The 286,668-nt window shown below is 46.8% G+C and overlaps 5 protein-coding genes and 1 long non-coding RNA gene across 19 annotated transcripts; 1 reads left to right on the plus strand and 5 right to left on the minus strand.

Annotated features, from left to right (window-relative positions):
* Positions 1-24,401: 24,401 nt before the first annotated feature.
* LOC103123650 (zinc finger protein 420) lies at positions 24,402-123,113 on the minus strand. The gene is given in 9 exon segments (XM_060175932.1): positions 24,402-26,891; positions 49,358-50,505; positions 104,275-104,284; positions 108,262-109,317; positions 115,373-115,468; positions 115,672-115,798; positions 119,679-119,767; positions 121,158-121,415; positions 121,634-123,113. Coding segments are annotated over 7 exon segments (3,948 nt in total). The 5' UTR covers positions 119,688-119,767; positions 121,158-121,415; positions 121,634-123,113; the 3' UTR covers positions 24,402-25,389.
* LOC132533840 (uncharacterized) lies at positions 70,415-76,174 on the minus strand. Of its 3 annotated transcripts, none has more exons than XR_009545586.1 (3): positions 76,108-76,174; positions 71,788-71,882; positions 70,415-70,955 (listed from the first exon to the last, which is right to left on the minus strand). XR_009545586.1 is itself a non-coding variant. In XM_060176398.1 (3 exons), exons 1-3 carry the CDS (start codon positions 76,007-76,009, stop codon positions 70,541-70,543), a joined length of 672 nt encoding a protein of 223 aa, XP_060032381.1. In that variant the 5' UTR covers positions 76,010-76,026; the 3' UTR covers positions 70,415-70,540. The 3 variants fall into 3 exon arrangements, 1 of the variants encoding a protein (XP_060032381.1); XR_009545583.1 differs by lacking the exon at positions 76,108-76,174 and adding an exon at positions 75,910-76,026; XM_060176398.1 differs by lacking the exon at positions 76,108-76,174 and adding an exon at positions 75,910-76,026 and having other exon boundaries at positions 71,726-71,882.
* Positions 123,114-129,897: 6,784 nt separating the features above from the next.
* Positions 129,898-153,101, plus strand: ZNF583 (zinc finger protein 583). Of its 9 annotated transcripts, none has more exons than XM_060176190.1 (5): positions 129,898-130,237; positions 133,020-133,098; positions 140,462-140,588; positions 140,862-140,957; positions 151,843-153,101. In XM_060176190.1, exons 2-5 carry the CDS (start codon positions 133,090-133,092, stop codon positions 151,854-151,856), a joined length of 246 nt encoding a protein of 81 aa, XP_060032173.1. In that variant the 5' UTR covers positions 129,898-130,237; positions 133,020-133,089; the 3' UTR covers positions 151,857-153,101. The 9 variants fall into 9 exon arrangements, with proteins under 9 accessions (XP_060032173.1, XP_060032177.1, XP_060032130.1 ...); XM_060176194.1 differs by having other exon boundaries at positions 140,865-140,957; positions 151,843-153,100; XM_060176147.1 differs by lacking the exon at positions 151,843-153,101 and adding an exon at positions 147,668-150,721.
* A 1,901-nt stretch (positions 153,102-155,002) lies between these two features.
* On the minus strand, positions 155,003-193,468 carry ZNF667 (zinc finger protein 667). 4 transcript variants are annotated; one of them, XM_060176113.1, is made up of 7 exons: positions 193,214-193,468; positions 192,013-192,068; positions 173,318-173,466; positions 170,287-170,378; positions 162,938-163,064; positions 162,526-162,618; positions 155,003-158,223 (listed from the first exon to the last, which is right to left on the minus strand). In XM_060176113.1, the coding sequence occupies exons 4-7, from the start codon at positions 170,317-170,319 to the stop codon at positions 156,647-156,649; spliced, it is 1,830 nt and encodes a 609-aa protein (XP_060032096.1). In that variant the 5' UTR covers positions 170,320-170,378; positions 173,318-173,466; positions 192,013-192,068; positions 193,214-193,468; the 3' UTR covers positions 155,003-156,646. The 4 variants fall into 4 exon arrangements, with proteins under 4 accessions (XP_060032096.1, XP_060032085.1, XP_007534352.1 ...); XM_060176102.1 differs by having other exon boundaries at positions 193,207-193,468; XM_007534290.3 differs by lacking the exon at positions 193,214-193,468 and adding an exon at positions 192,976-193,177.
* Positions 193,469-210,886: 17,418 nt separating this feature from the next.
* LOC132533849 (uncharacterized) lies at positions 210,887-215,909 on the minus strand. Its single transcript, XR_009545590.1, has 5 exons — positions 215,882-215,909; positions 214,702-214,728; positions 212,243-212,367; positions 211,203-211,240; positions 210,887-211,079 (listed from the first exon to the last, which is right to left on the minus strand). It is a non-coding gene; the product is annotated as an uncharacterized LOC132533849 (long non-coding RNA).
* Positions 215,910-280,850: 64,941 nt separating this feature from the next.
* Positions 280,851-282,329, minus strand: LOC107523143 (zinc finger and SCAN domain-containing protein 5B-like). Its single transcript, XM_060170958.1, has 3 exons — positions 282,269-282,329; positions 281,822-282,019; positions 280,851-281,557 (listed from the first exon to the last, which is right to left on the minus strand). The coding sequence occupies exons 1-3, from the start codon at positions 282,327-282,329 to the stop codon at positions 280,998-281,000; spliced, it is 819 nt and encodes a 272-aa protein (XP_060026941.1). The 3' UTR covers positions 280,851-280,997.
* Positions 282,330-286,668: the final 4,339 nt, after the last annotated feature.

Raw genomic sequence — 286,668 nt, forward strand, 5'->3', positions numbered from 1 at the left:
ATCAATGTTTGTAAAAGGATATTAGTGTAGATAATATTAAATGTCGCCTGGGTATATTTTACACTAATTTGAAATATTAACATTTGAAGTCATGAGGTTTGAATGCTGTATTTTTAGAATATGTTTTACTTATTTTGAAGTGGTTTTTTAAGGTTTTTTAAAATCTATTTTCCCTTTAGTTGACATTGTAATTTTTTATTATTGTTGTTGTTATTGATGTCGTCATTGCTGTTGGATAGGACAGAGAGAAATGGAGAGAGGAGGGTAAGACAGAGAGGGGGAGAGAAAGATAGACCTGCAGACCTGCTTCACCGCTTGTGAAGTGACGCCCCTGCAGATAGGGAGCCGGGGGCTCAAACCGGGATCCTTAAGCCGGTCCTTGAGCTTTGCGCCACATGCGCTTAACCCGCTGTGCTACTGCCCAACTCCCGTTTCATTTATTTTGTGTAGCGACAGAGAGAAGTTGAGAGGGAAGTAATAGAAGGGGAAGACAGACCTCTGCAGCCCTACTTCACCACTTACAAAGCTTCTCCCTGCAAGTGGGAACTGGGGTCTTGAACCGGAGTCCTGATGCACTGGAATGTGTGTGCTCAACAAGGTGCACCACCACCCAGCCCCTACTTTTTTTTTTTTTTTGAAACAATGCAACATAACATTTTCTAAAAACAAGGCCAGGTGGCATACCTGGTTGAACATACACACAAGGACCTGGATTCGAGCCCCTGGTCCCCACCTGCATGGGGAAAGCTTTGCAAGTGGTGAAACAGGTCTGCAGCTGTCCCTCTGTCTCTCTCCCTCTCTGTTTTCCCCTTCCCTCTCGATTTCTGGCTGTCTTTATCTAATAAATAACTAAAGATAATAAAAAAGTTACTTCTCTAAAAATCAGAGCTTTCTAAGGCAACTGATTGCTGGCTCTTTTAACGTCACTTCACCTGGTGAACGGCATGTCAACTCCCCTTCTGCTAGGATGAATCGGGAATAAACACGCTTTAGTTGTGCAGAATGGGTCCATGGCATAAATCCCACTACTCTTGTTGCTGAATGAATGAATGAATGTTCTTCCCTAAGAGCTGGTCTTCAATGACTCCACAGCTGTGCCCATCACTCAAGAGACTAACACAAAGCACCCACTGTGTGAAGCATATTCCAGGAGACACCCTGACTCACATCACTTTCTCCAAAGTGGAAGCTTTTCACTCTTTTCAAGGGGCAGGAAGCAGAGGCTTTGGTTTGAGCTCTTTGTGCTTTTAAAAATATATATTGGAGGAGTTGGGCAGTAGCGCAGCAGGTTAAGTGCACATGGTGCAAAGCACAAGGACCAGCAGGTAAGGATCCCGGTTTGAGTCCCGGCTCCCCACCTATAGGGGAGTCGCTTCACAGGTGGTGAAGCAGGTCTGCAGGTGTCTATCTTTCTCTCCCCCTCTCTGTCTTCCCCTCCTCTCTCCATTTCTCTCTGTCCTACCCAACAATGACATCAATAACAACAACAATAATAACTACAAACAATAAAACAACAAGAACAACAAAAGGGAATAAACAAATAAATATGTTTAAAAGGTGTATTTAAAAATATATATATATATATATATTTGTGGCTCAGTGGTGGCACGCTTGGTTGAGTATACATGTTACAGTGCACAAGGACCTGGGTTCAAGTCCCTGGTCCCCACCTGCAGGGGGAAAGCTTTGTGAGTGGTGAAACAGGGCTGCAGGTGTCTCTCTGTCTTTCTCCCTCTCGATTTTCCCCTTCCTCTCAATTTCTGGCTGTTTCTATCTAATAAATAAATAAAGATAACAAAAATATTTAACGTATTTTAAAATATTTATTTATTTCACAAAGTAGAGAGGTATGTAAAGAGGAAGAAAGAATAAAAAAACAAGGAGAGGGGCTTGGGCAGTAGTGCAGCAGGTTAAGTGCATGTGACACAAAGCACAAGGACCGAGTAAAGATCCTGGTTCGAACCCTGGCTTCCCACCTGCAGGGGAGTCGCTTCACAGGCAGTAAAGCAGGTCTGCAGGTGTCTCTACTTCTCTCCCCATCTCTGTCTTCCCCTCCTCTCTCCATTTATCTCTGTCCTATCCAACAATGACAACAACAAGAAGGAAAAAAAAAAAACAGGGGCAACAAAAGGGATAATAAATAATAAAAAAATTAAAAAACAGAGAGAGAAACCAGATCAGTACTCCAGCACATGTTATGGAAGGGAATAAACTTGGGACCTTGGGCTTGCAAACCCTTAACCCTAACACACACACACACACACACACACACACACACAGTCTGATATCGTTGTAGAAAAAGCCAACAACATATAAAACAAACACATCATCCCCTATAGAAACACATACGTCTATGTAAAGATTCACCAATTAAACATATAATCTATACTTACAAAGAAATGCTCAGGGTTCTGGACAGTGGCACACACACAAGGGCATGGGTTCAAGTTCCCAATCCCCACCTGCAGGCAGTGCAGCAGGTCTGCCGGTGTCCCTCTTTCTCTCTCCCTCTCTGTCTTCTCTTTCCTTCTCAATGTCTCTGTCCAATCAAATGGTAAATAAATAAACAAGTTTTTAAAAAGAAATAAAGAAAAAGGTCATAGGATTGTCAAGTTTATCAAGGTTACAAATAATCATTCATAACGAAAACCTAGTGATTTTATTATCACATTCAGTTTGTAACACGTCTCAAATGCGCAGCATGGCAAAACCCAGGGTTAAAATTATTTTTTGCTCTGGATTCCTGATTTACTGAAAGTGTCTTCTTATTAGAGACCCAGGGCTTGACAGAGTGCCCTGATTTATTTGGCTCATCTCAGAATGCAATTTAACATCCTGTCTTTGCTATGATGTAACTATTTTGTTTCCATATATATTGCTTACACAAAGCTAAAACCAAAAGAGAAAAAAATATCCCAAAGTGCTGATAGTCATAAAACCAATTTTGACATCAGAAATGGCAGTGTCAAAGAGAGAGAAGCCCCTAGCATCAGTAAAATATGACAGAATTAATAACCACAGCTGATTCAGTAACAATAAAGTCTGAGAGTGTTGTTATTATGGGAGGGAGGACATTAGCTGGACTCATTCTGGACCGAGGAGACTGAGGCTCAGCACCCCATCCACACGCACCCGAGCCACTTCCCTCTTGAATGCAGAGCACCCTCTGCTCACTTACCTCTAGAGCTCAGACGGGGGAGATGAAGTGAGGTTCAGCTGGAAATTCTGCCTTTTCAACACGCTGTGACCTGTGACAAAAGGCAACGCGTTTACTTATTAATTTAAGAAATGAATAATTTGCGAGGGGACGGGGGGGGGTTAGGGAGGGCTGTAGCCACAGCAAGTGCTCTTCTGCGAGGTGGGGCTGGGAGTGGTCTTACTCCCCCTGGACTCCCAGGCCCCCTACGGAAAGCCAATAACCCAAACTAGCAGCTCCCACAGCAGCGAACAGCAGCTGCGGCTCGGACCTGGGCAGGTTAGCTCTGCAGCCTGTCCCCTGCCTCTCCACACGTAGCCTGCTTCTGAAGGTGTGTTGGCACCAGCAGCAACACCCCTTTCCCTGGGAAGAGGGGGTGTGTCTGGGGGCAGGCAGGGAGGAGATGACCTGCCAAGCTTTTGCCCTGAGTCTCCACAGGAGTCCTGCTCTGACAGAGCTTCAGGATGGATCTGTCAGGGGAGGCCTTTCTGGCTTTTCTTCTCATGTGCGGGAGATGCTTTGTTGCCATGGAAACCCAAGTCAGCCTCCTGGGGTCTAGAGGACTGGCCATGGGCAAGACAGTTCTCTGCAGTTTGACGCTTAGCGTGGCAATAAGGGCCTGTTTAGTGGCATGCAGAGGAGAGAGCTGTCGTGTGTGTATGTGAATGCTTCTTTTTAAAATAAACATTTATTATAAGAGGGAGAGGTGTGATATATGTGTGAATGAATGCATGCGTCTTCTTCTTCCTCTCCCTTTACTGGGGGATTAATGGTTTACAGTCGACAGCAAAATACAGCAGCTGGTCCATGTGTAACATTCCTCAGTTTTCCACATAACACTCCTCCTCTGCCATTGTGTTACAGGACCTGAACACTCCTCTCCACCATGCCACAATCCATCACTTTGGTGCAATACACCAACTCCAGTCCGAGTTCTGCTTTGTGTTCCCCTTCTGTTCTTATTTGTCGGTCTATTTAACCATTGTTTTGTTTGAGACCCGCCCTGTTGCAGGGCGCTGGTTTAATCCCCACTGGCTCGCACTCTTTTCGCTCCGCCCCCTCTCCGAGTCACATCCTGTTTCCCACCCTACCACTTCCTTCCTGGTAACTATAAATGCAGATTCTTTTTTCAATAAACATTGCACTGCCTCCCAGCTCAGCCATGAGTCCCCGGTCGTCTGTCTTCCGCCCGTGAAGCTCGCCTGGCATCTGGTGTCTGAACAGGGACCAGCAATTATTTCTCAATTTCTGTCTATGAGTGAGATCATCTCATAGTCATACTTCTCCTGAATGATCTCACTTCACAGGATTTCTTCAAGCTCCATCCTAGATGAGGTGAAGAAGGTGAATTCATCGTTTTTCATAGCTGAGTAGTATTCCATTGTGTATCTAGACCACAACATACCCAACCAGTCATCTGTTGTTGGAGACATGGGTTGCTTCCAGGCTTTGGTTATTACCAATTGTGCTGCTATGAACATAAGTAGACACAGATCTTTTTGGATGGGTGTGTTTGGTTTCTTAGGCTACACCCCATGCATGACTCTTCTGAATATGTATTTGTCATGACTGTATGAGAGAGAATGACCAAAGAACCTTCAGCTTTGGCATGTGGTGGTATCAGCAATGGAACCTGTGAGATTTGGGGCCTCAGGTGTGCAAGTCCTAAGCCCTGATACCAAACTATCTCCCAACCTCAGACATTTCTTAAGAGCCACAAAGAAGCTAACAGGACTGCAGGAAGAGCATGCAATGCTGAAAAGTGGTGAGGACTTTGGCTTTTATAGTCTATCTCTTGTCTCTTTTGAGCTTTGTGTCAAATGAGCTCCTAAGGCAATACCAAATAAAGTGGAAATTTGGGTCGAGATATAAAGGAATGGCATAAAATTGACAGCTTGAAGTGGGGTAACATAATGGTTATGCAAAGATATCCTCATGCCTAAGGTCTCAGGTTCAATCCCTAGCACCACCATAAGCCAGAGATGAGAAGGGCTCTGGTAAAAACGTAAGAAAATAAATAGATAAACAACGAATTTTAGTGCTGGGGTGCTGTGCTGAGAAACAACACACAGTTAAACTCCTTTCCATTACAAAGGGGCCAGAAGAAAAGTCAACAGGCAGGACATGTGCTTTGTCAACGAGCAAGGCCTGGGTCTGAGCTCCAGCACCATGTGGGAGCTGCTGTGGCATCAGAGGGGAGCTCTGGTGCTGTTGCCTCCCCCTCCCACTTCCTAAAATAACAAGAATGAATGGAAGAAGAGTCAGCCCAGGAGCAGTGGAACTAGGCCTATACGAATCCCGAGTGCAGCAAATCAGAACATTTGGGGGAGGAGGCTGAGCAGTACTCTGGTCTCTGTCTCTTTCTCTCTGTATCTCTTACTCATTAAAAAATAAATACAATATTAGGGGCCGGGTGGTGGTGCCCCTGGTTGAGCGCACATGTTATAGTGTGCAAGGGCACGGGTTTGAGCCCCTGGTCCCCACCTGCAGAGGTAAAGCTTCACAAGTGGTGAAGCAGTGTTGCAGGTGACTCTGTCTCCTCTCTCTATCTCCCCTTCCACTCAGTTTCTGGCTGTTTCTACCAAATAAATAAAGATTTTTTAAAATTTAAATAAATAAATGAATAAATACAATATTAAAAAAATTTTTTTAGGCTGGGCTAGATAGCATAATGGTTATGCAAAGAGACTCTCATGCCTGAGGCTCTGAAGTCCCAGCTTTTATCCCCTGCACCACCATAAACCAGAGCTGAGCAGAGAAAGCTCTGGCAAAAAATTAAATAAATAAACGAAATGATCCGGGAGGTGGCGCAGTGGCTACAGCACTAGACTCAAGCATGAGGTCCTTAGTTCAATCCCCAGAAGCACATGTACCAGAATGATGTCTGGTTCTTTCTCTCTCTCCTATCTTTCTCATTAATAAATAAAATGTTTACAATAAATAAATAAAACTTTTGTCTTTAATTAAAGTCTGAGCCCACATAACTCACGAATGCTTCAGATAACTCTGAGTGGCACACATGTGAGAGAGAGGTCCAGGAGCCAGGAATTAAAACCCAAGATGCCATGGAGCAATCCCCCCACCCCCAGTGCCATAAATGACGGTGATACTCTGGATTTCTCTCCTTTTACTTTCTTCTTCTCTATTGTGCTAATAAATAAATGTCTCTAGAACTGTGGAGGGGGGGTAGATAGCATAATGGTTATGAAAACACACTCTCCTACCTGAGCCTCTACCTGTTCCATCCCCTGCAACACCATCAGCCAGAGCTGAGCAGGGCTCTGGTAAAAACAAACAAACAGAAAACAAAAAACCTGGTGAAACAGCTCACCTAGAGAGTCTGCTACTACAACCCAGCTTTGAAGCCAGCCCTCATGGCACTTAAGGGAGTTTTGGTACTGGGACCTTGCCATTTCTCTTTCTCTGCTTCTCTCTCCCCATCTCCATTTCTATCTAAAAAATAAATGCATGTCTTTAAAAAATACGAGAGGTGAATAATCTTAGTTTCTCTATTTTGTTTAAATGTTTGTAATTATCTTTATGTGTTGGATAGAAACAGTCAAATTGTGAGGGAAGAGGGAGCTAGGAAGGGAGAAAGACAGAGAGAGGCACCTGTAGCCCTGCTTCACCATTCGTGAAGCTTTCTCCTGCAGGTGGGGACTGGGGGCTTGAACTCAGGTCCTGATGCATTGTAAGATGTGTGCTCAAGCCCGGAGGCAGGGCTGCCGAGCAGCAGCAGCTGTGTTTCTCTCCTCTCCTCTCCTCTCTCAGGTCAACTAGAATACCAAAGGAGAACACCTGGAAACACAACAAGACACGAATAGAATGACTTCAGGAACCCATCAAACCACTGGTGAGTGCAAACACGTGTGGCTTGTGGACAGAGAGGAGCCTAGAGAGAGATTAAGTGGCTGGTAACAATCCGGCAGTTTACCAGTTGAGACACCACCTCCAGTCTGTTTCACCAACAAAAAGATGGCTGAAGGGAGGAGAGGAATCCACTGAGACTCACCAAATGCAACTGTGAGTCTCCATTGCTACTGCCCTCAGAATCTGGAGCAGTGGCAGGGAGGCCCTGTGCTGACACCAGGAGACAGAGAACTAACCAGGAAACTCAGGAGAAGATCTATACCTCGGTGGCCAAGTGGTGGGGCATCTTCTCAGACCACAGTAGAATTAAACTAACACTTAACAATGAACAAAAGATTAGTAATAGTCCCAAAATGTGGAAGCTCAACAGTGCACTACTTAACAACTACAGGGTCAAAGAGGAAATAAATGAAGAAATCAAAATGTTTCGAGAGTTCAATGAAAGTGAAGACACAAGCTATCAAAATATTTGGGACACAGCAAAGGCATTACTGAGAGGGAAGTTCATAGCCATACACGCACACATTAGGAAACAAGAAAAAGCAGAAATAAACAGCCTGATTGCACATCTTAAAGTCCTAGAAGAAGAACAAAGGAACCCTAAAGCAACCAGAAGGACAGAAATCACTAAAGTTAGGGCAGAAATGTAACATTGAAAATAAGAAAACCATACAAAAGATCAATGAAAGTAAATGGACAGAATATTCACCACAGAAGAGATACAAAAGGCCAAGAAACACATGAAAAAATGCTCCAAGCCTCTGATTGTCAGAGAAATGCAAATAAAGACAACAATGAGATACCATTTCACTCCTGTGAGAATAGCATACATCAGCAAAGGTAACATCAGCAAATGCTGGAGAGGGTGTGGGGTCAAAGGAACCCTCCTGCACTGCTGTTGGGAATGTAAATTGGTCCAACCTCTGTGGAGAAGAGTCTGGAAAACTCTCAGAAGGCTAAAAATGGACCTACCCTATGATTCTGCAATTCCTCTCCTGGGGATATATCCTAAGGAACCCAACACATCCATCCAAAAAGATCTGTGTACACATATGTTCTTGGCAGCACAATTTGTAATAGCCAAAACCTGGAAGCAACCCAGGTGTCCAACAACAGATGAGTAGCTGAGCAAGTTGTGGTCTAGATACACAATGGAATACTACTCAGCTGTAAAAAATGGTGACTTCACCGTTTTCAGCCAATCTTGGATGGACCTTGAAAAATTCATGTTGAGTGAAATAAGTCAGAAACTGAAGGATGAATATGGGATGATCTCACTCTCAGGCCGAAGTTGAAAAACAAGATCAGAAGAAAAAAACACAAGTAGTACCTGAACTGGAATTGGCGTATTTATTGCACTAAAGTAAAAGACTCTGGGGTGGGGGGTGGGGTAAGAATACAGGCCCTTCAGAGGACCTAGTGGGGGTTGTATTGTTATGTGGAAAACTGAGAAATGGTATGCATGTACAAACTATCATATTTACTGTCGAATGTAAAACATTAATTCCCCAATAAATTAAAAAAAAAAAAGATGTGTGCTCAACCAGATGCACCACCACCACCAGGCCCCTAATCTTAGGTTCTCTAGTCTTGTTGCTGCAATAGAGTATGTCTAATTAAATGTCTTCTTGATGATTATTATCTTCAATCAAGGCATCCCTGGCTTACAGAGGTGCTGGGAATTGAACTGGGGATCTCAGCATTTCGATCATGAGTCTTTAGCAGAACCACTATGCTGTCTCCCTGGATCTCAAAGTACTTATTTTTATGACAGCTGAAGAGGGGAGGGAAGTGGAAAGAAGAGAAAGACAGAGATAGGGTGGGAGAGGTAGCATAAAGGTTATGCAAACAGACTCTCATGCTTGAGGCTCCAAAGTCCCAGGTTCAGTCCCCCACACCACCATAAGCCAGAGCAGGGCAGTGCTCTGGTGTTTCTCTGTGTGTGTGTGTGTGTGTGTGTGTGTGTGTGTGTGTGTCTGCATCTCTCTCAAAAATAAATAAAATATTTTAAAAAAAAGAAAGATAGAGCTAGAAAGAGAGAGAGAACAACTAGGTGGTGGGACCTGGTTAAGTGCTCACATTACAATGCACAAAGACCCAGTTTCAAGCCCCCGGTCCCCACGTGCAGGGGGAAAGCTTCACAAGCGGTTAAGCAGGGCTGCAGGTGTCTCTCTGTCTCCTTCTCTCTAATTTCCCCGATGTCCTATCAAATAAATAAAGTTAAAAATAAAAAGATCTTTAAGGGAGAGAGAGGGTGGGGCTACATAGCATAATGGTCATGCAGAGACTCTCATGCCTGAGGCTCTGAAATCCCAGGTTCAATCCCCCCACACCACCATAAGCCAGAGCTGATCAGTCCTCTAGTAAAGCGGGGGTTGGGGTGAGTGGACCACCAGAGCACTGTTCAACTCTAAGAACGGGGGCTTTGTCTCTGCTTCCTCAGCCCCTGGAGCACTGCCTGGTGCAGAGTAGGGCCCAGATCTTTGGGAAAAGAATGATCCCTGATCACTCCAAAGCCTCTTGTTTATCCAGATTCCTGCCCACCAGGGGATGCAGAAATTCTGGGTACAAACAAGCTAGCTGTCCATGCTCTCGGTTTTTGAAATGGCGTTTTCTTCACCACTAGAGGATGAGAAAAGAATCTTTCAACACATGCTGCTTCTGCTTGACCCAAATCCCTTTCCACACACTTCTGCTCACACCAGCCTTCTGCCCACACTACACCAGACTCGGAAGTGAGAAAGTGCCCTCTTCACACCTGCCTCTCCTCCTCCACTTCTCCCACCACTCAGTCTCTCGGCAAAGCAGGTGATCCCTATAAATAAACAGCCACCTTCCCTGGAGGCAGCTCTGAAAAGAAGCCCAGGCAGTTGGGAAGAGGGCATAGCAGCGGAGCCCCGGACTTGCAAGTGTGACTGAAAAAGCTCAACCCCCGTAAGAAGATGTTGGTATGCATGAGACCCCTTCTGTTTCATTTGGTTTAAATCCCCCCTGCTTAACACTATTCTATTTACATAACCACTTCATTCTATTTACATAACCACTGTTAACAAGCACCTCCCTCCAGGGCATTGGTTCAATCCCCACTGTTTCATGATATGTTTTTGCTCCACCCCCCCTCCTTGTCACACCCTGATCCCTTCTTTGTCACACCCTTATTTTCACCAGTCACTCTTCTCTCCACCCTCTCTATGTCACATCCTGTTTCCACCCTACTTGGGAAGTATATATAAAGACAGCATTGTGAGTTTTAGAGTACTTTACCTTTAGTTTAGCTCAGCTCGGCTTAGATTGCACTGCATCCTGCATGAATAAAGAGATACTGCCTACAGCTCAACCATGAGTCCCTGGTCTTCTTTTACCCGCCCGTGAAGCCAGCCCGGCGAAAACAACATAACCCGTCGAAAAGACTCAGTCTGTGTTTTTAAAGAGTTCTTAATACACAGGCTGAGTCCTTGATATGTTGACTCTCTCAGAAGCCTAGACCAGGTAGAACAGAAGCAACCAGTGGCACAGCTATATACAAGATGCTGGGTATTGCACAGCAAATCCTAACAAAGGGACTTTTCACAGTTAACCCAATCACCAAGTAATGTGATGATAACAGTAACTATCCATTGCCTTCTTGAACCCTAAGACAGCAGGAACCTCACATTTCCACTATACAGCCTATATTTCCCCCAGTCCTGGAACTTTAGGGTGGGGTCCACTTTCCTGCATGCTTCTCTCAATTCATATCAAATAATATTGCATCTGCCGATCACAACCTAATCAACGCAACGAGTGCCACCCCAGCATGCTTCACTTCAGACTGTGTCCAGAGATTTCAGGTGTGGAATGACAACCCTTCAGCTTCATCACTCGGGTGAGACCTTTCCTTTCATAGTATTCTCTAATTCCATTCCAGGTGTTCCACTCCCCAATAAAGTCCCCAAACCTAGATATAGTCCAGCTCTCCTGAGATAGAGCATATGTACACACGTGTTCATAAACCAGGGAAAAATAAATACCTGAAAGCAGAAGTACACAAGAGTCTGCAGTGAGTACCCCCAACACTTCATCTGCACTGTTCCAGCCTTTATTTAGGTCCATGATTGCTCAACATGTTTGTTTGGCTTTGTATGTTAACTCTCTTTTCAGCCCCCAGGTTCCAGATGCCAGCATGATGCCGACTAGACTTCCCTGGACTGACAATCCCACCAATGTGTCCTGGAGCTCTGTTTCCCCAGAACCCCACCCCACTAGGGAAAGAGAGAGGCAGACTGGGAGTATGGACCGACCAGTCAACGTCCATGTTCAGCGGGGAAGCAATTACAGAAGCCAGACCTTCCACCTTCTGCAACCCACAATGACCCTGGGTCCATACTCCCAGAGGGACAGAGAATGGGAAAACTATCAGGGGAAGTGATGGGATATGGAGACCAGGTGGTGAGAATTGTGTGGAGTTGTACCCCTCCTATCCTACGGTTTTGTTAATGTTTCCTTTCTTAAATAAAAAAAAAAAAAAGGAGAAACCTCATAAAAGAAGGTGGGGAGAAGGGGCACAGAACTTTTAATGGTGAGTGCTGTGTGGAACTACACCCCCAGAACCTTAAAGCCATACTGAAATCACTAATAAATTTCTTAACAACAACAAAATTAAAGGACTTGGGAGATAGCATAATGTTTATTCCAAAAGATTTCTGTGCCTGAGACACGAAAAGTCCCAGGTTCAGTCCCCAGCACCACCATCAGCCAAAGCTGGGCAGGGTTCTGGTAAAACAAGCAAAACCAGAAGTGGAAAAATAGCTCACCTGGACAGCACGACTTGCTCTGCTGTACATGTAGCCCTGGTTCGAGACTAGTCCCCACCGAAGTCGAGGAGGCTTCGGAGCTGTGATGCTCCCCTCCCCACCTCTCTAGCTCTGTCTCTATCTGGGGAAGGAGCCAACCTGAAGCAGTGAAACCCCAGTGGCAACTACAAAAAAGGGGGAGGGTTGAGGGATGGGGAAGAGGAGCAGCAGACAGCTCACCTGGTAGAGTAAGCACTTTGCTACATGTGAGGGCCTGCGTTCAAAGCCCTGGCCACCTTGAACCCAGATTCTCACACAAGTGGCACCCCTGCACAGGGACATCTCATGAGTGGTGGGGCAGTATTTCTTCTCTATCGGTTCCTCTGTGTCTCTCATGGAAGGAAGGAAGGAAGGAAGGAAGGAAGGAAGGAAGGAAGGAAGGAAGGAAGGAAGGAAGGAGGGAAGGAAGGAAAGGGAAAAGGAGGGAGGGAGAGAGAGAGGGAGGGAGGAAGGAAGGTAAGTAGGTAGGTTGGAAGGAAGGAAGGAATATGGAGGCCAAGTGGTGGTGCACCCGGTTAAACGCACACATTATAATGCACAAGGATCTGGGTTCAGGCCCCTGGTCCCCACCTACAGGGGGAAAGCTTCATGAGTGGTGAAACAAGGCAGCAGGTATCTCTCTGTCTCTCTCACTGTCTATATCCCCCTTCCTCTCAATTTCCAGCTGTCTCTATCCAATAAACAAAGATAATAAAAAAAAAAAAAAGGGGGAGGAAGGAAGGAAGGGAGAGAGAAAGAAGGGAGTCCATTGGGAGCAATGGAATCATATAAGCACAGAGCCCCGGTGAAAAGTTTGGTGGCAAAAATCGTAATAATAATGTAACCAGAAGGCCAGAGGGGTAGATCAGCTGGACAGCACAGTGCTGAAACGGCAGGGGTCCTGTTCAGTGGCCAGCCTCACACGTACTGGAGTGGTACTCTGGCTTCTCTCTCGTCTCTCTCTCTTGTGAGTCTCTGCCTCATATGAAGTGAACAGATGAATACATTTTTCTGAAAGGCATCCTGGGAGGTGGTGTGTTGGTGAGAGCACACATGTTGGAGTTACACACATGTGGTCCTGAGTCAGATCCCTGGTACCACATGTGCCAAAGTGATATTCTTCATGTGTGCTGGCAAATAAATAAAATTAATAAGAAAAAAAAAAAAAAGATGTGGTTGGGCAGTGGCACACCCGGTGAAGCGCACATAGTACAAAACACAAGGACCTGAGGAAGGATTCGGGGTTCAAGCCCCGGCTCCCCACCTGCAGGAAGATCGCTTCACAAGCATCAAAGCAGGTCTTCAGGTGTCTATCATCCTCTCTCCCTCTCTATCTCCCCCTCCTCTCAATTTCTCTGTCCTATCCAATAAAAATGAAGAAAAAAGGGAGGGGTGGGTGATGACCTCCAGAGTGGTAGGTTTATAGTGCTGGCACCGAGCTCCAGCGATACTCTGGGAATAACAATAATAATAATAATAATAATAAATGATTACAAAGTGGACCAGAAGGTTTTGCAGTGGATGGAGTAAGTACTGAACTGACAAGCATGAGGTGGACCCCCTGACTGATGGTCCGGTTATAACTAAGTAATACCTTCTAAGAAGAAATTCGGGCAATAGGAGACAACCGTGAATTTTCAGACGTGAGTGGATTTCCACTGCCACTTCTGTCTGGTCTGGGGGCCTGACGTGGCCCTGGCAGGCTGGTTCAGCACACGTGATCCTCTTCACCGCTGGGAAGCAGAACTGAAGTCAGTTTAATGGTGAAGACAGTAGAGAGCAGAAACTCCTACTGCCAACGTTTCCGAATGCCTTACCGCATCTCCTCGTGTGTTGCTCCGGAACAGACTGTGTGGTAGATGGCATCTTTAACTCCGTCACACAAGGGGAAACTGAGGCGTGGAGGCTATCGAGTCACGTTCCCAAGAGTCCTGAGCAGTGAAGCAGCCAAAACTGAAGCTTTCTCCTGTGGCTTTCCTTTCCCACCCATGGCTTCTCCTCTCTCTCTCCCTGCTCTCGCCCACCCCCACAGCCTCCCGTCCTTCCCTTTCCCTTCTTTCTTTTATTATTTGTTTTTATTATCCTGGATGGAGACAGCAGGAAATCAGAAGGGGGAGACAGAAAGTTAGACAGAGGGGACCGGGCAGTGGTGCACCCAGTTAAGCGCACATATCCCCATGTGCAAGGACCTGGGTTCAAGTCCCCGCTTACGAACTGCAGGGAGGATGAGACACTTCACCAGTGGTGAAGCCGTGCTGCAGGTGTGTCTCTTTCTCACGTCCTCTCTATGTCCTCCTTCCCCTCCATTTCTCTCTGTCCTATTGGATGAAAAGGCAAAAAAAAAAAAAAAACATAGCTTCCAGGAGCCATAGTGCCAGTCTGAATCCCAGTGATAACACTAGTGGCAGAGAGAGAGAGAGAGAGAGAAAGAGAGAGAGATGGAGAGGGAGAGAGACCTGCAGCACTGCTTCACCATTCATGAAGCTTCCCCCCTGCAGATGGGGACCAGGGGCTCGAACCTGGGTCCTTGTGCATTCTAACACGTGTTCAGCCAGGTGTGCCACCAGCCGGCCCCCCTCCCCTCCCTTCTCCAGCATCCTCTAGTTCCTGTTTCTGTCTTGCCCCCCTCTTTCACCACCTTATATGCATCCTCCCCTCTCCACTGCCCCCTCCACTCCTGTTTTTAGCTTCTAATTGGCTGTGCACAGGAAACAGCAGTCTGACCCTCTTTTCCATGTAGCCAAGATTTTGGCATAGCAGAGCACAAGAACTGGGGTGAACAGAGTTGAAAGGTCATGTTCACGCTCTACCTGCCAAAAATGTTCAGGGCCCTTTCGACTCTGGAGAAGGGAGGGGAAGGACACAACAGGTAGAGAACCTGACTTGCATGCCGGAGGTCCTGAGTTCAAGACCGGGCACAGCATGTGCTAAACTGATGCTCTGAATCTCTCTCTTTCTCTCTCCCTCCCTCCCTCACTAGTAAGTAAATCTTTAAAGAAAAAAATATACAGCTGAGTCTCTGAAGTCCCAGGTTCAAACCCCTGCACCACAAGCCAGAGCTGTGCAGTGCTCTGGTAAAAAAAAAAAAAAAAAAAGAAGAATAAGAATAAAATAAATATTATTTGTTAACCCATATCTGCACCCTTAGGAGAACTGTTGTTGCTTACAATAGAGGGATTGGGGATTCAGAACTCTGGTGATGGGAACAGTATGGAATTATACCCCTGTTGACATGTAATTTTGTAAATCAATATTAAATCACTAGTAAAAAATTGTAAGAAGATTGTATTTTTTTTTTTTTTTTACTAATGAGAATGATGGGAGGAGAGAAAGAACCAGACATCACTCTGGTGCACTTGCTGCTGGGGATTGAACTCGGGACCTCATGCTTGAGAGTCCAGTGCTTTATCCACTGCGCCACCTCCCGGACCAGGCAGTTCCTTTTCCTACTTGAAGCTCGAACTGTGCTCACTGTACGTGTGAGCCTTAAATACGCTGTTCACTCCTGGGTACTGGGGTCAGTGAGAACACCAGGACATTCGCAATGAGAAACATCAAGTGTTACACGTCAAAAACAAAGACAGAGGAGTAGAGGGTGAGCTTGGGGAACTCGACCTAGAACCAACACTCACTTCAGGTTACAGCTTCCCTTTCAATTTTATCTCTCTCTTTCTAAAAATTTTTTATATTTATTTATTTATTTCCCTTTTGTTGCCCTTGTTCCTTATGTTGTTGTAGTTATTATTGTTGTTATTGATGTTGTCATTGTTGGATAGGACAGAGAGAAATGGAGAGAGGAAGGGAAGACAGAGAGGGGGAGAGAAAGACAGACACCTGCAGACCTGCTTCACCACCTGTGAATCAACTCCCTGCAGGTGAGGAGCCGGGGGCTCGAACTGGGATCCTTACGCTGATCTTTGTGCTTTGCGCCACGTGCGTTTAACCCGCTGTGCTACTGTCCGACTCCCATCTCTCAATTTTAATTTGCCGTGATTAGACCATTACAAACGAGATCCTGAGTTCAATCCCGTCACTGAATGTGATGTGCTTGACCTCTCTCTTTTTTCTTCTCAAATAAATCTTTTTTTCCCTCCTCCAGGGTTATTGCTGAAGCTTGGTGCCAGCACTATGAATCCACTGCTCTTGGAAGCAATAGTTTCCTTTTTATTTGACCAGACAGAAAGAAATTGAGAGAGGAGGGAGAGAGAAAGAGAGAAAGATAAGACACCTGCAGACCTGCTTCACTGCTTGTGAACTGTCTCCCCCTGCAGGTAGGAGTGGGGTTTTGAACCTGAATCCTTCCATGGTCCTTGTGCTTAGTACTGTGTGTGCTTAACTGGGTGCGCCACTACCCAGCCCCCCAAACAAATCTTAAAAACAAAATTAATGTGAGACACAGGTCATGGCATACCCAGTTGAGAGTACACAGTACCATGAGCAAGGACCTGGGTTCAAACCTCCAGTCCCCACCTGTAGGAGGGAAGCTTCCTGAGCTGTGAAAGCAGGTCTGCAGGTGTCTCTTTCTCTCCTTCCCTACCTCCCCCTCCACTCTCAAGTTCTTTCCGTTGGATCAAGTAAAGGAGTTTTAAAAGAAAAAAAAGGGGAGGCTGGGTGGTGGTGCACCTGGTTGAGCGCACGTATTACAATGCGCAAGGACCCAGGTTTGAGCCCCCGGTCCCCACCTGCAGGCAGAAAGCTTTGCAAGTGGTGAAGCAGGGCTGCAGGTGTCTCTCTGTCCCTCCCCCTCTCTATCTGCTTCTTGATTTCTGGCTGTCTCTATCCAATAAATAAAGATTTTTAAAAAATTAAATCAGTGACTATCACATCTAAAAGAGAAATTTAAAAAAATTAATGTGAGACAAAGACACTGACAGACAGCAGAGCCCCAGTGCACAGCCCACTGTGTCATGTCCCTAGCTGTGCTGTGTCTACTTCATATATATATATTGAATAGACAGAGAAATCAACAGGGAAGAGGAAGTCAGGGAGAGAGAGAGAGAGAGAGAGAGAGAGAGACACTTGCAGCCCTGCTTCACCACTAGTGAAGCTTCTTGCTGGGCTAGCTAGGTTCGTGGACGGGAGAGAGAAACGACCAGGGACTCGCAGTTCAGTCTTTATTCATGTGGAACGCAGCGCAATCTAAGCTATCGCTAATCACAATCCTGTCCTTATATATATACTTGCCAAGTAGGGTGGAAACAGGATGTGACACAGAGAGCTTGGAGCGAAAAAAGACTAGTGGAAATCAGGGTGTACTAGGAGAGGGGGCAGAGCAAAAAGACATTGTGAACCAGTGGGGATTAAACCAATGCCCTGCAGGCAGGGTGGTGCTTAGTTAATAGTGGTTATGTAAATAGAATACAGGGTTAAGCAGGGGGGATTAAACCAATTAAACAGAAGGGGTTTTAGAAGCAGAATTAGAAGCAGACCAACATTTCTAACCCCCCTCCACCCTGCAGGTGGGGACTGGGGGCTTGAACCGGGTCCTTGCACATGCTAACTAACATATGTGCTTAACTGAAGCTACCAACCCTGGACACGTGTGCCGACTTCTAAAGGTCACCTGTTCAGGGCTGGAGAAATAGCATAATGTTTCAGCTAAAAATCTTTCATTCCTGAAGTTTCAGGTTCAATATCCAGCACCACCATCAGGCAGAGTTAAGCAGGAATATGGTCTTTCTCTTTACAGCTCTCTTATTAAAATAAGATAGACAAATAATCTTTTTTTAAAAAAAAATAAGTAAATATCGAGCCCTCAGCTCCCCACCTGCAGGGGAGTCGCTTCACAGGTGGTGAAGCAGGTCTGCAGGTGTCTATGTTTCTCTCCCCCTCTGTCTTCCCCTCCTCTCTCCATTTCTCTCTGTCCTATACAACAACGACATCAACAACAATAGTAACCACAACAAGGCTACAACAACAAGGGCAACAAAAGGGAAAAAAAAGTAAATAAAGGTCACTTGTCCAGCATCGTGCTGGCTGGCCCCTGTGCATAACTGCTGCTGCTTCTTTCTCTTCCTCTTCCTTTTCTCCTTCCTCTTCTTTTTTTTTTAAAGATGTTACAGGAAATGAGAACAGATCCTTGTGTGTGTGTGTATACACATATATAGGTGTGTACGTGTGTGTATACACATATATAGGTGTGTACGTGTGTGTGTGTATACACATATATAGGTGTGTACGTGTGTGTGTATACACATATATAGGTTGTACGTGTGTGTGTGTATACACATATATAGGTGTGTACGTGTGTGTGTATACACATATATAGGTGTGTACGTGTGTGTGTGTATACACATATATAGGTGTGTACGTGTGTGTGTATACACATATATAGGTGTGTACGTGTGTGTATACACATATATAGGTGTGTACGTGTGTGTGTATACACATATATAGGTGTGTACGTGTGTGTGTGTATACACATATATAGGTGTGTACGTGTGTGTATACACATATATAGGTGTGTACGTGTGTGTGTATACACATATATAGGTGTGTACGTGTGTGTGTGTATACACATATATAGGTATGTACGTGTGTGTGTACACATATATAGGTGTGTACGTGTGTGTGTGTATACACATATATAGGTGTGTACGTGTGTGTGTATACACATATATAGGTGTGTACGTGTGTGTGTATACACATATATAGGTGTGTACGTGTGTGTGTGTATACACATATATAGGTGTGTACGTGTGTGTGTGTATACACATATATAGGTGTGTACGTGTGTGTGTGTATACACATATATAGGTGTGTACGTGTGTGTGTATACACATATATAGGTGTGTACGTGTGTGTGTGTGTATACACATATATAGGTGTGTACGTGTGTGTATACACATATACAGGTGTGTACGTGTGTATACACATATATAGGTGTGTACGTGTGTGTGTATACATATAGGTGTGTACGTGTGTGTGTATACACATATATAGGTGTGTACGTGTGTGTGTGTATACACATATATAGGTGTGTACGTGTGTGTGTATACACATATATAAGTGTGTACGTGTGTGTGTATACACATATATAGGTTGTACGTGTGTGTATACACATATATAGGTGTGTACGTGTGTGTGTATACACATATATAGGTGTGTACGTGTGTGTGTATACACATATATAGGTGTGTACGTGTGTGTGTTGTGTATACACATATATAGGTGTGCATGTGTGTGTGTGAGATACAGCTGAGCTATTTTTTTGGCTGTTTTTTTAAAATTTATTTATTTTCCCTTTTGTTGCCCTTGTTAATTTTTATGGTTGTTGTAGTTGTTCTTATTGATGTCATTGTTGTTAGATAGGACAGAGAGAGGAGGGGAAGACAAGGGGGAGAGAAAGACAGACACCTGCAGACCTGCTTCACCACCTGTAAAGCGATTCCCCTGCAGGTGGGGAGCCTGGGGCTCGAACCAGGATCCTTACGCCGGTCCTTGCAGTTTGCACCACATGCGCTTAACCCGCTGTGCCTGACTACCAACAGCTGAGCTATTTCATGGCCCAGTTTTTATTCTTTTATTGTTTTTTTTTTTTTTTTGGTGGGGGGGGTTGAAAGAGAATAAGAGAGGAAGGAACAGATAGAGAGGAGAGAGAGACTAAGTGTCTCCACAGGGCAGCTATGCACTTGCCTTGGCAGCATCTGGGGCTCAACCCCAGGACCTCTGGGATGGCCGGGCATGCACTCTATTGTGGGAGCTATCTCTGCAGGGGCCTTTGTCACATTCACTGGAATGTGTGTGAGTCATGACTTTCCACATGACCAGTTGTGTCTCCTGCGTGTCCCAGGGCAGGACTGGCCACTCCTCACCCTCCCTGTCTCTGGAGTGTAGCCAGAGTCAGGGAACGCAGGAGGGCCTTGGAGAGCAGTGGGGGATCAGAGGGTGACCCCAGGACAGAAGCCTGACGCTGTGGGCTTCACCTCTGGATATGAGTGTGAGGAGGAGACAGGACTCACCAGGGACTTGTCAGTCCATAGCTGCATGGCCATCACTCTGCTGTCCACAGTGCCCAGAGCAGAAGCCAGCTGTGGTGGGGGCAGAAAGAGAGGCTTTTGAGAGACCAGGTCCAGGCCCACATGACACAGGACAGACGGACACCCTCCAAGAGAAGGGCAGTGGGATACACAGCCCAATGATAAATCTTAGGGTGCTTTTCACATTTGAGGTACTTACTGAGCAACTCTCACTGATCCTTCTGACACTGTATGAGAGTGGGCGCCATGTCTACCCACCCAGCCCCCCATCTCACAGATGAGGATTCAATCCCAAAGACAGAAGCCATTTGCACAAGACTGCACAGCTGAGACTGGAGGAAGGTCAGTTCACTAGACTCTGCCTGCCTCCCGTGCACCCCCAGACCCCCACACTGGGGAGGGGGCTTCCACAACACTTACACTCCCCTCCACCAGGCCCAGAGCTCCCCTCCCTGGGCCTGAGTGTTGCCTAAAGTCCCACAGACTGTCTCCACACTGTCGCCCACCTTCCACCCCCATGGGCACCGTCCAGAGCCTGTGGGGTTCCTGTGATGCCAGGAAGAGGCACGGGACATCCACCGCACCCTGACTGTCCCATCAGTGCTGTTGCTGAGTGTATTGTGGGGGGAGAGGGGGGTAGTGGGCTCTACAGTGAGAGAATTTAGGGGCACAGTCAGCAACGCAGATCCCCAGGGCACATGCTCTCCCAGCTCCCTTCTCCTCCAGGGCTCTGGACCAGGAGGAAACTCTCTGTACCCATGGTGTGTCTGGACATGGCCGTATACTCACATACCCACTAAACAGCGAGCAAGGTTCCCCCCACCGTCACACACTCAACAGAGAGCCCTCGATGTCGGGGTTGCGTCGCGGGAGAGAGACCAGGAACTCGTGGCGGAGCGGGAATGGAAATCTTTACTCATGTGGACACCCCAGAGTCGGGTGTGAGCACAGTGGGTTTAGGCCACATGGAGCTAGCAAAATGGCCGCCTCCCACTATGCACACCAGCCCTTCTCCAGGTCGGGACGTGGAAGAGAAAAAAAAAAAAAAAGAAAAGGGCGAAACCAGGAACAGCAGCGGGTTTTATAGGGTAAAAACACAAGTGGCAAGTCGGGATGGAAGTGGCTAGGGAAGAGGGTGGAGAAAAGAAAAAGGCATTCTAGGAACTTCCTTAGTTGCGATCGCTGTAGTTTTAGCTGGCGGAAATTAGCAATATACCCTGAGGGGATAACGTGGTGGGGGATATGTAAATACTTGCATGGAAATATAGTGCTTTGTGAGCCCTGCCAATGTTCAACCACATCAGTACAATATCCCAACACCTCCCCACGGGGGTCAGGTAGGTGCCTTACCTAGACCCCCACACTCAGCACTGGGCCATCCTCCCAGCTACCATCTGCACCCCCTCTCCAAACCCCCCCAGTGGAGTCCATGCAGCCAGGACTCCAGGCTCTCACTGCAACTGAGAAAACTACATTCCCCACAAGTCTGTGCACCATCCAGAGGGCAAAACCAGACAGAGCCATGTCCAGAGTCAGCCCCACCTTCAGAGATCGCAGGGGTCTGGGCTTGGGGGAAGGAGGTGGGGAAAGCAGCAGAGGGAAAAAGAAGGGGAGATGAAAGGAGGAGGGATGCGGCAGTCAGGAGGGAGAGGAAGATGCACCAGTGGTTGTTTGCATCCTGTAAGAATTGGTGTTATGCGTGCCTTATCACAAGGATTTGCAGGTTTGGATAGTTCAGTCCCTTGCCTCTTCTGAGATAGCCCCTTTGTCTACAATCAGACTCCTGTCACTCTAGAGTGCAACCACATATCCCAGTACCTGTTCCCCATGGGCCCTGTTTGGGTAGATACTTCTTTCCTTGAAAAATAAAACAAAAAATCTCCCAAGGGGCCAGAGGGTGGTTCATCCAGTTAAGCACACAGGTTACAGTACAGTACACAAGTTACAGTATGCAAGGACCTGGGTTCATGGCCCCAGTCCCCACCTGCAGCGGAGAAGCTTCACGAGGGGTGGAGCAGGGCTGTAGGTGTCTCTCTCTCTCTTCTTGGTATCTGTCTCTATCCAATAAAAGTAATTAAATATTAAAAAAGAAAGAACTGTCCCAGTTTGGACAACAATTTGGACTAGTCAGCTAAGACTGACCACAAGATATTCTGAGTGTCTCAAACAACAGAAACTTAGTTCCTCACAGTTCTGGAGGACGGAAGTCCAAGACCAAGGGGCCAGCTGGGTTGGTCTGGGAAAAGACCTCTCTTCCTAGCTGGTGAGCGAGCCTCTTCTTATAGTGTTCTCACCTGGTCTTAACCCTAAGATCGTAAATAATAGAATATATTAAGCAATGTATTTCTTTCATTGAGTTGTTTCTTGCCTTTACGCTGGAAGCTCAAGATCCAAGTATAAAGTTAATGAAACCGTGAGGAGACAACATCATCTCTGCTCTTCAGTTCTGGCATCTCTCTTCCTCTTTCAATGGTTCTTATTCAGGTTCCTCCACCTCTGCTCATGACAACTACAATAATAATAATGATGATTCCACAGGAAGCCCAGCGCACATTGTGAGCTGTTACTTTCTTAAGCTAGAAAACAAGTAGGAGGTGGCACACCTGGTTAAACATACACATTACAATGCGCAAGGATCCAGGTTCAAGCCCTTGGTCCCCACCTACAGGGGGAAAGCTCCACAAGTGGTGAAGCAGGGCTGCAGGTGTCTCTCTGCCTCTTTCCCTCTATCTCCCCTTTCCCTCTCTATTTCTGTCTCTATCCAATAATAAATTAAACCAAAAAAAAAAAAAAAAAGAAGAGAAAGAAAGAAAGAAAGAAAAGAAAATTGGAGTGTCATTGGCCTTATCTTACCCAGCATTACAACCCTAGAACTTCAAACTTTTCAAAGATTCTATCGCTGGGCTAGGGAGACAGCATAATTATGTAAAGACATAACTATGTAAGACAGTCAGTTATGTAAACTGACTCTTATGTCTGAGGCTCTGAGGTCCCAGGTTCAATCCCCAGCTCCATAAGCCAGAGCTAAGCAGCACTCTGATAAAATAATACTAACAATAAATAGAATTCTTATTTATTTATTTATTCCCTTTTGTTCCCCTTGTTGTTTTTTATTGTTGTAGTTGTTATTGATGCCATTGTTGTTGGATAGGACAGAGAGAAATGGAGAGAGGAGGGGAAAACAGAGGGAGGAGAGAAAGACAGACACCTACAGACCTGCTTCACCGCCTGTGAAGCGATTCCCCTGCAGGTGGGGAGCCAAGGGCTCAAACCAGGATCCTCATGCCGGTCCTTGTGCTTTGCACCACGTGTGTTTAACCCGCTGTGCTACCGCCCAACTCCCAATAAATAGAATTCTATTATCTAACGTCCACACAAGACTCTGCAGTGGCTAAAAAACTCTCTTTTTTAATGCAGCAGAAGCTGTTTGCACCTGCACAATTTCACTGTCCCTGACACTTTTCCCCTCCTTTCCATATCAGAGCCAGTGAGGGAGAAAAATCAGAGAGGGAGAAAGAAGCAACACCACAGCACTGTTCCCCTGCTCGGGAAGCCTGCACTGTGCACAGTGCTCCCTGCAGTACTGGGGGTTTAATCTCAGGTTCTCAAGCATGTGAAAGTGTCCATTTGACTGGGTAGGCTATTGCCTAACCCATGGTGAAATTTCTTTACTGGTTGCAAAACAACCAGTGCAACCCAAAAATCAAGTCTTAGAATGACAGTGGAGGAAATGCAGCCGAAAACACACAAATGAGGGTAGCTGCAGAGATGGTGACCAAAAGAATACCATCAGCCCGGGAGTCGGGCTGTAGCACAGCGGGTTAAGCGCAGGTGGCGCAAAGCACAAGGACCGGCATAAGGATCCTGGTTCGAACACCGGCTCCCCACCTGCAGGGGAGTCGCTTCACAGGCGGTGAAGCAGGTCTGCAGGTGTCTATCTTTCTCTCCTCCTCTCTGTCTTCCCCTCCTCTCTCCATTTCTCTCTGTCCTATCCAACAACGACGAAAACAACAATAATAACTACAACAATAAAACAACAAGGGCAACAAAAGGGAATAAATAAAATAAATATAAAAAAAATTTAAAAAAGAATACCATCAGCCCTAGGGAGCCGGGCGGTAGCGCAGCGGGTTAAGCGCAGGTGGCACAAAGCGCAAGGACCAGCGTAAGGATCCCGGTTCGAGCCCCCGGCTCCCCACCTGCAGGAGAATCGCTTCACAGGCGGTGAAGCAGGTCTGCAGGTGTCTGTCTTTCTCTCCCCGTCTTCCCCTCCTCTGTCCATTTCTCTCTGTCCTATCCAACAACGACTACAACAACAAGAACAACAAAAGGGCAACTAAAGGGAATAAATAAATAAATGAATACCATCAGCCCTACAGGGGGTGATTGGGTGAGAGAACCACCTGTCTTTCACGTTCTAAACAGAATCTGCCTGGTGAGGACCATCAGAACTGTGACACAGGCTATGGCCAGGACCCAAAGGAACAAAGAGATGCTGAGTTATAAGGAAGAGGCAAGGAAAACCATACAGAGAAAGATATACATATGTATACACTTAGGTTTTATTTTCGATATTACAATTATAAATGTATACTAGACACAGTTTGTGTAGCACTGGTCATGGAATGGCTATATATACATTTGTGTTCCTTTTTGGAATAGCTGCATATAATTCTATTGAGCAATACACCATAATGAAGTTACCCATTTACTCATTACCTTAATAGTTTTGTGTTTCCTACCTTTATACGCTTTGGTTTCTGAGGAATAGTGATTCAAATCATGTATTATATGCCAATTTACAGAACTGACAATGGAACTGTTTTGTTTACCACAGAGTCACCTGAATATTAATCAATCATCTGTGATTTTAAATCAGCCTACTGGGGGTAAAGCAGATATCTCATCACATTTTTCATTTCCATGATTACTAGTAATATTGAGTAGTTTTTTATTGGAGCATTTCATCTTTGAATTGGCAGTTTTGCCCTTTTTCTCACTGAGTTAGAGGTATTGGCTTGTAATAATACTTTAAATATTAGAGATTCCTATCCTATTATATTTTGTTGCAACCATTTTTTTTTCATTGTCTCATCTCCCTAAGACTGGGAGCATTTATTATTATTATTATATTTTTATTTATTTATTATTGGATAGTGACAGGGAGAAATTGGGAGAGGAGGAGGTCGAGAAGGAAAGAGACAGAGACACCTGAAGCCCTGGTTCACCATTTATGAAGCTTCCCCCTACAGGTGGGTACCAGGAGCTTGAACCTGGATCCTTGGGCACTGGAATGTGTGCATTTAACCAGGTGCGCCACTGACTGGCCCCTCAATGTCTCATCTGTCTATTATAAACTTTTTTGTATTCTTCTACACCAATATATATATATATTAAAATTTTCTAACATCAACTCCTGAGTTTTGTAGGTGTGGTGCTTCAAAATTTACCTCAAACCAAAGCTGTAGAATCAGTCTGAATTTTTTCTGTACTTAAATTTACTAGAAAAATAGTAGGCAGATTCTAGAGGTTCTCACTTAGAATTCTGAACTGACTCAACGTGGTGGTAAGGGGGTAAAGAAAAGGGAAGCGAGGCTGGCTCTCCAGAATGAGTTCGCTGATGGTGGGCAAGGTGGACACTCTGACGGAAGGCTTTCCCACACTCTGCACATTCATAGGGCCTTTCTCCAGTATGAATCCTTTTATGGATCGTCAGGTGGGCAATCTGGCTGAAGGCTTTGCTGCAGTCCTTACACTCGTAAGGTTTCTCTCCTGTATGAATCCTCTGGTGTAAAGTAAGGGATTTTCGGTGGCTAAACGCTTTCCCACAGACACTACATTCATATGGCTTTTCACCTGTATGACACCTTTGGTGACAGAGGAGAGATGCCCTCTGCCTAAATGCCTTCCCACATTCCACACATTCGTATGGTCTTTTGTCAGTGTGGAGTTTCTGGTGCTGAGCAAGATAGGAGCCGTCACTAAAGGCCTTCCCACATTCAATACATTCGTAGGGTTTCTCACCAGTGTGAACCCGCTGGTGGTGGACGAGATGTGCGACCTGACTGAAATATTTACCACATTTCTTACATTCATAGGGCTTCTCTCCCGTGTGTGTTTTCTGATGTTGGACAAGGTGCGCGTTCTGGCTAAAGGTCTTGCTGCATTCCCTGCACTCGTAAGGCTTCTCTCCCGTGTGAGTTCTCTGGTGATGAGCGAGGTGAGTGCTCTGCCGAAATGCTTTCCCACACTGTGTACATTCGTAGGGCTTCTCTCCCGTGTGCACCCTTTGATGAAGAGTAAGCGAGCCACGATGGCTGAAGGCTTTCTCACAGATGTTACAACCGTAAGGTTTCTCTCCAGTATGAATTCGCTGATGTACAGTCAGGGATGAGCCGTGGCTGAAGGCCTTCCCACACACATTACATTTGTAAGGTCTCTCCCCCGTGTGAATTCTCTTATGCTGAATAAGTCCAATGTGATCAGTGAAGGCCTTCCCACAATCGATACAATCGTAGGGTTTCTCTCCGGTGTGGTAGTATCGTCGATGACGGATAAGAGATGCATTCTGCCTGAAAGCTTTCCCGCAGTCTACACATTCATAGGGTCTTTTCCCGGTATGAATCCTCCGGTGATGAGCCAGGGAAGAGCAATCACTGAAGGCTTTCCCACACTCGATACACTCATAGGGCTTCTCTCCGGTGTGAACTCGCTGATGCTGAGTCAGATGTGCAAGCTGGCTAAAGGCCTTATTACACTGCTTGCACTGATAGGGTTTCTCCCCCGTATGGACTCTCTGATGTTGAATGAGGTGAGCGTTCTGGCTGAAGGCTTTCCCACATTCGGTACATTCAAAGGGCTTTTCTCCTGTGTGTGTTCTCCGGTGTTGAGCCAGGTGGGCACTCTGGCTAAACGCTTTTCCGCATTCAAGACATTCGTAGGGTTTTTCTCCTGTGTGAATTCTTTGGTGAAGGGTAAGTGTTGATATTTTGCTGAACGTTTTTTCACAGTCATTACATTTCAGTAGTTTCTTTTCTCTGTAGACTTGCCTGTCCTTTTTTAAGTTCTTCTTACCTGTTTCAAAGTTACATATCCCATCCTCCATGGGAAATACCTGTTCTATATAAGACAATGTATTCAAGTGAAAAATCACCCCAGATTTAGTTGAGGTATCTTGTTTCTCAATAAGAGCGTCTATGTGTGTGAGTGTCTCTTGCCTAGAATGTATCTTCTGACTTACCAGCTGTCTCTCAAATAGGTCTTCACATTGCCAGCTTTCCCCTGATGTAGAATATTCAAGGTTACAGCATGTAAGTCTTTCCACTGTCATTTTCTGGGATAATTTTTCTTCATAAATATCCTGGTTTGAAGCTAATTCTTTGGGAATTTTCACATACTCCAAGTCTGGAAGATATGAACAAAGCAAATGTCCCCATGAATAAGTACGAGTAAAGAAACTTAGAAAACGAAATCAGAGGCCAGGCAGTGGCGCACCCAGTTAAGTGCACATATCACCCTGTACAAGGACCCGGTTGCAAGCCCCTGTTCCCCACCTGCTGGAGGTACACTTCATGAGTGGTGAAGCAGATGTCTGTCTCTCTTCCTCTCTCTCTCTCCCCTCCCTTCTCAACTTCTCTGTCCTGTCAAATAAAAATAAAGGGAAAAAAATGGACAACATAGCTATTGGGAGCAGTGGTTTCATAGTGCAGGAACTCAGCCCCAGCGATAAGCCCAGTGGAAAACAAAACAAACAAACAACAACAACAAAATCCTGAGTCAGTTACTGAAACCCACAGATACATAAGTTTCTGAAAGCTTCTAGATGAAGTAAGGCAATGCAACCATTATTGCATTTCTGGAATAAATCCTCCTATATCACATCCATATAACTTTTTATATAAGAATTTACATCAATATTTAAAATTAAGAAAAGAAACATGGCTTTTATGGTTAGCAGTCCACTAAATTCACGTCATATGTTTACTTTTATATTTATTTATTTGCTTCTTCATTTATATTTTCAGAGCACTACTCAGCTCTGGCTTATGATGGTGCTGGGGATTGAACCTGGGGCTTTTGTGGCCTCAGGCATGAAAGACCTTTTTGCATTAAGTATTATACTATCGCTCTAGCTCTTAATTTTGTTTTATTAAGAAAGGAAAATATTAGTTCATCAGAAAAGTCATGACATATTTTTCTGGTTTTCTATGCAAAAAAAAAAAAAATGTGCCATGACATTTCCAACAACCCAATTTGTGGTTTGCATGATGGAACGATTATTAGAGCACCAGTCTTGCAAGTATAAGGTCCTGAATTCCATCCCCAGAATCATACATACTAGACTGATGCTCTGACCTCACTGTCTCATTATATGGATAACCGTGAAAGACAGATGAGATATCACCTTTTAAATTTTATTTATTTATTTATTTAATCCTTTTTGTTGCCCTTGATGTTTCATTGTTGTAGTTATTGTTGTTATTACTGATGCTGTCGTTGTTGGATAGGACAGAGAGAAATGGAGAGAGGAGAGGAAGACAGAGGGGGAGAGAAAGATAAGACACCTGCAGACCTGCTTCACCGCCTGTGAAGCGACTCCCCTGCAGGTGGGGAGCCGGGGACTCCAACTGGTATCCTTACACCGGTCCTTGTGCTTTGTGCCACGTGAGCTTAACTCGCTGCTCTACTGCCTGACTCTCTTTTAAAAATATTTTTATATTTATTTACTTTTTGTTCCCTTATTGTTTTATTGTTGTAGTTATTACTGTTGTCGTCATTGTTGGATAGGACAGAGAGAAATGGAGAGAGATGGCAAAGACAGAGAGGGGGAGAGAAAGACAGACACCTGCAGACCTGCTTCACCGCCTGTGAAGCGACTCCCCTGCAGGTGGGGAGCCAGGCGCTCAAACCGAGATCCTTACGCTGGTCCTTGAGTTTTGCAGCATATGCGCTTAACCTGCTGCGTTATCACCCAACTCCCAATTTTTATTTTATAAATATTTTGGATAGAAATTCAGAAAATGAGAGGGAAGGGGGAGATAAGGAGAAGGAAGGGGCATATGTGAGAGAGAGAGAGAGAGAGAGAGAGAGAGAGAAGACCTATAACATTGTTTCACCACTTGTGAAGCTTTGTTCCTGTAGGAAGAGACCAGGGGCTTGAACCTGGGTCCTTACACATGGCACACTCAAACAGGTGCTCCACCACCCAGTCCCTAGATAATAGCAGGGCTAAGGGTGGGGGAAATAGCATAATGGTTATGCTAACAGACTGTCTGCTCCTAATGCCTGAGGCTCCTAAGTCCCAGGTTCAATCCCCCACACCACCATAAGCCAGAGCTAAGCAGTGCTCTGTTGTTTCTCTCTGCATCTCTCTTAAAAATAAAATAAATGAATATATATATATATATATATATATATATATATATATATATATATATATATATAGTAAAGAAAAGCAGGGCTGACAAGATAGCTCACCTAGACAGTATACCTGCTTTGGCACAGATGTGACCCAGCTACCAATCAGTCCCCACCACACTGAGTCAGTCTGTCTGTCAATCTATTGATTGAGCTGTCAGAAAAGTCATGTTTATTTTCTATACCAAAAAAAAAAATGTATCATGACTTTTCAGATAGCCCTATATCTATCCAAAAAAAAAACAATCCAGAACGGTAAAAACTAGTGATTGTGGTAATAGTAGTGTTGGGGGAGGGGGGCAGAGGGAATAGCCTGACAGGCAGTACAGTACAATGGGAGGAACACAGGAATTTCAGGCATGAGGTTCAAGTTTGATGCCCAGTGTCACATATGCCAGAATGATGTGTTTTCTCTTTCTCTCTCTCACTAATAAATCTTTCTTCTTCTTCTTCTTCTTCTTCTTCATTTTTTTTCCAAAAGAGAAAGAAGAGGAAGAATATTTAAACCAGTTCAAAAACTTACGTTTATCTAAAGAATTAACAGACCAGAGAGCTAGCTCGACAGGTGGGATACATACCTTTCCATGTGTGTGGTTCCTGTTCCAGCCTTGGCACCACACAGGAGGGGTTATGGGACTGGAGGAAGCTTGGGTGCTGTGGGGGTCTCTCTCTCTAACTCTCTATCTGAGTGAAAAAGCAGCCCAAAGTAGTGGAATATTACATGTGTGAGCCCTTACCTCCACAATAAAAAAGAAAAGCCAGAAATGTAGAAAATTAGGCATGACAGTAGCAAGTAGACACTTGAGCAGAACTAGGTAAATATCAGTAAGACATAACAGAGCCAAATACAGACCATGGTATCTGTGGGCAGCCACTTAAGATACAGACATGAAGTCCTACCAGAAGGAAAGAGAAGCTTTCTTTTTTCTTTTCTTTCTTTCTTTGTTTTTTTTGTGTTTTTTTTTTTTTAAACCAGGATACTGCTCAGTTCTGGCCTATAGTGTTGCTGGGGACTGAACCTGGGACTGTGAAGTCTTTTTGCATAGCCATTATGCTATCTCCCCAACCCTAGAAAGGAAGAGAAGAACCACTACAAAATATGTTGCTGGGGACTGAACCTGGGACTTTGAGAGTCTTTTTGCATAGCCATTATGCTATCTCCCCAACCCTAGAAAGGAAGAGAAGAACCACTACAAAATATGTCGCTAGGTGACCAAAGAAATAGCTCAGCTGGCAGAGAACAGGAGATGAGGCACCCAGTTAAATCCAGGGTGCCACGTGTACAGAGGAGTGGTGCTCTGGCATCTCCCTCAGTCTCACATCAGAGTAACTCTATCTCACATGAGATGAATATGAAAACAAGTCTTTCAACAAGAATGAAGAGAAGAAATATCCTAAAAATGGCATCCCCAACCCTAATTACCCTGCACTTACTTGAGCATTGGCCTTTTGTCATCTCTCCCTTCACCAGGCAGGGCTCTTTACCTTGCTCCAACAAGGAGATCACATTTGGTTTAGAAGCGCAAAGACCTGCATATAAGAAAAGATAAAACTGAGAAGGCTGTGGCTGGCTATTCCAGAGCTCTGACTCGGTCCAAAGGGTATTGAGAAAAGAAAGAGTGACACTGCAGGGAAATGCTGACAAAGGCAGGAAAGATCACTGAAAAGGCAAGATTCCGATGGCAAGGTGGGAAGAGAAAGATCTCCTTACCCAATGACACCAGGTTCCTGTAGTTCTCCAGCATCACCTTCTTGTACAAAGTCCTTTGTGCCAGAGTCAGCCGTTCCCATTCACCCTGCGAGAAGTCTACAACCACATCCATAAATGTCACTGACTCCTGAAATGACACAGAGAATTTTGCTCAGCCAGTGTTCATGTCTCCAGTTAGTTGGTTCTAGGGGGGAAACTTATGCTCCTCCCACTAAAGATAGTTTAAGTAACTGTGCTGGGCATCGAAATAATTCAGGTCAAGACTGGGACCTGGTGACTTTCAGATTTTTCTATAAGAGCTGTATTTCTATATTGCCAAATACTTATGAAAATACTGATTGCAGGGGAGAGGATAAGCCTTTCTTTTTCTTTCTTTCTTTTTTTTAAATAAAGGATAAATGCTGAGTAGCCAGGAAAAAAAAAAAATGAAGGGGGCATGAAGCTATTTCGATCTATCTCTACTTGCTCATTGGAAAGGGGAGAAACAGGACCAGGCTTCAATGAGAAGTTCTTAAACAATCAGGTTTCAAAAGGGAATAGACATTCCAAATCTTAAAAAGCAAGAACTTACTTTAGGGAGGACAGAAGCGGTGCTAACTCACCAGGGACATGTCTGGAGGATGTTCAAAACCTGTCACTTCCTCCTCTTTCTGGCTTCTCATTTGGAGATGGGCTTTACCTAGTAAGGGCAGAGCGGAGGAGGAGGTAAGAGTAGAGAGAAATGGAGTAGTTCAAGTCAGCACAGCCTAGAAACTCCACCCGCCAGCTCCCCCTCTTCTCACCTTCCCATGCTCAGCACACCCTCCCTTCAGTCTAGCCCACCATTGAGGTGATGTAATTACATTAGGGCTCTGATCTGTTCTGGGTTGGTTTTTTTATTATAAACATTTACATAAACACATTAAATATTATTTTATTATTAATTTGATAGAACACAGAAATACTGAGAGGGGAAGGAGAGATAGAGAGGGAAAGAGAGACACACACACACACACACACCAGCCACACTGCTTCATCGCTTGTCAAGCTTCCCCCCTGCATGTGAGGACCAGGAGCTTAAACCTGGGTCCTTGTAATGTGTGAGCTCAACCAGGTGTGCCACCACCGAGCCCCCTGCTCTGTGATATAAATATGAATATATACATGAGAGAAACTGAGCAGCACTGCTTAACACCCCTACCCCCACCCCAGGCTTGACCTTAGGTCTTCGCACATGGTAACGTGTGTGCTCTACCAAGTGTGCCACCATTCGGCCCATCCTGCTCTGAGGTTGTTTATTATTATTATTTATTGATTGATTGATTTTCCCTTTTGTTACCCTTGTTTTTTTATTGTTGTTGTAGTTATTATTGTTGTTACTGATGTCATCGTTGTTGGAGAGGACAGAGAGAAGTGGAGAGAGGAGGGGAAGACAGAGCGGGGAGAGAAACACAGACACATGCAGACCTGCTTCACCGCCTGTGAAGCAACTCCCCTGCAGGTGGGGAGCCAGGGGCTCAGACCAGGATCCTTATGCTGGTCCTTGCGTTTCGTGTCATGTGCACTTAATCCACTGTGCTACGGCTCAAGTCCTTTTTTAAAAATTTATTTATTTATTTATTTTTCCTTTTGTTGTCCTTGTTATTTAACATTGTTATGGTTATTGATGTCATTGTTTTTGCATAGGACAGAGAGAAATGCACAAGGACCAGTGGAAGGATCCCAGTTCAAGCCCCTGGCTCCCCACCTGCAGGGGAGTCGCTTCATAGGCAGTGAAGCAGGTCTGCAGGTGTCTGTCTTTCTCTTCCCCTCTCTGTCTTCCCCTCCTCTCTCCATTTCTCTCTGTCCTATCCAACAATGACATCAATAACAACAACAATAGGGAGTCAGGCGGTAGCGCAGCGGGTTAAGCGCAGGTGGCGCAAAGCACAAGGACCGGCAGAAGGATCCCGGTTCGAACCCCGGCTCCCCACCTGCAGGGGAGTCGCTTCACAGGCGGTGAAGCAGGTCTGCAGGTGTCTGTCTTTCTCTCCTCCTCTCTGTCTTCCCCTCCTCTCTCCATTTCTCTCTGTCCTATCCAACAACGACAACAACAATAATAACTACAACAATAAAACAACAAGGGCAACAAAAGGGAATAAATAAATAAAATAAATATTTAAAAAAAAAAAAAAACAATAATAATTACAACAACAATAAAAAACAAGGGCAACAAAAAGGAAAATAAATAATTAAAAAAGAAAAGAAGCCCCTTATGCAGCTGTCTAGTCAGAATTTGTAGTCTCTTGTCTTATGAGGCAACTTCCTTGGAAAAAGTTACCTCATGACTTAAAAAAAAAGGCATGACCTGTACTAGCAGAGACTGTGTGGCTTGGAAATAAGTGAAGGGGTGTGTGTGTGTGTGTGTGTGCACAAGACTTCTTTATTTATTTATCTTTTCCCAGAGCACTGCTCAGCTCTGGCATATGGTGGTGCAGGCTCTGGCTTTGTTCTGCATCAAACTATACTTTTAAAAGAAGTCTTGAGGGGCGGGGGAGTGCTGGGCGGTGGCACACCTGGTTGAGCACACATGATACAGCGTGTAAGAACCAGGGTTCAAGCCCCCAGTCCCCACCTTGAGGAGGAAAGCTTCACAAGTGGTGAAGCAGTGCTACAGTAGTCTCTCTGTCTCTCTCCCTCCCCTCTCAGTTTCTGGTTGTCTCTATCCAATAATAAATAAAGATAATAAAAAATTTAAAAAGAAGTCTTGGGGCAGGGGAGATAGTTATGTCAGATTACGGTTCTGCAAAGAGACTCTCCTGCGTAAGTCTCCAAAGCTCCAGGTTCAATCCCCTGCACCACCATATGCCAGAGCTGAACAGTGCTCTGGGAAAAGATAAATAAATAAAATAAAGAAGTCTTATGCACACACACCCACACACACCCCTTCACAACCATCCAGCCAAGTTTCTCTAACTAGGGAAAAAATTAAAAATGTATCCTGACTTGGTCTGGCAAGTGGCTCAGTGGTAAAGGACAGGATTTATGACTGTCAGATTACTGGTTCAGTCCCAGCACCATATATGCCAAAGTAATGCTCTGGTGTTTTTTTCCTATTGTTCTCTCTCTCTCTCTCTTTCTCTCTCTCTCTCTCATTAATAGATAAATCTGGGGGTGGCGGAGGGCATGGGTGGTGGCTCACTTCATTGAATGCACGTTACAATGCACAAGGACCCAGGTTCAAGCCCCTGGTCCCCACTTACAGGGGGAAAGTTTTGCAAATGGTGAAGCAGGGCTGCAGGTGTCCCTATGCCTCTCTCCCTATCAGCCCCTTCCCTCTTGATTTCTGGCTCTGTCCAACAAATAAATAAATATAATTAAATAGATAAATCTGGGCAAGGAATATAGCATAATGGCCCTGAAAAAGACTCTTGCGCCTGAGCTCCTAAGGCCCCAAGTTCAATTCTCAACACTGCCTAAGGCCAGAGCTGAGCAGTGCTTTGGTAAAAACAATTAATAAATGGACTAGAGAGATAGCATAAAAGTTATGCAGAAGGACTTTAATGCCTGAGGTTCCAAAGTCCCAGGCTCAATCCCCATCACCATAAGGCAGAATTGAGGAATGCTCTGATTTGACAAATAAAAGTTGCCAGACAATAAATAAAATTTTTATTTATTTGACTTTTGATAGAGACAAAGAAAAATTGAGGGGAAAGGGGGAAGTAGAGAGGGAGAGAGATGGAGAGACACCTGTAGCCCTGCTTCACCACTCGTGAATCTTTCCCCCCAAACGTGGGGACCAGGGCCTTGAACCTGGGTCCTTGTGCACTGTAATGCCTGTGCTCTACCAAATACGCCACCAGCCAGCCCCTAGATAATTTTTTTTTTAAGCATCTGACTTATGGCTGAAAAATAGCTCACTTGGGTATGTCATACATCAGAAAAGGTAACAGCAGCAAATGCTGGAGAGGGTGTGGGGTCAAAGGAACCCTCCTGCACTGCTGGTGGGAATGTCAATTGGTCTACCCTCTGTGGAGAACAGTCTGGAGAACTCTCAGAAGGCTAGAAATGGACCTACCCTATGACCCTGCAGTTCCTCCTGGGGATATATCCTAAGGAACCCAACACATCCATCCAAAAAGATCTGTGTACACATATGTTCTTGGCAGCACAATTTGTAATAGCCAAAACCTGGAAGCAACCCAGGTGTCCAACAACAGATGAGTGGCTGAGCAAGTTGTGGTCTATATACACAATGGAATACTACTCAGCTGTAAAAAATGGTGACTTCACCGTTTTCAGCTGATCTTGGATGGACCTTGAAAAAATCATGTTGAGTGAAATAAGTCAGAAACAGAAAGATGAATATGGGATGATCTCACTCTCAGGCAGAAGTTGAAAAACAAGATCAGAAAAGAAAACACAAGTAGAACCTGAAATGGAATTGGCATATTGCCCCCAAGTAAAAGACTCTGGGGTGGGTGGATGGGTGGGGAGAATACAGGTCCATGAAGGACGATAAATGACATAGTGGGGGTTGTATTGTTAAATGGGAAACTGGGGAATGTTATGCATGTACAAACTATTGTATTTACTGTTGAATGTAAAACATTAATTCCCCAATAAAGAAATAAATTAAAAAAAAAAAAAAAGAAGAATAGAAAAATAGCTCACTTGGCTCGTGCTCTGCTTTCCCATGCCTCCAGTTCCGGTCAGAGCCCAGCCCCCACCATTCTGGTGGGAACTCATCACTGTGGAGCTCCTCTGTTTCTAGCTGAAAAAGTTGAGCCAAAGTAGTGAAGTCCCAGTAATGAAACACACACACACACACACACACAGACTTGGGAGATTGCACTGTACTTATGCAGAAATACTTTCATGTCTGAGTCACCAAAGGCTTCAGCTTTAATCCCCAAAACCACCAGAAGCCAGAGTTCTACAGTGCTAGGGAAAAAAATAAAAATAAAAAATATCATATAAGTCTGGATTTTTCCTCCCCTAATCTCCACTGCTTACTGCTTTCTGGTTTTTTGGTTTTTTTTTTCCCTCCAGGGTTATTGCTGGGCTCAGTGCCTGTACCATGAATCCACCGCTCCTGGAGGCCATTTTTCCCCCTTTTTGTTGCCCTAGTTGTTGCAGCCTCTTTGTGGTTATTATTGCCATTGTTGACGTTGCTTTGTTGTTGGATAGGACAGAGAGAAATGGAGAGAGGAGGGGAAGACAGAGAGAGAGGGGAGAGAAAGATAGACACCTGCAGACCTGCTTCACCGCCCGTGAAGCGACTCCCCTGCAGGTGGGGAGCCGGGGGCTGGAACCGGGATCCTTACGCCGGTCCCTGAGCTTTGCGCCACGTGCGCTTAACCCGCTGCGCCACCGCCCGACTCCCTGCTTTCTGGTTTTTATAATAATACAATATGGATAAACATTTAAGTGCCAGGTGATAACCCAGTGAGTAGAATTACTATGTCTGAGGTCCTGGGCTCCATCCCTGGAAGCCCATGACAGCATTATGGACAGCACCAAGGGCAGTACATTTAGTATTTCCTCCTCTTGCTCTCAGAAAAGTAAAGAATACAGATCAGGTCGGAAGGGCCGAGCAGTGACGCACCTGGTTAAGTGCTCACATTAGAGTGCAATGACCAAGGTTCAAGCCCCTGGTCCCTACCCATAGGGGGAAAGCTTCAGAAGTGGTCAAGCAGGTCTCTCTCTTCCTTTCTCTATCTCCCCCTACCATCTCAATTTCTGTCTCTATTCAATAAGTAAATAAATAAATAGATATTTAAAAAAGAAGAAGAATACAAATTGGGTTGGAGGGGGCCAGGCAGTGGCGCACCTGGTTAAGTACACACATAACAGTGTACAATCTGGGTTCAAGCCCCTGCTCCCCACCTGTGGGGAGAAAGTCTCACAAATGCTGAAGTGGGGCTGCAAGTGTCTCTGTTTCTTTCCCTCTCTATCTACTCCCCCCTCTCAAGTTCAGATTCTATTCAACAATAAAAAAATTAAATCGAATTTTTGAAAAAAGAAAGAAATTTGGCTGGAGAGGCTGTGCAGCAGTTGGGTCAGTCTTTTAAAGAAAGAAAAAGAAGTAAATAAATGCAAACTGGGAAGATAACATAATCGACACGCAAAGGGCTTTCATGCTTGAGGCTTGAAAGTGCCAGGTTTATTCTCTGGCATCTCTCATTCTCATTAAAAAATTAATTAATTAAAATCGCTTGTTCAGGGGAGCTTTGGGGATCTGAAGTCTTAAAAAGTTATTTAACCCGGGGCTGGGTGGTGGTGCACCTGGTTGAGTGCACATGTTGCAATGCACAAGGACCCAGGTTTGAGCCCCCCAGCCCCCAACTGCAGGGGGAAAGCTTTCCGAGTGGTGAAGCAGGATTGCAGGTGTCTTCTTGTCTCTTTCCCTCTCTGTCTCCCCCTTCCTCTCGATTTCTGACTGTCTCTATCCAATAAATAATTAAAGATATTAAAAAAATTTTTTTAAGTTATTTAGCCCTCTGATTTGATTTCTTCAGCTTTCAATAAGGATACGTACATCACCAGTGTCTGAGGAGATAACCTGAAAGCCAGTGGAGGGAAGACTCCAGAGTCAGCCTGTCCTGAATCCACATGCTGGCTCCTCTCCTTACTAGTGATTACTTGCCTCCTCTGTTTTAGTGTGCACATCTGCAAAAAATAGACAAAGCAATTTTCATTTGCTGCTAATATCCGCAAAACATTGTGAAGCTGTATGGGGCTTCCATAGCAAGCCCTCCACAAACATGGGCACTTACTCCTGCACGCAGTGAGACAGGCCAAGAACAGCATGGTTCACATCAGCATTTCCCTTCCCTCCCTCTTCGGTTACTGGAGATGGGAGTAAAGGAGGGACATTTCAGTTCACTGACCAGAAGGGAACAAGTCAAGTCATCAAAATGCTGAGACCTTTCAGCAATTCCAGACGAAGCTGTGAATCTCACCTTCTCCCTAAATCCCACCACACAGCAGCGTGTGGCCAGAGCTCTAGCAGCTAAGAAGATAAACACTGTAGGTCCTCTTTGAAAAGCAATAGAGAGGGCTGGGGAGCGAACATCATGGTTCTGCAAAAAATTTTCCTGTCTGTAAGGCACTGAGGTCCCTGTTTCAACACCCAGAACCACCATAAACCAAAGCTAAGCAGTGTTCCAGTGTTTTTCTCTGTCTCTCTCTCATTTAAAAAAAGAAAGAAGATATAAATATATGTGGAGAGAGAATAAAACAAAAGAAAAACAGCAGCACTCACAAGCAACATTCTTTTTTGTTTTGTTTTGTTTTGTTTTTGCCTCCAGGATTATTGCCGGGGCTCGGTGCCTACACCATGAATCCACTGCTCCTGGAGACCATTTTTTCCCTTTTTGTTGTCCTTGTTGTTTTATCATTGTTGTGGTTACTATTATTGTTGTTGTTAGAGAGGACAGAGAAGTGGAGAGAGGAAGGGGAGACAGAGAGAGAAGGGGAGAGAAAGACAGACCCCTGCAGACCTGCTTCACCGCCTGTGAAGCGACTCCCCTGCAGGTGGGGAGCCGGGGGCTGGAACCGGGATCCTTAAGCTGGTCCTTACACTTCGTGCCAAGTACGCTTAACCTGCCGCTACCGCCCGACTCCCCACAAGCAACATTTTAATGGGCACGCTTATGCTTCCACACCAAGGACCTGGAAGGCAGGTATCTGATGAGCTGTATCTGGGAGAGTCATGGTCCCATCCTGGCCCAAGGTGTGACCCTCCAAATTTTAAACTCCGAGTTCCACTAGTATTTGAGGCAATGGCTATCCATCCTCCTCTAGCACTTGGTCCCAGAAACACGAAATCCCCGTATTCAGCGAATAGGCTTGCAGCCCGAGCCATATGACTCTCACCTCAGTTCCTGTTTTACTGTAATTATAACTAATTATTTAAGCCAGAGCCCTGCAGCTCAGCTCTGTCTTAGGGTGGTACTGGGGACTGAACCTGAGCCCTCAGCCTCAGGCCTGAGATTCTGCTTGCAGCACCATGATGCTGCCTCCCTGGCCCTTATCTCAGTTCTCTGGCACATGGTCGGCAGTCATCGCTGCTTGCTGTCCGGGGCGCTGGCAGAAGTGTCCTGGGCTCCACTCCACCAGGTGGGTCAGAAAATGTGCTTCAGCGGCGCCACCCACGCCAGCAACTGCCCTGGCATCTAGCACCCATCCCAGAGGCTGAGGGCAAGTTCCTGCCCTCAATCACAGGACGTCTATCACTCCAGCCAGTGCACAGCTCTGCCACTTGCTCTCAGGCAGACACAGCACGGCCCACACCAGATGGGCACCCGGCACGGCTCACACTAAAGGGGGCACCCGGCACGGCTGACACTAAAGGGGGGCACCCGGCACGGCTGACACTAAAGGGGGCACCCGGCACGGCTCACACTAAGGGGGGCACCCGGCATGGTTCACACTAAAGGGGGCACCCGGCACGGCTCACACTAAAGGGAGGGCACCCGGCATGGTTCACACTAAAGGGGGGCACCCGGCACGGTTCACACTAAAGGGGGCACCTGGCACGGCTGACACTAAAGGGGGCACCCGGCACGGCTCACACTAAGGGGGGGCACCCGGCACGGCTCACACTAAAGGGGGCACCCGGCACGGCTCACACTAAAGGGGGCACCCGGCACGGCTGACACTAAAGGGAGGGCACCCGGCACGGCTGACACTAAAGGGAGGGCACCCGGCATGGTTCACACTAAAGGGGGCACCCGGCACGGCTGACACTAAAGGGGGGCACCCGGCACGGCTCACACTAAGGGGGGCACCCGGCATGGTTCACACTAAAGGGGGCACCCGGCACGGCTCACACTAAGGGGGGCACCCGGCACGGCTCACACTAAAGGGGGCACCCGGCACGGCTGACACTAAAGGGGGCACCCGGCACGGCTCACACTAAAGGGGGCACCCGGCACGGCTGACACTAAAGGGAGGGCACCCGGCACGGCTGACACTAAAGGGAGGGCACCCGGCATGGTTCACACTAAAGGGGGCACCCGGCACGGCTGACACTAAAGGGGGGCACCCGGCACGGCTCACACTAAGGGGGGCACCCGGCATGGTTCACACTAAAGGGGGCACCCGGCACGGCTCACACTAAGGGGGGCACCCGGCATGGTTCACACTAAAGGGGGCACCCGGCACGGCTCACACTAAAGGGAGGGCACCCGGCATGGTTCACACTAAAGGGGGGCACCCGGCACGGCTCACACTAAGGGGGGCACCCGGCATGGTTCACACTAAAGGGGGGCACCCGGCACGGCTCACACTAAGGGGGGCACCCGGCATGGTTCACACTAAAGGGGGCACCCGGCACGGCTCACACTAAGGGGGGCACCCGGCATGGTTCACACTAAAGGGGGCACCCGGCACGGCTGACACTAAAGGGAGGGCACCCGGCATGGTTCACACTAAAGGGAGGGCACCCGGCATGGTTCACACTAAAGGGGGGCACCCGGCACGGCTCACACTAAGGGGGGCACCCGGCACGGCTGACACTAAGGGGGGCACCCGGCACGGCTCACACGAAAGGGGGCACCCGGCCTGCCACCCGCCTCCCGGTCACCCTGCAGGGTCGTGCCTGCCCTCCACGCCCTCGGGTGGCCCTCAACCCGCACTCACACAAGCACGCGGCCCCTCACACACCCGGGCGCCCCCGGCTTTGCCCCTGCCCAAAGGACTGTCGACGCCATAGTCAGTGCCCACCGGAAGTGCGCGCGGTGGCCGCTGCAAAGGCCTCTGGGAAATGTAGTCCCGACCGCGAGGCCGTGGTCTGGGTCCCTCGGCTCCTCTCACTTCTGATTCGGAACCGAACCTCCAAGAAGCCTCAGTGCTCCGACTCTGAACCCAGAACCCTCCAAGCGAGACGAGCCCCGGAGACTTGCAGGAGCGGGTGCGGGCTTGGGATGCGCGGGCGCAGAGGTGGTGGGCGGGGCCGCAGAGGCAAGGGGCGCGCAGGCGCACTGAGTCCCGGGAAAGAGCTGGCTGAGCATCAGGGCAGGGGGCAGGTGGGGGCTCAGAGCCAGGCATGGTCAGTGCAGGGTGCACGACGCTAGGGGTTGCCTGATTTGTGCCCTCGTGACTGGTGACACCTGTGAATGCGTAACTTGTTTTGTTCCTTCCAGGCCACCTGTTCTCTGATGGAGCCTACACTTGACTCCCTGCAGGAATGAGTCCCACAAAAACCCTTCTGTTTAGGGTTGATTCCCTGTGACTGCTTCACACTTTAGAAGGCGCTGCATTAAGTCACTTAGGGAGCAGCGGGTTAAGCGCACGTGGCGCGAAGCACAAGGATCTTCATAAGGATCCCGGTTGGAGCCCCCGGCTCCCCACCTGCAGGGGAGTCGCTTCACACGTGGTGAAGCAGGTCTGCAGGTGTCTTTCTCTCTCTCCCGCTCTCTGTCTTCCCCTCCTCTCTCCATTTCTCTCTGTCCTATCCAACAACAACGACATCAATAACAATAATAACTACTACAACAACAAGGACAACAAAAGGGGGGGAAGCAAATTTACAAAAAAAAAGTTCCAGCTTAAAAAAAAAAGTTACCTACACAGGGCACCCACACTGCGCCTCCCAGCCAACTGTTACAGGGAAATTAATTGTTCCTGTGTAAACAATAGTTGTGTAAACTACTACTCTCCACCCCATTAAATGACTGAAACATGCAGAGATACATCTTTTCTAAGTCACTTGAGAAGATGGGAAGATAGCTCAGAGCACAGGATGTGGAGAGGCCACTGGCTCCACATGTACCAGAGTGGTGCTCTAGCTTCTGACTTTATGTATCTTAGTGTTGGGAACATGTGTGAGCCTGATAGAGCTTAGGGAGAACCACCCCCATCTTTGGATGGAGGTCTGAGAAGATAACCTCTTGGTAAGTCTCTCTCAACCGAGGTGAGCATAAGGGGGGAAACTCAGACTTGGTTCTTTCCTTCTTGACTCTCAGGCCCACAGATACCCCAGTACTTCCCTCCATTAACTGCAGGCCACATATTCACTCATTCAGAGTCACCTTCTGATCACAGAAGAACACACCTTATCACACACTTCATCACACACCTCAGACCCCAGACAAGAGAAATTCCAAACTATATGGCCTTTTGATATCCATCTTCTCTCTGTCTCACCCTACGGGTTTAACCCCTATGCTTCTCTGGAATACCTTTGGATAATTAAGTTGCTTGTGTTATGGAAAATAACTGTCTTGTATCTCATCAATTCCTTTCATACCAACCCCCTACCTTAGGGGCATGCTGACTGTTAAGAAACCTGTAATTTCTGTCATATTGCAACAATAATTACCTCCATTGCTTTTCTATTTAACTCATGTCAATTTTGCTAATAAAGGGACTCTAGGATTCTGGGACTCTAAGGACTCAGATTCTAGATTAACGCTAAGAGTCCCCTGGTGTCTTTTACTTCGTGTCACCCGTCGTGAGCGAGAAAGAACCAGCCTGTTACCTTTCCCCTGGAGGACACCCTGCCGGAGAAGGAGAGAGATACCCTGAAATCTTAGAAAATACATTTTTGTGGTCCGGGAGGTGGGGCATTGATAAAGCTTTAGACTCTCAAGCATGAGGTCCCGAGTTCGATCCCGGGCAGCACATGTGCCAGAGTGATGTCTGGTTCTCTCTCTCCTCTTATCTTTCTCATAAATAAATAAAATCTTAAAAAAAAAAGAAAGAAAAGAAATTTTAGGGTAGGGTGGTGGCTCACCCAGGAGTGCACAATGTACAGTGTGCAAGGACCTGGGTTCAAGCCCCTGGTCTTCATCTGCAGGATGGAAAGCTTCACACGTGGTGAGGCACTGCCGTAGGTGTTTTTATTTCTCCCTGTCTTCCCCTTCCCTTTCAGCTTCTTTCTATACAAAAATAAATAATAAAAAAGGAGACAGATAATACTTCACCTGGTTAAGCCAAGTATGTTACCATGCACAAGGCCCCAGGTTCAAGACCCCAGTCCCCACCTGCAAGGGGGGACACTTCACAGGTAGTGAACACCAAGTACTACAGGTTCACAGGTAGTGAACACCAAGTACTACAGGTTCACAGGTAGTGAACACCAAGTACTACAGGTGTCTTTCCATCTCTGTCTCTCTCCCTGTCTTCCTCTACCCTCGCAAATTTTTTGCCTATCAATTAAAGGAGAAAAAGTGGGGGAGGTAACAGCCTCCAGGAGTGGTGGATTCATGGTGCTGGGACCAAGCACTAGTTATAACCCTAGTGGCAATAAAATAAATAAATGGATATAAATAAATGCTACCTTAAAAGTATTTTTTACTCAGGATGTAAAATAGTGACTATGCAAAAGACTTTCTTGCTTGAAGACACCGCAGCAGAAATCCCTACTGAGTTTCTTCTTAGACTACTGTGTGCCTTTCTAAGCCAGTTTCAGGAGCCGGGTGGTGGTACACCTGGTTGAGCGCACATGTTACAATGCACAAGGACTGGGGTTCAAGTCCCTGACTTCCATCTGCAGGGGAGAAGCTTCACAACCAGTGAAGCAGGGCTGCAGGTATCTGTCTTTCTTGCTCCCTTACTCACCCTTCCCTATCAATTTCTGCCTGTCTCTATCAAATAAATAGAATTAAAAAAAAAGAAAATCCAGTGTCCTAGCATAATTGTTATGCAAAAAGACTTTTAAGCCTGAGTCACCGAAGGTCTTAGGTTGAATCCCCAGTACCACCATAAGACAGAGTTGTGCAGTGCTTGTGAGAAATAGTCGCTACCTAGAATTACCATCTTCTATTATTTTTTTATAATATTTATTTATTCCCTTTTGTTGCTCTTGTTGTTTTATTGTTGTAGTTATTATTTTTGTTATTGATGTTGTCGTTGTTGGATAGGACAGAGAGAAATGGAGAGAGGAGGGGAAGACAGAGAGGGGGAGAGAAAGATAGATGCCTGCAGACCTGCTTCACCGCCTGTGAAGTGACTCCCCTGCAGGTGGGAAGCTAGGGGTTTCGAACCGGGATCCTTATGCTGGTCCTTGCGCTTTGTGCCACGTGCACTTAACCTGCTACGTTACAGCCTGACTCCCACCATCTTCTCTTTAAAAAGTTTTTTTTCATATTTGCTTATTTTCCCTTTTTGTTGCCCTTGTTTTTCATTGTTGTTTACTGTTGTTGATGTCGTCATTGTTGTTAGGACAGAGAGAAATGGAGAGAGGAGGGGAAGACAGAGAAGGGGAGAGAAAGACAGACACCTGCAGACCTGCTTCACTGCGTGTGAAGCGACTCCCCTGCAGGTGGGGAGCCGGGGGCTTGAACCGGGATCCTTATGCCGGTCCTTACGCTTTGCGCCACATGTGCTTAACCCGCTGCGCCACCGCCCAACTCCCAGAATTATCATCTTCTTCGTGTAGAGCCTGCCCCACCACTCATTACTGAAATCAAGGATAAATAGAGTAAGCATCAAGGATTCACAGAGTGACTCTCTCTAGTATACACTAAGTCTTCAACAATCTATTGTTTTCCCTATTTAAAAATTTTCTCCGTGAATTAATATTGATTTGTAAAATGATAACAGGGGTATAATTCTGCACTATTCCTATCACCAGAGTCCTGTATCCTCATTCCCTCCATGTAGTTCTCATTCCCTACAGTAGTTCTCCCAAGGTTATGGGTTGACGATTATTTCTACAACTATCTGTCTATATTTATATATATTTGGCCATTTTTTCTATGGTCCTGGCTTTTCTTCCTTTCTAAGTCACACCTATGCCTACTACTTCTGATTGCCTCCCTTTTTTCCTCTTCTCTCTCTGGGTCTGGAGTTCAGAGCCTTCTAGTCATTCTTTCCTAACATTTCTCCTCCTCTGGGAATATGGACCAAAATTATTTTGGGGGTCACAGAAGATGAGAGTGCAGGCTTCTGTAATTGCTTCTCTGATGGATATGACAGTGGAAGGTGGATCCATATCCCCAGCCTGTTTCTATCTTTCCCCAGTGGGATATGGCTTTGGGGAGGGGAGGTTCCAGAGTCTATTGGTGATATCTTCTGCCCAGGGAATTCAGGATGTAATCTTGAGAGCATCTGCAACTTGGTGGCTGAAAGGCAGTAAGATATAAAAGACAAAATGATCAATGAACAGGAACCAAAAAGTAGGAATAGAGCAGATGAGAACAGGGAGCTTAGGGTGGATTGAAACCATATTGCCGCCAGCTCAGGTACACCCAGCTATGTAAAAAGGAATCAATGCAGACAGAGACACAGGAGCACTAACATTTGGACGTCATTTAGTTCTAACGTTGGTGCTAGTAATAGCTATGGGACCGGGAGCTGGGACAATAACCACAGTATGAGTGGATGTGTGTGCAGGCACTGTGGCTGCAGTAAACTACACTGGGAGGGTGAGGGGAGCGCAGAAGCATGGGGTTAAACGCACATAGTACTGAGCACGGATCCTGGTTCGAGTCCCCAGCTCCCCACTTGCGGAGAGGTTGCCTTACAAGTGGTAAAGCCGGTCTGCAGGTGTCTGTCCTCTCCCGCTGTACCTTCCCCTCCCCTCTCAATTTCTCTGTCCTATCCAAAAAAAAAAAAAAAAAAAGGCTGCAGGAGCAATGGATTCATGGTGTAGGCACCAAGCTCCAGCGATAACCCTGGAGGCAAAAAATAAATAAACAAAAAATTGCCACCGGACCCTTTCCTGGACTTCTGTGTCTGCGTGACAACTCCACTGTTCCTGGTGCTTGATGGTATTTTTACTTTCTTCTTTTTTTCTTTAATTATCTTTATTTATTTATTGAAAAGAGACAGTCAGAAATCAAGAGGGAAGGGAAAGATAGACACCTGCAACACTGCTTCACCACTCACAAAGCTTTCACCCTGCAGCCGGGAGCCAGGGATATGAACCTGGGTCCTTGTGTATTATAACATGAGCACTCAACCAGGTGTGCCCCAATCCACCCTTTTCTCTCTCTCTCTCTTTCCCTTTCTCCTTCCCTCCCTCCCTCCCTCCCTCCCTCCCTCCCTCCCTCCCTCCTTCCCTTCCTTCCTTCCTTCCTTTCCTCCTTCTAGAAATACAGAGAGAACCAACGTGGGGAGGGTGGGGGGTTTGAAGAGAGAGGCAGAGACACCTACTACACTGCCCCACCACTCATGAAGCTCAGCACCCCCAACCCCAACCCGCAGGGAGACCCCAGGCAATCCGTGCACTCTGCTGGCTGTTCTGCCGCTCAACCCCAAACCCTCACATTGTATAGCTGACGTCTTTTAGGAATTCCAGTGGGAATACTGCGGTTTCACTTGCAAAAATTCAGGAGTACAGAGCCGCCTTTCCAGTGGTTCAGTTTGTCATGGGGTCCACAGTGGGTGACATGCCATGGAGGGTCTGTAATGAAAATAAAGCCTTCGTGCAGCCTGGTGAACCTCAGTGGGAAAAGCAGCTGTCAGGACATTCTAGGACTCTCTGGCTTCCTTCTGATGGTCAGAGTCCTGTAATAGGGCCACTCCATTTGAGTCTCTTAACTACAGGGACAAATGCCCTTTCCAAGAGCAGTTGCCCTCAGGAAACTCTCAGTGACAGCTGCCCTCATCCTAACGTCCATTCACATCTTTCCCAAGACAAATTTAAGAGAAGAAGCCCATTTGCTAATTAAACAAGCACCGGAGCTGAACACCTAGCTGGATCTTCTGCTGCAGATGCCTTTAAGCCGCTGCACCCCGTGATTAGAAGGAGTTTCCCCGGGGTCGGGCGGTAGTGTAAAATACAGCCCCCTGCTAGGTCCTCTGCTCGCTGTATATTTAAGAAAGTGTTAAGATACAGCCACATTATGCCCTTGAGTGGGTGGATCTTCCTAAAATCTAAAGATGATGGAGAATGCTAATTGCAAAAGTATATGATTGTTTTTAATGAAGTTAAGTAACTAAATAAGCAATATTTAAAAATAAAAGGCAAAGGTCACTTGGCACTCTGACCATAAAGCATTGCAGGCAAGGCCATGTAATGGGTGGGTGGGGAAACTCCTTTTTTTTTTTTCTTTCTTAACCTCCAGGGTTATTGCTGGGGCTCAGTGCCTGTACCATGAATCCACTGCTCCTGGAGGCCATTTTCCCCCCCTTTTGTTGCCCTTGTTGTTGTAGCCTTGTTGTGTTTATTATTGTTATTGTTGATGTCATTTGTTATTGGATAGGATAGAGAGAAATGGAGAGAGGAGGGGAAGACCGAGGGGGAGAGAAAGATAAGACACCTGCAGACCTGCTTCATTGCCTGCAAAGCGACTCCTCTGCAGGTGGGGAGCCGGGGGCTCAACTGGGATCCCTACACCAGTCCCTGCGCTTGTTGCCACGGGCGCCCAACCTACTACACTATCGCCCGACCCCACGTCATAAAATATTCTTTCCATGTGGTCAACTATTTAAAAAAAATAGATTATGAATGGCTCAGGAGGTGGCACAGTAAAAAAGTGTGACCCTCAAGCATGAGGTCCTGAGTTGAACCCTGGCAATACATAGATACACTGTGGTTCTCTCTTTTTCATTAGTAACTAATTTTTTTTAATTTTTTTAATATTTATTTATTTTCCCTTTTTGTTGCTCATTTTTTATTGTTGTAGTTATTGTTATTGATGTCATCATTGTTGGATAAGACAGAAATGGAGAGAGGAGAGGAAGACAGAGAGGGGGAGACAAAGACAGATACCTGCAGACCTGCTTCACCGCTTGTGAAGTGACTCCCCTGCAGGTGGGGAGCCGGGGGCTCGAACCAGGATCCTTATGAAAGTCCTTGCGCTTCGAGTGCTTAACCCGCTGCGCTACCGCCCGACTCCCACTAAGTTGTTTTTTTTTTTTTTTTAAGTAGACCATGGGCCAAAAATAGTAGAATTTGAGCCAGAGTCATAGTTTGTTGGTCTCTATATCCATTTATCATACAGCTTATAGTTCCCTGAAAGTTTAGTAGAATTCTCTCATAAGTCCTGATGACTTTATTGTATTTGCTTATTATTTTATACCAGAGCACTGCTCAGTTCTGGCTTATGGTGGTGCAGAGGATTGAACCTGGGATCTTTGGTACCTCAGGAATGAAAGACTTTTTTTTTTAAAGATTTTATTTACTTATTAATGAGAAAGATAGGAGGAGAGAAAGAACCAGGCATCACTCTGGTACATGTGCTGCCGGGGATTGAACTCAGAACCTCATGCTTGAGAGTCCAATGCTTTATCCACTGCACCACCTCCCGGACCACAAATGAAAGTCTTTTTTTGCATAACCATTATGCTGTCTCTTTCAGTGCTAGATGAATTTCAGTAGAAAACATCTTACAAATTTCTGATTTACTTATTTTTCCAAGCAGCCTAATCATTCATACTCTCTTGACAGTCTGTACGACCTGTCTATTGTAGTCACATTTAATTCCCTCAAGGTTACATCACTTTCCATTTACATAGATGCACATTTATACAGAAGATGGAAAGTCATTCAACCTAGTATAATCAAGTTTTAAATCAACACATGCAAATCTCATTAATTACCTTGAAATTCCCCTTCCTGGTGTAAATTCCTGGTTTGTCCTACCCTTCACAAAGCACCACTTTTATAGAGCTAAATATGGTAATTCTCCAGTGACAGAAACTTATATATATGTAGTGTTTTTTTTAACCAGAGTACTGCTGAGCTCTCACTTACGGTGGCATATGGGGGACTGAACCTGGGATTTTGGAGCCTCGGGTTCAGGAAAGTCTTTTGGTTTAACGATTACGCAATCTCCCCTACCAGACCCAAAATATATTTAAGAGCAAATATCACTCAACACTTAGTAGGGACCAGGCGCTGTGCTAAGCACATCTTGTCTATCAGCCAGTTTAAAGCACTTCATAAAAGTCTTACAGAAGGTTTGAATAGGTTATATGTAAACTAAAAAGGAAAAAAAAAAAATCCTATTGGGGCCAGTTAGTGGTGCACCTGGTTAAGTGCATGTTACAGCGCACAAAGACTGGGTTTGAGCCCCCCCCCATCCCCACCTGCAGAGAGAAAGCTTCATGAGTGGTGAGGCAGAGCTGCAGATGCCTCTCTGTCTCTCTCCCTCTTTATATCCCCCTTCCCTCTTGATATTTCTGTTTCTATCCAATAAATAAATATAATTTTTTTAAAAAAAGAAAACAAACCTCGATTGTGACATGCAGAACAACTCTGTAAAGGATAAAAAAAAAAAAAAAAAAAAAAAAAGGAAAGACCAGTATTTGTACACGTGGGTGTAGCCTAATGAGATGATGGTGCACTGCTGACACTATGCTGAGGGGAGAGAGGATGGACTCCAGAGAAACTGGGGAAACAGACCTATAGCACTGGATATGGACGGTAAAGAGAGGCGAGCAGATGCGTCTCCAGGACGGGGTCTCTGAGGACCGAAGTGTGGAGTCTGCCTCAACACTCTTCTACTTCTTTTACAGCTGTAGGGCCTTTCTCCAGTATGAACTCTTTTATGTTGGTTGAGGTGTCCGATTTGAATGAAGGCTTTCCTGCACTCCTTGCATTCGTACGGCTTCTTCCCAGAGTGGATTCTCTGATGCACACTGAGGGACTGACGGTGACTGAAGGCCTTACCACAGGCGCTGCACTCGTAAGGTTTCTCTCCAGTATGGCTTCGGCGGTGACAGATGAGGGCTGGCTTTGTCTTGAATGTCTTCCCGCATTCCATGCATTCGTAAGGCCTCTGGCCCGTGTGAAGCCTCTGGTGCTGAGTGCAGGAGGAGTTGTCGCCGAAAGCCTTCCCACACTCACTGCATTTGTAAGGCTTCTCTCCAGTGTGGACCCTTTGGTGCTGAGTGAGGTGTGTGGTCTGGCTGAAGGCTTTCCCACATTCCTTGCACTCGTATGGCTTCTCTCCTGTGTGAGTTTTCTGATGTTGTGCGAGGTGAGCCTTCTGGGTGAATGCTTTTCCACAGACCTTACAGGTGTAGGGCTTCTCTCCGGTGTGAATTCTCTGATGCGTGGCCAGCTGTGAACTGATGCTGAAGGACTTCCCGCATTCCCCGCATTCAAATGGTTTCTCTCCGGAGTGGATCCTTAAATGGCTGGCGAGGTGGATGTTCTGCCGAAAGGCTTTCCCGCATTCTTTACATTGAAATGGCTTTTCTCCGGAATGTACTCTCTGGTGTTGAGTGAGTGAAGCGTGGTGACTGAATGCTTTTCTACAGACATCACACTCGTAGGGTTTCTCTCCCGTGTGGATCCTCTGGTGCACAGTAAGGGACGAGCTGTACCTAAAGGATTTGTCACACACCTCACATTTGCAAGGTTTCTCTCCAGTGTGGATTCTTCTGTGTTGATTGAGTCCTATATGATCACTGAACGCTTTACCACAGTCAGTGCAATCGAAGGGTCTCTCCCCCGTGTGATAATACCTCCAGTGGCGAATGAGAGATGTGTTCTGTATGAAAGCTTTCCCACACTCGACGCACTCATAAGGCTTCTTGCCTGTGTGGCATCGTTGGTGGCGAGCAAAGGATGAACCGTCACTGAAGGCCTTTCCACATTCTTTACATTTATAGGGTTTCTCTCCGGTATGGATTCTCTGATGGACTGTAAGAGATGAGCTCTGGGTAAAGGTTTTCTTACATTCGTTACATTTAAAAAGTTTTTTTCCTGCACAGACTCCGCTATGCTTAATTACCGCTGAATTTGGGGGAATTTTTTTCTTCTGTGAGTCATGATGATGAACTCTCTCTTTTGAAACATGCAAATAGAACCATGTTCTAGACTTGTTATACTCACACTCTCTTTCCATAGATAGAAATTGGTTGTGAGTGACTGTATCCTGTCTAGCATCTGTTTCCTCATCGAATGCGTTGCTTTCAAAGGGACTCATAGAATCCCAGTTTTCACTGAAAGTGGGACTGTTCAAGTTAGTATCTAAAGGTTTCTCTGGTCCCCCTTCAGCAAATGAATCCTGCTTTGGAAGTAATTCCTGGGCTTCACGTACAGCTTGCCAACCTGAAAGACAACATGACAAGAAGGATTTCCTTATACATATTTATTTACTGACTTACTATTTTACTTTTTGCCTCCAGGGTTATTGCTGGGGCTCAGTGCCTGCACTACAAATCCTCTGTCCTGAAGGCTATTTTTTCCCCTTTCGTTGTCCTTGTTGTCTTATCATTGTTGCTTTTATTATTGTTGTTATTATTGCTGTTGTTGTTGGATAGGACAGAGAGAAATCAAGACAGATGGGGAAGATAGAGAGGGGGAAAGAAAGATAAACACCTGCAGGCCAGTTTCACTGCTTGTGAAGTAACCCCCCTGCAGGCAGGGAATTGGGGGCTCAAATCGGGATCCTTACGCCGGTCCTTTTTCCTCACCAGGCCTCTTGCAATAAGCTGGAGGCAGGTTTCTCGTCTGCTCTCTTTTCACCACCCAAATCCAGTGCAGAGACACAACACACTGCACATAGGAAAAGACATGCAGGCCACCCATAGTCTTGGCAGTCTTCAACAGGCAACCACTATCTTGGTTCTGATGTTAAAACTCTGCACAGCAAGTAGGAGGAGAAGTGTCTGAAAGACACTGATGGTGATGCCCCAAGCGTGGTGGAAATACCAGCTTCCAACTCTACAACTGTTCAAACTCTTTCTAATTTATTTTGCCACCAAGGTTATCACTGGGGCTCTGTGCCTGCAACACTCCACCTTTCCCACTGGTCATTTTTTTAAATAATTGTATTCATTTACTTTTATGTTAAAGGATGAGAGACATCTATAGGTAGGAGGTTGAGGGTAAACAGAGTAATGATTATAGAAAGAGACTTTTTATACCTGAGGCTCCAAAGTCCTGTGGGAATATTTGAAAGCTTAGTAAGACTTAGGGAAAACTCCCCCCATCCTTGGATGGAGGTCTGGAGAGACACCCCCTTGTTAGCCTCTCTCCATATAGAGATGAGCCAAGAGGGAAAAGTCTCCTAGACTCCGTTTCCTCTTGTTAGACTCTCAAGCCCACAGAAATCTCACAATTTCTCCCTGATAGCAGCAGGCCACATGGCTGCCTGCTTTAAGGTTCATTCAAAGTCCACATAGTCACCCGGAGTTCACACAACCACCTCACTTTTGATCATAAAGGAGAACACACTCCATCAAACACCTCCTCAACACCAGATAGAGAAAACCCCAGAAACTCCTATGTCCTTATGTCCCTTGATATCTATGATTTACATCAAGCCTTGTTTATCTTCTCTCTTATCTCACCCTACTGGTTTAACCCCTATGTTTCTCTCAAATGCCTTTAGATAATTAACCTGTTTGCATCATGGAGAATAACTGTCTTGACCTTTATGTATCGCATCAATTCTTGTCATACCAGTCCCCTACCATAGGGGCAAGCTGACCTTTAAGAAACCTGTAATTTCTGACATATTTGAAAAATGTTCTTTGTTTAACTTTCTCTATATATACCCAAGCCTACCCCTGAATAAATTGAGAGTGTTCGTATCAGAATTCCTCCCCGAGTCTCTTTCTTTATCACATAGTCTCTTGAGCTAGTGATGGAGCCTCGGTAAGCTTACCTTCCTGGCTGGAGTCACTCCACGTGAGCCCCAGCAAAGTCCTAGATTCAATGCTCCACACCACCATAAACCAGAGCTGAGCAGGACTCTGGTAAAAGAGTTGGGGGGGGGGGATGAGAGAGAAAAAGAGAGACACACGCAGCACTGTTCATCCACTTACAAACCTTTCCCCTTGCAGGGCTTGAACCCGGATCCTCATGCATGGTAGCATGTTGTGTCCTACCAGGTGACCTACCACTCAATACAGAAAAACCCAAATTCTTAGGAATCAGAGGTCAAACTTCAGCCCCAAACTTCACGATACCCTGACCCCTCCCTTTGGCACAAGTCAACCCTGAGGACTGCAGGCGGAAACTCCTAAACATTAGTGAAGACTGGGAAGAGAGGCATCCTTACCCACTGACCCCAGGCCACGGCCATCATCCCGTCTCATGTTCTTACAGAAACGCTTCTGAGCTGGGTCCAGCAGCTGGGAGAGATCTGGGGTCATATTTGTGATTGTCACCAAGCCCTAAAATGGTAGAAATGTGTTTTGTTGATCACATCTCAGGTCTTGGTGAGTGGACTGTGTCCACATAGTGAAAGGGGCATTCTGAAGCAGGGATCCTCAGGGAAGTTGTCAGTGTCTCAGGTCACAGGACTGTGCCGTATTATATCTGGTATGTTTGAGAAAACACTGAGAGAGAAGTGGAGACACTGCCTGCCATGGAGGATGTGTGATTCTAGAGAGAGTAAACTTAATGTTGATAGAGTTCCTCCGTACTCGGCATACACTGTGCACTGGGTCTCTGGGGTTCTTCTCTCACATACAAATTATCATGAAAAGGAAAGGTCATGGTCCTGCTTGATGGATACAACAAATGACACTCAGTCATTTAACAACTGGGAAAAAGTCTAACCTTGTCAGATAAAGAAAGGACTATAAAAGCTGGATAATGTCAAGAGACTGGTTCACTTTAATGATGGCCTTTTGGTCCACACCAGGCCACCCCATCATCTGAGGCTCTAGTCAGGGAATCCTTGGATTCTCACATGGATATGATGGGACTAGACCTCTAATGGATCCCTCTCCACTATCACTGGTCAGCTTATCAGGAACAACATCATAAGCTCCCTTGTGGGCCTCTACAGGACCTTGCCCTCAATGTAGAACAACAGTGGTAACCCAACACATCCATCCAAAAAGATCTGTGTATACATATGCTCTTGGCAGCACAATTTGTAATAGCCAAAACCTGGAAGCAACCCAGGTGTCCAACAACAGATGAGTGGCTGAGCAAGTTGTGGTCTATATACACAATGGAATACTACTCAGCTGTAAAAAACAGTGACTTCACCATTTTCAGCCGATCTTGGATGGACCTTGAAAAAATCATGTTGAGTGAAATAAGTCAGAAACAGAAAGATGAATATGGGATGATCTCACTCTCAGGCAGAAGTTGAAAAACAAGATCAGAAGAAAAAAAAAAAAAGTAGAACCTGAAATGGAACTGGCATATCGCACCAAAGTAAAAGACTCTGGGGAGGGGGTGAGTGGGTGGGGGGGGGGGAGAATACAGATCCAAGAAGGATGACAGAGGACCTAGTGGGGGTTGTATTGTTCTATGGGAAACTGGGGAATGTTATGCATATACAAACTATTGTATTTTCTGTTGAATGTATAACATTAATTCCCCAATAAAGAAATAAAAAAATGGAAAAAAATGGCAAAAAAAAAAAAAAACAGTGGTGGGGACTGCCCTACTCTCCAAAGGCTAGTTCAACATACTCTGCCACTCAAGGAAGATGGGTCCTGAAATGAGTGCAGCCTAGAATGTTCTCAGCTGTGACCATGGACTGCTTGCGTGACTTACACAAGCGCCTCTGCTAAATATGAATAGATATCGGCCTTGGGTTAGACCAATGGGGTTTACAGTTTATGGTGTTTATATACTGTCCTCATATTTGGGAGCTACTCTCTGCCTTGATCCAGCTTCTAGTCCTATTCTCAATTCTGACACCATCTTCCCCAGACAATACGTTTAACCCACCTGCATGTTAGCTGTTGGACTCAGGCAAAAATTAGTAAAGTCATGGGCCCCTTGGAATATACTTAAAATAGACTTCCTAGCTTCTTCCCACATGAAGACTACTAGTTTCATCTGATCTGTTCCTACCTTCAGGTTCCAGTTTATTAAACAATTTGTCCTGCTTTATGTCTTACCATCTTTCAGACACCAAGTTGCAGATGCTATTATGATTCCATCCTGACCTCCCTCACCAATGTGTCCTGGAACTTCACCTCACCAGAGCCCTGTCCCACTAGGGAAAGACAAGAGACAGGCTTGGGGTGTGGATCAACCTGCCAACATCCATGTCCACAGAATCAGTTACAGAAGACCTTCCACCTTCTGCTCCCCATAAAGAATTTTGGCCCGCACTCCAACAGGGATAAAGAATAGGGAGGGATGGGACATGGAACTCTGGTGGTGAAGACTGTGTCAATGTCCCACTATTATATTACAATCTTGTTAATCATTATTAAATCACTAATAAATCAATATTTTAAAAAGATCCTCCTTAAGGTGTGTTCACTTCTGTCACACAACTAATATTTCTGATTAAAGCAGACATTTGTAATCATTATCACTGAAGAATTTTCTCTTCCAAGAAACAAGGCTGCATATGCTTTCTTCTGAGGAGGTAATACTTGGGGTTTTTTTCTTTCTCTCTCTCTCTCTCTTTTTATTTTTATAAATATTTTTTATTATCTTTATTTGACAAGAGAGCCAGAAATTGAAAGGGATGGAGAGACAGGGAGAGAGAAAGAGAGACACCTGCAGCCCTGCTTCTTCACTCATGAAGCTTCCCCTCTGCAGGTGGGGATCGGGGGCTCGAGCCAGGGTCCTCAGGCATTATAACATGTGTGCTCAACCAGGTGCGCCACCACCAGGCTCCCCAGGTTTTTTTTTCTGTTGTTTTTTTAAAATATTTGTTTATTTATTTATTTCCCCTTTCGTTGCCCTTGTTTTTATTGTTGCTGTAGCTATTATTATTATTATTATTTTATTTTATTTATAAAAAGGAAACACTGACAAAACCATAGGATAAGAGGGGTACAACTCCACACAATTCCCACCACCAGAACTCCGTATCCCATCCCATCCCCTTATAGCTTTCCTATTTTTTATCTCTCCAGGACTATGGACCCAGGGTCATTGTAGGATGCACAAGGTGGAAGGTCTGGCTTCTGTAATTGCTTCCCTGCTGAACATGAGTGTTGTATAGCTATCATTCTTGTTGTTATTATGTTGTTGTTGTTGGAAATACAGATTTCCAAGAAGCATATGTTCACGTAGAAAATTCCATGCTTATTGTAGTCATGCTCTCTATCCTCCAATGTTTCCTTACAAAGAATACTTTGACTTGACTAAAGTTAATTTATCCCCCCTGCACCACTGTAAGCCAGAGCTGTGCAATGCTCTGCTAAAGTAATAACAACAGCAGTCACAATGAATAATAATAAAGTTCATCTCTTGACTTACCGGAAGGCTCTCACACAGGCCGTCATAGTCCCAGCTCCCCCCCAGCATGGAGCACTCCACACTGTACTCTGAGAGTCTCTCCATCATAACTGCCTGGGACAACGTTTCATGACACAAGTCCTTCTTTGGAGGTAACTCCTTGGTCTCCTGAAGAGCCTTCAAGTCTGAAAGGCATTAAATTAATAGTGTGTTAGCATACAGGACACTTCCAAAAGGCAACCTGATGAAGTGAAATGTTAAAAATAAATAAAGGTACACTATTGCTTTAAGAACTTTAATGTGTGCCAGCCGAACTTGCATTCCAAAATGTGTATAGCTGTGGTGTTACAGAGTACAGTCTGCACTGTCTCACCTAAAAGTTGAACAAGCAGTGGATATTATACTTTCAGAAGACTAGAAAAAGAGATTAACAAGGGGGAGAGAAGAAAGCTCACAGCAGTTAGACAAATGACTCAAGTAACATAAGCAAGTGACTTGAGTCATTTCTCCAACTGCTGTGAGTTTTCTTCTCTCCCCCTTGTTAGCCTCTTCTTCCGGTCTTCTGAAAGTATAACATCTATACTGCCCGACTCCCTTGGTACAGGGAATTGAACTGGGAATCTCAGACTTAAGCGCTAGACTTATGTGCCTGAGATTCCCAGTTCAATTCCCTGTACCAAGGGAGTTGGGCGGTATAGTGCAGCAGGTTAAGCACAGGTGGCGCAAAGCACAAGGACTGGTGTAAGGATCCGGGTTCGAGCCCCTGGCTCCCTACCTGCCTGGGTATCGCTTCACAAGGGATGAAGCAGGTCTGTAGGTGTCTATCTTTCTCTCCTCCTCTCTATCCTTCCCTCCTCTCTCCATTTCTCTTTGTCCTATCCGACAATGACAACATCAACAACAATAACTACAACAATAAAACAACAAAGGGCAACAAAAGGGAATAAATTTAAAAAAATAAAATAAAATAAAATTGTCGGAGGCAGCAGGTCCTTGAAAGGCAAAGCTCCCTGGGCCTGTGAGCAAAAGGCTGGCAAATCAGGCCTTCTGAGAGCCCCTGACTTTTCTCCTAGGATGATTAGAGAAAGCTGAGAAAATGATAAAGACTTTGCAGACTCTCTGGGAGAATGATCACTGTCTAACTACATGAACTTTTGCCTCAACTGTATCCTGCTCATGTTTTGAGAAACTGTACTTTGCTTATGCACCTGGATTATGTTTTGAGAAACCTCATGCAGAGCCTGCCTAATGAAACATCTTGCTGTGTGTGTTATAAAAGACTGTAAGGAAAATAAATCCGGGCGCTCACTGCCACTGAATTCTTTCTTTTCTCAATCCTAGCGCCCTCTCCAGATACTACGGTTCCCGGTCAGCTGACTCCAACCAGATAAAATAAAGAAAGAAAACTGCCACTGGCCTTTGCTTCAGCTTAAGTAATGTCACTCTTCATTTTATCTGGCAAAAATTTCCTCTGTAGCTTTATATAACTATTGTTTATTATAATGCTAACTAATAAAACCTGATATGGGTCTTAAAAGTGCAAGTCTTGGGGCTGGATGCTGATGCATATAGTAACACACACACATTCCCATGCACAAGGACCTGGGTTTAAGGTCTCAGTCTCCTGCAGGGGGAAGTTTCACAAGTAGTGAAAGTGTTCCATACAGTGGTGACACAGTGCCGCGTGTGCGTGTGTGTGTCCCCTCCATTCCACCTCTCCCTCCTCTCTCAATTTTTCTGTCTTTATCCAAAATGGATAAATAAATTATGCTTAGGGACTGGGCAAGGATGCACCCAGTTGAGAACACGTTACTATGGGGAAGGGCCCAGGCTTGAGTCCCCAGTCCCCACCTGCAGGGGGAAAGCTTCATGAGCAGTTAAGCATGGCTGTTCTTTGTCTCTCTCCCTCTCTGTCTCGCTTCCCCTTCTCAATTTCTCTCCATCTTATCAAATAAAATAACCATTTAACAAATACTTTCTACATGCCGGGATAGCCTGAGGGTACTTCTTCCCGAGCTAGTGCTCTCTGGCTTGGAGAGAACTCAACTGGAGCCGATCTAGGCTGCTGCGTGGGAGAGGGATCAGGAACTCGTGCCGCACTAACTTCGCAGGAGATACACTCTGGAACTCTCGGAGCCAGAAAGCAATTTCCAAGTGTCTTTAATGAGAAGAGCAGCTGTTTTTATACTCTCCAAGTAGGGTGGAAACAGGATGTGATATAGAGAGGGTGGAGAGAAAAGTGACTGGTGAAAATCAGAGTGTGACAAGGAGGGGGCGGAGCAGGCGAGAATCCTATCACTGAACCACCAATGCCCTGGAGGGAGTGCTTTATGTAAATGTAAAAGTGATTTATGTAAATAGACCAAAGCTTTGAATGGGATTAAATCTATCCCTATATAGGCATATGGTTAAGCAGAAGCCAGGGGGAGCTGGCATACTACCCAACATCTACATATTATTTTTCAGTCTTATATTTTGAAAGAACAGAGAGAATTTGAGAGGGGAGGGGTAAATAGAGAGTCACTTGCAGCATTGTTTCAATCCTTGTAAAGCTTCCCCCTACAGGTGGGAACCGGCGTCTTGAACCTGGATCCTTATGCCTAGTAATGTGTGCAGTCAACTGAGTGTGCCACCACCCTGCCACCACCTGCCCCCTGGCAAGTCTTCATAATCATCTCGAGGTTCAATCAGAGATGAAGGGTCAACAGAAGGGAGGCGTCTTACTCAAGTCATGGGTCGCATGGGACATACCTATAAGACTTCCTAGCTTCTTCCCACACCAAGACCACTAGCTTCATCTGCCCTATTACTACCTTCTGGTTCCTGTTTATTAAATAATTTGTCCTGTTTTATATCTTACTGCCTTTCAGCCACCAAGATGCAGATGCTACCATGATGCCAACCTGACTTCCCTGGGTAGACAACCAAGGTGTCCTGGAACCCCACCTCTCCAGAGCTCTGCCCCACTAGGGAAAGATAGAAACAGGCTGGGGGTATGGATCCACCTGCCAACACCCATGTCCAGCAGAGAAGCAATTATACAAGCCAGAACTCCCACCTTCTGCTCCCCATAAAGAATTCTGGTGCACACTCCCAGAGGGATAAAGAACAGGAAGCTTCCAGTGGAGGGAAGGGGACACGGAACTCTGGTGGTGGGAACTGTGTGGAACTGTACCCTTATTATCTTACAATCTTGTTACTTATTATTAAATCACTAATAAAAATTAAAAATAAATAAAAGAAATCCAGCTCACCAAATTAACTCACACAATGGGATGTAGTGTGATGCCACATGGGAAACAGGCAGAAGCCTCCTTCTCCTTCTCCTTCTTCTCCTCTGCTGTATGAATAACCCATGAGAGTCCCTGCCGTGTCTAAGTGTGGGCAGCCCGTCTTGCTCTATCGAGACAAACTTTCCCTTTGAAGTATGAGCTGAATGAAAACAAGATTCTCAGAGCTCTAGAAACTTGCCATTTCCTCTCACAGTAGCCTCCAAAAGAAATCTAGAAGGGCGGGCTGAGTGGTGGCACACCTGGTTGAGCGCACATGTTACACTGCTCAAGGACCCAGGTTCGAGCCCCCAGTCCCCACCTGCAGGGGGAAAGCTTTGCAAGTGGTGAAGCAGGGCTGCAGGTGTCTCTCTGTCTCCTTCCCTCTCTGTCTCTTCTTCCTCTCGACCTCTGGCTGTCTCTATAAATAAATAAAGATAATAAAATAGAGGGGCATGGTCCGGAGATGGTGCAGTGGATAAAGCATCAGACTCTCAGACATGAGGTCCTGGGTTCAATTCCTGGCAGCACATGTACAGAGTGATGACTGGTTCTTTCTCTCTCTTCTATGTTTCTCATAAATAAACAAACAAACAAACAAATAAAACTCCTGGGGGCTGGCGGATGGCTCCCCCAGTAGAGTTCACACATGACCAAGCATAAGGACCTAGGATTGAGTCCCTACCTACCACAGGGGAGGACTCACAAATAGTGGAGTGGTGTTATGTGTCTGCCTGTTTCTTTCTCCCTCTCTTGTCCACTCTTCATCTTCCAAAACAAACAAACAAACAAACAAAACAAAAAGTTCACTGGGAGAAGAGGAGTCATCCAGGTGCACAGCAATTGATCTGGCAGCAGAAACAAAAACTGTCATTTCGATTCCTTGTCTCACTGAACTTGTTGTTCCAGAAACACCACTGGACTCTGTATTCCCAGGTGGTTTTCAATGCCATCGCAGTATCTGCAAGCGAAAGCCAGGACCCAGCCGTGTGTGCCCTGCTCGCACTTAGACATCCACGTGAGCCTCAAGTCTATCACGGGCGAACATAAACTTGTCTCCTCATCTACTTACCTAGTTTGAATCCACCTGCTTGATACTCTAACCCCAGGCCAGCAAGACGGTTCACCTGGGAGCTACCGAGGTTCGAACCCAGAGCCTGTGGCACTGGGAGAAACTTCGGCGTTATGGCCTCTCTCCCCCTTTGCCCCTGACAGGTGAGGCCCTAGTGGCAACGGGAAATAGACAAGTTCTTGTCTCATTCTTTATTCCCTTGACTTGAAATGACCGTCTCTCCTTTCAATTCTATTTTAATTTATAGTATACAGAACAACTGCTTCTACTCATCTAGTTATATGCAGGGCGGGGATAATTCTTAATGCCTTGTGCTCATTTTACCAACCAGCACCTGGTGGTGTGGCAGCAGCTGCACTCAGTAAATATTAGTTACAACAGTAAGTACAAGGCTGGGAAACAGCTCGTCTGTGAAAAGCATATTTGCTTTCCCATCTGCAAGAGCCTGAGTGTGAGTTCCTGGCCAGTGCTGCGAACACTGCGCAAAGGGGAAGCCATGAATCAGGGCTATGGCATCTCCTCTCTCTCTCTCTCTCTCTCTCTCTCACTCTTTCTCTCCTTCTCTGTCTTTCATCCTCTATATGAAAAAAGGGGGAGGAGGAGTTCTCCAGGAGTAGTGGAATCAATCATTCAGTCACAAAGCCCCAGAGAAGTCCTGATGGGGAAAAAGAAAAAAAGAAAAGAGGAAAATAAGTAAGTACAAGGTCAGCAAGACAGACATCTGAGAGGGTGTCTATTTGGCCATGTGCACATATCAGGTTGAAGCCCAGCCTCTCCCATACAGGGGAAAGCTTCAATGCTGTCTCTCTACTGTTCTTTCTCCCCCCTCCCTCTCTCCCTCTCTCTCTCTCTCTCTCTCTCTCTCTCTCTCTCGTATGGGAAAGCTTCAATGCTCTGTCTCTACTGTGTCCTCTCCGTCTCCCTCTCTCACCCTCCCTCCCTCCCTCTCCCCCCACCCCGTTCCCTTTTTTCTCATGACTGGCAGGCATCACAGCTCCAGGGCAACATTTTCAGAAATGGAGAGACAGGAAGAAAGGGAAGGACCCCACAGCATGGCAGCTTCCCTGGGTGTGGCGGAGGCCAGGCTCACGCCTGGGCTGCACGTGCGGCAAAGCAGGCCCCCTTGAGGTGAGCTACCTTGCTGGGCCTCTGTCTCTATCTGAAAAGCTGGCCCAGAGCAGTGAGACCCCATAGATGACAAAATTAACTCAATTAAATAGAGTAAGAGAGGCTGGGTGGTAGCTCACCCAGTAGAGCAAACATGGTACCATGTGCAAGGAGCCGGGTTCAAGTCCCCAGCCCCTACCTTAGAGACGAATCTTCATGAGTGGTGGCTCAGTGATGTAGGTATCTCTCCTCCTCTCTCAATTCAATCTTTTTAAAAATTTATTTATTATTATTATTTTTTTAATTTTCTTTTTCTTAATTTTTTTATTATCTTTATTTATTTATTGGATAGAGACAGCCAGATATCAAGAGGGAAGGGGGATAGAGAGGAAGAGAGACAGAGAGACACCTACAGCCCTGCTTCACCACTTGTGAAGCTTTCCCTCTGCAGGTGGGGACCAGAAACTTGAACCTGGGTCCTTGCGCACTGTAACATGTGCGCTCAACCAGGTGCACCACCACCTGGCCCCCAATTTATTTATTTTTAATGAGAGAGAGAGAGAGAGAGAGAAACCAGAACCCTGCCCAGCTCTGGCTGATGGTGGTGCTGATGGGGACTGAACCTGGGACTTTGCAGCCTCAGGCATGAACATCAACTGTAGAATGATTAGGCTGTCTTCCCAGCCCTACCCTCTCACGCTCCTCATCCTTTATAAGAAATAAAGGATAAGGGGCCAGGCACCTGGTTACATGCAAACACTACAATGTGCAAAGACCTGGATTCACAAGCCCCTGATCCCCACCTGCAGGGGAAAAGCTTCAGGAGTGGGGAAGCAGAGCTGCAGATGTCTCTCTTTCTCCCTATCTCCCCCTATCCTCTCAAGTTGTCTGTCTGTATCCACTAATAAATAAAATTTAAAAATATAAAATAAAAAATAAAGGATAAGAAAAAAGTACATAGATAAAATTGTATTTGATCAGAGAAAAGACAATGAAACTATATTATCATGAGTCAAAGGCTTTTTTTTCTTTTTAAAAACTTTTTGTTTATCTTTCATTTTGTTGCCCTTGTTTTTATAGTTATTATTGATGTCATCATTGTTAGATAGGACAGAGAGAAATAGAAAGAGGAGGGGAAGACAGAGAAGGGGAAAGAAAGATAGACACCTGCAGACCTGCTTCACCGCTTGTGAAGCGACTCCCCTGCAGGTGAGGAGCTGGGGGCTTGAACCGGGATCCTTATGACAGTCACACCATGTGCACTCAACCAGCTGCATTACCGCCCAAACCCCTTCTTTTAAAAAAAAAATATTTATTTATTCCTTTTTATTGCCCTTGTTTTTTTTATTGTTGTAGTTATTATTGTTGTCACTGTTAGGTAGGACAGAGAGAAATGGAGAGAGAAGGGGAAGACAGAGAAGGGGAGAGAAAGACAGACACCTGCAGACCTGCTTCACCACCTGTGAAGCGACTCCCCTGCAGGTGGGGAGCCGGGGGCTCGAACCAGGATCCTAACTCTGGTCCTTGTGCTTTGTGCCACATGCCTTTAACCCACTGTGCTACCACCCGACTCCCTTTTTTTCTTTTTTAAAGACAGATGATTCTGTAAATCTGAATGACAAATAGCCTACAAGAAGGTGGGGGAGTGGCCTGGGAGATAGAGCAATGGATAAGGCATTGGACTCCCAAGCATGAAGTCCTGGGTTCAATTCCTGGCAGCACATATACCAGAGTGATGTCTGGTTCCTTCTCGCTCTCTCTCTATCATTCTCATTAATAAATAAAAGCTTTTTAAAAAAAGATGGGGGGAAAGGGGTACAGAGGAGAGGAAAAGAAGTTATCTTCAGAGAGAGGGGAGCAGAGTTGGGGAAGGGATGGGGGAGAATGAAGACTTGAGCAATCCACACGACCCCCTCCAGGCTCAGCGGCTTGGGAAGAGACAGCTGGTGGGCCTATGTGTCTGAGGCGGCTGGGGTCCCCCACTGACCTGGGCACAGGCCTCTTGTCTTCCTCTTCATCCAGGGCTCTCCCCTTTGTTCCAGCAAGGAGATCAGATCGGGCTTGGACACACAGAGTCCTGAACACAGAGGAAGCAGGATGGAGTCCCTCTGTGGGGCTGTCCAGCTTCAGGGTGCAGCAGAAGGGGGACGAGGGAAGGCAGGGCCAGGCACATGCTGGAGGACCGAGGGCTTCTGCGTGAGGGCCACGGGTGCAGGGAGAGGCGGGAGGAGGAGCAGGGCCGACACCCTTACCCAGGGACGCGAGGCTCCTGTAGTTCTCCAGCATCACCTTCCTATACAGACCCTTCTGGGTAGAGGTCAGCCGCTGCCACTCGGCTCGGGAGAAATCCACGGCCACATCCCCGAATGTCACCAAGCGCTGGAAAAACAAATGTTGGGAAATTTGGTTGAGCTTGGCAGGGCCCACAAACTACCCTATCTCCATGCTAGTATGGCCCGCCCCTTTATCGACAGACCAATCATCTGCTTTGTCTTATAAATGATTAAAGGTCTCCCTCCTAAGTCCCCACAGGGTATTGCTAATTCCCCCCCAACTGAATCCCTGGCAACGGTTGCTAGGGAAACCCCTACCATTTCCAGCCCCTCCCAGTTTCTGGTTTCTCTGTCTTCAGCAACCTGACCTAGAAGAGGTCAGGCCTGCAGACCTGGAGGCTGGAAGCCAGGCCTTTGGCTCCACATGGCTTCTTCTAGCATTTGCCCTTCTTCCGTAGCCAGTCAACAGCGTCAGGTTGAGCCTGATGTAAAGTTTCGAGACCTCCTTTGAATCTGGAGAGGTGGCAGTCGTTGACTATGTGGGTCCTAGTCTGTCTGGAGCCGCAGGGGCAGTTCGGGTCGTCTCTGGCTCCCCAGCGATGGAACATAGCGGCGCACCGGCCATGGCCTGTTCGATAGCGATTGAGGAGGGCCCGATCATAACGTGCTAGGTCAAAGCCGGGTTGACGCTCGCAGGGGTCTGCGATGAGGTGTTTGTTCTTTACCTCAGCTGACTGCCAACTCTGTTTCCAAGAGTCTGGAACAAAGAAGTTCAATGTAGGCGTAGGGGACCAGATTGGATGACGAGACGTCAAGCGTTGGACAGGGTGGGCAAAGATAATCCGCGTATATTGGCAGGTCCGGTCAAGCATAGACGTGGGAAATGAACTTAGGTGATGCCGCATCCCGATGAATATCTGGCGGGGCAATGTTGCTAAGAACTGGCAGCCATGGAACTGGGGTGGAACGGATGGTCTGTCTGGAGCCGCAGGAGCAGCTCAGGTCGTCTCTGGCTCCCCAGAGATGGAACATAGCGGCGCACTGGCCATGGCCTGTTCGATAGCGATTGAGGAGGGCCCAATCATAACGTGCTAGGTCAAAGCCGGGTTGACGCTTGCAGGGGTCTGTGATGAGGTGTTTGTTCCACGTGGCTTAACCTGCTGCACTCACACCTGACTCTGGGGCTCCCGCATGAATAAAGATTTGTATTGCTACTGCCAGGAACTTGGTTCCTGGATCATCTCTCTCTCCCGCGAAGTTAGCGCAGCAGACAAAACCACGTTTGTGCTCAAGCACTGCCCTCACAGCTGAGGTGTGACTATGGGCTCAAGTGTGTCTCCCTAACGAACATACTGCAGGCATAACCCCAGATGGGACTGGACATGGAAACAGGGCTTCAAAAGAGGTGATCAGGGCCCAGTGGTGGCGCACATAATTGAGTGCACACATTACAGTGCACAAGGACCCGGGTTCAAGCCCTGGTCCCACTTGCAGAGGGAAAGCCTCATGAGTGGTGAAGCAGGGCTGCAGGTGTCTATCTCTTCCTCTCTACCTCTTTTTCTCTCTCAATGTCTGTCTCTATCCAAAATACATAAACATAAATCAAATGTTAAAAGAGAGAGGGAGAGCTCCCCAGCTGCAGGGCGGAGGCTTCACTAGCAGTGAAGCAGGTCTGCAGGAGTCTCTCCTTTCTTCCTCTTTGGCTACCCTCCTCTCTTCATTTCTCACTGTCCTACCAAGTAAAAAGGGGAAGAAAGGAAGAAAGGAAGAAAGAAAGAAAGAAAGGGAAAAGAGTGGCCTCTGACAAAGGTGAATTTGTTATGCAGGCATGGCACCCCATCAATAGCCCTGGAGGCAATAAGAAACAATATAAGATAAAAAAAGTCAAAGACTTTTTTAAAAAAAATTACTTTTCCTTTTGTTGCCCTTGTTGTTTTATTGTTGTTGTAGTTATTATTGTTGTTGTTATTGATGTCGTCATTGTTGGATAGGACAGAGAAGTGGAGAGAGGTGGGGAAGACAGAGAGGGGGCGATAAAGACAGACACCTGCAGACCTACTTCACCGCCTGTGAAGCGACTCCCCTGCAGGTGGGGAGCTGGGGGCTTGAACTGGGATCCTTATGTCAGTCCTTGCAGTTCACACCACCTGTGCTTAACCCACTGCGCTATCACCCAACTCCCTAAAAAAGACTTTTTAAAAAATATTTATTTATTTACTTATTCCCTTTTGTTGCCCTTGTTGTTTTATTGTTGTAGTTATTATTGTTGTCTTTGTTGGTGGACAGGACAGAGAGAAATGGAGAGAGAAGGGGAGACAAAGAAAGGGAAGAGAAAGACAGACACCTGCAAACCTGCTTTACTGCTTGTGAAGCGACTCCCCTGCAGGTGGAGAGTCAGGGGCTCGAACCGGGATCCTTATGCTGGTCCTTGCGCTTTGCTGCCACATGCGCTTAACCCGATATGTTACCACCTGACTCCCAAAAAGACTTTTTAAAGAGATGATTAAGGGCCAGCGAGACAGCCCACCAGCTTTGTCATGCATGCAGCCCTGGTTTAAGCCCTTGGCCTCCAAGGCACTGGGGAGGCTTCAGTGCTATAGCATTTCCTCTCTCTCTCTCTCTCTTTCTGTCTCCAGGGTTGTCGTTAGGGCTCAGTGCCAGCACTACGAAACCACTGCTCCCAGCAGCCTTTTTTTTTTTTTTTTTTTTTTTTTTTTTTTACTATTATTAGATAGGACAGAGAGAAATTGAGAGGGATAGGGGACATAGAGAGGGAGAGAGGGGTCAAGTGGTGGTACACTTAGTTAAGCGCATGTTACGATGCGCAAGGACCCAGGTTCAAGCCCCTGGTCCCCACATGCAGGGGGAATGCTTCACAAGAGGTGAAGCAGGGTTTCTCTCTGTCTTTTTCCCTCTCTATGTCCCCCTTCCTCTCAATTTCTGGCTATCTCTATCAAATAAAGATAATAATAAAATAAAATAGAGAAGAAAGAGAAAGATAGACTCCTGCAGCTCTGCTTTATCACTTGTGAAGCGTTCCCCCCCACACACACAGGTGGGGAGTGAGGAGCTCGAACCCAGATCCTTGTACTTATTACTATGTGCGCCATGCCATGCCTGCTGCCCCTACCCCACCCCGTCTTTCTCTCCTCTCTCTCTGTTTCTATCTAGAAAAGTCATCCCAGAGTGATAAAGCCTCATGATGAAAAAGAGAAGAAAAAAGAAGTAATTAACAGTTAAATGGAGGACTGAGGAGACAACTTAACGGTTCTGCAAAAAAAGTCTTTCATTCTGTGGTCCAGGAGATGGCTCAGTGGATAAAGAACTGGACTCTCAAGCATGAGGTTCTGAGTTCAATCCCTGGCAGCACATGTACCAGAGTGATGTCTGGCTCTTTCTCTCTCCTCCTATCTTTCTCATTAGTAAATAAATAAAAGAAAAAAAAAACTTTCATTCCTTAGGCACCTAAGGTCCTGTTGGTCTGTTTCATTTGGTTTAAATCCCTCCTGCTTAACACTATTCTATTTACATAACCACTTCATTCTATTTACATAACCACTGTTAACAAGTTCCACCCTCCCTCCAGGGCATTTGTGGTTCAATGATAGATTCTCGCCTAATCTGCCCCCTCTTTGTCACACTCTGATTTTCACCAGTCACTTTTCTCTCCACCCTCTCTATGTCACATCCTGTTTCCACCTTACCTGGCAAGTATATATAATGACAGCATTGTGAGTTTTATAGTACTGTACCTTGAGTTTAGCTTAGCTCGTCTTAGATTGTGCTGCGTCCTGCATGAATAAAGAGATACTGCCTACAGCTCAACTATGAGTCCCTGGTCATCTGTTACCCGCCTGTGAAGCCAGCCCGGCGAAAACAACATAGCCCGGCGAAAACAACATAGCCCGGCGAAAACAACATAACCTATCGAAAACAACATAGCCCGGAGAAAACAACAAGGTCCCAGATTCAGTCCCTAGAACCACCATAAACTGAGCAGTGCTCTGGTTTAAAAAAAAAAAAAGAGTTAAACAGAAGGTAGGAGAGACAGCTCACCAGGTAGAGTATGAGCCTTGCCCTGCACATGGCCCAGGTCCAAACTCTGCCAACCCACAGTAGTGCCATGGCCCTGGGGGAAGCTCCAATGCCGTGCCCCCCCCCCCCCAGCCCAGCGCCCTCTCTGGCTGGGCAAAAACGTCAGGCCCAGAGCAGTGTGTCTCTCACTGGTGAGGCGCTCTCTCACTCCACTAAAACAACAGTCAGACTTAGTCACATGACTGGGCCCTAATCCAACATGACATTCTGTGTTTTGAATTTCTATTTATTTATTTATTTATTATTGGACAGAGACAGAAATTGAGGGGGCTGGGTGAGGTGGAGAGAGACACCCGCAGCTCTGCTTCACCACTGGTGAAGCTTTCCCCCTGCGGGTGGGGAATGGAGGCTTGAACCCTGGTCTCCTCACACTGTAATGTGTGCACTTAACCAGGTGTGCCACTGCCTGGACCCCTAACATTCTGATAAGAGAGAGAATGGATGCCAGGGATGACCGTGCACAGAGGAAAGACCACAGAAGGACACACAGCCTTCCCCCTGCAGCTGAGGAGCCGGGGCCTCAAACCTGGATCCTTGAGCACGGTGATATGTGTGCCTAAGCCAGTCCGCCGCTTGTGTTCGCCCTTTATTTATTTTCATACATGCATCTTAAAAAAAATCTGCCTCAGGAGCTGGGAGCTAGCTCGCCCTGGACAATGCACGCTTGCATGGTCACACCTGACCAAGGACCCACGTTCGAGTCCTGGCACTAAGGGGAAACTCCATGGGCAGTGCAGCATCTCTGTCTCTCCAAGAGGAGGGAACTGGCTTCATTCTAGGAAGTCCCTGGAGTGTTTTTTGTTTTAAATATTTTATTTATTTTCCTTTTATATATTTATTTATTCCTTTTTGTTGTCTTTGGTGTTTTATTGTTTCAGTTATTATTGTCGTTGTTATTGATGTCATTGTTGGATAGGACAGAGAGAAATGGAGAGAGGAGGGGAAGACAGAGAGGGGGAGAGAAAGACAGACACCTATAGACCTGCTTCACCACCTGTGAAGCGACTCCCCTGCAGGTGGGGAGCCGGAGGCTCCAACCAGGATCCTTACGCCAGTCCTTGGGCTTTGCGCCACCTGCACTTAACCCGCTGCACTACCGCCAGACTCCCATTTATTTTCCTTTTTTGTTACCCTTGTTGTTTTTATCATTGTTGTGGTTATTATTGTTGTTGTTATCATTGTTGGATAGGACAGACAGAAATGGAGAGAGGAGGGGAAGACAGAGAGGGGAAAAGAAAGACAGACACCTGCAGACCTGCTTCACCGCCTGTGAAGCACACTCCCCTGCAGGAGGGGAGCCGGGGAATTGGAGAGTTTTGAACAGACGGTGGAGAGAGAGCTAACAGAGCCGTAGTAGAAAGCCACCGAGGGGCACAAGCAGTGCCAGGAAGCCACAGAGGCGGAGCAGAGGGGCCAGCAGGAGGAGGGGATGTAGAGGGAGGCAAAGAGTGGTGAAACCACCAGATTTTAAACAAAACTTGCAACAACGGTGTCATCAGGAAGTCCTGAGAAACTATAACTTTAAATAAAATGGTATTTTATTATTTTTTAAAGATTTTTTTAAAAAAATAATTATCTTTATTTCTTGGATAGAAACAGCCAGAAATCGAGAGGAATGGGGAAAGAGAGAGGGAGAGAGACAGAGAGACACCTGCAGCCCTGCTTCACTACTCGAAAAACTTTCTCCCAGGTAGGGGCTGGGGGCTCAAAACTATGCACGCCACCACCTAGCCCCTCAACAAAATTCTAAATGAGGGTCCCCAAACATGTCTAATAGTCAACAATCAGGGGGCCAGGTGGCGGTCCACTTGGTTAAGCACACACATTACAGTGCGCAAGGATCCAGGTTCAAGCCCCTGGTCCCCACCTGCAGGGGGAAAGCTTCACAAGTGGTGAAGCAGGGCTGCAGGTGTCTTCTCTGTCTCTCTCCCTCTCTATCTTCCCCTCTCAGTTTCTCTCTGGCTCTGTACAATAATAAATAAATAAAACACTAAAAAAAAACATTTAAAAAAATAGTCAACAATCACTCATATTCACAAATCCGTTTATTCACTTCCCAACCAGCTTGTTCCAGTTCAGGACCTCATGTGACCACAGTCTATCCCAGCAAGCCCAACCCAACAAACCTGGACATGATACCTTCCCACCTCAAGACAGAGACACGTCTGTGACCCTCAAGCCATGTCGTCAGGATGTGGGAGGAAACCAAGGTCCCCGGCAGAAAACCCACCAGACCTGGGAGAAACATGCAGACCCCACACAAGGGCCCCAACAGAGCACCAACTGATTTTGTTCGCATCAGTGTCGGAGTCAAACAATGCTGCAGAAAACAAAGTTACTGGAGGGCCTGGTGCGCTGCTGGCAGGGGAGCCAAGTAAACCAGGTCTGACAGGTTAGGGCGGCTGAGTGGTGATGCACCTGCTTAAGCGCTCACATTACAGTGCTCAAGGACCTGGGTTCAAGCCCCTGGTCCCTACCTGCAGGGGGAAAGCTTCATGAGTGGTGAAGTAGGTCTGCAGGTGTCTCTCTCTCTCTCGCTGTATTTTTCCCTCTCTATCTCCCCTGCCCCTCTCAATTTCTCTCTGTGGCTATCCAATAATAAATAAATACGATAAAAAGTTTTTTTAAAAAAAAATCATATAATCAAGTGAGGCTTCCCTTCGCTCTGCCTGCCAAATACCTCTTTTCCCTTTAGACCACAGATCAAAATGCCCCTCAGTGGAGAAGAAGCCCCATCTTCCCCCAGGGGCAGCCAGAGTCAAGAGCTGTCTAGTGCTCCATCCAAGCACAAACCCCCCACCCCCTTCCGAGTTCCCGGGACTTTGTGCCAGCGGGTTATGAGCTCCTTGACAGCAGCAGTGGCAGCTTGGGCAGCTGTTTCTCCAGGGATGGATGCCACAGACCAGGCACAACCTGGAGGGTTGGGAAAGGGGCAGTCACTCTGAGTGAGCAGGCCAGGGACGGGCGGACTTGTTGCCAGAAAGAGGAAGGGGGACACTGGAGGAGAAGAGGACACAGGGGAGAAGCCCCTCTCCTCACCAGAAGGGCAGAGGCAGGAGCTGATGGGTTTCTCTTCCTGAAGATGTCTTTCTTGCCATGCACAGTGCTCTGGGAGCTGGGGGCTTGAACCTGGGTCCTTGCATATGGCCAAGCGTGCATCCTCTCTCCAAGTCCTTAAATATTGATTTATATCTTTGTTACAAGGGCTTCATTACTCCAGGTTAACTTTTTCAGAAATAAAGAGAGAAAGAGAAGTAAAGACACCACAAACAGAGCTTCTTCCAATGCATGGGAGGCCAGGCTCAAAACTGTCACAGCAATGGCAATGCAGGGTGCTATCCAGGGGAGCTATCTCGCTGGCCCGGGTCACTTACTGTTAGGAGAGAGATGTACCGAATGGTGATGCCAGCTTTTGAAGCTGGGGTGACTAGGACCTCAGGTTTGCAAGTCCTATGTTCAAAGACTGCACTATCTCCCTGTGAGCTGCAAACTTTTTCTTACTTTTGCTTTTTTAATTTTTAAATATTTTTTAAAATTTTTCTTTATTTATTGGATAGAGAGAGTCAGACATTGAGAGGGTAGGGGAGACAGAGAGGGAGAGAGGTACCTGCAGCACTGCTTCACCAATTGTAGAGCTTTCCCCCTGCAGGTGGGGACTGGGGGCTCGAACCCCAGGTCCTTGAGCACTGTAACATGTGTGCTCAACCAGGTGCGCCACCACCTGGCCCATTCTTACTCTTTTTCTAAGACTTTTAAACTTTTCTTTTTTTTAATTTGATAGGACAGGGAGAAAGTGACAGGGAAGGGGAAGAGAGGGAAGGGGAAGAGAGGGAAAGCGAATATTTGCAGCACTGCCTCACTGCTGCTGAAGCTATCCCACTGCCTCAGCCTGGCCCTCAACTGTAAACTTTTTTTTTTTTAACAACAAAAAAAGAAAATGTACCTTATCAAGTTCCCCAGACAGGGGGATTGGATTTCAGAGAAAGGCCAGCAGATGTCACTCACCCAGGGTCTGGCTGGGGGTTCCGGGTCTGGCCCTGTGGTGGCCTCCTGCTTGTGCCTTGGCTCCTGGAGCAGGGCAGTGTCCCTGGGGGTCAGTGCTGGGGAGAAAGAGGAGGACAGTGTCCCTGGGTCAGTGCTGGGGAGAAAGAGGAGGAGGACAGTGTCCCTGGGGGTCAGTGCTGGGGAGAGAGACGAGGAGGAGGACAGTGTCCCTGGGGGTCAGTGCTGGGGAGAGAGAGGAGGAGGAGGACAGTGTCCCTGGGGGTCAGTGCTGGGGAGAGAGAGGAGGACAGTGTCCCTGGGGGTCAGTGCTGGGGAGAGAGACGAGGAGGACAGTGTCCCTGGGGGTCAGTGCTGGGGAGAGAGAAGAGGAGGAGGACAGTGTCCCTGGGGGTCAGTGCAGGGGAGAGAGAGGAGGACAGTGTCCCTGGGGGTCAGTGCTGGGGAGAGAGAGGAGCACAGTGTCCCTGGGGGTCAGTGCTGGGGAGACAGAGGAGGACAGTGTCCCTGGGGGTCAGTGCTGGGGAGAGAGAGGAGGACAGTGTCCCTGGGGGTCAGTGCTGGGGAGAGAGAGGAGGACAGTGTCCCTGGGGGTCAGTGCTGGGGAGAGAGGAGGAGGACAGTGTCCCTGGGGGTCAGTGCAGGGGAGAGAGAGGAGGACAGTGTCCCTGGGGGTCAGTGCTGGGGAGAGAGAGGAGGAGGAGGACAGTGTCCCTGGGGGTCAGTGCTGGGGAGACAGAGGAGGAGGACAGTGTCCCTGGGGGTCAGTGCTGGGGAGAGAGAGGAGGACAGTGTCCCTGGGGGTCAGTGCAGGGGAGAGAGAGGAGGACAGTGTCCCTGGGGGTCAGTGCAGGGGAGAGAGAGGAGGACAGTGTCCCTGGGGGTCAGTGCTGGGGAGACAGAGGAGGAGGAGGAGGACAGTGTCCCTGGGGGTCAGTGCAGGGGAGAGAGAGGAGGAGGAGGACAGTGTCCCTGGGGGTCAGTGCTGGGGAGAGAGAGGAGGAGGAGGACAGTGTCCTTGGGGGTCAGTGCTGGGGAGAGAGAGGAGGAGGAGGACAGTGTCCCTGGGGGTCAGTGCTGGGGAGAGAGAGGAGGACAGTGTCCCTGGGGGTCAGTGCTGGGGAGACAGAGGAGGAGGAGGACAGTGTCCCTGGGGGTCAGTGCTGGGGAGACAGAGGAGGACAGTGTCCCTGGGGGTCAGTGCTGGGGAGACAGAGGAGGAGGAGGACAGTGTCCCTGGGGTCAGTGCTGGGGAGAGAGAGGAGGACAGTGTCCCTGGGGGTCAGTGCTGGGGAGAGAGAGGACAGTGTCCCTGGGGTCAGTGCTGGGGAGAGAGAGGAGGACAGTGTCCCTGGGGGTCAGTGCTGGGGAGAGATAGGAGGACAGTGTCCCTGGGGGTCAGTGCTGGGGAGAGAGAGGAGGACAGTGTCCCTGGGGGTCAGTGGTGGGGAGAGAGAGGAGGAGGAGGACAGTGTCCCTGGGGGTCAGTGGTGGGGAGAGAGAGGAGCAGGAGGACAGTGTCCCTGGGGGTCAGTGCTGGGGAGACAGAGGAGGAGGAGGACAGTGTCCCTGGGGTCAGTGCTGGGGAGAGAGAGGAGGACAGTGTCCCTGGGGGTCAGTGCTGGGGAGACAGAGGAGGAGGACAGTGTCCCTGGGGGTCAGTGCTGGGGAGAGAGAGGAGGACAGTGTCCCTGGGGGTCAGTGCTGGGGAGACAGAGGAGGACAGTGTCCCTGGGGGTCAGTGCTGGGGAGAGAGAGGAGGAGGAGGACAGTGTCCTTGGGGGTCAGTGCTGGGGAGACAGAGGAGGAGGAGGACAGTGTCCCTGGGGTCAGTGCTGGGGAGAGAGAGGAGGACAGTGTCCCTGGGGGTCAGTGCTGGGGAGAGAGAGGAGGACAGTGTCCCTGGGGTCAGTGCTGGGGAGAGAGAGGAGGACAGTGTCCCTGGGGGTCAGTGCTGGGGAGAGAGAGGAGGACAGTGTCCCTGGGGGTCAGTGCTGGGGAGAGAGAGGAGGAGGAGGACAGTGTCCCTGGGGGTCAGTGCAGGGGAGAGAGAGGAGGAGGAGGACAGTGTCCCTGGGGGTCAGTGCAGGGGAGAGAGAGGAGGAGGAGGACAGTTTCCCTGGGGGTCAGTGCAGGGGAGAGAGAGGAGGACAGTGTCCCTGGGGGTCAGTGCTGGGGAGAGAGAGGAGGAGGACAGTGTCCCTGGGGGTCCGTGCTGGGGAGACAGAGGAGGAGGAGGACAGTGTCCCTGGGGGTCAGTGCTGGGACAGAGGAGGACAGTGTCCCTGGGGGTCAGTGCTGGGACAGAGGAGGACAGTGTCCCTGGGGGTCAGTGCTGGGGAGACAGAGGAGGAGGAGGACAGTGTCCCTGGGGGTCAGTGCTGGGGAGACAGAGGAGGAGGAGGACAGTGTCCCTGGGGGTCAGTGCTGGGGAGAAAGAGGAGGAGGAGCACAGTGTACCTGGGGGTCAGTGCTGGGGAGAGAGAGGAGCACAGTGTCCCTGGGAGTCAGTGCTGGGGAGAAAGAGGAGGACAGTGTCCTTGGGGGTCAGTGCTGGGGAGAAAGAGGAGGAGGACAGTGTCCCTGGGGGTCAGTGCTGGGGAGAAAGAGGAGGAGGACAGTGTCCCTGGGGGTCAGTGCTGGGGAGAAAGAGGAGGAGGAGCACAGTGTCCCTGGGGGTCAGTGCTGGGGAGAGAGAGGAGGACAGTGTCCTTGGGGGTCAGTGCTGGGGAGAATCAGGAGGACAGTGTCCCTGGGGGTCAGTGCTGGGGAGAAAGAGGAGGAGGAGCACAGTGTCCCTGGGGGTCAGTGCTGGGGAGAGAGAGGAGGACAGTGTCCTTGGGGGTCAGTGCTGGGGAGAATCAGGAGCACAGTGTCCCTGGGTGTCAGTGCTGGGGAGAAAGAGGAGGACAGTGTCCTTGGGGGTCAGTGCTGGGGAGAAAGAGGAGGAGGACAGTGTCCCTGGGGGTCAGTGCTGGGGAGAAAGAGGAGGAGGAGCACAGTGTCCCTGGGGGTCAGTGCTGGGGAGAGAGAGGAGCACAGTGTCCCTGGGAGTCAGTGCTGGGGAGAAAGAGGAGGACAGTGTCCTTGGGGGTCAGTGCTGGGGAGAAAGAGGAGGAGGACAGTGTCCCTGGGGGTCAGTGCTGGGGAGAAAGAGGAGGAGGACAGTGTCCCTGGGGGTCAGTGCTGGGGAGACAGAGGAGGAGGAGGACAGTGTCCCTGGGTGTCAGTGCAGGGGAGAGAGAGGAGGAGGAGGACAGTGTCCCTGGGGGTCAGTGCTGGGGAGAAAGAGGAGGACAGTGTCCCTGGGTGTCAGTGCTGGGGAGAGAGAGGAGGAGGAGGACAGTGTCCCTGGGGGTCAGTGCTGGGGAGACAGAGGAGGAGGAGGACAGTGTCCCTGGGTGTCAGTGCAGGGGAGAGAGAGGAGGAGGAGGACAGTGTCCCTGGGGGTCAGTGCTGGGGAGAAAGAGGAGGACAGTGTCCCTGGGTGTCAGTGCTGGGGAGAGAGAGGAGGAGGAGGACAGTGTCCCTGGGGGTCAGTGCTGGGGAGAGAGAGGAGGAGGAGGACAGTGTCCCTGGGGGTCAGTGCTGGGGAGAGAGAGGAGGAGGAGGACAGTGTCCCTGGGGGTCAGTGCTGGGGAGAGAGAGGAGGACAGTGTCCCTGGGGGTCAGTGCTGGGGAGAGAGAGGAGGAGGAGGACAGTGTCCCTGGGGGTCAGTGCTGGGGAGAGAGAGGAGACCCAGCGACCCTGCATGACGGGCGGCAGACCCTGCAGTGACCGCTGCAGCAGAGGCCCGGGGCTGGCGGCGTCAAGCACCAGGGAGAAGAGGGGAGGCCGGGCCGCATGGACTGGGGCTCAGGGGGGCTGCGGGACTGTGGGTCCGAGGTCCCCGCCCCAGGCCTGGCAGTGCTGGGGCCGCCCAGCCCTCCTCCTGCAGGTTACATTCCCTCACCCGCAATGGGGCAAAGGGGCCGGGTACCAGCTGTCAGTGTTGTCCCTCACCCCAGGCCTCTGTCCCAGTCCCCTCCTCCCTCACCTCTGACCTCTGACCCCCAACCCCCCCCTCCAAACCCGCACCCCAGGCAGAGCAGCTTGCGGTCAGCCCGGCGGGCCCCGCCCCTCACCTCCGCCCTCGGGTCCCCCCGGCGTGGCCTGCAGCTCCGTTTGGGGGGCAGTTAATTGCGGCGGGGACCTCGGGCCCCGCACGCCGCCCGGGCGCTTCATGTTGCCGCCCAGCTGCCCCAGTTTACCGCCCACCCCGACCCGGGCGTTCCGGGAGGCCGGCCTCGCCGGAAGTGGGCGGGGCATCTGCGCGGAGCCACCTGGGAAATGTAGTCCTGGGGAGCGGCGCCGCGGAGTGTGGGCGGGTACACATGCTGGGTGTTTGGCCGGGCCGAGGGGCGCTGCTCCTCCCGGACCCTGTGTTCGGCTGGGCGGCAGCCTCACCCGCTAGGGCCCGCCTGGAAGTGCAAGCCTCTGGGCTACAGAGCCGAACCCTAAGGGTTTCTGGGAGTCGCCCTGAGATTGGGGTGCTAGCAGGGGGGCTGGCCTCCAGGGAGAGGCGGGCGTGAGGGGCGGGGCTTGAGTGACGCAAAGAGCGGGACAAGTGGCTAGGGGCGGGGCAAATGATGGAAAGGGGCGGGGCCTAGTGCAGAGGGAGTGGCAGGGGTAATGAAAGGTGATGGGAGGGGCCGCAGGTGACGGAAGGAGGGGTGAGGGGCGGTTTCTATGGAGGGGGCAGGGCCAGCGGTGATGGATAGGTGCAGGGCAGGGTCTAGCACTGCAAAAACGGTATCATCTGTTTTCCATCTACACCATGCCTCAGCCTCGCGTGAGCTTAATGTGCAGCTTGGCGATACGAGAATCGGGCATGAAGCCCAGCAAGCCTATCTTGGCGTTACTCTCGATCGCACTCTGTCATTTCACAAACATCTCATAAACACCGCAGCAAAGGTGGGCGCGAGGAATCACATCATTGCAAGACTGGCCACCTCCTCATGGGGCGGGAGCGCTTCCACAGTACAATCATCATCTCTGGCATTATGCTATTCCACTGCAGAATACTGTGCCCCATGTCCACTTGGTCGATTCCAAATTATATTCCTCCATGAGGATAATTTCTGGAACCATCCGTTCCACCCCGGTTCCATGGCTGCCAGTTCTTAGCAACATCGCCCCGCCAGATATTCGTCGGGATGCGGCATCATCTAAGTTCATTTCCCACGTCTACGCTCGACCGGACCTGCCAATATACGCGGATATCTTCACCCACCCTGTCCAATGCTTGACATCTCGTCACCCAATCTGGTCCCCTACGCCTACACTGAACTTCTCTGTTCCAGACTCTTGGAAACAGAGTTGGCAGTCAGCTGAGATAAAGAACAAACACCTCATCACAGATCCCTGCAAGCGTCAACCCGGCTTTGACCTAGCACGTTATGATCGGGCCCTCCTCCATCGCTATCGAACAGGCCATGGCCGGTGCGCCGCTATGTTCCATCGCTGGGGGGCCAGAGATGACCCGAACTGCCCCTGCGGCTCCAGACAGACTATGACCCACATAGTCAACGACTGCCACCTCTCCAGATTCAAAGGAGGTCTTGAAACTTTACATCAGGCTCAACCTGACACTGTTGACTGGCTAAGGAAGAAGGGCAAACGCTAGAAGAAGAAGGGCAGGGTCTGTGAAGGGGGCGGGGCCACTGGTGGTGAATAGGTGAAGGGAGGGGCCTATGGCAAGGGGCGGGGCCGCAGGTGATGGACAGGCCTGGGGAAGCAGGCTGCAGGTCCCTGGTTCACTGTCGGGTTTTGGGGATGCCGGGAAACCCTGTGCATCCACAGTTTGAGCACAGCCACCTCGTGTCAGGGGCACCCTTGCCTGACCGCCCCTCTTCCCTGGTCCAGGAAGCTCTGGCATGGTAATGCCATGGAGAACACCAACAGACTTCATGCATGATGGAGCGGTGCCTTGGTGGCTTTCCTCTCTCTCTCTCTCTCTCTCTCTCTCAATAGAAACATTCACGCACGGGGCCAGGGGCCTGGGACGTAGTGCAGTGGATAAAGCGCTGGATTTTCGAGCATGAGGTCCCAGTTTCTGTCCCCAGTGTTGCCTATGCCAGAGTGATGCTCTAGTTAATCTGTTCTCTCGGCCTCTTTTTCTATTTTTATTTTTTGTTTATTTCTTTTTTTTTAATTTTATTATCATCTTTATTTATTGATTTATTGGATAGAGACATCCAGAAATCGAGAGGGAATGGGGAGATAGAGAGGGAGAGATACAGAGGGACGCCTGCAGCCCTGCTTCACCACTTGTGAAGCTTTCCCCCTGCAGGTGGGGACTGGGGGCTTGAAACCAGGTCCTTGTGCACTGTAACATGTGTGCTCAACCAGGTGCGCCACCACCCAGCCCCCTTGTTTATTTCTTTATTCTATTTGATAGGACTGAGAGAAATTGAGAGGGAGGGGGAGATGAAGAGGGAGTCAGAGAAACACCTGCAGGACTGCTTTACCGCAAATGAAGCTTCTCCCCTGCAGGTGGGGGCCCAGGGGCTTGGACTGGGGTCTTCACGCATTGTAACATGTGCGCACAACCAGGTGCACCACCACCTCTGTCTTTCATAGATAAATAGATTTTTTTTTTTTTAGGAGGACCGGGCAATGGTGCATCTGGTTAAGCGCACATAGTACAAAGCTCAAGGCTCCTTAAGGATCCGAGTTCGGAGACCCAGCTCCCCATCTGCAGGGGGGTGGGCACTTCATGCTGCGAGCACCGAGTCCCAGCGATAACCCTGGAGGCAAAAAAAAAAAGTTGTTTTTTTTTTTTTATGAAACCCAAGAAGGTAACTCAATTATATCACACATAATATGAAGCCATGCTGTTATTCCTCGGTGCTCCCTATAGTAAAATAAAGTTATCGATCATAACGTTCTGGTTCTGACACAGTGTGGCCTCAGCAGACTCTATAAGAGGGAGGGACTTGGGGAGGGGGGCTTGGGAGGCACATCCAACTTCTAAGCATGAGGTACCAAGTTCGATTTCCAGCATCATACATACCAGAGTAGTGCTGTAGTTCTCTCCCTCCCTCTCCCCCTCATTACTTTTATATATATATATATATATATATATATATATATATATATATATATATAAAAGGGAGTTGGGCAGTAGCGCAGCGGGTTAGGCACACGTGGCGCAAAGTGCAAGGACCACTGTAAGGATTCCTTTTGGAACCCCCGGCTCCCCACCTGCAGGGGAGTCGCTTCCCAGGTGGTGAAGCAGGTCTGCAGGTGTCTATCCTTCTCTCCCCGTCTCTGTCTTCCCCTCCTCTCTCCATTTCTCTCTGTCTTATCCAACAACAATGACATCAATAATAACAATAATAACTATAACAATAAAACAACAAGGGCAACAAAAATAAATACATATTTTAAAAAGAAAAAAAAAAGGAGACACCGCAGCACCTGTTGTGCATGGCGGTCCCATGAGGAAGTAGGGGACTCAAGCCTGGGTCTTCCTACATGGTAAAGTATTAAATAGCTCCTGGCTCCTGTATGGTACTTATTAAAATAATCAAACCAAGTTTAAGTCACTTTAAGACTTGGGGGGGGTGATAGGGCATCACACACGCACAATTCCACTGCTTTCTGACCAACTCATCTACTCTTTATCAGATAAAGAAAGAGAAAGACACACAGAGAAAAGAGATATCTGTGGTCTGGGAGGTGGCACAGTCTATGAAGCTTTAGCCTCTCAAGCATGAGGTCTTGAATTCAATCCCCAGCAGCACATGTACCAGAGTGATGTCCTTGCTCTCTCTCTCTCTCTTCCTCATTAACAAATACATAAAATCTTTAAATAAAAGAAAATAGATACTATAGAAGAGTTTCACCATCCATGGAGCTTCTCCCAGTCTGGTGCTCCCAAGTTGAACTGGGATTCAAGCTTAGGTCCTTGTCCATGGTAACTCATGTTGCTTCTGTGAGTCAGCCATTGCCTGGCCTCTGAAAGACTTCCTTTTGAGGGGCCAGGCGGTGGTGCACTTGGTTAAGTGCTCACATTACAATGCGCAAGGACCCAAGTTCAAGCCCCCGGTCCCCACCTACAGGGGGAAAGCTTCATAAGTGGTGAAGCAGGGCTGCAGGTGTCTCTCTTTCTCCCCCTCTCCTCTCCATTTCTCTCTGTCTCTATCCAATAATAAATAAATATCTTTGAAAAAATTTTTTAAAAGACCTCCTTTTGAGTAACTAGAATGACACAGGCTAAGGAGGAAGCTTAATTACTGACCAGCAACAAAGACGAAACAGGTAGTAAATGCAGCCTGTCCTTTCTCACTCTGGAATTGGCCTGGTGTCCTAAGTTATATATAAACTTCTCTAGTCAATATAACCCCATGCTTCTCCTAGGCTTGACTAACACCCTGGCCTGGGATCTTGGCCTGATTCAGGTGATAGCCTGGTCTAAGCTAAATAAACAAAACTGATGTGTAGTGTGTGCTGTTAAGGACTTCCATCATGCCTGAGTTCTAGTGACGTCACCAAGCGGAGAACTTCACAGAGATGAAAATCATTATACGGTGCATCTATCAGACAGGTGTTGACCATAAATACATCCTCCAACTTGTTCCCAAACTACTGTTTTTGTTTCCAGGATAGCTCATGAGTTATAGAGAATGCTGCATACGTATAAACACATATACTACATACGTAAACAGAGGGTTCCTGCTTATAATGGTTGAACTTTTCAGTTTCATGGTTGTGAGAAGGTGATATTCATCCAGGAGAAACCACAAGAGGTTTCTCTCTGGTGATTATGGGCAGTAGCAGCAAACTATAACTCTGAGTTAGCATTTTCTTTCATTTTTATTATTATTGCTTTTTCTTTATTGGGGAGAATAATGGTTTACAATCAACAGTCAAATACAGTAGTTTGTACATGTGTTAACATTTATCAATTTTCCACATAACATTTCAACCCCCTCTAGGTCCTCCTCTGCCATCATGTTCCAGGGACTAGACCCTCCCTCTGACCCCAGAGTCTTTCACCTTGGTGCAATACACCAAACCCTTGGCATTTTCTTTTTTTCTTTCATTTATTTTTAACAAAGCACTGAGCAGCTCTGGCTTTTGGTGGGGCCAGGGATTGAACCTGAGCCTCAGGCATGAAAATAATTTTTCATCACCTGCTAGGTCCCAGACACTGCATCAGCATTTGCAACATATACTTTATATTTATTGGGACATAGCCCTACTGTAAACCAAGGGTCTGTATCTATACACATACACAGAGTTTAAGAAACAAATTAAAATTTTTCTGAAAATACAACAGTCAGCTGCTTCAAGCCAACATGAACCTGCCCAAACACACCACTGAATCAGGGATGTTGTTGGGCAGTTCGCCAGCTTACCCCTGCTTAATGCTGAGGTTTATTTACATAACCACTGTTACATAAGAACTGCCCTGCCTGCAGGGCATTGGTTTAATCCCCACAGGTTCATACTCTTTTTGCTCCGCCCCCTCTCCTAGTCACACCCTGTTTTCCACCAGTCTCTTTTCGCTGCACCCTCTCTACGTCACATCCTGTTTCCACCCTACTTGGTGAGTATAAATACAGCTGCTCTTCTGATTAAACACACTTGGAATTGCGTTATTGCACGTTATGATTGGGCCCTCCTCAATCGCTATCGAACAGGCCATGGCCGGTGCGCCGCTATGTTCCATCGCTGGGGAGCCAGAGACGACCTGAACTGCCCCTGCGGCTCCAGACAGACTATGACCCACACAGTCAACGACTGCCACCTCTCCAGATTCAAAAGAGGTCTCAAAACTTTACATCAGGCTCAACCTGATGCTGTTGACTGGCTACGGAAGAAGGGCAAACGCTAGAAGAAGAAGAATTGCCTTCCAGCTCCTAGAGCCCCAGAGTCTCTCTCCTGCAACTCTAGCCCAGCACGAGTTCCTGATCCCTCTCCCACGCAGCAGCCTAGGTTGGCTCCAGTTGAATTCTCTCCAACCCAGAGAGCACTTGCTTGGGAAGAAGCACCCTCAGGCTATCCCGGCAGGATGTGACTTCCTGTGAACTGTCATCACATGTGACTCAGTTCCCTGGGGCTCTTCCATTTGCTAGAGATCAAAAAACCCCTTCCAAATGCAGAACACCCAGCATCCTCAGGCTGGCAAGTAAAGCACTTTCTAAAGACAGTGATGCTTTCCCCAAGCCACATGGTTCAGGGAGAGACATTTTGTCCCTGTTGAAGACAGCCTAATGATAGGGGGAGAGAAACTCCAACATGAGAAGGCAAAGGCAACAGCAAAGAGTATGCCAAGGCCTTCCTGTGAATTAGGTTAAGACCAATTCAATGCCATTTGGTCTCAGTCAGGACTTTATAGACTTACAGTCACCTACCAAGAAAATTATGAGAAAGGCAATAAGCTGTGCAAAGGGACACACTGAATATATAATGTCTGCTGTGTATCGCTACTCAGTCCAGTTCAAAATTCTGTTCCAAATAAAAAGAATAAATAAATAAGGAATAAAAATACTACAGATTCCAAAAAAAAAAAAAACGTCGATAAGTGTTTGGGGTCTTTTACCTCTTCCCTGATATCTTGTCTTATAATAACCTCTACTTGATCTTACTATCATAATTTTTATTATTTTAATTATTTATTTTGCAGAGACAGCCAGAAATTGAGAGGGAAGGGGGAGATAGAGAAGAATAGAGACAGGGGGGTGAATGGTGGCCCACCCAGTTAAGTGCACATATCAACAAGTGCAAGGACCCAGGTTTGAGCCCCTGCTCCCCACCTGCAGGGGGGACACTTCACAAGCTGTGAAGCAGGTCTGCACATGTCTGTTTTTCTCTCCCTCTCTTTATCTCCCCGTCATCTTTCAATTTCTCTCTGCCCTAATAAAAATTGGGGGGGGGGCAAAATGTCTGCCAGAAGCAGTGGATTTGTAGTGTTGGCACCAAGCCGCAGTGATAACCCTGGTGACAATAAGAAAAAGAGAGAGAGAGAGAACTGCAGACCAGATTCACCATTCATGAAGCTTTCCTACTTCAAGTGGGGACTGGGGGTTTGAACCAGAGTCCTTGTGCATGGTGATATGTATGATCAACCAGGTGCACCACTACCCAGCCCCTAGAATTGTATTTTTTTTTTCTTAGACCAGCATAAGATGTAATATTGGTCAGCTAAACACGTGACTGCACACAAAGTCCAGGTTCAAGCCCTCTGCTGCACACTTACAAGGGGGAAGTTTCCCAAGCAGTGAAGTAGTGATGCACGTGTCTCTTTCTCCTCCACCTCTCCCGCCCCTCTGAATTACTCTCTGCTCTATCAACAAAAGAAAGGGGGGAAAGTAAATAAAATAGACAGAGGGGAGTCGGTCGGTAGCACAGCGGGTTAAGCGCACGTGGACCAAGCACAGGGACCAGCATAAGGATCCTGGTTCAAACCCCCGGCTTCCCACCTTCCAGGGAGTCACTTCACAAGGGGTGAAGCAGGTCTGCAGGTGTCTATCTTTCTCTCCCCCTCTCTGTCCTATCCAACAACAACAATAACTACAACAATAAAACAACGAGGGCAACAAAAGGGAATAAATAAATACTAAAAAAAAATCTTTTAAATATAAAATATCCACTGAAAGCAGTGGATTTATCTTGCAGGCATCTTAACCCAGTGATACCCTGGTGGTAATTTAAAAAAAAAAAATTTTTTTTGGTTAAAAAAACTGGTCGACTTATAATCTTGTAAATCACTATGAAATCACTAATAAAATAAGAAAGCTTCAGGGCTGGGCATTTGCACACCCAGTTGAGTTCACACATTACCATGTGCAAGGACTGTGGTTCAAGGCCCCACTCCCCACCTGTAGTGGGGAAGCTTTACAAATGGTGAAAGAGTGCTGCAGGATTCTGTCTGTATCTCCCTCTCTAGCGCACTCTCCCCCCCTCCATTTCTCTCTGTCCTGTCAAACAAAATGGAAAGAAAAAAAAAAAGGCAGCCAGGAACAGTGGATTTGTAGTGCCAGCACTGAGCTACAGCAATAACCCTGATAAAAATTAAAAAAGAAAAAGGGGGCCCGGGCGGTAGTGCAGTCGGTCAAGCGCACATGGTGCGAAGCGCAAGGACTGGTGTAAGGATCCTGGTTCACGCCCCCCCGCCCCAACCTGCACGGGGGTGGGGGGGTGGGGATGTCGCTTCACAAGCAGTGAAGCAGGTCTGCAGGTGTGTCTCTTTCTCTCCTTCTCCTCTCTCAATTTCTCTCTGTCCTATCCAACAACAATGACAACAATGACAAATAACAATAATAACAACAAGGGCAACAAAAATGGGGAAAAAATGGCCTCCAGGAGCAGTGGATTCGTAATGCAGGCAAAGAGCCCCAGAAATAATCCCAGAGGCAAAAAAAAAAAAAAAAAAAGAAAAGAAAAAGAAAGTTGTTCATTTTCATGTATCAATTTACCTGCTATTTTGAGCAAAAAAAAAAAATTAGCTGTTATGATTTATTAAAGATTCTTAGGGACTTAGTATTGTAAAATGTCAAGATTCTCCCATAAGCCCTCATTCTAATAAATAGAACACCACCTGTTCCTGACTAATGTTGTGATTATACTTAATAGAGCTGCAGAGACTGAATTCAGATGGCAGTGTAGCTCAGCTCTGGCTCTTTCTTTGACATTTCAGCAATCACAGTCAGGTTGCCAGGGAGACTCAACTATGTTACACGAGTGCCTTGTGTTCTCGGCTATACCGGAAATCAATTTTTAAAGAAATGAGTCATTCCTTCTGCTATTATACACTCTCTAATGCCATTATCAGCAGGCATCACACATCTCTCCTGAAACAGCATTTCTTGCACTCTACATTGGTGAAAGTCAGCAGTGAGCTAGAATGTCGTCAATGAGCTACGTCACGGCTGTTATCAGGGCCTGCGATTTTCATGGCATAATACAGAACATACAATTCATTGTTTACTTATTTTATTTGATAGAACAGAGAGAAACTGAGAGGGAGGGAGCATTAGAGGAGAGAGAGAGAGGCATACAACACTGCTTCACCACTCACGAAGCTTTCCCCCTGCATGTGGGGACTAGGGGTTTGAACGTGATTGCTTGTGCATGGTGGTAACACGTACATGTAACCAGATGTACTACTACCCAACCCCTTGAAATGTACAATTCTTCACTTCTCCCAGTAATCAAATCTAGAAACAATCCACTTTTGCTAAGGATCTTTTGCCTGAAACATACCGAAGCCACCAATTTCTGTACTGGCTAGATTTCTTTGTTTGGCAGAAAAAGAATTTAAATTTTACAATGAAAGCAAAATACTGGGAAAGGAAATATAGGCACCAATTTTTTTTAAAGATTTTATTTATTTATGAGAAAGATAGGAGGAGAGAGAAAGAACCAGACATCACACTGGCACATGTGCTGCCGGGGATCAAACTCGGGACCTTATGCTTTTGAGAGTCCAAAGCTTTACCACTGTGCCACCTCCCGGACCACACTGTAGGCACCATTTTTAAGATGTACCCAAATGGTGCTTCTTATTAATTTCCTCCTGAGTCCAAGTATATTTGATAGGATTTAAGATTTACTTATGAGTGAGATCCAGAGCATTACTCTGGCATGTGCAATGTGGGGACTCAAAATCAGGCCATTGTGCTTGAGAATCCAATACTTTATCCACTGCACCACCTCCCAAGCCACTATCTTTTTAGACTTTTGTTAGTGATTTACAAAATTATGCTATAACATAATATATGTATATTCATTTATACTATGGTCCTACCTTCTCTTCCATTCTTTTTAAAAAATATTTATTTATTCCCTTTTGTTGCCCTTGTTTTTTTACCATTGTCGTGGTTACTATTATTATTGTTATTACTGATGTCATCATTGTTGGATAGGACAGAGAGAAATGCAGAGAGGAGGGGAAGACAGAGGGGGGAGAGAAAGACACCTGCAGACCTGCTTCACCGCCTGTGAATCAACCCCCCTGCAGGTGCCTGTGGTTAGCCAGGGGCTCAAACCAGAATCCTTGCGCTTTGCACCACGTGTGCTTAACCTGCTGCGCTACCGCCTGGCTCCCCTTCTCTTCCATTCTCAGCTACACCTACACCTATTACTGCTTCCAAATGTCCTTCCTTTTTTCCTCTTCTCTCTCTGGGTCCTGATGGAATTAAAGTTCAGAGCCTTCTGGTCATCTTTCCCTAACATTTTTCCTCCTTTGGGAGTATGGACCAAAATTCTTTAAGGGGTACAGATGGTGGAAGATCTGTCTTCTGTAATTGCTTCTCCACTGGACATGGGCATTGGCAGGTGGATCTGTATCCCCATCCTGTTTCTATCTTTCCCTAGTGGGGTAGGGCTCCAGAGAGGGGAGGTTCAGGGATGCATTGGTGAGGTCGTCTGCCCAGGGATTCAGGACGGAATCATAATAATACTGCAGCTCAGTGTGCTGGGCTAGCTTCCCGGGACGGAGAGAGACCACCAGGGACTCCTGGCTGAGTGGTGCGCAGTTCAGTCTTTATTCATGTGGAGCGCAGCGCAATCTAAACTGAGCTCTCTCTAATCACAATCCTGTCCTTATCTATCCTGAGGCGGAAGTGTCAGGTCCGAAGAGGATGTACGTAGGAAAGGGGTTGGGGAGAAGGAAAAAGAGTGCAAAACAGTGAGGATTAAACCAATGCCCTGGAGGCAGGGTGGTGCTTAGTTAACAGTGGTTATGTAAATAGAATACAGTGCTAAGCAGGGGGGATTAAACCAATGAAACAGAAGGGGTCTTAGAAGCAGAATTTAGAAGCAGACCAACATTGTGCATGAAAAATGGTAATATAAAAGGCAGGACAAAATTTTTAATAAACAGGAACCAAAAAAGTAGGAATACGGCAGATGAGAATAGGGATCTTACGGTGGAAAGAAGCTAGGATGTTTATTTTAGGAGTATTCCTAGGGGCCCATGACTTAACTAATTTTTTGCTTGAGTTTGATAGCTAACATGGAAGTGAACTCTGTAGCATTAATTTTCTTTTTTTCAATATTTATATATTTATTTTCCCTTTTGTTGCCCTTGTTGTTTTATTGTTGTAGTTATTACTGTTGTTGTTATAGATGTTGTTGTTGTTAGATAGGACAGAGAGAAATGGAAAGAGGAGGGGAAAACAGGGGGAAAGAAAGACACCTGCAGACCTACTTCATCACCTGTGAAATGACTCCCCTGCAGGTGAGGAGAGCATTAATTTTCTGATGATGAGTGAGGTGTGCGCTTTACCTCAATAATTTTCCACATTCCTTACATTCATAAGAACTCTCTCTAGTATGAACTTTTCTATGTAAATGGAGGTGGCCAATCTGGGGTAAGGTTTTCCTACACTGCTTACAATCATACAGGTTTTTTTTTTTGTTTTGTTTTGTTTTTTTGCTTCCAGGGTTATTGCCGGGGCTCGGTGCCTGCACCATGAATCTACTGCTCCTGAAGACCATTTTTTCCCCTTTTGTTGTCCTTGTTGTTTTATCATTGTTGTGGTTACTATTGTTGTTGTTGCTGTCGCTGGATAGGACAGAGAGAAATCAAGAGAGGAGGGGAGACAGAGGGGGGAGAGAAAGACAGACAGCTGCAGACCTGCTTCACTGCCTGTGAAGTGACTCCCATGCAGGTGGAGAGCTGCGGGCTGGAACCCGGATCCTTATGCGCTTCCCACCACGTGCGCTTAACCCACTGCCCAACTCCCACATTCATACAGTTTTTCTCCATAGCGAACTCTCTGATGAATAGTTAGGGACTGATGGTAGCTGAAGGCTTTATTTCTCACATGCATTACCTTCATTAGGTTTCTCCCTAATATCTTTGGTGACATGTAAGGGATGGTTTTGTTCTGAATGCCCTTTCGCATTCAACACATTCACAGGGTCTCTAGTCAGTATAGAGGATCTGTGGTTGCATGCAGAATGAGCTGTCGCTAAAAGCCTTTCCACACCCAGTACATTTATCGGGTTTCTATCTACTGTGGACTCTTTGATGTTGAATAAGATGAGTAGTAGTCTGGCTAAAAGTTATACCCCCATGCACTATTCTCATAAGGTTTCTCTCCTGCATGAACTTTATGGTGTTGTATGAGGTAAGCTCTGGAAGGCCTGCCTTGTCCATCCCACCCCCCACCACTCCATTGGCCGCCAGAACAGGCCGCGGTGGGGGTTGAGCACACAGAATAGTGACTCTGGACACTACGGCAGAGGATAGTGTGTTAAAAAAAAAAAAAAAGGCAGGGTTTATATGGGGTAAAATGAAGCCAGGTGCTGGGGCAGGGTTTCCAGGGCAACAAGCTGGATAGGGGCAAAAGTTTGACAGCAAGAACCAACCAGATATTTTAGACTCTAGCTTTCTAATGACTCTGGCTCTTGACTTCCCCTTACCCGGGGCATAGGACTTAAGAATGAGGAAGGGGCTCTTCAAGTTTATCCACATTCCATTGAACAAGTCAGGTTTATCCAGACCAGGTGGAGGGGGAACGATTACAGCCTCTGGGTCTAGCAAGATGGAGGTCAGGGAGGGGTGGAGAGGTTTCTAGGTGAACGCCTTCCATCCTCACGGAGAGGTATCCAGGGTTCCAACCAGGCTCAACCCACTGTGCCCCTCCTGCAGGTAAGGAGCGAGGGCTTGAATCCAGAGCATTGTACTAAGTATAGTACTAAGCAGGTCCTTGTGCTTAGTACTATGTGTACTTAACCAGGTATCCCTTCATCCAGTCCCATCACTAAAGGCTTTCCCAAAATCAGTATAATAAAAGACTTCTCTCCAGTGCAATAATAACTCCAGTGACAAATGAGGAATGTGTTCAGCCTAAAGGCTTCCCTACACTCAACACATTCACAGGGTCTCTGGCTAGTATGATGCAAAGCGAGTCATCACTGAAGGCTTTCCCACTTTCCTTACATGTACAGGGCTTCTCCCAGTATGACTGGCTGGTGTTGAACTATATGTGCAGGCTGTCTGAAGGCTTTACTACATATTTATATATATTTTTCCCTAGTGTGAATTATTTGATTTTGAATAAGGTGAACATTTTGGCTGAAAGTTTTCCTACATACTTTACATTCAAAGAGCCTCTCTGTGGAATGTATTTTGTAAGGCTGAATAAGGTACTGACTCTAGTTGAATGTCTTCTCACATTTCTTGCATTTATATGGGTTTTCACCAATATGAATTGAATTTGGGGTGAAGGTTTTTGTACAATCACTACATTTAAAAAGGTTTTATTCCCCCCTACATATACATTCTTCTGTTTTAGTATCATGGAGTTACGGGAAAATCTTTTTTTTAATGGTCTGTGAATAAGCATTCTCTTCTACATTGTCTAGATGAACAAGCTTCCCAAAGTTGCAAGGTTGGGTCTATTTTCCTAGTAAAGTTATCTTGGTGAGAAATTAGTTCTTTTCTAATAACTGTCTCTTGACATATCAGTCACCTCTCAACAAAGTCTTCACATTTCCAATTTTCTCCAAAAGTGCAACACTGAAATCTAAAGGATGTACTTTTCCCCATTAACACACCATTATACGCAAACTGCTTCAGAAATAACTGTCATACAAATACATTTCCAATCTGAAATATGAATTTAAAAAAATCAAATGGTTCCTTTACCATGGCTTTTAACAAAAGCAACATTTTTTTTTTCCCCTAGAGGACTGCTCAGCTCAGGTTTATGGTGGTGCTAGGAAACTTTGGTGCCTCAAGTATGAAAGTCTTTTTTGGGGAGTCTGGCAGTAGCACAGCAGGTTAAGTGCACGTGGCACAAAGCACAAGGACTGGTGCAAGGATCCCGGCTCGGCCCCCGGCTCCCCACCTACAGAGGAGTTGCTTCATAGGCGGTGAAGCAGGTCTGCAGGTATCTATCTTTCTCTCCCCCTCTCTCTGTCTTCCCCTTTTCTCTCTCTCCATTTCTCTCTGTCCTATCTAACAACAACATCAATAACAACAATAATAACTACAACAATAAAACAAGGGCAACAAAAGGGAATAAATATTTTTAAATAATAATAAAGAAAGTATTTTTTTGTAACCATTATGTTATCTCCCTATCCCTACAAAGGCAACATTTAGCATGGAAAGTATGATTTAAAATAATCACATAAAATCTGTTATGTTTAAGTACATCAACTGAAGAATATAAGACCACAAACAATAAGACCTTTTAGAAAAACACGAAACAAAACTTTTAAGATCAAATATAAGATGATTAGATACTGGAAAAGGAGATGGTAATGATAATATTTTGTGCTTTATTTACAGCATAGTAGACTACTGATTAAATTTCCTTTCTCTACCTCCTAAATTTAAGTGCTTTGCATATACTGCTAGGTTAATTTTAAGTACCAATAGCCTAATGAATATCCAAATAGACTTTCATGTCACAGGGACCAAAGGTCTCAGTTTCAATCCCCAATTCCTCATAAGGCAGAACAGAGTAGTACTCTGTGTGTGTGGAGGGGAACAACATCTTTTTTTTTTTTTAATTTTTGTTATCTTTATTTATTTATTGGATAGAGACAGTCAGAAATCAAGAGGGAATAGGGTGATAGAGAGGGAGAGAGACAGAGAGACACCTGCAGCCCTGTTTCACCACTTGCAAAGCTTTCCCCCTGCAGGTGAGGACCAGGGGCTCGAACTCAGGTCCCTTGCACACTGTAATGTGTGTGCTTAACCAGGTGCGCTACCACCTGGGCCCGGGAACAACATCTTGTAACTACTGATATCCAATGATCTGCCCAGGTTCCCAACAATCACAAATATCTTATGCTTTGGATTCAGTTGAATTCCTAGTGGTATCTTTTATAAATAGAAAATAGTTTTCCTATGAAACATCTCCATGTGTTCCTTCAGTGCAGTGAGCTTTTTGTTTCTCTCTGAATTTGAGGTTGCATATTTAAGGATTTTCCCATGTATTTTCTTTTTTTTTTTTAACATTTTTTAAAATATTTATTTATTCCCTTTTCTTGCCCTCGTTTTTTTATAGTTGCAGTTATTCTTATTGCCGTCATTGTTGGAGAGGACAGAGAGAAATGGAGAGAGGAGGGGAAGACAGAGAGGGGGAGAGAAAGAGAGACACCTGCAGACCTGCGTCACCACTTGTGAAGCGACTCCCCTGCAGGTAGGAAGCCGGGGGCTCGAACCAGGATCCTCACGTCTATTTTTTAAAGATTTATTTATTACATATGACAGTTTCACATGAGACACAGAGAGAAAAGGGAGAAATAAGCCAGAGCATCAGTTCTGCCAGGGATCAAATTAGGAACCTCAGCCATCCAAGTGCCACGGTCCATCAGTTGAACCATTTTCCTACTTGTAGCATTCATTTTATTTTTTTCTTACCTTCACCAGTATAGGGAGTGTAACTTCTCAGGCTGCATCTTAGTCTTTCTTAGGACTTATTTATTTATTTATTTATTTATGAGAAAGAATGAGATCTAGAGCATCACTCTGGTACAGTGTGATGCCAAGGACCAAACTATGGGTCTCATGTTTGAGAGTCCAGTGCTTTATCAGCTGTGCCTCTTAAGAGGTTTCACTGTGTCTTTTTGGAAAAATTAATTTTAATATACATATATTTAATTTTCTCTTTTGTTGCCCTTGTTTTTCATTGTTGTCGTAGTTATTGTTATTGATATCATTGTTGTTGGATAGGACAGAGAAAAATGGAGAGAGGAGGGAAAGACAGAGAGGGGGAGACAAAGGCAGACAACTGCAGACCTGCTTCATCACTTGTGAAGTGACTTCTCTGCAGGTGGGGAGCCAGGGGCTCGAACTGGGATCCTTATGCAGGTCCTTGCACTTTGCACCACCTGCACTTAACCCGCTGAGCTACAGCCCGACTCCCAGAAAAATTAAGTTTATAATTATGTGTAGGTCAGTGTTAATATAACTAACCATATTTTTATTCACCACTGTAAGGATTTCTTTCTTGCTTTATGAGGTAGTGTACAGTATATGACCTCAAATAAAATGGTTTTATTCAACTTTTACTGGAAAAAAAATCCAGGGCTAGGCAGTGGTGCACATGGTAAGCACACACACTACAGTGTGCAAGGATCTGGGTTCAAGCCCTTAGTCTCCACCTGCAGGAAGAAAACTTCATAAGTGGTGAAGCAGGGCTGAAGGTGTCTCTCTGTCTCACTCACTATCTCCTCTTCTTCTCTCAAGTTCTCTCTGTATTCAATAATAAATATTTTTTTTTAATTACAGCTTATCCAGACAAAATGCTATTACTTTAGGACATGCTTTAGTTACAATAATTATGCCTAAATTTATATATTAAAAAATAACAATGTTGGGTGTCCGGCGGTAGCGCAGCGGGTTAAGCGCATGTGGCGCAAAGCGCAAGGACCGGCATAAGGATCCCGGTTCGAGCCCCCGGCTCCCCACCTGTGAGTCGCTTCACAGGCAGTGAAGCAGGTCTGCAGGTGTCTGTCTTTCTCTCCCCATCTCTGTCTTCCCCTCCTCTCTCCATTTCTCTCTATCCTATCCAGCAACGACGACATCAGTAACAACAATAATAACCAAAATAAAACAAGGGTGACAAAAGGGAATAAATAAATAAATATTAAAAAAATAACAATGTTAAGTGAGGGCTTACTCTATAAGTTTTAGAGAAAAAATAAATATGTTTAAACATCATCCCCAGTTCCCCCAAGGCTACCAGACTCATATTTCAACACAGCTGTAGTGCACTGGAAGAATACCTGGATATCTCATAGATTGAAAACAAAACAAGAACTAGGGACCAAAGTAGATTGAAAAGGATAAAAGGGGATAGAGGCTAGAACTGAAGGTCACAGTAGGAGGAAGTTGACCCCAGAAGGGTTGGAAAGTTGTTGCGTTCCTCTGAGCAACAAGAAAGCACAAAAATACTCACGGTAGCAGCGTACTTCGGGTTCGTAAGCAGCACTAATTTGGGAGTTAAAGAAAGGCTTGTGAAACAGAGAAATGTATGTAAGTCTGTCTGACAAAAAAGAAAGGAGTGGATGGGAAAGTACCAGTTTTGCAAAGTGTATCATTAGAGAGAAGAGAAATAGGCAGTCTTCAAAAAAAAAAAAAGTAGATTCTTAATCAGCGTGCTAAGTGATAGAGCGGGATGCATTGGATCGACCTTCTCGTGGTGCATCCCGTGAGTCCCCATTCACTGGGGAAACTGACGATCTTTCTAGCCGACTGAATCCACATGGATCCCAGTCCCTTTCAAAGCCAGCAACAAGCAGCTCCTGACAGCTTTCAACCTGACCTGTTGACTGGCTACGGAAGAAGGGCAAACGCTAGAAGAAGAAGAAGAAGTGATAGAGCAAGTTTTTCCCCAATGGATAGAAGGATTCAGAAGAGCTTTCTTTTGTCACTCTCTTTTCCTTCCTCCCTTTCACTCTTTTTTAAAATATATATTTATGGGGGGGTTGGGCGGTAGCGCACCAGGTTAATTAAGCACATGTGGTGCGAAGCACAAGGACCTGCAGGTTCGAGCCCCCGGAACCCCATCTGCAGGGGGTTCAGCGGTGAAGCAGGTCTGCAGGTGTCTGTCTTTCTCTCCCCCTCTCTGTCTTCCCCTCCTGTCTCCATTTCTCTCTGTCCTAACAACAATAATAACAACAACAACAGCGATAAACAACAAAAGGGGGAAATATATATACTTGATTAAACACAGAGATAAAGACGCCGGAGCACTGGTCAGCTCTGACTTATGGTGGCGCTGCGGATTGAGCCTGGGGCCTTAGAACCTCAGACGTGCAGAAGAGTTTCTCCTTCTTTTCTTTTTTTTATTTTTTAAAGTTAGCTTTATTTATTTATTAGATAGAGACAGCCATAAGTTGAGAGGAAAGGGGGTGAGGAGGGAGAGTGATAGAGAGATACCTGCAGTCCTGCTTCACCACTCACAAAGCTTTCCCCCTTCAGGTGGGGACTGGGGACTTGAACCTGGGTACTTGCACATTGTAACATGTGCATTCAACTAGCGTGTCACCACCAGGACCCTCTACACAGACAAGTTTCTAAGAAGCCAAAGTGAGGAAGTATCACTTTTGAAAATGACTGCATTACAGAAAGAAAGAGAAAGAGAGAGAGAGAGAGAGAGGAAAGAAAGGAGAAGAGAAGAGAAGAGAAGAGAAGAGAAGAGAAGAGAAGAGAAGAGAAGAGAAGAGGAGAGGAGAGGAGAGGAGGGGAGAGGAGGGGAGGTGAGGGGAGGTGAGGGGAGGGGAGGGGAGCGGAGGGGAGGGAGAATGGCTGAGTCATTACCTAGAAAGGACTACTTACCTGGTTTATTCACACTCTTAACCAGGTGTGCCACCACCTGACCCCTGGTTTATTTTCAAGATCAATATTTCCATGCCATCTTTATGTCCTGTTTAGCCAACCTAGTAATTTTTAGACTTTAGAATACGGCATTCTCCTATTCTAGGCTTTTCACATGATTCTTTTTTTTTTTTTTTCTCTTTCTCTGCTGTGTACAATCTAGTGGAAGTGCCAACATTCAACTGTATAAAAGTTATTATTTTTTTGCCACCAGTGTTATTGCTGAGCTCAGTGCTTTATTGTTGTTGTAGTTATTATTGTCATTGTTGTTTATGTTGTTGTTATTGGATAGGACAGAAAGAAATGGGGAGGGGAGAGGAAAACAGAGAGGGGAGAGAAAGATAGACACCTGCAGACCTGCTTCACTGCTTGTGAAGCGATTCCCCTGCAGGTGGGGAGCTGGGGGCTCGAACTGAGATCCTTAGATTGGTTCTGGCGCTTTGCACCACGTGCGCTTAACCTGCAGCCCTACCATCCGGCACCCTCCAAGTCTCTTTAATGTGTTACAGTATTTAGTACAACAATCCAAAATTGACATAATAAGACCAATGACAGCTTTTCCCCTCAATGGGGAAAGCTTCACAAGTGGTGAAGCAGGACTGCAGGTCTCTCTCTCTCTCTCTCTCCCTCTCTGTCATCCCCTCCCCTCTGAATTTCTCTCTGTCTCTATCCAATGATAAATAAATAAAAAAATATTGGGGAAAAAAAGAAACCAACATATCACCTAAAAAAAAACAGTGAAAAAATTATTTAAAAAATAAATAAATCTCAGGCCAGAGGTGTCACAGTGGGGACAGAACTTGAATTATAGGCTTAGGACCCTGAGTTTGATCTCTGGTACCATATATTCCAGAGTACTGCTCGGTTTTATTCTCTTCCCCACTTCCCTCCCCACAGTTCATGAAATATATATATATATATATATATATATATATATATATATATATTTTTTTTTTTTTTTTAATTTTACCAGAGCACTGCTCAGCTCTGGCTTATGGCTGTGTTGGGGATTGAACCTGGGACCTCAGAGCCTCAAGCATGAGAGTCTGTTTGCATAACCATTATGCTCTCTCTCCTACCCCAATATAATCTTTTTTTTAGGGTTCTAATATATTTGTAAGGAAGTCTCAGATTCGGAAGAGAGAGAAAAAAAGGGAAAAAATGTATATGTGAGGAAATAATGGCTAAAATTTCCCAAATCTGATGTAAGTCCATGGAAGAGGGGTACAGATTCAGCAAGCTCCATAAACGACAACCAGGATGAAAGGCTAGAACAGCACGTCTTCCTCAGCTTAGGGCAACCACGGTAGAGAATGTTCCATCCTCTGAAGGGAGGCTGGACAACAGACTCTATGCTCTACCTGAGGAAGACGGGTCCTGAAATTGGGTCAGCTTGGAACGTTCCTACTCATGACCACAGAATGTGAGCTCAGATCTACAGGGATGCAGAGGTCACATAGGCTCCTAAGCTGAATATGGGCCCCAGATCAAATCAATGGGGTTTACAGTCAACAATACTTATACACCTTTCCCATATTTGGGAACTACTCTCTTCCGTGATTCAGCTTTCTGGTCCTTTTTCCAGCCATGAGATCATCTCCCCAGACAATAACTTGGATCCACCTGCATATCAGATGTCAGGCTCAGGGGAAGAAGAAAAAAAAAACTAGTATAGTCACGGGTCCTTTGGAATATAAAATAGGCCTAGTAGCTTTTTAAAAAAATTTATTTCTTTATTGGGGAATTAATGTTTTACATTCAACAGTAAATACAATAGTTTGTGCATGCATAACATTCCCCAGTTTCCCATTTAACAATACAACCCCCACTATGTCATTTATCATCCTTCATGGACCTGTATTCTCCCCACCCACCTACCCACCCCAAAGTCTTTTACTTTGGTGCAATACGCCAATTCCATTTCAGGTTCTACTTGTGTTTTCTTTTCTGATCTTGTTTTTCAACTTCTGCCTGAGAGTGAGATCATCCCATACTCATCCTTCTGTTTCTGACTTATTTCACTCAACATGATTTTTTCAAGGTCCATCCAAGATCAGCTGAAAATGGTGAAGTCACCATTTTTTACAGCTGAGTAGTATTCCATTGTGTATATAGACCACAACTTGCTCAGCCACTCATCTGTTGTTGGACACCTGGGTTGCTTCCAGGTTTTGGCTATTACAAATTGTGCTGCCAAGAACATATGTGTACACAGATCTTTTTGGATGGATGTGTTGAGTTCCTTAGGATATATCCCCAGAAGAGGAATTGCAGGGTCATAGGGTAGGTCCATTTCTAGCCTTCTGAGAGTTCTCCAGACTGTTCTCCACAGAGGTTGGATCATCAAAATGAATATATTACCCAGAGTCATCTACAAATTCAATGCTATCCCCATCAAGATCCCAAGCACATTTTTTAGGAGAATAGAAAAAATGCTACAAATGTTTATCTGGAGCCAGAAAAGACCTAGAATTGCCAAAACAATCTTGAGAAAAAATAAAAGAACTGGAGGCATCACACTCCAGATCTCAAACTGTATTATAGGGCCATTGTCATCAAAACTGCTTGGTACTGGAACATGAACAGACACACTGACCAGTGGAATAGAACTGAGAGCCCAGAAATGAGGCCCCCACACCTTGGACATCTAATCTTTGACAAAGGGGCCCAGACTATAAAATGGGGAAAGCAGAGTCTCTTCAACAAATGGTGTTGGAAACAATGGGTTGAAACATGCAGAAGAATGAAACTGAATCACTGTATTTCACCAAATACAAAAGTAAATTCCAAGTGGATCAAGGACTTGGATGTTAGACCACAAACTATCAAATACTCAGAGGAAAATATTGGCAGAACTCTTTTCCGCATAAATTTTAAAGACATTTTCAATGAAACAAATCCAATTACAAAGAAGACTAAGGCAAGTATAGACCTATGGGACTACATCAAATTAAAAAGCTTCTTCACAGCAAAAGAAACCACTACCCAAACCAAGAGACCCCTCACAGAATGGGAGAAGATCTTTACATGCCATACATCAGATAAAAGTTTCATAACCAACATATATAAAGAGCTTGCCAGACTCAACAACAAGACAACAAATAACCCCATCCAAAAATGGGGAGAGGATTTGGACAGAATATTCACCACAGAAGAGATCCAAAAGGCCGAGAAACACATGAAAAAATGCTCCAAGTCTCTGATTGTCAGAGAAATGCAAATCAAGACAACAATGAGATATCACTTCACTCCTGTGAAAATGTCATACATCAGAAAAGGTAACAGCGGTAAATGCTGGAGAGGGTGTGGGGGTCAAAGGAGCCCTCCTGCACTGCTGGTGGGAATGTCAATTGGGCCTAGTAGCTTTTTATAAATCGGAGACTCCCCCAACTCTTCATCTGCACTATTCAGGCCTTTAGTTTCATGATTAGTCAACAATTTGTTTGGCTTTATATGTTAACTCTCTTTTCAGCCACCAGGTTCCAGATGCTAACATGATGCCGAGACTTCCCTGGACAGACAACCCCACCAATATGTCCTGGAGCCCCACTTCCCCAGAGCCCCAGCCCACTAGGGAAAGAGAGAGGCAGACTGGGAGTATGGATCGACCAGTCAACACCCATGTTCAGCGGGGAAGCAATTACAGAAGCCAGACCTTCCATCTTCTGCATTCCATAATGAGGCTGGGTCCATACTCCCAGAGGGATAAAGAATAGGAAAGCTATCAGAGGAGGGGATCGGATATGGAGTTCTGGTGGTGGGAACTGTGGAGCTGTATCCCTCTTATCCTATGGTTTTGTCAATGTTTCCTTTTTATAAATTAACAAAATAAATAAGAACAGCAAGTCTGTGCCAACAATGAGGTATCACCAGGTGGAGAGGAAAACTAGACTTCACGTGAGGGATGGAGGGAGACTCCTTATACAAACACAATGGAAACACCTTATGATCCAGCAGTACTATGCCTAGGCATTTATCCAAAAGATAGGAAGACACTACCTTCAAGGGATATATGCATCCCCGTGTTCACAGCTGCATTATTCACGACCACCAAAATATGGAAGCAACTTAAGTGTATCACATGGGGGAGTGAGAGAAGCTGCCGCCCTCGTCCGCCACACACGGGCATCTCAGACACACGTCCTGCGCTTTACCAGATGAGCTATCTGAGCTGTCTCACCAACCACGCCACAGATTACGTACGGAAACTGAATGACCATGGGCCGGGTGGTGGCTTACTAGGTCAAGCGTACATAGTTACCAAGTGCAAGGACTTACGCAAGGATCCAGGTTCAAGCCCCTGGTGAAGCAGGGCTGCTGTCTATCTTTCTTTCTCCCTCTCTATTTCCCTCCTCTTTCAATTCCCCTCTGTCCTATCCAGTAAAATGGAAAGAAAATATATGGCTGCCAGAAGCAGTGGATTTGTAGTGCTGGCACCAAGCTCCAGTGATAACCCTGGAGGCAACAAAAAGAGAAAAAAAAGAAAGAAAGAAAGAAAGAAAAGAAGGAAAGGAAAAGAAGAAGGAGGAGGAGAAGGTGAAGGAGAAGAAGAAGGGAAAGGAGGGAAGGGAGGAAGGAAGGAAGATAGAAAGAAAGAAAGGAAGAAGGAAAGAAAGAAAGAAAGGAAGAAGGAAAGAAAGAAAGAAAGAAAGAAAGAAAGAAAGAAAGAAAGAAAAAGAAAGAAAGAAAGAAACTGAATGAGTGCTGTCAGGAACTCCTCATTGCTCACCACCCTTCCTGCACCTTTCCAAGTTCCCAGAGGACATGAATATCCTGGCAGATGCTGGTTCTGATATGAACAACAGTGTTTTTTTAAATTTTTTTTTATTTATTTAAAAAAGGAGACACTGACAAAACCATAGCAGAAGAGGGGTACAACTCCACACAATTCCCACCACCCCATCTCCGTATCCCATCCCCGCCAGTGTTTTGAAGTGGAAGCCTTCAGCTAGTAGCAAGGGAGCAAAGCCAGCGGGGTTGAAAGCCATGGCTGGCGGGGGAGCTAGACTGGGCAGAGTGGGAGCACAGCCCCACCAGCTAAACTGGGCAGAGTGGGAGCACAGCCCCACCAGCTAAACTGGGCAGAGTGGGAGCACAGCCCCACCAGCTAAACTGGGCAGAGTGGGAGCACAGCCCCACCAGCACCCTGCCCCCACTCCACACCGGCGCACTCACATGGGATACACACGGGCTCTAGAGCTTCTGGCTTCCTTGGCCGAAAAGCTGCATGCTGCATAGGAATAATCCTGGTGGTGTCTGTGTTGGAGGGCAGTGTACGGAAAGCAGCACCCTCCCCCTGCACCCTGCAAGAAGCCAGAAGGGACCAGAGGAAGAGCGGGTGTGTCTGCATATCCTGCCCAGCTCCCTCCCGCCCTGACTGCAGAGGCTGTGGTGCAGATGCAGGCAAGTGTGACACCTGGGGCTCAGGCTGGAGCTCATCTTCTGAAGAGACTAGAAAGCTGGGAAGACCTGGCCTTGTCTCTCTTTCTTGGGGGGTCTACACGGTTTGTACTTTCTTTTTTTTCTTTTCTTCTCTGCTGTTATTGGATAGGAGAGAGAGAAATGGAGAGAGGAGGGGAAGACAGACACCTGCAGACCTGCTTCACCACCTATGAAGCAACTTCCCTGCAGGCGTGATGGTTTTTATTTTCTTCTCCTTTTCTGTCCTTACTTTCTCCCGTTAAATGGTCTCCCAGAGTGGTCCAGGAGATGGTGTGCAGGGGATAAAGCACTGGACTCTCAAGCATGAGGTCCTGAGTTCAGTCCCCAGCAGCACATGTACCAGAGTGATGTCTGGTTCTCTTTCTCTCTCTCTCTGTCTCATTCTCTCTCCCTTCCTATCTTTCTCATTAATAAATAAATAAAATCTATTTTTTTGCCCCCAGGGTTATTGCTGGGGTTTGATGCCAGCACTATGAATCCACTGCTCTTGGTGGCCATTTCTTCCATTTTATCGTATAGGACAGAGAGAAATTGATAGGGAGGGGAGATAAAGAGGGAGAGAGAGAGACCTGCAGACCTCATCATTTGTGAGGCTTCACCCCTGCAAGTAGGAAGCGGGAACTTGCACCCAAGTCCTTACCCGGGTGTGCCACCACCCGGCCCCTAATAAACAAAATTTAAAAAAAGGGGGAGTCGGGCGGTAGCGTAGCAGGTTAAGCACATGTGGCACAAAGTGCAAGGACTGGTGTAAGGATCCCGGTTCGAGCCCAGACTCCCCACCTGCAGGGGAGTCGCTTCACAAGCGGTGAAGCAGGTCTGCAGGTGTCTATCTTTCTCTCCTCCTCTCTGTCTTCCCCTCCTCTCTCCATTTCTCTCTCTCTGTCCTATCCAACAACGATGACAACAATAACTATAACAATAATAATAATAATAATAATAATAATAATAAAGAGTGGTCTGGGAGGTGATGCAGTGGATAAAGCATCGGACTCTCAAGCATGAGATCTTGAGTTCAATCCCCCGCAGCACATGTACCAGAGTGATGTCTGGCTCTTTCTCTCTCCTCCTATGTTTCTCACTAATAAATAAATAAAATCTTAAAAAAAAAAAAAAGAAGGAAGGAAGGAAGAAAGAAAGAAAGAAGCCAGTGCTGGGAGCAGGCAGTGGCAGACCTGGTTGAGCACACACATTATAGTGCACACAAGGACCTTGGTTCAAGCCCATGGTTCCACCTGGAGGGGGAAAGCTTCACTAGTGGTGAGGCAAGGCTGCTGGTGTCTCTCTGTCTCATTCCCTCTTTATGATGTCCCTCACCTCTCAACTTCTCTCTGTCTCTATCCAATAACAAATAAAATAACTTAAAAAAGGTCTCCCTGAATGACTGACTCAGTCTAGAGCCCCAGTTAGCTGCTCCCACCTCCCTTTACATTAAAACGATTCCTGCCACAAGGTGGGAACTTTATAAATGCATGAATAATAAGAATAATGACTATTAATATGATCACTTTCACCAGAGCGTGACTCAGCTCTGGCTATTGGTGGTGCCTGGAATGGAACGGGGCACCTCACATGCATGTCGTCTGCTCAACCACTGTGCTAGTTAATTATTCTTAGAACTGATTTGGTCTGGGTCAGGGAGCTAGCTCACCCTGTTAAGAGCAGCAAGTCGGACAGGGAGTAGGGGTCCGGGGTAAGACAACACATGGATTTCTAGTGCCTGCCTGAGGCTCTGAGGTCCCAGGTTCAGCACCCTACCCCCACTCAAGCCACCATAAGCCAGAGCTGAGCAGTGCTCTGTTATAAAGAAAGAAATACCACCAGCTTCCTTGCCTGAACATTGCAGACTGCAGATCAACTCCTGGTGCCACCTTATGCCAGAGCTACAGAGCTCCCCCCCTCCCCTCCTTTCCCACCCACTTCATTCTTGTAATAAATCCTGTGGGGAAAAAAAAAAAAAAACAACTAACAAAAACAAACATTAAATTGATGTGTTCTATGTCTGTACTGCACATGAGCACCCAGGATCTGAGGCGGGTGGTTCCATTCCAGGGCTGACACCTGTGCAGACGCCATCCCTACCCCCCTCCTGCGTGATTCAATAAAAACATGGTGGAATGAATCACAGGGTGAGAGAGAAAAAAAAACTGATGCCTGCAGCACCCAGGGGCTGATTCGTGGTGTCACAGCGCCACCTACTGGCCCGAGGACACAGGTACAGCAGTTCTGTTCCTTTGTTGGGGCTCCTCCCATATTCTGGGGTCAGGTGATCCCGACTTGACTTGCCAGCCAAGGACCCCACAGGCTCTGCTGGGCAGGTTGCTGAGACCCTGCCGGGTGGGGTCTGGCCCTGCTTCATTCACCTCATGCGCTGCTGCAGATGCCTAAAGCTTCGTGGGGCTTGAGTCTCAAGGCCCCTTGCAACACGGGGGCCTGTGGAGGGACATGTGGGCTCTGCCCAGTGGACCTCACAGCTCTCCAGGGCCTGTGCAGGGAAGAGCCGGGGAGCAGAGGCATTGACCCAAAAGCCGTCAGCCTGGGGGTGGGGGTGGGAGTGGTGGAGCAAAGTTTGTGGTCCGGGAGATGGCTCAATGGATAAAGCACTGGACTCTAAAGCATGAGGTCCTGAGTTCAATCCCGGGCAGCACATGTACCAGAGTGATATCTGGTTCTTTCTCTCTCCTCCTTTCTCATAACTAAATAAATAAATAAAATTTTTTTAAAAACCCAAAAAACAATGAGCAAAGATCAAGCCCGGGGCCTCACTTGCAGGGGGACGTCTCACCAGTGGTGAAACAGGGCAGCAGGTGTCTCTTCCTTTCTCTCTCTCTCTCTCTCCCCCTCCATCTCTCTTTCCCCTCAAATTCTCTTTTTCTTTTAATGATAAATGACAGGTAATCATGTTTATTCCATCAAGTATTTAGATAAAAAATTGACATTCACACTGCTTTCCCTTCCCACCCCACTTTCAGTCACTACCCATCAAGTTACCCATCAGTACCCACCAGGCACTTCAACTGACCACAGGTGCTCTGTGACCCTCAGTCATGATAATGAGGTCTTTTCATTTAAAAAATGTACGTATAGGGCTTTCTCCTCTCAATTTCTCTCTCCCCTACGGGGGACAAAGAAAAGCCAACATCCTTCCACAATGCTATCAGGACCTGTTGTGGCAGGAGAAATCACAGAGGGCCTCTATGGACTTTTTATTCTATTTATTTATTTATTTATTTATTTATTTATTTATTTGCCTCCAGGGTTATTGCTGGGGCTGGTTCTTGCACTATGAGTCCGCTGCTCCTGGAGGCTATTTTTTCCCTTTTGTTGCCCTTGTTGTTTATGGTTATTATTGTTGTTGTTATTGCTGTCATTGTTGTTGGATAGGACAGAGAGAAACTGAGAGAGGGTGGGAAGACAGAGATGGAGAGAGAAAAGACAGACAGACACCTGCAGACCTGCTTCATCGCTTGTGAAGCGACCCCCCTGCAGGTGGGGAGCCTGGGGCTCGAACTGGGATCCTTACTTTCGTCCTTGCACTTTGCACCATGTGTGCTTAACCTGCTGCACTGTCTGGCTCTATTTATTTTTTTTTTAAAGATTTTACTTATTCATGAAGAAAATTAGGAGAGAGAAAGAACCAAGCATCATGGGAGTCAGCCGGTGGTGCAGTGGGTTAAGCGCACATGGCGCAAAGCACAAGGACCAGCATAAGGATCCTAGTTCGAGCCTCCGGCTCCCCACCTGCAGGGGAGTCGCTTCACAAGTGGTGAAGCAGGTCTGCAGGTGTCTGTCTTTCTCTCCCCGTCTGTCTTCCCCCCCCCTATTTCTCTCTGTCCTATCCAACAGTGACAACATCAATAACAACAATAATAACTACAATAACTACAAGGGCAACAAAAGGGAATAAATAAATATTCAAAAAAAGTTAAAAAAAAGAACCAAGCATCACTCTGGTACATGTGCTGCCGAGGACTGAACTCAGGACCTCATGCTTGAGAGAGTCCAGTGCTTTATCCCCTGCACGCCATCTCCTGGACCACTGTTCTATTTATTTTTAGCAAGAGGCAGAGAGAGAGGTCCAAAGCATTACAAGTTCATGTATGTTGCTGGGGAATCAAACTCCGGCTCCGGACCTCATGCTTAAGGGTCCAACACTTTATCCACTGCACGACTTCCTGGGCCTTTTCTCTTCTTTTCTTTTCTTTTTCTCCCTTCCCTCCTTTTACTTTCTTTCTCTTTTCCCAACAGGGTAATTGCTAGGGCTCTGTTTGCATGACACCACAGCTCCTGGAGGCCTCTCTGGCCTCTAAACAGAGAGGATGAGGGTGAGACAGAGAGAACTTGAGCATCACGTCACCATTCATGGAGCTTCTTCCTGACTGAACGTGTGGTGGTCCAGAGCTCAAACTTGAGTCCTTGTGCATGACAACGTGTGCACTCTACCAGCTGAGCTATCTGCCAGCCTGTTATTGAAATTAAAAGATTTATTTACATGTCACCATGGGCAAGGGTCCAGGTTTGAGTCCCGGCTCTCTCTACCTGCAGGGGGGAAGCAAGTCCTGTGCTCCTCCTGACCCACTGCATTCTATAATCTGTGGCTCTGGGATCTTGCAGAGAGAGAGAGAGAACAGCAAGGAAGCTTCCAGTAGCATCATGGCACCTGCCAAATGGTGTCTGGGCTCCAACGTGGGTCTTATACACAGCAAAGAACATGTCCCACTCTTTATGTCCAGACCCACTATGATATTCCTTCATTCCTTCCTTCCTTCCTTCCTTCCTTCCTACCTTCCTTTTTCTACCAGGGCTATTGCTGGGGCTTGGTGCCTGCACTACAAATCCACTGCTCCCAGCGGCCATTTTTTTCTTTCTATTTTTATTCGACAGGACAGATAGAAATTGAGGAGAGGAGATAGAAAGAGAAAGACATCTATAGACCTGCTACACCACTCATGAAGTGGCCCCCCACACACACACACACACAGGTGGGGAGCATGGGCTCAAATCTGGGGTCCTTGCACATGGTGATATATGCACTTAACCAGGTGTGCCACTGTCCAGCCCTATTTTTCTTTTAATTAATTAATTAATTAATTAATTAATTTTACTTTTTTGCTTTCAGGGTTATTGCAGGGGCTCGGTGCCTGCACCATGAATCCACTGCTCCTGGAAGCTATTTCTTCACTTTTGTTGCCCTTGTTGTGGTTATTATTTTGTTGTTATTGATGCCGTTGTTGTTGGATAGGAGAGAAATCGAGAGGAGGGGAAGACAGAGAGGGGGAGAGAAGGACACCTGTGGATCTGCTTCACCGTCTGTGAAGTGACCCCACTGCAGATGGGGAGCCAGGGGCTCGAACCAGGATCCTTACACTGGTCTTTGCGCTTCAGGCCATGTGCGCTTAACCTACTGCCTACCTCCTGACCCCACCCCCATTTTTCTTTTATTATTGTTACTATCATTTTACCTGAGTGCTGCCCAGCTCTGGTTTATGGTGCTAAGGATTGTACCTGGGACCTCAGAGCACCTCACACCTGAGTCTTTCGCAGGACCATTATACTGTCTCCTTAGTCCTATTTATTTATTTTGCCAGCAGGGTCATCATGGGGCCTCCCAGTGCTCCCAGAAGTCTTTTTCTTTTTAATTATTGACTGTAACTGAAACATAGAGAAACTTTTGGGTGGTGGCACACCTGGTTAAGCATGCACACACACATTACAGTGTGCAAGGACCCAGGTTCGAGCCCTCAGTCCCCCACCTGCAGAGGGAAAGCGTCACGAGTGGTGAAGTAGGGCTGCAGGTGTCTGTCTGTCTCTGTCCCTCTCTATCTCCCCCTCCCCTCTCATTTTCTGTCTCTATCCAATAATACATTTAAAAAAGAGAGAGAGAGAGAGAGAAACTTTTGCATAGCGACACCAAGTACTAATCATTAAGTTGATGATTTTGTATGGCCCTTAAATAATGTTGTACATAGTCAAGTAACCTGAGGTGGAAAAATATGTTCCTCAGCCCTGTTTTATAAGGAACAACTAAAAGTTATAAGGTTGAAAAATCAACGGACGGGAAAAGATGGCAAAGAAAGACAAACCACCCCTACTGGTATCAGGTGGGTGTGAAAATTAATGTCACCCAAGGACTCCCAGGGATGGCAAAGCCTTTATGTAAACTCGGGTTTAGTGGCTTTACAGTTTGCTACAATACTCAGTGCTGCTGTGACGGTGCGAAAGCTAACAGAGGCACTATATAAATAAATGAACATGGCTGTGTTCCAATAAAACTTTATTTGTAAAACAGATAGGAGCCAGATTTGGCTCACTGGCCCCTGAATTAGGCAGAGTCCACTATTATATAATGGCAAAAGGCATAACTGAGACATAAAGTTTTAGTCATATCTCTACAGGACAAACAAGAAATGGTATAAAAATCTCTGGAAATTCAAGATCTTGCTTAAGAGAAAAAAAAATCAAATTTCAGGAAATCCTGATCCAGTATACCAAATTACATGAGAAAACAGATAATTTTCTCATTAAACTCAGTGGGCTGACATAGAATCTTCTATCAAAAAATGTATATCCTTTTTTCAGAGTAATGGACAATATGTAAATATCAGTCTTGTATTTAACCACAAAGAAAAATTCACAATAGGCAATGTTTTCAGGTTCCATTTACCAGTACTTAGTAACCTTTGAAGTTATATTATTTCAGATGCAGCTGGTTACAAGTTTACAAAATGTCTAGCCAAAAGGAACTCTGGCCATTCAAGTTTACTATTCCTTTCCTTTCTTTCTTTTACGAAGTTCACTTTTCTTCCTAACAAGGAATAATTCCAGAATTTACCTTGTAGCTTAGTGTGGTCAGGGCCTCTCTGATGTCCTGTTTACTCTTCTGGTTCCAAAATGACCACAGTGACTGCAGACACTCTCACAGGAAAATGTTTAAAAGTAGAAAACGAGAGAAGGGAAATTGTCCTAATATACTGGTCTCTTCTGGATGACGAGCATCAGTCTGAAAGCCCCTAAAGATTTCTGGACAATACTGCCTTAACACCGGAATGGATGGGCCATCCCCATCTGGGAAGGAGGCTGAAAAGTGAGCATCTGACATACTCAGAGTCTAAGGCAAAATGCCGATGCTGGTGACGGAAAGGAGAGTCAGGTATGATAGCTGCATAGCAAACTGACATCTGGCTGTGAGAGACAGAACATGGAAGTTAGAAGGCATGTCCCTAAGTCTGCTTTGCCCTTGGATCAGGAAGAAATAAAGACGGGCTATTGAGAATACCAAATTTTCTTTGTTTTCTCTTAATGTGCTCATGCATTATCTGGGCTAGGTGATTTCTTCCCTGACCTTCTGCATAGTATAGCTAGTACATTTGAGAATAATCTTTTGGGTTTTCAAGTTTTCCTTGCATGTAAAGGCCATACACATTCCTTTGAAGAACAGAAGGGAAAACACAAAGCAGAACTCGGGCTGGGTTTTGGTACATTGCACCGAAGTAAAGGACTCTGGGGCAGGGGGTGGAGGGTTCAGGTCCTGGAACATGATGGCAGAGGAGGACCTAGGTGGGGGGCTAGAGTGTTATGTGGAAAACTGAGAAATGTTGGGGGTCGGGCGGTGGCGCAGTGGGTTAAGCGCATGTGGCACAAAGCGCAGGGACCGGCGTAAGGATCCCGGTTCGAGCCCCCAGCTCCCCACCTGCAGGGAAGTCGCTTCACAGGCGGTGAAGCAGGTCTGCAGGTGTCTGTCTTTCTCTCCCCCTCTCTGTCTTCCCCTCCTCTCTCCATTTCTCTCTGTCCTATCCAACAACGAACAACATCAACAATGACAATAATAATAACCACAACGAGGCTACAACAACAAGGACAACAAGAGGGGGGAAAAGGGCCTCCAGGAGCGGTGGATTCATGGTGCAAGCACCAAGCCCAGCAATAACCCTGGAGGAGGAAAAAAAACAAAAAACTGAGAAATGTTATACATGAACCAACTACTGTATTTTACTGTTGACTTAAACCACTAATCCCACCCAAAACAGGAAAAAAAAATTCCTTTGAGTAACTTCAGCCACAACACACGTCTTAGCATATAAAACTGTGTCATTCTTTCATTACCATTGGGGGGGGGGATGCATGATTTATTTCCTTGTTAACCCAAGAAACATTTGGCTGGGATGTTTATTTGCTTTTTCTTCTTTTAATTCCAAGAAAGATAAAACTTTTTTGACAACTGACACCATTACACTGTGGTTAGAAATATAAATATGTTAGAGACCATGTTCTCCTCAACATTTCCTTACTCGACAGCCATGGTCTAAACAACTTACATCAATGAAAGTTATCCAACATAAATTTTATGACATGGGAAAAAAAAATGGATACCTCGGAACAAAAAAAGGCATCTCACCTGCAATATCTTCTTGCTTTCCGTGTTAGAGCAGGATGGCGTGAGATTTAACTCATGGGCTTTCCCCACTGCTTCCATTCCTGTGGCCGCTTGCTAACGTCAGTTTTTTGATAACTACTAAGGGGTAAGTGCCGGTGGGAGGCTTTTCTATCTTCACCTTGTCCACCTGTGTTTCTCTACCACGTGTTCTCTGATGCTGGACAGTAGTCGCTTCTTGCTTTAGTCTCTTCTCATGTCCCTTACTCTCACAGTTCTTTTCTTTCGTACGGCGTGCCTGGTGTTGAAGCAGTAGTGAGCAACGACTAAAGGCCTTCCCACACTCCTTACACTCAAACGGCTTCTCCCCTGTATGAATTCTACAATGGGCGGTGAGATGGGAGACCCGTTTGAAAGCCCTCCCGCACACCGTACAGGGGTAGGGTTTTTCTCCGGTGTGAATTCTTTGATGTTGCTTCAGCTGTGAGCTCACCCTAAACGTCTTCCCGCACGCCTTGCACTGGTGGGGTTTCTCGCCCGTATGGATCCTCTGATGTCGCCTCAGGGTAGAGCCGTGGTTAAAGGCTTTCCCGCACTCCTTACATTCATACAGCTTCTTGCCAGTGTGAATCGTCTGGTGTTGAACCAACTGGGACCGGTGACTAAACGTCTTCTCACACTCCTTGCACAGGTAGGGCTTCTCACCACTGTGGATCCTAGAGTGTACTTTGAGGTGTGAGACCCGGCTGAAAGCCTTGCCACAATCCTTACACTGATAGGGCTTCTCACCAGTATGTATACGCTGGTGCTCGATCAGCTGTGAGCTCCGGCTGAAGGCCTTTGCACAGTCCTTACACCCGTAAGGCTTCTCGCCAGTGTGAACTCTCTTGTGCTGAATGAAATTCGAACTGGAATTGAAGGCCTTCCCACATTCCTTACAACCATAGGGTTTCTTGCCAGAATGAATGTTCTCGTGTTGAATGAGTCGGGAGCCGTACTTAAAGGCTTTTCCACATTCCTTGCATCGGTGAGGTTTCTCATTCGTATGAATCCCTTGGTGATGGACAAGGAAGTCCTCTTGCAAGAAGCCTTTCCTACGGTCCTTATATCCATACGTTTTTTCTCTAGTGTGAGTCTTTGTATAAAAGGTAAAGGGTGCAGGTTGGACAAAAGAGGGCGTTTCTTCACAACGGAGGCTCAAATGTCCATCTGGATTTCCCTGCTGTCTGTCAAGCTGGCCTCTGAGTTCCCAATCATCTTGGAAACTCGAGCACTCAAGACTATACCTGGTGAGGTTTTCCACTGTTTCCCAAGGGGGTGACTGCATTTCATAAACACGCTGCTTTGGAGATAGCACCTTAGTATCATACCTGGACTCCAATACTGAAAAACAACAACAAAGGCCAATATGTACTTGTTTTTCCATCTCTAGAGAAAGGAAGACAGTAAAACTTGCAAAGTCTGAGGGAAAGAGAGAGGCAGGCTGGGAGTATGGATCCACCTGTCAACGCCCATGTTCAGCGGGGAAGCAATGACAGAAGCCAGACCTTCCACCTTCTGCATCCTACAATGACCCTGGGTCCATACTCCCAGTGGGATAAAGACTAGGAAAGCTACTCGGGGAGGGGATGGGATATGGAACTCTGGTGGTGGGAACTGTGTGGAGCTATACCCCTCTTATCCTATGGTTTTGTCAATGTTTCCTTTTTTATAAATAAAAAAATAATAAGTGGTCCGGGAGGTGGCGCAGTGGATAAAGCATCAGACTCTCAAGCGTGAGGTCCTGAGTTCAATCCCCGGCAGCACATGTACCAGAGTGATGTCTGGTTCTTTCTCTCTCTCCGCCTAGCTTTCTCATTAATAAATAAAATCTTTAAAAAAATAAAAAAGTAGTATCTACTCTTGTTGAAAAATAAGATCAGAAGAGAAAACACTAAGCAGAACTTGGAATGAAGTTGGTGTATTGCACTAAAGTAAAAGATTCTGGGGTCGGTGTTGGGGGGGGGTGGTTTCAGGTCCTGAATCATGATGGCAGAGGACCTGGTGGGGGTTGTACTGTTAAGTGGAAAACTGGGAAATGTTATGCATGTACAAACTATTGTATTTTCCTTTATACTGTAAAACATTATCCCTCAATACAGAAAAACAAAACAAAACAAAAAATTGCTAAGTGTGAATTCAAAGCAATACCTGTAAGATCTTGAATGTAGCTACATAATGAGAAGATGGACAAGCAAAGCAAAGGGAGAGGAGATGCCACAGAAGAAAAGAGGGAGGTAGTCAGAGAGGTTTTTAAGAGCAGTGCTAAAATGTTTATGTAGATCAAAATCACACTGTGAGCGGGGATTGTAAAGAATTCAGGTTTAGTAAAGAGTTGAATAGGTTACAGTCAGACTTTGAGAAAAGTAGCATGGTAAAGAGTGTACTAAGGGGGACCAGGTGGTGGCGCACCTGGTTGAGCACACGTATTACAGTGCACAAGGACCCGGGTTCGAGCCCCCGGTCCCCACCTGCAGAAGGAAAGCTTTGCAAGTGGTGAAGCTGCAGGTGTCTCTCTTTCTCTCTCCCTCTCTATCTCCTCTACTCTCTCGGTTTCTGACTGTCTCAATAATAAATAAAGATAATAAAAAAAAAAATTTTTTAAAGAGTGTACTAAAAAAGGTGTGACTGCTTAGAATTTAAGATATGTTTAAATATCACGTATAACAGGATGTTATGCTGCAGTTAAATATTTAGTACAGTGGTATAAAGACTAGGAGATTACAAGAAAATACAATACTAAAGGGTGTTTTAGTATGTTAACATGCTCTATAAAGAGGTCCGTCAGGGCACAACCAGGTAGAAACTGAGTGTCATACACAGATAAAAGACGCCCCTAGGACCTGTGTTCTGGGAGAAGAGCCAAGAGCTGCTGTTCCCTATTCTGGGAAGAATGCCAGGCCTGCTATTTGAACCAACACAACTGAGTGGTGGTCCACTCAAGACCACCCCTCTGGAAACCCTGGAACCCTCCTTGGAATTCCCCATCTAAAATCAGCCAATCTCTCCTGACATTCGCTTCTGTAATCGGTGCTCACCGCAGTGCCCACCCAGCTTTAGGGTCTAAATAATCAGTAGTGTTCATACTCGGGGTCTTGGGTTCCCAGTGCCAACTGGACTCTTGGCCCGGCTGTAATGAACTCCCTTCACCTTCGCCCACCTGAGGCACCAGTCACATCTATACTTTGTAGAATGCTGCCTTGATTCGGCTCGGAGAAAATTCCCCATCAATAGCACAGGTGAGAGAGACAGCGTGATGGTCATGCAAAAATACTCTCATGCCTGTGTTAACCCTTCAGCTCCAGCACTCTGGTGAGTCCATTCCTAGCTCACAGGACTCCTCAATTCCCTATCGTGCGGTGCACCTCCTTACAAAGCTGCAGAACTGAGATACAGACCAGGGCCCATGAGAGAGAGCACATGTGCACATGTGCCCATAAGTCAGGGGAGACATACACCTTAAAGCAAAAGTACATGATAGGTTGTGGTGACCCAAAACAGCAAGCAAGTAGAAAGGCAAAACAAACAAACAAACCAAAAACAACACCCTGATATGATACTTACACACCTTTCCCATATTTGGGAGCTACTCTCTGCCCTGATCCAGCTTTCTAGTGCTATTTCCAACCCTGACACCATCTCCCCAGATAGTACCTCTGGCCCACCTGCATGTTAGCTGTCAAGCTCAGGCAAAAATTAGTAAGGTCATGGGCTCCTTAGAATATACCTAAAATTTTTCCAAAATCTAGACCTCAAATCTCATCTGCTATATTCTTACCTTTAGGTTCCAGCTTATTAAACAATTTGTTCTTTTTAAAAAATTTTTAAAAGATTTTATTTATCTATTTATGAGAAATGATAGGAGAAAGAGAAAGAACCAGACATCACTCTGGTAATTGTGCTGCCAGGGATTGAACTCAGGACCTTATGCTTGAGAATCCAATGCTTTATCCACTGCGCCATCTCCCGGACCACAAACATTTGTTCTTCTTTATATCTTAATGCTTTTTCAGACACCAAGTTGCAGATGCTATCATGATGCCAACCTGACATCCTTGGGCAGCTGACCTCAACAGTGTGTCCTGGACCCCCACCTCTTCCAGAGCCCTGTGCCACTAGGAACAGGCTAGGAGTATGGATCTACCTGCCAACACCCATGTCCAGCGGAGAAGCAATTAGAAGCCAGACCTCCCACCTTTTGCACCCCATAATGATCCTGACTCCACGCTCCCAGAGATAAAGAATAGGAAAGCTTCCAATGGAGGAGATGGGTACGGAACTCTGTTGGTGGAAACTGTGTGGAATTGTACCCCTCTTATCCTATGATTTTGTTGATATTTTTTATTTTATAAATAACCACAACAAAATATACTCTCATGCCTAAAGCTTTGATTTCCCAGGTTCAAAGCCCAAGACCATTGTAAACCGGAGCTGAGCAGTTACTCTGGTAACAGAATAAATTCCATAGCTACCCTACAAGGAAGAAAAACTGAAAGAATGCAGCAGACCAGGGAACATAAAAGTCAGCCTGGCAAGCAGAAGAAACATTCTTTGAGAAAAACATGTAATTATGGCCAAGTGGAAGTTCTGATGTAGCAATTAAAGTAATCAAACACTACTTGGGTCATTTCAGAAAAGTGTGTGTGTGTGTGTGTGTGTGTGTGTGGGAGGGGTACTCTCAGCTACCTCTAATGATCTGGTTTTATTTATTTACTTATTTATTTCCTCCAGGGTTACTGCTGGACTCGGTGCCTGCATCATGAATCCACCGCTCCTGGAGGCCACTTTTTCCCCCTTTTGTTGCCTCGTTGTGGTTATTATTATTGCCATTGTTGATGTTGTTCATTGTTGGATAGGACAGAGAGAGATGGAGAGAGGAGGGGAAGACAGAGAGGAGGAGAGAAAGACAGACACCTGCAGACCTGCTTCACCACCTGTGAAGCGACTTCCCTGCAGGTGGGGAGCTGGGGGCTCGAACCGGGATCCTTATGTCGGTCCTTGTGCTTTGCGCCACATGGGCTTAACCCACTGCGCCACCGCCCGACCCCCGATCTGGTTTTATTTTATTACCACCAGGGTTTATCACAGGGACTTGGTGCTTGCCCCCCCCCCCCCCCCCCCCCGCACTGCTCAGCTCTGGCTTATGGTGGGTGCTGGGTGTAGGGATTGAACCTGCGACCTCAGAACCTCAGGCATGAAAGTCGTCGTCCGCGTAACAATTATGTTGTCTCCCCAGCCCTCTTCTTTCCTTCCTTCCTTTTTACTTTTTGCTAGAGATGGAGAGAATTTGAGGGAAGAAGGAGATAGGAAGAGATAAAAGACAGACACCGCGAGTCGGGCGGTGGCGCGGGTTAAGCGCACGTGGCGCGAAACGCAGGGACCGGGTAAATATCCGGTTCGAGCCCCCCGCTCCCCACCTGCAGGGGAGTCGCTTCACAAGCGGTGAAGCAGGTCTGCAGGTGTCTGTCTGTCTCTCCCCCCCTCTGCCTTCCCCTCCTCTCTCCATCTCTCTCTGTCCTACCCAACAACGACGACATTAATAACCACAACAATGTTAAACAACAAGGGCAACAAAAAGGAAAATAAACAAATAAATAAAAAATAAATAAAAAGATACATTAAAAAAAAAAAGACAGACACCTCTGCCCTCTTCCCCACTCAGGAAGCTTCCTCTCTGCAGGCGGGCACCGGGGCCTTAAACATGGGTTCTTGCACGATAATATGTGCACTCAATCTAGTGAACCCAGGGTTGCCTCCAGGGTTCAGTGCCTGCACATGAATCCACCATTCCTGGCGGCCATTTTTTTCTCTCCCCCCCCCCCCCCCCCCGTTTTCCCCCTATTTTTTATTTGACAGGACAGAGAAAAATTGAGAGGGGAGTGGCAGATTGAGAGGGAGAAAGATAAGACACCGGCAGGCCAGCTTCAACACTTGTGAAGTGACGCCTCCTCTCCACAGGTGGAGAGGTGGGGGCTTGAAAGCAGGGATCCTTGCAACACACTGACATTTAAAGAAGCTAAGAGCATTCTCTGGGGCAGAGGATAGATAGCATAATGGTTATGCAAAGGGACTCTCATGCCTGAGGCTCAAAAATCCCAGGTTCAGTCCTCCGTACCACTGTAAACCAGAGCTGAGCAGTGCTCTAGTCAAAAAAAAAAAAGGTTTCTCTTCAGCATCTATCAATCTTTCACCTTTCAAAGAAGCAAAGATATGTGGCCCAGTGCCTAGAGCTTTGTACTTAAAAAGTACAAGCTCCGGGAGTCCGGCGGTAGTGCAGCAGGTTAAGCGCACGTGGTGCGAAGCACAGGGACCTGCGTAAGGATCCTGGTTCGCGCCCCCGTCTCCCCAGCTGCAGGGGAATCGCTTCACAGGCGGTGAAGCAGGTCTGCAGGTGTCTATCTTTCTCCCCCTCTCTGTTTTCCCCTCTTCTCTCCATTTCTCTCTGTCCTATCTAACAATGATGACATCAATAACAACAATACTTGTAACTACAACAACAATAAAAAGCAACAAGGGCAAACAAAAGGGAAAAAAGCATGAGGTTTTTCAAGTCTGATACATTAAAGTAATGTTGCATCTCTCTTTATCTCCCTTGTCTGTGCCATGTTAATACATAAACAAATGGCAGGGGCAGACTACAGTCCTCTGAGAGGACTGCTGATGACTTATGTGGGGGCCAGGCAAGCACACATTACAGTGCACAAGGAAGCAGGTTCAAGCCTCCGGTTCCCACCTGCAGGGGGAAGTTTCACTAGTGGTCAAGCAGACCTGCAGGTGTCTCTCTGTCTCTCTCCCTCTCCCCTCTCAGTTTCTGACTCTATCCAATAATGAATAAATAAATAAATACACTTTGGGACCAGGTGGTGGTGCACCTGGTTAATACACACATTACGGTGCACAAGGACTCAGGTTCAAGCCCCCTGTCCCCACATGCAGGAGAGAATCTTCACGAGTGGTGAAGCAGGGCTGCAGTTACCTCCCTATCTCCCCCTCTCCTGTCAAGTTCTCTGTCTAATAACAAATAAATTAAAATTAAAGAGAGAGTGAGAGAGAGAAATGTGGGCTAAGGAGATAGCATAATGGTTACACAAGAAGACTCTCATGCCTACAGTACCAGAGGTCCCAGGTTCGATTCCCAGCACCACAATAAGCCAGAGCTGAGCAGTGTTTCAGGTAAAATAAATAAATAATAGAAAGTAAAGAAGAAAATGTTCCAGGAAGGAATCACTATGTTTGCCAAACACCGTTGGCAATCCCTGAGAGCTGCTGAGTGGGGGCCTGGCTTTCGGCACTGACAGGCTAGGAGGACAGTGTTCTGATTCCCAGAGCCTGCGTCCTCCCGACCAGCTGGTGACTGATGACCTGCAGCCGCTTCTCTCACCTGCATGATGCTGCTCACCTGGGGACGGACCTCTGTTCACGGCTTTCTTGCTCCTCCAGGGTTCTCTGCCTTGCTCCAGGAAGTAGATCACATCTGGTTTGGAAACGGCAAGACCTGGGTGTGAGAAAAACGTGCCACCTGCTTGCAGCGTAGGGTCCCTGGATTCAGATGCAGGGCCTGGTGGTCCAGTAGGAGAGGGGGTTACAGCAAGGGGAGGGGGCATCTTCCCCGAGACCCTCAGAGCTGCCCTTAACCACTCTGGGAAGGACTGGCTGTGCCCAGGAGGACACCAAAATCAGCAGGGCAGGTCTCCTCACCCAGAGAGACCAGGTTGCTGTAGGTCTCCAGCATCACGTCTCTGTAGAGATTCCTCTGGGCAGGCGCCAGCTGTTCCCATTCCTCTTGAGAGAAGACCACGGCCACATCCCTGAATAAGTCTGCGCCCTGGAACAACGGGCAGGCTCGTCACATGTGCGTTCAGAGCACGTGTTTCTGGGGAGGACTGGAGAAGGAAGGGGAGGTGTCGGCAGGGGAGCGCGTTCTGGGGTTTCTGAAGACTGGGGCTGGAAACCCCCAAGACAAGTGGGTGAAAGGAGAAAGTGGGCTTGAGAGCAGCCAGGGAACAGCTCGACTGACAGAGCATGTCTGAGGTTCCTGATTCGATCCCTAGCACAACACGTGCCAGAGGAGGGCTCTTGCTTCTTCCTTTGTCTCTTCCCCCACGCCTGCCCCCCATCTCTCCCTCTCCCTCTCCCTCTCTCTCTCTCTCTCTCACACACACACAATAAATAAAATAGAAAATGGACATGATTGAAACAGAATGTTCCAACATTAATGGGTATTCCTTTTTATGATGAACCCAAAGACAGGGACAAAAATAAAAGGCCTTCTGAGAAAAATTTGGGATGTAGATTACTTTTGTCCCCTTTTCTTTTCTACTTGAAGACTGATTTATTTATGAGACACAAGACCTTATACCAGTAAGTTCTGAGCAACCTCCCCCAACCGCTGCATCCTATTTTATTAGCTGTATGATTTCTCTCTCTTTGCCAGAGCACTGAATTACTCTGGTTCATGGTGGTACAGGGGATTGACCCTGGGTACCTGGGACTTTGGAGCCTCACACATGAGAGTCACTTTGCATAACTATTATGCTATCTATCACCCCAATTTTTTTTTCTTTTTTAAAAATATTTTATTTTATTTATTGAATGGAAACAGAGAAATTGAGGGAGGCAGGGAGAGAAACAGAGAGATAGCTGGAACTCTACTTCACCAACAACGTGCACTCTACCAAGCTTGCCACTGCATGGCCCAGCTGTACGAGTTTCTGCCAAATGAAAGTGATGACCTAACCATTCTCTTATTTTGGATACAGAGACAGGATAAGACGGCTTTATCCCATTTCCATTATTCAGATTCTGAATAATTTCCATTATTCCATTATTATCTGAATATTTCCATTATTCAGATTCTGAACAGGAACCCATCTGTTGAATCCCTTTACAAACTTCAACTCTATACATTTTTCTTTCTTCTTCTTGCTCTTACTTTTTATCTTTTAATATTTATTTATTTATCTTGAATAGAGATCGAGAGAAATTAATGGGGAAGGGAAAAGACAGAGAAAGAAAGAGAAACAGAGGGCCAGGCAGTGGTGCATCTGGTTAAGTGCTCACGTTACAGTGCGCATGGACCTGGGTTCAAACCCCTGGTCCCCACCTGCAGGGGGAAAGCTTTACCAGTGGTGAAGCAAGGCTGTAGGTGTGTCTGTCTCTCTCCCTCTCCCCTCTCAATTTCTCTGTCTCTTTGCAAAAATAAATAAAATTAAAAGACGAGGAGAGGGGGTCGGACGGTAGCACAGCAGGTTAAGCGCACATGGCGCAAAGCACAAGGATCGGCATAAGGATCCCAGTTTGAGCCCCCGGCTCCCCACCTGCAGGGGTGTTGCTTCACAGGCGGTGAAGCAGGTCTGCAGGTGTCTATCTTTCTCTCCCCCTCTGTCTTCCCCTCCTCTCTCCATTTCTCTCTGTCCTATCCAACAATGAATGACATCAACAATAACAATAATAACCACAACAAGGCTACAACAACAAGGGCAACAAAAGGGGGAAAAAATAGCCTCCAGGAGCAGTGGACTCATGGTGCAGGCACTGAGCCCAGCAATAACCCTGAAGGCAAAAAAAAAAAAAAAAAAGACTGAGAGAGAGAAAGAGAGAAACACCTGTAGCCCTGCTTCACTGTTTGTGTAGCTTTCCTTTGCAGGTGAGGATCTGGGGGCTTGAACCTGGAGCCTTGCACACTGTAACATGTGCACTCTACTTGGTGTATGACCACCTAGCCCCTGTTCCACACTCTCTTGGGCTTTCTCCATTGTTATTATTTTTGCTGAGCTTCACCATTCTGAATCAGCTTTTTCAGACAGAAGGAGACACTGGAAGAGAAGAGAGAAGGACAGATCTTCCTCCGGTGCTGAGAGGGCCGGGTTCAAACTTGTGTCACATGCACTACTGAGCAGGCACAAATCCAGGTATGCAACCCAACTCTTGCTCATAAGTTAAAAAAGTAGATGGGAATGGGGTGAAGTGGGGGTGGGTAGATAGCATATTGGTTCTGCAAAAGGACTTTCATGCCTGAGGCTGCAAAGTCCCAGCTTCAATTCCTGCCACCACCATGATGAACCAGAACTGAGCAGTGCTCTGGTAATGCCCTCCCCACAACCTCTGATAAAATAAAAGAAATAAAGACTTTTTTTAAAAAAAAAAAAAAAAAAGAATTTGATAGAGAATGACACAGATTCTCAACCTAGAACTACTCCTTCCTTAGAACTGGATCTTAGCTCTGGTATCTAGCTTCTTTTTCAAATAATTATTTCTGGAAGGGAGAACTAGAGGAGCAGAGTTATCACCCTAAACAATGTCAAGCAAGGATTGAACGCAGGACCTCATGCTTATGAGGCTAAGGGCTTATCCACTGCACCACCTCCTGGGTCACCTATCTAAGCTCTTCTGGATTCCCAGCTAAACCTCATATATAGTCCCAATCAATCCCCTCTGAAGCTGATTATGCCCCGTACCACAGCTGAAACCAAGCAATACCATGACCTTGCTTTCCCATGTGCTAAGCCTAAGAAAGTACTCATTTGCTGGGGCTGGGTGGTGGCACACCTGGTTGAGCGGGCGTATTACAATGCACAAGGGCCCGGGTTCGAGGTCCCGGTGTCCATCTGCAGGAGGAAAGCTTTGCGAGTGGTGAAGTAGTGCTGCAGGTGTCTCCCTGTCTCTCTCCCTATCACTCACTTGATTTCTGGCTGTCTCTATCCAGTAAATAAAGATAATTAAAAAAATAAATAATAAAAAATATATTCATTTCCATCTCATCAAACCGTAGTTCCTAGAAGGAATGCTTTCATTGTGCACAAGGTAATAGGCATATGCTCTATCTGGCTTCCTGGCTTTTCTATCAGATTCTAGAAAGATGTGGAAGTCATGTTCCAGTCGCTGGAGAGTGGATAAAGCGTTAGACTCTCAAGCATGAGGTCTTGTGTTCAATCCCCAGCAGCACATGTACCAGAGTGATGTCTGGTTCTTTCCCTCTCTCCTCCTATGTTTCTCAATAATAAATAAATAAAATATTTTTTATTCTACTTATTTTTTTTTATTATTGGATAGAGACAGAGAGAAATTGACAGGGGAGGAAGATATAGAGAAGAAGAGGGAGAGACAGTCACTTGCAGCCCTGCTTCACCACTTGCGAAGCTTTTCCTCTACAGGTGGGGACCAGGGGCTTGAACCTGCGTCCTTGCACACTGTGATGTGTATGCTTGACCAGATGTGCCACCACCTGGCCCCTAAATAAAATCTTTAATACAAAAAAAAAAAAAAAAGAAAGAAAAGAAGAAAGGAAGAAAAGAAAAGAAAAGATGTGGAGATTGAGAGTGAATGAGGCTGTAGGCAAGCATTGCAGTGAAGGGAGAAAAAGGCACAAACTTCTGGTCTTTAGTACCGAGAATGGGAACCTCTAAGAAATATATTCTTTTTTTAAACAAATGACATTTCTTTTCTCTCTCTCTCTCTCTCTCCTTAAGATTTTATATATTTATTCATGAAGACAGAAGGAGGGAGAGAGAAAGAACCAGACATCACTCTGCTACACGTGCTACTGGGGATTGAACTCTGGACCTCATGCTTGACAATCCACCGTTTTATCCAATGCTTTATCCACTGCGCCACCTCCCAGACCACAGAAACAGACTCTTGAATGGGCTCCAGGTACCAAGTGTCCAGAGAAGGAAAGCAGGTATTTTCATGATTTTAAAACTCACGAGGGACATGACTTTCAGGATTCCATGGGCTGATGAGTCCTCCTCCTGGCTCCTCTCCTGGGGAAGGGCAGAGTGCTAAGAAGTCAGAGCTGGGGAAGGAAGGACAAACATGAGCGGTGGGGCTTGCCTCGAGGTTACGAACCCCTAAAATGGCACTTTACAAATCCCCTCCCCTCACCCCTGCCCACAATAAAAGTTAGAGGGATTTGGGTCCTCAGACAATGCCCAGGACCCAGCCCTTGCAGCAGTAAGGAGACAGGGACCAAGTGGGTCTTTCTCTCTCATTTCCCCCTTGGTGCCCTGAGAATCCCACTGGTGCAAATCTGACATGAAGGTGCTCAGAGCTGGCCAGAGATTGAGAACCTGAAAATCTGGAATGTTCCCAAGTTCAAATTTCTGCTTCTAAACTAGTAGTTCCACACCTCTTGTTATCTTGCAACTCTCAGAATCTCTTGAAACAAGAGTCCCACCCAGATTAGAAAGAGGATGAGGAGGAGGAAAAGGAAGAAGCAGGAGCAGAAAAAGTTAAAAAGAGAAGCTCGAGGCCACTGGGCAGTGGTGTGAGTTAAGTGCATACAGCGTGAAGTGCAGGGACAGGCCTAAGGATCCTGGTTCAAGCCCCCAGCTCCCCATCTGCAGGGGGGGGTCCCTTCACAGGTGGTGAAGCAGGTCTGCAGGTGTCTTTCTTTCCCCGTCTTCCCCTCCTCTCTCCATTTCTCTCTGTCTTATCCAACAACATTAATAACAACAATACTACTAACAATAATAATGATAATAGCAACGATAAACAACAAGGACAACAAAGGGGGAAAAACAGCCTCCAGGAGCAGTGGATTCATGGTGCAGACACTGTGCTCCAGCAATAACCCTGGAGGCATGTCGGGAAATTGTGAGGATGTGGTAGAGCCTGGCAGGGCTTGACCTGAGGAGTGCGTCTATCCTGTCAGTCTCTCTCTCTACCAAGAGGTTGAGCAAGGAGGGACAGGAGTAAGCCCAAATGTATGCCCTGTCTTATAAAGCCCAAATGTATGCCCCGTCTGTATGCCCTGCCTCACAAAGCACCCTGCATTCTTGCTACTATGGCCATTAGATAAAATAAAAGGGGGAGATGTCAGGAAATGGTGAGGATGTGGCTGAGTTTGGCAGGGCTTGACTTGAGGGGACATCCATCCTCTCCTCTTATCAGATTTATTAGCTATATAATCATTGTTTTGCCTGAAAGATCCCCACCCATTCCATTCCTTTGATCTATCTTCTTTCTACCCTCAAGGCCCTCCCTGCCTGCAGGGTATTATTAATCTTACCAGTTAAAAACCCTCCCAACAGTTGCTAAGGAAGTTCCTACTTTTCCCAGCCCTTTTGCCTTTCTCTGCCCCTTTCCAAACCATGTCAAGCCATTTCCATTTCCGACTTGCCACTTCCGGGTCTGCCCTTTAAAAGCCTTGGCTCTCTGATCAATAAAGAACTGAATTGCCTCACCACCATGAGTTTGTTCCTGAGTCACCTCTCTCACGTTGCTAAGTGAGTAGCAGCCCAGGCTGGCTCTGGTCGCATTCTCTCCAACCCAGAGAGTACGCGCCTGGAAAAAGGCACCCACACACTAGCCTGGCAGAGGCAAATAAAAAAAAAAAGCAAGAAGCTCGAGAGGTGATCCAGTGGGTAGCTCACAGAATGGCACACCTGAGGCTCTGGGTTCAACAAGCAGCACTGTGTGTGCTGCAAGGATACATCATTTCTCTTTCAAGAAACAAGCTGATAAACAGTATCAGAACAAACAAAAACATATAAATAAAACAAAAAACGTAGAAATAAAATTTATGGCAACTTAACAATAACCAGAATATTTAAAACAAATCCATAATATAAAATGAAAATAGAGGGGCTGGATGGTGGTATACCTGGTTGAGTGCACATTACAGTGTGCAAGGACCAGGGTTCAAGCCCCCAGCCCCCACTTGCAGGAGGAAAGCAGGTCTGCAAGGGATCTCTGTCTCTCTTCCTCCCTCTTGATATGTGGTTGTCTCTATCCAATAAAGGCAATAAAAAAATAAAAATAAATAAGTAGGTCAGAGAGTATAGAGCATAATGGTTATGCAAAGAGACTCTCAAACCTGAGGCTCCAAAGTTCCAGGTTCAATCCCCTGCACCACCATCAACTAGAGCTGAGCAGAGCTATGGTAAAAAATAAATAAATAATAAATAAATCAAATGAAAACACAGGGGACAGGCAGTGGTGCAGCCAACTAAGCACACATAGTACCATGCACAAGGACCAGGGTTTGAGCCTCCACTCCCCACTTGAAGTGAGGACACTTCACAAGCAGTGACACAGGTCTGCAGATGTCTTTCTTTCTCTCTCCCTATCTTCCCCTCCCTTCTCAATTTCTTCTGGAGGCAAAAAGAAAAAAGAGGAAAATTAAAATAAGATGAAAATACAGCCAATAACTAATACATCAAAATGAGTCATTAATATCAAATAAAAATCCACCAGTAACCCATACTTAGATAAACTATTAATATGCAACAAAAGTCAAAGTTGACATTACTGATATATACAATTAAAACTCAAGCACAAGGTCCTAGGTTCGAACTCCCGCTCCCCATCTGCAGGGAGGAAGCTTCAGGAGCAGCGTAGCAGGTTTGCAGGTGTCTCTTTCCTCCTCTATCTGTATCTCTGTCTCCTCAAGTACCTTCTCACCTTCTCTCTCTGTCTCTCTTTCTAGAACCCTGTTCAGCTCTGGCTTATGGTAGTGCAGGGGACTGAACCTGGGACTTTGGAGCCTCGGGCAGGGAAGTCTTTTTGTCTTTTGAAAGTCTTTTTGTAAAACCATTACGCTATCTACCACCCCTCCCACCGCCTTCTCCTCTCCCACTTCCCTCTCAAATTTCTGTCCTAGCCAGATTTTTAAAAATAATAATAAATAAAGCGGTGGCACACATATGTGCCAGATACAAGGGCCCCTGGTTCAAGCCCCCAGTTCCCACCTGCAGGGGGAAAGGCTTTGCAAGTGGTGAAGCAGGGCTACAGGTGTCTCTCTTTTTCCCCCCTCTATCACCCACCACTCTCTTGATTTCTGGCTATCTCCGTCCAACAAATAAAGATAATTCAAAAAAAAAATTTAATTAAACAAGAGATAAAAAGTTAAAAGGAACTGAAAATGAGCAACCAATATTAAAAGAATCACCACTAAAAGAATTCTCATTAAAATAAAACACAAATAGAAGAAAGAAAGAAGAGAAGGAAAAGAGAAAGAAAGGAAAAGAAGGGGAAGGGGGCGAAGAAGGGAGGGAAGAGGCCCGGAGGCCCAGCAAGATTGGCATGAGCGCGCAGGCGCAGCGCCCGCGGGCAGAGGCGCGCGGGGGGCGACGGGAAATGTAGTCCAGGGCCGGAAGCGCCAGGAAGCGACGCGGGCACGCGATACGCTGCTTCCTCCAAGGCCGCCTCCGCAGGTCTCGGCGCGCGCTCCCGCCGAGCCCTGGGGGTGCCTCGCCAACCGCGGGGCCTCTTACTTGCCGCCTTCTCGGGTTCCGGTGGCGCCCGGCCGCGTTTCCCGCCGCCTAGCATTGCCTTCTTGGCGGCAGCGGACTCCCGCCTGCGGCCGGAAGATCGCGCCACACACAAAGCCACAGGGCTGCCAGGGGATTGGCCCGTTGCCGCGGTGCCTTCTGGGAAATGTAGTCTCGCATTGGGCGCGGAGCCTCACCATGGATGGTGGGGCATGGGGTAGAGAAATCACCAAAACTTTCTCGGACCTGGGTCCTGTAGCAGGGCTGCAGCTGTCTCTGTTTCTCTCCCTATCTCCTCCTTTTCCTTCGATTTCTGGTTATCTCTAATAAATAACTAAACGTTAAAAAAAAAAAAAAGAATTCAGGGCCGCGTGGTGGCGCACCTGGTTGAGCACACACATCACAGTGCACAAGGACCCTGTTCAAGCCCCCAGTACCCACCTGCTGGGGGAAAGCTTTGCTAGTGGTGAAGCAGGGCTGCAGGTGTCTCTCTCCCTCTATCTCCCTCTCCCCTCTCGACATCCGATTCTCTATCCAACAAATAAAGATAATTTAAAAAATATAAAAAGGAATTCATCTCAGTAAGTCGTGTATTATATATAAATATGTAATTATATATATTTATATTATATAGATATATAATATAAATATATATCTTATATATTATAAGTCTTAAGACATATATGTCGTGTATTTTTTAAAATTTACTTTCTGGGGAGTCGAGGGGTAGCACAGCGGGTTAAGCGCACGTGGCGCAAAGGGCAAGAACCTGAGTAAGGATTCCGGTTTGAGCCCCGGCTCCCCACCTGCAGGGGAGTCGCTTCACAGGTGGTGAAGCAGGTCTGCAGGTGTCTGTCTTTCTCTCCCCCTCTCTGTCTTCCCCTCCTCTCTCCATTTCTCTCTGTCCTGTCCAATAACAACATCAATAACTACAACAACAATAAAACAAGGGCAACAAAAGGAAATAAATATTTTTAAAAAATTTACTTTCTAATGAAAAAGTTAGGAAAAGAGAGAGAATTAGACATCACTCTGGTACATGTGCTGCATAATGAATCCACAACTCTCCCAGAGGTCTTCTTTCCTTTTCCATCCCATTCTTCTTCCCCCTTTTTTGGGTGATTAATGGTTTACAATCAACAGTAAAATACAGTAGTTGGTATGTGTGTAACATTTCCCAGTTTTCCACAGAACACTCTAGACCCTCACCTAGGTCCTCCTCCACCATCATGTTCCAGGACCTGAACACCACCCCCTCACCCCAGAGTCCATTACTTTGGTGCAATACACCAGAGCCAGCACAAGTTCTGCTTTGTGTTTTTCCCTTCTGTTCTTATTTCTCCACTTCTTTCTGTAAGTGAGATCATCCCATATTCATCCTTCTCTTTCTGGCTTATCTTATTTAACATGATTCTTTCAAGATGAGCTGAAGAAGGTGAATTCATCATTTTTAATATGTGAGTCATATTCCTCTTTTTTTTGTCTCTATGGTTATTGCTGGGGCTCAGTGCCTGCAGTACGATTCCATGTTGTTTTCGCAGGGTTGGCTTCACGGGCGGGTAACAGACGACCCGGGACTCATGGCTGGGTTGTACACAGTATCTCTTTATTCATGCAGGACACAGCACAATCTATACCAAGCTAAGCTAAACTAAAAACTACAAACAATCTTGTCCTTATAAATATACTAGCCCAGTAGGGTGGGAACAGGATGCGACGCAGAGTGTGGAGAGAAAAGTGACTGGCGAAAATCAGGGTGTGACAAGGAGAGGGGGCAGAGCAGGCAAGAATTCTACCACTGAACCACCAATGCCCTGGAGGGAGGGTGGTGCTTGTTAACAGTGGTTATGTAAATAGAATGAAGTGGTTATGTAAATAGAATAATGTTAAGCAGGGGGGATTAAACTAATGAAACAGAAGGGGTAAATAGAATAATGTTAAGCAGGGGGGATTAAACTAATGAAACAGAAGGGGTTTTTAGAAGCATACCAACAATTCCCCCTTTCTTTTTAACTAATGGCCATAGTATCAGGATTGTGGGGTGAACAGAAACCTATATGGTACAGGCGTTTTCAAAAGAAGTGGCATAAGACATGGAAAACAAAATAGGAGAGCAGCAATAACCAGTGTGATGCCAAGGGGAACGTTTCTTGCCTCAAAGGGCAAGGCCTAGCAGGCAAAAGGGGATTTCTTGCATCTGGGAGCGCTTCATGCCTCTGGGGACATCTCTTGCCTCAAAGGGTGTTTCCTGTCTCTGTGGGCATAACCTAATAAGGAGGAGAAGTTTTCTGCCTCTGGGAACAGAGCCTGCAGGCGAGGGGACATGGTATATAAAGCCTCAAGGCAATTGGCTGAAGTTAGTCTTTGAGAAACACAGCAGCATGTACCAGTAAGTCCGATGGAGGTGTCAGTCCAAAGTAGCTGACCACAGAAGAAAATGCCAAGGGATGAAACGCTGCATGTCTGTCTCGATGGGGAATGTCGGCCACCAGAATTCTGCTTTTCTGTAGAGAGTGATCTTTGGTGTCTGTGAATCTGTTTCTTCAGGTCGTGCCAGGTCACATAATTGGTTTCTGGGGGTATGTTGTAGTCATTCCATCTTGTGGGCGATGTCAGAGAACAGGATCCAAATGGATTTCCAGGAATTCCATTTGAGTAGATGCTTTTTCATGTGAAGACTTGACAGCTGAAATTCACTTACTTGTCAAACAAAACTTGTAGCAGATTAGAAATTTACTATAATTGATAACTCCATTATAATTGGAAGTCCTTTCTAGTATGATTTTAAGGTTGTTTAAACAGTTTAAACTCAATAAAATGTGGAAAGGTAAACAGAAGAACCACGGTAGAAGCCTCAGGCATGAGAATAATTAACATAATCATAGCACTATCTGCCCCACCCATAACTCATACAGTTTTCAGGATTAAACGTTTCAGATTTATGCCAAGACATAAAAAAAAAAAAGAAATCAAAGGAGGGAAAAAACAATTTTTTGGATTGTTTCTGGATGTCTCTAGAAATCATGGCTGCGTCCAGCATTTTTTTTTGTCAATGTCAAATAAAAATTCAGTCATTCAAATCACTCTCTTACAAAACAGATCTCACCATGTAGCATCAAGAGTCCCTGGAGGGTGTCCTAGTCAAAAAAGCTCCTTGAAATTCCATTTAGGGTGCTTCTGACTGTTCCTGCTGTATTGCTTCAGACATATACTTTTAAAAGCGTCTTCCCATCGAAGAAAGAATCCAATCAGGAGAGTAGAACTAACCACGTGTCTCCATTCTTGGGGACTGCCAGGGTACTGGAGAACACTCCTCAAATTAGAGTAGTCCTTCTCCATGGGAAACATTCAAGAAGAAGTCCAGAAAGTCCCAGTGGAAATCTCCGTGCATATCCCAAGGTCTACGATCACGGTCATAAAGAACCAAATTGTGGCCCGGAGCAAAAGGTAGTCCTTTTCCTCAGGAAACATGGGAGAGGGAATCCAGAAAGTCCAAGGAGAAATCTCAGTGCATCTCCCAAGCTCTATGATTAGGGTCACAAGAAACCAAAGTTCCTGGTCAGGGAAACAAAGTGTGGCCCAAAGCAAAATGTTCCAGAGACAGAGTCACTGTCTCATGATGAAACAGTAGAGGCTTTGGCAAACCTCCTCGTAAGCAGAAGAGAAGACCATAGTGCATAGGTAGGCAAAGTCTTCACTTATCTGGGAGTTGCGCAGGTCTGGTCCCACGTTGTAGGTGCCATATGTTGTTTTCGCCGGGCTGGCTTCACGTCTGGTGGGTAACAGATGACCCGGGACTCATGGCTGGGTTGTACACAGTATCTCTTCATGCAGGACGCAGCACAATCTATACCAAGCTAAGCTAAACTAAAAGCTACAAACAGTCTTGTCCTTATAAATATACTAGCCCAGTAGGGTGGGAACAGGATGTGACGCAGAGAGGGTGGAGAGAAAAGTGACTGGTGAAAATCAGGGTGTGACAAGGAGAGGGGGCGGAGCAGGCAAGAATTCTACCACTGAACCACCAATGCCCTGGAGGGAGGGTGGTGCTTGTTAACAGTGGTTATGTAAATAGAATGAAGTGGTTATGTAAATAGAATAATGTTAAGCAGAGGGGATTAAACTAATGAAACAGAAGGGGTTTTTAGAAGCATACCAACAATTCCACTGCTCCTGAAGGCTATTTTTCCCATTTTGTTGCCCTTGTTGTTACCCTTGTTGTCATTATTATTGCTGTTGTCATTGCTGCTGCTGTTGTTGGATAGGACAAAAAGAAATCGAGATAGGAGGGGAGACAGAGAGCGGAGAGAGAAAGACACCTGCAGACCTGCTTCACCACCCATGAAGTGACCTCCCCTGCAGTTGGGGAGCCGTGGGCTTGAACCGGGATCCTTACAATGGTTCTTGCGCTTTACATCATGTGCGCTTAACCCACTGCGCTACCACCAACCCCGTGAGTGGTATTCCATGGTGTACATAGATCACAACTTTTTCAGCCATTCATTCGTTGTTGGGGGGGGGGGGTTTGAGTATTTTTTTTGAAGGAGAACTGCATTTAATTTTTAATTGGGGGGTTAATGTTTTACACTCGACAGTAAATACAATAGTTTGTACATGCATAACATTTCCCAGTATTCCATGTAACAATACAACCTCCACTAAGTCCTCTGCCATCATGTTCCAGGACCTGAATCCTCTCCCCCCCACACACAACCCAGAGTCTTTTACTTTGGTGCAATACACTAACTCCATTCCAAGTTTTGCTAAGTGTTTTCTCTTCTGATCTTGTTTTTCAACTTCTGCCTGTGAGTGAGATTATCCCATATTCATCCTTCTGTTTCTGACTTATTTCACTTAACATGATTTCTTCAAGCTGCATTCAAGATAGGCTGAAAACGATGAAATCACTTTTTTTTTTTTGCCTGCAGGATTATCACTGGGGCTTGGTGCCTGCACTACAAATCCACTGCTCCTGGATGCCATCCCCCCCCCCATTTTTGTTCCCCTGTTATTATTGTTATTGTTGTTAGGTAGGACAAAGAAATTGAGAGAGGAATGGAAGACAGGGAGAGAGAAAGAAAGACACGTGCATACCTGCTTCACTGCCCGTGAAGCGACCCCCCCCCCCCGAAGGTGGGGAGCTGGGGGCTCAAACTGGGATCTTTATGTAGTCCTTGCACTTCGCACCATGGGTGTTTAACCCGCTGCGCTATCGTCCGTCCCCGAAATCACCATTTTTAATAGCTGAGTAATATTCTGTTGTGTATATATACCACACTTGCTCAGCCACTCATCTGTTGTTGGACACCTGGGTTGCTTCCAGGTTTTGGCTATTACAAATTGTACTGCTATGAACATAGGTATACATAAATCTTTTTGGATGACTGTGTTGGGCTCCTTATCCCCAGGAGAGGAATTGCAGGGTCATAGGGTAGGTCTGATTCTAGCCTTCTGAGAGTTCTCCAGATTGCTTGGGGTTTATTTTTTCCCCCACCAAGGTTAGCACTGGGGCTTGGTGCCTGTATGCCATTATTGTTCCTGACAACCATTTTTTTCTTTGAGAAGACAGACAGAAATTAAGATGAAGAGGGGAGATAGATAAGGAGAGACAGACACTTGCAGTCCTGTACGGCACAATCAAGAGTGCCGTACACACTAGTGTGTGGCTAATGAGAGAGAGAAAATGTGTCCTGGAGCTCTGCTTCCCCAGAGACCCACCCTACTAGGGAAAGAGAGAGGCAGACTGGGAGTATGGACTGACCAGTCAACGTCCAGTTCAGCGGGGAAGCAATTACAGAAGCCAGACCTTCCACCTTCTGCAACCCACAATGACCCTGGGTCCATACTCCCAGAGGGATAGAGAATGGGAAAGCTTTCAGGGGAGGGGATAGGATATGGAGATTGGGTGGTGGGAATTGTGTGGAGTTGTACCCTTCCTACCCTATGGTTTTGTTAACTTATCCTTTCTTAAATAAAAAATGAATTAAAAAAAGATGTTTCCTATGCATAAAAAAGTGGGGACCTAGGGTTTAAAAAAAGGCAGCTTGGGGCGATATCACCAAGAGACTAGTGCATCAGCCTAAGGCCCCAGAAGCCCCAAGTTCAACCTGCGGCACTACCTTAAATCAGACCTGAGCATTCATTGCTCTGGTCTGATTTTTTTATATATCTTCATTCTGATTTTCATTGTGAACATAAAAACATCCAGGACCCCACCAATGTGTTCTGGAGCCCCGCTTCCCCAGAGTCCTGCCCCACTAAAGAAAGAGAGACAGGCTGGCAGTATGGATCGACCTGCCAACGCTTATCTTCACCAGGGAAGCAATTTCAGAAGCCAGACCTTCCACCTGCATCCCACAATGACCTTGGGTCCACACTCCCTGGGGGTTAAAGAATAAGAAAGCTACCAGGGGAGGGAATGGGATACGGAGTTCTGGTGGTGGGAATTGTACCCCTCTTATCTATGATCTTGTCAGTGTTCCCATTTAATTAATTAATTAATTAATTAATTAAAAACATTCAGGAGTTCTCTTGGAGTCTCCACCTTCCTTACATCCATGATTTCTTGGGAGCTTGAGCAAGAGCTCTTAGGAGCTCCGGCACCTGCACCTGCCCAGAACCACGCCCCCTCCCGGGCCCGCCAGGACGTCGGTCACAACTGCGCATGTGCACGCGTCTGTCGGTTCCCACGCCCCACGCATGCGCCCCAGGCTGGGCTAGGAGTCCCGCACGCTGCGCCTGCGTAGTCAAGCCTCTCTCCAGGCCAAGCCGAGCTGAGGGGCGGGTCTGGTTCCGGATCGCCCTGTCCAGGCTCCGGGATTCACAGGGAGGACTCACCTGGAGGAGGCGGGGAGTCTGCCCCACTAGCCCCGGTCTTCGTCCCCGCGGGCCGGGCCGGTGTTCCCAGAGGCCTCTGCGCGGACGGGCCGGACTCCATTTCCCAGCGGCCCTCGCGGCGCGCGAGCGCTTTGTGTGGCCTCTGGGGAGGGAGCTTGACCTCCGACCCCGACGTCCGACCTCCGACCCGCTGAGCCTCACGTCGGGGGCCGGAGGTGAGGTGCCTGGGCTGGAGGGGCTTAGACCAAGAAGGAGGGGGGGTCCGATGGCACTGGGGGGTTCGGGGGCACTTGTCACCCAGTTGAAGACTTGACCCCGTGTGTGAGGGACCCAGGTGCGCTCGTGTCCCCGTGTGTGAGGGACCCAGGTGCGCTCGTGTCCCCGTGTGTGAGGGACCCAGGTGCGCTCGTGTCCCCGTGTGTGAGGGACCCAGGTGCGCTCGTTTCCCCGTGTGTGAGGGACCCAGGTGGGGTCATGTCCCCGTGTGTGAGAGACCCAGGTGGGGTCTTGTCCCTGTGTGTGAGGGATGCAGGTAGGGTCTTGTCCCCATGTGTGAGGGACCCAGGTGGGGTCTTGTTCCCGTGTGTGAGGGTCCCACGTGGGGTTGTGTGCCAGTGTTTGAGGGACACAGGTGGGGTCCTGTCCCTTTGCGTGAGGGACCCGGATGGGGTCGTGTCCCCGTGTGTGAGGGACACAGGTGGGGTCCTGTCCCCGTGTGTGTGAGACCCAGGTGGGGTCGGGACCCAGGTGGGGTCTTGTCCCCGTGTGTGAGGGACCCAGGTGGGGTTGTGTCCCCATGTGTGAGGGACCCAGGTGGGGTCCTGTCACTGTGTGAGGGACCCAGATGGGGTCTTGTCCCCGTATGTGAGGGACCCAGGTGGGGTCGTGTCCCTGTGTGTGAGTGATCAGGTGGGGTCCTGTCCCCGTGTGTGAGGGACCCAGGTGGGGTCGTGTCCCTGTGTGTGAGTGATCAGGTGGGGTCCTGTCCCCGTGTGTGAGGGACCCAGGTGGGGTCGTGTCCCTGTGTGTGAGTGATCAGGTGGGGTCCTCTCCCCATGTGTGAGGAACCCAGGTGGGGTCCTGTCCCAGTGTGTGAGTGACCCAACATTAAGGTCCTGTCCCTGTGTGTGAGGGACCCTGTGTGTCAGGGCCTTAGGACGTGTCCCCGTGTCAGTGTATGAGGCGGTGTGTGCATGAGTTGAGGGGGCCGTGTCCTGGGCCCAGTGACCAGATGTCCCATGTCATCCTCTGACTGAGCAGAGCTTGGCTCACTGCTGATGTGTGTGACTGAGCATGATAGAACATCAAGTGTAGACTTGGCTCCATGGAGAAAGTGTGTGGGACTCGTCACTGTGTGTGTGGCCACGTGAGAGTGTCTATAACCGTGACCGTGTAGAATTGCACGGCCTTGCGTGTGATCAGGAGAAACTATGTGAGGTTGTGTGACATCAGGACCTTGTGTGGCACCATATTAGTGAATACGACAGTGTTGACCCAGAAGGGCTTTTGGAAGTTTTCTGATCCTGTACTTCTTGATATTTGTTGTTAGTAGAAATTCTGTTGATTTTACCTAAAGCCTCTGTGTTTACAAAAACTAGTGGATTGTTAACGCGTGCCCAGTAAGTGAGGCTGCAGGCTCTTCCTTTCTGTCACAACTCCCTCACTTAAGGCCGAAGTATGAAATGCCAGAGAGTGTTAAGGACAGTCCATAGGCCTTGAGATTGTGCAAACTGCAGACCTGTAACTCTGACCGCTGGCTCCTTCCCTGAAGGGTTGGGGTGTGTGTACAGTGGAGTGACCTGAATATTTTTTGAGGTCTCAGAGAATAGCATCTAATGGCGTTCAGGTAAAGACTGTTGGCATCAAGATCTAACATTCTTGATGTCTCCCGCACCTTGAAGGTAATTTGTGCTTTGACAGTTGCTACTTAAATGTTTACCTAAAAGCATCTTTGTTCTACCTGTTCCTTTTGCTGTGATACTTGGTTTATCAATACTCTGCCTGGAGTGATCAGGGACACACCTGATCTATCTCAAGGAGTCTAGGTGCTGCCTCTCCAGACTCTTCAGATAAGCTGTGAAGTGACTGAAGTTATTTTCTCTCCACCCTGGGACACGTTGGATCTCAGGGTCCTGGCCTCTGGCTAAGGTTCTCCTGTCCATGTATAAGCCACCAGGGCCTCGTGTGAATCTCTGTGAGGGCAGGGCCACCTACCATCTAGGGTTATGTCCTCAGGCTCCCAGGGAAGGTACCAGCACAAGGGATGATGTGATTGTGTGCCATGTGGGGAGGCTGTGCCACGCTTCAGAAGCCATTGTCCCCTAAGGTTTAGAAGAGTTTGTACTGAAAAGGGTTAGAGATAGAGTCTGGAGAGATGAGGGAGGTAGGGGAGAAGGGGAGAGAGCTGGCTAGGAGGATAGACCTAAACTTTAAGCCCTGGAGAGCAGAACACCAAACTGCTGGGCCTGGGTTCTTGGGCACAGACGGGTCTTTTCAAATTTTATTTAAACAAATTTTAATTGTCTTTATTTGTTGAGTAAAGACAGCCAGAAATCAAGAGGGAAGGGGGTGGGAGAGAGAGAGAGAGAGAGATATCTGCAGCCCTGTTTCACCACTCACAAAGCTTTAGCAGGTGGGGACCAGGGGACGGAACCTGGGTCCTTGAGCATTGTAACGAACATGCTCTCAACCAGGTGTGCCACCACCAGCCCCTAGGGTAAATACTATTTAGTTTATAAATAAAGAGGCGACATATTCCAAGACTTTATAGTGCATTCTTGAGAACTTAGTGCATGGGGAGAAAGAACTAAATTTGGATGTCCAAGCATGTCCACGTCGTTGATAGCTTTATTGTACTCTGATGATGGGAGGAGAGGAGGAAAGGAAAGGATGGTGTTGGGAGCTTCAGGGCTGACATTTTATAGTTTTATTTATTTATTTATTTCTCTCTCTCTCTCTCTCTCTGTCTCTCTCTGTCTCTCTTTCACTCTCTTCAAGGATTGCCCTTCTTCTAGATAGGAGCCCAAACAAGGAAGACAGAAGAAGACAGCTGACACGTCTTAAAGCCATGTCTGAGGTAAAGGAACTTCTGTTCCATGAAGTGTCATGTTGTGTGTGTGGGAGGGGGATGTATTTATTTTTTATTTTTTTATTTTATTATTTTTATTTCTTTATTGGGGAATTAATGTTTTACATTCAACAGTAAATACAATAGTTTGTACATGCATAACATTCCTCAGTTTCCCATATAACAATACAACCCCCACTAGGTCCTCTATCATCCTTCATGGACCTGTATTCTCCCCACCCACCCACCCCAGAGTCTTTTACTTGGGTGCGATATGCCAATTCCAGTTCAGGTTCTACTTGTGTTTTCTTTTCTGATCTTGTTTTTCAACTTCGACCTGAGAGTGAGATCATCCCATATTCATCTTTCTGTTTCTACTTATTTCACTCAACATGAATTTTTCAAGGTCCATCCAAGATCGGCTGAAAACGGTGAAGTCACCGTTTTTTACAGCTGAGTAGTATTCCATTGTGTATATAGACCACAACTTGCTCAGCCACTCATCTGTTGTTGGACACCTGGGTTGCTTCCAAGGGGGGTGTATTTTTAACGTATTTTCCCCAGAGCCCTGCTCAGCTCTGACTTATGGTGATGCTGGGAATTGAACCTGGGATCTCATAGCCTCAGGCATGAAAGTCTTTTGCAAAACCACTATGTTGTCTCCCCAGCTGTTTTTATGTGTGTGTGTGTGTGTGTTTAAATAGATGAGGGAAAAAAGTAAAATAAACTATAGCACCAAACTTTCCCTCAATGCCCTGGGGCCCAGGCTTAAACCTATGCTTCCTGAATATAGTATGATCCATTCATTCAGTGACACACTCCTCGCACTCCAGCACAGTAAAAGGAAATCCTGAAAAGCCCACTGAGCTTCCACCCTTCTTGCCCCTTCCACCAACATTATAATTTCCTTTTCTTTCTTTTTTTAATTTAGTCTTCTTTATTTGCCATCATAACCGTATAAAGTCATCAGTGAAACTATGATAAGTGGACTTCTATTTTTTTTTATTTCTTTATTAGGGGATTAATGTTTTATAGTCAGCAGTAAATACAGCAGTTGGTACATGTATAACATTTCTCAGTTTTCCACATAGCAGTACAACTCCCACTAGGTCCTCTGCCATCCTGTTCTAGGACCTGAACTACCCCCTCACTCACCCCAGTGTCTTTTACTTTGGTGCAGTACACCACATTTTATTTTAATTCAATAACTCCGTAACTTGTAGGTTTTGTTGGGTACTTTGAAGAAGCAGAAATGCACTCATTAGAGTGGAAGACTTCATTAATAGGGACTTGACTTGGGGGTCGGGCGGTGGCGCAGTGGGTTAAGCGCATGTGGCGCAAAGCGCAGGGAGTGGCGTAAGGATCCCGGTTCAAGCCCCCGGCTCCCCACCTGCAGGGGAGTCGCTTCACAGGTGGTGAAGCAGGTCTGCAGGTGTCTAACTTTCTCTCCCCCTCTCTGTCTTCCCCTCCTCTCTCCATTTCTCTCTATCCTGTCAACAATGAACAACATCAACAATGGCAATAATAATAACCACAACAAGGCTACAACAACAAGGGCAACAAAAAGGGGAAAAAAATGGCCTCCAGGAGCGGTGGATTCATGGTGCAGGCACCGAGCTCAGCAATAACCCTGGAGGGGAAAAAAAATAGGGACTTGACTCATTGAGGTCAAGATAATCTGTGCAGATGTAACCACTAGATTAGAGTATACTTCAAGGTCTCTTGCTCAAAGTGACTTTTTGAAAAATACTTATTTTATCATTTAAATTGTGTGTGAGAAAGTCTCATAAGTGAGAGGAGAGCCGGAGAACCCCTCTGACATGTGGAACCAAGAAGCTCAGTTATGCAAACCCTGTGTTCTGTCACCCTTCAGCCGTTCACTTCTGCCGTTCAGAGTGACATTGAGAAGTGGAATGTGATAGGGCCATAGCCCTAGATGCACATCTGTATTTTACCCATTTTATGCCAGGTAATTAAATCCTCATAACCTGTTAACAGATCTTTGGTTTCTTTTTTTAATTTTAATTTGTTTTCTATTATCTTTATTGGATAGAGACAGCCAGAAATCAAGAGGGAAGGGGAAGGTAGGGAGGAAGAGAAACAGAGAAACACTTGCAGCACTGCTTTACTACTCATGAAGCTTTCCCCCTGCAAGTGGGAACCAGGTGCTGGGCTAGCTTAGCAGGCAGGAGACAGACGACCAGGGACTGATGGCTGAGCTGGGAAGCAGTATCTCTTTATTCATGTGGAACGCAGCGCAATCTAAGCCATCTCTAATCACAATCGTGTCCATATATATACTCGCCAAGTAGGGTGGAAACAGGATGTGAGGTAGAGAGGGTGGAGCGAAAAAAGACTGGTGCAAATCAGGGTGTACTTGGAGAGGGGGCGGAGCAAAAAGACATCATGAACCAGTGGGGATTAGACCAATGCCCTGCAGGCAGGGCGGTGCTTAGTTAACAGTGGTTATGTAAATAGAATACAGGGTTAAGCAGGGGGGATTAAACCAATGAAACAGAAGGGGTCTTAGAAGCATAATTAGAAGCATACCAACAACCAGGGACTTGAACCTAGGTCCTTGTACACTATAGCGTGTGAGCTTAAACCAGGTGCACCACTCCTGGCTCCCTCTTTGGTTTCTTTTTACTAAGCTTTTTACTTATTGTTATTATATTTATTTATTTTATTTTATTTTATTTTATTTTATTTCCTCCTCCAGGGTTATTGCTGGGCTTGGTGCCTGCACCATGAATCCACCGCTCCTGGAGGCCATTTTTTTCCCCCTTTTGTTGCCCTTGTTGTAGCTTTGTTGTGGTTATTATTATTGCCCTTGTTGACGCAATTCGTTGTTGGATAGGACAGAGAGAAATGGAGAGAGGAGGGGAAGACAGAGAAGGGGAGAGAAAGATAGACACCTGCAGACCTGCTTCACCGCCTGTGAGGCGACTCCCTGCAGGTGGGGAGCTGGGGACTCGAACCGGGATCCTTACACCAGTCCTTGTGCTTTGCGCCACATGCGCTTAACCCACTGCGCCACCACCCGACCCCCATTATCTTTATTTATTTATTGGATTGAGACAGCCAGACATCAAGAGGGAAGGGGTTGATAGAGAGGGAGAGAGATGGAGAAACACCTACAGCGCTGCTTTGCCACTCACAAAGCTTTCCCCTTGCAGGTAAGGACCAGGGACTCGAACCCGGGTCCTTGCACATTGTAACATGTACTCTCAACAAGGTGTGCCACCACTGGCCCCTTAAGTTTGTTTAGATTATAGCATCACAAAGTTTTTTAATTGAAACACCCATGATTCTGCTAAATAAATTGGAGACCTTACACACTATCAATCTTATGCTAGTTTGACATTCCATATCAGTACCGTGCGCTAACCGATTGCGCAACTGGAGCTCCTAGTTTGACATTCCACACCGTTTCTGGTAGCCTTTTTGCTTTTCTTAAGTAGTATAGTTCAGGCAATGAGTCCTAGAGACAACCCTGGTGGCAATAAATAAATAAATATAAATGAATGGATGAATGAATGATAAACATTAAAAATTGGAGATAATGCTGCTTACATAAGGAGCTCATGGAAGTTCTCACAGATTCCATGTCCAGGATTTGAAGGTACTGAGGGGAGGGACACTCGTGTGAACTTTGACGTTTATTCTGAGTAGGATGGGAAATCCTTGGGATTTTCAGCAAAGTTAATAGGAATCTGACTGCAAGTTTGAAGAGGTGATCTTGGTGCTATGTAAATGAAAGGGCATGCTGAGCTACTGTCTACTTCAATACCTTGGGCAAGAAACCATGCCAGTTGGTTGTATGCCTAGAAGTGAGATTGCTGGATCATAAAGGATTTTTTTTTTCCTCCAGAGTTATCGCTGGGGCTCGGTGCCTGCACTATGAATCCACTTCTTCTGCAGCCATTTTTTTTTTAATAGGACAAAAATTGAGAGGGATAAAGATAAGAAACCTGCTTTACCACTTGTGAAGCAATCCCCCTACAGGTGGGCAGCTGGGGGTGTGGAGCTCGAATCAGGATCCTTATACGAGTCCTTGAGCTTTATACTATACATTTAACCTGACGTGCCACCTCCAGCCTTCCCCCTCCCCCACCTGTTTTTTTTTTTTTTTTAACCAAAGCACTACTCAGCTCTGGCTTATGGTGGTATAGGGGATTGAACCTGGGACTTTGGAGCCTCGGCCACGAGAGTCTCTGCCTAGCCATCATGCTATCTATTCCTGCAGGAATTATTTTTTTAATATTTATTTATTCCCTTTTGTTGCTCTTGTTGTTTTATTGTAGTTATTATTGTTGTTGATGATGTTGTCATTATTAGATAGGACGGGGGGGAGAGAAAGATAGACACCTGCAGACCTGCTTCACTGCCTGTGAAGCAACTCCTCTGCAGGTGCGGAGCTGGGGGCTGGAACCGGGATCTTTACCTGCTAGTCCTTGGGCTTTGCACCACCTGCGCTTAACCCGCTGTGCTACCACCCGACTCCCCAGGAATTATTTTTTAATCATCATTGCTTTAAAAAAAAAAGTAGGGGCAGAGTGGTGGCGCACCTGGTTAAGCGCACACATTACAGTGTGTAAGGACCTGAGGTCAAGCCCCTGGTCCCCACCTGCAGGGGAAAAGCTTTGCAAGTGGTGAAGCAGGGCTGCAGGTGTCTCTGTCTTTCTCCCTGTCTATCACTCCCTTTCCTCTCAATTTCTGGCTGTCTCTATCCAATATATAAATAAAGATTACAAAAAAAATTTTTTTTTAAGTGGAATGTGTTGGGTCTTGAATATTAAATAGTGTGGGCTAGCTAGGATATGGTCACTTTCAGGCACTTTGACCTTCAAGGAATAGAATTCCATGGGAATAGTGAGGTTCTCTTTTAGAACATCCTGAGATAGATATTAGAGGGCTTACATTAAGACCAGTGGAATATGAGGAATTATACGGCAGGAGAGGTAGCATTATGTTATGCAAAAGGATTTTCATGCCAGAAGCATTAAGGCTCTAAGTCTAAGTCAATTCTTAACACCACGTGCCAGAGCTGAGGAGTACCCTGGTTTAAAAGGGGGGGGGGGGATAAAAGTAGGGTATGTTGTGAAAAAAGAGATAATAAGAGGGATTATTGAATCTGTATTTTAAAAGAAAGGACTAAGCTCATCTGTAATAATGAAGATAGTAAATAAGAGACTATGGAAGACCAAGAAATAAAGAGATGTATTATAGAATGCCCACAAAGAAATGCAAGTATAAATAAGAATGGAAAATATTTTGTCACTCACTGACTATTAAAGACTATTTGCCAAGTGCTGAGTATTGTGGGGGAGAAAAAAAACATATTTGTCTTGCTGGGGCTCAGTTCCTGCACTATGAATCCACTGCTCCTAGAGGCTATTTTTCCCATTTTGTTGCCCTTGTTGTTGTGCTTGTTGTAGTTGTTATTGTTGTCATAGCTGTTGTTGTTGTATAGGACAGAGAGAAGTGGAGAAAGGAGGGGAAGACAGAGAGGAGGAGACCTCCTTCACCGCTTGCGAAGCATCTCCTGCAGGTGTAGAGCCGGGGGCTCGAACCGGGATCCTTACGCCAGTCCTTGCGCTTTGCACCATGTGCGCTTAACCCACTGTGCTACCGCCAACTCCCAACTAATGGTTTATTAACCACTGTGTTTCAGTATTTAGTAAGTCAGTTCAGCTATTCAGATGTGTAACAGACTGCCATCAATTGATATATCAGCTCAACTTAAGAGTAGCTTTTGCCCTGTGTCTTGCCCAACCTAGAAATCATTTAGGTGATAAATATAAATGCAGATAAAGCCTTGGCTTCTCAAGCGTGAGGTTCTGAGTTTATTCCTCAGCATCACATTCACCAGAGTGATGCCCTGTCGTCGTTGTCTTCCCCCGCCCCCCAACCTCTCTCTCTGCCTTCAGTCGCTGGGGCTCAGTGCGACACTATGAATCCACTGCTCCTAATGGTCATTTTTTCTTTCTTTCTTTTTAAAAAATTTTTCCCCCATTTTATCTGATAGGACAAAAAGAAATTGAGATTGGAGGGTGAAAGAGAAAGAAAGATAGACACCTGCAGATCTGCTTCACCGCTTGTGGAGAGCGGGGGCTTGAACCCAGGTTCTTGTACTTAGTACGGTGTGTACTTAAATAGGTGCACCACCGCCCCCTTTCTTTCTTATTAATAAATAAATAGATAAATCTTTAAATAGTAAACTAAAAAGCACATACCGGACTACATAGCAAACTCAGTTAAGTATGCAGCAGACTTACCTTGCTAGGAAGAATAGCCATTTTTAATATCTGGGGGCAGGCCAGGTCCATATCCATGTTATCATTAAGATATTTAGTTCAACATGGACTAGTATTATTTGAGAGCAGGATCACAAAATTAAAGGGAAAAAAAAAACAACTTTGTTTTATTACCTCAGTAAAATAAAACATAGTAAATCAAAACTTCTGATGCTCATTGGATATGCACAACTGAATATATTCCTTGAGTGAGAACTGTATTTTTATGTACTTTGTTTTCAGATATAGAAATGGTCATCACTTGATAAATGGTGCTTAAAATGGCTATTTTCCTTCTTAAGTAGCATAAAGCACTAAATATTTTTGAGACCTAGTGGGGTTATGGAAAGTTGTTAGAGCTTTGTTGCCGTGACATACTCAGCATACAGGACAGTTTTGATTTCCAAAGGCAATTTATCTCAGGCTCAGTAATTTTTTAAAAAATTTCTTTATTGGAAGATTAATGGTTTATAGTCAACAGTAAATATAGTAGTTTGTACATATGTAACATTTCTCAGTATTCCACATAACAATTCAACCCCCTCTAGGTCCTCTTCTGCCATCATGTTCCAGGACCTGAAGCCACCACCCCAGAGTCTTTTACTTTGGGGCAATACACCAAATCCAGTCCCAAGTTCTGCTTAGTGTTTTCCCTTCTGTTCTTATTTTTCAACTTCTGTCCATGAGTCAGATCATCCCATATACTTCTTTCTCTTTCTGCCTAATATCACTTAATACGGTTCCTTCAAGTTCCATCCAAGATGAGGTAAAGAAAGTGAATTCACCATTTTTAATAGCTGAGTCGTATTCCATTGTGTGTATATATACCACAACTTAATCACAGGCTTAGTAACTTTAATGTAATTCTTTGATATCTTCCTTGTGCTGCTTATTTGGATTCAGACATTTCCTTTAATAATACACCTCTTCCATAGATATTAGAAACTAGGGGCTTTGATCCATTTCATTATTTCATTGCATGTATTGTAGGCTTTTTTGTTGTTGTTTGTTTGTTGCTTGTTTCAGTTCAAGTACTTCTGAATCATCAAACTATTTAAGAATGTATGTCATTTCAGGATTTCGTGACATTTGGGGATGTGGCTGTAGATTTCTCTCAAGAGGAGTGGGAATGGCTGACCCCTGTTCAGAGAAATCTGTACAAGAAGGTAATGTTGGAGAACTACAGGAGCCTGGTGTCACTGGGTAAGGAAGTCTCCTCTTCACTCAGAATCTGCTCAGAGATGCTTTTCCATATCATGTCTGGGGAGCCTCCAGTGAATGTCACTGAATTACTTTTTCTTACCATCCCCCAAGAGAGGTTGAGTTTTGTAGATTTGGCAGTTTCATCTCATCTCCCTTCTTCAGGCTACCTCACTTCTTTCTTACTTCCCTCCAGCCCCCACCCCTCTTTCCTGATGACCAAGAAACTTGCCCTGATTTATGGGCCTGGCTAACTTCACTCTTATCTCTTCTAAGCAGGAGTTTCGGTTTCTAAACCAGATGTGATCTCACTACTGGAACAAGGGAAAGAGCCCTGGATGATGAAGGAGGAGGCAAGAGGTATATGCCATGGTGAGTGAGCCTAGAACTAGAGAAGTCAAAACCAACGGCAGGAAAACCTCAGTTATTCTGAAAGATTTTTAGATCAGAATTAAAGTCTATTAGGTAATTCTTCTCAAAGGCTCACGACATGGGGAAAAACATTGCTATTTCTTTAGCATGTAGCATTCCCTAACACATTTTTATTTGTTTATCTTCTCTCACATGCTCCTTTTTTCTCTTTAACCTTTTCCTAGTCTCTGGATACTATTTCTTTGTCCTTTTTTGTTATATACAAGTTGTTCTGTTACATATAAAAGGAATAAGACACAGACGTTCCTCTTTGGGGAAGAAATAATAATCTTTTACCAAGATCCGTGGAGTTTTCTACATAGAAAATAATTTGGCTACCACTGTTCAGCTCTGCTTTATAGTGGTGCTGGGGATTGAGCTTGTGACTTTGGAGCCTCAGGCAAGAAAGTCTTTGCGTAGCCATTATGTTGTCTCCCCCATCCAATTCCTCCCTTTTGAAACAATTTTACTGGGTCTAGGGAAATGGTTGTGGAGAAAGCATGGGACTTGGAAACTTGAGGTCCTGAGTTCAGTTCTCCTCGCCAAATAAATCAGAGTGGTGCTTCACTCTCTGTCTCTGATTATCTGCCCCTTTGCATTCATAAATATTTAAAAAACCTTTGGCATATATTGTCAGGGGAGGTAGCATCATGGTTCTACAAAAGACTTTCATGCCTGAGGCTTTGAAGTCTCAGATTGAACCTCCAGCATCATCATCAGCGAGAGCAGAGCAGGGCTCTGGTAAATAACAACAACAACAACAATAATAATAATATAGTACTGCTTAGCTCTGATTTATGGTGATCAGGGGACTGAACCTGCAACCTCAAGCATGAAAGTCTTTTGCCTGATTGTGCTATAAATTTTACTTATTTCTGTTTGCTCTCTGGATGCTCATCTGCCCATCTGAAGTGTTACACCTTCCTAGATAGTCTAATACAGACTACACCCCAAGATCTTTTTAAATATTTATTCTATTATTTTAATTTTATTTTCATTTATTTATTTTGCCAGTGCACTGTTCAGCTCTGGCTTATGGTGGTGTGGGGAATTGAACCTGGGACTTTGGAGCCTCAGGCATGAGAGTCTATTTGCATAACCATTATGCTGTCTACCCTCTGCCCAAGATATATATTTTTTTAGATATTTAATTATGTATTTTAATGAGAGAGCGAGAGAGAGACACCAGAGCCCTGTTCAGCTCTGGCTGATGATGGTACTGGGGACTGAGCCTGGAACCTCAGATCGTCAGGCAGGAGAATCTTGCAAAACCATGATGCTGTCTTCCCAGCCCCCAAGACCTTCTTAGTCTTTGGGTGGTCCTTGCTCTCCCTCTCTACTACTGGTCTAAAAATCTTACCCTTTTTGAGAATCCCAGGTTGAAAGCAGCAGTTTTGCGGAGCTCACACCAGGTGTTGTCTCCAAGTTGCCATCTTGGCTCCACCCCGCTTATTAACCATGTATCTTTTGCAAAGTGTTCCAGATGTCTTGCTCATGTTGTGTTGTGTTTGTTACTGTTGAGTTGAGAGAGTTCTCTAGAGCTCTTTAGAGTTAATTTATCTATTTTTTTAAAATTATTTGTTTTAGATAGAGATAGAGAAAAGTTGATAGGTTAGGGGGAGGTAGGGGAAAAGAAAGAGACCCCTCCAGCACTGCTTCACTGCTTGCGAAGCTTCCGCCCTGCAGGTAGGGATTGGGAACTTAGACCTGGACCCTTGTTCACTGTCATGTGTACTTGGTGGAGGAGATAGCATAATGGTTATACAAAAGAGACTGTCCCAGGATCAGTCTGTTGTACCAACATAAACTGAAGTTGAGTAGTGCGCTTTAAAAAAGAAAAAGGATTTCTGTGATGTCTACATTCAACTAGGTACCACCACTGCCCAGGCCCCTATTTAGCTAGTTTTAACAATGGTCCTTTGTGATATTTTTTTTTAAAAAATATTTATTTTATTTATTTATTCCCTTTTGTTGCCCTTGTTGTTTTATTGTTGTAGTTATTATTGTTGTTGTCGTTGTTGGATAGGACAGAGAAAAATGGAGAGAGGAGGGGAAGACAGAGAGGGGGAGAGAAAGATAGACACCTGCAGACCTGCTTCACCGCCTGTGAAGCGACTCCCCTGAAGGTGGGGAGCCGGGGTTCGAACCGGGATCCTTACGCCAGTCCTTGTGCTTTGCGCCACCTGCGCTTAACCCGCTGCACTACAGCCCGACTCCCCCTTTGTGATATTTATATGCCAATTGTGGTTTTTGTTTTTTGTGTCTCTTCCACTATTTTATAAACATCTAAAGATTTAAAATTTTATCAATTCCAACTAACATGTCTTGATTTGAGGTTTTTTGTGTCATATCTAACAAATTTGTATCTCTCCCAGGTCATATAGAAATTCTATATTTTCTCCTAAGAATTTTGTAGTTTTAGTATTTACATTTTGGGATGTGATTAATTTTGTGCTAGCTTTCCTGTGAGGTAAAAGTTTGGCTTAGTATTTATTTTATCCACTTGGATATACATACAGCTCCCATATCCTTTAATTACTTTTTTTAAAACTTATCTTTATTTATTGGGTAGAGACAGCCAGAAATTGAGACAGGAAAGGAAGAGAGACAGCTGTAGCACTACTTCACCACTCAACAAAGCTCTCACCCTGCAGGACCAGGGCCTCAAACCCGGGTCCTTGCACATTGTCATGTGTGTGCTCAACCAGGTGCACCACCACCCTACAAGGTTTCTTTATTGAAAATCAATCTGTCCTATATGTTTGTGCCTGGTTCTGAATTTGATTCTGTTCTATCTGTTTAAGTCTATCCTTTTACTAGTACCATAGTTTTGATTATGGTAGCTTTATAGTGAATTTTGGTGTCAGTTCAATTTTTTAAAGGTCACTTACACTACACTGCTATATTTTATTTTATCTGCATTTCTATGTAAACTTTATAATAAAGCTGAAAATTTTTACTTCAGAAGACTATTAGAATTTTGATTGAAAGTATATTGAATCTGCATATAAATCTGAGGAGACTTGACAGCTTAAACTCAAGCTTTTAAATTCATGTATATGGGGACCGGGTGTTGGTGCACCTGGTTGAGTGCACATGTTATAACGTGCAAGGACCTGGGTTTGAGCCCCCAGTCCCCATGTACAAGTGGTGAAGCAGGGCTGCAGGTGTCTCTCTTTCTTTCTCCCACTCTGTCTCCCCCTACCCTCTGATTTCTGGCTATCTCTATCCAATAAATAAAGATTAAAATTAATTAATTAATTAATATATTTTTAACCATTTATTATAGTTTTACTTAATTTTTTTAACATTGTTTTGTACTATACAGTGTTTTTTTGTTTTTGTTTTTTACTTTATTTGGGGGATTAATGGTTTACAGTTGACAGTAAAATACAATAGTTTGTACATGCATAACATTTCCCAATTTTCCACATAGCAATACAACCCCACTAGGGCCTCCTCTGCCGTCATGTTCCAGGACCTGGGCCCTCCCACTCCCAACCCAGAGTCTTTTACTTTGGTGCAATACACCAACTCCAGTCCAAGTTCTACTTAGTGTTTATTTTAATGAGAGAAAATGATAGAGATATGCAGAGAGAAAGACCAGAACATTACTCAGCTCTGGGTTATGTTGGTGCTGAGGACTGGACCTTGTAGCCTCAAGCATGAAAGTCCTTTGCATAACCATTATGGTATCTTCCCAGCCCTGCAATAGTCTTAAATATCTTTAGTAATATATTCCTGAGTCTCTTACTGATCTGTTTTTGGTAACAGTATACATGGGTGCTTAATAATTCCATTTTTCCAATTGTTCAATGCTAGTATACAAAAAAAGAAAGCCCAGGAGGTAGCAAAGTTAATAAAGCATAAAGAAAGAAATTAAGAAAGAGAAAAAGAAAGAGAGAAAGCAAGGTAGCATAGGAGGTGACACAGCTGATAAAATATTACACTCTCAAGCACGAGATCCCAAGTTTACTGATAACTATGATTTTTCTCTCCTCTTAATAATTGTGCTTTTTATGTTATTGATTTATTTTGCATAGAGAGAAATTGAGAGTGAAGTGGGAGAGATAGCACCCTCCCCGCAGCAGTATTTCACTCATGAAGCTTCCCCACCAAGGTGTGGAGTGGGTGCTTGAACTCAGATCCTTGCACGCTGTTCAGTGTGTGCTCTACTGGGTACACGACTGCCTGCACCCGTAGATGTTTTTTAAGCAAGTCAATTGCACCTGGGTGATAGCATAATAGTTATGCAAACAACTTTTAAGCCTGAGGTTTTAAGCTCCCAGTTTCAGTACTCATTACTACCATAAACCAGAGCTGAGCAGTGCTCTGGTAAAATAAACAAGTAAGTAAATAACTTTTGTTTTTAAGTGGAGCAACACCTCACACTTATACAGATTCACTGCCCCAAGCCACATTTTCACTCCGAGAGAGAGGAAGAAAGAAGCACCAGCGCTTCTTCCATTGCCACCGCACATGCCATGTGATAATGAGTATTTGAATTTGATCACACAAAGGAAAAAGCAGGCATCTTACCTAGGTAGTGAGCTGTCACTCCAGACCTGTAAATTAATTTTTATATTAATTTTATGTCTATGACTTTGCGAGTCATTTGTTTTTGTAGTTTCAGGTGAATTTTTGGATAGATAAAATATGTAATCTACCAATGCAGTTTTATTTCTCCCATTATAATATTTTTCATATTGAAGGATCTCCTTTTTTAATGCTGAATAAAATTGGCAAGAACAGGTATACTTGCACTGTTTTAAACTTAAGGGGATAAATATTCTATTGTTGACCATAAAGTTGATAAGAGTTAGCTCTTGGTTTTCTTAGATGTTATTTAGGCACAAGGACGTTTATTTTCTTAATGTACAGTTCAATCTAATTACTCAATTCAGTCTAAACCACCCACTCCCATCCATGTAAGCAGATCATTTCAATGAAAGGATGTGTTGGCGTGGTGTTTCAAGTGTTACTGATGCATTATTTCTTCCACAACTATTAAGTACCTCTGTTTGCCTAACCTAGTTAAGGCATGATAGAGTGAACATACAGAGTAAACAAACAAAAAAGGTGGGCAAAATAGTTCAATAGACAATGTGCTGTGTGTAAATAAGGTTCAAGCCCATCCACCACCCAGCCCCCACAATCACACTGAAGGAAGCTTCAATGCAGTGGTCTCCATCTCTATCTTAAAAAATATAATAATAACATCAAATAAGTAATGTTAGAAAGATAACACAAGGGATGATGATACAAAAGAGCAGGAGTGTGTGATGTTTTATTTAGGGTTGTCAAGGAAGGCTATACTGAAGAAGTGAGCAGAACCTCAAATAAGACATGCACTAAGCAAATAGAGCAGGCAGATATTTGAGGAAGTGCTTTCCTGAAGAAAGACAACAAGTATAGTGTTTTGAAAGAACATTTTAATAGAAAAAAAAATTGTTTTTTTTTGCAAACAGAGATGGTAGTGGAGGGAAAGATGCCACAATAATGAAGCTTCTTTCAGTTCAGTGAGGCAATGAGTTGTACATATATTCATATGCCCGACAAAGCAGCCACATTATTCGGGTGAGCTTTCTTGCTGGCTACCAAATTATTTTGTATCAGGGTATTTTACCTTTAGATATCAATTGAAATTTTACAACTGGTTGGACTATATCACATAGAAAATCGTCATCAGGAAAACATTATTTTATATACAGTTTTTGTTTATTTTTTTACCAGAGTACTGTTCACCTCTGGCTTATGGTGTTGCCAGGGATTAAAGCTGGGACCTCAAAGAGTCAGACATGAAATATATTTGTATAAGTATTATGCTATCACTGGACAGCTCACAAAATTTGTCCATAGTTTTATGTGTAGCCTAAAGCAGCCAATAATAACTGATATTTTTGGGGACTGGGGATTTTATGGAGGTTTTTTTTTTTTTAATTGGGAGGACTAATGGCTTACATTAAATACTATTGTTAATATATGTGTAAAATTTCTTAATTTTCAGCAAAACACTTTGCCCCAGCCTAGGTCCTTCTCCACCATCATGCACCAGGGCCTGAAAGCCCCCCAGCCCTTTTCTTTGGTGTAACACATGAAACCCAGTCCAAGTTCTACTTTGTGTTTTCTTTTTTTTTTCTTTTTTTACTTTGTGTTTTCTCTTAACTAACGTCCATTAGTGAGATCATCCCATATCCATCCTTCTCTTTCTGGCTCATCTCACAACATGATGGCTTCAAGTTTTATGGAGTGTTTTAACCACACTGACATGAAGAAACTGATTTTTAAAAAAAAAAAAAAAAAAACATAATGAACTTAACTTCTTTGTGGTTTAACCTAAAATGTGGGTACTTAAAAACTGAAAATAAAATGGTAAATATGGTTTAAGATAACTTTTTCTTCAGCTTTTAATTGTCTATGTTGGTTATGTCTCATATATTTCATTCACCAATTTAGATATTCTTTCTTTTTCTTTTTTTTTTTTTTTTTTTTTACCAGAACACCACTCAGCTCTGGCTTATGGTGGTGTGGGGCATTGAACCTGGGGCTTGGCAGAGTCTCAGACATGAGAGTCTGCTTGCATAACCATTATGCTATCTATCCCAGTCTTAGATACTCTTTACTTCTAATGCATATATACATAAAACATTTGTTTTCTTGCTGTCTTCTAGATTGGAAGTATGCATTTCAAAACAGTGACTTTTCATCAAAGCAAACTGTTTGTGAAGATTCACCCAAAGTAATTACAATAGGAAGAAGCCATTCTAGTTATAGACTTGACTTTCCTTACTTGAGAGAAGAATATAAAAGCAAGGACTGGTATAAGAACCAGTTGGAAAATCAGAAAGTCTATTCTAATGAATTAATCAGTAGTGACAGAGAAATACTTGTTGAAGAACAAAGTAATGACTGTACTGAATCTTGTCCAACTTTAAATCAGGATTCAACATTTGGTTTAAAACAGAGTTTTCCCACCAAAGAAAGAGTACATAAATGCAGACCAGAAAAGAGAAGTTACCAAAAAAAATCTGTTGAAATGAAACATAAGAAAGCTTGTATAGAGAAAAAACTGTTGAAATGTAATGAATGTGAGAAAGTCTTCAACCAGAGCTCATCTCTTACTCTTCATCAGAGAATCCACACTGGGGAGAAACCCTATGCTTGTGTTGAATGTGGGAAGACATTCAGCCAGAGTGCAAATCTAGCTCAACATAAGCGAATACATACTGGAGAGAAACCCTATAAATGTAAAGAATGTAGGAAAGCCTTCAGCCAGAATGCACACCTTGCTCAACATCAGCGGGTTCACACTGGAGAGAAACCTTATCAGTGTAAAGAATGCAAAAAAGCTTTCAGCCAGGTTGCACACCTGACCCAGCATCAAAGAATTCATACCGGAGAGAGACCTTTTGAATGTATTGAGTGTGGTAAGGCTTTTAGTAATGGGTCATTCCTTGCTCAGCATCAAAGAATTCATACAGGAGAGAAGCCTTATGTATGCAATGTGTGCATGAAAGCTTTTAGCCATCGTGGATATCTAATTGTACATCAAAGAATTCATACTGGAGAGAGACCCTATGAATGTAAGGAATGTAGGAAAACCTTCAGCCAGTATGCACACCTCTCTCAGCATCAGAGAGTTCACACTGGAGAAAAACCTTATGAATGTAAAGTATGTAGAAAAGCCTTCAGCCAGATTGCATACCTTGATCAACACCAGAGGGTTCATACTGGAGAGAAACCCTATGAATGTACTGAATGTGGGAAGGCCTTTAGCAATAGTTCCTCGCTTGCACAACATCAAAGAAGTCACACTGGAGAAAAACCTTATATGTGTAAGGAGTGTAGGAAAACATTCAGCCAGAACGCAGGTCTTGCTCAGCATCAGAGAATTCATACTGGAGAGAAACCTTATGAATGTAATATCTGTGGGAAAGCCTTTAGTTATAGTGGGTCTCTTACTCTACATCAAAGAATTCATACCGGAGAGAAACCCTATGAATGTAAGGATTGTAGGAAATCTTTCAGGCAACGTGCACACCTTGCTCATCATGAGAAAATTCATACTATAGACTCATTTGTGACTCTTCCCTCTCCCTCGCATTCCAGTCAATTTCCAAAACCTATAGGTTTCATCTCCTAAACATGTAAACCCAGAATCTAACTGCTTCATCCATATTCATTCCATCATTGTCTAATACATAATGATCTATTCAACCTGGACTGTGAAAATAATTTTCCTATTGTTCTTCTAATTGCCATTTAATCTCAGTTATCCACATTGCACTCAAACTTTATTTAAACACATTTATCATTTTACCTTTTCCTCAGTTAGTAAGTAGCATCTTGTTCTTAGGTTGAAGGACATGTTTTAAAGGAACCAAATGCTTGGTGTATTTCATCAAACTAAAGGGCTCTGGGGTGGGAGGAGTGTTTAGGTTCTGGAACATGATAGTGGAGGAGGTTGTAGGTGGGGGGTTACAGTATTATGCAGAACACAAAAATGTTACACATGTACCAATTACTATATTCTGTCAGCTGTAAACCATTGATTTCCCCCAAATGAAAAAAAAATGCATAAGACATTCCTAGAATCAATACTGTGTTTCTATCGAACTTTGAAAATGCTAGCTCATTTCAGTGCTCATCTTATTCCTAGAGTACTTACCCAAAATTGTTGACTCACATACCAGTATCAAATAAGCCTGTGTTCCAATCCTTGCTCTTCCATTTTTAGAGAAATATTTTAACTTTTGCTGATTCCTTATTTATGCTTTGGGAATAATAATGGTGCTACCTCAAAAGTTTATGGGAGAATTAAGTATGAAATAATGCATGTAATGATAAGATCACGCACAGTGCCTAGCATAAAATAATAAACAGTAAAGCAAAAAAAAATACTATGTACACAAAGAATTCATCTCAGTCAAGATAATAACAAGACTCTGTGTAAAGGTTTTTGAATAAAGGCAACAGTCCTGATGGTGAGTAATGGGGCTGGGTGCAAATATACTTGTTACCAAGCTCCCAGTTTCCACCTGTAAGGAGGACTTCGTGAGTAGTAGAAAATTGCTATAGGTTTCTCTGTTTCTCACCTTCTTTCAAGGTGATAGTGAGTGAAATCATTGTGCAAATGACAATACTGGTGGTAGAAAATGTGGTTGACAAAGGGATCTAATATAGTAGAATAGATGTCAGTATGATGATAGATATGGTGTCTTCTGTGGCGCAGGAGGTAGCAGAGTGGATAAAGCATTAAATTCTCAAGTATGAGGTCCCGAGTTCAATCCCTGGTAGAACATATACCAGAATTATGTCTGCTCTCTTTTTCTCCTACCCCTCTCATAAATTAAAAAAAAAATTTTTTTTTAAGATACGGTGTCTTATTTCAGGATGAGCTTATAGAGATTGACTTTTTGATAAGATACCATTCAGCTGTTCTAAGAAACTAGGTTTTAAGATTTATTTATTAATTTTGGTAAAAGTTAACTGAGAAGTACTCATTGTTTACAACCAGGTAAAACCAATGCTGATCTTAACATAAAACTTGGACCAGTAAAATAGTTCACTTGAATACTGAGCTGCTTTGCCATGTGTGTGACCCAGGCCTGAGCCTGGTCCCCATGATACTGAAAGAAACTTTGGAACTGTAGTCTCTTACTCTGTATCTCTGCTTCGTTGTCTTTATGTAAAGAGAGAATAAAACTTGCTCAATCAATAAAATATAGGTCTGATTGGCCCTTTTAATTCAGGTTTATTAAATTTATTATGCATTTATAAGAGAAACTAGTCAGGGAAGAGAACATAATGGGTATGCAAAGAAATGTCTGTTCCTGAGGCTATAAGTCCCACACTCAATCCCTACCATTACCACAAGCCAGAACTAAGCAGAGCTTCTGAAACTAAATAAATGGGATGTTAATTTTTAATATATTTTTTTAAATATTTTCCCTTGTTTTATTGTTGTAGTAATTGTTTTTGTTATTGATGTTGTTGTTGTTGGGTAGGACAGAGAAATGGAAAGACGAGGGGAAGACAGGGGGAGAGAAAGACACCTGCAGACCTGCTTCACTGCCTGTGAAGCAACTCCACTGTAGGTGGGGAGCTGGGGGTTTGAACCAGAATCCTTACACTGATCCTTGTAGTTTACGCCACATGTGCTTACCCCACTGCTACCACCCAACCCCCAATTTTTTCATTTTTTTTTTTTAACCAGAAGGTGGGAGATAGAGGAGACAAAGGGACACCTGCAGCCCTGCTTCACTACTGTGAAACTTTACCTCTGCAGGTGGGGACCAGTGAATTGAACTCTGGTCCTTGTACGCTGTAACGTGTGCTCAACCAGGTATGCCATTGCCTGGCCCAGGCTTTTTTTTTTTTTTTTTTCAAGACTTAAAAATTTTATTTCTAGGGTTGGGTGGTGGCAACCTGGTTGAGTGTACAAGTTACAGTGTGCAAGGACCTAGGTTCGAGCCCCTGGTCTCCACCTGCAGGGGGAAAGCTTTACGAATGGTAAAGCAGGGCTGCAGGTGTCTTCCTCTCTATCTCCTCTTCTCAATTTCTGGCTGTGTATCCAAAAAAAGATAAAAATTTTTCTTTGATAAGATAGAGAGAAATTGAGAGGGAAAGGAGTGGTAGAGGAGAGAGGAAGACACCAGCATTGCTTGATTGCTTGTAAATCTTCCCTGGGTGCCACCACCCAGCCCACTTAAGCTCCTAAATTGTAATTCCCAAAATAGATTCCAAAAGAAACCAAAACTGGCTAACTACAAGCATAGTCCATTTGGTATGGGTTGAGTTTTAATAGAAATACAGTTTGTATGTTAACTCTGTTTTCAACCACCAGGTTCCAGATGCTAGCAGGATGCCGACCAGACTTCCCTGGACAGACAGCCCCACCAATGTGTCCTGGAGCTCTGCTTCCCCAGAGCCTTTCCCACTGCAGAGTTCAAGTCACATGAGTAGTTGTACAAAGAAAATGAGTGTTTTCATGAGGAATTAAAAGGAAAAGTAAGTAGGCACTTTATCATGCTGCACAAACATGCTACTATGCACTTAGCAGGTCCCAAGTTAATGTATAAATTCCTTGTACGCCACAAAATTCTAAGAAATATTTGAAGCTTGAAACATTGTATGCGAACTTATAAAGGTATACATAAAGAAAGCATTTAGTAAAGTTTGTATTTCATGTCAATGATGTGATAGTACTGAAAAATTGATTCTGTCTTTACACAAAAATAATTGTTTCATCCATACATGGAACAGCCACCGGAAACGCTGTTAACATACTTTATAATCAAGAGACATTAAGATTTTCAACTGTGTGTATATGTGTGATAGATATATAGGGGTGGGAGGGTTGCTTAATGGTTATGCAAATATATTTTCATGTCTGAGGCTCAAGGGTTCTAGGTTCAGTCCACATACAGCACTATGGATTAGAGCAGAGCAGTGCTTTCATAATAATAATAATAAGTAAAAACATAATGGGTATAAATACACCAGAGTAAGGAATGCTGTCTACCACTGAGGTATTCCAGCCCTTCTGTTGTAAAAGACAATATATACAATATGCTTTAAAATACAACTAAATTGTTACAACATATATAACCTAAATCATTCCTAATGTAATAGTGCTCCTTCAGACCACTCTCTTTCACAGGCTAGAGGCCAGAGGTGACTGATGTCTGAGTGGGTGAAAAGAATAAACATTTTAAAAGACAAAAACTTAATTCAAGAAGCTGCTGCTGAAAGTGTTTGCGTGATAGGGATATGAGTAAGGTAAACCAATGCCTAAGGATTCTTACAGTCTAGACTTCAGTTTAGTTTATGTAGAAAATGAGGAGGTTGGGAGTCGGGCGGTAGCACAGCGGGTTAAGCGCAGGTGGCGCAAAGCACAAAGACTGGCATAAGGATCCCAGTTCGAGCCCCCAGGTCCCCACCTGCAGGGGAGTCGCTTCATAGGCAGTGAATAGGTCTGCAGGTGAATTTCATTCCCCTTCTCTGTCTCCCCTCTCCATTTCTCTCTGTCCTACCCAACAACAACTACAAGGGCAACAAAAGGGAATAAATAAATTTTTTAAAAAGATGTGCTAACAAAACTGATTAAAGCTTTTTTATCACTAAGTTATTTATTTATTATTGGATATATAGAGAGAGGTGGTGCAGGTGCCCCCATGTGAGCTGCTTGACATGGTACCAGCTTTGCAGGAAGTTCAGCACAAGCTGGACTTTCCAGGCCAAACTGACACCATCTTGCCTTTTGCCATGTATAGGGTTTGGGATTAAGCTCTGTGTGGTCTTAATAATCTTTACCTATGGCCAGGCTCAGAGCCTGATCAATAACAAAAATAATGACAGAACCTGCACTGCACTCTGTAAGATTGATTATAATGGAACAAGCAGTATCAGTAATGCAGAATTTTTTAGGAGACTCCAAGAGGTAGGAATTCCATACTCCCAGCCTGTCTCTCTCTTTCCCTAGTGGAGTGGGGCTGGGGTAGTGGGGCTCTAGGACACATAGGTGGGGTTGTCTGTCCAGGGAAGTCTGGTTGGCATTATGGTAGCATCTGGAACCTGGTAACTGATTATAGAGTTAACATATAAAGCCAAACAAATTGTTGGCTAATCATGAACCTAAAGGCCTGAATAGTGCAGATGAATATTTGGGGTCTCCGTTTTGAAGATAGCTAGTAGGCCTACTTTACTTTTATTCCAAAGGGCCAATTAACCATGATGCCAACCAGACTTCCCTGGACAGACAACCCCACCAATGTGTCCTAGAGCCCCGCTGCCCCAGAGCCCCGCCCCACTAGGGAGTATGGATCGACCAGTCAACACCCATGTTCAGCGGGGAAGCAATTACAGTAGCTAGACCTTCCACCTTCTGCACCCCATAATGACCCTGGGTCCATACTCCCAGAGGGATAAAGAATAGGAAAGCTATCAAGGGAGGGGATGGGATACGGAGTTCTGGTGGTGGGAATCTGTGTGGTTGTACCCCTCTTATCCTATGGTTTTGTCAGTGTTTCCTTTTTATAAATAAAAATTAAAAATAAAATCAGACAAAAGAAAAAAAGAAACACAAATCTAAGTATCAAAAATGGAAGATATGAGTACTCTCATTACCATTATTTTGTACATAATTCTTTTTATTAGCTAGGACTGCAAGTAGGGAGCAAGGGCTCAAACCCAGTTCCTTGTGCTTGGTAATGTTTGTGCTCAGCTAGATCAACCATGACCTGGAGAGAGGAGGGGAAGACAGAGAGGAAGAGAGAGAGATAGACACCTGCTTCACTGCTTGTGAAGCAACTCCCTTGCAGGTGGGGAACCGGGGGGCTTGAACCAGGATCCTTACCCAACAGTCCTTGCGCTTTGCACCACCTGTGCTTAACCTGCTGCACTACTGCCTGACTCCCATGAGTTCAGTTCTAAGCACTATATATGAGCTACTGATGCTCTGGTTCTCTCTCTCATTAACAACCATTTTTTAAAAGAAAGAATTGTTGGGAGTTGGGTGGTAATGCAGTGGGTTAAGCACACGCGCAAAGCGCAAGGACTGGCTCAAGGTTTACCGGTTCGAGCCCCCATCTCCCCACCTGTAGGAGAGTCGCTTCACAGGTGGTGGAGCAGGTCTGCAGGTGTCTCTCTTTCTCTCCCCCTCTCTGTCTTACCCTCTTCACTCAATTTCTGTCCTATTTAAGAACAACAACAACAAAAATAGTAACAACAACACTGATAAACAACAAGAGCAACAAAAGGGGAAAAAATGGTCTCCAGGAGCAGTGGATTCATAGTGCAGGCATCAAGCCCCACCAATAACCCTGGAGGCAAAAAGTAAGTAAATAATAAAAAAGTAAAAATTATTAATGAGAGAGATTTAGTTGTTTTCTTGGATGTGGTCAAAGTTAGGCCTAGATTATATGGCCGTGAAAAAGGTAGGGCTTTTCTCAAACATAGTTTCTATAGCAGAATATTCAAAAGAGGAAGTACAACTACAGATCCAATTGCATAAAGAACTCTGATTTTATTTCTCACACACTGCACAAACTGGAACAAGAAACTGAGAGGTGTGATAGATATATAGTGAACAGTTGACAGGAAAAGATCTTAATACATCTATTCAGGCTGCCACAACAAAATACTATATACCACATAACAGAACTACTTCTTACAGCTCTGGAGTCTAAAAGTCCAAGATCCAGTTGGCAGCATGGTTGGACATGGATGAGGGTCAGGTTCCTGGCCTGCAGACAGCTATCTTCCTGCTGTGTGCTCACACGGCAGAGAGAGCTCTTAGATATCCCCTCTTTTGAAGACAATTCTATTAAAAGGTCCATGCCCTAACATTACCTCCACGAGATCTTTTTTCCAAATACAGTGGGTGCTGGAGGCTTCAACATATGGACATTGGAATGTCACAATAAGTACACAATACATTCACCATTCACTTATTGCACACATATTCTTACATGAAAATACCAATGTTTATTTGTATAAATATAGACATATATTCTCAAGTAAAACAATAACAAATAATTCCTCCCTGCTCTAAATTGTCTTTCAACAAGTACCTCTTGTTCTTCCCTTAGACTTTCCAAGTACTATTAGACTTTTCTTACCATGTAGATCTTATAGCCACAGAGAGGGTACAGAGATTTGTTCCACGCAAACATGAATGCTATCTTTATCCACTTAAAGACACTCTTTTTATTTTCAGCCACAAATTTCTATTGGCTGAAAGTGGCACACTGGTTACTTTTTTATTTTATTTTATTTTATTTTATTAGGGGCATTTATGGACCCTTGCACATGTGTGATTTTACCATGCTGGGCCATATTTTTCTGACAAACCAAGATAGCAGAAAGATACCACAGCATTGACACCATAGCAATCTAATACGGTGCCAGGGGCTCAAACCTGGACTACATACATAGCAAGATAGGTGCCCTACCAGGTGAGCTATCTCACTGGCTCAGGCACACTGGTTTCTATAAAGTTCTTTATATATGGTAGCTCTCATTCTAATTCTAAGGAACAAAGTTCATCTTTCTTTGTGTGACCTTAAGTAAAAGGCATAAAATCTCATTTACAGAAACGGACTTCACAGTTTCATTTTGTTGTATACAACCAACAAAACATGTTTAAAACTATATTTGGCAATCAGACATCAGTACTTATCAAAGTACGGTTTTCATTAAAATGAGTGTTCCAGTCATTGCAGCTTGCTACTTTGAAATGAAGACCCAGGATAAGGTCAAGACCTCAAAAAACCTCCAATCTTCAAGTCAAAAAGTTACCAATGACTTTTACTCTTTGGCTCTCAAAAAGGGACACATCATCAAATGGTCTGGTTTTATTACAAAATTTACATTCCAGACACGTGCAATTACTATACTTCTGTGTCTGATAATTTTTTTTTTTTTAGAGAGACAGAAAGTGAGAGGGAAGGAGATAGCAAGGGAGAGAGAGACTCTTGTAGTACTGCGTCACCATTCATGAAGCCCCTCTATCTCCCTGCAAGTGAGGACCAAGACCGTGAACTTGGGTCCTAGAGCATAGTAATGTGTGCTCTACCAGGTTCACCACTGCCTGGTCCCCCTGCTACTCTAAGAGCCTTACCCTTTGACATTACATACTTCAAAACACCTTAGGCCTTTTCTTCAGAATGTGAATTTTGATGTCGAATCAAGGAAGAGCTCCGACTGTATGCCTTCCCACACTTACTACATTCATAGGGTTTCTCTGACGAGTGACTTCTCTGGTGGCGAATAAGATCTGAGCCACTGCTAAAAGCTTTCCCACACTCGTTACATTCATAGGGCTTCTCTCCAGTGTGACTTCTTTCGTGGAGAATAAGGGACGTACGCTGACTGAAGGCTTTCCCACACGTCTTACAGGCGTATGGTTTCTCTCCAGTGTGGATTCTCTCATGTTGAGCAAGATGTGCACTCTGGCTGAAAGCCTTCCCACACTGATCGCATTCGTAGGGTCTGTCTTCAGTATGAATTCTCTTATGTCGTGTAAGAGATATTCGGTGGCTGAATGCTTTTCCACACTCATCACACTGATAGGGTTTTTCTCCGGTGTGAATTCTTTGATGTTCAATAAGAAATGATTGACGGCCAAAAACTTTACTACATTTATTGCATTTGAAAGGCTTCTCCTCAGAATGTATATTCTGGTGAATTTTAAGGTTTGCAGTTCCTGAAAACATCTTCCCACATTCCTTACATGCAAACAGTTTCTTTTTCCTTGCGTGGAGTTTCTGATGCTGGATAAGGGATGAGTGCCGATTACAGACCTTGTCGCATTTATTGCACTTGTATACTTTCTTTCCCTTATGAGTTCGTAGATGGAGAATAAGGGTTGAGAGACGCCTGAAGGCCTTCTCACATTTATCACATTTGAGGGATTTCTCTGCCATGTGGACTCTCTGATGCATAAGAATAGATGAAACCCTATTAAAGGACTTACCACATTTCCTGCATTTATAAGGACTCTCTAAATGGTGGCTTCCTTGCTGTTGACTCTGACTCAAGGCTCTCTCATTTTCATGTGTTTTCTTCCCATTATGGCTCCTTTTATGAATAACAAAAACTGACTTCTTAGTGAAGCTTTTCTTACACTTGCTGCACTTGTATATTTTCTTTCTGTTGTGAATTTTCTTGTGAAGTAAAAGGGATGATAGTCGAATAAAAGCTTTACTACATTTTTTACACTGGTGGACATTCTCAATAATTCGGATTTGGTGAGGTATGACAGATGGGCACTGACTCAAGGGCTTCCTACAGTCAAAGGATTCTTTTCCACTGTGGATTTTCCCATGTAGAATAAGGGTTGTTTTTTGAATGAAGCTTTCCCCACATTTGTCGCATTTGTGGCTTTTCTTTCCATTGTGAATTTTCTGGTGAAGCATGAGGGAGGAGATCTGCCTGAAAGCTTTTCTACAGTGACTGCATTCATAAGGTTTGTCTCCAGTATGAGAACTCTGATGGAGCTTCAGGGATAAGCTCTGACTAAAGATTTTCCCACAGTCATTGCATTTGAATAATTTCTTCCCTGAGTGCACCCTCTTGCGTTTTCTTAGGACTGAGTTTTTCTTGCTGCTTCTCTTTCCTGTGGGGGATTTTTGTGGTGCCGAATTGGTTTTCTGATTGGTGCTTTGTCCGGCTTTGATGCACTGACTGGGAGTTAACCTTTTGGTCTCAAATTTAGATGCTGAGTCTGAAAGACATCAACAAATTGTTTTGTTTTCCTATACTAGACAAATGAAACTTTTGTGCAGCCATTATTATCCTCAATCATAACAATTACATCAACAACCAGAGCAATACCCCGTGTCTTGTGATTTTTTTAATTAAAAATTTTATTATACAGGAGTCAGGCGGTAGCGCAGTGGGTTAAGCACATGTGATGCAAAGTGCAAGGATTGGTATAAGGATCCCAGTTCGAGCCCCCGGCTCCCCACCTGCAGGGGAGTCAATTCATAGGCAGTGAAGCAGGTCAGCAGGTGTCTCTCTTTCTCTCCCCCCTGTCTTCCCCTCCTCTCTTCATTTCTCTGTCCTATCTAACAATGGCGGCATCAATAACAACAATAATAACTACAACAACAATAAACAAGGACAACAAAAGGGACGATCAATAAATATTTAAAAAACCCTTTGTTTATTACAATCTTTATCTATTGGATAGAGACAGCCATAAATTGAAAGAACAGGGAGAAATAGAGAGGGAGAGAGACAAAGAGATGCCTGTAGCCCTGCTTCAGCACTTTCCTCCTGCAGGTGGGGATTGGGGAATTGAACCCGTGTCCTCACACACTGTAATGGGTGTGTTCAACCATGTGCGCCATCACCCAGCCCCACGTCTTGTGATTTTAATATAGTAAGCCTCACAGAAAGACCTAGCAGCTGGAAATAAGGAACATTTGCAAGTTGATAAAAATGATTCTGTTTGTAGAATAGACTTATACCACATTAAACTTCATAGGTTATAAATACTTCTATTATATAAAATTTATGGAAAAGGTTGAAAAGTAGATTATATACAAAAGGGAAAGTAGTGGCTGTCTGGAGCTAGAGTTGGGAATGGGGGTTAACTGTTGATGGTGATGAGATGTTATATTAGGTTGATAAGACTAGGTCATGGTGATGACTGCATAACTCAATAAATGTATCAAAACCAATTATGAAATAAAATTAATATATAAATTAAATGTCAATAAGCCAAGTTTTAAAATTTTTAAATTATTATTAAAAGTCTTAAAAGCAAAAAAGCTAGACTCCTGGCTTCTGGTTTGTCATGGAACAAACTTGGAATTTGCCATTTTATCTTACGTTAAAAGTTCTTGGATCCAAAAAAAAAAAAAAGTTCTTGGATCCATAAGAGAAGAGAGAACACAGCAAACTACCACCTCCAAGACTAGGCCCGTAGTCAGAAAAGAAGTTCCTGTTTATCAGAGCAGGGTCTACATGAGAAATCATGAGAACGTGTGCCAGGGTAGGAAACCAACACTGATAAATTTCTGAGTTTTAGTGCCAACAGGTCTGAGTTAAAACTTCAGGGGGTGGTGGTGGTGCCTGGTCTTTTAAAGCACACTCACGACCAAGAGTGAGCACCCAAGTTAAAACCCCTAGTCTAAACCTGTAGGGAAGGAAGCTTCATGTTGTGGTGGTAGCATTTGAGGGACAGGGCACCATTCTCTGGTCCTGTGACTGGTTCCAGTATTTTACTGAGCTTATGCCTCAGGGTGTGAAGAAGTCTTATGAGTTTGTGAACAGAATGATTAAAACCAGAGAGTAAGGAGGACAAAGGATGAAAGCACAGAATAGAATGTCATTTAGCCAAACACCGCACAGTCAACTAGAAAGTTACACACGTGTAATGGGAATACCAGGATGAGAAGAGGAGAGAACAAGTATTTGAAGCGATACCGATTGAGAAATTCCCAAATTGGGGACTGGGTGGTGGTGCACGGGAGTAGGCGCACATAGTACTATGTTGGAGGATCTGGGTTTGAGCCCCAGGCTCTCCACTTGTAGGGGAGATGCTTCACAAGCAGTGAAGCAGATCTGCAGGTGTCTCTCTTTCTCTCTGCCTCTCTAGCTCTCCCTCCTCTCACAATTTCCTTCTGTCCTATCCAATAAAATGAAAAAAAAAAAAAAAAGACCTCCAGGAGCAGTGGATTCATAGTGTTAGCACTGAGCCCTAGCAATAACTGTAAAAGCAAAAAAGGAAGAGAAGAACGAAATTCCCAAATTAATTTCAGACATAAGTACAGCTCCAAGAGTTAAGAGAATACACAAAGCAGAATAAATATGAAGAAACCTGCACCTAGGTACATTGTCTGCAAACTTAGGAAACGTAAAAATTAAAAGGAGAAAAAAAAAAGTTGAGGGGCCAGGTGGTAGTGCACCTGATTAAGCGCACACATTACAATGAGCAAGGACTTGGGTTCAAGCCCCTGGTCCCCACCTGCAGGGGGAAGCTTCATGATCAGTGAAGCAGGGCCGCAGGTGTCTCTCTGTCTCTCCCCTTCTCTACCTACCCCCTTCCTCTCAATTTCTTGCTGTCTCTATTCAATAATAAATAATAATAATTACAAAGAAAAAAAAAGAAAGTCCTCTGGCTAGAAGAGAGCACAGGACCTGTGCTCTGGATGTGCAAGCCTGAGCCTCAGCAGCCCCAGTTCAGTCCCTGGCAAGACCCTATGCAAAGAGTTGAACAGTATCCATGTGCAGATTCTTTCTCTCTCCATGTCTCTCATCAAAACCAATCAGTCCATATTGGGGCCAGGCGATGTGGCGCACCTGGTTAAGTGCACACATTACAGTGCACAAGGACCCAGGTTCAAGTCCCTGGTCCCCACCTGAAGGGGGAAAGCCTCATGAGTGGTGAAACAGGGCTGCAGGTGTCTCTCTGTCTCTCTCCCTCTCTATCTGCCCTTCCCCTCTCTATTTCTCTCTGTCTCTATTCAATAATAACTAAATAAAATTTAAAAAAGAAAAATAAATATTTATAAAGGAAGGAAGGGAGGGAGGGAAGAAGAGACAGACACTTGTATATAGCCTAGGAGACTGTACAACAGGCAAAAGCACCAGACTTGCAAACATGAAGTCCAAGTTCAGTCTGAGACTGAAATGTTCCACTGTAAATGTTATGATGGTGTTCTAATAGTCTCTCTCCCTCTCTCTCTCTCTCACACACACACACACACACACTTTATCTCTTCTTTCTCATAAATAAATACGTTTTAAATAAATACATTTTTTAAAAAAAGAAAAATAATACATTTTTGAAAAAAAAGTCTTTAAAATAAACAAAAGGAGAGGGCTGGATGGTTGAGTGCACACATTACCACGTATAAAGACCAGGTTTCAAGTCCCTAGCCCCCACCTGCAGGGGGGAGGTTTCAAGAGTGATAAAGTAGAGCTGCAGGTGTCTCTCTGTCTCTCTCCTATCTAGCCCCACTTTCTCTTGATTACTCTGTCTCTATCCAATAAATAAACTAATTAATTGTGAAACAGACCTCACCAATATGTCCCATAGGCTCAACTTCTCCAGAGCTCTACCCCACTAGGGAAAGAGAAACAGGCTGGTGGTATGGATCCACCTGCCAACGCCCATGTCCAGTGGAGAAGCAATTACAGAAGCCAGACCTTCCACTTTCTGCTCCCCAAAAAGAACTGTGGTCCTGTGGTCCAGCAGGTAGCACAGTGGATAAAGTGTTGGACTCTCAAGCATGAGGGTCTGAGTTCAATCCCTGATAGCACATGTACCAGACTTATGTCTGGTTCTTTCTCTTTCCATCTATCTTCTTCATGAATAAGTAAATAAAGTATTTAAAAAAAAAAGAATTTTGGTTCATACTCTCAAAAGGATAAAGAATAGAGAAGTTTACAATAAAGGCAATGGGATCTGGAACTCTGGAAGTGGGATCTGTGTGGAATTGTACCTCTGTTATCTACAATCTTGTTCATCATTATTAAGTCATTCATAAATTAAAAAAAATATATTTATTTTCCCTTTTGTTGCCCTTGTTATTTCATTGTTGTAGTTATTATTGTTATGTTGTCATTGTTGGATAGGACAGAGAGAAATGGAGAGAGGAGGGGAAGACAGAGAAGGGGAGAGAAAGACAGACACCTGCAGACCTGCTTCACCGCCTGTGAAGCAACTCCCCTGCAGGTGGGGAGCCGGGGGCTCAAACCGGGATCCTTCCGCTGGTCCTTGGTTAAGCTTTGAACCACCTGCGCTTAACCTGCTGCACTACTGCCCAACTCCCAACTCATAAATGTTTTAAAAAAAGAATAAAAATTGTCCTGAAAAGCAAAAAAAAATTATATAAATAAACAAACAAATAAAACCAAAGGAAACGATGTCCTTATCCCGAGGAAGAAAGGTAACACCACACCCAGCTTGTCCTCAGAAACCATGTGGGCAAGAAGACAGAAGGGAAATGGCTCTCCGTTACTGAAGATACTCTCACGGGGAAAATCCACTCAGCCTAGGTTTCTGGTCACCTACCTGGGCCCCGGCGTCGTCTCACCGGCTCTGCTACCCAGGGTGCCTTGCCTTTCTCCAGTAAGCTGATAAGGTTTGGTCTCCGCAAGCAGAGTCCTGTGCATAGAGGAAAACGTCAGAAGTAAGCATGGCAAGCGCTGGATGCCAGGGCCCAGGGTCTGTCAGCACGAGCGGAGATGGGGATGTGAGGGGCAGGCAGAGGATGAGGAGGGCGAAAGCGGAGTCAAGGGCCACTCATTTGGGACCAGAAATTCCTCAGGCTGGTTCTCCCGTAACGCCCAACCCTCCCCTTCCCTGCCTGTGTGGGATGGGCCTGGTAACATGAACTTGGCTCTTTGCACATGGTAACGTGTGCACTCTACCAAGTGAGCCAGCCCTGACTGGTCCATGTGGTACGCTGGAAGCAGAGCCTTACCGAGAGAGACCAGAACCTGGTAGTTCTCCAACATGACATCTTGGTACAGTGCCTTCTGCACGGGGCTCAGCCACTCCCACTCTGCCTGGGTGAAGTACACGGCCAAGTCCCCAAATGTCACTGGAGCCTGAAATGGAAGAACCACGAGCCAGGTCACCGTGGGGCTGTACTTCCACACGGCTGGAGCAAACACAGGACAGGACATGGCCCGAACCCAGCGGGCCTGGGGGAGCAGGAATCTATTCAGGGAACATATGGGGCTCTGAGACAGCAATAGGGGTGCAGCTTGCTGGACTCATGCTGGACGCTTGGTTTCCAGGACAGAGAAACTGCTCAGTGACGAGAAACTGCCCTCACTCAGGCTGACCAGACACAAACCAGGCTCTGAGGTTCTCACACACAAGGAAACTGGGGGGAGGGGGTGCCTTACTGGGGGCCTCGTGGCAAATACATTGAGGAGCCAGGGTTCAATCTAGGTATGGAGGCTTCTGACTCCTACCCCTATCCTACCTGCTCTCCAAGGAGCACAATGGCTAGGGAAACACCCCACTGCAGATGGGGTGTGTGCCCAGTCATAGTTCACAGAGGAAGCCCCAGTGGCGTGCTGTCTCTCCCTTTCTGTCTCCCTCCCTGAAGGTCTCTCAGGCTGAATGACAAAGCAGCCGGAGCAATGAAACCGTGCCCTCGGGAGGCCCCGGCTGCCCTACACAGATAAATAAAAAGCAGGCGCATATATGCTACCCCTGACAGAAAGTTAGTTTGACACTGAACATTAAAATAAGGAGGTGAGGGTGGGATATAGCTCACTGGGTAGAGCGCATGCCTTACCATGCCCGAGGACCTAGATTCAAGGTCTAGTAAAGTGTGGGAGCACCATGGTTAGACCTGGGGAGCTCCATGGATGGTGAAGTGGTGTTGTGATGTTTCTTTTCTTTCGCTGCTTAAAAATATTGGGTTGTTGGAAAAGCCATGCTACATTGTTCATATAGAAAAACACAGAAAGAAAAAAATACATCATGACTTTCCCAGTAGCCCAGCGGAATGAGAAGTCGGCCCGGGAGGTGGTTTTGAATTTGATCCCCAGCATCATACATACCAGAGCAAAGCCCTGACATCTCCCCATGAGCATGTCTCTCTCTTCTTCCCTCATTATTAACAAATTAAAAAATAGAATGAGGGCCAGAGTAGGGCACATGTCTTTTTTTTTCCAAGGAAAAACTATTTAAAAAAAAAAAAACTTCTCTATTGGGAGATTAATGGTTTGTAATCAACAGTAAAATACAATAGTTCGTACATGTGTACCATTTCTGTTTTCCACATAACAATTCAACCCCCACTAGGTCCTCCTCTGCCATCATGTTCCAGGACTTAAACCCTCCCCCCTACCCCAGAATCCTTTACTTTGGTGCAATAAACCAATTCTAGCCCAAGTTCTGCTCAGTGTGAAAATTATTTTTATTAAACTTCTTTTTTTTTTTTAAAGATTTTATTTATTAATGGGAAATATAGGAGGAGAAGAGAAAGAACCAGACATGACTCTGGTAGATGTGCTGCCAGGGACTGAACTTGGGACCTCATGCTTGAGAGGTTAATGACTTATCAATCACGCCACCTCCCGGACCACTTAAATTTCCTTACTTTATTTTTATTTTATTTTATTTTGCCTCCAGGGTTAACACTGGGGCTTGGTGCCAGCACTACAAATCCCCTGCTCCTGGTGACCATTTTTCCATATTATTGGATAAGACAGAGAATAATTGAGGGAGGAGGGGGATATAGAGAGGTAGAAAGAAAAAGAGATACCTGACCAGACCTTCTTGGACAGACAACCCCACCAATGTGTCCTCGAGCTCTGCTTCCCCAGAGACCCACCCTACTAGGGAAAGAGAGAGGCAGACTGGGAGTATGGACCGACTAGTCAACGTCCATGTTCAGCAGGGAAGCAATTACAGAAGCCAGACCTTCCACCTTCTGCATCCCACAATGACCTTGGGTCCATACTCCCAGAGGGATAGAGAATGGGAAAGCTATCAGGGGAAGCAATGGGATATGGAGATCTGGTGGTGGGAATTGTGTGGAGTTGTACCCCTCCTATCCTACAGTTTTGTTAATGCCTCCTTTTTAAAATAAATAAATTAATTAAAATAAAAGGGAGAGAGACACCTACAGATCTGTTTTGCCACTTGTGAAGCATCCCCTCTGCAGGAGGGGAGCCAGGGGCTTGAACCACAATCCTTGCGTTTAGTATTATGTAAGCTTAACCAGGTGCACCACTGCCTGGCCCCCAAATTTCTTTATTTTTGGTAAATATTTTTGTTAATATTCCACACATCACTGAAATTTTCCAATTAGACAGAAGAGTTTGCAGGAAACACTACTGAAACTGAAGCAAACTGCCACATTTCAAAGGAGAAATAATAGAAGTCATAACACAAAGGTTATATGGACTCCAAGGAATAAAAATGTTGAATCCACAAGGACACACGTCTTGTCATGCGTGTGGCCCAGGTTCAAGCTCTGTCACTATGTGGGGGTGCTATGGCCCCACAGGAAGCTCTGTCTCCAGCTGTGGTGCTCTCTCTGAATGAAAAAGCCAGAGTAGTGAAATAACACACACACACACGGCACTCACTCTACAAAAATTTAAATTCTTTTTTAATGTTTTACTTCAGAGAGACAACAGAGCATTATTCAGCTCTGGAAGTTGGTGGATGGTGGTGCTGGGGATTGAAACAGGGACCTTGGAGCCTCAGGCATGAAAGCCTTTAGCAGAACCATTATGCTATCTCCCCAGTTCAAAAAAAAAAGGGGGGGGCCAGGTGGCAGTACATAAGGATCCTGGTTTGATCCCCCAGCTCCGCTCCTGCAGGGGGTTGCTTCATAGGCAGTGAAGCAGGTCTGCAGGTGTCTATCTCTCCTCCTCTCTATCTTCCCCTCCTCTCTCAATTCTTCTCTGTCCTATCCAAAAAAAAAAGATAAAAATAAACTTGGGAGTATAATTCCATACCACACCTGCCACCAAAGTTCTGTGTGGAATCATACCCAGTAATCCTATAAAATAAAATTTAAAAAAGAAAGAAAAAAAGAAAGTATGGAGGCAGGTGGTGCAGCACCTGGTTTAGCACACACATTTATGTGCACAAGGACCCAAGTTCAAGCCCCCAGACCCCACCAGCAGTGGGGAAACTTCGTAAGTGCTGAAGCAGGTCTCTCCTCCCACACACACACCCCTCTCGATTTCTCTGTCTCTATACAAAGAAAATAAAATACACAAAAATATTTTTAAAGGGGCCAGGTGGTGGTGCACCTGGTTAAGTGCACATACTACAGTGCACAACGACCCAGGTTCAAGCCCCTGATCCCTACCTGCAGGGGAAAAGCTTCACAAGTGGTGAAACAGGGCTGCAGGTGTCTCTCTATCTCTCTCCCTCACTATCTCTCTCAGTTTCTGTCTCTATCCAATAATAAATAAATAAAAATATTAAAAAATATTTTAAATGGGGCTGGGGAGACAGCATCATGGTTTTGCAAAAAAGACTCTCCTGTGTGAGGCTCTGAGGTGCCAGGTTCCATTTTCCAGCACCACCATCAGCCAGAGCTGAGCAAAAGAAAACAAATATATATTATGGATAAATAATTAAATCAAATATATATATATATATTTGCCTCCAGGGTTATCGCTGGGGCTCAGTGCCTGCACCATGAATCCACTGCTCCTGGAGACCATTTTTACCCATTTTTGTTGCCCTTGCTGTTGTCATTATTGCTATTGTTGTCATTGATGTTGTTGAATAGGAAAGCGAGGGATTGAGAGAGGAGGGGAGACAGAGAGGGGGAGAGAAAGACACCTGCAGACCTGCTTCACCGCTTGTGAATCGATTCCTCTGCAGGTGGGGAGCCGGGGCCTCAAACCCGGATCCTTACTTACGCGGGTCCATCTGCTCTACCGCCTGTCCCCCAATAAAATATTTTAAATTAAAACAAATAATCCATAAGACTAGAAAAAAGAAAAGAAAAAAAAAAAACTGGGAGTCAGGCGGTAGCGCAGCAGGTTAAGCGCACGTGGCGCAAAACCCAAGGACCAACGTTAAGGATCCCAGTTTGAGCCCCTGACTCCCCACCTGCAGGGGAGTCGATTCACAAGCGGTAAAGCAGGTCTGCAGGTGTCTGTCTTTCTTTCCTCCTCTTTGTCTTCCCCTCCTCTCTCCGTTTCTCTCTTACCTATCCAACAACAACGACATCAATAACAACAACAATAATAACTACAACAATAAAGCAACAAGGGCAACAAAAGGGCATAAATAGATATTAAAAGAAAAGAAAAAACTAGGGAGACTCCTGGATGATCAGGTGGGCTGGTGGTGTCCATGTCCTCACAGGAGCTGGAGGGAGTGGAGCCGGTCTCCAGCCAGGGGCAGAAGTGGAGTCCCGAAAGGGAAGCCTTGAGAGTGAAAGCAAGGGCAGTCCTGATAGCAATCCCTGGCCTGGATGTGGAAGGCCAGCTTAGAGGAGGGCAGGGCTGCCGGGGAGACCGCAGTCTAGGAACCCCACGCGGGGGCCTCCACATGCGCCCAACTGTGTGACCACCAGCAGTGGGCACTGTCCTGCGCCGCTGAGTGCACGAGACAGCTTGGCAGGGCAGCGGACAGGGCCAGGCACTCAGGACACCTGATGCAGACAGGCGCCTCTGTTTAGAGCAGGAGGTGGGGCTGGATGCTGGTGCACCGGGTGGAGAGACCATGTTACTATGCTCAAGGATCCGGGTTCAAGTCCCCGGTCCCACCTGCAGGGAGGAAGCAGGTCTGCAGATGTTTTCCTTTCTCTCCCCTTCTGTATTTCGCTCTCCCCTCTCTATTTCTCTCTCCTTTCAAGTAAAAGGGAGGAAAAAAAAGTGGGTGGGGTGGAGGGGATGGCCTCTGGAAGCAGTGGGTTTACAGTACAGGCATTAAATCCCAGCAATGCAGGGCCAGGCGGTGGTGCACCAGGTTAAGTGCACACGCCACAGTGCACGAGGACCCAGGTTCAAGCCCTTGGTCTCCACCTGCAGGGGAAAAGCTTCACGAGTGATGAAGCAGGGCTGCAGGTGTCTCTCTGTCTCTCTCCCTCTCTATCTTCCCCATTCCTCTCAATTTCTCTGTCTCTACCCAATAATAACTAACTAAATAAATATTTTTTAAAAAATCCCAGCAATAAGGTGGAGGCCAGGTAGTGGTGCACCTGGTTAAGTACACATACCAACCACCATGTGCAAGGTCCCGGGTTTGAGCCCCTGGCTCCCCACCTGCAGAAGGAATGCTTCATGCGTGAAGCACGTCTGCAGGTGTCCCTTTTCCCCCCTACTCTATCTCCCCCTCTTCTTTCAATTTTTCTCTTTCCTGTCAAATAAAAATAGAAAGGAGAAAAAAAAAAAAAGGAAATATGGGAGCAGTGCATTTGTAGTGCAGGCACCAAGCCCCAGCAGTAACTCTGGTGGTAAAAAAAGAAAAAAAAAAACACTAATAATAATAGGGGTTGGCGCACCTGGTTGAACACACATGTTATAATGTGCAAGGACCTGGGTTCAAGGCCCCAGTCCCCACCTGCAGGGGGAGACTTCTCAAGTGGTGAAGCAGGGCTGCAGGTGTCTCTCTGTCTTTCTCCCTCTCCCTTCCCTCCTGATTTCTGTCTCAATACAAGAAATAAATAAAATGTTAAACATGTTAAAAGCAGGAGATGGTGGCCTGGCCCCAAGAAGCCCCACCTGCACACCAAACTGCCGAGCCCCCCAAGTTGCCTGCACCCTTTAAAGGTGGGTTGTAAGGGGCCGGGCGGTGGTGCACCTGGCTGAGCGCACATGTTACAGTGTGGAAGGGTTCAAGCCCCTGGTCCCCTCCCCACATGCAGGGGGAAAGCTTCATGAGTGGTGCAGCAGGGCTGCAGGTGTTTCTCCCTCTCCACCTCCCCCACCCCTCTCAATTTCGGGCTGTCTCTATCCAATAAATAAATAAAGATAATTAAAACAAATTTTTTTAAAAGTAGTTTTATTATTGGATAGAGACAGAATTTTTTAAAGACTTTTTTTTAGTATTTATTTATTTATTCATTTTCCCCTTCTGTTGCCCTTGTTTTTTTTTTATTATTGTGATTATTATTGTTGTTGTTGATGTCATTGCTAGATAGGACAGAGAGAAATGGAGAGAGGAGGGGAAGACAGAGAGGGGAAAAGAAAGACAGACACCTGCAGACCTGCTTCACCGCCTGTGAAGTGACTCCCCTGCAGGCGGGGAGCCGGGGGCCTTGAACAGGGATTCTTACGCCGGTCCTTGCGCTTTGCACCACCTGCGTTTAACCCACTGCACTACCACCCGACTCCCAATTAAAACAAATTTTTAATGGAGGTTTATATGAGGAAGACACAGAAGCACTAAGAGACTGGTTTGACCACAAGACAGGGAGTCGCCCACGGCCCTGGTGGGGCCCACTGGCCACACTTGTCCACTTGGAGAGACGGGGGCTCTGGTTTCCTCCATTCCCGGGGGTGGCTGCTGCCCCTACACCCACAGACACCCTAGGAACAGGTGCTCCTGAACAGAAAAGAGATACCCTGGGTTCCCAGGAAACAGAAGACTGGGGTCCCCACCAGGCAGGAAGCTTCTGTTGGGACATGAATGTAATGACGCCGACCTGACTAGCGTAAGTTATGTGAGAGTGTCTGCTGGCTATCTGTTCTCCGTTGCCACCAGCTCTCAGTACCTGCACTCGATGAGTCCCTGCTCTCTGTTCCTGCAGCCCTTTCCTGCTCTCCTTCTCCCTGGGACCCACCGTGCTGATTCCCCCAGGACCTGAACACATGTAGCCGGCGCTGGTACTGGCCTACGCTACACACTCATGGCTCCCCGCCATCATGACTAGCTCGTCTTTGTCCCTTTACCTGTTTTGCTGTAGCTAAATAACCCACCGTGTAATAAACCTCCTATTTATTTAAATCCCAGACACAGCCTTTTAAAAAAATATTTATTCATTTATTCCCTTTTGTTGTCCTTGTTTTACTGTTGCTGTTATTGATGTCATCGTTGTTGGATAGGCCAGAAAGAAGTGGAGAAAGGAGGGGAAGACAGAGAAGGGGAGAGAAAGATAGACACCTGTAGACCTTCTTTACCTCCTGCAGGTGGGGAGCCGGGGGCTCGAACTGGGATTTTTACACGGGTCCTTGTGCTTGGCGCCACCTGAGCTTAACCCACTGCGCTACCACCTGACTCCCAGAGCCTTTATTTTTTTAAATACTATAGCTTCCATGAAAGAAAAGCAAATAAATAGTCCACATCTACTGAGACAGAACTTTCCCAGAGGGAAGAGGAGTCATTTCTTACCTTGGACCTGGATTTCCCACGGGCAGCTGGCATCCTTCCCTCTGTCTTGAGGGTCCGCTCTGAGAGCAGGGCAGAGTGCTGGGAAGGTGGGGCTGGGGAGGAAAGAGGAGGTGTGAGGGAGCGCACTGGACAGAACACCTCGCTACCATGTGTGAGGCCCAGCCTGGAGGCCGGGCACCATGTGGGGGCTTCGGTGCTGTGCTATTTCTCCTTCTCTCTAAATGACAGACTCAAGGGTGGGGGGCTGGGTGGCAGTACACCAGTTAAGGCACAGAGTATGAAGCACAAGGACTCGTGCAAAGACCTAGGTTCGAGCCCCACTCCCCACCTGCAGGAAGGACACTTCACAAGTAGTGAAGTAGATCTTAAGGTATCTCTCTCTCTCTCTCTCCCTCTTCCCTCTCAAGTTCTCTCTGTCCTATCCAATAAAATGAAAAAAATGGCCTCCAGGAGCAGTGGATTTATAGTTCGGGCACTTTGCCCCTAGAGGCAAAGAAAAAAAAAAGAGAGAGAGACTCAAGGGTGGTGACAGCACATATACATGATTCCTGGCTAGACAGAGAAATAGAACAGCACTGCTCCATTACTCATGAAAATTCTCTGCTATGCGCTGTTCCCCTGTGGTACTGGACACTGAAACCTGGGTCCTCACACATGGTAAAAGGTTGTGCTCTGTACATCTATCTCCTTAAGAAAAAAAAAAAAAGAACAAGTGTCCAAAAACAACTGAGTGGCTGAGAAAGTAGTGGTCTATATACACAATGGAATACTACTCAGCTATGAAGAATGATGAAGTCACCTTCTTCACTTCATCTTGGATGGAGCTTAAAGGAATCATATGAAGTCTGATCAGCCAGAAAAAGAAGGCTGAACATGGATGACCTCTCTCATAGACAGAAATTGAAAAATAAGAACAGCTGGGAAACACAAAGCAGGACTTATGCTGGGTTTGGTGTGTTGCACCAAAGTAAAAGACTCTGAGGGGTGGGGGAAGTGTTCAGGTCCTGGTGCATGATGGTGGAAGGGGACCTAGACTGGGAGGGGAGAGTGACTTGCAGAAATCGGAGAAATCCTATACAAGTATCCATCAATGATGGGTGGTCTGGTAGTGACCGAGAGAGCCATCATTAAAATATGCTGGTTGGTATCTGGCCCTTACCCAGTCTTTACTTTGTCTGACAAGGTTAGCCTTAGAGTGATTGAGGAAAGTGAAATAGGAAGTCGGAACTATTTGATTAAGTATTTTATGGTGTCTTTTTTTTTTTTTTTTTAGGTCTTTCCATTTGCTTGCTGCACTTATTGAGTCACTGCAGACTACTGTGCACTTTTATTTTAAGGCACAGATTTTCCCCCTAGCTTATGGATACATGTGCTCTCTCTCATTGGCCCTGGTCTGTATCTAGGTTCTGTGACTTTTTTTAGCAAGTGTGCCACCCGCAATGGAGTGAAGGAGTCCTATGAGCTAGGCAAAGTCTCACCAGAGGAATGAAGCTGAAGAGTTGACATCTCATACCTGGGGTCTCTGGACACTGACTGAAGTGCAACATGTCAGGGTAGTACTGGTTGCATAGATTTGTTGAGATTCCTCTGTTTTTCTATAGAATTTTTATTTATTTATTTGCCTCCAGGGTTATTGCTGGGGCTCGGTGCCTGCACCATGAATCCACTGCTCCTGGAGGCCATTTTCCCCCCTTTTGTTGCCCTTGTTGTTGTAGCTTTGTTGTGGTTATTATTGTTGTTGTTACTGATGTCATCGTTGTGAATAAGACAGAGAGAAATGGAGAGAGGAGGGGAAGACAGAGAGGGGGAGAGAAAGACAGACACCCGCAAACCTGCTTCACCGCCTGGGAGGCGACTCCCCTGCAGGTGGGGAGCTGGGGGCTCGAACCGGGATCCTTACGCCGGTCCTTGCGCTTTGTGCCATGTGTGGTTAACCCGCTGCGCTACCGCCCGACCCCCACATACTTTTTATTTTTATATAAATGTTCAGCAATTGTTGACAGAGATCTTCAACTTTGTGTATTCAGTTTTTCTTTCAACTCTTCTGTCTTTATTTTATCCATGTTTATTTTCTGCTCTTTAGTGCATACACATCTCTGGTCTCTGTTTTCTTGTGGAATTTTTTTTTATCCCTCCAGGGTTATTGCTGGGCTCAGTGCCTGCACCATGAATCCACCGCTCCGCTCCTGGAGGCCATTTCCCCCCCTTTTTGTTGCCCATGTTGTTGTGGTTATTATTACTGCCATTGTTGATGCTGTTCGTTGTTGGATAGGACAGAGAGAAATGGAGAGAGGAGGGGAAGACAGAGAGGGGGAGAGAAAGACAGACACCTGCAGACCTGCTTCACCGCCTGTGAAGTGACTCCCCTGCAGTTGGGGAGCCGGGGGCTCGAACTGGGATCCTTACTCCGGTCCCTGTGCTTTGTGCCACGTGTGCTTAACCCATTGTGCTACCGCCCGACCCCCTTTCTTATGGAATTTAATATACCTCTCTCCACGGCATTTTTTTTTTTGCTTGAGGTTTACTTTATTTGATATTTATTTAGCCAATCTTGTTTTCTCTTGATTAATACCATCCTATTTTTTCCCTTCCTTTCACTACCAATTATCTCATATTGCTATATTTGAAGTAAGTTATTTTTTGACTGTATATAATTGACTCAGTCTTCATTTTGTTCTGCCAGTCTCTTTTCATTGCTGATTAAGGGCATACAATAAGAGTAATTATTATAAAAAAGTATCAATCAAAAGTTTTGTAGCATAAATCACTAACTCTCCCACCTCCCAGAAAAAGTATTTATCAATTATAGAGAAATGAGGACAGAGAGAGAAAGAGAGAGAGATGGAACCACAGTATCACTCTAGCACATTCAATACCAGGGACCAAACGTGGGACACCATGGTTGAGAATCCAAGCTTTTTTCCCTGCATCACCTCCCAGGCCACGGGGTAAGTTCTCAGCCCTCCCAAGTTTGCATTAAAATCATCACGTCTTGGAGACGTGGGGAAAAAAAAGAACCTTTCTCACTTACCAGAAAGTCACAGTGGGGGTAGGTGGGCTTTACCTGGTCTCCTCACGTGAGACAGGCAGCTCCAGGGCGCGACTCCATGCCCATCTGTGCCCTCTCACAGCTGCCCATGCTCAGCAGCACTCCTGACCACAAATCCCCAGAATTCCGCACTGCCAGGGAAGACAGGAGTGAGAACAGGGTTTTAACAGTCGCCAACTGTGGACTCAGCCCCTGCCAATCACAGGGATTCTTCACAGACCGCAGGCCCTGTCCCAGACCACCGTAATTGGGCAAGTAGCAAAGTCAAGTGAATCTGGCTGAAGAGAGAGAAAGCTCACCAAGCAGAGTGAACACCACTTCATACCCACAGCCCAGGTGTGAGCTCTGGTACCACACAGGTGCTCTAGCACTAGAGACAACTCCAGTGCTGTGGTCTCTCTCTTTCACCTTTTTAATTTTTTTGGCCTCCAAGGTTATTGCTGGGGTTTGGTGCCTGCACTACAAATCCACTGCTCCAGGCGACCATCGTTTTCCATTGTTGTTGCTGCTGCTGGACAGAGAGAAATGGAGAGAGGACGGGAAGACAGAGAAGGGGAAAGAAAGACAGACACCTGCAGACCTACTTCACCACTTGTGAAGCAACCACCCTTCAGGTGGGGAGCCGGGGGCTTGAACCGGGATCCTTGTGTGGGTCCTTGTACTTCATACTATGTGCACTTAACCCACTGCGCTACCACTCAGTTCCCAATTTTTTATTTATCTTTATAGGACAGAGGGTAGGGGTTGATAGGGAGAGAGAGAGAGAGAGAGAGAGAGAGAGAGAGAGAGACCTGCAGCTCTGTTTCACCACTCACAAAGCTTTCCCCCTACAGATGAGAACTGGGGGCTCAAACCTGAGTCCTTGTGCACTGTAACATGTGAGCTCAATGAGGTGTGCCACTCCCATGCCACTTGTTCTCTCTCTCTTATTCTGACTATCTGAATGAAAAAGTTGGCCTGGAATATTAAAATTGTGCATGTGTAAAGTACCAGCTTCCAAAGGGTGGGGAAAAAAAAATCAAAATCAAGATGGTTCAATTTTCTGGTTTCCCAGTGTATGTGATAGATATGTTTACACTATTAAACCAATAAAAAAAACCTCTTTCTAAATAAAAAAAAACTATCTTAAATTTTTTAATTGTATTTATTTATTGCATAGAGACAACCAGAAATCCAGAGGTAAAAGGTGATAGGGAGAGAGACAGAGAAACTCCTGCAGCCCTGCTTCACCACTCACAAAGCTTTTCCCCTGCAGGTGGGGACCAGGGGCTTGAACCTGGGTCCTTGCACATCGTAACATGTGCGCTCAACCAAGTGCACCACCACCCACCCCCCCAAAAAAATCTTAAAAAAATAACTTAACAAAACGAATCAGGGGGGCTGGTGAGGTGGCACACCTGGTTGAGTGTGCATACTACAATGTGCAAGGACCAAGGTTCAAGCCCCTGGTCCCCACCTGCAGGGGAAAGCTTTGCGAGTGGTGAAGCAGGGCTGCAGGTGACTCTCTGTCTCTCTCCATCTCTAACTCCCCTACCCTTTCAATATCTATCTTTATCCAATAAAAAAATAAATGTAAAAATTACAATAAGGGAGTCCGGCAGTAGCACAGCAGGTTAAGCGCAGGTGGCGCAAAGTGCAAGGACCAGCATAAGGATCCCGGTTCGAGTCCCCAGCTCCCCACCTGCAGGGGAGTTGCTTCATAGGTGGTGAAGCAGGTCTGCAGGTGTCTGTCTTTCTCTCCCCCTCTGTCTTCCCGTCCTCTCTCCATTTCTCCCTGTCCTATCCAACGACAGCAACAACAACAACAATAGCCACAACAATGATAAAACAACAAGGGCAACAAAAGGGGAAAAAAATGGTCTCTAGGAGCAGTGGATTCATGGTGCAGGCACTGAGTCTCAGCAATAACCCTGGAGGCAAAAAAAAAAAAAAACCAATAAATAAAAAAAATTTTAAATAAAGAATCCCATCTCACAGCTCTGCAGGGTAGGGAGGGAGGACGGCTGGGACCAGGCTGGGGCCAAGCTGAGGGTCAGCGACCAGGCCTTTGGAGTCTGGGTGGTGCAGAATCCTGGGGTCCTTGGCTTCCCACCAGGCCTGAGAGGCTGAGCCAGCATGGAGCCAGAGACGACCCGAACTGCCCCTGTGGCTCCAGACAGACTAGGACCCACATAGTCAACGACTGCCACCTCTCCAGATTCAAAGGAGGTCTCGAAACTTGACATCAGGCTCAACCTGACGCTGTGGACTGGCTGCGGAAGAAGGGCAAACGCTAGAAGAAGAAGCAGGCTCTGGGCAGCCGTGCAGATTCATCTCTTTCTGCCTCTCACTCTGTCAGGAAATCAATTCCTTTCTTTCCCAGAGGCCCAGGGGAGGCTCTCAGCTCAGTCTGTCCATTGGCATCTCGGGGGAGCTATATCATAAACAACGGACGGCTGGTTGCTCTCCAGGCTGGCTCAGTCAGGGGCCCTGGGGACTGAGCATGGCTGTCCTACTTTATTTCAAGGATAGATTTATCTGTGTAACGCACACCAGAGCACTGCTGAGCTCTGGCATGTGGAGGTGCTAGGGAGTGAATGTGGGGCCTCTGGACCTCTGAGATATTCAAGTTCTCTGTTCTAATACTGAACCAGCCCCTGGACCTACTTTAACTATATATATTTAGTGTATGCAAGCTCACAGAACCAAGGCTTTCTTTAGTGAGGTGGGTGCGAGACTTGAACCTGTGTCCCTGACCTATTTCACTGACCCATAGACACACACACACACACACACACACAGACAGACAGACAGACAGAGAGAGAAACTATGATGCCAGGGACAGAACCTGGACCCTCTGGTTTGCAAGTCCAGTGGGCTACTGCTTTACATCTCCCTCTGCCTTGCCCCCAGCCCCACATTTATTGTGTAAGATTCCCAAGTTGCTGCTAGTGTTGCTCACAGTTCATGGTGGAGGTGGTGGGGGGTGTGCTTTCTGGAAATCAGCCTTCTCCTCACTGAAGCCCAGATCTCAGTCTGAGAGTCTGAGAGAAGATGCTAAATTGATTGGATTAACATTTCTCTCTCTCTCTCTCTCTCTCTCTTCCTTTCTAACTGAGATGTAGGAGAAAGAGAACTACTGTCCTAATATAGCATGACTTTGTTCCATATGTGCCCGGGGAATAGAACTCAGGACTTCCTGCTTGGGAGTCCAATGTTCTATCCACTGTGCCACCTCCTAGGCCAGTTTTCCACTTCTTAGAATGATTTCTGGTGCTGGGAGGTGGCATGGTGGGTCAGCACTTTAATATACTCATGGCCCCAGTGCAAACCTTCACACCACTTGTGAGGGGCCATGACACAGGCAGAAGATCTGGTGCTGTGGTCTCTGTTTCTTTCGCTCTCTCTCTCTCTCTCTCTCCCACTCTCTCTTGGTCAGTGAAATAGCTCACTTTGATAGAATGCTGCTTTGCCATGCATATGACCTGGGTTCAAGTCTGCCCACCCCTCTGAAGGATGAGCCTTAGTGCTGAGAGACTGCATATTCTCTCTCTGCCTCCCTGTTGGAAGGAAGGAATAGTGAGCTGGGTGGTGGTACCTCTGGTTGAGCACACATGTTATAGTACTCAAGGACCTGGGTTCGAGCCCCTGGTCCCTACCTCCAGGGTAGAAGCTTTGTGAGTAGTGAAGCAGGGCTGCAGTTGTCTCTCTCCCTCTCCCTCTCAATGTCTGGCTGTCTATAGCCGATGAATAAAGACAATAAGAAAGAAAGAAAGAAAGAAAGAAAGAAAGAAAGAAAGAAAGAAAGAAAGAAAGAAAGAAAGAGAGAGAGAGAAAGAAAGAAGAAAGAAAGGAAAGAAAGAAAGAAAGAAAGAAAGAAAGAAAGAAAGAAAGGAAGAAAGAAGCGAGGGGGCAGGTGGTGGTGCAACAGGTTAAACGCACACATTACGGTGCACAACGACCCATGTTCCCCACCTGATCCCCACCTGCAGGGGGAAAACTTCACGAGTAGTGAAGCAGGGCTTCAGGTGTCTGTCTGTCTCTTCCCCTATCTCCCTATCCCCTCTCAATTTCCCTCTGTCTCTATCCAATAATGATAAATAAGATTTTTTTAAAAAAAGAAAGGAAGAAAAAGAGAGAGAAAGAAAAGGAGAAAAAATTTAGTGGGCTGGGAAGACAACATAAAGGCTATGTAGCAGACTCTCCTGCCTGAGGATTCAAGGTCCCAGGTTCAGTCCCCAGCACCATCATCAGCCAGAGAGGAGTAGGGCTCTGTTCCTTCTCAGTATCGCTCTAATTAAAATAAAAATACCTTTTTAAATATTTATTTATTTATTCCCTTTTGTTGTTTTATTGTCATAGTTATTATTGTTGTCATTGATGCCGTTGTTGTTGGACAAGACAGAGAGAAATGGAGAGAGGAGGGGAAGACAAAGAGGGGGAGAGAAAGACAGACACCTGCAGACCTGCTTCACCGCCTGTGAAGCGACTCCCCTGCAGGTGGGGAGCCAGGGGCTCGAACCGGGATCCTTATGTCGGTCCTTGTGCTTTGCGCCACCTGCGCTTAATCTGCTGCGCTACCACCTGACTCCCTATAAAAATACTTTTAAAAGATTTCTTGATTTTAAATGAAAGAGGGTCTGGGTAGTGATGCACCTAGCTGAATGCGCACATTACAGTGCACAAGGACCTGTGTTCAAGGTCCTGGTCCCCACCTGCAGGAAGGAAGCTTCATCATCAGTGTCTCTCTTTCTTTTTCCCTCTCTATCTCTCCCTTCCCTCTCGATTTCTCTCTGTCTCTATCCCATAAGTAAACAAACAAACAAATAAATAAAAAACTTAAATGAGAGAAAGAGATCACATGATATGGGTCAGCTATGCCAGATGGTGGTTTTGGGGACTGAAGCTGGACCCCCTCAGGCATGCAAGTCTGGTGCACTACCTCTGCATATCTCCCTGGCCCTGAATTACTTCTTTAAAACCCTCATCATCTGCCACCATGTAATGTGCACTCAGTCGGTGTGCCACCACCTGGGCCCCGCCATTATGCATGTAACTGTCAGCCCCTACCAGGCCCAGGCTGTGGGTGAGTGGGCCTGGCCGGCACTAACCCCTGAGGAGCCTGACTCCCATTCCCACATCCATTCCCCTGGGAATCTCCATGCTCTGCCCTCCATCCTCAGTTCTGCTCGACGGGGAGGCCTCCACTGGGACACCTGGCAGTGTCAGGTGACGTTGTTGCTTGTCACAGTGAGGATGGGGAGGTATTAGTGGTATCTGCTGGGTACAGGGCAGGGAGCCACACTGATATTCTACAAGGCCAGACACCTCCCAGTCCCCCCCACACTTGTGCCCCAAGTCCCCACAGAGCCAAGGTTGAGAAAGTCTAGTCTAGAGGAAGGTTCCTGTGTTCTTGGGAAACACTCCCTCCTCAAGTCCTGATCTCACGGGCTCCCTGGGACAATCTTGATCCCAACCTCCCCTCCTAGGACCAGACAAAGCACTCTCTCTCTTGCCTGCCTGTGGAATTCCACTGCTTTCAGCCTACTTCTTCTTCTTCATTTGCCTCCAGGGTTATTGCTGGGCTCAGTGCCTGCACCATGAATCCACTGCTCCTGGAGACCATTTCCCTCCTTTTGTTGGCCTTGTTGTTGTAGCTTTGTTGTGGTTATTACTGCTGTTGTTGATGTCCTTCCTTGTTGGATAGGACAGAGAGAAATGGAGAGAGGAGGGCAAGACAGAGAAGGGGAGAGAAAGACAGACACCTGCAGACCTGCTTCACCATCTGTGAAGCGACTCCTCTGCAGATGGGGAGCCGGGGGCTCGAACTGGGATCCTTACTCGGGTCCTTGCGCTTTGCGCCACCTGCGCTTAACGAGCTGTGCTACCGGCTGACCCCCCTTCTTCTTCTTCTTCTTTTTTTTTTTTCTTAAATTTCAAATAGAGACAGAGAGGGGGAGAGAGAGAGAAGAGGGGCCAGGCAGTGGCACATCTAGTTGAGCACACATTACAGTGTGTAAGGATACAGGTTCAAGTCCTGTTCCCTACTTGGGGGTGGGAGCTTTGCAAGTGATAAAAGCAAGGCTGTAGACATCTGTCTGTCTGTCTCTCTCATCTATCTTGCCCTTTTCTCTTCTGTCTCTATACAATAAATAAAATATTGTAAAAAGGGGTAGGGGTAGATAGCATAATGGTTATGTAAAGAGACTCTCCTGTTTGAGGCTCTGAGGTCCCAGGTTCAGTCCCCAGCACCACCATCAGCCAGAGCTGAGCAGGGCTCTGGTGCAAAGATCACAGCATTGCTCCACTGTTCATCAAGTTCCTCCTGGCACAAGTGCTCCCATGTGATGTCAGGAGCTTGAACCCAGGTCCACACACATAGTTAAGTGTGCCACTACCAGGCGGGGAGCCCAGGTTCTCACACACAGCTAGCTAAGTATGCTTCTACCAGGCGCGCCATCTCATCCTCTTCACCCCCTGTATCAGTTTGTTTGTTTATTTATTTTTTCTTTTTGAGATAGATGCAGAGAGAGAAAGACACAGAGAGAAACACCAGAGCCCTGCTCAGCTCTGGCTTATGGTGGTGCAGGGGACTGAACCTGGGACTTCGGAGCCTCAGGCATGAGAATCTCTTAGCATAACCATTATGCTATCTACCCCTACCCACCCACCCCCTGTATCTATATTCATCTCTTGAACAGCCAACTTTGACTCCAGGACTGCACATTTCATCGTTTTATGCACTTTTTATTATTTCTGTGGTATTGGGACTTCACACATGTGCAATTCCACTGTTCCCAGTCTGGTTTTCTCATTCTTTTTATTTCATATATATTCAGAGTGACAGACACTATAGCAACAGAACTTCCCCTGGTGCCATGGCTCCCCCAGGTGGTGCCAGGACTTAAACCTGTGCCATGTGCATGGCAAGGTAAGTATCCTATGAGGCAAACTCTCCCAGCCCCCTGCCCATTTAAACATTTTTAATATTATCTTTATTTATTTATTGGGTAGAAACAACCAGAATTCGAGAGAGAAGAGGGAGATAAAGAGGAGGAGAGACAGAGAGACATCTGCAGCTTTGCTTCACCACTTGTGAAGCTCTCCTCCTGCAGGTGGGGACCAGGGGCTCAAACCCAGGCCTGAGCACTGGAACATGTGCGCTCAACCAGGTGCGCCCCCACCCAGCTCTAGTAGTCCATTCTTCCTCTCTCTCCCTTCCTATCTCTCTCTCTCTCTCCCTCTCTCCCCCACCCAGCTCTAGTAGTCCATTCTCCCTCTCTCTCTCCCTTCCTATCTCTCTCTCTCTCTCCCTCTCTCCCCCACCCAGCTCTAGTAGTCCATTCTCCCTCTCTCTCTCCCTTCCTTCCTCTCTCCCTCCCTCTCTCCCCCACCCAGCTCTAGTAGTCCATTCTCCCTCTCTCTCCCCCTCCATCTCTCCCCACCCAGCTCTAGTAGTCCATTCTCCCTCTCTCTCTCCCTTCCTCTCTCTCTCTCCCTCTCTCCCCCACCCAGCTCTAGTAGTCCATTCTCCCTCTCTCTCTCCCTTCCTTCCTCTCTCTCTCCCTCTCTCCCCACCCAGCTCTAGTAGTCCATTCTCCCTCTCTCTCTCCCTTCCTCTCTCCCTCCCTCTCTCCCCCGCCCAGCTCTAGTAGTTCATTCTCCCTCTCTCTCTCCCTTCCTCTCTCAATCCCTCTCTCCCCCACCCAGCTCTAGTAGTCCATTCTCCCTCTCTCTCCCTTCCTCTCTCTCTCCCTCCCTCTCTCCCCCACCCAGCTCTAGTAGTCCATTCTCCCTCTCTCTCTCCCTTCCTCTCTCTCTCTCTCCCTCTCTCCCCCACCCAGCTCTAGTAGTCCATTCTCCCTCTCTCTCTCCCTTCCTTTCTCTCTCCCTCCCTCTCTCCCCCACCCAGCTCTAGTAGTCCATTCTCCCTCTCTCTCTCCCTTCCTTCCTCTCTCCCTCCCTCTCTCCCCACACAGCTCTAGTAGTCCATTCTCCCTCTCTCTCCCTTCCTTTCTCTCTCCCTCCCTCTCTCCCCCACCCAGCTCTAGTAGTCCATTCTCCCTCTCTCTCTCCCTTCCTTTCTCTCTCCCTCTATCCCCCACCCAGCTCTAGTAGTCCATTCTCCCTCTCTCTCTCCCTTCCTTTCTCCCTCCCTCTCTCCCCCACCCAGCTCTAGTAGTCCATTCTCCCTCTCTCTCTCCCTTCCTTTCTCTCTCCCTCTCTCCCCACCCAGCTCTAGTAGTCCATTCTCCCTCTCTCTCTCCCTTCCTTTCTCTCTCCCTCCCTCTCTCCCCCGCCCAGCTCTAGTAGTTCATTCTCCCTCTCTCTCTCCCTTCCTCTCTCAATCCCTCTCTCCCCCACCCAGCTCTAGTAGTCCATTCTCCCTCTCTCTCCCTTCCTCTCTCTCTCCCTCCCTCTCTCCCCCACCCAGCTCTAGTAGTCCATTCTCCCTCTCTCTCTCCCTTCCTCTCTCTCTCTCTCCCTCTCTCCCCCACCCAGCTCTAGTAGTCCATTCTCCCTCTCTCTCTCCCTTCCTTTCTCTCTCCCTCCCTCTCTCCCCCACCCAGCTCTAGTAGTCCATTCTCCCTCTCTCTCTCCCTTCCTTCCTCTCTCCCTCCCTCTCTCCCCACACAGCTCTAGTAGTCCATTCTCCCTCTCTCTCCCTTCCTTTCTCTCTCCCTCCCTCTCTCCCCCACCCAGCTCTAGTAGTCCATTCTCCCTCTCTCTCTCCCTTCCTTTCTCTCTCCCTCTATCCCCCACCCAGCTCTAGTAGTCCATTCTCCCTCTCTCTCTCCCTTCCTTTCTCCCTCCCTCTCTCCCCCACCCAGCTCTAGTAGTCCATTCTCCCTCTCTCTCTCCCTTCCTTTCTCTCTCCCTCTCTCCCCCACCCAGCTCTAGTAGTCCATTCTCCCTCTCTCTCTCCCTTCCTCTCTCTCTCTCTCTCTCCCTCTCTCCCCCACCCAGCTCTAGTAGTCCATTCTCCCTCTCTCTCTCCCTTCCTTTCTCTCTCCCTCTCTCCCTCACCCAGCTCTAGTAGTCCATTCTCCCTCTCTCTCTCCCTTCCTCTCTCTCTCTCTCTCCCTCTCTCCCCCACCCAGCTCTAGTAGTCCATTCTCCCTCTCTCTCTCCCTTCCTTTCTCTCTCCCTCCCTCTCTCCCCCACCCAGCTCTAGTAGTCCATTCTCCCTCTCTCTCTCCCTTCCTTTCTCTCTCTCTCCCTCTCTCCCCCACCCAGCTCTAGTAGTCCATTCTCCCTCTCTCTCTCCCTTCCTTTCTCTCTCCCTCCCTCTCTCCCCCACCCAGCTCTAGTAGTCCATTCTCCCTCTCTCTCTCCCTTCCTCTCTCTCTCTCTCCCTCTCTCCCCCACCCAGCTCTAGTAGTCCATTCTCCCTCTCTCTCTCCCTTCCTCTCTCTCTCTCTCTCCCTCTCTCCCCCACCCAGCTCTAGTAGTCCATTCTCCCTCTCTCTCTCCCTTCCTTTCTCTCTCCCTCCCTCTCTCCCCCACCCAGCTCTAGTAGTCCATTCTCCCTCTCTCTCTCCCTTCCTTCCTCTCTCCCTCCCTCTCTCCCCACCCAGCTCTAGTAGTCCATTCTCCCTCTCTCTCCCTTCCTTCCTCTCTCCCTCCCTCTCTCCCCCACCCAGCTCTAGTAGTCCATTCTCCCTCTCTCTCTCCCTTCCTTTCTCTCTCCCTCCCTCTCTCCCCACCCAGCTCTAGTAGTCCATTCTCCCTCTCTCTCTCCCTTCCTCTCTCTCTCTCTCCCTCTCTCCCCCACCCAGCTCTAGTAGTCCATTCTCCCTCTCTCTCTCCCTTCCTCTCTCTCTCTCTCCCTCTCTCCCCCACCCAGCTCTAGTAGTCCATTCTCCCTCTCTCTCTCCCTTCCTCTCTCTCTCTCTCTCCCTCTCTCCCCCACCCAGCTCTAGTAGTCCATTCTCCCTCTCTCTCTCCCTTCCTCTCTCTCTCTCTCCCTCTCTCCCCCACCCAGCTCTAGTAGTCCATTCTCCCTCTCTCTCTCCCTTCCTCTCTCTCTCTCTCCCTCTCTCCCCCACCCAGCTCTAGTAGTCCATTCTCCCTCTCTCTCTCCCTTCCTTTCTCTCTCTCCCTCCCTCTCTCCCCCACCCAGCTCTAGTAGTCCATTCTCCCTCTCTCTCTCCCTTCCTTTCTCTCTCCCTCCCTCTCTCCCCCACCCAGCTCTAGTAGTCCATTCTCCCTCTCTCTCTCCCTTCCTTTCTCTCTCCCTCCCTCTCTCCCCCACCCAGCTCTAGTAGTCCATTCTCCCTCTCTCTCTCCCTTCCTTTCTCTCTCCCTCCCTCTCTCCCCCACCCAGCTCTAGTACTCCATTCTCCCCCTCTCTCTCCCTTCCTTCCACTCTCCCTCCCTCTCTCCCCCACCCAGCTCTAGTAGTCCATTCTCCCTCTCTCTCTCCCTTCCTTTCTCTCTCCCTCTCTCCCCCACCCAGCTCTAGTAGTCCATTCTCCCTCTCTCTCTCCCTTCCTCTCTCTCCCTCCCTCTCTCCCCCACCCAGCTCTAGTAGTCCATTCTCCCTCTCTCTCTCCCTTCCTCTCTCTCCCTCTCTCCCCCACCCAGCTCTAGTAGTCTATTCTCCCTCTCTCTCTCCCTTCCTCTCTCCCTCCCTCTCTCCCCCACCCAGCTCTAGTAGTCCATTCTCCCTCTCTCTCTCCCTTCCTCTCTCTCCCTCTCTCCCCCACCCAGCTCTAGTAGTCCATTCTCCCTCTCTCTCCCTTCCTCTCTCTCTCCCTCCCTCTCTCCCCCACCCAGCTCTAGTAGTCCATTCTCCCTCTCTCTCTCCCTTCCTTTCTCTCTCTCTCCCTCTCTCCCCCACCCAGCTCTAGTAGTCCATTCTCCCTCTCTCTCTCCCTTCCTTTCTCTCTCCCTCCCTCTCTCCCCCACCCAGCTCTAGTAGTCCATTCTCCCTCTCTCTCTCCCTTCCTTCCTCTCTCCCTCCCTCTCTCCCCACACAGCTCTAGTAGTCCATTCTCCCTCTCTCTCCCTTCCTTTCTCTCTCCCTCCCTCTCTCCCCCACCCAGCTCTAGTAGTCCATTCTCCCTCTCTCTCTCCCTTCCTTTCTCTCTCCCTCTATCCCCCACCCAGCTCTAGTAGTCCATTCTCCCTCTCTCTCTCCCTTCCTTTCTCCCTCCCTCTCTCCCCCACCCAGCTCTAGTAGTCCATTCTCCCTCTCTCTCTCCCTTCCTTTCTCTCTCCCTCTCTCCCCCACCCAGCTCTAGTAGTCCATTCTCCCTCTCTCTCTCCCTTCCTCTCTCTCTCTCTCTCTCCCTCTCTCCCCCACCCAGCTCTAGTAGTCCATTCTCCCTCTCTCTCTCCCTTCCTTTCTCTCTCCCCCTCTCCCCCACCCAGCTCTAGTAGTCCATTCTCCCTCTCTCTCTCCCTTCCTCTCTCTCTCTCTCTCCCTCTCTCCCCCACCCAGCTCTAGTAGTCCATTCTCCCTCTCTCTCTCCCTTCCTTTCTCTCTCCCTCCCTCTCTCCCCCACCCAGCTCTAGTAGTCCATTCTCCCTCTCTCTCTCCCTTCCTTTCTCTCTCTCTCCCTCTCTCCCCCACCCAGCTCTAGTAGTCCATTCTCCCTCTCTCTCTCCCTTCCATTCTCTCTCCCTCCCTCTCTCCCCCACCCAGCTCTAGTAGTCCATTCTCCCTCTCTCTCTCCCTTCCTCTCTCTCTCTCTCCCTCTCTCCCCCACCCAGCTCTAGTAGTCCATTCTCCCTCTCTCTCTCCCTTCCTCTCTCTCTCTCTCTCCCTCTCTCCCCCACCCAGCTCTAGTAGTCCATTCTCCCTCTCTCTCTCCCTTCCTTTCTCTCTCCCTCCCTCTCTCCCCCACCCAGCTCTAGTAGTCCATTCTCCCTCTCTCTCTCCCTTCCTTCCTCTCTCCCTCCCTCTCTCCCCACCCAGCTCTAGTAGTCCATTCTCCCTCTCTCTCCCTTCCTTCCTCTCTCCCTCCCTCTCTCCCCCACCCAGCTCTAGTAGTCCATTCTCCCTCTCTCTCTCCCTCCTTTCTCTCTCCCTCCCTCTCTCCCCACCCAGCTCTAGTAGTCCATTCTCCTCTCTCTCTCCCTTCCTCTCTCTCTCTCTCCCCCTCTCTCCCCCACCCTGCTCTAGTAGTCCATTCTCCCTCTCTCTCTCCCTTCCTCTCTCTCTCTCTCCCTCTCTCCCCCACCCAGCTCTAGTAGTCCATTCTCCCTCTCTCTCTCCCTTCCTCTCTCTCTCTCTCTCCCTCTCTCCCCCACCCAGCTCTAGTAGTCCATTCTCCCTCTCTCTCTCCCTTCCTCTCTCTCTCTCTCCCTCTCTCCCCCACCCAGCTCTAGTAGTCCATTCTCCCTCTCTCTCTCCCTTCCTCTCTCTCTCTCTCCCTCTCTCCCCCACCCAGCTCTAGTAGTCCATTCTCCCTCCCTTTCTCTCTCTCCCTCCCTCTCTCCCCCACCCAGCTCTAGTAGTCCATTCTCCCTCTCTCTCTCCCTTCCTTTCTCTCTCCCTCTCTCCCCCACCCAGCTCTAGTAGTCCATTCTCCCTCTCTCTCTCCCTTCCTTTCTCTCTCCCTCCCTCTCTCCCCCACCCAGCTCTAGTAGTCCATTCTCCCTCTCTCTCTCCCTTTCCTTTCTCTCTCCCTCCCTCTCTCCGCACCCAGCTCTAGTAGTCCATTCTCCCTCTCTCTCTCCCTTCCTCTCTCTCTCTCTCCCTCTCTCCCCCAACCAGCTCTAGTAGTCCATTCTCCCTCTCTCTCTCCTTCCTTTCTCTCTCCCTCCCTCTCTCCCCACCCAGCTCTAGTAGTCCATTCTCCCTCTCTCTCTCCCTTCCTCTCTCTCTCTCTCCCTCTCTCCCCCACCCAGCTCTAGTAGTCCATTCTCCCTCTCTCTCCCTTCCTCTCTCTCCCTCCCTCTCTCCCCCACCCAGCTCTAGTAGTCCATTCTCCCTCTCTCTCTCCCTTCCTCTCTCTCTCCCTCCCTCTCTCCCCCACCCAGCTCTAGTAGTCCATTCTCCCTCTCTCTCTCCCTTCCTTTCTCTCTCCCTCCCTCTCTCCCCCACCCAGCTCTAGTACTCCATTCTCCCCCTCTCTCTCCCTTCCTTCCACTCTCCCTCCCTCTCTCCCCCACCCAGCTCTAGTAGTCCATTCTCCCTCTCTCTCTCCCTTCCTTTCTCTCTCCCTCTCTCCCCCACCCAGCTCTAGTAGTCCATTCTCCCTCTCTCTCTCCCTTCCTCTCTCTCCCTCCCTCTCTCCCCCACCCAGCTCTAGTAGTCCATTCTCCCTCTCTCTCTCCCTTCCTCTCTCTCCCTCTCTCCCCCACCCAGCTCTAGTAGTCTATTCTCCCTCTCTCTCTCCCTTCCTCTCTCCCTCCCTCTCTCCCCCACCCAGCTCTAGTAGTCCATTCTCCCTCTCTCTCTCCCTTCCTTCCTCTCTCCCCCACCCAGCTCTAGTAGTCCATTCTCCCTCTCTCTCTCCCTTCCTCTCTCTCCCTCTCTCCCCCACCCAGCTCTAGTAGTCCATTCTCCCTCTCTCTCCCTTCCTTCCTCTCTCCCTCCCTCTCTCCCCCACCCAGCTCTAGTAGTCCATTCTCCCTCTCTCTCTCCCTTCCTTCCTCTCTCCCTCCCTCTCTCCCCCACCCAGCTCTAGTAGTCCATTCTCCCTCTCTCTCTCCCTTCCTTCCTCTCTCCCTCCCTCTCTCCCCACCCAGCTCTAGTAGTCCATTCTCCCTCTCTCTCCCTTCCTTTCTCTCTCCCTCCCTCTCTCCCCCACCCAGCTCTAGTAGTCCATTCTCCCTCTCTCTCTCCCTTCCTCTCTCTCTCCCTGCCTCTCTCCCCACCCAACTCTAGTAGTTCATTCTCCCTCTCTCTCTCCCTTCCTTTTTCTCTCCCTCCCTCTCTCTCCCCACCCAGCTCTAGTAGTCCATTCTCCCTCTCTCTCTACCTTCCTTTCTCTCTCCCTCTCTCCCTCTCTCCCCCACCCAGCTCTAGTAGTCCATTCTCCCTCTCTCTCTCCCTTCCTTCCTCTCTCCCTCCCTCTCTCCCCACCCAGCTCTAGTAGTCCATTCTCCCTCTCTCTCCCTTCATTTCTCTCTCCCTCTCTCCCCCACCCAGCTCTAGTAGTCCATTCTCCCTCTCTCTCTCCCTTCCTCTCTCTCTCTCTCTCTCTCCCTCTCTCCCCACCCAGCTCTAGTAGTCCATTCTCCCTCTCTCTCTCCCTTCCTTCCTCTCTCCCTCTCTCCCCCACCCAGCTCTAGTAGTCCATTCTCCCTCTCTCTCTCCCTTCCTTTCTCTCTCTCCCTCCCTCTCTCCCCCACCCAGCTCTAGTAGTCCATTCTCCCTCTCTCTCTCCCTTCCTCTCTCTCTCTCTCTCTCTCCCTCTCTCCCCACCCAGCTCTAGTAGTCCATTCTCCCTCTCTCTCTCCCTTCCTTTCTCTCTCCCTCTCTCCCCCACCCAGCTCTAGTAGTCCATTCTCCCTCTCTCTCTCCCTTCCTTTCTCTCTCCCTCTCTCCCTCTCTCCCCCACCCAGCTCTAGTAGTCCATTCTCCCTCTCTCTCTCCCTTCCTCTCTCTCTCCCTCCCTCTCTCCCCCACCCAGCTCTAGTAGTCCATTCTCCCTCTCTCTCTCCCTTCCTCTCTCTCTCTCCCTCTCTCCCCCACCCAGCTCTAGTAGTCCATTCTCCCTCTCTCTCTCCCTTCCTCTCTCTCTCACCCTCTCTCCCCCACCCAGCTCTAGTAGTCCATTCTCCCTCTCTCTCTCCCTTCCTTTCTCTCTCCCTCCCTCTCTCCCCCACCCAGCTCTAGTAGTCCATTCTCCCTCTCTCTCTCCCTTCCTTTCTCTCTCCCTCCCTCTCTCCCCCACCCAGCTCTAGTAGTCCATTCTCCCTCTCTCTCCCTTCCTTCCTCTCTCCCTCTCTCTCCCCCACCCAGCTCTAGTAGTCCATTCTCCCTCTCTCCCTTCCTTTCTCTCTCTCCCTCTCTCTCTCTCCCCCACCCAGCTCTAGTAGTCCATTCTCCCTCTCTCTCTCCCTTCCTCTCTCCCTCTCTCTCCCCCACCCAGCTCTAGTAGTCCATTCTCCCTCTCTCTCCCTTCCTCTCTCTCTCTCCCTCTCTCCCCCACCCAGCTCTAGTAGTCCATTCTCCCTCTCTCTCTCCCTTCCTTCCTCTCTCCCTCCCTCTCTCCCCCACCCAGCTCTAGTAGTCCATTCTCCCTCTCTCTCTCCCTTCCTTTCTCTCTCCCTCCCTCTCTCCCCCACCCAGCTCTAGTAGTCCATTCTCCCTCTCTCTCTCCCTTCCTTTCTCTCTCCCTCCCTCTCTCCCCCACCCAGCTCTAGTAGTCCATTCTCCCTCTCTCTCCCTTCCTCTCTCTCTCTCCCTCTCTCCCCCACCCAGCTCTAGTAGTCCATTCTCCCTCTCTCTCTCCCTTCCTCTCTCTCTCCCTCCCTCTCTCCCCCACCCAGCTCTAGTAGTCCATTCTCCCTCTCTCTCTCCCTTCCTCTCTCTCTCCCTCCCTCTCTCCCCCACCCAGCTCTAGTAGTCCATTCTCCCTCTCTCTCTCCCTTCCTTTCTCTCTCCCTCCCTCTCTCCCCCACCCAGCTCTAGTAGTCCATTCTCCCTCTCTCTCTCCCTTCCTTTCTCTCTCCCTCCCTCTCTCCCCCACCCAGCTCTAGTAGTCCATTCTCCCTCTCTCTCCCTTCCTTCCTCTCTCCCTCTCTCTCCCCCACCCAGCTCTAGTAGTCCATTCTCCCTCTCTCCCTTCCTTTCTCTCTCTCCCTCTCTCTCTCTCTCCCCCACGCAGCTCTAGTAGTCCATTCTCCCTCTCTCTCTCCCTTCCTCTCTCCCTCTCTCTCCCCCACCCAGCTCTAGTAGTCCATTCTCCCTCTCTCTCCCTTCCTCTCTCTCTCTCCCTCTCTCCCCCACCCAGCTCTAGTAGTCCATTCTCCCTCTCTCTCTCCCTTCCTTCCTCTCTCCCTCCCTCTCTCCCCCACCCAGCTCTAGTAGTCCATTCTCCCTCTCTCTCTCCCTTCCTTTCTCTCTCCCTCCCTCTCTCCCCCACCCAGCTCTAGTAGTCCATTCTCCCTCTCTCTCTCCCTTCCTTTCTCTCTCCCTCCCTCTCTCCCCCACCCAGCTCTAGTAGTCCATTCTCCCTCTCTCTCCCTTCCTCTCTCTCTCTCCCTCTCTCCCCCACCCAGCTCTAGTAGTCCATTCTCCCTCTCTCTCTCCCTTCCTCTCTCTCTCCCTCCCTCTCTCCCCCACCCAGCTCTAGTAGTCCATTCTCCCTCTCTCTCTCCCTTCCTCTCTCTCTCCCTCCCTCTCTCCCCCACCCAGCTCTAGTAGTCCATTCTCCCTCTCTCTCTCCCTTCCTTTCTCTCTCCCTCCCTCTCTCCCCCACCCAGCTCTAGTAGTCCATTCTCCCTCTCTCTCTCCCTTCCTTTCTCTCTCCCTCTCTCTCTCCCCCACCCAGCTCTAGTAGTCCATTCTCCCTCTCTCTCTCTCTTCCTTTCTCTCTCCCTCCCTCTCTCCCCCACCCAGCTCTAGTAGTCCATTCTCCCTCTCTCTCTCCCTTCCTTTCTCTCTCCCTCCCTCTCTCCCCCACCCAGCTCTAGTAGTCCATTCTCCCTCTCTCTCTCCCTTCCTTCCTCTCTCCCTCCCTCTCTCCCCCACCCAGCTCTAGTAGTCCATTCTCCCTCTCTCTCTCCCTTCCTTTCTCTCTCCCTCTCTCTCTCCCCCACCCAGCTCTAGTAGTCCATTCTCCCTCTCTCTCTCCCTTCCTTCCTCTCTCTCCCTCTCTCCCCCACCTAGCTCTAGTAGTCCATTCTCCCTCTCTCTCTCCCTTCCTTCCTCTCTCTCCCTCTCTCCCCCACCCAGCTCTAGTAGTCCATTCTCCCTCTCTCTCCCTTCCTTTCTCTCTCCCTCCCTCTCTCCCCACCCAGCTCTAGTAGTCCATTCTCCCTCTCTCTCTCCCTTCCTCTCTCTCTCCCTCCCTCTCTCCCCCACCCAGCTCTAGTAGTCCATTCTCCCTCTCTCTCCCTTCCTTTCTCTCTCCCTCCCTCTCTCCCCACCCAGCTCTAGTAGTCCATTCTCCCTCTCTCTCTCCCTTCCTTTCTCTCTCTCTCCCTCTCTCCCCCCCCCCCGCCCCAAGCTTCATTTCTTTACTGATGAGAGAGAACCATAGTATCTCGGGGCCAGGTGGTAGCATACCTGGCTCAGTGCACACAGTCACACATTACAGTGCACATACTCAGGTTCAAGCCCCTGGTCTCCACCTCCCTCTCCCTACCTCTCCTTTCCCTCTCAATGTCTCTCTGTTTCTATTAAATAAAGAAATAAAGAAATAAATACACAGGAAGAGTAGGTGTGATTGTGTATTAACACCTGCTTAAAAACAAAAAGAACTGGGAGTCAGGCGGTAGCGCAGCGGGTTAAGCGCAGGTGGCACAAAGTGTAAGGATCCCGGTTCGAGCCCCCGGCTCCCCACCTTCAGGGGAGTCACTTCACAGGCGGTGAAGCAGGTGCAGGTGTCTGTCTTTCTCTCCGCCTCTCTGTCTTCTCCTCCCCTCTCCATTTCTCTCGGTCCTATCCAACAACGATGACATCAAGAACAACAATAATAACTACAACAATGAAACAACAAGGGCAACAAAAGGGAAAATAAATAAATATTTTAAAAACAGTAAAAAGAACTACAGCATCACTCCAGCCTGTGAGATATCAGGGATCAGTCTCAGACCTCACAGCCCACACAAGTCCTGGGCCCTGCCGCCATTCTTTTTTTTTTTTTTTTGATTTCTTGTTTCAAGCCACTTTATAATTTGTGATTAATTGTGGTTTACAAGATTGTAGGATTACAGGAAACTCCACACCACACTCATCATCAAAACTCGTACACACCTTCTGTTCCCTCTTCATCCTGTGCATTTATTCTGTAGGTGCTAGGCCTTCGTGTTATGATGTTCGCTATAAAAATACTCACCCTAATACTGCTTGTGTCCGTAAACAGACACAAGAGGCCTTGTGTCCATGCTTGCTTGCTGATGTTAGATACTGGAGTTGATGCTGGGTTTGTTTGTTTTGTTTTACCTCCACGGTTATTACTGGGGTTTGGTGCCTGCACTCCAAATCCACTGCTCCTGGTGACCATTATTATTATTATTTTCCATTTACTCGATAAGACATAGAGAATTGAGAGGGGAAGGGGAGAAAGGGTGGGAGAGAGAAAGCCAGATACCTGTAGACCTGCCTCAGCACTTGTGAAGCGTTTCCCCTGCAGGTGTCGAATGGGGGCTCGAACCTGGATCCTTGCACGCAGTGATATGTGCACCACCACCTGTCCCCCTGTGGATGCTGGTTTTGTAACCCCCATTTCACACACAGGATGTATATGGACTTAGCCCAACATCACACAAATCATGAGTGATGGATGTAGGCATCTGGGGTCCCTGGAGGCCAAGCCAGGCCTTGACAGGCCTTCAAATACACAGCAATGAAGAATCAGGGCTCGAGGTTTAGTTCAAGGGGAGGAGGCAGGAGTAGAGAAGCCCAAGTGTGGTCAGAAGCAGCCGCCCCTTAGTCCCGAGTGCTATCCACTGGGCAAAGGCCTGGGGCACCAGACACGCCCACTGCTTATAGGCTCAGGACTGCGCTGCTGGCTTCCCTCCTGCCACCCCGTATACCCACCATCACCAGGTGGTGTCACCCTCCTGCTCACCTCAGTCCTTCAGGGAGACCGACCACCAGTCACAGGGAGATGCCAACCATGGTCACCTGTGGGGAGAAAGGATCACACTGGGGTCACGCACTCCAATGAGCACCAGCTAATGGAGCCTCAGTGCCACACTCACACCCACTGCCAGGCGAGGGGTCATGCTGCCTTTGTGGTCACGGGACTATAGGCTGCACACACCCACAGGCGACAGCCCCCTCCCCTCACAGACAGAGCCCCATCGGAGTCACAGGAGCCAGCCCCACAGGAATCGGCTCCCAGGTTGTCCTGGATGAGGACCCCTGACCACCAGCCCCCACACAGCTGGGCAGCACCCGGCCTAGGGCACGCCCCCCACATCCTGGCACCTCAGCATCCGCATGCCCAAGCCCCTCCCACCAGCACTCGTAGCCCCCAGACCTCCCACCCCCCTAGAATCCTTGTCCCCCCATAACCTCAACCCCCTACACCCCCCCAGACCCTCACCCCAGGACCCTCATCCCCAGAACACCCACCCCAGTTCACCCATCAGAATGCTCATCCTCAGGTTCCCCCAGAACACCCACCCCAGTGCCCAACCCCATCAGAATGCTCATCCTCAGGTTCCCCCAGAACATCCACCCCAGTGCCCAACCCCATCAGAATGCTCATCCTCAGGTTCCCCCAGAACATCCACCCCAGTGCCCAACCCCATCAGAATGCTCATCCTCAGGTTCCCCCAGAACACCCACCCCAGTGCCCCATCAGAATGCTCACTCTCAGGTTCCCCCAGAACACCCACCCCAGTGCCCAACCCCATCAGAATGTTCATCCTCAGGTTCCTGCCCAGAACACCCACCCCAGTGCCCCCATCAGAATGCTCATCCTCAGGTTCCCCCAGAACACCCACCCCAGTGCCCCCATCAGAATGCTCACCCTCAGGACCCCAGCATCACCGCCCCCTAGTATGCACACCTTCCGCGTCCTCACCCCAGCACCCCAGACACTCATGCAGGTCCCCAGGTCCTCCGCTGCAGCGGCTGACAGCTGCGTAGGCTCCCAGTCCCGCGCCTGCGCGCTCCTCGCCGGGACTCTGCCCCTCACCTCACACGTCACCGAGGTCCCGCCCCCAAGGCTTTCCCACCTCCAGGCCCCGCCCTCCAGCGAAGCCCGACGTGGCGCATGCGCTCACTCTGCGCTCCCACGGCTCCCACCGCGCACCACTAACGCGGGCGATCGGGGTCCGTAAGAGGGGATTGTGGTCGAGCCCACGTAACTGCATGGCCGCGCATGCCCAGAACCCGCTCCTAGCGCGGCTGAAGCGGCGTGGCGTTCCCCTGGGACACTCATCTTCCATGCTGGCCGGGTTCCGGCGGACAGTGGCCGCGCGCGTGCGCACTGCTGAGCGGACGGGCGCATCCAGGCCGCGGACTACAATTCCCAGAAGTCCCCGCGGCCACATCCGCCCGCGGCTCTAAGTGCTGGGTGGTCGAGGCTGGGGGTGGGTTCGGCCTGTCGAGGTTCTGGTCTGTGTGTGTTGAGGAGGGTGTGGAGGGTTCTGGGGTGGGGCACCCGGCCCCGGGGGCCTTAAGGAAAACTCACAAAAGAAAAAAAAAAAGTTTGGGGGCTGAGTGTTGGTTCACCTGTTGAGCGCACATGTTGCAATGCTCAAGAACCTGGGTTCGAGTCCCCGGCCTCCACCTGCAGGGGGAAAGCTTTGCAAATGGTGAAGTCGTGCTGCAGGTGTCTCTCTTGTTTCTTTCCCTCTCTGTCTCCCCTTTCCTCTCGACTTTTGGCTGTCTCTAGTAAATAAAGAAAATTAAAAAATTATTTTTCCCCCGGAGCCCTGCTGAACTCTGGTGGAGCTGGGGATTGAACCCAGGATCTCAGAGCCTCAGGCAGGAGAGTCAGTTTGCAGAGACCACTGTGCAATCAGCCCCTATTTTCTTATTTTAATTAATGAGAGATAAAATGAAAAAGAGAGAGACAGACATAGATGCCAGCTCTGGCTGCTGGTGGTGCTGGGGATTGAACCTGGGACCTTAGAGCCTCAGACAGGAGAGTCTTTTGAAGAACCATGATGCTATCTCTCTTCACCCAGAATAAGTTATTTCTTATTTTTAAAAAATCACTGTGTGGCTTGTAATGGCTTATGAAATTAAACTATTTTCTTAGACAAGGAATTTGGAATTATCTCACAGAAGACATAAATAGAAAGCGAAGGGAGAGTCTTGCTGGTCTACTCATACTATCTTGTCCACCCACACCTTTTAATTATTTTTCTTCTTTTTTTAACTTTTTTAGAGTTTTTTAAATTCCCTTTTGTTGCCCTTGTTTTATTGTTGTAATTATTGTTGTTGTTGTTGATGTCGTTGTTGTTGGATAGGACAGAGAGAAATGGAGAGAGGAGGGGAAGACTGAGAGGGGAAGAGAAAGACAGACACCTGCAGACCTGCTTCACCGCCTGTGAAGCGACTCCCCTGCAGGTGGGGAGCCTGGGGCTCGAACTGGGATCCTTATGCCGGTTTTTGCGCTTTGCACCACCTGCGCTTAACCCGCACTGTGCTACCGCCCGACTCCCTTCTTTTTAAATTTTAATTATCTTCACTTATTTAATAGAAGCAGCCAAAAATTGAGAGGAAGGGGGATATAGACAGGAAGAGAGACAAAGACATCTGCTCCCTTGTTTGACCACTTGTGAAGTTTTCCCCCTGCAGGTGGGGACCAGGGGCTTGAACCTGGGTCCTTGCACTTTGTAACATGTGTGGTCAACCAGGTGCACCACCACAGGCCCCTTTTTATTATTACTTTTATTCATAATTAATAGTAGGTTACAAGACTGTAAGATTACATTGTGAAACTCCATACCACATCCACCACCGAAGTTGTGTCCCCACCTCTTCCTATTTTTTTTCCTGTAATGAAAAATGTTTGAAACGAAAATGAAAGTTGGCTCCTAGCTCTCCTGCTGGGGAGACTCCAGCCCAGATGTAAGCAGAGTTCTTCCTGTCATCCAGGTCCGTGCTGTGTCACAGGGTCCCCCCGGAGTTGGTCCTCAGTGGCATCAGCTTCCGGGAGATGAGCAAGCACAGACAGGCGAGGATGGACAGGAGGAAGCGGTGGGGTGGCACCAGCTTCTTCCCAGCTTGCAGAGGGAACCAGACGCCCCACACAAAAGCTAGCCCGTAGGCCAAAAAAGCGGTTTCTGCAAGGAACGGGAGATGCCCCAGGGGAAAGGTGGGTCACCCAAACTGCAGTAAGTCTGGGCCAGGGCCTGGGGTACAGCCAGACCCCGTTCTTGCCCTCATTATCCTTTCTACTCTGAGCCTGGCACAGAAGGGCGGTCCAACCCAGGCAGAGCTGTTCCTGTCTCATGGAGTGGGTCAGGCGTCCCATCCACAATTTTTATTTTAATTGTTATTTATTTTTTTGTTGCCACCAGGGTTTTTGCTGGGTCTAGGTGCTGGCATTATGAATCCACCACTCCTGATGGCCATTTTTTCCTTTTGCTCCCCCACCATTGTACTTGATAGGACAGAGAGAAGTTGAGAGGGGGTGGAGATAGAGATGGAGAGAGGCCAGGTGTTAGCACTGAACTTCTCTGTTCCAGACTCTTGGAAACAGAATTGGCAGTCAGCTGAGGTAAAGAACAAACATCTCATCACAGACCCCTGCAAGCGTCAACCTGGCTTTGACCTAGCTCGTTATGATTGGGCCCTCCTTAATCGCTATCGAATAGGCCATGGCCGGTGCGCCACTATGTTCCATCGCTGGGGAGCCAGAGATGACCCGAACTGCCCCTGCGGCTCCAGACAGACTGTGACCCACATAGTCAACGACTGCCACCTCTCCAGATTCAAAGGAGGTCTCGAAACTTGACATCAGGCTCAACCTGACGCTGTTGACTGGCTACGGAAGAAGGGCAAACGCTAGAAGAAGAAGAAGCACACCTGGCTAAGTGCTCACATCACAGTGTGCAAAGACCCAGGTTCAAGTCCCTGGTCCCCACCTGCAGGGGGAAGCTTCTTGATTGGTGAAGCAGGACTGCAGGTGACTCTCTCCCCTCTCAATTCCTCTCTGTCTCTGTCCAGTAAATAAAAACTAAAAAAGAGGGAGAGTGACACCTGCAGACCTGTTCCACTGCTTGTGCAGTTCACCCCCCACCCCCCTGGCAGGTGGGGATCAGGGGCTTGAACCCTTGTCCCTACACACGATGATCTGTGCCTTTAAATGAGGCACAGGAGCTCAGACACCTGGTGCTGGAAGTGAGTAGACAATGTGGCCCTGTGACTGTCCCTTAGAGGTGGGGGTTCAGCCTCAGGCCCAATGATCCATGTAGGCCCTGGGTCCTAAGTTGGGAAGTTGAGGTATCACAGAATGTGGGTGCACCCCCATTACCACCCCAACATGTTGGCATTCAGTTACTTCCCCAGAGGGGCACATCTGGATTGGCTTCTGTCTGTGAGAACCCTGTGATTATAGGTATCTGTCCATGTGCGTCCAGACTTAATTTTTTAAAAAGTTTATTCATTTACTTTTCCAGTTTCTAATTCCTTTTTCTTTTCTTTTTTTTTTTTTTTTTTTGGCCTCCAGGGTTATCGCTGGGGCTTGGTGCCTGCACCATGAATCCACTGCTCCTGGGGACTATTTTTTTCCCTTTTGTTGCCCTTGTTGTTTTATCCTTGTTGTGGTTACTATTGTTGTTGTTATTGATGTCGTTGTTGTTGGATAGGACAGAGAGAAATGGAGAGAGGAGGGGAAGACAGAAAGGGGGAGAGAAAGACAGACACCTACAGACGTACTTCACCGCCTGTGAAGCAACTCCCCTGCAGGTGGGGAGCCAGGGGTTTGAACTGGGATCCTTGCACCAGTCCTTATTTTTGCGCCATGTGCGCTTAATCCACTGCACTACCACCCGACCCCTAGTTTTTAATTTTCTATTTCCTCTAGCATTATTACTGGTTCTTGGTGCCAGCACTACACATCCACCTCTCTCAGTAGCCTTTTTTTCCTTTTGTTTTTTCTTTTTCTTTCTATTATTCTTGACAGGACAGAGAGAAATTGAAAAGAGAGAGGAGATAGAGAGGGAAAGAGAAAGATAGACATTTGTAGCCCTACTTCACCACTTGTGAAGTGCCCCTCCTGCTGGTGGGGTGTGGGTCTTGAACCTGTTTCATGAGGCAGGTCTTTTTTTTTTTTTAATTTTTTATTTATAAAAAGGAAACATTGACTAAACCATAAGATAAGAGGGGTACAACTTTGCACAATTCCCACCACCAGATAGCTTTCCTTTTCTTTAACCCTCTGGGAACATGGACCCAGGGTCATTGTGGGATGCAGAAGGTGGAAGGTCAGGCTTCTGTAATTGCTTCCCTGTGAACATGGGCATTGACTGGTCGATCGATACTCCCAGCCTGTCTCTCTCTTTCCCTAGTGGGGAAGGGCTCTGGGGAAGCGGAGCTCCAGGACACATTGGTGGGGTTGTCTGTCCAGAGAATTCTGGTTGGCATCATGCTAGCATCTGGAACCTGGTGGTTGAAAAGGGAGTTAACATACAAAGCCAAACAAATTGTTAACCAATCATGGACGTAAGGGCTGGAATAGTGCAGATGAAGAGTTTGGGGAGGGGGGTCTTCCATTTTGTAGAGAGCTAGTAGGCATATTTTAGTTATATTCCAAAGGGCCTGTAGCTATTCTAGTTTGTTTTTTTTTTTTCCTTTTTTTTCCCTGAGCCTGAAATCTGATATGCCAGTGGATCCAAGTTATTGTCTGGGGAGATGATGTCATGGATGGAAAAAGGAACAAAAGCTGGATCAGCGAAGAGAGTAGCTCCCTAATATGGGAAGGGGTATAAATATTGCTGACTGTAAACCACATCGATTTGATTTGGTCTGGGGCCATAATAAGCTTAGGAGCCTATGTGACCTCTGCATCCCTGTAGATCTGAGCTCACATTCTGTGGTCATGAGTCGGAACATTCTAAGCTGCCCCAATATCGACCCATCTGTCTCAGGTGGAGCATAGAGTATGTTGTCCATCCTCCCTTCAGAGGATGGAACATTCTCTACCATTGTTGATCCAAGTTGAAGGCAAGGTTGTATGGGGGGCTCACAAAGGGGTCTATTGTGTTGTTCCTGATAGAAATGACAGGTAATAATAGAGAGAGGGATTTATTTGAGTTCTAGGCCCATCAAGTCTGTTTGGGAATCTCAGGACTCCCCGATTAGGGTCCCAGCTGATAGAATGGCCTGATAGTGACGAAAGAGTCATCATTAAAGTATGCCAGTCTCTTGCCCTTATTCAGCTTTTGTAGTCCTTACTTTGATAAGGTTAGTTTTGGAGTGAGTGAGAGAACTGTAATAGGAAGTAGGTGAGGAGGGTATCTAAGTCTAAGTAGACCCTATTTCATTATGAACTTGATACTGACTCACTACAGACTATTGTGTATTTTGCTTTCAGGTAAATATTTTGCCCTAATTTATGGATATATGTGAACATATGCTCTATATCATGGGACCTGGTCTATATCTAGGTTTTGGGACTTTGTTAGGAAATGAACTTCCTGGAATGGAATTAGAGAATCTTATGAAAGGAAAGGTCTCACCCTAGTAATAAGGGTGAAGGGTTGACATTCCACACCTGACATCTCTGGACACACTCTGAAGTAAAGCATGCTGAGGTGGTACTTGTTGCATGGATTAGGTTGGGACTGGCGGATGCAGTATCATTTGGTATGAACTGAGAGAAGCATGCGGGAAAGTGAGCCCCACCCTAGAGGTTCTAGAACTTGGGGAAATATAGGCTTTATAGAGGAAGCAGGAGGTTCTTGCTGTCTTAGGGTTTAAGAAGACAATAGATAGTCATTGCTATAATCACATTATTTGGCAATTGGGTTAACTTTGAAAAATCCCTTTATTAGGATTTGCTGACCCCATCCAAAAATGGACAGAGGATATTAACAACATTCACTACAGAAGAGATCCAAAAGGCTAACATATGAAAAACTGCTCCAGGTTGCTGATTGTCAGAGAAATGCAAATAAAGACAACATTGAAATACCATCCCACTCCTGTGAGAATGGCATACATCAAAAAGGACAACGGCAACAAATGCTGGGGAGGCTGTGGGGACAGAGGAGCCCTTCTGCATTGCTGGTGGGAATGTAAACTGGTCCAGCCTCTCTGGAGAGCAGTCTGGAGAACTCTCACAAGGCTAGACATGGACCTTCCATATGACCCAGTAATTCCTCTCCTGGGGATATACCCCAAGGATTCCATAATGCCCAACCAAAAAGATATGTGTACACCTATGTTCATAGCAGCACAATTCATAATAGCTAAAACCTGGAAGCAACCCAGGTGCCCAACAACAGATGAGTGGCTGAGAAAGCTGTGGTATATATATATACAATGAAATACTATGCAGCTATTAAGAACAATGAACCCACCTTCTTTGACCCATCTTGGACGGAGCTAGAAGGAATTATGTTAAGTGAACTAAGTCAGAAAGATAAAGGTGAGTATGGGATGATACCACTGAAAAACAGAAGTTGAGAAAGCAGAACAGAAAGGGAAACTAAAAGCAGGATTTGACTAAATCTAGAGCAGGGCACCAAAGTAAAAACCCTGTGGTGGGGGGCAGGGTGGGCATTCGGCTTCCTGGGCAAGCGAGGGGGCGGGGATGGGTGGGTGGGATGGGACACAGTCTTTTGGTGGTGGGAATGGTGTTTATGTACATTTGTATTAATTTGTAGTCATATAAATCACTAATTAATATGAGAGGGAAAAAACTGAATGTCTCAAACTTTTTAAAGCACAGACTGAATCTTTTAAAACATAGGCTGAATCTTAGATATGTTACCTCTCTTAAAAGCTTATTCCATGGAGAACAGAAGTAACTGGTGGCATAGGTATATACAAATAATGCAAAGGACATAAATTATGATGATATTGTATAGGTCCTTTTTTTTTTTTTAGGTGTGTATGAGTCCCATTTCAATTCCAGTGTATGGGTTTCTCACACCCTCTCAAGCAGTTTTGCAACACTAATTGCATATCCTTTTAAAATGGATCCACTTATGTCAAATTTTCAAGAAAGGAGCTAAGTGATAGATAGGTGCTTACAGTGACAAAATTGACCACTCCTGGAGCTGGTGACATATCCTCTATCCCCCAACACCCACTGAATCCATGGGTTAAGGACCCACTCAGTGACCACAACACAGCCCCTCACCCCACCAGTGCTCTGACTCCCTCCCCACACACATAGCTGTTATGCTATCTACCTCTTCCCAAAATTAAAAAAAAATAATAACATAGATAAGACCCATGGTGGTAGCTCAGTGGTAGAGTGCAGAGTTGCCAGCCCTGGTAAAAATAAATAAATAACAAATAAAATAAGGACACACCACAACTGAGAAGCTCATTTTGCTATTTTAATTTAAACTGAACCAAATGCAATTACTTTTAATTTTTTTCCCCCAGAGCACAGCTCAACTCTGACTTATGGTAGTGCGGGGGATTGAACCTGGGACTTCAGAGCCTCAGGCTTGAGAGCCTCTTTGCAAAATCATTATGCTATCTACCCCTGTTCTACTTTTTTTTTTAAAAGAAACCATCAAATAATTGCTGAGTAGTACTTTCAATCATAAAAACTATGTATGATTTTTCCCCCAAAAGATAGAAGTAGCCTTTACCTTCTATTTCTTCTTCTAGCATTTGTCCTTCTTCTGTAGCCAGTCAACAGCGTCAGGTTGAGCCTGATGTAAAGTTTCGAGACCTTCCACTAAAAAAATACAACTCAAATTTTGTCCCTCTTTGGGACAGGTTTTGTGATTGTGTGTGAAACTGTGATCCCAAATTGCATTTATTTCATTGCCAAATAAACACACTGTTTTTTCCAATGACCTCATGGTGTATGTGTGTGTGTGTGTGTGTGTGTGTGTGTGTGTGTGTGTGTGTGTGTGTTAGCTACCACTAAAGTCTGATTTATAGACGTCTATAAGTTGAGGCACAGTAAGAGTAACTTGTCCAAGATCCCACAACCAAAAAGGGTCAGAGCTACTTCTGGAATTCAGGTTGGTGGCACACCTGGTTAAGCGCTCACATAACAGTGCACTAGGATCCAGGTTTAAGTCCCTGGTCCCCACCTGCAGGGGGAAAGCTTCCTAAGTGGTGAAGTGGCGCTGCAGGTGTCTCTGTCTCTTTCCTTTTCCTCCTCTATCTCCCCCTGCTCTCAATTTCTCTGTCTCCATCCAATAATAGAAAAAAGAAATGGGCGGGGGGGTGGATGGTGGTGCACTTGCTTGAGCGCACATGTTGCAGCGCTCAAGGACTCAGGTTTGAGCTCGGGTCCCCACTTGCAGGGGGGAGGCTTCCCAAGTGGTGAAGCAGGGCTGCAGGTGTCTGTCACTGTCCCTCCCTATCTCCCCCACACACACACACACCTCCTTTCAATTTCTGGCTGTCTCTATCCAATAAACAAATAAAAATAATTTTAAAAATTAGAGAGAGAGAGAGAGAAGCCAAGGCAGGGGACAAGGACCTGCCCATAGTCCCAGAGCTAATGAGTGGTAAGGGAGGGGTTCAGAGACCAGGTTACAGGAGACACTGAAGCATAGAGACATGACACAGAAAGGAAGGGAAAGCTGAGGGCCAGAGCAGGTGCAGGACATAACCCCATCCTCCCGGAGCTGAAGCACTGGGCAGCCTGGACAAGGAGGCGCTGCTCAGCATCGCTTACCCCCTCAAATTCGGGAGGACTGGGGACTAGGCGTGGCGCCAAGCTCCAGTGAGGCGGAGCCTGTTGCTATGGAGCGGTGGTAGCTTTCTGCTAGCCAATCGCGAGCTTCCTTTGTCAACTTCCCGCATTAGGCTGTTTCCAAGGCAACCCCTGGGGAGAGGGGCCCAGGGGCTGCTGGGAGTTGTAGTCTAGGAGCAGGGCGGTGCACCTGTTCTTCTTCTAGCGTTTGCCCTTCTTCCGTAGCCAGTCAACAGCATCAGGTTGAGCCTGATGTAAAGTTTCGAGACCTCCTTTGAATCTGGAGAGGTGGCAGTCGTTGACTATGTGGGTCATAGTCTGTCTGTAGCCACAGGGGCAGTTCGGGTCGTCTCTGGCTCCCTAGCGATGGAGCATAGCGGCGCACTGGCCATGGCCTGTTCGATAGCGATTGAGGAGGGCCCAATCATCACGTGCTAGGTCAAAGCCAAAGCCGGGCTGACGCTTTCAGGGGTCTGTGATGAGGTGTTTGTTCTTTACCTCAGCTGACCGCCAACTCTGTTTCCAAGAGACTGGAACAGAGAAGTTCAGTGTAGGCGTAGGGGACCAGATTGGATGACGAGACGTCAAGCGTTGGACAGGGTGGGTGAAGATATCCGCGTATATTGGCAGGTCCGGTCGAGCGTAGACGTGGGAAATGAACTTAGATGATGCCGCATCCCGACGAATATCTGGCGGGGCGATGTTGCTAAGAACTGGCAGCCATGGAACCGGGGTGGAACGGATGGTTCCAGAAATGATCCTCATGGAGGAATATAATTTGGAATTGACCAAGTGGACATGGGGGCTACGGAACCATACTGGGGCACAGTATACTGCAGTGGAATAGCATAATGCCAGAGATGATGATCGTAGTGTGGAAGCGCACCTGTTGATAAAGATGGTCAGCGGGAAGCGGGAGCGCGCAAGGGCATGTGGGAGTTGTAGTTCTACTCTTGTGGACGCAAGGTTCACCCTGGGTCAGAACCATGACCCTGTCCAGGTCACTCGCAGAGTTGAGGGCACACGTGCCTGTGGAGTGTCCTGGGGCGGGTGCGGAGGAGGGAGTGTGTGAGGGCCCTGGGGGACCGAGATCATTTAAATATCAGTAATGTACAAGCTAGGCGGCCAGTAATCCCGTCAGTAATGAAGAATATATTCATCCACCTGTTAAGTGGTGGTCAATAATATCTAGGCAAACACCTAGCAGGTGTCAGCTTGCTGACTGCTAAGAGCCCAGACGTCATCTACCTTCATTTCTTTTAATTTCGTAGTAACACATAAACCCAAGAAAGAATTGAGGAGAAAGCGTGATTTTTTAGGAATTTTAATCTTTATTCAGGAAAATTGAAAGCATGGGGCCCAGGCGGTGGTGCACCTGGTTAAGTGCACACATTACAGGACACAAGGACCCAGGTTCAAGCTCCTGGCCCCCACCTGCAAGGGGGAAAGCTTCATGAGTGGTGAAGCAGGGCTGCAGGTATCTCTCTGTTTCCCTCTATCTTCCCCTCTCTATACAGTAATAGATAAAGAGATTTTTTTGAAATTGAGAGCACTCACATGATTGGAATACAGGTGGGCAGTGAGAGAGAGGCAGAGAAAGAGAATGAGTGAGATCTATTTACTCAAATGTTGGCAGGCCCACCTCTGGAGATAGAGGGAGAGGGAGAAGAAGAGGGAGAGGGAGAAGGAGAGCGAAAGGGGAAGGGGGGGGGAGAGAGAGAATGCTCAGCCACTCCCATAGGGCTAGTTTATATAAATATCCAAGCTCTGCCTTCACATTTCTAAGGCACACACTACCTTACTTTCTATCAAGAAAGAAAGAAAAATGGCTTCCAGAAAAGGTGGAGTTATGCAGAGCCCCAGTGGTAACCCTGCTGACAAGTAAATAAATAGTTAATTTATTTTGTTTTTGTTTTTACCAGAGAGCACTGCTCAACTCTGGCTTATGGCGGTGTTAGGAATTGAGTTTGGAACCTTGGAGTCTGATTCAGAATCTGTTTGTATAACCTTTATGCTATCTCCCCCACCCAGTTAATTTACTTTTATTTCTTTTTTTTTTACAATTTTTAATTGTCTTTATTTATTGAATATAGACAGAAATCAAGAAGGAAGGGGAAAATTGAGACACCTGAAGCATTACTTCACCGCTTGCAAAGCTTCCCCTCTATTGGTGGGGACTGGGGGCTCAAACCTGGGTCCTTGTGCATTGTAACATGTGCACTCAACCAGGTGCGGCATCACCACTCAAATTCCTTTTTAATTTCTTTATTGGAGGATTAATGGTTTACAGTCAACAGTAAACTAGTTTGTACATGTGTAACATTTCACAGTTTTCCACATATCAATTCAACTCCCACTAGGTCCTCCTGTGCCATCATGTTCCAGGACCCTCTCCTCCCCCCTTTCACTTTGGTGAGTACACCAACTCCAGTCCAAGTTCTGCTTTGTGTTTTCTCTTCTGTTCTTATTTTTCAACTTTTGTCTATGAGTGAGATCATCCCATATTCTTCCTTCTCTTTCTGGCTGATCTCACTTAGCATGATTCGTTCAGTTAATTTACTTTTATGAGAAAGTGAGATCAGAGTCCTGTTCTGCTCCCTCCTCTATAGTACCAGGAATTGAACCTAGACCTGGGGCCTTTCTTGATTAGACAGATCTCTAGCCTATTGCAATAAATTAATTTTATGTTCCCGGGTTTGGCTGGGAGCTTAGACTCCTCATTTTTTTCCCTCATTACTTTATTGGCTTTTAATGGTTTATAATACAGTTATTAGCACATGGGTACAATTTTTCTTCTCCCCATGATAGATGTCTGCAGAACAGTCTCACCCCAACCTAGATCCTGTTCCACAATCCTGCAATCAAGCCCCAAAGCCTGCCTGCATCCTCCCCTCACTCCCTTCTCCCTCCCCAGAGTCCTCTGCAGATAAAGAGGGTCGCCATGAACTCTCAGGAGCTCCTCCTCGCCGCCCATCCTGGGCCTGCACACAAATTGCTGCATTTATTCTTTTCACTGGCTGTTAATAAATGCCCAAAGAAGTGCTGGTTGTCATGGAGATGACTGTGGAGAAGGATCAGGGGCCAGGCTCTGCTCTGAGCTGCAGGGAAGAGAAGCAGCTATGTGCCTCCCGCTCCATCTGAGCAGGGCGTTTACCAGACCCACCTGAGCCTAAGCCAGATTAACTCCCCTCCCAAGGACTCCAGGGAAAGCCCAGTGGTCATCCCCATTCCCAGAGAGAAAGAAACTGAAGCCCCTGACAAGGAAAATGAATGTGACTGAGGAATATCTTTTTTTTTTTTCCTTCAGAGTCCCTGGGGCTCAGCACCAGCACTACAAATCTATTGCTCCTGGTGGCCATTTTTCCCCATTTTATTGGATAGGACAGAAATTAATTGAGAGGAGAGGGGGAGGTAGAGAGGGTGAGAGACAGAGAGACACCTGCATCCCTGCTTCACCACTCATGAAGCTTTTCCCCTGCAGGTGGGGACCAAGGACTTGAACCTGGGTCCTTGAGCACTGTTATGTATGTACTTAACCAAGTGCACCATCACCTGACCCCAATTCATATATATATTTAAAAGATTTATTTTATGACATATGAGAGAGTTTCACACGAGACAGAAAGGAGTGGGATAGAATCCAGAGCTTTGCTCTGATACATGAAATACTGGGGATCAAACCAGGAGCCTTGAGCATGAAAGTTCTATGCTTTGCCAGTTAAGCTATTCCCCAACCACTATAGAAATGTGTGTATATATGTATATATGTACATATCACAGTATTTATGTACTATGAGAGAGGAAGAAGGGAGGGAGACAAAAAGAGGGACCAGAGCATTTGCTCATCTCTGGGATAAGGTGGTACAAGAAATCGAACCTGTGACCTTTGGAGCCTCAGGCAAGCAAGTTGGTGGTCTAATGGGCTGAGCCCTAACAGTTATATTTTGTCTACTGAAAGTGGTTCCTGCTGTGAAATAACCCAACGAGATTGAGTTATCAGGGAGGCTGATATCAGGGAGGCTGATAACTGAAGATTCAAATTTGGGGACGTTGGTGGTTCACAGTACAGTTAATAGCACATGGGAACACTTGCTCATGTCCCCATCATAGATGTCTGCAGAGGACTCTGGGAAAGGACAAGGAAGGGGTGGGGGGACAGGCTTTGGGCTACTGTTGCATAATGGAGGAAAAGGACTCAGGCTGGGGGTGAGACTGTTCTGCAGGAGAGCATCCAATTTCTATTGAGTCCTAGCTGTCCCCTCCTGCTGGTTTTTTTTTTTTTTTGCCTCCAGGGTTATTGTTGGGGCTCAGTGCCTGCACCATGAATCCACTGCTCCTGGAGACCATTTTTCCCCCTTTTGTAGCCCTTGTTGTTGTAGCCTTGTTGTGGTTATTATAGTTATTGTTGATGTCGTTCGTTGTTGGATAGGACAGAGAGAAATGGAGAGAGGAGGGGAAGACAGAGAGAGGGAGAGAAAGACAGACACCTGCAGACCTGCTTCACTGCAGTGAAGGGACTCCCCTGCAGGTGGGGGGCTCTAAAGGGAATTCTTACGCTGGTCCTTGTGCTTGGCGCCACTTGCTGTTAACCCGCTGCGCTACCACCCAACCCCCTCTACCCTGCTGTTTTGATCTCAATTCTGTACAGTTGGTTATGGACACAGAACGGCAAAATTCTCCCAGCAGAGATGAAACCTATTTATACAAAGAGAACGTCCTATATGTTAACATTATATAAGAAGTGATCTTGGAACTGGGCGGAGGCACATCAGGTTAATAAGCTCAAGAACCTGGGAGTCTGGAGGTAGCGCAGCAGGTTAAGCGCACATGGTGCCACCTATCCCCTAATGATTTCTTTTTTAATGTAGAGAGAGGGAGGGGGCAAGAGAAAGGGACACACACACACACACAAACACACACACAGACAGAGAGACAGAGAGAAAAGGTTTCCATCGGTGTGGTGGGGGCCAGGCTCAAACCTGGATCACACACGTGGCTAAGCAATGCACTATCCATGTGAGCTATTTTGTTGGTCCAGACTGATGGACTGATGGGACCTGAGCATTACTCTGGCTTCTGTGATGCTGGGGCTCTAACTTAGGAGCTCAGGCTTGCAAGTCGGACACTCTACCTGCTGTGCAATCTCCCAGGCCACTAAAATCTATATTAAAAAAAACCTATTATTTATTATTATTTATTTAAAAATATTTATTTATTTATTATTGGATAAAGACAGAGAGAAATTGAAACGGGAGGGGGAGATAGAGAGAGACAGAGAGACACCTGCAGCCCTGTCTTAACATTCATAAAGCCTTTCCCCCTGCAGGTGGGGACCAGGGGCTTGAACCTGGGCCCTTGTGCACTGTAATGTGAGCGCTTGACCAGGTGCGCCACCACCTGGCCCCTACTTATTTATTATTAATGAGAAAAAGAAAGGATAGAAGATCATAAGCCAGGGCTGAGCAGTGCTCTGGTCTTTCTGTCTGTGTATCTTTTTCTTTCTGCATTTTTCTTATTTAAACAAACAAACAAACAAACAAACAGATGATTTTTAAAAGGTGTTTTCTGTTCCAGAGGTATTCCTGCAGATGTGTGAAAGTTGAGGTGTGAAGCTTCTCCTTCTCCTCCTCCTCCTTCTCCTTCTCCTCCTTCTCCTTCTCCTCCTCCTCCTCCTTCTCCTCCTCCTTCTCCTCCTCCTTCTCCTTCTCCTCCTCCTTCTCCTTCTCCTCCTCCTTCTCCTTCTCCTCCTCCTCCTCCTCCTCCTCATCCTTCTCCTTCTCCTCCTTCTCCTCCTTCTCCTCCTCCTCCTCCTCCTTCTCCTCCTTCTCCTTCTCCTCCTCCTCCTCCTCCTCCTTCTCCTTCTCCTCCTCTTCCTCCTTCTCCTTCTCCTTCTCCTTCTTTTTTAGATAGAAATTGAGAGGGGAGGGGGAGATAGAGAGGGAAAGAAACAGAGACACCTGCAGCAGTTTTCCCCTGCAGGTGGGGATGAGAGGCTTGAACCCCTGTCCTTGTGCACTGTAATGTGTGCACTTAACCAGGTGTGCCACCACCCAGCCCCCAGACATGGAGCTTCTCTCTGTTTCTTTACTTCAGCAGCTGGTGACCTGACAAAGGGGAGTCAGCAGTGGTGCCCAGCATCCTCAAAGCTGATGTAGATCTGAAAGGCTTCCCAGCTCAGGGCCTCTGGGGCGAGCAGTGGATGCTTGTCTCAATCTACGATAGATGACATCGCACCATCGCAAAGGACAACTTTCCACTCATTGCCATTCGCTTGGCCTCTTTTGCCTGACTTGCCAATCTCCCCGTCCCTTCTGGCGAATGTGTCTTGTCATCTAAGTGTGTGTCTTGGTTTTGCTCACTATATATTTAGGTCCCTACACCCTCCTGAGGTCCTAAATCTTTATTTATTATTTATTTATTTATTTTCCATTTTGTTGCCCTTGTTGTTTTTTATTGTTGTTGTTGTTGTTATTGTTGTCATCGTTAGACAGGACAGAGAGAAATGGAGAGAGGAGGGGAAGACAGAGACGGGGAGAGAAAGACAGACACCTGCAGACCTGCTTCACTGCCTGGGAAGCGACTCCCCTGCAGGTGGGGAGCCTGAGCGTCAAACTGGGATCCTTCCGCCGTGCTTGCGCTTTGCGCCATGTGCACTTAACCTGCTGCTCTAAGGCCTGACTCCCCTAAATCTTTATTTAAAAGAAAGGAAGATAGGAAGACAAAACAGTGTGCTTCTTTTCCATGTTCATTCCCCATTGCACTGAAGAAGCATTGGTGCTGTTGTCTCTTTTAGTCTCAGAATAATAATAATAATAATAATAATAATAATAATAATAATAATAATTAGTAAAGATCTGGAATTACAAGTGTGTGGTACTGAATTTGATCCCAGATACCACATGTGCCAGAATGCTGCTCTGATCCTCACCCCTAATCTACCTAGCTTGTGCAATAAATCTCTTTTAAAATTTTTAAAAATATTTATTTAATTATTTTCCCTTTTATTGCCCTTGTTGTTTTTTTATTGTTGTTGTGGTTATTATTGTTGTTGATGTTGTCGTTGTTAGGTAGGACAGAGAGAAATGGAGAGAGGAGGGGAAGACAGAGGGGGAGAGCAAGACAGACACCTGCAGACGTGCTTCACTGCCTGTGAAGCCACCCTCCTGCAGGTGGGGAGCCAGGGGCTCGAACCAGGATACTTAGGCCGGTCCTTGTGCTTCGTGCGCTTAACCCACTGTGCTACTACGTGACTCCCTGCAATAAATCTTTCTTTTAAAAAATATTTTCATTTTACTTTAATGAGAAGTAAAATGAAATACAGAGAGGGATACAGAAAGATACAGAGAGAAAGAACAGAGCCCTGCTCAGCTCTGGCTGCTGGTGGTGCTGGGGACTGAACCTGGGGCATTGGAGCCTCTGGCATAAGAGTCTTTTGAAGGACTATTATGCTGTTTCCCTAGCCCAAATAATTTTATTTTATATATATTTTTATTTGTTTTGCTAGTGAGAGGGATAGGAGGAGAGAGAAGAGAAAAAACCAGACGTCATTCTGGTACATGTGCTGCCGGGGATTGAACTCTGAACCTCGTGCTTGAGAGTCCAATGCTTTATCTACTGCATCACCTCCCAGACCTGCAATAAATCTTTCTATAAATAAATAAACAAGTCAAAGAAAAAGAAGCTTTGGAAAAGCTCAGATTTCCTTATATTTGTTTATTTATTATTGGATGGAGACAGAAATTGAGAGGATGGGGGAGAGGGAGAGAGAGAGAGAGAGAGAGGGAGAGAGAGAGAGAGAGAACTGCAGCCCTGCTTCACCACTCCTGAAGCTTTTCCTCTGCAGGTGGGGAGTGGGGGGCTTAAACCTGGGTTCTCTTGCACTGTAATGTGTGTGTCTAACCAGATCCTCCACCACCTGCCTCTCCCTTTTATTCCTTCCTTCCTTCCTTCCTTCCTTTCTCTCTTTCTTTTTTCTTTTCTTTACCAGAGCACCGATCAGCTCTGGCTTTTAGTGGTGCAGGAGACTGCATGTGGGACTTTGGAGGCTTGGGCACTAGAGTCTCTTCGAATAACCATTATGCCATCTATTCCTCCACCCTGCCTCTCACCTTTTTATTGCCAACTGGATTATTTTATTGCTGGGGCTCGGTGTCGGCACTACAAATCCACTGCTTCTGGCAGCATTTTTTCCTCTTCTTTTATTTCTTCTATTTTTTATTAGGCAAAATAGATATTGAGAGAGAAAGAAGAAAAAGAGAGAGAGAGAGAGATGGAAAGAAGGACACCTGCAGTCATACTTCACCACTTGTGAAGTGGGCCTCTGCAGGTGAGGAGCGGGGGCTCAAACCCTAGTCCTTAGTTTTGGTAATATGTGCCCTTAACCAGGTGCGCCACAACCCAGCCACCCAGAAGGGCTCAGCTGTCTATGGAGCACTTGCGTGACCTTGGACAAGTTACTTTTTCCTCTTTGTCATCCTTTTTGTTTATTTGTTTTAAGATTTATTTACTGTTTACTAATGAGAGAGAACCAGAGCATCTCCTGGGAAGCCAAGGATCAAATCCAGAACGCCATCCTTGAGAGTCCAATGCTTTGCCATCCCTGTACCACCATCCTTTCTCCTTCTGCACAGCAGGCGGCATGGCAGGCCTCCTGACAGAGCTGTGCCCAGGGTTAATGACGGCGGGATTCCTGGCCCCTCTGCTGCCCTGCATGGTGTCCAGTCCCAACGTTTTTTTTTTTTCCTCCAGGGTTATTGCTGGGCTCGGTGCCTGCACCATGAATCCACCGCTCCTGGAGGCCATTTTTTCCCCCTTTTGTTGCCCTTGTTGTTGTAGCCTCGCTGTGGTCATTATTATTGCCATTGTTGATGTTGTTCATTGTTGGATAGGACAGAGAGAAATGGAGAGAGGAGGGGAAGACAGAGAGGGAGAGAAAGTCAGACACCTGCAGACCTGCTTCACCGCCTATGAAGAGACTCCCCTGCAGGTGCTCTAACCGGGATCCTTACGCTGGTCCTTGAGCTTTGAGCACTTAACCCACTGCGCCACCGCCCAACACCCAAGTCCCCACATTTGATGAAGGGAAGAGCCAAGCATTCATTCATTTCCATCAGTTTACAGTTTATTCTAGAAATAGCGGGCAAGGGCTGAAAAGAGCCTGGAAGAGGAGCAGGGTGGTGTGGGGCCACCTGCAGATGCTCACCAGCTACTCTCCAGGCCCCAGGGCCACCAGGGGACAGTCTTCTGGGGAGGCTGGCCTGCCATCAAGACGGAGGACTTGCCAAGCGAGAGCCCAGAGGGAGCCAGGTGGCTAGAAGGCGCAGCAGGGATCATTTCTACAGAAGGGAGGAGAGAAGAGAGAAAGATATCTGCAGGCTGGTGTCAGCCTCTGGGGGAGGAGGGGCCTCATGGTCTCGTGCCCCCAGAGGAGGGTGAACCCACTGGCACTTGTAACTCACCTGACATCCACTTCTGAGCTGCAGTAGTGGCAGTAACACTGGGTGGGCAAGGGAGCGTGAAGAGGCAACAGGAAGAAAGGGCAGGGGTGAAACAAGTCAGCTTTTCCCCTCCCTTCTTTTTCCTTCTGCTTTTCCTTCCTTCCTCCTCTGTGCCTCTTTCTCCCTCCTTCCATCTGTGCAGACAGTGTGAGTCTCACCCCCCACTCAGCCTCACTTTCCCTGATCCCATACATGGCCCCTCTCCTGGCCACAGGGGGCTCTCAGCCTCACCTCTGCACTAGGCCCAGACTGAATGCCTGAATGCCCAGCCCTCCCCCCCTTTCAGGTGGGGACTGGAGACTTGAACTTGGGTCCTTATGCATGGTAATGTATGTGTTCAACCAGGTGCACCATTGCCCAATCCCTGAGCTTAAAAAGCATTTTTAAAATTATCTTTATTTATTGGATAGAGTCAGCCAGAAATGGAAAAGGGAAGGGGGTGATATATATATATGGAGTGAGAGAGAGAGAGAGGAGACAGGGCCAGGTGATGGTACACCTAGTTAAGTGCAGACATTACAGTGAGTAAGGACATGGGTTCAAGCCCCCAGTCTCCACCTGCAGGGGGAAATGTTCATGAGAGGTGAAGCAGGACTGTGGGTGTCTCTCTGTCTTTCTCCCTCTCTATCTTCTCCTCCCCTCTCAACTTCTCTCTGTCCTATCCAAAATAAATAAATAAATAAAATAAGAAAGAGAGAAGGAGAAAGACACAACCACAACACTGCTTCACCACTCAAAAAGCTTTCCAGATGGGGACTGGAGGCTTGAGCCTGGATCCTTGCACATCCCTCCTGGGCCCCCTCCTCACACCCCTCCTCCTGGGCCCCTTCCTCAAATCCCCTGGTCCCCCTCCTCACCCTGCTCCCTCCTGGACTCCCTCCTCACATCCCTCCCCCTGGGCCCTCTCCTCATACCTCCCTGGGCCCCCTCCTCATACCTCCCTGGGCCCCCTCCTCACACCCCCTTGGATCCCCTCCTCATACCCTGGGCCCCCTCCTCACCCAGTCCCCTTTATTGTAAGACACGAAGAGGAAGGTGACCATCATGTAGGCGCACTTCAGTGCGTGCCACTGGCTGTTCTTCCTGTGTGGTTTTGGCGCAGGGCTGGTGACCTGGGGCGGCTTCACTGGGGAGAGCAGATGCAGAGCCTTACAGGGCTGGGGTAGGGGCAGGCCCTGTGGCCTCCGGGGCACCCTCCAGCTTGATTGGTTTTGCCCACCAGGGTCATCAATGGGGCTCTGCCTGCACGACTCCACTGACCCTGCCGGCCACTTTTCCCTTCCCTTCCCTCTAGATCAGGGGTAGGGAACTTCCGGGCTGAGGGCTGTATATGGGTAGAGAAATCATTTGGTCTGACCCTGCCAAGAAAACCGTAGGTGGGACTCAAAATTCAGTAATCTAGGATCTCTATTTATAGCAACAGTTAGTGATCATCTTTTTTAAAAAAAATTATCTTTTTTTATTTATTAGCTAGAGACAGTCAGAAATGGAAAGGGAAGGGGGTGATACAGAGGGAGACAGAGGGTGTAGCCCTGCTTCACCACTCCTGACGCTTTCCTCCTGCAGCCGGGGATTGGGGGCTTGAACCTGGGTCCTTGCACATTATAATATGTACATTCAACCAGGCACTCCACCGCCCCGCTCCAAGCTAATATTTAAGCTGACAATTTTGTGTGGTCTTTGAGTGATGGCCTTTGCTTGGTAGGAAAAAAAAAATGTTTCCCAATCCTACTTTAGCTAGAGGATGAGAGAGTGATAGAGATGGAGAGAGAAAGCGAGAGGGAGAGGGAAAGGGAGAGGTCATTGCTTTAGTGCTTGGAAGCTTCCCCTTCTTCAGGCTCTCCCATGTGGTGGCCTGGGGCTCAAACCTGGGTCCTTGCTCATGGTAATATGCACATTCTATCCGCTGAGCCTCCTGTTGGTGCTTTTTTATTTTTTAAGATTTATGTATTTTAAATTATTATTTATTAATGTGAAAGATAGGAGGAGAGAGAGAGAGAAAGAACCAGACATCACCCTGGTACATGTACTGCCGGGGATTGAACTCAGTACCTAATGCACAAGGGTTCAGTGCTTTATCCACTATGCCACCCCTCAGACCATCGTGTTTTTTTTTTTTACCAGAGCACTGTTCAGCACTGGATTAGGGTGGTGTTTATGGGGACTGAACCTGGGACATTGAGTCCTCAGCCATGAGAGTGTTTGCATAACCATTATGCTATCTACCCTCCGCCCCCCCTTTTTTAAAAAAGATTTATTTATTAGGGGCTGGGCGGTGGCACACCTGGTTAAACTCACATGTTACCATGTGCAGGGACCCAGATTTGAACTCCAGCTCCCCACCCTCAGGGGGAAGCTTCACAAGGGTTTTGAGAAGAGGTGTATGGATGGGGCTGGTGGCTGAGAGGAGAGCTTGTGAAAGGCTGTGGGGAGAGGGCCCCAAGGTCTCTTCCAGAGGCAGGTGGAGAGTGGCTGTGAACTTGAGCCGAGAGGGAGCTCTGTGCTAGAGGAAGCAGAGCCCCTGCCATGGCCGGGGAGCCTATGGGGGTGGCCCAGGGGAGGTGGGCAGCAGGTAGAGCAGGGAACTGTGTTTGTGCACTGGGTCCTGAGTTTGATCCTAGGCTCTGCACGTGCCACAGTGTTGTTCTGGTTTCTCTCTCTCTTTCTCTCCCCCTCTCTCTCTGTAACAAATAAATATATTTATTTAATTAAACATTTTATTGCCACCAGAATTACATTTAGTAGTTGGTGCTGGCCTGACAAATCCACTGCTCTTGGGGGTCATTTCCACCCCTTTCTCTTCCTCTTTCTCTCTCTCTCATTTGATAGGACAGAGAGAAATTGAGAGAGAAAAGGGAGAAAGAGAGAGAGAGAGAGAGGCCGGGTGGGGGCATACATGGTTGAGTGCACATGTACATGTGCAAGGAAGGACCTGGGCTCAAGTACCCGTCTCCACCTGCAGGGGGAAAAGCTTTGTGAGTGGTGAAGCAGGGTTGCAGGCGTCTCTCGCTATCTCCCTCTCTATCGCCCCCTTCTCTCTCAATGTCTGGCTGTCTCTATCCAATAAATAATTAAAAGAGAGGGGGGTTATGCAAAGAGACTCTCATGGCTGAGGCTCTCAAGTCTCAGGTTCAATCTCCCACACCTTCATAAACCAGAGCTGAACAGTGCTCTGGTGGCAGGGGAGGAGGGAGAGGGAAGGAGAAACTCAGAATCCTGAGTCTGCTAAAGAGAGAATCCTGCCAAGGGAGGCAGGAGACAGACAGCTGTCCCCACTCACCCTTTTGCACATGGGTCCCAAGCGGGCCTGAGGGGCTGTAGGCTTGGGAAGCCCCTTCACAGTGACATCCTGCAGCCCTGCCACCCTGCAGCCGGGCCCCCATTAACCTGGAATGTCCTGGAGGTTTTAGCACAAGGCAGACTGAAGGAAGTCAGAGCCCGGTGGGTGCCGCATACTCACCTTCTTTGCAGTCACTCATACTCTCTTCTGTAAATGAAGAAGAAGGGGCAGGGGAGATAGAGTAAGGCGTATGCAAAGAAAAATGTTCAGCCTGATGCTCCAAAGACCCAAATTCAAATCCCTCTCTGCCTTCCCCCATTAGCCAGAGCTGAAAACAGTGCTAAAAAAATATGTGTGTGGGGATTCAGGCGGTAGCACAACGGGTTAAGTGCGTGGCGCAAAGCGCAAGGGCTGGTGGGAGAATCCCGGTTCGAGCCCCCGGCTCCCCACCTGCAGGGGAGTCGCTTCACGGGTGGTGAAGCAGGTCTGCAGGTGTCTGTCTTTCTCTCCCCCTCTCTGTCTTCCCCTCCTCTCTCCATTTCTCTCGGTCCTATCCAGCAATGACGACATCAATAACAACAACAACAACAACAAAAAGACAAGGGCAACAATAGAGAAAATAAATAAATAAAAATATAAAAAATATGTGTGTGTGTTTGAGAGAGTGAAAGAGGAGAAGGAAGAAAGAAGGAGGGTAGAAAGGAAGAGAAAAGGAAGAAAGAGGTAAGGAATAAAGACAAGAAGGAGAAGAGGAGAGGAAAGAGGAAGTGAAGACAGTCATTAGAAAGCTCTGGGGGGCAGGTGGTGCTGCACCTGGTTAAGTGCACATGTTACAATGCACAAGGACCCAGGTTCAAGCCCCTGATCACCACTTGTAGGGAGCTTCATGAGTGGCGAAGCAGGGCTACAGAAAAAAAAAAATTTAAGAAAGAATAGTTTGAAATGGGGGTCTGGTGATGGGGCACCCAGTCAAGTACACAAAATACTAAGCGCCAGGATCTGGGTTTGAGCCCCCAACTCCCCACTTGCGGGGAGGAGCTTTACAAGCGGTGAAGCAGGGCTGCAGGTGTCTCTCTGTCTGTCTCCCCTCCTCTCTCAATTTCTCTGTCCTGTCAAATAAAATAAAAAGAGAAAAAGAAAAAGAGAAAAGAAAGAAAAGTCTGAAATGAATGTCCCCAGTGTCTCTGGAGTGGGGAGGGCCCAGGGCAGCGGCTCCCTGCCACACCGCCCCTCCCCTTGTCCCAGGCTCTCTTCCGCTTTGCCCTTTTCCTGGAACAACAGAAACCAGCTCTGTGCTTCCAGGAGGGAGAGAGACGGAGCTGGGTCACCTGGGTCACAGGCTCGGTGCTAAGGCACTCACCATTCAGCACCTGGAGGCTCAGCAGACCTGTGGGAAACAGCACAGGGGAGGCGTCCCCCTCAGCACTCCAGGGAGCAGGCAGCAGACACCCAGCCCCCCAGCCCCTCAGGAGCAGCCCACAGCAGGCCAGCCTCCAGTGCTGTCACAGCTGTCTGTTTGTCTCCCCTCTCACACCAGGCCCGTCTCTGCCCATCACACTCTGAGTCCTGCCTCCCCATCAGACTTGAGTTCTGTCTGTCTCCTCATCATGCCCTGGGTTGTCTGTCTGTCTTTCTATCACATTCTGATTTCTGTCTGACCATCACACTGAGCTCTGTCTCACCACACTGTGAGTTGTCTGTCTGTCTGTCTGTCTGTCTGTCTTCCTGTCACATTCTGAGTTCTGTCTGACCATCACACTGAGCTCTGTCTCACCACACTGTGAGTTGTCTGTCTGTCTGTCTGTCTGTCTGTCTTCCTGTCACATTCTGAGTTCCGTCTGACCATCACACTGAGCTCTGTCTCACCACACTGTGGGCTGTCTGTCTGTCTTCCTATCACATGCTGAATTCTGTCTGTCTGCCCTGCCCATCAGACCAGAGTTCTGTTGGCACCCGTCTTGAGCTGCCTGCCAGGCCGAGCGCCCCTCCCCCCACTGGCCTAGCTGGCAGGCTGCTCAGTGCTCAGCTGAGCTCCCAGGAGACTATCCCACCCAGGCCCCAAGCTTGGGGAAGACACTCACCCAGGATCTCTGGGGTCACCGAAGGAGGAAGTGTCATCCAGGGAGGTGAGAACATGTCCAGGTCACCACGTCCAAGGGTGTCAGGTCCAGAAGCCACAACAGGGAGACCCCAAGTGGAAGAGTCCAGGGTTAGAAGGGGAGATGGGAGCTCATGAGGTAGGAAGGAAATTGTAGACCCCTAAAATGACATCAATCTTGAGGACCCATGTTGGGGTGTGGCTGGGGGACAGACACCTCTTTCTGTGTCTGTAGTCACTGTGTCCTTGACACATCACATTTCTTCTTAATATATATAGTTATTAATGATATATTGGGTAGAAACACAGAGAAATGGAGAGGGGAGGGGGAATAGAGAGGGAGACAGAGAGACACCTGCAGCCCTGCTTCACCACCTGTGAAGTGTCTCCCCTGAAGACGTGGAGTGAGGTCTCCACCACCTGGCCCCTGACACTTCATATTTCAAACCAGCTGTGATCATTTGTTTCCTCTGTATACATTTTTATTTTTATTTTATTCATCTTTATTTATTGGATAGAGGCAGAGAGAAATTGAGAGGAAAGGGGAGATAAAGAGAGAGACAGAGAGACACCTGCAGCCCTGCTTGACCACTTGTAAAGTTTTCCCCCCTGCAGGTGGGGAGTGGGAACTTGAGCCCGGGCCCTGGCCCCCTGAATACATTATTTGTAAATTTAATTGAAGTATAGTCTACTTATGCTACCCAACCATTTTTCTACAAAGTACAAGGGTCTCTAACATGTACAATACTCCTGCCCACCCCAGGCCAATTTTGTATAATTTCACAGAGGGAGAAAGAGAAAAGAGAGACACCACAACACCACTCTGTCATCCATGGAGCTGCCCTTGGTTCCTGGATTTGAACCCGGGGCCTTGTGCTGTACGAGCTGAGTTGTCTCCTGGCCTCTGTAAGCACCCAGAATTCCTCACAACTTAGTGTGCTGCTCAGTGCTTGTCCAGTCACAGCCAGAAAGACTTATGTCTCCTTTAAAGATTTATTTGGGGTTGGAGAGACAGGCATAACAGTTCTGCAAAAGATTACCATGCCTGAGGCTCTGGGTCCTAGATTCAATCCCCACCACCACCAGAAAGCCAGAGCTGAGCAGTGCTCTGGTGTCTGTCTCTGACTCTCTTGTTAATAAATAAATAATTATATTTTTAAAATATTTATTTGTTGGGGGCAGAGGGTAGATAGCATAATGGTTATGCAAAGAGTTTCTCATGCCTGAGGCTCCAAAGTCCCAGGCTCAGTCCCCAGCACCATCACAAGCTGAGATGATTTGATGCTTTGATGATTAAATATATATATATATATATATATTTTTTGTTGTTGTTGTTGTTGGGTCAACAAAAATAGCTCACTTGGACAGCGTGCTGCATTGCCATGTGTGCAACCCAGGTTTGAACTCATCCCCTCCCCCCCGCCTCCCTGTCTCTATATAAAATGAAGATTTCTTTTTATGTGTGGTCCAGTGGACAAAGCACTGGACTCTCAAGTGTGAGGTCCTGAGTTCAATCCCTGGCAGCACACATAGTAGAGAGATGTCTGGGCTTTTCTCTCTCTTTGCCTATCATTTTCTATGGATAAATAAATTATAAAAATATTTTTATTCTATAGATAGGTGGATAGATAAATGGACAAATTAGAGTACTGCTCAAACTGGGTTTTGAGGGGAAGGGAGTAAGAAAGTAGTATTATGGGAGTCGGGCTGTAGTGCAGCGGGTTAAGCGCATGTGGCGCAAAGCACAAGGACCGGTGTAAGGATCCCGGTTCAAGCTCCCGGCTCCCCACCTGCAGGGGAGTCGTTTCACAGGCTAAGCAGGTCTACAGGTGTCTGTCTTTCTCTCCCCTTCTCTGTCTTCCCCTCCTCTCTCCATTTCTCTCTGTCCTATCCAACAATGATGACATCAATAACAACAACAATAATAACTACAATAACAGTTAAAAAAACAATAAGGGCAACAAAAAGGGAAAATAAATATATATAAAAGAAAGTAGTCTTACGTTTCAGAACTGGTGAAATGGCGCCAGGGTGGGAGAGGAGGGTCCCGTGGGTGGGCCGTGGTGGCAGCAGCACAGAGAAGAGAGGGCGAGAAAGGGGTTTAGGCCCTAGCCCAGGTCCTCCCACTCCAAGGGTCTCCCACACAGGAGGAGCAGGAAAGCCACAGATTTCAGGGGGCAGGTGGGGTGCCATGGGGGACTTCTATATGCGTCTCCTTTTGTGGACACTTTGATTCAAATGACTGGGTCCCCCGGGTCCCCAGTTTCCTAGAGACCCATCCCCCAGTGATGAGGACAAGACCCTGCCCAGTTCCTTTTTGTTTATTTTGCCTTTTTACAATAAAAGTCTTTCCCATTCACTCTCTCTTTAGTTTTTTTTTTTCATAACTTTATTTATTTATTTATTGGATAGAGACGGTCAGAAATCAAGAGAGAAGGGGGAGGTAGAAAGGGAGAGAAGCAGAGAGACATCTGCAGCCCTGCTTCACCACTTGAGAAGCTTTCCCCATATAGGTGGAGACCAGGGGCTTGAACCCAGGTCCTTATGCTTGGTAACATGTGTGTTCATCCAGTTCATCCACCCAGACCCACCTTTCCCATTCTCAACATCACCAGGTCCTGGGCCACTTTTTCACATCCACATGCATGTCTAGAGATACCCCAGCACCATCATGCCTCCCTTTGGCCTTGGGGGCTCGAGGCTGGGCACACGCCCCATCTGCTGAGCTACTCTGGCCCCAGTGGCCATTTTTTGTCCCCTGGTCTCACTTGCCTCTCGAAAGGCCAGGAGTGAGAAAGGATCAACCCATCACTCCGTCAGTCCGAGGCCTGTGTTCCAGTACAGGGGCACTTGGTTTTTGAGAATCTGGCAAAAGCTGGCCCCTCCCTTGTCCCTGTGCCCCTATTCCCAGGTCCAGCCTTCCAGCAACCCACAATAGGTCCCCTGAGAGCCCCCTTCAGAGACAGTTGGCAGAGACCTAGAGAGAAGGGCTCTCCCTGTCGTATGCTTTACATTGACTTGTTCTAGCCCTCCCCCTCCAAGAGAATTGGATGAGTCTTGTTAATTTCGCGGGCCTGCTTGGCCCCGCCCCAAGGGACCCTGGGAGAGGGTTCCGGAGTGCGAGAGTTTCTGAGTTCGAGAGTAAGGGAGAGGGTTCCTGAGTTCCAGAGTAAAAGAGAGAGTGCTTGCGCCGCCGCGAAGAGACAGCAGAGTTCTGTTTGGTGATTAGTTTGTCTTAGTTTGTGAATCGTTGTTCCTGAATAAAGAAATACAGCTGCCCTGCCCAGCCGTTGTCTCCGCATCTCTGTTCACCACCGTGAAGCTAGCCGGCCCGGCAAGAGCTCCCCTGTTCGGGCGCCATTTGTTGTTAAAATTTCCGGGGCTCTGGTCGGGCTGGCTTGCTTCACGGCGGGTAACAGAGACACGGAGACAACGGCTGGGCAGGGAAGCTGTATTTCTTTATTCAGGAGGAACGATTCATAAACTAAGACAAACTAATCACCAAACAGAACTCTGCTGTCTCTTTGCGGCGGCGCAAGCACTCTTTCTTTTACTCTGGAACTCAGGAACCCTCTCCCTTACTCTCGAACTCAGAAACTCTCGCACCCTCGCACTCTCGAACTCCGGAACTCAGGAACTCTGTCACTGGGGAACTCAGGAACTCTCGGACTCCGGAACCCTCTCCCAGGGTCCCTTGGGGCGGGGCCAAGCAGGCCCGCGAAATTAACAGGACTCATCCAATTCTCTTGGAGGGGGAGGGCTAGAACAAGCCAATGTAAAGCATACGACACTCCCAACCTGACACCTCAGTGGAGGGCATCCCCAGGGGCCCTGGCCCTCTCCCTCTTATCCTCCTTTTTTTTTTTTTTGCCTCCAGGGTTTTTGCTGGGGCTTGGTGCCTGCACTATGAATCCACTGCTCCTGGGGGCTATTTTTCCCATTTTGTTGGCCTTGTTGTTGTGTTTGTTGTAGTTGTTATTGTTGTCATAGCTGTTGTTGTGGTTGGATAGGACAGAGAGAAATGGAGAGAGGAGGGGAAGACAGAGAGAGAGGAGAGAAAGATAGACACCTACAGACCTGCTTCACCACTTGCGAAGCAACCTCCTGCAGGTGGGGAGCAGGGGGCTCGAACTGGGATCCTTATGCCGGCCCTTGCGCTTTGCGCCATGTGTGCTTAACTCGCTGCACTACTGCCGGACTCCCATCCTCTCTTATTTTTAAAAAAACTATCTTTATTTTATTAGAGACAGCCAGAAATCGAGAGGGAAGAGGTAGAAGAGAGAGACAGAGAGACACCTGCAGCACTACTTCACCACTCACAAAGCTTTCCCCTGGCAGGTGGGGACCGAGGGCTTGAACCTGGGGCCTTCTGCACTATAATGTGTGCGCTCAACCAGGTGCACCATCACCTGGCCCTCTCATCCTGTCTTCTTCCAGCCCCACACAATAATCAAAATCACCACAGGGAAGGAAGCTCACCTTTCACTGGTGTGGGCAGGTCGAGTCCCAAGGGGGTCAGGCAGTCCCATGGAAGAGAGGGAGAGAATAGAATCAGTGTCCAGCCCCCACCACACACACACACACACACACACACCATTCAACAGTCTCCACGCTGCTTTCCTTATTTTGTGTTTAAACGCAGAGCCCGGGAAGAACAGACCCACAGCCTCACATAGGCACAACACAGCTGTATGCCCTCACCATCCCAAGTTGTGAAAGTGCTCTTCATTTTAGTTACATTTGGTGGGGAGCCTGGGTGTCTCACGTGTGTGGTTTCAGCACTCTGGAATGACTTTTTTTTTCCACTGTGAGAGAGAGAGAAAGAGAAAGAGAGGGAGAGGGAGAGGGAGAGGGAGAGCGCAGAGCTTCCCCTGATGCCATAGGGTCTGGGGTGGGGGGGCTGGGACTCCCACCTGGATGTCACACATGGTGAGGCACACACACTTGCACTGACCTGGTGATTATCATCTGAACCTTTTTATTAATGAGTTAAAAAAAAAAAAAAAAAGGTTTCTGTATAAAAAAAGATTCAAATAGACCAGAAGGTGGTGCAATTGGATTCTCAACAGGAGGCCCAGAATTTGATACCTGATATTGAATGTGCCATCGTGGGGATCTGCTTCTCTCTTAGGGGACCAGGCGGTGGCACACCTGGTTAAGTGCACTTGTTACCATGCTCAAGGACCCAGGTTCAAGACCCTGGTCCCCACCTGCAGTAGGAAAGTGGTGAAACAGGGTTGCAGGAGTCTCTAGGTCTCTCTCTCTCTCTCTCACACACACACACACCTCCTCTCCTCTCAATTCCTCTTTGTCTCTACCCCCAAAAAATACATTAAAAAAACTTTAAAAATATTTTATTTATTTGTCAATGAGAGATAGGAGGAGAGAGAGAGAGAGAACTAGAACACTAGAGCATCATCCTGGTGCCTGTGCTGCCAGGGACTGAACTTGGGACCTCATGCTTGAAAACAAACATTTTATCCACTGCTATCTACCAACCAGACCAACCCACACGCACACCTTTTAGTTTAGTTTTTTTTTTTTTTCTCTCTTCAGGGCATTGCTCAGCTCTGGTTTCTAGTGGTTATTGCTGGGGCTTGGTGCTGGCATATGAATCCACCACTATCAGCAGCATTTCTTTCTTTCTTTCTTTTTTTTTTTATTTAAGAAAGGATTAATTAACAAAACCATAGGGTAGGAGGGGTACAACTCCACACAATTCCCACCACCCAATCTTTCTTTTTTCTCTCTTTCTTTCTTCCTTTCTCCTATTTTTTGACAGGACAGAGAGAAATTGACAGAGGAGGGTCATATATATGTATATGTATATGTATGTGTATGTGTATGTGTATGTGTATGTGTATATGTATGTGTATATATGTCCTGCAGATATATAGACACCTGCAGACCTACTTTACCGCCTGTGAAGCGACTCTCCCTGCAGGTGGGGAGCCAGGGGCTCCAACCGGGATCCTTACTCCAGTCCTTGCACGTTGTACCATGAGCACTTAACCCGGGGTCGGGTGGTGGCGCACCTGGTTGAGTGCACATGTCACTATGCACAAGAACCCAGGTTCAAGACCCTGGTCCCCACATGCAGGGGAGAAGCTTCATGAGTGGTGAAGTAATGCTGCAGGTGTCTCTCTATCTTTCCTGCTCTTTCTCCCCTTTCTCTATTTCTGTCTCTATCCAATTAAAAGAGGGAGGGAGGGGGAGAGAGAGAGAGAGAGAAAGAAGAGAGACACTGTAACACTTTTCCGCCACCTGGAGCTTCCTGTGGTGCTACAATGCTCCCTTGTGGTGTCAGGACTTAAATCTAGGGCCTCACACATGGTAAAGCAGGAACTCTACTGGATGAGCTATTAGCCAGAAATTCTCTCTCTCACTCTCTCTCTCTCTCTCTCTCTCTCTCCATATATATATTACTAAGGGAAATAAGTAAAAAAAAAGGGGGGAGAAGTATGTGGAATACAGATAACTAACGCAAATGAACGTGCAAACTAACTGACTCTCAGACTGAAAACTCTGGTGGTTGTCAGAGGGAACAGAGTGGGGGAGGAAGGGGAGCTGGTGGAGGGGGTCCCACTTGCTGTGATGACACAGGAATTGTGTTGGTGAGTGTGGAGAGTTGTACAAATACACCCACACGTGTGTGTGTGTGTGTGTGTGTGTGTGTGTGTGTGTACGTGTGTGAAACTATATTCCTAAGTGTATAATATTGTAAACCAATGTTTATCATTTTTGTTTTTTAGATAGAGACAGAGAAGCAGGAAGAGAGAGTGAAAGAGATCACAGCACCAAAGCTTCCTTCAGTGTGGTGGGTGCTGGGCTCAAAGCTGGGTCACGCATGTGGCAAAGCAGTACACTACCCAAGTGTACTATTTCAATGGCCCCGAGTCTTTTTTTTTTTTTTTTTTTTTTGCCAGAGCACTACTCAGCTCTGGCTGATGGTGGAGCTAGGGATTGAATCTGGGAGCCTGAAGCCTCAGGAATGAGCATATTTTTCAGAACCGTTATGCTGTCTCCCCTGCCTTTGATCATTTTTTTAAAGAGAAAAACAGTACTTTTCATGGATCAGAAGGTAGCTCACTCTATAGCGCACACTTCACAATGTGCAAGGACACAGGTTCGAGTCCCAGGCATCACATGGGAGCACCATGCTCAACAGGTGCCGTGGTGTCTCTCCTCTCTGTGCCCATCTCTATTTCTACTTGAAAAGGAAAGAAAGGGTGTCTGGGGTGGTGGTGTGCCTGGTTAAGTGCACATGCTACAGTGCACAAGGGTTCAAGCTCTGGTCCCCACCTGTAGGTCAGGAAGCTTCATGAGTGGTGAAGCAGGGCTACAGCTTTCTCCCCTCCCCAACCAAATAAAATAAAAAAAAAAATTAAATAGAAAGAGTCCTGGGTGGAGATAGCATGATGGTTATGCAAAGAGACTTTCATGCCTGGGGCTCTAAAGTCCCAGGTTCAGTCTCCCACACCACCATAAGCCAGAGCTGAACAGTGCACTGCTAGGGAAAAAAAAAAAAAAAGAGTAAAAGAAGGAGAGAAAGAAAGAAAGGAAAGAAGAAATAGCATAAGGCTGGGGAGACAGCATAATGGTTCTACAAAAAGCTTTCACACCTGAGGCTCTGAGGCCCCAGGTTCCGTATTCAGAACTATCATCTGCCAGAGCTGGGTAGGGCTTTGGTAGGAGAAAAGTTCATTTTAAGTAGTCCGAGAGGTGGCATAGTATATAAAGCACTGGACTCTCAAGCAGGAAGTCCAGAAAGAAAGAAGAAAAGGAAGAAAGGAAGAAAGAAAGAGAAAGAAAGAAAGAAAGAAAGAAAGAAAGAAAGATAGATAGATAGATAGATAAAGAACCCTCTGGGAGTAGTGGCATCATGTAGGCATAAACCCCAGATTTTTTTTTCCAGGTGAGCCACTGGCTTGGGAAGCCTGGCTGCCTGCAGGCCCAGCCCAGGCACCAAGGCCACAATGCTGTCACAGAATGATCGTCTCAAGGGTCTCTCCTGTGCCCTCCAAATGAACCACCCAGCAGGCACTCGAGCGCTCTTCCCCTCCAGGAAACGGCCCTGCAGCCCTACTGTGTGCCACACACTTCTCTAGGCTGTGGGTACAGAAGGACAAGGTTGTGTGGAGGAGGCCAGCTGGAGATGCACTGTACTCACCTTCCTCTTCAGCTCTGTCTGGAGGTGAGGACACCGCAGCCGGGTTCCCGCGGGCCACGGAGGGGAGAGAGAGAGAGAGAAACAGCCAGGCATCAGGACTTGGGTGAGTGGGCTGGGGAAACAGCATAATGGTTCTGCAAAAAGCTTTCATGCCTGAGGCTCTGAGGCCCCAAATTCCATAGCCAGAACCACCATCTGCCAGAACTGAGCAGGGAGGAGGGAGAAAAATTAATTTTAAGTAGTCCAGGAGATGGTGCAGTAGATAAAGCACTGGACTCTCAAGCAGGACGTCCTGAGTTCAGTCCCTGGCAGCACATATACCAGATGATGTCTGGATCTTTCTCTCTCTCTTCCTACCTTTCTCATGAATAAAGTAAAATAAGATCTTTAAAAACAAGACTTCATTGTGTGAGTTGTACCCTTCTTGTCCTATGGTTTTTGTCAGTGTTTCCTTTTTATAAATAAATAAAATAAATAAAATTAAAAGTCATAGTATGAAAAAAAAAAAAAAAAGACTTGGGTCAGGGAGGTTGTATAGTGGGTAGAGCTCCTGACTTACAAGTGTGAGGCCCTGAGTTTGATCCCTGGCATTGCATGTGCCAGACTGGTGCTCTGCTTCTCTCTGTCTCATAAATAAATCATAAATATCCAGGTGGTGGCATACCCATTAGAGTGCACATATGTTACTATACACAAGGACCTGGGTTCAAACACCCCATCCCCACCTGCAGGAGGAAAGCTTCACGAGTGGTAAAGCAAGGCTGCAGGTGTCTCTCTGTCTCTCTCCCTCTATTTCCCCTCCCTCTCAATTTCTCTCTATCCAATAGACAGATAAAATATAATAAATAAATAAATAGGTGGGGGGGGTTAAGTGCTACACACAGGCCCCTGGGCCTTTAGAGAGTAAGGTACAGGGGTAGGGAGGTGGCGCACCTGGTTGAATGCACACATTATAATGCACAAGGACCCGGGGTTCAAACCTCAGTCCCCATCTGCAGGGGGAAAGCTTCAAGAGTGGTGAAGCAGGGCTGCAGGTGTTTCTCTGTCTCTCTCCCTCTCTATCTCCCCTCCCCTCTCAATTTCTGTCTCTATCCAATAAGTAAATAAATATTAAAGGGAGAGAGAGATGTCCATGGTGCAGCCAGTCTGTCCCTCTGATGGGGTGAAGTGGGATGGGGGGGATGCGGTGAGGCAAGAGGCCTGGCCCTTGTCCCCTTGACCCCTTGTCCTGGGAGCACAAGCTGGCCGGCTGTGCAGAGAAACAGTGAAGGGAGGAGCCACACGTTGGTGTTGATGGGCTGGGCATGTGTGGCACAGCTGTGGGCGGCAGTGAGTGTCTCTCTAAGGTACATTTATTCACCCACCAGAGATGGAGGGGATGGTGGAAAGAGAGAGAGAACCAGAGCATCACTCTGGCACATCTGATGCCAGGGATTGAACCCTGGGCCTCAAGCTTGAGAGTCCCTGCTCTCCCCACTGCTCCACATGGGTGGGTGTCTCTCTAAGGAGCGACGCTGCTGACCTTTTGGGGATGCGGGGGGAGACATCTTGATGGAATTGGTGTTGTCACCCAGACCTGAAAGACGAGTAGGGGTTAGCTGGGGGCTGAGGGGGGTGGCACAGGGAGGGGATCGGGCACAGCTGTGCCTGCAGGGGGCAGAACTTTGTGCCCACCTGCCCCTGGCCCAGGAAGGGGCAGAGGATCCCCAGGGTAGGAGCCAGAGGCAGAGGGGACAGCTGGAGAGGGGTGGGTGGCATCCAGAGAAGGTGGGTGGGTAGGTCCTGGTAGGGGATTTGGGATGCCACAGGCCTCCTCTTCATGGCAGTAGGGCTGCAGAAAAGACGGGGACCCTGCCCCTCACCTGGCCCTGTCACTTTGTGGCTCTCAGAAGCTTACCCCACCTCATTCTTGTTCCTTAGTTTACCCACCCTAAAAGTGATGTAAGAGGGAGTTGTACAGTAGCACAGCAGGTTAAGCGCATGTGCTGCGAAGCACAAGGACTGGCATAAGGATACTGGTTCGAGCTCCCGGCTCCCCATCTGCAGGGGAGTCACTTCACAGGTGGTGAAGCAGGTCTGCAGGTGTCTGTCTTTCTCTTCCTCTCTCTGTCTTCCCCTCCTCTCTCCATTTCTCTCTGTCCTATCCAACAACAATGACCAATAACAATGACAACAATAACTACAACAACAATAAAAAAACAAGGGCAACAATAGGGAAAATAAATAAATAAATAAATATATATATCTATATTTTTTAAAGTGGGGTAAGAATGTTGTTCAAGAAACCTTGGAGAGGGTTGTGTGGCAGTGCACCTGGTTGAGCACACATGCTACAATGTGCAAGGACCCAGGTACCCCCTTTGGGCTGTTCCCACCTGAAGGAGGGGAAAAGCTTTGTGAGTGGTGAAGCAGGGCTGCAGGTATCTCTCTGTCTCTCTCCCTCTCTATCTCTTCCCCTTTCTATTTCTGGCTGTCTCTATCCAATAAATAATTTTTAAAAAATTAAAAAGAAAAGAGTTTGGAACTAGGTGGTGGCATACCTGGTAGAGTGCACATATTACAAGGCACAGGGACCCAGGGTATTTTAAAAATCTTTATTTTCCCTTTTTGTTGCCCTTCTTGTTTTTCATTGTTGTTATTGATGTTATCATTGTTAGGACCCAGAGAAATGGAGAGAGGAGGGGAAGACAGAGAGGGAGAGAGAAAGACAGACACCTGCAGACCTGCTTCACCACCTGTGAAGCGACTCCCCTGCAGATGGGGAACTGGTCCTTGTGCTTTGTGCCACATGCACTTAACCCACTGCGCCACTGCTGGACTCCCTGAGGACCTAGGTTTGAGTCCATGGTTCCAGCTTGCAGAAGGGAAAAGGCTTCATGAGTGGTGAAGCAGGGCTGCTGTCTGTATCCAATAAATAAAGATAATAAAAATTTAAAAAGAAGAGTTTCATTGCTTTTATAAAGAAGAAAAGATAAATAAAATGTATACTAAACATGAAATTTAAAAAAAGAAAAGAAAAAGAAAGAAAGGGAGAAATGGAAAGAAAGACAGAAAATAAGGAAGGAAGAAAGAAAAAGAAACCTTGGATTGTCAAAGACATGAGGCCCAAACCCTTATACGGGAGCCAGAAGGGAAAACTGAGTGGGTCTGGTCCTGGGAGAAGGCTGTACCCCAAACTCCTGCCTGGGCCTTCATCAGCATCGAGGATGCACAGAGAACAGCTGGTCTGTGATGCCCAAAGCCCAGTCAGCAGAAGGGGTGAGCAGGTTGGGTAGGAAGAGGAAAGGAAATGGCCTTACTCGGTCGTCTCAATGCAGGAAATGCCCTGAGTCATGGATAGTCCTGTCCCTATGCCGTACAGGTCCTCAGATAACAGGCCCTCCGTGCACAGGGACCCAAACTTTGGACCAGTTTTTAACTAATTAATTAATTATTACTAATATATAGACGTGGGAAATGAACTTAGATGATGCCGCATCCCAACGAATATCTGGTGGGGCGATGTTGCTAAGAACTGGCAGCCATGGAACCGGGGTGGAACGGATGGTTCCAGAAATTATCCTCATGGAGGAATTTAATTTGGAATCGACCAAGTGGACATGGGGGCTGCGGAACCATACTGGGGCACAGTATTCTGCAGTGGAATAGCATAATGCCAGAGAGGATGATCGTAGTGTGGAAGCGCTCGCGCCCCATGAGGAGCTGGCCAGTCTTGCAGTGATGTTATTCCTCGCGCCCACCTTTGCTGCAGTTTTTATGAGATGTTCGTGAAATGACAGAGTGCGATCGAGAGTAACGCCAAGATAGACTGGCTGGGCTTCATGCCAGATTCTCGTATCGCCAAGCTGCACATTAAGCTCACGCAAGGCCGAGGCATGGTGTAGATGGAAAACAGATGATACCGTCTATGCTTGACCGGACCTGCCAATATACGCGGATATCTTCGCCCACCCTGTCCAACGCTTGACGTCTCGTCACCCAATCTGGTCCCCTATGCCTACACTGAACTTCTCTGTTCCAGACTCTTGGAAACAGAGTTGGCAGTCAGCTGAGGTCAAGAACAAACACCTCGTCGCAGACCCCTGCAAGCGTCAACCCGGCTTTGACCTAGCACGTTATGATTGGGCCCTCCTCAATCGCTATCGAACAGGCCATGGCCGGTGCGCCGCTATGTTCCATCGCTGGGGAGCCAGAGATGACCCGAACTGCCCCTGCGGCTCCAGACAGACTATGACCCACATAGTCAACGACTGCCACCTCTCCAGATTCAAAGGAGGTCTCGAAACTTGACATCAGGCTCAACCTGACGCTGTTGACTGGCTACGGAAGAAGGGCAAACGCTAGAAGAAGAAGAACTAATACATATATATATATTACCAGAGCACTGCTTAAGTCTGGCTTATGGTGTGCAGGGGATTGAAGCTGGGACTTTGAGTCCTCAGGCTGGAGAGTTTCTTTACCTACTATTATGCTGCCTTTCCCAGCCTTGGACCAGCTTTCTTAGAGCAGTGTGAGGACTGACCCTGGGTTCGAGTCTCTCCTGGACTTGAGTGAGTGTTCAGTTTAAATCTTTAATAAGCTCATCTTAAAAGTCAAAGCCTGGGCCAGGAGGAGACAGCATCATGGTTTGGCAAAGAGACTCTCCTGCCTGAAGCTCCGGGGTCCCAGGTTCAATCCCCAGCTCCACCATCAGTCATTCTCTTCCCCCCCCCTGCATCCCTCTCATTAAAATGAATTAAACACCTTTTAAAAAGGGTTGGGGTGGGTTAGGGAGACAGCAAATGGTTCTGCAAAAGACTTTGATGTTTGAGGCTCTGAGGTCCCAGGTTTAATCCCCAGCACCACCATCAGCCAGAGCTGAGCAGCGCTCTGGTCTGTATCTCTCCTTTTTTTAGAATAAAATAAAGAAAATTTAAAGAAAGGAAGAAAGGAAGGAAGAAAGGAAGGGAGAAAGAAATAAAGAAAGAAAGGAAGAAAGAAGAGTAATCTTTAAAGTAGGGGGTGGGGGACTGGATGATAGCTTACTAGTGATGGCCAACAGACTGATGGGCTAGCAGCCGGATACAGCAGAGCTGTGACATCTCTCCCTCTCTCTGTCTCTCTTTTTGTCTGAAGTGAAGAGAATAAAAAAAACATGCCTGAGAGTGGTGAAACTGAACATATTTGAGGCCTTGGTCCCAACACAAATTTTTTACATTTATTTATTTGTTTGTTTATTTATTTATTAACCAGTGCGGTACTCAGCTCTGGCTGATGGTGTGAGGAATTGAACCTGGGACTTCAGAGCCTCAGACATGAGAGTCTCTTCACATAACCATGGTGCTATCTACCCCCACCCTCACATTTTTTTTGCCTAATGAAACAACAGCTCCATCCGTGAATAAGATTCAAGAGCCTATGTCAGGATGAAGACACTGTTGTTCAGAGACTTGAAAGACAGAGGGAAAGCCTTGTTGTTGAAGAGCTTTAGCTCAGAAAGTTGAGGTCATACACATACCTAAGACATAATACGTATACTTGCACGGATGTTTGTGTAAGCATGCATGGGAGACTGGGAATGGGAGGTGGGCACAGTTTCTAAAGAGTAGAACCAACGGGGGTTGGGGGGTAGTGCAGTGGGTTAAGCGCACGTGGCACAAAGTGCAAGGACCGGCATAAGGATCCCGGTTCTAGCCACCAGCTCCCTACCTGCAGGGGAGTCACTTCACAGGCGGTGAAGCAGGTCTGCAGGTGTCTATCTGTCTCTCCCTCTCTGTCTTCCCCTCCTCTCTCCATTTCTCTCTGTCCTATGCAGCAGCAATGGCAACAACAACAAGGGTAGCAACAAAATGGGAAAAAAATGGGCCTCCAGGAGCACTGAATTCGTAGCTCAGGCACCAAGCCCCAGCAGTCACCTTGGAGGCAAAAAAAAAAAAAAAAAAAGAATAGAACTAAGAACAGAATAAAGAATATCTGTACTTTGTGTAACATAAAAATAGAAAGTATGGTAAGTAGGTAAAATCCTGGATGTCTGTGATTTGAAAACTCAAAAGAAACAAAATGTGATTTGATGGTATCTGAATACTGCTTCCAAAACAAGTCAATCAAATATTTAAAAAAAAAAAAAAGTTCTTATTTGAAGATAATTAACCACAAGAGACTTCATTAAGTCTGCTTTGCCTTGAAGCAAGAGCGAAGAGGAAGCTCCCCCCAAGAAGATGACACCCCCACACTCACCATCCACGGACAGTCTGCTCATCATACCTGCGGGGAAAGACATCACATGAGATGCAAACACAGAAAGACCCCAAATCACTGGGGAGGAAGCTCAGCTAGGGCACCGGGCATGTGACCTGAGGGTTCAGCTTCCTTCTCTGCACTGAATATGCCAGAGCTGAGCAGTGCTTTGTGCTCTCTCTTTCTCTATTTCTCTCTTTCCCCCAACACACACACACACACACACACACACACACACACACACACACACACACACACACACACACACACACACATACACACACACACACACACACACACACACACATACACACACACACACACACACACACATACACACACATACACACACACACACATACACACACACACACACACACACACATACACACACACACACACACATACACACACACACACACACACACACACACATACACACACACACACACACACACACACATACACACACACACACACACATACACACACACACACACACACACACACACACATACACACACACACACACACACATACACACACACACACACACACACACATAAAAATTAATAAACCTATTTTTTTTGCCTCCAGGGCTATTGCTGGGGCTCAGTGCCTGCATTATGAATACACTGCTCCTAGCAGCCATTTTCCCCTTTTGTTGCCCTTGTTGTTTATCACTGTTGTTATTATTGTTGTTGTTGCTATTGTTGTTGTTGTTGTTGTTGGATAGGACAGAGAGAAATGGAGAGAGGAGGGGAAGACAGAGAGGGGGAGAGAAAGACAGACACCTGTAGTCCTGCTTCACTGCTTGTGAAGTGACCCCCCTGCAGGTAGGGAGCTGGGCGCTCGAAATGGGATCCTTAGGCCGGTCCTTGCGCTTTGCACCACCTGCGCTTAACCCACTGCACTACTGCCTGACCTCCAGTAAACTTATTTTTAAAATTTGATTTTTTTTTTCCTTACCAGAGCACTGCTCATCTCTAGCTTACGATGGTGCAGGGAACTGAACCTGGGACTTTGGGGCCTCAGGCATGAAAGTCTTTTTGCATAACCATTATGCTATCTATCCTCGCCCTTCTTTCTTTTATATAATTTTAAAAATTATCTTTCTTTATTTATTGGATAGAAACAACTATAAATCGAGATGGCAGGGGGGGATAGAGAGGGAGAGAGACAGAGAGACACGTGTAGCCCTGATTCAGCATGCGCAAAGCTTTCCCCCTGCAGGTGGGGACCAGGGGCTCAATCCTGGGTCCTTGCACATTGTGACATGTGTGCTGAACCAGGTGCGCCATCACCCTGCCCCCCCCCCCCATTTCTTTTGAAGGAAGGAAATTCCATTTTACTTATTCATTTTTATGAGAGAGAGAGACCTGTGTGCTGAACCAGGTGCGCCATCACCCTGCCCCCCCCTAATTTCTTTTGAAGGAAGGAAATTCCATTTTACTTATTCATTTTTATGAGAGAGAGAGAGAGAGAGAGAGACCAGATGATTGTTCAGCACTGGCTATTGGTGTTGTCTTGGGGTGGGACTTGGAGTTTCCCTGAAGCAATTAATTAATTTTTTAAAAAAATATTGATTTATTTATTTTCCCTTGTGTTGTCCTTGTTGTTTTTTATTGTTGTTGTAGTTATTGTTGTGGTTATTGATGTCGTTGTTAGACAGGACAGAGAGAAATGGAGAGAGGAGGGGAAGACAGAGAGGGGGAGAGAAAGACAGACACCTGCAGACCTGCTTCACCGCCTGTGAAGCGACTCCCCTGCAGGTGGGGAGCCGGGGGCTCGAACCGGGATCCTTAAGCCGGCCCTCAAGCTTTGTGCCACGTGCGCTTAACTCGCTGCGCCGCCCGACTCTCAGCAGTTAATTTCTGTGCTCTGCCTTTGAGCTATCTCCTGCCCCATCACTGTCTACTTACAGAGCCATGGTGGACAGAAGCATCCATGGGAATCAGGAAATGTGGTTCCCTCGATATCCTTCCATCCCTCCCAGATATCACTTATCTCTGTGCTCCTCCTATCTCTGTCTCTTTGTCTCTGTTCTCTGAATTCCTATGGAAGAGCAGCTTTGATCTGTTAGGATCCAGCACCCAAGCCTTGGGTCTGGGCACATAGCAGATGCCAGCAGATTCTTGATTCCTCACCAGAATCCTGCTCAGCTCTGGCGTGGGATAGTGGTAAGGACTGAACTCTGGAGTTCATGTCTTTAGGCATAAAAATCTGCTGTATGACCTGCTCTGCTATCTCCCCAGCTCAAATTTTAAAAAATTATTTATTTATTTATTTATTTATTTATTTATTTATGAGAGAAGAGGGGTGAGAGAACCAGAGCATCACTCTGGCGCATGTGACACTAGGAGATCAAATTTGGGACCTCATACTTCCAAGTAAAATATTTTATGTCCTGTGCCACCCCCAAATCTGAACAAAAAGACTTTACCTTATTTGTTTGTTTTTTTGCCTCCAGGGTTATCACTGGGTGCTCGGTGCCTGCACTATGAATCCACTGCTCCTGGCAGCCATTGTTTCCATTTTTATTGGGTAGGACAGAGAGAAATTGAGAGGGGAGGGGAAATAGAGAAAGAGCCTATTGCAGGCCTACTTCGCCACTTGTGAAGTGTCTCCCCTGCAGGTGGGGAGCTGGGGGTTCAGACTCCTGACCCTTGCGTGGATCCTTGCTCTTGGTACTATGTAACTTGGCTGGGTGCAGCACTGCCTGCCCCCCACCTTTTAAAAAAATTAATTAATTAATTGTTGCCATTGTTGTTGGACAGGACAGAGAGAAATGGAGAGAGGAGGGGACGACAGAGAAGGGGGAGAGAAAGATAGACACCTGCAGACCTGCTTCACCACTTGTGAAGCGACTCCCCTGCAGGTGGGGAGCTGGGGACTCGACCTTTTCCCCCTTTTTTACTTACTTATTTTTATTGCCACCAGGGTTATTTCTGGGGGCTTGGTGCCTGTACAATGAATCAATAAATCCTGGCAATCACAAAGCAACGACAACTCCTCCTCTATTTACTTATTTATTTTCCCTCCAGGGTTATCATTGGGGTTCGGTGCCTGTGCTATGAATCCACTGCTCCTGGAGGCCATTTTTTCCATTTTGTCACCCTTGTTGTTATTACTGTTATTGCTGTTGTCGTTGGACAGGACAGAGAGAAATCGAGAGGAGGGGAAGACAGGAGGAGAGAAAGAAAGACATCCACAGACCTGCTTCACCACTTGTGAAGTGACCCCCCCCCCCCCCGCCTGTGGAGAGCTGGGGGCTCGAACCTGAATCCTTATGCTGGTCCTTGCACTTCATGCCATGTGCACTTAATTTGCTGTACTACCACCTGGCCCCCCTTCTTCTTTTATCAGTGATTTAATATTGATTTATAAAGTTAAAAACTTTTTTTTAAAGCTATAGTTAGTGGTCAGGGAGGGGGCTCTCCCTGTGTTAGCTTGTGAGCATGAGGCTGGGTTTGATCCCCGGCCCTGCATGTGCCAGAGTGATGTTCCAGTTCTGCGCCGCCCCGTCACGATCGCCAGGGAGCCTGACAGGGTCATCTCCTTTGGACCTGCATTCAGACTTCAAGGAAGCTGGGCAGGAGGACGAGAATGGGTCGACGCATTCTCCCCCCGTTATTACTACAAATAATTATACTATCATAATTGATTAATAGTGCTTTGGCATTGCCTGGTGGGAATGGAGAGTCAGAAGCACCCCCTCTCCCTTACACAGGGGCATATTTGAAAGTTACATTATGAAAGTGGGGAAGGTGGGTCAGCATAGACGGACAAAAGAAGTCATGTTATGACTTGCCCCTCATAGAAAGAATGCAGAGATTGAGGCCTCCCAGGTACAAGTTGACGTATTGAAACAAAGAAAGATTAATAGTTAAACTGTACCAGACCTGGATGAGCAGTGGTCCACGACTAGGCAAAGATCTGTATGCCCCCTATAGAAGATTAATGATAGAAATAGCCCTCAGCAAAAGTCTAAAACAATTCTGGGTATGATCTCCCCTGGGAACAGGGCGATACTAAGAATTGTACCATTCTTTACAGTTATAGGGGAGTAACATACAGCCTGCCAAAAAAGCCACAAGACTATAATGCTTACTGCTCCTTCCTTATGAGCTGGTTGTTTAGGCAACCTGAATGTAACATGAAAAAAGTATAAAAGCTAATGCAGTTTCACTATTAAAATGAGTCCAGATTCACCCTCCAATAGAGTGTGGTGTCTATCTGTTCTCCCTCGCCGACTCCTGACCCACCGGGGAGGTTGCCTTCAAGACCCCTGACCCTCCTGCTGCTCATCCACTGTGGTGGTCCACGGCACAGTTCTGTCTCTGCTCTCTTTCTAACTAGTGTATAAATACATTTAGATCTGGCAGGGTGCACCAGTTACCATGCTCAGGGATCCAGATCAATCTTCCATCCTTATGTGGGGAGAAAGCTTCATGAATGATGGAGCGGTGCTATTGGTGTCTCTCCTCTCTGGCTCTCTCTTCTGTCCTTTTTTTTTATTGTTGTAATTATTACTATTGTTGTTGTTATTGATTTCATCATTGTTGGATTGGACAGAGAGAAATGGAGGAGGGGAAGACAGAGGGGGAGAGAAAGACAGACACCTGCAGACCTGCTTCACCGCCTGTGAAGCGACTCCCCTGCAGGTGGGGAGCTGGGTTCTCTAACTGGGATCCTTATGTGGGTCCTTGCGCTTTGCGCCAAGTGCGCTTAACCCGTTGCGCTACCACCTGGCCCCCTCTTCTGTTCATTCTTTCTTTCTTTCTTCTTCTCCTTCTTCTCCTTCTCCTCCTCCTCCTCCTTCTTCTTTTTAAAGATTTTATTCATTTATGAGAAAGATAGGAGGAGAGAGAGAGAGAGAAAGAACCAGCCATCACTCTGGCACATGTGCTGCTGGGGATTGAACTCAGGACCTCATGCTTGAGAATCTAATGCTTTATCCACTGTGCCACCTCCCGGACCACCACTCTTCTGTTATTTTTAATTTAATTAATTTTTTTTTTTTTACCAGAACACTGCTCTGCTCTGGTTTATGGTGATGGTGGGTATTAAAGCTGGGACCTGAGAGACTCAGGCATGAAAATCTCTTTGCTGTCCATTATTCTGTTTCCCCAGTGTTCCTTCTCTCTCCCTATCTGCAGGGAGAAAGCTTCATGAGCAGATCTGCAGATGTCTCTGTTTCTCTCTCTCCCTCTACCTCTTCTACCCTCCCACTTTCTCTCTGTATTATCCAATGAAATAGAAGATATTAATTGTAGTACTTCTTTATTATGAGAGAGGAGACAGGCTGGAACGGACCCAGCTCTGGTATATAGGTGGCTGCCGGGCTTCTATATCTGAGACCTCTGGAGTCTCAGATATAGAAGCTGGTGCTCTCACAGGCGGAGCTCTCTCCTGGCCCTGGCAAGTTCTTCTTCTATTTTAAACTTTAAAAAAGTCTTATTTAGGAAGCTGTGTGGTGGTGCACCTGGTTGAGTGCACATATTACCATTCACAAAGACTTGGGTTCAAGCCCCTGGTCCCCACCTGTAGGAGGGAAACCTTTGCAAGTGGTGAAGCAGTGCTGCAAGTGTCTCTTTGTCTCTCCCTCTCTATCTCCCCCTTCCCTCTCAATTTCTGACTATCTCTATCCAATAAATAAATAAAGATAATAACATTTTAAATAGGGAGAGAGGGAGAGAGAGAGAGAGACTGAGAACCAGAGCATCCCTCTGGCGTATGTGTTGCCAGGGATTGAACCTGGGACCTCATGTGGATAGTCCAGCACTCTGTGCACTGCTGTTCCGGACCACCCTTGGAGGTCTAGGCTCCAGGTCTGCCCAGCACCTCTGTCTGGGAGCAGCCTGACTATGGTGGCTGCTGTCACTCACCCAGGATCCCTGTGAGGAGCCGTGGGACAGGGGAGTCAGGCCGTGTTCCAGTTTCGGGTGTTGGCACCGCAGGGAGGGACCAGGTGTCGCAGCCCAAGGAGGAAGCAGAGAGAAGATGAGACGATGGGAGAGGGTTCCAGTGGCCCCTCACAGGGCTGGGCGGGCACAGAGGGGGGCCTAAGATCCTCTCTGATGTGATGGAGTAGGAGGCAGGGCAGAGGGGGGACAGGGGCCCCAGCTCCTCACACATGTTGATTTGTGAGAGAGAGCATGCCACAGACAGGCTAGAGAGAGAGAGCTCCCTGGGTATGGCGCCCACATTGCTCAAGTTCAATCCCCAACACCTAGAGGAGCTCTGGTGATGAGGTATCTCTCCCTGTATCTCTGTCTCTATCTGAATGACAGAGCCTCCCAGGAGTGGTCAAAGGGCACATGCATGAAGCCCTGTCTCTGGAAAACGTACAGAGAGAAGCAGGACTGTGGACAGTCAGGGGGAAGAAAGGCCCCTGGAGGCCAGGAGAAACTATCTCGTCCCACAGAGTCCATCAGAGATGAAGGAGCAGCCAGGGTGGAGTCTCACCTTTGAGCACTGTGGACACACGGACAGCAGGAAGGAGAGCATGGTGGCCGTCCCAAGGCGGAGGTAAGGTGGGTGATGGTTTCCCAGACACAGGTTCCGAGAGAAGAGGACAAGAGTTAGTCACCCTCGGTGCTGCATTACACCCCAGGGAGCCCAAGAGGGGACAGGGAACCTCGGTGAGGAGCTGTGACCCTTTGCCAGGCAGGCAGCCCCAGCTCCCAGCCCCCAAGCTGGCCAGCTCCTCATGGGGCGCGAGCGCTTCCACACTATGATCATCATCTCTGGCATGCTATTCCACTGCAGAATACTGTGCCCCAGTATGGTTCTGTAGCCCCCATGTCCACTTGGTTGATTCCAAATTATATTCCTCCATGAGGATAATTTCTTTTTTTTTTCTTTTTTATTTTTTTTATTTTTTTCCTCCTCCAGGGTTATTGCTGGGGTCGGTGCCTGCACCATGAATCCACCCCTTCTGGAGGCCATTTTTTCTCCCTTTTGTTGCCCTTGTTGTAGCTTCGTTGTGGTTATTATTATTGCCCTTGTTGACGCAATTCGTTGTTAGATAGGACAGAGAGAAATGGAGAGAGGAGGGGAAGACAGAGAAGGGGAGAGAAAGATAGACACCTGCAGACCTGCTTCACCGCCTGTGAAGCGACTCCCCTGCAGGTGGGGAGCTGGGGGCTCGAACCAGGATCCTTACACCGGTCCCCGCGCTTTGCGCCACATGCGCTTAACCCACTGCGCCACCGCCCGACCCCCCATGAGGATAATTTCTGGAACCATCCGTTCCACCCCCGGTTCCATGGCTGCCAGTTCTTAGCAACATCGACCCGCCAGATATTCGTCGGGATGCGGCATCATCTAAGTTCATTTCCCACGTCTACGCTCGACCGGACCTGCCAATATACTCGGATATCTTCGCCCACCCTGTCCAACGCTTGATGTCTCGTCACCCAATCTGGTCCCCTATGCCTACACTGAACTTCTCTGTTCCAGACTCTTGGAAACAGAGTTGGCAGTCAGCTGAGGTCAAGAACAAACACCTCATCACAGACCCCTGCGAGCGTCAGCCCGGCTTTGACCTAGCACGTTATGATTGGACCCTCCTCAATCGCTATCGACTGCCACCTCTCCAGATTCAAAGGAGGTCTTGAAACTTTACATCAGGCTCAATCTGATGCTGTTGACTGGCTATGGAAGAAGGGCAAACGCTAGAAGAAGAAGAAGGGTGTCCCCAGTGCCTCCCACCCCTGAACAGAGGAGGGTCTTCCAGAGAGGCCTACTGGAGGACCTCAAAGATGGAATCTTTTTTAAAGACTTTTCTTTTTTAATTAATTAATTAATTAATCAATATATTTTTTGCCTCCACGGTTATTGCTGGGGCTTAGTGCCTACACTATGATTCCACTGCTCCTGGAGGCCATTTTCCCCATTTTGTTGCCCTTGTTGTTATTATTATTGTTTTTGTCGTTGCTGTTGTTGGATAGGACAGAGAGAAATCGAGAGAGGAGAGGAGACAGAGGAGGAGAGAAAGACAGACACTTGCAGACCTGCTTCTCCACCCATGAAGCAGCCCCCTGCAGGTGGGTAGCCGGGGGCTTGAACCAGGATCCTTGAGCCCGTCTTTGTGCTTTGTGCCATGTGCACTTAACCTGCTGTACTACTGCCTGACCCCCGGAGTTTTTATTTAAGTAATTTAATATTGATTTATAAAATTATAAGGTAACAGGGATATAATTCCATAACATTCCCACCACCAGAGTTCTGTGTCCCCATCCCCTCCATTGGAAACTACAATAACTCTCCCCAGGCCACAGTTATGTATAGGTATTTGCATGTGTGTATACATATATATATATATATACATATATATATATATACATATATATATATCCCCCCATTTATCTATCTACATTCTTGCCTTCACTTCCTTTTTAAGTCACACCTAGACCCATTACTACTTCCAAGTCTCATGCCTTCTTTATTTTATTTTATTTATTTATTTTTTTAAATTTTAATTTCTTTTAAAAAATATTTATTTATTCCCTTTCGTTGCCCTTGTTGTTTTATTGTTATAGTTATTATTAATGTCGTTGTTGCTGGATAGGACAGAGAGAAATGGAGAGAAGAGGGGAAGACAGAGAGGAGGAGAGAAAGATAGACACCTGCAGACCTTCTTCACCACCTGTGAAGCGACTCCCCTACAGGTGGGGAGCCGGGGGCTCGAACTAGTATCCTTAGGCCTGTCGTTGCGTTTCGCACCACATGCGCTTAACCTACTGCGCTACCACCACCCGACTCCCCTTTATTTTATTTTTTATAAGTTCTTTTTTTTTGAACTTTTATTATGTTTATTTATTCAATAGAAACAGCCAGAAATCAAGAGAAAAGGGGGTGATAGAGTGGGAGAGAGAGAGAGAGACGGCTGCAACACTGCTTCACCACTTGCAAAGCTTTCCCCCTGTAAGTGTGGACTGGGGGCTCAAATCCAGGTCTTTGTGTATTGTCACTCATGCACTCACTCAGGTGTGCCACCACCAGGCCCTTAGATTCTTTTTTAAAATTTTGTGTAAGTATGTATCTATTATTGGATAGAGACAGAGAAAAATGTAGAGGGAGGAAGAGGTAGAGAGGGAGAGAGACAGAGAGACGCCTGCAGCCCTGCTTCACCACTTGTGAAGCTTTCCCCCTGCAGGTTGGGACCAGGGGTTTGAACCTGGGTCCTTATGCACTATAATGTGAGTGTTTAACCAAGTGTGGCACCGCCTGACGCTATGTATTTCCTTTTTTCTCTCTTCTCTCTGATAAGCTAAACAGTGCCTGGCTTCCTCTGGTGTTTTCCAGATTCACTTCCCTCTCTGTGATGGTATAAAACCAAGATTCTACAGGAAGTCTTTTGCAAAGAAGGGCTGAGACCCACAGGAGGAAGTCTTGAGTCCAGGAGGGAGAAATCCTGGGGGCCTCCAACCCCTCCCTGCCGGCCCCCCAAATCCAGCTCCTGGCTCTCCCACCCTCTCCCATCCCACCTCCACCTGTGTGAAAGACGACGGACCCTCCATGGAGTTCAGGGCTTATCTGCATCCTCTGGTTGTGGGTTCAAAAGGCAATAAAGCAATTCCCCCTGCTTGCAAGAGCTGGTGTGAGAGTGACTTTTGGGGGCCTCAGGCAGTAGCCGACCCTCCTTTGATTTCATCACCAACTATACCATATTCTTCTCTCTGTCTTATATTAATTCAGTTATTATTATTATTTTATGTAGAGGCAGTGACAGTATAAAGGAGACCATAGCACCGAACCTTCCTTCAGTGCAGTGGGGACCAAGCTCAAGTCTGAGTTGCACCCCAGGCGAGCAGTGCACTGTCCAGGTGAGCTATTTTGCCAGCCATGCACCGTGCTCCTCTCTGTCCCAGCAACAGCCAAATCAGCTCAACCCCAATCATAGGTTTAGAGCAGGCCACTGGGACAACTGGCCGATGTCAGAGTCCAAGGCCTGTTCCCAGGGAACCAGAGGACTCTTTCTCTTCCTCTCTCTCTCTCTCTCTCTCTCTCTCTCTCTCTCTTTTACCACAGCACTGGTCATAGTTTTTGTGGGGGATTGAACCTGGGACCTTGGAGTCTCAAGCATGAGAACCTTTTTGCATAACCATTATGCTATCTACCCCATTTCTCTTTCTCTGTTTCTCTCTCTGTCTCTCTCTATCTCTCTCTCTCTCTCTCACACGCACACGCACACGCACACTCACACTCAAGATGGGGGGCTGGCTGGCCTCCCCTTCAGTTGCCCACCCCCAGAGTCCTGTAGCAGCAGGGCTCCAGCTGAGAGTCCATGTTTAGTTCTGTGCTCTTGACCCCTTGACCTCTGACCCTTCCATGGTGAGGGGGGGTGGGATTGGGGAGGTTGAAGGGTCCTGTCAGCACTTACATTTGACTGGCAGAGCGCAGGAGCAGGATCAGAATTGACATGGAAGAAAGAGAGGTTGGGATTCCGGTCACCCTTGTGCATCCCTGTCCGCAGCCTGATTTGTTCCTTTCTCCCTCCCCAGCCTTCCTCTGCCCGTGTCACGTGGGAAGGGACCATGAGACTATTTTAAATGTTCTCTCTCTCCCTTTCTCTCTCTCTCCCTTTCTCTTTCTCTTTCTTTCTTTCTTTCATCAGAACTCTGTTCAACTCTGGCTTATGGTGGTGCGGAGGATTGAACCTGAAACCTTTGTTGCCTCAGGGCACGCAAACCTTTTGGCAGGGACTGGGTGGTGGTGGCACACCTTGTTGAGTACACATATTATCTTGCACAAGGACCCAGGTTCAAGCTCCCAGTCCCCACCTTCAGAGGAAGTGGTAAAACAGTCCTGCAGGTGTCTCTCTCCCCTCTCTCCTCACCTTTCCTCTCAATTTCTCTATCTCTATAAGCAAATATTAAAAAAAAAAAAAAAAGGCAGGGGGTGGATAGCATAATGATTATGCAAAGAAATTCTTATGCCTGAAGCTCCAAAATCCTAAATTCAATTCCCAGCACCACTATAAGCCAGAGCTGATCAGTGCTCTTGTAAAAATAAATAAATAAATAAATAAATAAATAAATAAATAAATAAAAACTATCTCTGAGTCAGATCCATGTCCCACCTCCCCTCTCCCTGTCCTCCCCAGCCCCAAATTCCCTGAGGGATTTTCTGAGAGGAGCTCACTAACGGAAAACAAACTCAGAGTGTCAACAGGCCTTACTTTTTTCTTCAATTACTATGGAGTTACCGGCAGACGTCCGAGAGAATCCCAGCAGGAGCCAGAAATAGGGAGAGAACTGAGCATTAGGTTCTGATTGCTGACGCAGACCCAGTTGAATGCACATGCTGCCATGTACAAGGACCCAGGTTCAAGCCCCTGGCCTCCACCTGTAGCAGGGACACCTCAGGATCAGTGAAACAGGGCTACAGCTCTCTCTCTCTCTCTCTCTCTCTCTCTCCTTCTCTTTTTAAAAACATTTAAAAATTATCTATTAGATAGACACAGCCATAAATTGAGAAGGAAGGGGGTGATAAAAATGGGGGCAGACAGAGACACCTGCCGCCCTGCTTCACCACTTGTGAAGCTTTCCCCCTGAGGGCTTGAACCTGTGCTTTGTAGCATGTGCTCTCAACCAGGTGCACCACCACCTGGTCACTCTCCCTCTTCTCTCATGTGTGTCTCTATCAAAAACGGGGGGAGGAAGGAAAAGGAAAAAGAAATACCATGAATTATGGGTTCACAGTGCAGGCATCAAGCCCCAACTGTACAATAAAACTGGTGGAAATATCAATAAATAAATAATTGAAGGGTGGGGGTAGATAATTTGCATAATGGTTATGCAAAGAGACTCCTGGCTGAGGCTCCAGATTCCCAGGCTTAATCCTCTGCACTGCTAAGCAGTGCTCTAGTTAAAAAAAGAACAAAGAAAAGAAAAGAAAAATGGATTCAGATCAGATACCTGCAATGACCCAGGAGAGCAGAGCAAGAAGTATCACTGGACACCAGCTAACTCACCCACTGTTTGGATCAATAAACCTGCTATAGTCCATATATCCACCCATTAACTGCCTTTATGGATCTTTCATCCATCCAACCACCTAGCTTTTTAAAAAATATCATTTGTTTGTTGGGTGGGGACAGAAAGAAATTGAGAGAAGATATGGAGAGACAGAGAGAGACACCTGCAGCCCCTGCTTCACAGCTTGGGGAGCTTCCCCCCCTGCAGATGGGGACTGGGGGCTTGAACTGGGGTCCTTTTGCATAGTAACATGGATGGACACTCAATTGGATATGCCACAGCCTGACTCTCAACTGCCTATCTTTACCCATCTATCCACCCAATATCCATCTATCCATCCATCCATCCAGTCAGTCAGCCAGCCACCCAATATCCATCTATCCATCCATCCATCCATCCATCCATCCATCTATCCATCCATCTATCCATCCCTCCCTCCCTCTTTCCCTCCCTCCCTCCATCCTCCCTCCCTCCATCCATTGACCCAATATCCATCCATCCATCCATCCATCCATCCATCCATCCCTCCCTCCCTCCCTCCTTCCCTCCCTCCATCTATCAACCCAATATCCATCCATCCATCTGCCCACCCACTCACCAACTACCTACCCACCCATCATCTATCCACCCACCCACCCACCCACCCACCATCCATACACAGATCCATGGGGCTCCTGCCCCAGGTCCTGCAGCTCCATCAACCAGAAGAGAACATCAGACTCCAAATGGAGCAGCAAAGTGACCTCTACCCAGGCCCCCTCTCTGAAGCCAGACACCCCCTCAGCTCCCCTACGTAAGAGGAGATGGAGGCAGCCAGAGGCAGGCCGGGGTACCTTCTCGGGGCACACAGGCTGTGGCCAGGCCCAGGCCCAGCAGCAGCAGCGGCAGTGGGGACATCTCTGAGCAGCTCCTCCTGCACGGGCTGGGGCTGGGCCTCGGGTGAGCAGCCTCCTCCCGGGACCCAGACTCTGCTCACGATGTTCTCAAGTCCACGTTCACAGCCCAGTGCCCAGCCTCCTGCTGGCCTGCGCCCACACCACCCACTGCCTACAAGGGAACTGCTCTCCACCCCAGTTGGCCTCTTGATCTTTCTTTTTTTCTTTTAATATTTTATTTATTTATTATTGGATAAAGATAGAGAGAAATTGAGAGGGGAGGAGTAGATGGAGAGAGACAGGGATACCTGCAGCCCTTCCCTTGAAGCACTCCCCCCCTGCAGGTGGGGAACAGGGGTTTGAATGTGAGTGCTTAACCAGGTGAGACACTGCCTGGCCCCCCTCAAGATTTATTTCAGGGGGCCAGGCAGCAACGCACTGGGTTAAACACACATAGTACTAAGCGTGAGGACCCACACAAGGATAGTGGTTAGAGCCCCAGCCTCCCCAGTTGCGGGGGGGGGGGGTGCTTCACCAGAGGCAAAACAGGTCTGCAGGTGTCTATCTTTCTTTCCCCCTCTGTGTCTTCCCCTTCTCTCTCAATTTCTCTCTGTCATATCCTTAAAAAAAAAAAAGGAAAAAATGGCAGTGGATTTGTAGTGCCAGCACCAAGCATCAGTGATAACTCTGGAGGCCAAAATTAATAATAATAATAATGTTTATTTAATCAGGGGCCAGGTTTTGGTAAACCTGGTCTGCACACATATTACCATGTGCAAGGACCTGGGTTCGAGCCCTCAGTCCCCACCTGCAGGGAGGAAGCTTCACAAGCAGTGTAAAAGGGCTTCAGGTATCTCTCTTACCTTCCCTTCTTTCTCAATTTCTCTCTGCCTTTATAAAACATATATATAGTTTTCTAAAAAGACGTATTCTGGGGCATGGTGGTGGTGCAGCAATTGAGCACATGTTACCACGCATAAGGACTTGGGTTCGAGCCTACACTCCCCACCTGCAGGGAGAAGCCTCATGAGTGGTGAAGCAGTGCTGCAGGTCTCTCTATCTCCCTCCCCCCTCAATTTAATTATTGGTGCTGGCATTGAGCTCCAGCGATAACCCTGGTGGCAATTTTAAAAAAAGATGTATTATTTAAATCACATGAGAAAGGGAGAAAGCAGAACACCACTTGGCTACACGTAGTACTGGGGATGGAAATGGGAGCCTCAGACACAAAGTCCCGCACTCTTCTCACTGAGCATTTCCCCTCCCTGTAGTATCTATATCTTTAAAAAAAAAAAAAAAAAGGTTATTTATCTAGGGCTGAGGAGATAAAACAGTGGTTATGAAAAAAGCCTTTCCTGCCTGAGGTTCCAAAGTCTCAGGTTTAATCCTCACCAGGACCAAAAGCCAGAGCTGAGCAGGGCTCTGGTAAAAAGTGAACAACAACAACAAAAACAGATTTGTCTGTTTATGTGAGAAGGAGACGCAGAGCATCACTGATACCTGTGGTGTCAGGGATCAAACTCAGGACCTCATGCTTGAAAGCCCAGAGCTCTAGCCAAGGCACCACCTCCAGGCCAGCCTCAGTATTCTACAATTTTACATGGAAGTGGGGGCAGTAGGTTATTTCAGGATGTGTAAATGACATAGAATGCAATTTGCAGTGTCCATCAGTAGCAGTTTCTTAGAATATAACTACTCATCCGTGTCCTGTTTCAGGAGCGGAGGAGGGGGCAGAGAAACAGAACCAGGCCATCACTGTGGCATATGGAATTGGGGACCTCAGTCCTGTCAATCCTGTGGACTAATGCCCAGTACCAGATAAACTGGAACATATTATGCAGGGTGGAAGAGACAGCATAATAGTTATGGAAAATGACTTTCTTGCCTGAGGCTCCAAAGTCCACACTACCATCATCATCCAGGGATCAACAGTGCTCTGGAGGGGGAAATATATATGCTAAGTGAAAGCAGCTGGACATCATTGGTGGTGGTGTGTGGTATGAAACCACACTCCTGTAATTTTATAATTTTGTAAAGCACTATTAAAGCACTAATAAAAACAAGAAAGAGGGCAGGGGTAGACAATATAATGGTTATGCGAAGAGACTCTTCTACCCGAGGCTCCGAAGTTTCAGGTTCAATTACACCCCATACCACCATAAACCAGAACTGTGAAGTGCTCTGATTAAAAATAAATAAACAAACAAATAAGAGAGAGAGAGAGATGGCCAGGGAGGTGGTACAGTGGATAGCACATTGCACTCTCAAACATGAAGTCCTGAGTTCAATTTCCATCATCGAAAGTGCTAGAGTTCTCCCTCTTCCCTCCTCTCCCCTTCCTCCCCTCCCCTCTGCTTTTCTCCTTTACTTCATAAATAAATAAATAAATAAATAAATAAATCTTTATGGAGGGGGAGACAGCATAATGGGTATGTAGATTCTCCTATCTGAGGCTCTAAGGTCCCAGGTTCAATCCCTAGTACTACCATCAGCCAGAGATGAGCAGGACACTGATAAAATACATAATAACAAATCTTTATTTATTTAGGTTGGTCATCAGTGGGGATTTAGCACTCCTGGATGAATTTTTTTCAGACAGAGACAAAAAGGCAGCAGGGTGGAGAGAGAGAAAGAGACCACAGTACTGAAGATTCCTCAGTGGGGGCCGGGTTCAAACCTGAGCCATATATACATGGCAAAGCAGCCCATTTATTTAAAGAAATGAAGCAAGGAAGCAGCTAGGCAAAGCAACAAATACATTCGGGTCACTTGGCAGGTAGGGTGCACACCTTGCAAACCAGAAGCCCCATGTTGGATCCCCAGCACTACATATGTCAGAATAGTGCTCTGGACTTTCTCCCTCTCCCTCTCCCTCTCCCTCTCCCTCTCCCTCTCCCTCTCCCTCTCCCTCTCCCTCTCCCTCTCCCTCTCCCTCTCCCTCTCCCTTTCCCTCCCCCTCTCCCTCTCCCTCTCCCTCTCCCTTTCCCTCCCCCTCCCCCTCTCCCTCTCCCTCTTCCTTCTCCCTCTCCCTCCCCCTCTCCCTCTCCCTCTCCCTCTCCCTCTTCCTTCTCCCTCTCCCTCTCCCTCTCCCTCTCCCTCTTCCTTCTCCCTCTCCTCCCTCTCCCTCTCCCTCTCCCTCTTCCTTCTCCCTCTCCCTCTTCCTTCTCCCTCTCCCTTCTCCCTCTCCCTTTTCTCTCTCCCTCTCTCTTTCTCTCCCTCTCCCTTTTCTCTCTCCCTCTCTCTTTCTCTCACCCTCTCCCTCTTTCTCTCCCCCTCTCCCTCTCCCTTTTCCTTTTCCCTCTCCCTCTCTTTCTCTCACCCTCTCCTTCTCCCTCTTCCTCTCCCTCTCTCTTTCTCTCCCCCCCTCTCTCTCCACCTCTCCCTCTCACTTTCCCTCTCTCTCACCCCCACCCCCACCCCTTATTAAACAAGTCTTTAAAAAACTGTACATGTTCTGTAGTCTCAATGATATGAAACAAACAGAAGAGGCAAGTCCTCAGAGGCAGAATATTGCTACAAGGACTATGGGATGATAAAAATGCTCCGGACTGGGGCCAGGCAGTGGTGCACCTGGTTAAGTGCATGCATTAGAGTGTGCAAGGATCCAGGTTCAAGCCCCTGGTCCCTACCTGTAGGGGGGAAGCTTCATGAGTGGTGAAGCAGGTCTGCAGGTATCCCTCTGATTCTCTCCCTTTCTATCTTCCCCTCCCCTCTCAATTTCTCTTGGTCTCTATCCAGTAATAAATAAACAAAAGATTACAAAAAGAAGAAGAAATAATAACCTTTAAAAAATGTGGGGAAGAGCTGCAGTGGGAGTTCAAACATGGAATGACTTAGACACCTCAAACTGCACTCTTTAAAATAGACCCTTATGTCCTGGGAGGTTTCTCAGTGGTTTGAGCAACTTCCTTGACAACAAAGCCAAGCTAGATTGGATCCTTGGTACCACATACACCTGAGCGATGCTCTCGTCATCTTTGTTTCTTCTAGTTCTTTCACTCAGCCTCCCATAAATAATTTAAAAAAATAAATTTAAAAAAGAACATTTTCATGTGTAATGAACTAATTAGACAGCTAGTAATTATGATGAGTGAAATTCATAAATACTCTATTATTCCATTAATGTGACACTTTTAAAGGTGTCAGAAATTTTTAAGAATATTTATTTATTTTCCCTTTTGTTGCCCTGGTTGTTTTATCATTGCTGTGGCTATTATTATTGTTTTTGTTGTTGATGATGTCGTTGGATAGGACAGAGAGAAATAGGGAGAGGAGGGGAAGACAGAGAAAGATAGACACCTGAAGACCTGCTCCACAGCCTGTGAAGCGACTCCCCTGCAGGTGGGGAACCAGTGGCTTGAACAGGGGTCCTTAAACTGGTCCTTGCGCTTTGCACGACTTGCGCTTAACCCGCTGTGCTACCGCCCGACTCCTGTCAAAAATTTTAAGTAGGGAGTATTAGGGGAGCTGGGTGGTAGCACAAAAACAAACCAACCAACAAACAAATAAATTAGTGGCCTGGGTGGTGGTGCAGTGAATAAAGGACTGGACTCTTAAGTGTGAGGTCCTGAGTTCAATCCTCCTATCTTTCTCATGAATAAGCAAATAAATATATATACCATCCAGGGTTATTGCTGGGGCTCAGCGCCAGCACTATGAATCCACTGCCCCTGGTAGCAATTTTTTATTGGATGGGACGGAGAGAAATTGAGAGAGGAGGGAGATATAGAGAGGAGGAGAGACAGAGAGACACCTGCAGACCGCTTGTGAAGCGTCCCCCTACAGGTGGGGAGCTGGAGGCTTGAACCTGGATCCTTGCTCAGGTCCTTATGGACAGTACCATGTGCACTTAACCGGGTGCATCACTGCCCAGCCCCCCAAAATAAAATCTTAAAAAAATTAATTAATTAGTTAAATGGTTCCTTTTGGGCTAGGGAGGTAGCACACCAGACTTGCATGCCTAAGACCCCAGAGGTCCCAGTACTGCATGTGCCAGTGCTGAGCTGTGCTCTGGTCTCTGTTTTTCTACATCTGCTAAAACTAAATAAGTAAATCTTTTAAAAAAATTAAGTGGTCCCTTTTATGTGAGGTGAATATTATCTCAATTGAAAGACTCCAAGTGTAGAAATAAGACACAGGAGAAGTTCTAACAGCAGCAACATTGTATACTCCCAAGCGGTTCCTCCTACATTAGGTGAATGTCATTGCAATTGAAGACCTTCAAGTGTGAGGACGAAAACCGCATTAATAGCTCTAAAATAACCATAATGTTACACTTTAAAATGGTTCCTTTCACATTAGGTGAATGTCAGCTCCATTCTAAGACTGGAAATATGGGGAATGATAGACAGAAAATGCTCTAAAAATGATGGTCAAATACATCAAGGGACAGCAGAGACTCAGCTTCTAGGAAGGCCATAGGTGGCAGCACCCTGCCCCCTGTGTCCTCGAGTGAGTGGACTTGGGGGCCCTGGAGGGTGGCTGGGTTCTCCTGTCAGTGAGGTCGATTTTGTTTTTCATGCATCTAACAGAATCCCAGCTACTGGTCTTGAGAAAACAGACAGATTCATTGTGACCAGACCAGCCTCGAGTGTGTGTGGTCTTCACACTCAGAGTTGCTACCTGAAAAACTGCAACTTATTGCTGGGGCTCGGTGCCTGCACTACGAATCCACTGCTCCTGGAGGCCATTTTCTCCCCTTTGCTGCCCTTCCTTGTTGTCTGTTGGTGTTGTTATTATTATTGTTGTCGTTGCTGTTGGATAGGACAGAGAGAAATTGAGAGAGGAGGGGAAGACAGAGAGGGGGAGAGAAAGATAGACACCTGCAGACCTGCTTCACTACTTGTGAAGCAACTTCCCTGCAGGTGAGGAACTGGGGTCTCGAACTGGGATCCCTATGCTGGTCCCTGCGCTTTGTGCGACGTGCGCTTAACCCACTGCACTACCGCCCGGCCCCTAAAACTGCAACTTCTAACAGAAACTCATCTGAAGAGGGGAGGATGTCACCACCATCAGTCAGAGCTGAGCAGTGCTCCTCTCTCTCTCTCTCTCTCTCTCTCTCTCTCGCCTGTCTCTCTTATTAAAATAAAACAAAATGTATTTTTTTTCTTTCCTCCAGGGTTATTGCTGGGCTCGGTGCTTGCACCATGAATCCACTGCTCCTGGAGGCCATTTTCCCCCTTTTTGTTTCCCTTGTTGTTGTAGCCTCGTTGTGGTTATTATTATTGCCATGTTGATGTTGTTCATTGTTGGATAGGACAGAGAGAAATGGAGAGAGGAGGGGAAGACAGAGAGGGGGAGAGAAAGATAGACACCTGCAGACCTGCTTCACTGTCTGTGAAGCGACTTCCCTGCATGTGGGGAGCCGGAAGCTCGAACCGGGATCCTTACTCCGGTCCTGGCGCTCTGCGCCACATGCGCTTAGCCCACTGCGCCACCGCCTGACCCCCACAAAATGTATTTTTTAAAAGTAAACAGATGGGGGCTGGGCTGTAGTGTACTGGGCTAAGTGCACATGGCTCAAAGCTCAAGGATTTGCATGAAAATCCCGGTTCGAGCCCCTGGATCCCCACCTGCAGGGGGATTGCTTCTCAAGTTGTAAAGCCGGTATGCAGGTGTCTATCTTTCTCTCCCTCTCTCTGTCTTCCCTTCCTCTCTCTATTTTTCTCTGTCCTATCCAACAACTATAATGGCAACAAATGGAAAAAATGGCCTCCAGAAGCAGTGGATTCCTAGTGCAGGCACTGAGCCCCAGTGATAACCCTGGAGGCAAAAAAAAAAAAAAAAAAAAAAAAGGAAATGGGCTGGGGCGACAGCACAGGGGCTCTGCAAAAGAGAAGAAGAATTTTGATGGCTTCATAAGGAAGTCAGAACTGCACCTGCAGCCTCTCGCTGCTCCTTGCCCTCCACCCTCCTGCTCTCTAAAATTCGGAGATGATCTCTGAGTCCACTTTCTTCCCAGGCCAAGCCGGCAACCTGACTGAAGGCTGCTTTTTCATGCCAAAGCTGCCTCTTGACTCACTGGCTCTTTGAGCACTGACCCATCTCACCAAGGTGGCGGGTAGGCGTCTGGTCTGGGCCTTGGGGCACCGTCTGGTTCTGGGGGACTCCACAGCCCGTGTCCTTCTGCATCTGAGAACAGGGAGGCTGGTCTTTGGCTGGGGTCCAGCTGCCCAGGGGCCTGACCTCTGCCATCACCTGCTTCCAGGAACCCCAGCTTCTGTCTCCCTCCTCCCTCCTTGGGCCTCAGTCCTGTTGCTCCTGTCTTACTTAGCAGGCCCCCCCTCCCCCAACACCTCCCCAATTCCTCCCCTGGGCCCTGTGTCTTCTTTCACTTCTGCTTTGGTGTCTGAGCCCCACACAGAGGTCTCTCTCCGCAACAATATATGCCAGGAGCTTTCTGTGTAGTGGAAACGTCAGCTAGGCAGCTAGTGCTTGAACACCATCAGCACTGGCTTTATTGTCAGTGAGGACAGTTCAAACAGTCCAGGAGGCCCCCTCAGCCTGGGAGAGCACCAGTCTGTCTGCCTGAGGCTTCAAGGGCCCTGAGTTTATTCAGTCCCTGCACACACTTATGGCAGAGCTAAACAATGCTCTGACCTTCTCTCTCTCTCTCTCTCTCTCTCTCTCTTTCTCTCTATATCTATCTATCTATCTATCTATCTATCTTCTCTCTCCTCTCTCTGCTCTCTCCCCTCTCTCTCTCTCTCTCTATCTATCTATCTTCTCTCTCCTCTCTCTGCTCTCTCCCCTCTCTCTCTCTATCTATCTTCTCTCTCCTCTCTCTGCTCTCTCCCCTCTCTCTCTCTCTCTCTCTCTCTATCTTCTCTCTCCTCTCTCTGCTCTCTCCCCTCTCTCCTCTCTCTATCTATCTATCTATCTATCTTCTCTCTCCTCTCTCTACTCTCTCCCCTCTCTCTCTCTCTCTCTCTCTATCTATCTATCTATCTTCTCTCTCCTCTCTCTGCTCTCTCCCCCCCCCTCTCTATCTATCTATCTATCTTCTCTCTCCTCTCTCTGCTCTCTCCCCTCTCTCCTCTCTCTCTCTATCTATCTATCTTCTCTCTCCTCTCTCTGCTCTCTCCTCTCTCTCTCTCTCTCTCTCTCTCTCTATCTATCTATCTATCTTCTCTCTCCTCTCTCTGCTCTCTCCCCTCTCTATCTATCTATCTATCTATCTATCTATCTATCTATCTATCTATCTGCTCTCTCCTCTCTCTGCTCTCTCCCCTCTCTCTCTCTCTCTCTATCTATCTATCTATCTATCTTCTCTCTCCTCTCTCTGCTCTCTCCCCTCTCTCTCTCTCTATCTATCTATCTTCTCTCTCCTCTCTCTGCTCTCTCCCCTCTCTCTCTCTCTCTCTCTATCTATCTATCTTCTCTCTCCTCTCTCTGCTCTCTCCCCTCTCTCCTCTCTTTTTCTCTTTTCTCCTCGCTCTCACTTCACCTTCTTTCTCTCCTCTGTCTTCTTTCTTTTCTCTCTCTTCTCTCTCCTCTCTTCTTTCTCTTCTTTCTCTGTCTCACTTCACTTTCTCTCTTTCCTCCCTCCTCTCTCCTCTCTCTCTCATGATAAACAAATCTGCTATTGACTCACGATATGGTGGGTAATGTGTTAAGACTTATGAGCAAGAGGTCTTGAGTTCAGTTCCTGATACCACATAAGCCTGTGATGATATGGTTCTTTCTTATTATCAACAAATAGAAAAAGAAAGCTTTAAGAAATAAATCTTAGACTGGGGAGATGGCATAATAGTTTTTCAAAAGATTTTCCTGCCTGAGGCTCAGAAGCCCTGGATTTAGTCCTCAGCACAACCATCACCTAGAGCTGAGAAGAGCTCTGCTCTCTCTCTCTCTCTTACACTAAAAGAAAATAAATACAATATTTTTAAAAAAAATCTAGAGCCGCTGGGAATGTTATGCATGTACAAACTATTGTATTTACTGTTGAATGTAAACATTAATTACCCAATAAAGAAATAAATTATTTAAAAAAAAATCTAGAGCCGGGTGGTGGTGCACCTGGCACACATGTTATATAGTGCATAAGAGTCTTGGTTCAAGACCCTGGTCCCCACCTATGGGGGGAAAGCTTTGTGAGTGATGAAGTAGGGCTGCAGGTATCTCTCTGTCTCTCTCCCTACCTATTGCACCCTCCCCTCTAGATTTCTGACTGTCTCTATCCAATAAATAAAGATAATATTTTTTTAAAAAATAAATCTACTTTATTTTATTGGTTTAAATACTTACAGAGAAGGGAGAGAGAGAGAGACAGAGACCCAACAGCACCAAAGCTTCCTTCAACGCAGTGGGACCCAGACTGAACCTGAGTTGACCATGACATGCTAAAGCAGCACATGTGCGTTATCTCACTGGTCTAGTAAATAAATCTTAAAAAAAAATAATGTTGAAGGGTGGGGGAATAGCATAACGGTTATGCAAAGAGATTTTCATGCCTGAGGCTCTCAAGTCCCAGGTTCAATCCCCCACACTGCCATAAGCCAGAGCTGAGCAGTGCTCTGGTAAAAAAAAAATTAATAATAATGTTGAGGGTCCGGGTGGTAGCTACCAGCTAGAGTGCACATGTTACAATGCTCAAGGACCAGGGTTCAAACCCCCACTCCCCACCTGTAGGAGGGGAACTTCATGGGTAGTAAAACAGGTCTGCAGGTGTCTCTCTGTCTCAGTCTCCCACTCTACCTCTTTCTGTGTCTCACCTTTATCCTAAAACTCAGTTAATTAAATAAGGTTGAACTTGAAGAAGAAGAATAACCTTTGTGTCCCCCTGCAACTAGGCCTCCTGTGTGTACTGTTTCACCACTCTGGGGCCTACTTTTTCATTCATACAGAGTCAGAGGAGGGGAGAGATAGCACAATGCCAGGGCTTCCCCTGGTCCCACAGCACCTCTCATGTGGTACCAGGGCTTCGGCCTGGACTGTGTGCAGAGCAAGGCATGCACCCTAACCAACGAGCTATCCCTCCTGCACCAGAAGAATAGACTTGCCTCTTTAGAGGATGCAGGAGCTGGCCTTGAGGAAACTGATGAGAGAGAGTGAGAAAGAGAGAGAGAGAGACTGAGACTGGCCTGACGTTAGGGGAAGCTGTGTGTGTGTGAGAGAGAGGGAGTGGGGAAGGGAGTGGGAGAGAGGGAGACAGAGAGAGAGAGAGAGAGAGAGAGTCTGGCCTGAGGTTAGGGGGAGTTGTGTGTGTGTGTGTGTGTGTGTGTGTGTGTGTGTGTGTGTGAGAGAGAGAGAGAGTCTGGCCTGAGGTTAGGGGGAGTTGTGTGTGTGTGTGTGTGTGTGTGTGTGAGAGAGAGAGAGAGAGAGAGAGAGAGAGAGAGAGAGAGAGTCTGGCCTGAGGTTAGGGGGAGGTGTGTGTGTGTGTGTGTGTGTGTGTGTGTGTGTGTGTGTGTGTGTGAGAGAGAGAGAGAGAGAGAGTCTGGCCTGAGGTTAGGGGGAGTTGTGTGTGTGTGTATGTGTGTGTGTGTGAGAGAGAGAGAGAGAGAAAGGGGGGAGACTGGCCTGGGGTAGGGGGGCAGAGTAGCGCAGGGACCCCACTTGTTGGACTGCAGTCCCTTTCTGGCCTCTCTCGCCTGCAGCACCCTGTCTGAAGAACTTAGCAAGGCCTCCTGGGAAAGAAGCTGCCCCCTTCCCTGCCGGCACACCAGGCCATCAGAACATCCGTTTTTTTAAATTTATTTTTATTGGTGATTAATGTTTTACAGTCGACAGTAAATACAATAGTTTGTACATGCATAACATTTCTCAGTTTTCCATGTAACAATACAAAAAATAAACAATAAAAAAGTATAAAGGAGAAATAAAACATTCCTGTCTCCAGTCCTCATCTCTGGAATGCCGGCTGTGAAGTGATGGGCACTGAAGCTTGGCATTCAGGAATGTCTGGACCACTGACCCCTGGGGACTGCAGGGGAGAGATGTTCAGCTTGACTGGACCAACCCCATCTTGCAGTCTCAAACTCTGGCTCAGTGAACAAAACCCAGTTTTCCTGCTGGACAGGCCTCATCCAGGAGATGTGCAAATAGCAAAATCTCCCTCTCATCCACATGAGTAAAAGCCAATGGACTCCAAGAAATGTGGGCCTGGTTTTCCACAGTGCCAGTGTGCAGAACTTGCGTGACTAAGGCCCCAGAGCACACGGTTTCAATCCCAGGGCGCCACCAAATATGAGAGCTGAGCTGTGCTCTGGTCTCTTTCTCCATCTATCTATCACAAAAATAAGTATATGTATCATTTTAAAATGTAACAGCTTGAGGGGCCAAGTGATAGTCCACTTGGTCAAGTGTACACAACACCCAGCACAAAGACCCGTGGTCAAGCCTTCACTGCCCACCTGCAGATTTCTGTTTCTTCAGATCCTGTCTCTATCCAATACATAAGTATATTTAAAAATATTTTTAAATGTAAGAGTTAAGGGGGTGATGGTGCACTTGGTTGAGTACACATGCTGCAATACACAAGGACCCAGGTTCAAGTCTCTGGTCCCCACCTGCAGGGGGGAAGCTTCATAAGTGGTGAAGCAGTGCTGCAAATGCCTCTCTCTCTCTCTCTCTCTCTCTCTCTCTCTCTCTCTCTCTCGCCCTCTCCCTATCTTCCCCTTCTTTCTTGATTTCTCTCTGTTTCTAATCATACATACATACACACACACACACACACACACACACACACACTTATTTAATGTAAGAGCTGGTCCAGTTCTTACTCAACTACTTTTATCTTTCTTTTTAAAAAATATCTTATGTATTTGTTCATGATAAATTATAGAAGAGGAAGAGAGAGAGAGAGAGAGAGAGAGAGAGAAAGAGAGAGAGAACCAGACTTCACTCTGGTACATGTGCTGCCAGGGATTGAACTTGGGACCTGATGCTTGAGAGCCCAAAGCCTTATCCACTTCGCCACCACCTGGACCATTTACTTTTCTCTTTCCCCTCACCCTTTCCACTGTTTTATTTTTAAAAGAGGCATTTTACTTATTAATTCTGGAGAAAGAATCAGAGCATCAGTCTGGTGTGTACACTGAGGACTGAACTCACCACCTCCTGTTTGTAAGTACAGTGTTGTCTCCATTGTGTTGTCACCACCTCCTGAGCTGCAGCCTCGCCTGTTCCCTTTAAGCCTTCCTTAGTCACCAGAAAGCTAGCTGGGACATACAGGCTTGACCCTGGGTTCCCCACTGAGCAAAGCAGCACACTATCCTAGTGAGCTATTTCACTGGCCCAGAACCAGCCTGCCTTTGGTTAAATGGTCTTCTGAGCAGGAAGCACCTGGGACTTCTAATTCTGTCACATTTACACATGTGCAGATATATATCTGAAAGTATACAGATATGTCTAAGACTGCACATGTCTCTAGAGAGGTGGACACACCTACAGATATATGTGGTGTAAGTTATATGTGCACTTATATACAGGTGCTCATAAGGATAGGCATCTACAATTCATCATCTGTAAATGATGTCTATCTACAAGTACCTATGTACATGAATCTGTATCTATAAATGTATCTACATTGATATATGTATATATGTATCTAGGGGCACCCAGCTACCTGTGAGCACATAGATATGAGTGTGTACTTAGAGACAGAGGCTTCTATAAACATAGATGTATCTCTCCTTATGTTCCTATGAATATATGTACCTGTCATATACGTAGCTGTAAGTGTACTTACACCTATACACACAGAGCTGGAAATGTACACATCTCTCCATATATAGCATCATTAGTCACCACACACATTTAGTGCACTTAGAATTTTCTTAAGTATTTATTTATTTATTAATTTATTTATTTATTTATTATCTTTACTTATTTACTGGATAGAGACAGACAGAAACTGAGAAGGAAGGGGTGATAGAGAAAGAGAGAGAAGGGGCTGTTTGAGCACCTGTTTGAGCATATGTTACAATGTGCAAGGACCCAGGTTTGAGCCCCCTGGTCCCCACCTGTAGGGGGTAAGCTTTGCCAGGGGTGAAACAGCATAGCAGGTGTCTCTCTCTCCCTCCCTAGCTCTCCCTCCCCTCCCAATTTCTGACGGTCTCTATCCAGTAAATAAATAAAGATAATAAAAATAAATTAAAAACAAAGAGAGAGAGGGAGAGAGAGACACCTACAGCAAAACTTCCCCCCTGGAAGTGGGGACCAGGGGGTTTGAACCCAGTCCTTGAACATTTTTATTTATTTATTAATGAGAGGAATAGAAGGAGGGGTGGATGGATGGATGGATGGATGGATGGATGGAGGGAAGGAGGGAGGGAGAGAGAGAACCAGACATCATTCTGGTACATGTGCTGCCAAGGATTGAGCTCAGGACCTCATGCTTGAGAGTCCAATGCTTTAGCCACTGGACCACCTCCATGACCACATCTCTATACAGCTCTGCTACACACACACACACACACACACACACACACACACACACACACACACACACACACTGTACATGACAGAGCTCTGCCTGCATGGAAGGCTGAGGGGTGAGAAGTTCATCAGTCTCCCCTGTGTCTTCCAAGTGTATTCAGCAAAACATGTGTGAATTGTCTCCCTGATGAGAGAAGCTAGCAACAATTAAAACTGTTTTTGAAATAAGTCTGAAGCCAGGCAGCCTCCCTGGCGGCCTACCACTGACACATCTTGTTTCCACATCTTCAGGAGTGAACTTGCTGATGCCAATTTAGAGAGGCAGCTGGCTGAAACTGAGCTGCAAGTCAAGGGACTCATTAAAATCACAACCAGCTTGGGGACGGGGAGACCCTGAGACTTGGTCTCTCCTGTCAGGTTGCAAGTTGCAATCTATTATCTCGTAATTGATCTGCCCAGCTCCCCCCAGAGCCTTTGGACTGACAGGAAAAACAATTTATGTGTGTGTGGGGTGGGGTGTGGGTGAATCAAAGAGAAACAGGCTTGTGAACTCATTGGAGGACATTCAGACTTTGCAGTGAGAGCCACCTGGAGTCCTTGGGGAGTCCCCTGCGCCCACAGAGCCTGGCCTTACTTTCCTGTACGAGAATGGGGACTTCAGGGAGGGGCTTTCTTTTCTCTGTGGCCCCTGGGGACCTGTCACCACCCCAACCCTTCCTCACACGGATGAACAGGAACCTCAGGTGTGCAGGTATCATTCTTCACCAGCTGAGCTCCCCATCCCCAGCCCAGGGTCCAAGCATTTCCTGATGAAATGGAAAGGCAGGGGCTGGGGGTGGGGGTAGATAGCATAATGGTTATGCAAACAGACTCAGTGCCTGAGGCTACAAGGTCCCAAGTCCAATCCCCAGGCCAGGAGTGGGGAAGCAAGGCTGTAAGATTCTCTGTCTCTCTCCCTCTCTCTCTTCCCTTTCTCTCAGTTTCTGGCTGTCTCTATCCAATAAATAAAGATTATATTTAAAATTTTTTTTAAAGAAAAGAATTAAAGAAAGGGAGGAAAATGAACTATTGAAGAACACCACTTCAAGTGTACTGTCAGAGACCTTTCTGCTTGAAGAGCAGTGTCTCAGACACAGACTGGTGCAGCCCACACACAACTGCCTGGTGCCCATCTGAAGGCCTCTGCTGCCACCTGCTGGCACCTCCTGCCCCCCACTTCCTCCCACCCCAGCACCAGCAGGCTCCCACTACAGGTAAACTGCAGCTCTGCAGGCTTCTCCAAGAATTCCTTTGCAGACGGTTTACTGCCTGCAGGTGCAGCAGCTGTGCAGATGCAGAGAGAATAGAGGCTCCACAGAGCTGCCTGCTGGGTCTGGGGCAGATGTTCACAGCTCTCACCTGCTCACACACACTCACCTGTGCCCACCTACAAGCAATACAGACACCAAGCTGCTTGGCTAGGGAACCAGCTCTATTTTCTTATTTCTGTTTGTGAACACATTTTCCCAGAGCAGTGGGTAAAGATGACTTTTTCTCTCTTGCTAATAGGAAACTCTTCTGTTTCTTTTAATTTTAAAGATTAGGGTGGGGGTAAAGTCTGAGGTTCAATCCTCTGCACCACCAAAAGCCAAAACTGAGCAGTGCTCTGGGGAAAAAGTTAATTAATTAAGTAATGAGCAAGAGATAAAGGAGGGAGAAAGAGAACCAGAGCATCACTCTGGCACATGTGCTGCCAGGGAAGGGATGGAACTCAGGACCACATACATGTCTGAGAGTCTAAAGCTTTATCCTCTGTATCACCACTCGTTTGTCTGTTTGCTTTTCCTTTCAACACCGCTCAGCCTTGGTTTGTGTTGAATCTGGGGAGTGAACCTAGGAACCTCAGGCACGAAAGCCTTTTTGCTATTATTTTCCCCAACCCACTTTTAGTTCTCCAACTATTCCATTTTTGGGTGAACTATTCTTTTTTTAAAAAAGTATTTTATTTATTTTATTTTTGAGAGAGATGTAGAGAGAGAAAGAGAAATACCAGAGCACTGCTCAACTCTGGCTTATCGTGGTGTGGGGGATTGAACCTGAGACTTCAGAGCCTCAGGCATGACATACTCTGCATAACTACTATGCTATCTACCCCCGCCCAGGTGAACCATTCTTTAGCCATTTCCTACTGCAGAGAGTGGTAATAGGCCATTTGACATCTGTAGAGACCTCTTTTAGTAGAAACTTTAAAAGGACCTTGGGAAAATGTGGAATTGTACACTCATGACTATAAAAGAAAGAGAGAGGCAGACTGGGAGTATGGATCGCCCAGTAAACGCCTATGTTCAGTGGGGAAGCAATTACAGAAGCCAGATCTTCCACCCTCTGCAACCCACAATGACCCTGGATCCATACTCCCAGAGAGATAGAGAATGGGAAGGCTATCAGGGGAGGGGGTGGGATGTGGAGATCGGGTTATGGGAATTGTGCGGAATTGTACCCCTCTTATTCTATGGTTTTGTTAATGTCTCCTTCCTTAAATAAAATAATAATAATAATAATAAATTCCATAAATCAACACTTCCTCAAATGATATTGGAGTTAAAAAAATAAATAAATAAAAGGGGGGGAGCCGGGCGGTAGTGCAGCGGGTTAAGCGCACGTGGTGCAAAGCTCAAGGACCGGCTAAAGGATCCCGGTTCGAGCCCCCGGCTCCCCACCTGCAGGGGAGTTGCTTCACAAGCAGTGAAGCAGGTCTGCAGGTGTCTGTCTTTCTCTCCCCTTCTCTGTCTTCCCCTCCTCTCTCCATTTCTCTCTGTCCTATCCAACAACAACCACATCAATAACCACAATGTTAAACAACAAGGGCAACAAAAGGGAACATAAATAAATAAATAAATAAATGAAATGAAAAAATAAATAAAAAATAAAATAAAAAAATAAAAAGGGGGCTGAGTGGTGGCACACCTGGTTGAGTGCACATGGTACCATGTGCAAGGACCCAGGTTTGAGCCCCCAGTCCCCATCTACATGGGAAAAGCTTTTTGAGTGGCAAAGCAATATTGCAGGTGTCTCTCTGTTTCTCTCCCTCTCTACCTCCCCCTTCTCTCTCCATTTCTGACTATCTCTAACCAGTAAGTAAATAAAGATAATAAAAATGCCAAAAAAAAAAAAAAGAGCGATATACCATACTACCACTACACTCTGGAATAAGATGGTGCCAGGAATCCCAGGAACAGCATGGGAGACAGCATAATGGTTCTGCAAATAAAATAAAATATTATGGACACACACATAGCATCATTCTGGCACACGGGGTATTGGGAGTCTAACTCAGTGTCCCTCTCACTGCAGCATTTCCTGGGCCCATTATTGAGGTCTGTTGTCAGCTATTGCCACCAGGGTTATTGCTGGGGCTCATGTACTTCGCCCGATGAATCTACTGCTGCTGGGAGCCTTCTGTTTTTCCTTTTATTTATTTTTCTCTCATTCATTTCTTTGTGTGGATGGAGAGAAATTGAGAGGTAAGGAGAGGGGTGAGGGAGAAGCAGAGAGACCTGTAGCACTGCTCCACTGCTCATGAGGCTTTCCCTGTAGGTGGGGATTAGGGGCTTGAACCTGGTCCTTGCATGGTAATGTGTGTGTCTGCTGGTGCACCAAAGCCTGGCCTCATCCAGTAGTTGTCTTTTAAAAAATTTTTAATATATTTTTATTTATTTATTTTCCCTTTTGTTGCCCTTGTTTTTTCATTGTTGTTGTAGCTATTGTTGTTATTGCTGGTGTCGTCGTTGTTGGATAAGACAGAGAGAAATGGAGAGAGGAGGGGAAGACAGAGAGGGGGAGAGAAGGACAGACACCTGCAGACCTGCTTCACCGCCTGTGAAGCGACTCCCCTGCAGGTGGGGAACCAGGCGCTCGAACCAGGATCCTTATGCCGGTCCTTGCACTTTGCACCTTGTGTGCTTATGCTGCTGTGCTACCGCCCAACTCTCCCCCCTCAATCGCTATCCTATCAAATAAAATAAATAAAAAATTTTAAAGATTTTATTTACTTATGAGAAAGATAGGAGGAAAGAGAAAGAACCAGACATCACTCTGGCACATGTGCTGCCAGGGATTGAACTTGGGACCTCATGCTTCAGAGTCCAAAGTTTTACCACTATGCCACCTCCCGGACCACCAAAATAAAATTTAAAAAATTTTAAAAAGAAGAAAAAAAAAATCACCTCATAGGTGAAGACAGTTCCAAACTGCCAAACTTCTGATGATTCTGAAAGACCCCACAGCCCAGAGACACCTGTTAGTACTTTGTCTGGCGCTGGCTGTTTCTGTAGCTACTTCCATCTGTTGTTTTTCCAGACCAGACCCTCAGCACCCCCCCCCAAATCCCTGACAGAGCCTTCAGTGACAGTCCTTGCCGTCTCACACTGTTTTACTGGAGCAGAACAAGACTCCTCCTCCAGTTCCAACAGGTGTGTGCGTGTGTGACAACAACCTTCAGATATAACAAAGGAGAGCAAGAGCTCCTCATGTTGAGACTTCCTCCATCTTAGAGACTTGCTTTACAAGTCAAAGGCAGTAAAAGCTGAGAAGCATGCTGACCTCTCCCCCAGGAACACCCGAGTCATCTGGGCAGCCACAGATGACTCCTTTGAACTTTCTTTTGTTCTTTCTTTCTTTCTTTCCTTAGTGACTTATTTATTTATTTATGGGAAGGACAGGAGGAGAGACAGAAAGAACCAGACATGACTCTGTTACATGTGCTGCAGGAGATTGAACTCGGGACCTCATGCTTGAGAGTCCAATGCTTTATCCACTGGGCCACCTCCCAGACCACTTCATTAGTGATTTAATGCTGATTTGCAAATGCGTAAGATAAAGGGGCCCAGTGGTATAAGATATATGATGTTACAAATTCCAGGGGCCTGCGCAGCCAGCCCCTATAAGAGGACCTTGTGATCCTGGCAGGAAGGCGACCACTGACTGCAGATCCACCTTCTGTTCATCCAGGCTTTTTCTGCATTGATCTCATTTTCTCCTGTCCTCGCCATGAATATGTCCTTGGCCTGGGGCTTCTTCTCAGCGACCTGCTTCTGCCCCTCCAGCATGTGCTGGGCGCCACCCCCACCCCCAAGTCCCAGCGCAAACAGCCCAGCACGTGCCATTCCCTATGGGCATCCAGCTCTGGAGCGAGAAGGCAAGTGCAGATGCATCTGAGTGCCCACCCACCACCCAGCCGTCCTGGGTGCCCTTTCTGCCAGGGGGGAAGAGCCGAGCCTGGCCTTTGTGCAGCGCCACTGTGCTGTCTCCCCACCCGAAACAGTAAATCCTTCGAAAAAGACAACGACGGAATTCCGGCGGTAGCACAGCAGGTTAAGCGCAGGTGGTGCAAAGCGCAAGAACCCGCATAAGGATCCCGGTTCTAGCCTCCGGCTCCCATCATCAGGGGAGTCGCTTTACAGGCGGGAAAGCACCTCTACAGGTGTCTGTCTTACTCTCGCCCTCTCTGTCTTCCTCTCCTCTCTCCATTTCTCTCTGTCCTATCCGACAACGATGACATCAATAACAGCAACAATAATAACTACAACAATAAAAACAACAAGGGCAACAAAAGGGAATAAATAAATAAATATTAAAAAATAAAAATGCTTAAAAAATTGAGAGGGAAGTGGAGGGAGAGAAACAGAGAGACACCTGCAGACCTGCCTCGCCAGTCACAAAGCTTTCTCTCTGCGGATGGGGATGGGGCGTTGAACCTGGGTCCTTGCGCTTAACTAGGAGCGCCACTCCCAGCCCTGAGGTTTGTTTAGACGTAGTGTCTGTGGGGATATAGATAAAGTTTATTTATGTTTATGAGAGAGACACAGAAAGAAAGATACCCAGAGACCAGAGCCCTGCTCATCTCTGGTTGATGGTGTTGGGGATTGAATCTGGGACCTGGGAGCCTCAGGCATGAGAGTCTATTTGCATAATGATTGTGCTACCCCTCCCCAGTCCTTTTTAAAAATATACTATATATATTTAAAAGATTTCTAAACATTATTTTTATTGGTGATTTACAAAATTACAAAGCAACAGTGGTACAATTCCGAGCTGTTTCCACCATCAGTGTTCCGTGTCCCCATTTTCTCCACTGGGAACTGCAGTGATTCTTTCAAAATCACAGATATGGGTTGACGATTGTTTCCTGTGGTCCTGTCTTCTCTTTCTTTTTGATATTTTTAAAATTTTTATTTATAAAATAGAAATATTGACAAGACCATAGGATAAGAGGGTACATTCTACGAAATTCCCACCACTGGACTCCATATCCCATCCCTTGAAAGCTTACCTATTCTTTTTTTTTTTTAATTGGGGAATTAATGTTTTATATTCAACAGTAAGTACAGTAGTTTGTACATGCATAACATTCTCCAGTTTCCCATATAACAATATAACCCCCACTAGGTCCTCTGAATCCTTCTTGGACCTGTATTCTCCCCACCCACCCACCCCAGAGTCTTTTACTTTCGTGTGATACGCCAATTCCAGTTCAGGTTCTATTTGTGTTTTCTTTTCTGATCTTGTTTTTCAACTTCGGCCTGAGAGTGAGATCACCGTTTTCAGCCGATCTTGGATGGACCTTGAAAAAGTCATGTTGAGTGAAATAAGTCAGAAACAGAAGGATGAATATGAGATGATCTCATTCTGAGCTTACCTATTCTTTATCCCTCTGAGAGGATGGACCCAGGATCTTTATGGGGTACAGAAGGTGGGAGTGCTGGCTTCTGTAATTGCTTCTCTGCTGGCCATGGGCATTGGCGGGTCGATCTACACTCCCAGCCTGTCTCTATATTTCCTGATAGGGCAGGGCTCTGGGGAGGTGGGGCTCCTATTTATCTACTTATTTGTGTATTTCTTTTACTTGTTTGTGTATTTATTTCACCAGAACACAGCTCAGCTCGGGATTGTGGTATTGCAGGGGATTAAGCCTGGGACTTTGGAGCCTCAAGCAAGAAACTCTCTGCATAACCACTATGCTATCTATCCCCACCCTTAACACACTTTGGACAAGATTAGATTTTTCTGACTTAGTGCCATCTGTGTATTGAGGCAATCAAGTAAGTTCATTTGGAAAACATTAAAATTTCTGTTGGATTGTTGAAAAAGTCATGACACAATGGTGGGGGAGGTAGCATAATGATTATGCTAAGCAACTCTCCTGCCTGAGGCTCTAACGTCTCAATTCAACCACCTACACCACCATTAGCCAGAGCTTAACAGTGCTCTGGTAACAATAAAAAATTAAAATTAAAATTAAAATTAAAAAATCTTAAAGAAAAAGTCACAACAAAGTTTTTCTTAGAAAAACATTAGAAAAGCACATCACAATGTTCCCAACAGCACAATATCTACCTTACAAATCTATTCTTCTGGAAACTGGACTCAGGCATCCTGGATTCATTGGCTCTTCTGGGTATCTGGATAGGTGCTGACAATCGAGCCTCAGGTTGGGCAAAGGTAGATAGCACAGTGTTTCTACAGACTCTTATGCTTGAAGCTCCAAAGTCCCAGGTTCAAGCCCCAGCATCCCCATAAACCAGAGCTGAGCACTGCTACCATCTTTCAGTCTTCTTTACTTTCTTTTCTTTCTTTCTTTCTTTCTTTCTTTCTTTCTTTCTTTCTTTCTTTCTTTTTTTCTTTCTTTCTTTCTTTGTTCTTTCTTTCATCTCTCTCATTTTCTTTCTTCCTCTCATTAAAATAAACTACTAAAGCAGACATCAGTATGCCTGTAACTCTATCTAGACCCTAAGAACTCTTGGAGTAAGAGTAACCGAGAGATGATCTGATATCATCTGCAGGGAAAAACAAAACAAGATGGTATGGAGCAGCTCTGGAGGGAGAGTGCATGCCTTCCATGCACAGCGTCCTGGACGCCATTCTTTTTTTTTAAATTTATTTCTTTATTGGGGAATTAATGTTTTACATTCAACAGTAAATACAACAGTTTGTACATGCATAACATTCCCCAGTTTCCCCTGGACGACATTCTTTTTTTTTTTTTTAATTTTTTATTTAAGAAAGGATTAGTGAACAAAAGCATAAGGTAGGAGGGGTACAACTCCACACAATTCTCAACACCCAATCCCCATAACCCACCCCCTCCCATGGTAGCTTTCCCATTCTCTAACCGGGTCACAGATGATTTGGAAGCTAGAATGGTCCAGGAGGTTGTGAGGTGGATAAAACATTGGACTCTCCAGCATGATATCCTGAGTCCAGTCTCCGGCAGCACATGTACCAGAGTGATGCTTGGTTCTTTCAATCTCTCCTATCTTTCTCACTAGTAAATAAAATATTAAGGAAGAAAGAAAATCAAAGTGCCAAATTCTGGCCAATGGTCATCACTATCCAGTTTGTATGGAGGCCATGCCAGGGTTGAAATGCTGAAAGCTTTTTTGGTGTTTTGCTGAACCCTGAGTGCCTCACATATCAATGTGTTTTGAGAAGGTCAGCAAAAGCAAATGGGGGGATTTCTCAGATTCCTAGAGTCTTAAGTTAAAGGGGCAGGAGAGAAGTGATAGAAGAAAAAAAAAAAAAAGGCATCCCTGTCTTTATTTATCCTTTCTTTGAGTACTCCTGGGACACACGAGAGAGTCCTGTCAGGCCAAGAAGGATCTTGGACCCAGATCTGATCTACTAGATCAGTCTACCCCAGCTGCACCAGAGGGTCATTGAAAATACCATTCTCAACTCTGACACCATCTTCCCAGACAATGCTTCCAGCCCACCTGCATATTAACTATCAAGCTCAGGCAAAAATTACTAAAGTCATGGGCCCCTTGGTATTTACCTAAAATAGACGTCCTAGCTTCTTCCCACATGAAGACCCCTAATGTCATCTGCTCTGTGCCTATCTTTGGGTTCATGCTTATTGAACAATTTGTCCTGCTTTATATCTTACTGCCTTTCAGACACCAAGTTGCAGATGCTACCAGGATTCCATCCTGTGTTACCTGGGCAGAAGAACTCACCAATATGTCCTGGAACCTGACCTCTCCAGAGCCCTACCTGAATATCTGTGTCCAGTGGAGAAGCAATTAGAGAAGCCAGGCCTTGCACCTTCTGCATCTCAGAAAGAATTTGGGTCCATACTCCCAGAAGGATAAAGAATAGGGAAGCTTCCAATGGAGGGGATGGGACAGGGAACTCTGGTGGTGGGAACTGCATGGAATTGTACTCATGTTATCTTACAACCTAGTTCATCATTAATAAATCAATAGTAAAATTTTTAAATAAAATAAAATAAAGGAGATTAAAGGAAAAGAGTGATTTGGCTTCTGTATATGCTCTTAATTTTCCAATAAATTCTAAATTCCTTGAGAAAATGAAGGAGAAGATCCAACTTTCCAATTGCATTTTTGCTCTGATTGATTCCAGTCAGTGTTGGGTGGGAGGAGATTGAAGTGGGAAATGGCCCTTTGGAGAAATCCATGTCTGTCTGGTTCAGGAAGAGGGAAGAGAAATGAGGAGAGAAGAGCAGCAGACAATGTCAGGGGAATGGCCCTTCTGTACTAAGTGTGCTTAACCCTGTGCACCACTGGCCGACTCCCTCAAGGGCCCTTCTTCACTGACCCAACAAGAAAGGGAATGGATCATGTCGCTCTCTCCAACACCCAATCCTGGGTGGTGGGGTGAATGGGGAATGGGCAGAGGGTCTACGGAGAATAGTCCTACACAACCTTCATTTACTTACAGGCTGTATCCAAGCCCTCGGGTAGTCAGACTTCTCACGAAGAAAAAGAGTCAAGTTTTGGTGACAGCACAATGGTTCTGCAGAAAGACTTTAATTCTTGAAGCTCAGAGCTTCTAGATTCAGTCCCCAGCTCTACCATCAGCCAGAGCTGAGGAGGGTTCTGGTCTTTCACTCTGTATCTTCCTCTATCTCTCATTAAAATATATGTATTAAAAAAGAAAAGAAAAGAAAAAGAGGAAAGGAGATAAGAGGAAAAGAGAGGAGAGGAGAGGTGAAGAAAGGAGAGGGACTGAGGCCTTTATGAGCCAGTTCAGGATGGTCAGAGGCTCGGGGAATGACTCACACAGTCCTCCCAGGTTTTGGCTTGAAATATTAGAAAAAAAAAATCTGGGCTTGGAGGAGTAGGGAGTGGAGATTCTAAGGAAGAGAGAGAGACACACATCTCTGAGAGCCAAGGCAGGTTCTTTGGAAAGAAAGTTGGGAGTGGCCAGACCTGTGGACAGGAGTCCAAGCCACAACTAGTACCATTTATCACAAACCAATATTTTTATTGATTGATTGATTGATTTTTGCCTCCAGGTTTATTACTGGGGCTCGGTGCCTGCACCATGAATCCACTGCTCCTGGAGGCTATGTTTTTCCCTTTTGTTGCCCTTGTTGTTTTATCATTGTGGTTATTATTGTTGTTATTGATGTTGTTGTTCTTGGATAGGGCAGAGAGCAATCGAGAGAGTGTTAGAAGCAGTAACTTTTGAATTGCTTTAAGTAAAATTTTAAGCATGAGTTATAAGTATAGTCTGCAGTGGAAAATTCCTGTACCTCTCATTTATGAAATAAGAGGCTAGACAAAACCCACACACACCAAAAATATAAGCCACCTGTTGTTTGTCTTAAAGAGAATAGCTACCTAACCAAATCCTTGAAACTCAACCACTTGCTCAAGGACAAGGGAGCTGATAGCCAGGTGGTCTTGGCAGACAACGAGAAAGAGTGATGACCCTATTTTGCATAAAGGCTTGAAATCAGACAATTCTTATAGGTTGCTTAGAGCATTACAATGTCTGAAATGATTGGATCCTGCGTTTTCTGTAAAATGCTATTGAGTGTGTGTTACAATTCTAGTTTTGCATATTTCCCACCCAGAATGTACTCTGGAATCCTATAACTTGTGTTGTTTGAGCCTTGTTCAGGGTCGAGCTTGGTGGACTAACATCAGTCACCACTCGGCCCTGGATTGCAATTTGTAAATAAACATCTTTGCTTCCTTGCAGTGGATGGAGATTTGATTTTTGCTCGCTAAGAGAGAGGAGTGGAAGACACCAATGTAAAGAAATCTGGGGTTGGGGATGTGGAAGGGTTCAGGTTCTGGAACATGATGTAGAAAGGCAGTAGGAAAGTCTTGTCCTTTAGAGTCCGTGAATCAGGTTCTCCAGATCGTGTCAGGTCACATCATGAGTTTCAGGGCGGGGGGGGTATCTGTAGTTGTGGGCAATGTCAGAAGACAGGGGTCTAAGATGGATTTCTGGGGATTCCATATGAGCAGATGCTTTGTCATGTGAAAGCTCGACAATAGCTATAGTCAATTACTTATGGAGAAAAAAATTGTAACATATTAGAATTTTACTATAATTGATAACTCAATGATTATAGCTGGTTTAGGTATCTTATAATTTTAAAGGTGATCTTATGTGACTTCATGCAGCAGTCTCTGTACAGAAGAATTTTCAGACCAAATTTAGGTAAAATATGTATTGATTTTTAACTACTTTTTTACATTGGACTTTTAAACAAACTCACATATTAGTGACAATGTTTTTTTTTTTTTTAACATTTACAATGTTAGATTGATGCCAGATTTGTTGTGGATTAATTTCCACAAGATTAGTTTACAGGGCATTTTGGGGGGCTCTCCAAAAATGTCCTGTATAGAGAATTTGTATTTTAACTTTAGAGATGATGAATTGTCACACTGAATATTTAGACTTTTACTTTAAATACTCAGTTACTTTAGCAAATTAATTTTATCTTTCCTGGTAAAAATGTAGCTTCAAAGTTACACTTTTAACCATTAGGTTAATGTTTACCAAACTTGAAACACACACATAAAACATGTAGTTTATAACACACAGGAGGAGAAAAACTTTTGTAACTAAGACATATCATTTCAAACGTGAATTTAGATCTGTACTGTTATAGTTGAACCACCTTTACTCACACAGTTTAAGACTAAACGTTTTGTATTTATACCAAGACATAAAAAGAAGCCAAAAAGAGGAAAAAAAAATTTTGGACTGTTTCTGGACATCTCCAGAAACCATGGCTGCGTCCAGCAAATTTATATAAAGTCAATTAAGTTCCAGTGTGCTCTGAGCAAAAATGGCTCATACAAGAAACTTTGGTCACTAACTCACTTAATTTTTTTTTTCAATTCACTCATAAAATACAACTGGCCAGTCATAGCATAAGACACTTGTGGGGGGGAGAGCTCTGTGAATCAGTTTTTTCAGATTCTGCCATGTCGTATTATGGATCCTGGGGTGTGTCACCAGTCCTCTTGCAGTGTTTCTTGTTCCTCAGGGATATCAGCACCATCAAGTGGGTATTGCTGGACATGGCAGACAGGAACCCAGACAGGTTTGGAGTAATTTTGTGTAAAAACACATGTGAAACCCTTCCCCATGGTCAATAGGGGGTCAGGCCCTTTCCAAATTTTATCGAGTGGGTCTTTCCATTTGACTTTAATAGCTGGGAGGGTGGATGGTATTTTCCAATGAAGAATAATAGGAGGTTGGTCCGAGTTTTTGTAAATATTAAAGAGATTTAACTTAGTTAAGGCTTTTGCTAGTTGGATATTGGGGGGGTACATTTCCCCTTTTTCTTTATTTAATTGAGCCTTAAGAGTTTGATGGGCCCTGTCGACAATGCCTCATCCCTGTGGATTATACAGAATGACTGTAGTATGAGTAATGTTCCAGAGGGAACAAAAATCTTTTAATTGTTTGATGGTAAAAGCAGTTCCATTGTCAATTTTAAGATGAAGATGCATGCCCATTACAGCAAAACAAGAGAGCATATGGCTTACAAGCTTTTCTGAGCTTTCTCCCATCTGGGCTGTAGCCCACATAAACTTAGAGAAGGTATCAATTGAGAAGAACACATATTTTTGTTTGCAAAAGTTGGGTATGTGGGTGACATCGATTTGCCAAAGAGCATTGGCTTTTAAGCCTCGGGGGTTAACCCCAACAGTTTGAATAGCAGATGTTTTGATTAGACCTGCACAGGAGGAGCATGCAGCAAGAATGCATTTCAACTGTGCCAGAGGAATATCAGGAAATCGAGCTCGAAGTCCTTTAAGATTAACATGGGTTAGGGAATGAAAGTCAGCAGGATTAGAGATAGAGGCTAGGAGAATTCCTGTGGAGGCAAGGCGGTTGGCTGCAGCATTCCCTTCGGACGGGACTAGGCAGAGGGCTGTGGGATCAAAGGTGCTGAACATACAGTGGTTGGGTTCGATAACAGAGCATAGAAGCAATTTGAATTAAGAGAGGAGAAAGTGGGTTGTCATCAATTCTCACATAAGATCAGGCAAGCCATGGAAGTAAGTTAACAGTATACACAAAGATGGTGAACTTATAGTGAACTTTTAGCAGGCAACTATTTGGTTTGTAACAAGGGAATAAGTTAAGTGTCAGGGGGTATAGGCCTTTGTGAAGCTTGGGAGACTGACAAGAGGAAGCTGAGTCAGGAAAGTTTTTCCCTCGATGCTTGAACCCTGAAAGGGAGAGGCTGATAGGTGGGGTGACTTTTCAGACCTACATCTTGAGGATGGGAGTTCCCCTATACTCTTACCATGCTATCACAATTACCCAACAACATGGACTTCAGTGCCTCCCTGCTTTTCTCTCTCAGCTCTTCTGTTTCTTTCTATTATCTATCATCTGTCTGTCTGTCATATATATAGAGAAAGAGGGAGAGAGAAAGATAGACACCTGAAGACCTGCTTTGCCATCAGTGAAGCAAACCCTTTGCAGATGGAGGGCCACTGACTTGAACCATGTTTGCTTAACCCGGGGAACCACCACTCACCCCCCCCTCCCATTTATCATCTATATCTGTCTGTCTACGATCTATCTATATCATGTTACTTTTTTGGCATGAGTCCTTTACTGAGGCTTCAGGCCTATAAAATTCCACTCTTCCTGGCAGACTATTTTTGTTGTTGTTTGCAGATATAGAGTGGAAGAGAGGGAGAGAGACCAGGAGAAGAAGGAGAGATAGCACACTTCTGCTCTTGAAGATTCCACTTTGCATGGTGCTCTCTTGTGGTGGTTACATTTACCCAGGTCAATGTACACGGCAAAGTATGTTTACTACAAGATGAACCACTTCCCAGTTCCACGTTTCATTTTTGTTTGTCTATTTGTTTGTTTTTGTATGGGGGGTCTCACATCTGCCATTCCAGTGCTCCATGTAGATCTTTTCTACCTTTAATTTCTGAATTTTATTTAGAGATGCAGAATGAGAAACAATACAGCCCTGCTCCAGTATCCGTGGAGTCCCCTGGAGTCCTGAACGGTGCTCCAAGTGCCAAAGACCCAGGTTCTTGTGCACGTTAAAGGGGCCAGGCCATGGTACAGCTGTTGAGCACACATGGTGCCATATGTAAGCACTGGGGTTCGAGCCCCAACTGCAGGGGGAAATTTCAAGAGTGGTGAAGTTGGTCTGCAGGTGTCTCTCCTTCTCTGTCTCCCCTCCCCTCTGCATTTCTTTCTTTCCTATCTAATAAATAAACAAGAGAAAGAGAGGGATAGAGAATATGAGAATGAAGAGGGGAAGAAAAATGGCCACACAGAGTGGTGGATTTGTATCCTAGTGGCAATAAAAAAAAAATTAAGGGTGAATTCTGTCAGGAGAGCTATTTCCTGGCCTTCTGTTTTGTTTTTGAGAAACCACATGTCTGGTCATGGAATCCCAGTTCTCTGTGTGGAGCTGTGGCTCCTGCTCCCTCTTTGTGTGTCTCCCTCCCTGTTGGCATAACCAGCTGCTTCCAGCCCCACACCAGAAGGACTGTGCTGCCTTGCTGGCTGAAAGCGCACTTTGTCTCCAGTTTCAAGCTTTTTACATCAGATGTGCTTTGGTTCATTACGTATTTCAGGGCACTTTTACCGACAGGACTCCCAAGTTGTTTTAGTTATGACTTACATGATATTTTCAGGGTGCAGTCAGCTGTCTGTTAAGGCAGTAGCTGGCTTTTACTCCTCCAGCTTCATGAGCTCATCAAATTCCAAAGTTTTTTGTGGCCTCAGGTAGGAATGCTTTTTACATCACCATTAGGCTGTCTCCTAGGTTCCCATGCTTTGACTATAACTAACAGACATTCTCTCCAGGAGCCACCTCATTATTGGGTGTTCTACCCTGTTAAGTGGATTAATGTAGTTAGTTAATCCTATCTAAAATGACATTTGAATTTTACAAAGCTATTTCTAGCAACGTGCATTCTACTCTGTGTCCAGAGGGTGATGACATAGTACAACAGGTTCCCGCCTTCATGTGGGGTGGACTTGTTGAGTTTCTGCTCTGCAGCTCCTTTTAAAAATTTTTAAATATTTATTTATTTATTATTGGATAGAGACAGAGCAACTGGGAAGGGTAGCAGAGAGACAGACACCGGCTGCCCTGCTTCACCACTTGTGAAGCTTTCCCCTGCAGGTTGGGGACCAGGGACTCGAACTCTGGTCCTTGCACACTGTAGTGTGTGCTCAACCAGGCCCATCATAGTGTCTTTATTCAAAAGCTTGGAAGGAACCAAAATGCCCTTCGACAGATGGCTCAATAAGCAAGTTATGGGACAGACACTCAATCAGCAATAAGAAGGAGTTGATATTGTGTCCCTTGGGATAAAGTGAATGGAACTGGAGAAGATCACAAATAGCAAAGCCAGTAAGGGGGTGAAGGTCAACTTCAGAATGACTTCACTCACGTGCAGAGTGTGGAAAATTGAGTATATGAATGTGGAAAAAAACACGAAATGTCAACTGATTCCTAAGTCTGTGGGAGAACTAGAGTAGATTTCCGTGGGGTTTGGGGTGAGGACACAGACCTTTGTTTATGGGAGTGGTGAAAATAAGTAAATAAATAAATAAATATTAAAACAAGAGAGAGAAAAAGCAAAGAGATGATTAATTCACAAAGGGGAGTTTTAGTGCTAGAACACCAGACCAGCTGACGAGAGGCCAGGAGAATGAAGTATGGGATGCGAGGGCACACTCTACTCAGTGTCCACCACAGCACTGCTCTCACGTGGGTGGCCAGCAATCCCACCTAAAGGAGCCTTTGGGTTTCTGCCCCAGCTCTTCGTTTGACTATGACTATCCAGGGCATTGATGGCCACATGGGTCTAGATGATTTCTTCATGTCAACAAGCTGAGAGGCAGGAGCTCAATGGGGAGAGAACAGGGCTGGACTATGAAGGCCCAGAGTGTGTCCCCACCATAAGGACAGAAGTTAGGCTCATATTTCTCCTCTCTCTTCGTGCTCCTGCTCTCTCTCTCTCTCTCTCTCTCTCTCTCTCTCTCACACACACACACACACACACGGGCAAGTCAGTTAGCTGAGAAGGGTGGTGAGAAGGACCTTGAAGCAAGGTCACTAAATGATCAGGCTCCAAGCTCTAGACCTCAAACAAGCCACCAACTTTTTTTTATTTAGAGCACATACTTTACTTTTTATTTTTAAAATTAATTTATTTATTTAATAAAGGAGACATTAACAAAACCATAGGATAGGAGGGGTACAACTCCACACAATTCTCACCACCAGATCTCCATATTCCATCCCCTTCCCTGATAGCTTTCTTAATATTTATCCCTTTGGGAGTATGGACTCAAGATCATTGTGTGTTGCAGAAGGTGGAAGGTCTGTCTTCTTTAATTGCTTCCCGATTGAAATTGGGCATTGACTGGTCGGTCCATACTCCCAGTCTGACTCTCTCTTTTCCTAGTAGGGTGGGTCTCTGGAGAAGCGGACACATTGGTGAGGTCATCTGTCCAGGGAAGTTTGGTCGTAAAGCCAACATCTTAATTGAAGACTTTTATGCTCCAGAGCACTGAGAAGAAAGAAATTTTTTCTTTTTAAAATTATTTATTTACTTATTTATTATTGGATGGAGATAGGCAGGGATTGATAGGGGATGGAGAGATAGAAAGCCAAAGAGAAGAAACACCTGCGACCTGATTCAACTCTTGTAAAGCTTTCCTCCTGTGGGTGGGGACCAGGGGCTTGAACACAGGTTCTTGTGCACTGTAATGTGTGTAATCAGACAGGAGCACCACCACCTGGCCCTGCAAATTGTTCTTTAAGGTGAAGGAAGAATCAGACAGGGCAGTGGAGAGAGCACAGTGGTGGTGCACAAGGAGTCATGCCTGAGGCCCTTAGAAAAGCAAGTAGACTTGACTCTCATTGGCCAGGACTGTTAGCTCCGCCCACGGAGTGACAGGTGGGGCGGCTGGTCTGTGTGCCTGGTGGGTGATTGGCAACCATTGTCAAGGACCTCCCACAGCGCCCTTCCCACATGCTTATTGGACAACGTCTTCATGGCCCGCCCCTGAGGGCCTGCAACTCGACTCCTCCTTAGATCATGGAAACACACCTCAAAAATTCCACTTCTGGGCTCTCATTGGCAGCCTTCCTTCAGAAGGCCCACCCACAGGTCGCTGTTCACGCTCTGACAGGCCAGAGGCTTAGGGCACACCCAGAAACCCTGCCAGCAATCTCATTGGCCAGTGTCCTTAGGGCACACCTAGGAAGGTCAGTTCCCCTGGACAATGATTGGCCAGCAGTCAAGAGGACACCTCACTCGGCCCTCCCACCAAACTCATTGGACAGCATTTATAAGGCCTGCCTATGAGCCACTTCTGCTCAAATCTGATTGGCCTGTATCCATAGACACACCCACAAAGCCCCATCTCAGTTCTTACTGGCAGGATGCTGTTGAGGTCCACCCCACGCTCTGATAGGCCAATTCTCAGGGTATCTCTACTAAGGCCACTTCTCCTGGTTCATGATTTGCTAGCAGTCTCAAGGACCTCCCACCCGGCCCTCCCCCACACTCACTAGGCAGTGTCTCTAAGGCCTTCCCCCAAGGTCCTTCTGCTGAACTCTGATTGGCCTGTTTCTGAAAACCTGCACCACCACCCCCAAACACATACATGGGCTCTCATTGGTGGACTGTTTTCTGAGGCCCACCTCGGGCCAGTGCCTGCGCTCTGATCAGTCAAACTCCTTGGGCACACCCAGAAACCCTGCCAGCAATCTCATTGGCCAATGTTTTTAGAGCACCGCCCACAAGCCCCAGGCCTGCTCTTGTGCTGCCCTCTCATGGACATGCAACAGAATGCAGCTGAGGACAGCAATTCAGAAGCTCCCAAGGGAGTCTTCCCAGAACAGAGAAATCCCAATCACTTGGAAAGCCAAATGGATGACTACCACATCCGAAAGGAAAGAACAAACCTTTTGGGAATCCTGTGTGCAATTCAAACCTTGATATCCACAGGGGACAAAGCCTGAGCTCTCCTCATTTCATAAAATGCTTACACACAACTACAGGGTTGGCTGCCCATTTGTGGCCACACAGCAGAATGCAGCTAAATTCCCATTCAGCAACTCCCAATGGAGTCTTCCCAGAAAACTAGAGAAAGGATGGGGATGGGAAGAGTCAAGTTGGGGATCGCCTTGGGGCAAGAATAACAGCTTCCTGAAGCCAATGTGCCTTCACACATGCAAAACCACTTGTGCAGAGTGATCTTGCTTTTGTGTGGGCACAACCCAGGTTCAAGCCCAGATCCTAGCACATTGAGAAAGGCTTCTGTGTTTCGGGCTTCCTCTCTTGCATTCTGTCTCTCTCACTTCTCTTCATTGGTACATGATGTGTGTGCATGGGTGTGATCTTATGTTTTCATTGATATATTGTTGAATAGAGACACCCAGAAACTGAGAGAAGAGGAGGAGACAGAGAGGGAGAGAGAGAAAGGGACACCTGCATCCCTGCTCCTGCAGTGCTCATGAAGCTTTTCCTCCTGCAGGTGGGGACCAGGGTCTGTGGGGCCTGAAACCTTGCACACTGCAATGTGTGCACTTACCAGGTGCATCACTGCCTGGCCCATCATAGGTGTCATCTGCTGGGGGAACAAATTCAGCCTGAAATAGTAAGCATCAATGATGATGAATACAGAGTGTTTCCTGAAAAGAAACACAAAGCAGAACTTGGACTGGAGTTGGTGTATTGCACCCAAGTAAATGGTGAAAGACTCTGGGGTAGAGGGTGTGGTGGTCAGGTCCTGGAACATGAAGGCAGAGGAGGAACTTGGTGGGTTAGATTGTTACATGGAAAACTGAGAGGAGCCGTGTGGTGGTTGCCCCTGGTTGAATGCCCATGTTACATTGTGCAAGGACCCTGATTTGAGACCTGTTTCTCACCTGAAGGGGGAAAGCTTTGTGAATGGTGAAGCAGGGCTGAAAGTGTCTCTCTGTCTCTCTTCCTCTCTACCTCCCTTTCCCACTCAATTTCTATCTCTATCCAATAAAAATGATTAAATATAATAAAAAGAAAATTAGAATACTAAGAAATATTGCAATGTAGAAACCACTCCATTTTACTTTTTTTAAAAAAGAATTTATTTATTTATTTATTTATTCATGAGAAAGATAGGAGGAGAGAAGGAACCAGCCATCGCTCTTGTACATGTGCTGCTGAAGAGGATCAAACTCAGGACCTCATGCTTGAGAGTCCATGCTTTATCTAGTGAGCCACCTCCCAGACCACATCCGTTTTACTTTTGACTGTAAACCGTTAACCCCACCCATAAGCAAAAATAAATTAATGAGGTTAAAAATAACCATTTTAAGTAAAATGTAGTTAGAGATAATTCTCTAGGACCTTGGATTTCAAATCCATCGTGCATTTGATGTCAATATTATGAACAATCTAAGACAATGTTTAGATTCCTGACAGGAAATGTTGTGTGCACCGAAAGACATTGTCAATTTAAAATCAAAGTCATTGAGCAGAAGAAAATGCTTCACATGGGATATCTGAGAAACCAGGTGGGCAGGATCTAGGAATGACTAGTACAAAACAAAAACAAAAGGAAGATACAGGGAGACCAAACTGTGGCAGAATCATCTGGACAGACTCCTGACAAAGTGAAGACTGCTTAAAAAATTCCAGACACTTGAGTGTTTGTGGAAAATAAGATTCTGGAGAATGAAAGCTAATTCATGTCTATCAAAAGTTAGACTAGAAAACAAAGAGGCGAGATCTGTGCAGTGATGGATACAATAAAGGTGATATTTGAAACACAGAATCCAGAACAATGTATCTTTTTTCAAATGTAGTGAAACCCTGGTCCAGGTATGTGGCCAGGAGCTTATGAAAGGGGAGTCACGGACAGATGTGATAATTCAGATTTAAGAACAAATAGATGGCTCAACAATCCTTAAATTGCAGGATAATTTATTTTTGCAGTCTAATTTTTAAAAGCTTGTTGATGGACAGCAAGTCTCTTGACTCTGATGTTGCAGGTTTGATTCCCAGCTCTTCTAGCCCTGACTGCTGCTCTGGGTGCTCCTTTTCTCCTTTAGCATACATGTACATCTGTATTACAATTTCTCAGAGAGTCTGGGGAGTCCGCATAATGGTTGTGCCAAAAACTTACATGCCTGAGGGTCCAGAGCCCCAGGCACAACCCCAGCACCACAGCCAGAGCTGAGCAGTGTTCTGGTAGCTCTCCCTGTGTATCTGTGTCTGTGAGTAAAATAAGCAAGGAAGTAAAATATTAATGACAGAGACAGAGAGAGAAAGAGAGAGACAGAGATCAGCAGAAACAGAGACTGGAAGAGACCACTGGGCCAAAGCCTCTTGCAAAGCAGTTACTAACAACAGTCCACACCTGGGCTGTACAGATGGTAAAGCCGCAGCCATTCAATATCCAAGGAATCTTTGGCCTCAGCCCCACAAAGACCTTTCTAGAAGCATGAGCACACGTGGCCAAGGTCACATGGAGCAGTGCTCTGCACTTCCTGTCTCTCAAGAACAAAAGGAGTCCAGACATTTAAATACCACACAGGTGAAGTGACTAGCCCAGCAGCACAGGAGTGGCAGTAGCCACCTGGCCACTTCATGGCCACCACTCGAGAGACACTGGCCACCAAGCACTGTGCCGAGGCCTTTGCCAGCATCTCCCAGGAGCTGATGTTCACTCCAGGCTCTGGTCCCCACAGCCCTCAGGTCTACCCAGCATCTGCCACCTACATTCCTAGCACACCATGACAGGTGTGTGTGGATGCCCAGAGCTTACCTCCTCTAATCTGCCAGCACAGTCACTAGGTAGCTCCCCTCACCTATAACCTACCTACAAAGACCCAGCTGTCCAGGAGCTAGCCAGCAAGCCCAGATTCTGGCTGGGCAGGACAGGGGGCACAGCAGAACGGAGATGCAAAGAGACTCTCATGTCTGCGGCTCCAAGGTGCCAGATTCAATCCCCTGACCCACCATCATCCAGCACTGAGCAGTTCTCTGATGAAAAGAATAAGAAAGAAAGGAAGGGAGAAACAAAGAAAGGAAGAAAGAAAGAAAGATGGGAGGATGTCGGGTAGTACTGCAGCAGATTAAGTGCACGTGGCGCAAAGCTAAAGGACCGGCATAAGGATCCTGGTGTGAGCTTCCGGTTCCCCACCTGCAGGGGAGTCACTTCACAGGCGGTGAAGCAGGTCTGCAGGTGTCTATCTTTCTCTCCCCCTCTCTTCCCCTCCTCTCTCCATTTCTCTCTGTCTTATCCAACAACAACAACATTAATAATTACAATAAGGGCAGCAAGAGGGAATAAGTAAATAAATAAAAATTACTTAAAGAAAGAAAGAAAGAAAGAAAGAAAGAAAGAAAGAAAGAAAGATGGAAAATGTTCATTAAAACCAAGCAGGAGACACTTGGCCCAAATGGCACAACTCTGTCCAGGGCTGAGGACTAGGTGCTGTGCTGGATGAGGAGCCAGTCTCTGAGGCCCGGCCAAGCTTCCAGGAATCTCTGGTTTTTTAACTTTTAAAAAATTTTTTATTTATAAAAAGGGAACATTGACAAAACCATAGGAAAAGAGGGGTACAACTTCACACAATTCCCACCACCAGACCTCTGTATCCCATCTCCTCCCCTGGTCCTTATCAAAGCAAGGACTGCAAAAGCTGAATAAGAGCAAAGGACTGGCATGCTTTAATGATGACTCTTTAGTCACTAGCATGCCATCCACCAGCTGGGGCCCTAACTGGGGAGTCCTGAGATTCCCAAACAAACTGGATGGGCCTAGAACTCAAAAAATCCCTCTCTCCATTGGTACGGGTCATTTCTATCAGGAACAACAAAATAGATGCCTTTGTGGGCCCCCACCCCAGGAGTCTGTGTTTGCAGATCTCCGGGTGGCAAAAGGAGAGCAGTGAAGTGCCGGGTGACTGCTCACCTCCCAGTCTACCAGCCTGGCTGTGGGAGTCCAGAATTCAGAGTTCCCACTCAGAGCCAGTCTCCACACCAAGGGAATCTCCACAAAGTGCTGACTTATGGCAGCCCACATGGAGCTACCTAACACTGTCAACCAGGGAATCATGTACACCATTCAAAAATCAGAACAGGTATATACAGTGGTTACATGTGTAACATTTTGGGGTATTTTTTTTTTTTTTTGCCTCTAGGTTATTGCCGGCGCTCAGTGCCTACACTAGGAACTCACTGCTACTGGGGCCATTTTTGCCCCATGTTTTCATTTAATAGGACAAAGAGAATTTGAGAGGGGAGGAGGAGAAAGAAAGAGACTTGCAGACTTTCTTCACTCTGTGTGAAACTTCCCCCCTGCAGGTGAGGAGCTCAGGCTTGAACCCGGATCTTTGCAGGGGTCCCGGTGCTTCCTGACATGTGTGCTTAACCCAGTGTGACACCACCCAGCCCCCTAACTGTCCTGACCTGCGGGACCTTCAACGTGGGTAAACCTAGGAGAGGGAGTGAGGACAAGAGACGCAAGAGAAATGAGACAAGACAGGATTCTGATCAAGTCTGTTTATTAGCACCAAGGAGCTGTTTTTAAGGCCGGGACAAGGTGGGAGTTAGCAGTTGGGGACAGTTAATTGACGTGGCATGTTGTCATGGTGATCAGCCGTTATCTGGAAGGTCCTGGGTGATTCATGGGGAAGTGGAGTTGGGAGACAGAAACTTATCTTTTAAGCAAGGCCCTCTGTGAACAATGGATATGTGGCCATGCCGATAGCAAGCTTGAGTGTCGGGCTGAGCTTCATTGATGGGAGACAGACGACCCAGGACTCATGGCTGGGTTGTGCGCAGTATCTCTTGATTCATGCAGGACACAGCACAATCTAAGCCGCGCTAAGCTAAACTAACTACTATATTTAAGAACTATTCTGTCCTTATATATACTGGCCAAGTAGGGTGGAAACAGGGTGTGACATAGAGAGGGTGGAGTGAAAAGTGACTGGTGAAAATCAGGGTGTGACAAGGAGAGGGGGCGGAGCAGGCGAGAATTTTACCACTGAACCACCAATGCCCTGGAGGGAGGGTGGTGCTTTATGATTTACGTAAATAGACCGCAGCTTTGAGTGGGATCAAACCAATCCCTATACAGGCATACCGGTGCTTGGTTAAGCAGAAGCCAGGGGGAGCTGGCATACTACCCAACACTTGAGGGCACATGTGGCTCCCCGTACCTAACAATTCAGTTTTCTGTAAAAATGCTAACCCCCAGCCTAGGTCCTTCTACACCATGGTGCCCCAGGACCCTCACCCTCAGAGTCCTTTACTTTGGTGCAATACCGGCTCTGTGTTTCCCCTTTGTGTTTCATGTCTCCCAACCTCCATGAATGAGATCATCCTGTATTCATCCTTCACCGTGTGGTGAAGGAGGCACATTCTTCATTTTTCTTAGCAGAGCCCCTGTTGACATAATTTCAGCAGAACCCCCTTGTGTCCCCTCCGGTCCTCAGAGGCCTAGTCAGTCTGGTCTGTGTGCTGCTTTGCGCTCTGGGCCCTGGCCAGGATCCTCTGGTGGCTCTGGGGAGAGCGGTGCAGCTTGAAGTGGCGGTTGAAGGTGCCCAGCTGCCGGAATTGCTTGTCGCACAACGTGCAGAGGTAGGGCTTCTGGCCGTTGTGGGTGCGCAGGTGCACGTTGAGGTTGCCCCGGTGGCTGAAGGCCTTGAAGCAGTGGTCGCAGCGGAAGGGGCGCTCCTGCGAGTGTACGCGCAGGTGTCCGGTCAGCGTGGACTGATGCGTGAAGGTGGCCTGGCAGGTGGGGCACTGGTAGGGCCGCATCCCCTGGTGGATGCGCATGTGCACCCGCAGGTCCGAGGGCTGCATGAAGCCATGGCCGCACTGGGTGCACTTGAAGGGCCGCTCCCCGGTGTGCGAGCGCCGGTGGATGTCGAACTGGGATTTGTAGGAGAACACTTTGCCGCAGTCCTGGCAGCGGAACTGGCCCGCAGAAGCTGCCTGTGATCCTGCTGCTCTCTGAGCATCTGCTCGTCTCTGAGCATCTGCTCGACTCTGAGAACCTGCTCGACCACCTGCTCGACTTTGAGCACCTCCTGCTCTCTGAGCACCTGCTGGATTCTGAGCACCTGCTGGACTCTGAGCACCTGCTCGACTCTGAGCAACTGTTCGACTCTGAGCACCTGCTCGACTCTGAGCACCTGCTCGACTCTGAGCACCTGCTGGACTCTGAGCACCTGCTCGACTCTGAGCACCTGCTGCTCTCTGTGCACCTGCCCGAGTCTGAACACCTGCACTTCTCTGTGCACCTGCTCCTGATTGAGCACCCGTTTGCCCTTCCCAGAGCAACCTTTCAGAAGCTCCTCTTGGCCTCAGCGAGCGCTTCTTCACCAGGTTGGGGGATTCCTCCTCAGCCCTCTGCCAGGCATTGACCTCTCCCTCTGCATCCTGTTGGGCAGTGCTCTGCGGCCTCTCCTCTGTGGTGACATCAGCTTCTCCTTGGATGAGACTGTTGTCTGATGATTCTACAGAAAAAGGAGGCAGAAATGACATTTATGTTTTTATTGATTTTCAAAAATTTATTTTGCACGGAGATAGAAATTGACAGTGAAGGGGGAGATAGAGAGACCTCTGCAGCCCTGATTCACCACTTCTGAATCTTCCCCCCGAAAGTGGATACCCGGGGCTGGAACCTGGGACGTTGTGCACTGTCTTGTGTGCGCTTAATCAGGTGTACCACCACCTGGCCCCAATTCATGTTTTTCTTCCCCCACCTTGAGGGTTACTGCTGGGGCTCAGTGCCAGCACCGTGAAGCTACTGCTGCTGGAGGTCATTTTTCCATTTTGGATGCCCTTGTTGTTATTGTTGCTATTGCTGTTGTAGTTGTTGGCTAGGACACAGAGAAATCGAGAGAGGAGGGGAAGACAGAGAGAGGAGAGAAAGACAAACCTGAAAACCTGCTTCACCACTTGTGAAGTGACCCCCCCTCCAGGTGTGGAGCCGGGGCTTAAACCGGGATCCTAAACCCAGTTCCTGTGCTTCTCGCCATGTGTGCTGAGCCTGCTGTGCTACCGCCAGACTCCACATGGCCCCTCTGTTTATGCTTTCAAAAATACGTATTCATTGATTATTGGACAGAGACACACAGAAATTGAGACAGAAGTGGGAGGTAGAGACTGAGACAGCAGGCTGGGTGTGGCACGCTGGGCTGAGCACACATGTTACAATGTGCAATCATCTGGGTTCCAGCTCCCGGCCCCACCTTCAGGGGGAAAGCTTTGTAAGTGGTGAAGCTGTGCCGGTGTCCCTCTGTGTCTATTCCTCCCTATGACCCCCTTTACTCTTGATTTCTGGCTGTCTCTATCCAATAAAGATACCAAACATCATTTTTAAAAAAGGGGGAAGAGGAGGACAAAAAGGAATAGGAATAGAAGGAGTAACAGGAGGAAAATAGAGGAGTAGAAAGAATAGGAAGAGGAGGAGGAAGATGGGGGAGAGAAGGAGGGGAGAAAGAGAATGAAGAGATGAAGGAGGAAGAGATGGACAAGGAGAAAGTGGAGAGGCAGAAGTAGGAGGAGAAAGGAGAGAGGAGTAAGGGAAGGAGCAGGTGGAGGAACCGAGATCCAGGAACTCCGCAGAGCCAGAGCTGGGGGGGGGGAGGGAGACAGGGGCACCAGGAGAGGGGACACCCCCAGATCCCAGTCTCTGCAAAAAGACCCAGTCCAGCACCCTCACTGCCCAGGACACTCACCGCTCTGGGAGGGCTGAAGCTTCAGAGATGCCTCCCCTGCTGGCTCTTGTCTGTCACCATTCAGCTCAGGTTCCAGCTTCTGGGGGGCTCTCCCACTCTTGTTTTCTGAAGTAACCCCTATCAGGATAACATCCTGTACCTGTAGGGGAAGAAGCAGGCATGGTGAGTAGATTCAGGGAGCAGGCAGAGCTCTCGCATCCTTCCTTTCGCTGTCTGACCTGAAGCACCAGCCCCCAGCCTCCTAGGTCTGATGAGCCCACCACCCGGAGCACCCCATTCCCCACAAGCATGAGCCTGTCCTCATGGCTGCTCTCCTGCACCACCTGTCAGGAGCCTTCACCCTGAAGCAGAGTCAGGCTACCCTGATGTGAATGGCAGTGAACTCAGCCCCAGGCTCAGCCCTGCAGCCAGCTGGGGTCTGTCTCAGGGTTTGGAGAGATCCCTGCCCCTACTTCATGTATACAGCAATTTCCCACCCACTGGCAGCCTCAGGTGCCTGCATATTTTTAAAATGTCTTGGGGGAGCAAATGCCTCCAGCTGGGAACCCCTTGCTTTAGGATTGGAGTGGTTCAGGTGGCTGGTGCTCCACACTCAGGGATCAGAACTGTCCTGCTCTCTGCCTCAGCCCCAAGAGTCCCCACTGCCTCCCCTCTTCCCACCCTCAGGGCTCCACACTCTCACCTGCTCTCTTGTCATATCCTTGTCTTCCTCAACTTTCTGCTGCTCTGGGCAGCTTTGGGGACCCATCTCCTGAGGTTCATGGCTCAGGGAGGCCTGGGCACCCATGGTCAAGTCCAGTTTACCATCCAGGCTGCTGACCCCCACTGGGGTAATCTCCATGGCCTCTGCAGCCTGATTTTCCATGGGACGTGTCATTTCTGAATCATGCAGGATGATCTAAAGACAAATGAAACATCAGCCTTGAGAGCCTGAACATGGTTCTCCAATCACACCCCACCTCCCATGGCACTGAAACATCTCCCAAAGTGTTTGTCAAAAGCAGTGGACTCTATCCTGCAGTCTCAACAGTTCATAATTCTTTGAATGGTGGGGGAAGGTTATGGTTTATAGCAGAGTAGTTCACAGAAAGACAGAGCGAATGGGCATAGTGTGTGAGGGCTTATATCTCATGGTAAGGGATATAAACTATAGTAACAAGAGTGCTTGAACAAACACCAAACTAAAGAGCTGCAGAGACTTGCTCATGTTCTAAGGAGCAGTGGTTCATTATCATTCCAGGGACACCCTTCAAGAAATGGCTGATTCTGATGCCTTTTGAGTGTTGTCCTGCAGGAACATCTCCACTGTTTCTGCCCCTCCACAGGACACAAGGACGAAGGAGGGTGGAGATGGGGATGGACATGACCTTCGAGAGGCTCAGAACTGTCCTTCTAGGCTTCCCAGCATCCCCTGGTCAGTCTCGTACACTGTCTCAGCTTCAAGTGCTCCCCAGAGAGCCCCCATTGCCTACCCTCTCCCGACCCTCAGGGCTCCACACTCTCACCTGCTCTGTTGCCACTCCCTTGTTTTCCTCAAGTTTTGGCTGCTCTGGGGGAACTTGGGGTCCCATCTCCTGAGGATCATGGCTCAAGGAGGCCTGGGCACACATGGTCAACTCCAGTGGACCGTCCAGGCTGCTGGCCACCACTGGCGTCATCACCATGGCCTCCACGGCTTGATTTTTCATGGGAAATGTAATTTCTGAATCGTCCATGATAGTCTGAGAACAAAGGAAACAACATCAGCCTTGAGACCCAGGACATGTATCTGAAAGTCCCACCCCATCTCCCACGGCACTGAAACTTTTCTGAAAGGTCCTGTAAAAAGCTCTGACTCTAGCCTGCAGCCTCACCACTTTATACTTCTTTAAATGGTGGGGAAGGTTATGCTTTACAGTACAGTAGTTGGCAGAAGGACATAGGGACTGGCATGACCTGTGAGGGTCTCACAACTGTCCTGCCCTCTGCCTCAGCCCCAAGAGTCCCCACTGCCTCCCCTCTCCCCACCCTCAGGGCTCCACACTCTTACCTGTTCTCTTGTCATGTCCTTGTCTTCCTCAACTTTCTGCTGCTCTGGGCAGCCTTGAGGACCCATCTCCTGAGGTTCATGGCTCAGGGTGGCCTGGGCACCCATGGTCATGTCCAGTTTACCGTCCAGGCTGCTGGCCCCCACTGGGGTAATCTTCATGGCCTCTGCAGCCTGATTTTCCATGGGATGTGTCATTTCTGAATCATGCAGGATGGTCTAAAGACAAATGAAACATCAGCTTTGAGAGCCTGAACATAGTTCTCCAATCACACCCCACCTACCATGGCACTGAAACATCTCCCAAAGCGTTTGTCAAAAGCAGTGGACTCTATCCTGCAGTCTCAACAGTTCATAATTCTTTGAATGGTGGGGGAAGGTTATGGTTTATAGCAGAGTAGTTCATAGAAAGACAGAGCGAATGGGCATAGTGTGTGAGGGCTTATATCTCATGGTAAGGGATATAAACTATAGTAACAAGAGCACTTGAACAAACACCAAACTAAAGAGCTGCAGAGACTTGCTCATGTTCTAAGGAGCAGTGGTTCATTATCATTCCAGGGACACCCTTCAAGAAATGGCTGATTCTGATGCCTTTTGAGTGTTGTCCTGTAGGAACATCTCCACTGTTTCTCCCCCTCCACAGGACACAAGGACGAAGGAGGGTGGAGATGGGGCTGGACATGGCCTTCGAGTGGCTCAGAACTGTCCTTCTAGGCTACCCAGCATCCCCTGGTCGGTCTCGTACACTGTCTCAGCTTCAAGTGCTCCCCAGAGAGCCCCCATTGCCTACCCTCTCCCGACCCTCAGGGCTCCACACTCTCACCTGCTCTGTTTCCACTCCCTTGTTTTCCTCAAGTTTTGGCTGCTCTGGGGGAACTTGGGGTCCCATCTCCTGAGGTTCATGGCTCAAGGAAGCCTGGGCACACATGGTCAACTCCAGTGGACCGTCCAGGCTGCTGGTTTCCACTGGCGTCATCACCATGGCCTCCACGGCTTGATTTTTCATGGGAAATGCAATTTCTGAATCGTCCATGATAGTCTGAGAACAAAGGAAACAACATCAGCCTTGAGACCCAGGACATGTATCTGAAAGTCCCACCCCATCTCCCATGGCACTGACACTTTTCTGAAAGGTCCTGAAAAAAGCTCTAACTCTAGCCTGCAGCCTCACCACTTTATACTTCTTTAAATGGTGGGGAAGGTTATGCTTTACAGTACAGTAGTTGGCAGAAGGACATAGGGACTGGCATGGCCTGTGAGGGTCTCACAACTGTCCTGCCCTCTGCCTCAGCCCCAAGAGTCCCCACTGCCTCCCCTCTCCCCACCCTCAGGGCTCCACACTCTCACCTGCTCTCTTGTCATGTCCTTGTCTTCCTCAACTTTCTGCTGCTCT

This window comes from Erinaceus europaeus, chromosome 2, assembly GCF_950295315.1.
Source record: "Erinaceus europaeus chromosome 2, mEriEur2.1, whole genome shotgun sequence".
Taxonomy (NCBI): Eukaryota; Metazoa; Chordata; class Mammalia; order Eulipotyphla; family Erinaceidae; genus Erinaceus; species Erinaceus europaeus.

Bases quoted from the DNA above. Each gene is read 5' to 3' on its own strand.
- LOC107523143 (XM_060170958.1), bottom strand. From the start codon at position 282,329: ATGACCTCCAGCAGCAGTAGCTTCACGGTGCTGGCACTGAGCCCCAGC. The intron at 282,020-282,268 runs GTGGGGGAAGAA...CTTTTTCTGTAG, and splicing joins CCCCAGCAGTAACCCTCAAG to AATCATCAGACAACAGTCTC. The intron at 281,558-281,821 runs GTGCTCAATCAG...GTGGTCGAGCAG, and splicing joins GCTCTGGGAAGGGCAAACGG to GTTCTCAGAGTCGAGCAGAT.
- ZNF667 (XM_060176113.1), bottom strand. From the start codon at position 170,319: ATGCCAGCTGCCCGTGGGAAATCCAGGTCCAAG. The intron at 163,065-170,286 runs GTAAGAAATGAC...CTTCCATTTCAG, and splicing joins GTGGGAAATCCAGGTCCAAG to GCTCCAGTGACATTTGGGGA. The intron at 162,619-162,937 runs GTAAGGCTCTGC...CTCTATGCACAG, and splicing joins CCAGGTTCTGGTCTCTCTCG to GACTCTGCTTGCGGAGACCA.
- ZNF583 (XM_060176147.1), top strand. The intron at 140,589-140,861 runs GTAAGGAAGTCT...ATCTCTTCTAAG, and splicing joins CAGGAGCCTGGTGTCACTGG to CAGGAGTTTCGGTTTCTAAA. The intron at 140,958-147,667 runs GTGAGTGAGCCT...GCTGTCTTCTAG, and splicing joins GGCAAGAGGTATATGCCATG to ATTGGAAGTATGCATTTCAA.
- LOC132533840 (XM_060176398.1), bottom strand. From the start codon at position 76,009: ATGAAGCGCCCGGGCGGCGTGCGGGGCCCGAGGTCCCCGCCGCAATTA. The intron at 71,883-75,909 runs GTGAGGGGCGGG...CTTTCTCCCCAG, and splicing joins GGGGGGACCCGAGGGCGGAG to CACTGACCCCCAGGGACACT. The intron at 70,956-71,725 runs GTACATTTTCTT...TCAATATTTAAG, and splicing joins TGTCTGGGGAACTTGATAAG to GACTTGGAGAGAGGATGCAC.